Source organism: Genypterus blacodes, unplaced genomic scaffold, assembly GCF_046128005.1.
Source record: "Genypterus blacodes isolate CSIRO-AG114 ecotype Tasmania unplaced genomic scaffold, CSIRO-AGI_Gbla_v1 ptg000027l_1, whole genome shotgun sequence".
Lineage (NCBI taxonomy): Eukaryota > Metazoa > Chordata > Actinopteri > Ophidiiformes > Ophidiidae > Genypterus > Genypterus blacodes.
In genome coordinates this window covers 128,453-403,041 of record NW_027466840.1, presented here as the reverse complement: position 1 = coordinate 403,041, position 274,589 = coordinate 128,453, and the positions used below count along the sequence as shown (strand labels likewise).

At 42.1% G+C, this 274,589-nt stretch overlaps 4 protein-coding genes across 10 annotated transcripts; 2 read left to right on the top strand and 2 right to left on the bottom strand.

The window, feature by feature from the left end:
• The first annotated feature begins 21,637 nt into the window (after positions 1-21,637).
• caap1 (caspase activity and apoptosis inhibitor 1) lies at positions 21,638-23,940 on the top strand. Its single transcript, XM_076143668.1, has 6 exons — positions 21,638-21,858; positions 22,353-22,547; positions 22,685-22,769; positions 22,860-22,917; positions 23,011-23,084; positions 23,199-23,940. The coding sequence occupies exons 1-6, from the start codon at positions 21,754-21,756 to the stop codon at positions 23,750-23,752; spliced, it is 1,071 nt and encodes a 356-aa protein (XP_075999783.1). The 5' UTR covers positions 21,638-21,753; the 3' UTR covers positions 23,753-23,940.
• Positions 23,941-132,004: 108,064 nt separating this feature from the next.
• Positions 132,005-143,215, top strand: elavl2 (ELAV like neuron-specific RNA binding protein 2). 6 transcript variants are annotated; one of them, XM_076143832.1, is made up of 7 exons: positions 132,005-132,076; positions 132,947-133,187; positions 137,046-137,149; positions 139,307-139,460; positions 140,147-140,372; positions 141,021-141,059; positions 142,888-143,215. In XM_076143832.1, exons 1-7 carry the CDS (start codon positions 132,005-132,007, stop codon positions 143,213-143,215), a joined length of 1,164 nt encoding a protein of 387 aa, XP_075999947.1. The 6 variants fall into 6 exon arrangements, with proteins under 6 accessions (XP_075999947.1, XP_075999945.1, XP_075999944.1 ...); XM_076143830.1 differs by having other exon boundaries at positions 142,885-143,215; XM_076143829.1 differs by having other exon boundaries at positions 132,944-133,187.
• A 16,790-nt stretch (positions 143,216-160,005) lies between these two features.
• Positions 160,006-253,883, bottom strand: LOC142993059 (glucosidase 2 subunit beta-like). 2 transcript variants are annotated; one of them, XM_076143666.1, is made up of 16 exons: positions 253,701-253,883; positions 253,282-253,398; positions 250,663-250,758; positions 248,916-248,973; positions 247,805-247,922; positions 244,392-244,506; positions 242,279-242,308; positions 237,363-237,429; positions 232,855-232,930; positions 220,376-220,462; positions 211,119-211,188; positions 188,987-189,050; positions 187,013-187,102; positions 175,673-175,744; positions 162,358-162,457; positions 160,006-160,163 (listed from the first exon to the last, which is right to left on the bottom strand). In XM_076143666.1, the coding sequence occupies exons 1-16, from the start codon at positions 253,867-253,869 to the stop codon at positions 160,026-160,028; spliced, it is 1,467 nt and encodes a 488-aa protein (XP_075999781.1). In that variant the 5' UTR covers positions 253,870-253,883; the 3' UTR covers positions 160,006-160,025. The 2 variants fall into 2 exon arrangements, with proteins under 2 accessions (XP_075999781.1, XP_075999782.1); XM_076143667.1 differs by lacking the exon at positions 242,279-242,308.
• A 340-nt stretch (positions 253,884-254,223) lies between these two features.
• Positions 254,224-256,645, bottom strand: LOC142993190 (doublesex- and mab-3-related transcription factor A1-like). Its single transcript, XM_076143883.1, has 2 exons — positions 256,039-256,645; positions 254,224-255,759 (listed from the first exon to the last, which is right to left on the bottom strand). Exons 1-2 carry the CDS (start codon positions 256,523-256,525, stop codon positions 254,984-254,986), a joined length of 1,263 nt encoding a protein of 420 aa, XP_075999998.1. The 5' UTR covers positions 256,526-256,645; the 3' UTR covers positions 254,224-254,983.
• Between the last annotated feature and the right edge of the window lie 17,944 nt (positions 256,646-274,589).

The following is a 274,589-nucleotide window of genomic DNA, read 5'->3' as shown; positions in this document are numbered from 1 at the left end:
TTCAATTATAACGACAACCCACTACAAGGGAGTTCATTTAGGAGCTGGGAAAATGGCCACAACAAGGAGCAGGTGCTCACAAAACTGCGGCTGAACCTGATGAAATTGTCACATGGACAACAATTGGTGCCTCCTCAGACTTTGTGCCACCGCAAAATTGTCCAAAATGTCTCTCAGCAAACCCGTCAGAAAGGGCGAGCAAGATCAGAGGCTTTTGAGTTCAAGTGTGGCACCGGCAAGGAAAAAACCCATGCGGGCAGTAAATTGCTGGAGAAGTAAAGTTTGAAGAGGTCTGCTCTGTTTTCCAGAATGGAGTAAGACAATTAGAGAAACTGCTCGCAGAGGGACAGTTCCCGGATGATTGAATGCTGCAGGTTGCCAATATTCTCTGGCCAGAGATGAGGCTTTTTCTTCTTTTTTTTTTTTTTTCCTTTGAGCTGATTCTGTGAAAACTGGAGGAAGAGAAAATGGCTTCCTCTATTGCTTTTCTGTATCATTCATTAGCGCACCCGCTGCAGCAAAATGTGACGGTGTAGTGTCAGGCAAAGGGTGATTCATTAATGACGTCAGATGCAGAGGCTGACAACACCTCCAGGTTGGGATATTTGGAGTAAATTATGGTGGGATTCAGTTTAGAGACAAAGCAGGGAGGTGTGGGGGGGAGATTATCTGATTTTAGCTGCCAGTAGGTGGACAGGCACACTTCAGACAAAACAGCTAGACAAAGCGAGTGTCTGCTCATGACTAACATACAAGCAGATTTGGAGTCAATTTACTGATACTGTGTGTTCGGGAATGTATGAGATGTGCCGCAGCAGTGCTCCAATGAAATGATTAGTATGGTTGTTCCTCTAATGGCTGCTGTTATTGATAGCGCTCTCATTTCATATCAGAACTGCTGTCCCTCTAAATGTGTTAGCGTTGCTCTGGTTACAGCGTGTGTAAGGACGTCTGAATGTAGTTACATTAGCAGACACTCAAGCTGCTTAGGCGTCTGAACGTGCACATGCAAGGTCATTCTAATTGTTTATTGGATTTGTTTGAAGAAAATGAATTTGTGGGATTAACAAAGTACGCACTGTTACAATCAAATGAAGTATATTTGTTTTGCTCAAATCCACATACAAATTTCTCCACAAGGCTTTACAGGCTCACAACAGCAGACGGATCCCGACTCAGCCCAGAGAGAGATTCCCTCCTCAAACGACCAGGGGTGCAATAGGAACCGCAGGTGGGGAATACAATAATACAGCGTGGGTTGCAGGTGGCAGGATGGAATCTGGGAGCCCTGCGGGTCGGGCCCACTCAACGACCTGCTGGGGCGGTGATCCTCTACAGCATAACAGCCAGGAGAACTAGGAAACAGCAGAGGGCCCCACAGGCCGGATGGAGGGTAAGTAGGAGCACAAGAGAGGGAATGCCCTCCTAATTATATAAGACAGTGGGACAGTCAAGAAAGATAGGGTGGTAAGAGAAAGAGAGATTCAGCTCCCCTGTCCTGTCTGACTTTATGCACACTCCCACTGACCAACTAAGGGAGTGTGTTCACAGCTTGTTTATCAGCAGTTTAGTCACATTAGAAGTGTAGCAAAAAAAGGTGGGGGTTCTTTTGTCTGAATTTTAAGATGGCAAGAGAATTTTCCTCTTGAACAGGTGCAGGAGGGTCTAATTATAAAATTGATCTGTTACTTTCTATTTGAAAATTGCTCTGAACAGTTTTGCACAAATAATTGTATGTCTGGCGTCAAATCCGTCTTTGTGAAATTAACTTGAATTGATCTGCTCGTTTGCTATTTTTGTCAAGAAAAACAAGACAAAAACAACAGGCTTGTACAAGATTTTGCAAACATGACACTTTATTGCAGTGAAGCCAAGGAGAGTCTCACATTTCCTTCTCTCGTCAAACTCAGCATGTATGAAGCTGAAGTGCATGTACATACTGTGGGACAGATGTACATACAGGGAACACGCAGTTCAATTTGCAGCTCGATGAGATTGTTGCATTTAGTGTTAAATGAATAAGCGTCATTCCATGTCCCCACCTCCTAAGCACTCAAGGAGCTGAGTCATGGCAACTGAGCGAAACTGTGCTTTTAGGTCTGTGCACCAGATGCAACACGCATGTTTGTATTAAAGAAGATTCTGTCAAATCTGCACCCCAAAGCAGCGCCAAAGGCTCAGTACATCTGGCCCGTCTGTGTTTGCTGTCTGGCTGAACAAGTTGAATTCCTCCGGTACGACCCTGTCAACCCGCCGGCGTAAACCATCACTGGAGCTTCCGTTGCCTTATGGAATAACTCTGCTTTTCCTTTGTAAATAATTGCCACGGCTGACATTTTTATCCGCATATCCCCAAGATGAACTCTTGATCTCGTCTCCTCAGTCGGAGTGAGGGGATGAACACAGCACCTCCTCTCCTTTTCTTTTATTTCAGCGCCAGACATGAAACACAGCTTCTAAATCTTCACGTTCCCCCGGCCTCTATTTCGCGACAGCGTTATTGTCACCAATATTTCCAGTTTATGCTTTTCTCCGTCGTGTTGCCGTTCCTCGCCGCCTCAGTTGCTAATTTGTATGCAGCTCTTGTCTTCCACTGTTTCTATTTTGAGTGAGTTCAGAGGTGTGTGTGTATGCTGGCTCCTGTAGTGAGGCTGACCAACCCCTGGGGAGGCTGCTGCTGGTGCTGAGATACCACAGCGTCGTCTGTGACGGCCTCCTTATTCTCAAACGCCAACTGTCATCTTTTATAGCTGGGTTGCGTGCGCACTTTCAGTCCTGGTCTATACAAATTCCATCAGATACTTTTCTATTTCTATTGAAAATATTCACCCACTTCTCTGCGACGTCATGCTGAGGGCTGATGAGGGTTAAAGCTCTCTGTGTGGGCCCCTGGTTCTCCTTTGATTAGCGCCCATTTAAGGTCTCCAGCAGCGCTCAATGCTGCAGGGCTCCTGCTAAGCCAGACAGATGTTTCTTGCTCTGCCTTCCAGCCATTCCTTTCCCGTCCAGCCGCCATCTCCAAAGCACCCGGGCCGCTCGTCTCTGCTGAAGGCTGTGGGTGGGGTTCACCTCCATGACACCGTCAGGCATGAACAGTTTTTTCTTCATTTTTTGAGTTGCCCAGTAGGCTTTCTCAAAGGTAAACACATAAATAGATGGGAAGAATATCATCAAGCAATAAAAATGAATAGGACACAAAGCATATTCATCTGAGTGAGTGTGAAGTTGTGCTACTCTATAACATATACAGATGCAATAGAGTCTTTTGGAGAAGTTTTGAGATGGATTTTCCTTTTTCTAAGTTCTGCTGCTTCTGCTTAATATTTGAGTAGATATTGTCTGGATCAGTATGGTTGGATAGTTCATTCAGCCAGTGAGAGATAGTGGGGGGAGAGGATGATTCCCACTGTATAGTAACACATTTTCTTGCTGCTAGAAAGGCCAGATCAATGTATTTATTTTGGAGTCTATTCCACTCGTCCTCCTTGCCAGAGCCAAAAAGGCAGAAGGGAGGGGGACGGGGAATAGAGATTCTTAAGCAGGATGAAACTGCATCGACAACTAAGTGCCAACATGATGCCAGAGCGTGACATGACCGGAGAAAAGACATCTCACTCTCGCTCTTTCTCACTTTTTCTAGGGTGCAATAAAGTTCATTTATTGTTGTGAATTTGGGAAAGGCAACCAGTCTGCTGGACTTGTCTAAAGCGAAAGGCCTTGTTCTCATTTCCCGATTGCTTTCAGGATTGGACGGCAAAGATTCTGTAAATTGATTGAGATTGATCTGAGAAATTTCATATAACTCACTAACACTCTGACTCTCCACAGCCGTTTCAATAATTGAGTTTTGCTTTTAGTCACCTTTGTAGTCACTGGTAAATTATTTTCCCTCCCAATTCATTACATCATGTCTCCTTTGGACCCGCTCAGCAAATGACAATGTCTTTTTGGAATATTTCTGAAACGGTTATTGTGCTTTTAATGAGAGAGGAGCGGGAGAATCCTATCAGAGTAAATGGTTTTATCTTCCACAGACACTCAGAGGACAAACCTGATCTGCAATCAGAGGGAACCGAGTCAAGGACTTCTCAAGTATAACTTTGCCAAGACAAATTGGAACACATCGGGTGAGTCAAAACAAGTCTGATTCTAGTCAATGTACCAACAACAATACACGCTGGACTCATTTATCCTCTCTTGTGTCTGAGCCAATTAAGATCACAGGAAGGAGCGGTTGAGTGTAAAGCGTCAAACTAGACTCTGGAGTTCAGAGCCCTCCGTTTATTTTGTTACTTCAGGCTGTTGTTTAAGTAGCAGACGTGATTGTAGCGGATGTCAACATCAGTCATCCTCCCGCTGAACTCTGTTTTGAGGGCATTTCTGTCATATTGTAAGGTTAAATAAGGCTTTCAATCCTGGCCAAACAAACTATTTTGAGAGAAGTATGAACACTTCTCATCAATCATACAGACCGTTTCCCTCCAGCCACAACGCTTACATATATTTTACAGACATAAACAGTTCAATCAGCAACCCAGACAGATTGCGTAGTCGTCTCTTTTAGATGCGTGCTGTCTATTAGTGTTACCATGTCTATAATGGATTGCGTTGTTAGAAGGTGGTGTGTTAAGTTGCCTCTATACAGTAACTGGGTGTACTGTGTATGTCAGCGAGGAAAGCCAATGCTCTTGAACCTCATTTTGAGCTTATGAGCCAGTCTCCATGCATGGTGTTCCCAGCAGGGCTGCCGTCTGACAGCCTCCCCTGCCTCGTTTTTTCCTCGCAGAATAGAATCCTTCGTCTTTTTTGTACCACAATGGAGTGGTTTGTTTTTATTGCGTCGCCTTGTCCTTTAAGGGGTCCCTTGAAGACTCAACAGCGGTCGTGACTTTGTATGTAATCTTGTCTTAGAAGGCAAAGGCTCTCGCTTGAAAGGGCACCAGTGATCTCTTTGACAATGGGGGCGAAATAACGAGCACGCTCTCTCACAGCCTCTTCAGAAACTCACTGTCTAATGGCGGAGAGGCACGGATTGTCGACGAGGTTGCGGGAGGGAGGGGAAGGAGTAAGGGGAAGGAGTAACGAGAGAGAAAAGAAAACTGAAGGAGAGTTCAAGGCCCACACACTCTCATGCCTGGCTGTGTCTCGTCTCTCTCTCTCTCTCTCTCTCTCTCCCTCCCTGACGCCTCCCTGTGCTTTCCAATCTGTTTTCTGCGCCTCATGTTTATCTGACATCATGCAGGGGTTTCGACTTCGCCCCAAACCCCCTTTGGAGTGTGCACACACACACACACGAGCCAGCGCACGACAGATGACAAAAAACGCTGCAGAGTCGAAACCGAGCCGGGCTCCCGGCACGCCTCGCCCTCAGCACGTCACCTTACCTGGCCTGGCACAGACTCGGCCTCGGAGAACGCCTCATTATTCACTTTGACGGGGTTTTACGACCCAGTGGCAACGCCCAGACTTCTTGTGGGAGCGGAGCAGATGCTAAAATCTGAACCTATGCCACTGCAACGAACTACTGTAGCATCAGCTTATAAATAAAATGAAAGGAAGGGAAAACAGGCTTTTGTGCTCTGTTATTTCTAATTGAACTCTATGGTGGGGAGGCAGAGGGACTCTATGAGGGGAAACGCAGCTTCACTTTAAAAGATAGTGTGTTGCTTTGCAGTGTTTCTTGTCAGGGTTATGGGTTAAAAAGGTCCAGGACAGAACCCATTAATGCACCGCACACGACTGCCTGCAGGTGCATACTGATCAGCGAAGCTTGAATGTGCACAGGATGATTCACCCCGGCTCTTTCTTTGATAGAGTGATTCAGGGCCACACATGAAGGGCTACCTTGGTGTCTCGTTGGTCACCGGGATTCTTTGTGGAACACGGCGTTAAGAGCCTGTTGCTAAGCCCCCGTGGCAACAAGCATCCTAAACTTTCCACAGCTGGCGGCGGCGGTGGAGCAGGGGTGGGATTTTTCAATATATTTTCTCTCCCCTTTAATCAAACCGTCTTTGACCTTAGTGTCGTCGGAATACAAAGTAGGTGGAGGACTCCTGCTCAAAGCCACCCCTGCTTGGTGCGCCGCTGCTCTGAACACCAACAGTATCAGCGCCCTGCACCGCCGCAGATAAGTGCAGTCGGGTCAAAAGAAAAGAGATATGTATGGCGTGTTTACCATCGCTGCCCCGGGGAAAATGTTGAGGACGCACAAAATGGCTGACCTTCAAAACGCCGCAGTAGCTGGGCCAACAAACTCTGATCCACGCTTCAATGAGACATTTTGTTTGCAAAGACCCTGGAACGTTAATATTCCATTTCAGCTGCAGTGTGTGTGTGTGTGTATGTGTGTGTGTGTGTGTGTGTGTGTGTATGTGTGTGTGTGTGTGTGTGTGTGTGTGTGTATGTGTGTGTGTGTGTGTGTGTGTGTGTGTGTCAGGGGGGGTGCAGCGGAGAGAGATAGCCAAGTGTTTATGTCTGCCTTGTCATTAAGACCTAACGACCATAAATATATGACAAAGAGGCACCTGCACTGAGACAAAGTAGCAATTATGTATTGTATCCGTAGCTTCAAACTGTCTATATTCCTAAGCAATGCAGGTGCCTGTAAAAATAGAAGTGGACTGCTTGTGCCCATGTGCGTTCATCTGTATGTGTTAAGGAGACGGAGCAATATCCCACTGTGTCCGTGTGCGAGTGAAAGGCCGGGCCATCGACCAGCAGGGGCTTAAAAGCTTTAGTCAAAGAGCACGTTTCTACTCGCTGCCGTTGGCTCTGCGGGTTTCCTGCGCAGAATTCAGATGTCCACATGTCCGGACCTGAGGCCGACGGTGACCGAAACGCTCAACATGGTGCGAGATCGAAACCATATCTGGTCGTAGGAAATCTGACCGGCAGGACGAGCGGAGCTTTGACCCTCATCGCTGGTTTTCTTGTGGTACGGAAAGTGATTATCTGTTGTGTTGTGTTTGTGGCACTCGTTCACCAGGGATGGAGAGGGGAGTAATATAATATGGAGCCGGCATTCGATGTTTAATCAAGTGCTTGACTTGTGCAGCTCATTGTTAAATTTTGTAGACCAATACCGGGCGTGCCTGTGTGTTATTAGCAGCCTTTGTTATGTGCAGGGGTACAACAACTTGTTCTAGACCTTGTTCCAGGGGGCGAGGACAAGCCGATCCACTTGATGTCTTTTATCATCGTATCAGCAGAGCAGTGAACTGTGGGAAATCTCGCTCACAGTTTCTGCAGGGTAGCAAAGCAAAGTCCAAACAGAGCCCTAGCCAAATGTTCGCATGAGAGCCCTTGCAGACGAGATGAATTTTGGCTGAAACCTCCCCGAACCTCTCCACAAAGTCCGCAACTCAGCAAGTCTGGGCGAGTGCAGAGTTTGCTCAGCGTGTCGTTTCTCTTTTAGCACCCAGAGCTGATTTTTAAGAATGTGGCGTCTGCGAGGGGGGAACAGGCCTGAGCAGAGAGACTGAAGTGGATGGGATCCTGTGATTTTCAGCTGGGTGCCCCACATGTCTGCAGCACTTGGTTCAGCATTCTTCTCTATGTGCCTCTTGCAGGTAAAATGAGGAGCCGATTTTTTAATTTGTATTCCATCATGAGTCAAATCAGACTTAAATCTGTCGACATCACATTGCGTGGGGATCACAAACAGCCATAATTGACTACTTGCTTCAGCAGTGTCATAATCGGTGAGGTTATTTACAACAAATCTGCTTTTCTCATGTAATTAAGGTGCAGAAGTAACATAAAATGTAATTAGCAACAAATGGCTGGTAATTCTCGTGGGTAAGTGATTGCTTTTCACCGTCAGGTAATCCGTATCAACCCATAGCACATTTTTGGACTCGTTTACGGATTGTTACAGCCTGTGCATGTTCTTATCTTCCCCTTCTTGTTTGGCAGTTAATCAAACCCACTACACTTGTGAAATGAATCACCAACGCTGAGCCGCGAGGGCACTTTGCTTTGAGACAAGATAGCTCGGCAATGCATGTACATGTGCGCGTTTGGATCCCGCCTTCCAGCCGGTTGTTTGTATTGCCAGTGACTTTGATTATCGCACTAGAGCCCGCTTGGCATCCCACATCGGCGGAATATATTGACAGTGGAGAGGAGGAGGCGCTGCTCCTCTGCACGCAGGCGTCTCTGAGGATAGGACCAACTAAAGACAGGAAGGAGAGACTGAGAAAGCTGTTTGTACTAGGGGCCTATAAATAAACATCTCAGTCGTTAAGTGCAACGGGAGGCCCGGCTTCTGCTTGATAATGAAGCGTTTCACCCAATCAATATGCACTGACCCAAAAAACCCAACTGGTTAACCAATGCATCGTCAGAAAAATGTGAAATATTTATTCTAGTTTAAAAGGTCATCGGAATATATTTGTGTGGATTATCAGGAATGAGTCCCACTGTGAGCTCCACCAGCCAGAAAACATGCATCATATGAAAACATGAGGAAGAGGTGCACAAATGTGAGCAGATTTAGACTTTATCTTTAGACTTTATCTTCTCCTGCACAACAGGGAGGATAGAGTTGATAAAATATCAAGCTTTTGAGGCTTTTGATCGAAGAAGGGCAAATACAGGAAGCCGATTCATCAAAGGACAGAGACGTTTGTGATTGAAATGGAATGCAAGGGAGAGAGTTTCAGACACACTGAGATTTTCAATAACTTGATGCTGTGCCGGTAATGCTGAAGACAAAGTCAGAACGGATATGGAGACATATTGCAGAAGTTACTTTTTGACAAATAACTTAAGAACCAGACCTGATAGACTGAGTTTATTTGTTGGTTTGCCAGTAGATGGAGGAGGGGGTGGCTAATAGCGGTGGAACCTGTTTGAATTTCATCATTTAGAGACGGTGTCGTAATTGAAGGACGACTCGGCATTGGCAGAGGTATGCACGAAGTGAAATCCATTAAATCCCACTAAAAGTAAGAAGCGTCATCTGTGTTCTTGGAGAGTTGCATGAACCACGTCTGGGAGAGAAATGATTGTGGTGAAGATGGACCTTATTAATATTTGTGGAGTGAGAGGTTCACCACTAAAGGTCCCGGTCACCCTTAGGTGGCCTCGTGTGGAGAATATTCCATTTGCCCCGTTCATCCTCCCTCGTCCCTTGCCGGATAGAAAGGTGGACATCTGGGATGACATTCTGAAGCAGATGCAAAGAGTCCATTATGGTTGCCCCCCAGCTCCGTCGCCATATTTCCTCTGTCAGCGTAACCACGGCGAAGAGAATCTGAGGGAGGTGACCAAGAGCTTGGCCTCGTCTCCGGCGCAATCTGTTTTCAAGGCGGCAGAGCACTCAGACACACACACACACACACGGACACGGACACGCACACACACAAACACACACACACACACACACACACACACACACACACACAGTGGCATGCCATATGGCTACAGCACCTAATGAGGGTCACCGATGTGTTGGTGAGACGCATGATTGACAGATGGGGGGGCGCACTGAGTGGCAGGTCCATCCACAATCGAGACGACGGAGACGAATGTCATGGCCGCACACACACGGAATCACAGCAGTGCTTCAATCTACTGAGGGCAAAGTGTTTATGTGATGAAGCAGCTGTAATTTATATGTAAAAGTTGAAGAAAATCTATTTGCTGACACCATTTCATCTACATAGGTTAAAATACCGTCATCCTGAATATGTTTACATTAAGAGAGAACTTACAAATATCTAGTAATTTGTGTATTTAAAGTGAGCTAAATAAAGTCTTGCTAAATAGAGATTTCTTTGTTCTGTTGTTTAATCTGAAAGGTTTATGGCCTCGTTCTCGGTCACCTTGGATGCCCTTCTTGCCTTTTTCTCCTCCCACTTCTGACACTGCTAGAACAAGGACAAAAGATCAATAACCACTCACAAGGTGGCTAAAAAATCTGCGTCCTCATATTGGGTGAGAAAGTGGAGAAACCTATTGGACGGTGAGATTTATGAACTGAAGAATTTGCACTGCAGTGATAGAAAATGTAGCGGCGTGACAAACAGAGCATGTGGTTACCGCTTTGATAAATGTGGTACAGGTCGTAGGTTATGTTATGTGATAAGTATCCTCGTGTTTTTATGCAACTTTTGACATTTTTTAAGAGAAATTGCCTCATGGAAATGGCAAGTATTGAATACATTTTTTGGAAAAGCACAAAAACATTTATACGTTCGGTAATTCCAAGCAGAAACCATTTACTTGTCATCTGCACCCTACACTTTGTGTCTTGGTTCTTATAATGACCTCAGTTCCATTTTGAGATATGGTGCTTCAAATTTGTGTCACTCTGGTTAAACCCATATATTTGAAAAATACTATAATAACCCCACAAGAACCAAAAAGCCAGATAGGACCTCATATTGATATCTGCCAGGGCCTCGCAAGCATTTCCTTCACTGACATATGTGTTTTTATATAGCAAAACTTTCCCCTGGTGCCCAATATTGCTTCACAAATTTGCTGTCTAATACCCCGGTGCTCCAATTTGCACTTTCCAGCAAGTAAGCTGTAATAATGGAGAAATACATCGCTTCCGCTGTTTGTTGGCGGTGCAAAGCAACGTGTACGGCAGTCTGAGTGCTCTACCTGAACTTATCAGGTCACATCTGTCATTACAACTGGCACGCTGATGTTTTAAAGTGCTTACAAGGGGAAGATAAAATGATTGAGTTGTAATAAATAATAATACTTTAGGCTATATCTGTCAAACTAATGCATGCATCAGTGATCCAACACAGCCAAATGATATCTATTCTCCTTGTTTATGAGTTTCATCAGCTTTCTCAGAGTATTTCATCAAGGGGGAATGTTTTCAGGATTCCCAGAATGAATAAAGTGGTCAAATAGCAATCTGTTTGGAAAATGAGGCCTAATCAACACGAGTAACTCATGCAATTATGGCAGGTGGGAGTCTTGGATCTCAGCCGTGTTTTAGCTCAGCGGCGCCTTGACTTGACTATGCAAGATAAAATCCTTGTATTTCCAAAATGTGTCAATTTGGCAACGAGTACATATGATTGTGTTAACTGTCACTCATCTTTAGTGCAGTGAAGCAACATATACATCACACCATCAGAGCTGAAAAACTCTGAAAGCTCCTTCACCTTTGTAACATGCCTTATCAACAGTAAGTGTGTGTGTGTTTTTTCACTTGGTATGCACGGCACTGCGATAGTTATCATGGATTTTTGTGTTTTTGCACAGTTATGTGTTGCAAATGTTTCAAAATGGACCACTAAGTGAAAACAAAATCATGAGTACTTTGGATACTGGATACTTTTGACTTTAGATACCCTTAAGTCGTAGCCTGCTTATGGATACAACCCCCACCCGCCCGGGTGCCCTTAGGTGCTGCGGCCGTGGTTGTTCCACCCACGACAGCTGTCTGGTGCTGTCAGGGAGACCTTAACTAGGTCGGCTCTGCCCCGTCCCCTGAACGGAATCTCTGGGTTTCTTCCTGTTTACTGTTTATTGCACTCTGTATGCACTTCATGGGAAGAAGTGACGGACGGGACATTGTTGCCCCGAGGCGCCTGTACTGACATGTCTCCAAACACGATTCCCAATCTTGCAGTGATTGCTGTCATTGCCATTTCTTGCTGTGAAGTAAAAAAAAAAAGAAAAGAAAAAACGCAACCCTGCACTCTTTTTGAAAGGACTTTGCCACCCAGTGACGGCTATAAACTGACATAACCACCGTGACAATTTGTCATTAATGTGATCGAAGCAGGCGGCGTGCTCGGCTCTGGGCTGTGACGAGCTTTGCAGCCAGATAGGTTTCAGCAGAGACAAGTCATTTAGCAGATTAAACAAAGCGTACAACTAAGAGCTCAAGTCAAACTAACGCTCCAATTCTTTTTTTTTTTTCTCTTTTCTCAGACGGCCTATGGGGAAATTAATGGATGAGTTCATGCCGGCAACAGGGTTGCTATAGAAACTTCACATGTAAGAGTTAGGCTGGAGTTTGCTATCAGAGAGGATGCTGCAGAGTAAGAGAGACAAAGAAGACGATGTGTTATGTGTTAACTGCAGATGAATCAGAGATGGCATCCTTTGTTGCGCCACATTAACGTGGCTTTTGAGCTCTTGCCTTTAAAACTGCATCTATGCTGCAGGAAACTCCCACAGATCTGCAAGTCCTCCGAGACCTCTGGTGAGAGTTGATGACGCTTTGCCTCATATACTAAAATAGACGTTCACAATGTGAAATAATCAGCATTGTTGGAGAAGAAATTACATCACTCATCTGTCGGCAACATTCATCTGTTGTCTTGCTGGCACAGCTGTGTTATTTTTTAATGTGTTTTGTTGTGATTTCCAGATTATTACTTTGGAGATTGCGTGTGAAATGTCCAGCCGTATTTATTCTTAAGGTGCATATGCTCCTGCTGCTGCTGCTGCTGCTGCGGTGGTAAAGTGTTGTGCGTGTATTGATCAGATGTTCTGTTACTGGCCCCTAGTGGTTGAGATCAGAAGTGAAATGTGGATCATAGTCACATTATCAGGCACTGAGGGATGAATGGGTGTGGTGGAAAGATGATGCATTATGGTAAAATCCTTGTGACCTCATCTCAAAAAACAAATCCTGTGTATTTAAGTTTTTGTTTACTTATATCTATGTTCCTGTTCAAACATTTACCGCCCACACTGGCAAAACAAATTACTGCTTGTATGAACAGATTGTTTACCCTTCATCAAATCTACCATCTCATCTCTGTGATTGATAACAAATCGCTTGTCACTCTTGTACAACACCCAGTAAATATAGAAAGTAGTTCGAAAATGAGTATTCTTATGCTGCAGCAGATTCTCCCTCCTGTCTGATTTTCAGGTGGAGATCAGTAGAGGAAGGACATACCTGTTAAGACAGAATTTAAACATGATTAAATGGTGAAAGCCATCTCTTTCGGTAGGGCTGTGGCTGTGATTTATGACTGTCAAAGCCCGTCCTAATTTCAGTCTGGCTGACAGAAGAGATGAGCGTCTGTGCTAGTCAAGCTTCAGGCTGTGACGGGAGAGTTGCAGCGTCGGCTCCCCGTTTTTCTTCCATCACTCCGTCCTTGTGACTCTTAAGAGTAGCGGTGTGCTCATTGTCCTGCTGCTGAGCAAGGATTGCACATCTCTATCAAATATCGGTGCCCCCTGGAAATGTGTGGGGGGAGTTGGGGTGGCGTGGAGAACAACACATTTATTCTGCCCATCTCCCTGCGCACACTGCCAGCTAGAACACAGAAACGTGTGGCCCATAGGCTTTCAAACCCAGACACTGCCAACCCTCTTTCTCACTCACTCACACACACGGACACACGCTCGCCTCCTCCTTCTTCACATCGTTAACAAAGCCAACACACCAAACTCTACTTTTTGTAGTCGGCGACGGCTGGCAGACGCCACGCCCGCTCGGATCAAGTTTCCCCCAGAATAACGCAAACCTTGGAGTCGACTGTGGTTGGAGTTGAGAGAGAAAGTTGAGTTGGAATGTCACCTTCTGCTCCTTGGCTTGCCGGCAGCAAAGGGCCACAGAGAGTGCAATGGGGCACAGCGGGAGGGGGCCATCTGAACCTCAGCCTTGGGACAGATGGCGGGTTTGGACCCTTGGACCTGCTAATGAGCGGGTCGTGCCAAACGGTGTAGGACAGAGGGACGTAGGTCGGGTTGCTCCATCAGAGCAATGATCTGCCATGTCAACGGACTGAGGCTACGCCCAGCGGCTGAGCTAAGCAGGCAGCAATGGCGAATGTTGACACGAGTTGCATTTGGTGGAAGAATTGATCAGAATCAGTCTGGAATGCATCTTTATTATAGTCCTGCATTTGAAATTGTGTGTAAACTAGTATTTGATTTAAATATTATACCAGTCCCCATTGTGAAAGAATGGTTCCTTCACATTTTTAGAAATTTGGAGGAAGAATTTCACAAAACAAACAACAAAACACACTTCACATAAAAGTAGGTACAAGGTTGTCTTGCTTTAAGATCAATTCAAAGTGTACTCGCTCTTCTTCACTTTGAGTTAAATCCACTCTCCTCTTCAAGTACCACAACCTCCAAATTGTACCTGCAGCAATCAAATCATCAGTCTAAATGTGTTTTCATTGCAGAACGGCAGTGAACACAATCTTTCACCGCAGTGGCGAGGTGATTTTGCTCAACATCGTTTCATCCACAAGCAGCTTCACAGTCGTATACATTTTCAGAATGGTGTATAAAAATGGGAAATAGTATACATTTGATTAAAGCTGATCAAATAAGTTTGTAAATGCAGGGAAATGGTCAGAAAATATTAAAAAAATTCAGACTGAAGGACGTCTCACTTAATAGGAAAACATCACATTTTTAATTACCCATTATTCTTATCCTTATCCGTCATTAATGGACATTCGTGTTTTCTCTTCTCTTTCTTGCGTGAAAAGAAATTTATACTCTTGTTATTCTGACGGGCAAAGATGGAGCCGCATTGAGCCGTCACAAAAGCAGCTCCAGCCCGATTTTCCCTTTTGTTTGTGTCCAATTTGCGGTCCTCGTCATTTTCACAGCCAAAGTGAAAACATGATCCGCAATTTATATCCACCCCCTACCCATCGATCTGACCGCCGCACTCAGACATCGAGCTGTTTTATGTGGACTTGATGCTTATGTGAGGAATATTGCAAAACCACATGGGTGGATAGACGGGCCGCATCCTCATTTGTAAAGAGTGCAGACATTAGGAGATAGAGAGCAGACAAGTATGAACTTCTGATGGATGATGAGGGTACACAGTGGACCGGTGATGGGGAGGAACATCAATACTTGAAGCATCAATGATCTATTGGATTTTGTAGTTTTGCAGCACACTGTTGAAGTTCAAAGTAGTTTGGGGATTTCAGCAGCCCACCTCCACTACTTTACTTTGTCAAATTTAGGAGGCTTGAAGCTTTTGAAACGTTATTGTCATGCACAATCAGTCATCACCTTTGCTCACTGGAGGGTTTATTGTTCCTCCAGTCAAAGACCTTGAGAACAGTTGACTGACAGTCCATGAATCCCACATCTCCACTATCTGATATCACCCTGTGCCTCATTGCTCTGTGTGTGTGAGAGAGTGTGTGCGTTTGTAACCTTGTTAGGTATTTTGCTCAGCTTCCAACCTCCCTCAGCATCAGTACACATGTCTTAACTTGTCATAACTGTAACAATTTCTTTTTTCCATTCAGGTATCAGTGCCAAGGCTTTGTTGTTGTGAATTCTGGCAACCCCTAATGTTATTAGTTTTCTCTGCACTTCCTTCCTTTTTCCTTCACTGCATTAGGATGAAAGAACCATCCTGGAAGTGAAGATAACCTCCAAATACAGAAAGTTTATACATTATTTAGGGATGAACAACTATACATTTTGGTATCATGTGATAGAGACCGACCAATTCACATCCTTGTTGTCTATCTTGTCCATCTTATCCCATCTACTCCAGTACGGTTGTGTGTCTTGGCCTAAGCTGTCCCGTCTCAACTCATCATGCTCATCCTAACCCACGATTATGTTTCTGACCATCCATATTTGAAATTAGCCCTTCTGGTAATTTCTTCTTCTTACCTAAGTGACTATTATAGTTGGACTAAGTGACTATTTGAGAATCTTAGTTAGAGTTTTCAAGGGCGCCTATTGCAGACAGTGATATATGACATACAAATTTGTGTTTTGCAACTAAATCTCCTAACTGCCATTACCACGGAAATACGCTTGCACAATGTTTTAAATGGAAATCTTCTAATCTAGAGGATAGAGTTCTTTGTGCCATAACTCAGTCCTGCACATTTATCGCCAAGCTCTACGACAAATAGCCAATGCATGGATGTCCAGGCTTTAAATAGACCAGTTACCCTGTGATTACATTTTTATAGCCGTACTATGTCAGCAAAATTAATTCTAATATGATACAGGGAGGTAAAGGAGCTTAAATATGCACCAGAGAATCACAAAATCATTTTTGTCCAGACACTTTAGGGACTTTTTGCATATTCACTCCTCACACAGAGCAGGGTGGGTTGTAATTGAGCTCCCCTCTTCGCCCTGAGAATCCTCGTCATTTACACGACTGTCAAACTGGGGAGCTGCAGTAAGGATTGTTGGTATATTTGCATGGATAAAGCCAATAAATTCGAATTAAGTCTGGACTGAATTGCCTCCGCCGATTTAAATCAACATGTACGTCTTACATCTTTGGGCGGAACTAAACACTGCGAAGGAGTAATTACGCTCCAAAATGCTTTTAATATAAAAACAAAATGTATTGAGGTCTGTCTCAACATCATTGTCCCTGGGCAGCAAAGGCCTCGTCTCCCTCTCTCTCCCTCCCTCTCTCCCTCGTCTGCAATGAAACAGTGCCATCTATGGAAATGTGTCCAATCCAAGTTTAATGAAGAGAAAGCTGTGGTAATTTTACTCGTTACTGAATGGGATTTACGCTCTCGCAATCCAGTGTTTCTATTCATTTATGTGTAAATTCTAATTTGTTTTATTTAACCCGATTCAGATTTACACAGAGAGAGCCTTGAAGAAATGGAGTGATAATACAGAAACGGCTCCAAACCTTGGTCTCAGACTTGGGATTCCTGTGGTCTGTAAATATCTTTGTGGCAGCTCTCACTCATACTTAACAAATCCAACATTCCTACCAGCTTCCTTCGTTACTGAGGTTGCAGGTTCATATCAGGACAGTCTTTGATTTATATAAGTAATGCTGTCGTCCATTATGAAGTTAAATATGTGTGCCATTGATCACTGTTGCACTGAATGTAGCCATATTCTAGAAAAAAAACGTACAAAAACAACAAATCGTGCGATTAATTACTTCCCACATCTTCATACCAATACAGAATGTAATATTCTTTACATATTCAAAACCCAGTTCGAATTAATATGCAAAATGTAACTGGAAACATCTCATAGTCGTGTCTTTTTTCTTCTTTCTCCACAAACAGTTGTAGTCCTGAAAACTTGCTTTGACTTTGGCTGAAGAAGACAGCCTGAACACAAAGTATAGTCTCAGACGATCCCCAAGCACACAGATAACAATGAACTCATCCCTCCCCATTTCTGTTCTCTATTAAATGTGAAATATATGTGGCCAACCTATAGTGACTGTTCTGGCAAACAACCAGCACCAAAGGATTCTGGCAGGTGAGATGTTGGCCCTCTTGGGCGAAGATCCTGTCAGTTTCCGTTCCAGCCTTAGCCCTCAATTACAGAATCAAAAGCGAGCTGAAGACCAAATCCCATCCTGTGCCGGGTCCTCCTCTCATTCTGCTAGAACCCGACAGGCTGTCTCTCTCCACTTTTTCACTCACTCTAACTGGAACGCACACAGAGTGCCGCTCCTGGGAAGCTGGCGGGTGAGCTGCTGGTTGCTCTCCAATGAAGCTTTAAAGTTCATCGCTCTTTCTTGGCAAGAGTAAGTTCCACATATCTCCTTACCTCTTTTTTCCACACACACACCCTCAAACAGTGCTTATTCTGCAGCCTGCTCTCATATGACTGCGTGCAGATGAGACATGTCAGTGTATTTTTCATCCCAGCCCACCATGTTATCTCCCTGCCTGTCCTATGAAGAAATGCACTTTTTTATCTTGTTATTTACGAAACAATTTTGAAGCTTAGCATAAGTAGAGAGAGGCTTATCCTTAAGGAAAACCTTGTGTGGTGACAGCTCGGATTTGACTGTGACTGGCACCACTTGACTAGTTTGTATGAAATTCAGGTTGACTGTTTGTGTGTGTGTGTGTGGGGGGGTTCTTAGGTAGCAGCCGCATAGACTTGAGGTTTATTCTGCACCGGATGAAGGGATAAAGTGTAAATATGTTATAGCTCCTAAGAATAAACTCCATCATAAATGGTCCAAGTAAAACTAATACATTGTGGTGTTTTGCAAGAGAGAAACGACATTAGAGCAGGGTTATAATGTTACCTTATGTGTGCTGTATTGGTTGCTTGTTGTTGGTCTTGTACTTGATAAGCCACTGAGCTAAAATGAGAAGTATTGACATTTAAGTTGACCACACGCTGTATTGTTACTCTGTGCTAAAACGAGATTGATTCGTTCTCTAGAACTGTTGTCGACTGTTTTTTAAAAGACACCAATCGTCGAAATACTACAAGAGGACGACTGGAAATGTAAATGGCAAATTTAAAGAAGCACTTAGTGATTGTTGAAGCCCTCTCGCCTTGTGTTATTGTTTCCATTAAGGTTACAGTCGCAAACGTCTGACAATAGTTACATAAACCACTTCCATTATAAGAATACTAGGGGAGCAGAAAGGGCTGACCTCACTCTTGTTTTTGTCCAGGGTCTTGTGTCTCACACAGCTAGACTCCAAAGGTTGTGTGTGTGTGTGTGTGTGTGTGTGTGTGTGTGTGTGTGTGTGTGTGTGTGTGTGTGTGTGTGTGTGTGTGTGTGTGTGTGTGTGTGTGTGTGTGTGTGTGTGTGTGTGTGTGTGTGTGTGTGTGTGTGTGTGTGTGTCTTACAAATGAGAGGGCCATGGCGCAGTTTCTTTACACTGTGAAGCAATTCAAACTCTAAAGCTATGCAGCAACAACGTGCCACAGAATGGCATTAAGCTGAATAGACACTGAACCAATCTGACATCACCTGTAGTCTAATATACTATATACAATAGGTGTATGTTCATAAGGATTTTAAGGTGCAGCACATGTGTAAGTTTAAGTATTCTTCTCTTGTATGTGAGCAGCTGTCATCCCTTTTGTGCCGCAGTTGTCTACAAGTTTTAACATGAAATTTTCCAGCACAGGCTTGAACTCATTTTAAAGGTCATATCGTGGTTCCGCCTGAAGAAAGGTCATGCACACGCAAAAAGTTCTAGCAAAGAAAGATGGGTCTAATTAAGGATCTCAAGAGTTATATCTCCACTGACTAATGCAGTGCGGTTGAAAAACACACACTCCAAAGAACACTGAAGCAAATCCAATCCACTCAGCTCTCTGTATGCCAGTGCTCCTAGTTCATTATGACCGTGAGGTTTGGGACACTTCAGCGTCCAACATCCGGCATCCAACTTATTCTTTGTCATAACAGACCTTATGTGCACAAAGTGCCTCATGTGCCTCAACTTTCCTACTTTTTAAAATCCTGCAAGTGCCTGGGTGGATGGACAGCAGTGTCATTTCCTCCAGATAATGGTTCTTCATTTGTGGTAGTATGTCTCTTCTAGTGCCACCATCTGATCAACGGTCAAGTCCTTTCCATCTCTCCCTTTTCCATTAATGGAATTTTTCCTTGTTTTTCTGCTTGTAGAGTGTTAACTTGACTGGTGGATATCCGAAACCGAGTTCCATCTTAAGCTCCGTTTACATCTCCAGTAGCAACATTGCACCTATGGTAAATGCCGGCTGAGAGGAAGGAGGATCTGGACGCTGTCGAGTATCAAAGGATCGTGTTCGTCAGCACGGTGGGAGGTGGGTGGCTGTACAGATATAGATAAAAGGCACAGATAAAACGGGAATGTCTGTGGAGGCTCTGTAAAGAGGCGAGACGACAAGAGCTTTCAGGACCTTGGAGGGCGACGCAGCATGCCTGTGTGGAAACGCTCCGTAGGGGAAGATGAGAGGCTTTCATGTGTAGAGGGGAAACTCAAGATAGATGGAAGAAGAGTTGCACTTCTCTCCAAAACTCCCAATCAAAATGTCTGTTAGGAAACTATTAGAGGAGTCGCTTTCTTTGGGGTTTAGGACCTTCTGATTGAACCGGTGAAGACTTTGATTCGATGCGACTAATTTAAAGCAAAACAAGTTATTAGAAACACAGCTGGATACTGCGGAGAGGGATGCCAGCAGTGTGCGGAAGAGTAGCAATTTACTGCCACCAAATGTTTTCGGCTGGTTAGAATTTTATAACCTCTGCACAGTAATCAGCAGCTAGTTTAATTTAATTGGTGACAGCAGAAAACTGTGTTGCGGTTGATAAGGATAATGAAAGCTTGTAAAATAAACTGTGAAATGACAACTGAGAGAACTGAAAGTATTAATTTGGGCTTGCAGCCATTCAACTCGTCTGGTTTAAGAACAATGCCTGTGTCAGTTCCGCATTTTGTTACTTTTCTTGGGGGATCTGCAGTGACCTTCTGCAGATCTATGGTGGTTTTGAATGTCGGGAGGGGGGGTTGTCGTGCGCTGCTGGGTGTCGCCGAGACAACAAACAACAACAGGTGCCAGACAGATGCCCAAGAGAGCTGACACGACAAACCTCTCTGGCACCGACGAGTGTCTGCAGAAGGGACAGAAAGGCGAGGGGGGGAGGATTGCGCAACACCATTAGAGAGATTATCATTCTTTCAATCGCCAACTCCTACGAGATTACAATCGCTGCGTTGGCCAAATCAGACTGATAAGCCAGCTTGTGACCCTCTTCTTGTAATGACTCACTGCTGTTTAAGCACTGAAGGAACAATCTGCTTCACATCGGCTGGGGATGAAGTTGCCTGGTTGTCATTTTCTGCAGCACGTTGCTTTTTTCCCCTGTTAAGTTTCTTGTACTCACCTGTCTTCTTGGTTTGTATTCTTTCTCCCTCTTCTTTCTACGATTCATCACATTACACATAGGCACATCTGGAGTAAATTAGATTATTAGAACACTTTGCTTTACACCTCCTGACAAGCCATCATTTTCTCATTAGACCAAAGAGCTTTAATGTATATTCAACAGAGCGGGAAAATATTGTTTCATTGAGCGTCCTCTTACTCAAGACGGCAATAAAGTCCTATTGTGACCTGAATTGTCTGTCATCACAAACCACACACACACACGTAAACACACACAGTGGCTGTATTTTTCTGATCCTCCCCGTGGCTCTCAAACACAGTGTCCCCTTCAACACAGCCAGCTCTATCATTGCCCTTTTAACGAGGTGATATTCACACACATGGGAGCAGATGTTGCAAAGAAAACACACTGGCGTGATTGTGATCGATGCGCACCATCCCGCCCAATCCACCTGCATAATGTGGTGAATGGCATCAGGATAACAACCTGCATTATGTGGAGGCAGCTGTCGCCATGGTGCCCAGGCAACCATCATATTGGCTCCCTCCCTCATTTCAGGCAGAGGTGGGGGAGCCAATTAGAGTGATTTACAGCTTGCTTGTGTTGTCATCACCTTGAAATCTGTTTCTAGGTCCGGCGAAAGGAGAAATCCAGTGTCGCGGGCTACCTGGGTGGTAATAGGCAGGATATGCCCAGGAGTGCATCAGGGTTTATTGACTATAATTGAATGTACTTCTTGGGGAGGGATCTTTAAAAGTTAATGTGAGCTTATTGTGATGTCATGCTAACAAACTTTGCCCGGCAATTTAGCCATGCACTTTGCTATTCATCACTGAACAGTTTGTGCACATTGGCATTGAGGAGCAGAGGGGCTTGTGATTGGCTGTATGTCATCAGAATGTGACTCATTTGATAACAGGTCAGCATGACTCTTCACTTTAATTTGTACACCCGAATTAAAACAAAAACATTTTAAAGGCACCATCAATCACTAGAGGAAGTCTAAATTTGCGTTTATTTAGTGGTTATCGATGTAGTTTGTTTTTTTAAATGCCGCTTTTTGTGAACGTTTTGTACACATAAAGCTTTGTTTTGAACGGTCGCTTGTTGATGACGCATTTCCACCGACGACGCAGTGAAAGTTAGCTCCTGTGGTGATTTTCGGTAGAAGAACAAGCTTTTTCAACAACAACATGCTCAAGAAGAAATCCAATGGCTCCGAAAAGAAGCGAAAACACTCGCAGTCCGAAGAAAGACGCGAAAACAACAAACGAAGGAGCGCAGAATCCAACCAGGAGGTGAGATATTAGCGCCTCCGCTAGCCGCAAAGCTAACATGATCAGCAATTGCTCCCCATTGTGACTGTTACCTGTTTACTACCATGTAGTTTAGTGCACTATTACTAATGTTAACACTATTTGCGCTGTCATCACTCAAGATTCGCATAGCAATTATTATTATTTTCTTATGTATTTTACATACAGACTAACTCGCGTCCAAGACGAACAGTCTATCAAAGTTGATGCTTTACCAAAACCTGGAAAAACCCATGAATTCTGACATATTTACCTCAAATGGAGTCAGAATTACAACGGATTTAGAGGGGAAAAAGATTTCAGATACTACATGATTACAAATAATGTATTTTATGAAATGTACTTATCCATCCACAGCATTGTATTTGTGTTTGACTTGAACAAATGGGTAAATTTATGATATTTTAAATAATTGGGAGACCAAGAGATGGAAACTTCTTATGTTTGAGTTATTGACGTCTTCCAATCCCCCACAGCGGGAAGCCAAGGATGAGCTTGCTGACGCTGAGCTGGACAGGATCGGCAGCGACATCGAGGAGGGCGGCCTGGACCTCAGCATGCCATTCCAGCCCATCACGGCTTACGTGGGCGACCGGCGGGAGATGCTGGAGCAGTGTTTCCGTGTGCTGGGAGAGAAGAAGCTCCAGAAGATGCTACCGGATGAACTCAAGGTGATTTGTACGCCGCACATCTGTCCGGATTGTGGCCTTTTGTGTTTTCCTGAGTGTCTTTTATAGCTGCTTAGCATCTGAGGGATTCCTTTTCATCATTTCCTTTTAAAAACAAACCAAAACATTCTTCTTCACAGGGTTGTAGTTTCGAAGAAATCAAAACGTTATGTTGGGAGCAACTGGAGCAGGTCTCGCTGAAAAACCTTCTTCAGATCCTGGCAGGTAAGACTTCAGAGCTATTTGCACATTCATTTTCCTTCCAGCACACTCCAGCGTTTCCTTCCAATTAAAGCTGTTGCTGCTTGTATTCAGGGGAAGACTTGACACCCGGAGACCTTGATGAAAACACAGAAGAGACCTCGGAAAGCCAGTGAGTCCACCGCCCACTGAAGCAGCGCCAAGCACAATTTCAGGCCAATTCTCATTCTGATACGTTTGTTGAATTTCTTTTCTTTCAATGAAGGCAAGACAGTAATGTGGACTCCACATCCTGCCTCAAAGAAAGTGCGAAAACTGAAACTGACGACCCAAAGCAAGGTAAGGTCCCACAGCTTCATCCAAACACATTCCAGACAACGACGTCAAAGACGAGAGAAAAACTGATCAAACTCAGTATTCAGCTGAAATGTCAGGGTAACATTTTCTTTTCAGAGGCTGGAGGGTCAGGGGAGGAGAGCGACGTCCTGAGCATAAACGCAGACACTTACGACAGCGACATCGAGGGACCCAAAGAGGAGCAATCTGCTAAAGCGGTGGAGGCGCCACTGAGAGTAGAGGGCAGTAATAGCGAAGGCGCTGAACCAGCTGCAAAGCCCACAGCGGCAAATCCAGAGATTGTGAAGGACTCTAAGCCTGTAGAGGCAAAGAAAGACATCCAAATGGACATAGACCGGAGTGTGAGTGAGATATTGGCCTTCTCCAACACGCTGAATAAAGAAGAAGCTGACAAACAGAGCGCACCAGCGCAGGCTAGTGCTGCTGCTGCTGCTGTTGCTTCTGCTTCTGTTCCTGCTGCTGCTTCTGTTTCTGCTGCTGCTGCTGCTGCTGCTTCTCCTGTTGAAAGTGGCCCCAGCTCGAGTCGTGCGCTCGCACCAGGTCAACCCTCAGTGCAGCAGTTGGAGCTGCTTGAGCTGGAAATGAGGGCGAGGGCCATCAAGGCTCTGATGAAGGCAAGCAACGGCAAAAAAAACCCAGAAGCTAATTAAGTTTAACTTTTTTCTTTTGTCCTGCAGTTGCCTAATCTGTTTAATGTTGCTCTTCACGATGGGGTTCATTTTCATAACCCGGACTAGTTCTTTAAATATATTATTGTCCATATTGGAACTGTACGACAGTCTAGACAAAAGCGAAATGCAAAATTAAACACACTAAAAAAAACAATTGAAAGGAGATTTTTCAATTTTTTGTGAATACGCTGAATATAACACCAACTGCATTTTCACCCCCTGTCACTAGATGGCAGTGTTACTCTGCCGTGCCGCATCCACAGGAACGCGTCTGCTCCGTGCTCAGGAGGACACAGATGATTTATTTGTTGCTCCCTATACAGTTAATTTGGTCAGTGGGAGCATGACAGTCAGGTTTGCTCAGTCAGAGTGTAATTTACCGCTGCAGTCATGGAGGTCAGTCTTTGTTGCTTCTCCTTGAGTCGCTGTTCCACAATAATAGAAAAATATAAACCTTGTAAGCGTGAAGTAGTTTGTATGTAGCAAGTATGTTTCAGGGATTATTTTAAAAGCTTTTAAACTCATAAATAAGGCAAATGTATCACCTGCAGGCCAAGAAAAGATCTGACCTGTTTGTTATCTGCAACATGAGAAGCTTTTAAATTAATTTCCACTTCCGCTCTGTCACTATGCAGTGGTTGGAATTAATGGCATCCTCTCACCTAATGCTTTAGTGTGTTTTTGTTTTGTTTAGGATTGTGATGCTGTGTGCAGTTACATGCAGATACAGTGCAAAGCAGTTCAACCACAAAGGAGACAAAAGGAGTGTATGATAAGAAACCGGTCGCCTCTTAGGGTATTTGCATTTAAAACACACATTTCATGGGAGGAAAGCAGACCGGAGGGCATAAATGCGTCGTACTTGTGCTTTTAATATGCAGGTTTCTTTGTGCTCATTGATGATTTGAAAGGGAAAAATGTCCACTTTAGCAGAAAGGAGACCCGGAGGAACTGAAGGACTCGCAATGTCTGATTGATGAGGAGATGTGTCATTTCTCTGCATTAGGATTCAGAATTTGTGCCAGCGTGGAGATAAACAGTATCGCAATCAGATTGAAAACAGAACGGACGGAAGCCAGAGGTCAGGAGAAAACAGAGTTCTTGAGTAAGAAGCTGTGGATGATGCAGGTTAGAAGATGAAATGATGATTCACCTACTTAGGTAATTGCTCCTGCACACATTAGCCATAACAACTTGATGAAGTGGCTTTCCTGAGTTTTTCTGCCCCCTTGTGGCCTAAAAGCAGACATGACAGTTACTCTGGTGTTTACATGCCTGGAGAAATCGCTTTACAATTGCCTCATCTACATATTTATGCTTTAATTTATCCTGTTTCCATTCCTATTGAGATTGATTTGTAATCGTATAATCTTACATTTTTACATGTAAGAACAAAATGAATTGTGTCTCTGAGATCACAGCTCATGCACGTGTAGCTCTAAATATTGGTTTTGAAACTCCATGTTTCTTGTTTACATAAATGGTTCACTTGCCGTCAGAATTCCCCCGTCTGTGCTTTTCCGCAGCTACAAATTAAATTTAGCTCACAGCACCTGCTGACTGACACTAAATAACTTATCACCTCTACATGACAAAAATTAATTGATTCCCGCAAGCAGTGATTCATCTGGCACATTTCATCTTCATCAAGTTTGAGCCGTCGACTTATCAAAATAGAGGACAAGATGTTCAATCATCTACTCTTTAATTTAACGTTTAAGTCAATGTGCAAGCGCTGCTATTGCGTTTCCCATTCATCCTGATTTCAACTCTCCAGCTCAAAATGAACATAGATGCAGTTTATTCTGATGTTTGAATGTAGAGAACATTCTTTGGAAAAGTTTTGGAATTTTCCATGCCTGGGGAAAGTTTCAGAAAATGCTGAAATATTGCAACGGTCCTAAAAAAAGCCCTGGAAAATGTTTCAATAATGATGGTAAAGGTGCATCAACCGGCCCTGCTAGAGTTTTAGGCCACTGCACTGCAGAGGTATGGTGAGTGTTTATGGAAAAGTTTGTGAATTTAATTGGCAGAAGCCCTCCTTGTAACAGCGTCTATGGGAAAGCTGACTTTCTCCTGCGGATGCTTTCATTCTCTGTCCTCCCATGTTCAAGATTTTCTATTCTAGATGTTGCATATAAATTTTAATGAGGGCTCACTGAGCATATTGGACTTGGGGAGGAAGAAAAGCCGTCTGTTCTCTGTGTGTGTGATTCTGTTCTCTGTTAAATCATTCACCTTTTAAATGGAACAGAATGACAATGTGGTATTTTCATCACTGGGGCAGTATACATCTGTTCACCATCCACTTCATTAAACGCTTTGCTTCTTCCTCAAACGGTTCAAAAAAAGAAAAGCTCCTCAGATGCTGTTTGAAAAGTATGTAGTGGGTCGTTATAAGTTAGGTGCCATTTGAAAGAGAACAGCTTTGTTTTGCTACACTCCAAAAAACCCGAAAACAAGCATTTAACACTCGATATTCCACTCCAGTGTAATATTTGCAATATTCCTCTCCTCCTCCTCCTCCTCTGACATCTGACTTTCAGATTCTGTACATGTTCTCCCCCGCATATGTTTTTCCTCCCCCAAACTCTGGGGGTCTGCATTCAAATGGTGCATTAATGCCATCAAACAGCCATTGACATTCTGGCGAGTAGACCGGCGAGTCAATAAAGTTGAAATGCTTTTTGAAGGATACGGAGAGACATCGGGCGGGATGGGTGACCTCGCACAATCGGATCAACATAATCTAATGAAATATCGCCAAATTACATCAAAGCCAACTCCCTCTGCAACACGATCAACAAGCTCAGCCCTGAGGGAGGCATTCAGCTGCTTGGGGGGGGGGGGAGAAACGCTCTTAAATGATGACGGTGTGTAAACATTTCTATACCTAATGGGTTAAATATGAATTCTCTTCCAAACCTTTTTCCCTTGTTGATTTTTAATCGTGGAACATAAATGATTCCAGCCGAGATGCGTTTAGTTTGCAGATCCCTACATGAATCTGTTGTGTTGCACTTCTATGTTTAAAGGTTTATAATACAATTCAACAATCACCAGACCCAGGTATTGATCCGGAGTAAAATACAGTATGTGCTCGGGGCAGAGGTCAGCATGTAGCACAAATAAGAACAAATAAGGCAGAAAGGACGATGCTGATTCAGCGACTTTAAATGATGACAGTCGTGGGCGTACGTCAGAGTGTGTGAAGCTACACGGGCTTCATTTGTTTGCCAAATCGTGTTAGTCTGATATCAATATGGTGATAGAGAACACTGGGTTTGTACGGCGAAATTTGAGCGTATTGGCTTAGTGCCCTCTAGTGGTCAAACAAGACACGCTAAACTCTACATTCTAAACACACAGCTGTAGTGAAGTGTACATGGATCCTAAGTAAACATGACAAACATTATTTTGAGCTCAAAAGCAGATCTATACCCACTTTCTTTAAACTGTTCAGGCTTTGTGCGAGGCTAAATTTTGAACAGCTGCATGGTTATAGTCCCAGCTGTCCCATGAACAGCAATGGAGCCCCAAAGTGCTCCCCAGGCACCGTATAGATCACCGCACACAGCCTTGGCAACTCACACTTTTACGACGCTAGGTGAGGACTTACAGAATTTGTGCAAGGTTCGGAAGACATTGAACTGTCAACACTGGTGCGGTTGTCACTTATTTATTTTTATTTGGAAGATATATTTCCCACAGAAGCACAAAAGGAAGCGGGGCCAAGTAAATTACTTTTGTCAAAGTTGTGATAAAACTGTCAAATCGCTTCCCACCACCAGCTGGCAAGCAATTGTATTACACAAGTAATTGTCAAAAGGAATGTCAAGAGGAGAGTATATGGCTGGGCGAGTTTGTCTGTTGGGGTTTTAAGTTCCTCGCCTGGGTTTAATGGCCTTGTCGGGCGCTTTAACTACATTGCAGTGTGTTGGTCTCGGGAGTAAAGCCATAGTGTGGATACAAGATTGAAGATTAAGTTGGTTTTTGTTTCCTTTCATTTAATGCCTGACACACACCGGTGGGCTCGGCACACGCGTGTGTGTCTGTGTGTGTGTGTCCCTGTGCGACGGCGCCGCTTTCATTGTTCATTTATAACAAAATGCTCCCAGTATCATTTATCACCGGTGAGTGATTTATGAGCTTCTTGGGTTAATGGAAGACAAGTGAGAGGCATGACGTTGTCTTCTTCTTCACTGAAACTACAAAAGCTTTGAAGCCACACAAAAGCTTTTGCTCCGAACCCAGCATCCATCCTCTCCTCCTCCTCTTCATCATCATCATATGAATGCAGTGCTATTTCAGCTCCACTTCTTGACAGCCAATTAACCCCCCCCCCCCAAACTGATTACTCGTCCCCCCTCTGATTGTGAGGGGTCACACACACACAGACAGCCGGCCATTTCCCTTTTCTATTTTTTTGGTAACTTAAATGACAGTTTGTAATCAGACGAAATGGTTTTCACGGCGAATCGAGCGTTTTCAAGTGTTGCTTTTGATTCAGAACAAGGTATTTAGATTGATTATGTAGATTAACATAAGAGGCACAATTCTTGTTTCGTCCGACTTTGAGTCTTGTCGGCAGGTAGCTGATTCTGCATTCTTTCAGGCTTTGTCTGTTCTGTCAGAACAAGGACAGAAATCAGGTTTGTCCTGATTTATTTACCATTTAACAGCATTTGTCTCCCAGCCGAAAGGTTCAAAGGTCAGCTGTATCTGTATTCCCTGTGTGTAACATGTACGTATGACTTGGGTGGCCCTTGGTTTGCAATTCTAAGTTGTAAATTTGGTATTTTTAACAATTTAGGAGTTTCGTCAAGGTCTTTTTTTTGCAATTAAATCAAGAATTTGAGCCAATAGGAGCAAGAAAAGCTGCTAAGTTGTTGTGAGAGTGTCGTTCATTGAGACGGATGAAGTCACACCTTCTTGTAGCTACTTTGTTCTCTTCATGACCCTTCCAAGTTTTGCCTTTGGAAATAAGGTCATCCCAGCCGTAAAGTTAAAGTGAGCTGAGCTGAGATGTGATTAGTGATTTGGGGACAGATGTTAAAATGTCATTCCTGATGTTAAACCCCCACAGCTGCCCCAGCAGGAACAGGTGTTACTGGGCCTGCTGCTAATGGAGTGACCACGCTGGGAGGAGGAGGAGGAGGAGGAGGAGAGTCGGCTGTTTGTCTGCCTGTCCCAAACCTGTGGACGTGCCTCCTCGTCCCTGGGAGAGCAGACCGAGCGCGGGCGGCAGCATTCTCATTCATTCAGCCGTGCCCTCAGCAAATAATTCAGTGGGAAATGATGTCGGTATGTATGCCTGTGTGTGTGTGTGTGTTCATTACCAACGAGTGCAAAACCATTCCATGCAATCTTAATGAGGAAAAATGGCATTGTCAAATGAGTGTGTGTGCTGTGTGTGTGTGTGATTATGAGCTTAGGAAATGAACTATTTGTTTGTCACAGGCTAAATAGTTCAGCACACTAATAATGATTTTGCTGGAATTAATCAAGGTGAGATTGAAGTGACTCCAACATTAATCAACGTTGCCGCGGCGTTGGGATGAATCCGGTCCCCACCCAAACTAATCACAGGCAGGCGACACATTCCTCCGCCCCTCTCACACTTTGGGATTGAGCTTTTTCCGCTCCTTTCTTCTGCTAAAATGAATTAAATATCCCTCCATCAATTAAAGGTCATACGGAAGTGATGAGTTGCCGTTTCAACAAAAATCAACATTTTCAAACCCAAAGATCCATCATGACTCAGCCGATATATTCACAGCTGTATTGGCAGAGGTCCACCTATTGTGCCGCTCCTCCATATTGATAAGCTCACCTCACTCTTTCCTGATCGTATCCCTCGGTGACTCGTTAGTCACACCTCTAATGATATGTCATAAAAGTGCAATCAGAGTTATGGATGAGAGAGGCGACGACTGCTGCGGCTGAAGCTGTGATGTAGCACGCGTCTGATCCGCCTAAATGAACTGAGACGGGTTTTGTGTTTGTATTTGGGGATCGAAGAAGAAGACCTCCCTCCTCCTCCTCCTCTCCCTCCCCCTCCTCCTCTCCCCCCTGCAGGTAAACAAACCTCCTGCCAACGACAGTCAGGCTCAGCATTTACCAAAGCATATTGACTCATTTCTACATTGCTGAGAAGTCATAATGGCTGTGTTGGATCTTTTATCAGAGCCTTATCATCCTTACGCCAGACTCATTACGCGGCCCAACACCGGTGCAGAGACGGCGTAATAAGACGTGACTTAATCAAAACCAAGCAGGCCCCGAGAAATAATGGCTCCCCACAGCTGAATATGTGAAACAATCGGTCAGGGGCTACTCTTCTACTTAACCTCATCAAGGTCCTCATTTAGGTGATGGAGGACACAGGTGCTGAGGCAAAGGGGCTGCTGAGGGGGCTGTTTGTTATTTTCCATTTTCCCCCCTCGATGAAATGAGTCAGCGGTTTTGATTTGAGACGAGGTAATTACAGGAATGTGTTATTTTGGATTGCAGTTTTTCTTTTTAAGTTTCTGAGTCTCGCTGCGGTGAATTTACTTTTTTTGGGGCCCGGCAGCGTCTTCTTCCTTCATAACGTTCCCTCCTCCCAACTGAATCTGTCACAAAAACATAAAATAAGAAATCGAAAAGCTCTGTGGAAAGTATTAAATGATGTCAAAAGCTCAGGTAATGCAAGTTCCAGGTTTTAAAGTTTTAAGCAAAAGACGATTGCGAGGCCTGGAATCTTCCCTGAAAGCTTTCCGAAGTGATGTGTAAGTGTCTGTTTCTGTAATGGGCTATGCCATGGGAACGTTTCCATGGTAACGTGGCAAAGGCTCCAGTACAGCTCAATGCTGCTCTCTGGGGAGTATCTGGGGAGCTTCTGCTTAGTGGGAAATGATGATAATAGCGCAGAGTGTTGGATAAAACTCAACTGGGGAAGACTAACCCCCTTCATATTGCAGAGAGAGACGACGACGTTCATCTTCCTCTTGCTCAGTCTCTCTCTCTCTCTCTCTCTCTGGTGTTTCTCTCTCGTTCCCCTACCGAGCTCTGTATTGATCGCTTTTCATTTTTAGAATTTCATCTGATGTATTGCACCTCGACAGGCAACATTAACGTCTCGCACGGCGCCGGTTATGAGTGGAATATTTGGGATGATGTGGTTTTTAGTGTCAGGAATGTAATTGGTGCTCTTTTGGAACATGTGGCGCCCTACATACAAGCCTCTGGAGCCTCACCTATTCAAATGGAGAACAGTTTGATGGTGAACACTTACCCAAATTGCATCAGTCAAAGTGTGCCGCCATTGTATTTGCCGCATTTTATAGCTATATTGTTGGAAATCCATGTGGAAACAATGGATTACACGACAACAAATGCATCAGAAATACAGCAGAAGGGTGTTTGATCCGCTCCTGCCTCTGCTCAAATCAAGATACACGCTTATACCCCACTGACACCCTCTGTTACTCTTTCCCCCGGTGTTGATGTGTGTGTGTGTGTGTGTGTGTGTGTGTGTGTGTGCTGTCGGACTCCAGGCAGCTTAGGAGAAAAAAAACCCACAGCTTTGTATTAGATCAGAACTGTGCATAAATAACATCGGCAGTGAGCATTAGGCATGACTGTGAAGACTGAAAGCCTTTGGAGTTGAAAATGTCACATTAATTTCAAACACATGACCCCCTGCCTGAAGACTTAATGAAGAATCCCATTAGAATGTCATACCTGCTTACATGTGAATTTCGCGGAAAGTTTATTTGGTACATCTGAGTCAATTACCCAAAGTCTTTGTGATAAGGAGCTGCTCCTCCGACACGAACCCCCCCGATGCTGAACAGGGAGAAGGGAGAGGCTGTGCTTTGAATAATATCCAGGCAGAAATTCTTCATGGTTAAGGTTTCCCTTCGTTCCCCTCTGCAAGCTTTTTAAGGTTTTGTCCTTGACTCCCCTTTGCTAACTGCCCGACCCGCTACAAATTCAACACTTGTCAGATCTGTTTTAAGAGCACGTTGGGTTTCTTATTCTCCACCCGGGAGACTGACAGAAATCCAGGTCGGAGCAATAATGCAGTAATGAGCAGCGGTCTCATCTTTAGGTTTCAATACCAATGATATTCCGGGATTTTGGTTCGTAGTTGAGAGCAAAACATTGTGTAGTAGGGATTCATTCATTCACTGTCCTGTCTGGCGCTTCGACTATATTGTATGGACACACACCGGTGTAATGGCACACAAACACACACACACACACACACACACACACACACACACACACCTCTGTACAATATTTGACTTGAGTTGTTCCGACAACTGGCCTAGTTGTATGAAAACTCCACCGAAGTCATTTTTGTTTGCCTGCGTTCGTCACCGTGGAGTTTGTCTCTCGGTGGATGTGGAGCGTTTCATGTCGTCCTCAGACACGTTGCTGGCGCACTGGGACAAACACCGGATGAGTCACTAAGAAAACAATTCCCTTGGAAAATGCCTGTTGTATCTCTCTTCCCCTCTGTCTCTGTCTCTCTCTCTCTCTCTCTCTGGCGTTGAATCTCTCTCGCTTCCGCTCAACGTCTTTGTCATGTATAGGTGGGCACGGGCATATGCACACATATTGTAGCTCTGCCACACACACACACACACGCACACACACACACACACACACACAATCTGACAAATCCCCTTCTGCCAAAAAGTCGATAAAAAAAAATGCATTGTCTCTTCACTTTCTGCTGTTGGCATCAGCCTGTCTAAATTGTCTGAGAAAGCAGCCGAGTGTGAAATTGAGTGCAGAACTGTACGCCGTGCGTGGGGGGCACAAGACGAGCGCCTGTTTGCTTATTTATTCATATTGCATCAGAATTCAATGGTGGTTTTGCAAGAAAGGGTCAGTTAAACACGATGAAGTGCTCTTGGCGGAATTCACGAGTGTAAATTCGACACCTTTAAAGGGAAGAAGCTTAGGTTGTGTTGTTCTAGACCTGCGAGGGTAGCAAGAGGCTGTTGGACTAAAGGATGAATAAATCTCTTCAGTGAATTGTCCAGTTTGACTGTGTAGAGTGTATTTGTTATTATTTCAGACGTTAGGTGCTGTGTAGTGTCAATCTTCCGCAGACTGTAACTCCGGGAAAGGAAAACAAGGGGGAGAAACGTGTAAATCCCCCCTCCCCTCTCCTCCCCCGACCGCCAGCTCGCTTTCCTTCTAAGACGGACATTGAGAAGCGTATTTAAACGTACAAACATGGCTGAAGATGAATCGTCTAAAAGGAACACGACAATAAAACCCCCGTAAGCAACACCGCTGCAGTATTGTCACCCCGGCGCTGTGATTCATGACTTCTTTTCGATCACCTATCGATTTGTCCAGATTTGATTCGTGCTGTGCTTTTGTTGGTTGCATACAAAGCAAAAAAGGTAATTTTGACTCGAATCACCACACAGTGTCCCCTCCTGCTTCCTATTTCTGAAAAAGGAGATGAATTCCTTTTCTCACGAAGCCAAAGAGTTCATGTGAGAATAATAGCACCTGCCCATACTAATTTGCCGAGAACAAATGATTTTAGCTTGAGAATGTAACTTTTCTGCTGCTTTTTCCAGATTTAATCAGAGGTAATACACAAATTTTCCGCTCCTCAGCTCTTTTTCCTCGCCATCCGGTGATGAATGTGTTGTTACCGGATGATGTATGTTTATAGATTGCCAGGGATAACGGCTGTTTTGAAGAATTATAACCCCCCTCACATCTCAGAAAAGAGTCTCTCTCTCTCTCTCTACAAAGATCATTCAAGGATTTTAGGTTTGTCTTTCAATACCGCTCAGCACAATGCGTGATAAATGAGGGCTTGTTAAAAACCCCCAGCGTTAAACTTTTGTTTCCCAGACTTTTCCCACAAAGCTTCTTTTTTTTATGAATGTCAGGCTCCAGTATAGATTCTGGCAAGTCTGTAAAAACCATTTCATGTATTACTTTAAGATTAGCTGCAGTGGCTTGAGTGTCCTTCACTGTCGCCTGCGTGGAGGTCAAACGCTTGGACTCTTTTATTTTAGAGTGACAGAAATTGAAATAGCAGCATAAATCCTATCAAAGTCTTTGCATCCTCAGCATTTACCTGTGAGAGCGGCACACGGGTCAGCCCACAGGGGAGGATTCATTTTGGATTGATGGATTTCATTTAGGAATTTCAGGGTGGAAAATGTAAGTTTGGGGAGTCAAACTCTGACTGCTGGTAACACAGAGACAGACCAACAACATAAGCAGTCTTTACCTCATAATAAGACCTTTCTGTTTCCATTTCTGATCACTTTATCACTCAGTGGCCTCTTTATTAGACAGGTGATCTTCACAAAGGTAGTATTTATAGTAAAAGTGTCTAATTAAGTGTAGATTAAGACACATAAGAGTTTAATTTCCCTTTTTCTGGCATGGTAATATGTAAATATATAGATAATCATTCCAGCTTTAGATTCTCTACAGTTATTTGCTGTTGTGTTGTACTTATTGTGTTGAAACAGCACTGAAAGCCTAAAGTGTGTCATGAACCCTGATGGGGAATGTGACCGTGCCTAAGCGGAGAAAGAAATAATCCTATTTAATGCAAATCATGCTACCTTAAGGATATGTTTGTCTGTTATCTACTTTAAAGCATCTGCACTCATTAACTGGGTAAATACACAATCAGAGTCATGCTAATTAACATGTAATTTCCCCCTCCCCGCTTTTGCTTTTCTCCATTTCAGCTCCGTGACGTGAGAGAAAAGCAAACAAAAAAGATTGCACTTTTGCATTTTTTTTTTAGTATATAAGTGCTTTGCCCTCTTCCAAAATGCAGGGGGGGGGAAAAACATTGATGTATAGTAAATGATGTAATTAGTTCTTCCTGGAAAGAAAGAAAAGAAACAAGCCTCTGATGCTGTGTGTGCCTGTTTGATTTCCATAAACTGTCACATTACGTGGAGAATGTATTCATCTTGAGTGGCTCCAGGGTTTCTGTTGAGGCGTGAACTTGTGAAAAGTGCCAAAGCACAATAATGAACACAAACATGAAAAGCTGCAGTGTGTGTGTGTGTGTGTGTGTGTGTGTGTGTGTGTGTGTTTTGCAGATAATGAAAGCTTCTTTAAACATATGGTTGTGTAATATAGCTTGCGCTTCGGTTATTAAAATCTGTTTACCAACCACTTTGTGCCGCTATTAGTTTGCCATCAGCGATAAACGTCTCGCTCTTGAAATAGACCAACAGAAGGGTCGTCAGCGTTTAGAGTTTATTTGTTTTTATTTATTTATTTCGGTGTAAACCTGACTACATATTGTACTTGAGCACCAAAGCCAGTATGTTCCTTTCCCACCACCTCCAGTGTTTCTTCGCACCTAACAGTGACGAACCGGCTAAATTTAGTGTGAAGTATGTTTTCTGTTGTTAGTGTTCATCTCTCTTTTTAAAAAAGAAGCCATCAGCTCCGTAGACGCTACGTCATCGCCAGAAAACTCCCTCCAAATCAATATTTCAGGGGGTGAACGGATGGCAAGTTCTTCCTTAAACAAAAAATAATTTCCCTTGACAAGCTGAACAAGTGTAAAGGCAGTTAGAGGAGGTTTGTCCTCTTCAGTGCCCATTAAAAGGCTTTTAATGATGGGAGAGTGGAGGCAGCAGTGGACCCCCTACTAGCTTTTGATACAATGCACTGTCACCTCATTAATTCCTGATGATGTTCCGTGGTGTTCCAGAGCAGCAGCGAGACCCACGTGGATGCTCAGCTGTTGCGGCGGGCGGGCGAGGGGGAAGGGGGGGGGGGGGGGGGGGTTCTGGGTGGGGAAACACCGCTGGTGGATTGTGGGTACCAGCTGGACTTGGCATCGCAGCTTGGGTCTAGACGGTGATAATGGCTTCGCCGCCTCTGGTTCAGATCACGTGCTTTGTCACTTTGTCTGTAGCAGGCTTTTATAGGACGCCATGAAACTGGGCGGTAAAGAGAAGCGTCAAAGCCACTCAGATCAGATTAGTGAAGCTTAAATCTGCTCTAGCTGTTCATTTGATCCCTGTAAATAAATATGGCACTGCATTCAGATTATTTAGTGAGCGGCTGACTTGAGAAGCAGGTGAAGACTTTCTTTTTCTTTTTCTATGTTGGGCCCTGATTCTCCAAGATCCAGGCTCTTATTTACCTTAACAGCAAATTATCAGAATAGAAAGTTACAGAGATAAACAGAAAACATTCAATAGCCAAAATTAAGGCTTTGGATTCCTTGAGTAGATTCAATATTGGATCCAGATTTGATTAAACGTTATTCAACCTCAACCCTGAAAGTTTGCTGGTTCAATCTTTGTTCTGACAGTGCTTAATGCTGCAATATGAAGATGAACTTGTAACAAATACTGTCACACTTTTCCTGCAGTGTTGTTACTGAAAGTGCTTTCCAAAAACATAATGGAGCTTACAGAGAGAAGTGCAGACACTGATAAAAGTGAAGGGGGGGGAATATATAAATGCCAGTGAGCAAATAAGTGTAAAACTAAGTAAATGGATTAGTGAAATAAGTAATAAGGTTAAAAAGGATTACTGGAAATGAATAATATTTAGTCTTCATAGGCTAAAATGCTTTGAGGTGGTTTGAAAAGACACACGGCCTATTTTAAGAGCGTGCGTTTAAAAACAAGTCGGTCACTTAAGTAATGGAAAATCGATCAATAATGTAACAAAGAGCTTGAGGAAAAAAATGAAACATGTACAAGGAGCAATGAGGCACCGCAACATAAACAACACGCAATCCACAAGCAACCCTCCGAAAGGAATATTCCAGGAAAATAAGCCTCGGTCTGCTTTGTATTTAGATTTGATATGGAACATGTAAAGTGTCCCAGCCCTTCAAATTAAGAGCGTCTCTAAGCACAGCCATTGATGAACACAATCATGAGCAGACCGGGTCACTGCTTTGAGCCTATATTGTTTTTCAATTCAAATTAGCACCTAAATGAAACATTATGATACATGCACACAACCAGCCGCCTTTTACTATCCCAGCCATTTCTGCACTCTGAGCTATTTTAATCACACATCTTTTTTAATGGAAATTAAATAACACAAAGGGGGATTTCAATATTAAAGGCTTTTAGTTTTCATTTCAACATTTTCACATTTCAAAAGGCTTCCCGGCATGATGCTATGAGACATGAATGAAATGTAATCTGTCGTCAGCTGTCACAATGGGGGGGGTTTCAGTACAGGAAGGATAGATCAGCTCTGTTTGTCTCTGTAGTGCTTTTGAGCCTCAGGCAGACTACATAAGACAGTAGGTGGGAAAGAAATTATGGAAACCCTGGAAAATATATATGGATATGATTTACTTTGTAAGGAATCGAGCCAGCGTTTGGCTTCAGAGCAACTTCATTTCTTCCTTGTGATGTTGTACAAGCGGCGATGTGTGTGTGCGGAGTGGGAAGTTGAACCATCCCTCAGGAAATGAAAACCTCCGATTCTTTAAGTGATGAAGGATGAGGAAATCTGCTCTGCACTCCTGAAATTCCCATGAAGGATTATTCTGCTATGATTGGAGCGCTGGCTCATTTCCTGTATTCTCACACTGGTCACACCTGCGGCTTCTCCTTGGCATTTATCAAATTATATTTGTACTTTATGTCCTGGACTCAAACGTGGAAATCAGGAAAATCTAGCTTTATTTTATTTGAATTGCCATCGACAAGACTTGGCTGAGGTCATGGCTAACGTGATGGACAGGGGCCAGGTCCAAATGAAAGCACATTATTGGTTGAATGTGTAATGTAATAGAAAGAGAAAAAATAAGTTTGTTGTTCTATTGAGTATGTGTGTGTGTTCATATGAATGGTGGCTGGAACGTCCTTCAAAATGTTACATTTATGGCCTGATTTAACATTCTGATGCAACTTTGTGAAACTTGCCATGTGATGAACAGTGACAGATTACCTTTAGAAACAGATTTAGAAGTCTCTGTAGGACTGTTTCATGCCATCTGGGATTCACTGGGGTTGGAAGAATTTTTGTAAAGTCATTTTAAAATAGCTTCATATTTAGGCACGTCCATAAACCTGCTTCTTTTTTTTTTCTTAACATCCCTCTTCATCAACTTCCTTTCTGTCTGTGTCTCCCAAGGTGTGATTTCATGTCTGCTGTTCTTCCTGAGACAAATCTGGGCCAGACGGAAAGCATCATGGACCAGCCAGGCGTTAATGGAGAGGTCACAGCTATGAAGCACAGGTCAGTCAAGTTCCTCGACTTCAAATCCAACTTTACTAGTTTGGACCTGCACCCAAAGCCTTGTATAGCTATACAAATGCAACTTTCGGTTCCTTTCTTGTTCGACTGAGCTCATTCTGGCAGTCAGGGTAATCGATTTAGAGGGCAAACACAGGCTGAAAACAAAACTGAAATTTGTGCAATTCCAATCTTAATTTGCGAAGGTTTAGCCTTTTATACTAGCCTCAGAACCTGGAAGTCCACTTTACCAATCAAAAGAAAATAGGGTTTTTATAGAGGGGAAGGCTCAGACCTCGTGAGTCTGACAGCAGCAGCACCTGGTTACAACTAGCCGACATGTTTTCAGCAGGGACTTTGGTCTTTCTCATCCCATGATGTCATTTCACTGGGAGTTTAACATTGCAGCTGAACTTAACGTGTTTGGGTATGTTGTCACCCTCTGCAACACCCTGAGGTAATCGATTAACATGGCAACCGCACCTCCCTTACTGTGGGACATCCAGGATGTTGAGTAAAGATGTTATTCCAGGACTGCAGCTTGTGCTCATGTGCCCATCCAACATGCTGTTAGAGTGTGTGAGGGGTGGATAAAGGCTAAGCAGCTACTGTGAGTCATGTAGTCATGTTCATCAACCACATTTAACGCTGTATAGTCTGTCTGCATTTGTGCATTAGCTCCGTTTCTACTGATTCTATTAGACTATGAATGTCTTGTTAATTGAACCATAAAGTTACTAATTACTTTTGCAAAACATAGTTCAGTCCCAAAATGGTCCCTTGTCACATTTCTCTGTTTACATTTCTAAAAGCTTCTCTGTTTGACAGCACCCATTTGCCACTTTGGCATTTGTTGCCGCAATTACATACGAGTTTCCTTTATTTATATATTTACATTGCTTTTTGGTCATCTGGACGACGACTGAAGGGGACATTTTTCATACTGACACACACACACACACACACACACACACACACACACACACACACACACACACACACACACACACAGACAGACAAGCAGACAAGCAGACAGTGTTTGTAATTAGACTATTATTACTGTCTGCCAAATTACTGGTTGTTTTTCTGTCAAAAGCTCCCAAAATCCGCCCGCATCAGATGTCCATTTTTTGCCAGAGACAAAAGAAACACCCGCTTTGTCCATTCAAGGGAGACATTCATAATGGATATTGTCAATTTAATGTGAAGATTTAACTCGGCTGAAAACCCGTTCCTGGCTGCTGGAGATTTCATAAGCCTCCTGCCCTTTTGTCAAGTTGAACAGACTGTAAAGGCAGAGCGATGCACCCACGGGACCAATGAACAGCTAAACAGATGACACGAATCCGAGCAAGAGTTCCAATGAACTTTCCTTGAACTAGAGGGAACTGGTGATCCACATCCATACCTCTCTCTCCTCTCCCTCCTCTCCTTTTCTCCGTCTTTTCTCCCAGCTCTCCTCCCTCCCAGAAAGAGCCAAATGCAGTCGTAGCTCTTAACGTAAAGTCACTAACAAGCCGCTGTCACACTGCGGTGCCACTTCGTTGCCTCCCCATCATGTGGGATTTTGCCTTGAAAGACAGCAGTTCATTTTCCAAAAGATGTGGGCTTTCATGCTGACCGTCCCATCCTCTCTGTCTCCCACTGCGGCTGACCACCAGCGTTCACGGCCCATTGGTTTGATTTATCCACACTGCTTGTGCAGTAAGAAGCAGCGAATCAGATTAGTCTTTAAAACAGTACTACGTTATCTGAAGCATTTTTTAAATCTCTATCTAATGAGAACGTAGATTAAGTGATTGCTTGATCCCTTTCACTTAATTCAAAGGCTTGAGTAATGCAATAATGAAATATGCAAAGATACACAACGTACACTTTGGCCTGCATATGTGTGTTCTCTACACAGCAGCGCTCCGTCCCTCCATTATCCAGGCGCTCGTCTTATCCTGGTCAAGGTCACCGCGACAATGACACGATTTGTATGAATATTGTTATGGAAAATTACTTCGGTCCTGTATACATTTGGTGGCTTTTAATCCGTCTCTGTGCGAGGCGCTGTGTCACCAACAGGAGGCAGTGTAGGCGTTTGTAAACCTGCTTCCTTTGCATCAGCCCGGCTGCCTTTTGCAGACACACAAAGGAGCTCGGATGCTTCATTAACATAACATAACATTAACGGTGAAGCCTTTAAAATAATGTCTGAGGAATGCATGGATGATTATTTTGCTGTTCCAACATGCTGTGTGCGCGTCGTCATCGTCTCCAAGGCAATAACATCGACTGTACGTGCAAACCATACAAAATCAATTTTACAGTCATTATGGGTTTGTTTGTTTGTAATGTTTGTATTCCGCGCACTGAAACATTGGAGCCTTGTGTGTTACCCTGTTGGATTGAGCTGTGCAGATTACATACATGTGCATGGTTTGGCCTGAGGCGCCTGTGATATTCTGCCAGTAAACCTGTCAGGATCTCACCCATCCATGTTTCATATTTCATGTTTCCATTTCTACTACATCATTCCAAAAGGAGTACATGCGCAATGGCACCACGGTGACACTGTTGCATATGTAGCACTCTGTCTCTTAATGCTGCTGCTGACTGATTATATTTGTTTATTTTTTGAAGACGGAATAATTTGTTTTTCACCTATTGCAGGGGTTTGGTACTAAAACCTGGGCGCACACACAGCATCAGCCACATCACTTTCCCTGACATCTTCTGTTTTGACTTTCACTCGTCTTTGCCTTGGATTTTCACCACCTATCTGAAAGAGTTTCACATTTTTCTTCACCTTGCCCAACTCCTTTTGTTATCTTCCCCCGGAAAATAAACAATTTAAAGATGGCATTAAGTTTTTATGACTTTTATCAGCCTCTATCGGCAAGTCAGGAATTGGCAGTAACATTGACACATCTCTGGCAAAGCTTCAGGTAGGTTTAAGATGGGCAGCAATATAAAAGTGACAGTTTAACAGTAGAAGCTAATAAAGATCCAACAGAAACATCTAGTGACCTTAATAATACTGCTTTGCAATGATTCATCCCACATCGTACAGTGATTGTTGTACTATAGGATATTAGATATTAGAATTACAGCTCCATATACTATATTATAGTTCTCACGCCTCCATGTGTCCATTAGTTAGATAAAGATAAAGTTGAGTTGGCTCAGTTGGCTTTGCTCTCAGCTTTGACTTTCTCTTGATGTCCTTTGGATCTGGGCAAGCAGGTGAAGCGGACATGACTGCGGTGGTCGCCGTGGCTACAGCCCTGCCTCCTGAGTATGTTCCTCCATGATTTGTTGGCACGTGGAAACTGCACCTGTCAGTGCTAATATTTATTGTAAGCACTCCCTCAGGGTGAAAATGTCACATTTGTTTGCAAGTCCCTCAGGGTTTCACAGTTTGCTGATTTCAAGAAGCGTAGACCAAGAGGAACACTGGACCAGTACAATATTTGCTCATAATACAGCCTAACAGGCACAAACAGTGTATTAACTGAGGTGCTATAACTCTTAATGACGAGTAATGAATAGATAATGAAGTATTGTCTTAGTGTCTGGTAACACGTTCAACCTTGCATGCACTGGAATGTTATTGCAATTATTAATCTAACACAAATTGTAATTATGGAGTGAGTATTGAATTGAGTTTTTAAGGCACCATAACAGCCAGATTATCCATTACCTGCCTATTACAGATTTAATTGTTCCTAATTGTTGTCAAAGATCTTTAATTATCCACAAATAAGCCACTCCACAAATTAAACCGCCACCCTAGAGGAGCTCATCTTTAAATTTGGGGATGATATGAGCTGCGTTAGAAATTCCAGAGGTATGTTGAGTAAAAGGACGTGACGTAAATGTATTATCTTTCCTTCTTGAACCGAATGTTTGTACCTGAAAGAAGAGATTGATTTGGGTAAATGAATAGGGGCAATGTGCGATCTTAAGGGTATTATTAGGCTTTAAGACAAACTGAAAATCATTATTAGTCTGTAGTGAAGAGTTAGCGGTTGAAACTGTGATTAAACGGGCAGCGTTCTCCTAGCTCCTTTGTTTACATCCCATTTGTGAGGTCTTTACTGGCAGGGTGCCGTATGAAAAATGAAGCTACACCTCCATGATGTGGAGAGGACGGAAGGTAGAGGAGGACTTCTGACTTCCTTAGGCCGCAGGAAGCTCATTAAGGTGACATTGCTCCTTATCTGTAGTGCAGCCCCCCCCCCCCCCCCCACCACTCCCACTCCCACTCAGCCAGCTGGTACTTAAAGATGAGATCTGGACCTCATTGCATGCTAGAGTTAGATTGGCAGCCTGCGTCTCCCCCGCTCTCTGCTCCATACCTCTTATCCAGCTCCTCCCCATAATAGAATACAAAGTAATGAACTGGCCAGACTGTGGAAAGTGCTGTAAACTCACAATCCCTTTCTTATCACAGCAACACAGCTAAATTCCTTCCTTGAGCACTGACGGGCCCCTCGTTGTGGGAAGAGAAATAGTTGCAGGACTTATGGTGAGTCAGGATTTGCAGTAAACCAAATGAACTTAGAGAGATTTACCTCAGCATTGTTTAAGTGTGGCGGCCATTATTTCTTGCTGTATCAGGATGCATTTGGGGTTCTTTTCATGTAGATTATAAGGCGTCATTAAACAAAATAATTGAAAAGCTCGTTATTCATTTCTTCACGGCCCTGTGTGTTTGCTGGATCATTAAAACGGCATTGTATACAGAGCACAATTAAAGCATTTAATTGATTTTGCAATCCATTAATGCAAATGAATGCGTTATGAAAAACACCCAAAAAAACCAGCAAATATGGGCGTCCTGCTGCTCCCAGCATATGAATAACAGAGGGTGATTATCTTTCATAGAAACAGTGAGCCAACATTATATTTGCTTTATTTTACACTTGTATCGTTGTTGCGGTGTTGCCCGAATTAGACATTTCCGATGCATTTGCCTCGTTAAAGTGAACCATGTTTACGCCGGGCCAACTTTGGCCGGTGTCACTCAGTAATTGGACCGATTGCACTGAGGTTGAAGGACGGTGTGTAACTTTCACACTTCAGCTGCTTTGAATTCCTTTTTTACTCATGAGAGACGTGTACGTTTGTTGGATTCCAAGCAGCGGCCTCTCTTTCCACTCTGATCTGCCGGCTGCTCTTTTTTCAGCTACTTTGGAAACTCTTTTATAACCTATTCTAAACATCGGCTGGCAGGTGTGAATCCTGAACTCCGTGTTTGACCTATATAGCTAACTGCGGCTGTTTAACTATATTTCATAGTGTGGTCAACATTGTAAAATTCAGTCCACTATACACACTCCAGCTTATAACACTCCACTGTTTTGATTGGTGCATAGACGTGACCTCTGCATCACAACCACTGCATTCATCTTCATTCCGGCTATTCACACTTCCTTTCTCTGATTTGTCAAGATTTTTGCCACAATACCGGGAGAATTTCTTTGCACGTACAAAGGAAAGCGAATTCTGTTCCATTCATTTCACACTTTTCACAATTTTTGCTCAGTGCTGCTTTATTGGGATTTACAGCAGGCCATGTTGACCTTGCAAAGTCTGAATGCAGAAGGAAGTGAGAGTTCTTCACTTGGCCATTTACCGAAGTTTGGTGAGTCATGATGTACACAACTGGACTTTAGTATTTAGATGGAATTATATGCGTTTAAGTTCGCATTTGATTTCCCTTCTTTTCCGCATCCCTTCGTCATTAATATCCTTGCATAGAAAGCAAATATGTTTATATTTCTTTTCTTCTGCAGTTGTTTTAAAGTCTTATCCAGTCTATCGTAGGTGTGAAGGGTGAATGACATGCTGTCGAGAGCTCCCAGCGTGAGATATACGGACGATTAACCAACTCTTTGTGCTTTCTGTGTTGGAAGCTGCACAGACAAGTTCATAAATCACTCACTTAGCTAATGCGGAGCTCCTTTTTTGGAGAAAATTACTATGGATTTGGAGGTGATCGTGATTGCCGAATGAAAGTAAGCACATTTGTCATTGTTATCATTCAGGCTGGCATTGGCCACTGAGGATGCTATTCAGGAAATGATGAGAGCACAGGGTGTAAACAGGCTGAGTGAACTCCGAATAAATGAGGAAATGCACAGAGTTTCATCCATTTTCATCTGTTAGCACTTCTTTTCGGACGTTTTCACTGAAGCTGGTTAATCGTCATATAATAGAGAATGTGTATTAAAGGTCAGTGTACATGGATTGGTGCCACAAAGCAAAGTTCTAGATCCAGACCACCATCTCCTGGAATTTCTGATATCAATGAGCAATGTTCCTGAGTAACTGAGACTGTGCGGCCTTCAAATATGGTGTTATTGCTCAGAGGCAGGACAGGAGGACATTGCCTGTTTTTGGAATTGAGGATACCTCTTCCGTCTCTCCAAGCATCTGCATGGGAGTGATGGTAGAATGGAGGTCTCCAGGTTTCTGTGAGGGCCAGAACCTCTGCTGCAGCCCTTGAATAGAGTCAGCTTTATGCTTTATACCACCCAATAAAAACACACCATCCTGAGATTGCACATTTCAAAGAGTTTGCTCCAGTCACACACTTTACTTTACTCACTATGAGTTGTTGACTACATCCAAGAAGCTTTCAAGTTTTCTTACTTGAAAGAGACTGTTTGGAACCAATGCATTTGGCAGTTGCATCATTTGAAAGCTGGAAAGGGTGGGATTCTTAAAACACATCTTCAGTCAGAGCTTTTCAAACATTCTCTTCTACTACCTTTGCCTGGAAATGAAAGTTTACCGAGCACTTTATTTATATTATCAGACGATACGGTCCATTAATGATAAATAAGAGTAAAATAATGTGGGGCGCTTTTCTGCAGTAAAGTCTAATTATTTGCGCTGCATCAGCAACCAGAGACGACACTCATCTTTTTAATCAGTTTTCCATTCACTGTGAATGGAGGAAAACCATGCAGCCATGCTTCATAACCTCTTTGGCTGTGAGAGCGAGCGTTCGCAAAAGTGAATTTTCATTTTCCAAGGAATAATAAAAACAATATGAGATGTTTAATGAAGCAATACTGCGTGACGAAGTGAAACTGTAAATGCCTTATGGAAAAAGTTCAGCCCTGATTTTCTCTTGCTTGGAGAAAAAAATGAAAACGCACACAGCCACAAAACCCTGACTCTTTATTGGAAGAAATTAGATTCATGACAGCAGGTTTAAATGTAAACACATTAGCCGTGTTTCCATTCATTTTAATCAAGTAATTGTCCTCACATTTGTCTCCTTCAGATAGAAATTGCAGAGAGAGAGAACCTTCTTGTTCCTTTAAGTGCACGGTGGAAATATCCGCACATGCCCAGTTTCTTGCATTCCTAGAGCAAACTGCACGCTCATCCTTTACACCATGTTTTTCACTCCGTTCCCATGGGCCACTGGAGGAAGAAAAAAAAGTTTTGACAAAATCAAATTTGATACAAATTGCATTTGCCTCCGAGGAGGAGACATGGAAACCTTTTCGCAAGAATAAGCTGACAGTGATTTCATTTGTCTAAGTAGATAAATCATACATATTGAACTTGTCTCTCACGGCACGTCACTGCTCAGGCCTGATTTAATTTGCCACTTTCTGGTGGAGCAGGAAGCCATGCTTAAACATAGAAACTCTGAAGGTTACACCATCTCAGCATTTTAATTAGCGGCGTAGTTCCCCTCCTTTCCCCACCCTTCATCTGGGTTTTACGAGGGGGGGGGGAAGTTCTGTCTGTATCTGTCTGGAATCTGCAAAGAGTTGTGTTCCTGTCCGGCGTTCACATCTGAGAGTCACAGATCCAAAACTAAGTGACGTCTTCTTGTCACTGAACTTTTTGAGGGTTGTGACATTTGCAGTTAATTTGTGGTAGTCTTTGACTCGACTGAAAGCATACGCAGACAGGGCTGCTGATGTCTAATAAAAGCTGTTGTCTGAAAGAAAATGAGAGAATTCAAATGGCGCCCCAAGGAAATGCTTTGTAAATTGGGTGGGGTTGGAAGGTTCAAGTGCACCTGATGTGAGATCAATTGTATTGGAGTGTGAGAATAACACTTATGATGCACTTTGGAGCGGGGTGGGGGTGGTGGGTGGTGGGTGACACGTCTGACAAGAGGACAGAAGCAGACAGGGAAATAGCCGTGATGAAAGACGAACCATTTGTGCCCACGACTGAATACTGAAAGCTATATTTTACAGCTGCTATTCTACCAAATTGCTTTTGTGCGTCGGGGTGGCTTTTTAAATAATGCAATCTGTTAAAAGCTCTCTGTAAATGCTATGCTTGTATAGCGTGGGAAGCTGGAATGGAATTGAGTGCGTTTTTAGGAAAGAAGGGTTGTAATTTATGCACCACTGAAATATGGCCACTTTGTGTTTTTCTTTGGCACTTTGATTCAACAGGGTTCAGCCTGTACACAGTTTGATTTCAGACACTCTTTGGTCCAGTGTTTTTAATAGGAGACATCCAGAATGGTGTGACTTATTGGGACAGAGGGGATGTCAAGTATTGATGCTTCAATGTTGCATTTTTAAATGAATAACGAATCAATAATTGCACATTATTGGTTTTTCAGGCATTTGTAATTCTGATTCTGCAGGTAAAAATGCATCTCCTTCATTCCTCACCTCCCCCTGTGTTGTAATTAAGAGCTGTAAGTGCCAGTTGTTAACACGGACACGCATTCGCCAGGGAGGCGCAGAGGCTCGCCTGTTGACCTTCCCCACCACCATCACCGATCATTGGCAAAACGCGTCCCTCAGCCTCTGGACACCGGCTGACAAAATGATGGATCAGTTCTTCCATATTGGCTTGTTGATCCATAGTGGCCCCTCCCCATACCCCCACCAGCAGAGTGGATATTGGCATTTGCCACTCAGGCGGCTGCGCCCCAGAGTCCCGTAACTGCTGATTAGTCAAATGGGTCCTGGCCTGTGGAATAATTAATGTTTAACATTGGGGTCTTTACTCTGCGGAGGGACCTGCAGTTTGATCGAAGGGCGCAGAGGTGAGCGCGGCGGCGAGATTGGACAGCAGGGGCCCCGGCACCCTGCGAGGAGCGATGCTGCGGCGTGATCAATGTGAACGTTAGTGTCCTTGTGCCCATGTGTGCACTGAGGAAAAAATGGATGGATGTGGTGACTGACACGGGCCTGACCATTTAATTGTCTTTTAATTCATTTGTTTATTGTTTAATGAATCAAGCGGGACATTTATAGCGGCTGGAAGGGAAAGAGGCCACGCGTAGCCACTCTCAGATGTCATTTAGTGCTTCGTGTGGAGACGGCTTGTGTTCCTGCAGAGCTAATATATTTACTGCTGTAATATTATTTCCCCATATTGGCTTTCCATATCAATCTCAAATATCAATATCGGTATCAGCTTCAAAAAATCCACTATTGACCGGCAATTTATTTAAAAATATCCTGCACACATAAACACATAGCATGGTTGCTTTTAAAAGTTATCAAACATAACCGCACTTGCATTTGTTTAGCGTTGGATCGATAGATAAGTGGATTTGCTTGATGATAATAAAAGATGCATTTGAATTAGAATTATTGAGGGTATTAGTTTACTGGGAAAGGGGAGAAGACAAGATGACAAATGTTCATGTCAGGCAAGACAAATGAGTAAACAAACATTAATAATTGAAATATCGATACCTGTATCAGCCTCAAAAATATATCCAGCCTAATGTGTTTGCGTTGACACCTCTGCTGCATTTATCACCACTAAACATCTATTTGATCACAAAGGGTTTACAGGCAGATGATAATTGTTTCCAACAATCTGTAAACTTTTACAACCGGAACAGATTAAACCTGAGTGTGAATGTGTGTGATATGGCAGCTCTGTTTGAAGATGAGACTATTAGAGATGAGGACAAATAAACAGATGATCCAAATATGATAAGAAAAGAGCAGGAAGTGGACTCTGCTCATATTGTACACACAGCATCTCCCAAATGACCCGCAGGTATGTTTGAATTGGATGTATTATTTTTCATTTTGAAGTAATGAAATATTTAAGAGGCAGATAGAAGTCTCTGCCACATGCTTGACCTTCAAAGCAGAATGATTGCCCTGTTATTTCAGTATTTATATGGCTGTCCCCCACCCGTGCAAGCAGGGATATAAAAATATTTAATTACTCAATTAACTGGGGAAGAATATGACCCTGCAGGAAACAGGTGAGGGGATAGGGCACACGTGACCTGCTTCAGAAATAGGGAAACAATATCATCAAAAAGCTAGAGAGGAACACGGAAGAGGAGGAGGAGGAGGTGGAGGAGGTGGAGGGGTGGAATACAGAATCTATTATTACTCCATATAAAGAAACCAGATGGCGTTTTCTTTCCTGATCAATCCTGAGGAATCGCATGGAAATAAGCTCTCAAAATGACAATAATGGAGGAATAATAATAGTAGTGATGGCAACTTGGATACTTATGGATTTCTGAAGGGTTGAGAGTGCAGTATTGTTTTCAGTCTGTAAAAAGCTCTGTGCAGCGTGAGCCCGTCCTCTCTTTAGCGCCGTCACCGCGTTTCACCCGTGATGTTATGGATTTATGGGAGAAGAGAACATTCATATCCCAGATGGGGCTCTAATGTGTCCAGATTCAGTTCATTATCGATTGTTCCTCTTTTAACCGTACCAAACGCATTCAAAGCAGCGATGAGAAAGGGATTACCGGCAGCAGGATGGAATAAAACTTTCATAGCAGCAGTTTGCTCCTACTTAATGCCCAAAGCTACTTTGAAAGTAAAAATCCAAATTTACATTTCACTTCACTTCACCGTCCAGCCTGAAATTGCCAAGTCAAGTCAGGAGGAGCTGGATTGAGCGCATATAGCCCGGATAATATTATGTCCTAGTACAATCCATGTAATTCATTGGAGAAAACATTTTGACAACATTTTGAGACATGAGCTGAAGCGTTTCATTACTAAGTACAATTCATGTTGGTATCACTCCTAAATGGGAAGCAAGATGCAGAGGGAGGGATTTAATGTGCGTCTTATAAGTGATGATGCTGAATACAAAGACTAAATAAGATTCTTCACGGTTGCGATTCAACAGTGTGACAAAATTTGTGCTTTTTCCCATGGAAAATGAAAGTTTCTCTTCAGCAGACACTGATTAATCATCTCTTGAGGGGCTTGAAGGTCCAGTCATAAAAAAAGCGGCTCCATTCTGCAGACTTTATGGGAGAGATTAATCATGTTTTGATTTGTTAAACGACTGCTGACTCGAAGTTGTCATAGAAACCCATTTCATCCTTTTTTCGGCTTAACGGTTTTCCAATAAGGGCTCCTGTGCTGACAGCCGACGAATTCACCCACAAATTGGTTTCTCGCCTTTTATTTTTACCTAGATTTAAAGACGGGGAATTTCTGTCGGTATCCTTAATACCTAGAACGCAAGTGTTACGAAACAGAGAAAACAATACACCGACAACATCGCCTTGTTACAGCCTTACTGCTAAAAATGGAAACAACGTGTATCCTGAGGCACTGGAGGAAAGGCTATCATCGGATTCATTTAAAAGGTTCATCCTCTTGGGAGCGTGAATATATTCAGGAGAAACAAAAGGCACAAATGACTAAATGACTAAGATTTTGCAAAAGAGGAAAGCTTTTGGAGTCAGTATGGTTCACGGTGTCACAAACACCATTGGGGGATGTGTGTTTTATCAGCAGGAGGACAGACAGGCGTTGTCATAATTAAGCCCAGCTGCTCAGACTTCCAAAGCCACACAGCCGTACAACATGTCAGTATGCAAACAACGCAGGCATGAATTCATAAAGAGCTTCCCGGGGTGTCTTTATGTCGCTGAATGGCTTTTTAACACCCTTTGCATAAGCTGTTGAATTTGCCAGGACACGCTAGACTACAACCGCACCGCATTATCACTTACGGCCAGTGCAGGCACGCCATATTATCTCCTTCATTCCTTTAAATCCTCCTCTGCATCATGTAACCCTGGGCTTTGTATGGAATGCCTGCAATGACATTTCATGTAAATGCATCAAGCCACAAGGCGTGAAATTCCAAGGAGATCCCATGACAGAGGCATGATGGGGAATAGATTAACACTGCCTCCTGCCTCCCATCACACTACAGAACACGTATGACCTAAACTCGTAAAGCCAATACCTTACATATTAATGGACGCCCTGGAGTGTCCATCACCTTCACCTTGACAGTTTGTTGCTTGACATTTTTCTCAACAAAATCTGACCTTCCAGCTTCAAAGACGGCATTAAATTACAGCGTAAAATAACACTTCATAAGCTAGATGCAGAGTATTTGGAGATTTGGTGCACATGCAGCATCCTCGCTGGTAGCTTTGGAGGGCAATCTTACCCTCGCCAATTTGCTTTGGAGGACTGCTGCCAGACAGCTGTGCAATTACACCTCAGTACAAAGCTAAGCCAATCAGCTATAGACAGTAATGGCTTGCATTGATATGCCTGTGTCTGTCTGAACAGCTCCTACACACTGGACTGTCAACATAATGTCACACTCTCATCTCAGGTTGAGCACAGCGGAGCAGTATCGGGTTTTTTTTTTTCCCGGGCGCTTGTTACTTGATAATGAAAGCGAGATGATGGCAGCGAAATGCACCCATATTAATCTCTTAGCATTTTCTACCATGACAGCACAATTTTCAGTCCCTTCTCGGAAGATCGGCTGTCTCGGTGCCGATGTCTCTCAGAACAGATGCGGGCTCCGTTCTCATTTCCTAGATGCAATTTGGAAATAATGTCTCAGGTCTGTCATCGTGACGGCCAAAATCTTGTTGAAACAAAACAAGCTTTTGGAGAGGATTTAGATTTCCGAAATTGGTGACCACTTTGTACGTCTATTATTAATCTGCACTTTCAATTATCTTTCAATAAAACTTTAAATAAAAATCCCCCACATTCCCATGACAGTGATGGATTTCTCTGTAACTGGTAGGCACCGGGCTTTTATTGTGAAAAATACTGCTGCCTGCTTTAGTTTCAACATGTCGCTGCACAACATAGGACAAAAAAAACGAGAACGTGTCCAAAGATCTGATAAAAGCTTCCCATTTCAATAAATAAATTGACTAATCAACAGCGCCCAGATTCCATACCACTGAAATCTACTGTCAGATTAAATCAGCTCTTCGTTTTTGTGTAACCTTGTGCTTTACCACTACCTTACCCAGCTCTTTCAAACCTGAAAACACCTCTCTTATTTTGTCTTATAACAACCTCAATAGGTGTGTGCAGTATGTCGCACATCCGTATATATCTGTGCTGTGTGCCACATAAAAATAGCACCAGGTTTAATATGTTTCCTACGTGTCATATTTGATAGGACACAATGTGCTGTGTATCCATTTATTACAATACAATTTCAAATAGACATACTGGATATGAAATTCTGATATATTACATGTCTTTCTTGTATACATAAGCACATTCACAATATATTGCATTGCATTGCATAAATACAAACAGTATATTAGGTGTCTAGCAGCAAACTGGGTGACATTTAAATTATCTGTTGGTGGAATTGGTTTCTGTATAATAACTTTAATTCTTTAATAAAATCACTGCATCTCTCATTCTGTAGAGATGAAGTTGGTAGAGTTGGGATGACAACCGTGGCTCTTTTGCAATCGACAGCATGCTGCACCTATAAAAATATCTATCAAGTGTTTTTTTTTATTGTCATACAGTGTTGCAGAACTTTAGAGCAACACATAAACATCATTATAGCAGCCAGAGAGTTAAGTGGCTGGCGAGCACACTGGGAAGTTTCATGCCCCGTTCTGAGGTAGCTTGCCATTAGTAGGAATGTTAAGACTTCACGCCTGCTGTGGATTCTGTTCCCCTCCAATATGTTGGCTTTGTGACAAGTGTTGAATGCAGTGAACGCAGATTTTCCCATTGTAAGCAAAGCTAATTATAGTAAGCTCCCTACCTACATAAATTGCTGAATCCACCACACAGAGAGAAATGTGGGACAGCCATGACACCAATTATGTCACAGCACACAAACATATGCACCCAAGTCCCTGCGTGTTCAATTTATGGCTATAAGGTGCACCTGATCATGTTCTGCCTGACTGTGCTGTTTGTCCTAATCGTATAGTTTAGATTATATACAATTAATACACCTCGGTAATAAATGAGTGTGTGGGATTCTTGGGTTTTTTCCCGGTGTGCTCGTTGTTTCTTTCAACCGACGTTGGGTGAGGCCTTGTTGAAAGCTCATCTCTCTCTTCCTCCATGTGTGACATACAAATGAGCAATAGGCTAAAGAGGCACTTAAGAATTTTGTCAGTTCAGACAGTCAGGGATGCCGTAATAGATCGTTGCCGCGTCTCCTTGAAAGACAAGGCGTCAGTCCAAGTTGGAATAATAATGCCTTTCCTCCACTCGGTCTTTTCGCTCACCCGTCCTCCAAGTTTAAAAGGAATCGATACAAATAAGACATCCTGGGCTTACAACGCCGCAAATAATGTTAGATATACACACCCACAGTGGTGACTGTGATTGGCCCTCTGCCTCGCTCACACTGCTCCCAGACTGCAGATACAGGAGGAAGGGGCAGTGGAAACAACAATAATAAAAATCTCCTCTGTGATTTTCTGGCTTTGGGTAAAGACCAGGCTGTGATATTTCCCATAAAGGTTGCCTGCCTTTCTCTCTTATCTCCTCCTTCCCTCACTCAGTCTCTTATTCTCACTTTAGCTTCCTCTCCCCTCTCGCACACCCCGCTTCCCCTGCACCATTTTCTGACAGGAAACATTACCGCCATTACAGATCACTAGGTACTGTTCGCTGGATGTCAAAGGAATCAGATTGATCACATGGTGCGACAGAAGTGTTGCGCTGTGGCAGAGGGGACAGTCAAATGGCAGAAAATAATAGGGTGCTTGCCAGGCCTGACAGATAACTTGGACGAAGCCATACAATAGGCGAACAACATGGCTGAGCTCCACAATGGAACAAGGAGGAAATGGCTTTGCATTTCAGCTGTCCTCTTATTTCGCCTGACATCCCAGATAGCATATGTCACACCGCAGAAGGTATCTATGCAAGGCTACGCTGAATCACTGCTGCAGCCAGCCATCACCTATTATAATACAACACAACCTGCAAAATGGAGGAAGGTACACGGAAACCCTGCGCTCATTTCAGGTTTCTTCCAATTCGGAGGCTTCCTTGATTTATGCACAATTAGCTTTTAATTAGAAATCAATCTAATTTGAATAAAAAAATCAATCCTCAATCAAAATAAGCAATTTATCTGCAATTATAAAACCCATTAAAGTGTAATTAGTTGTTCAACACTAAAAATCACATGGAGATAAAACAGAGAATTTCTCAGGGATTTGTCTTTAACGCGGAGTAGAGGCGGTGAAATGTATTTACTTGTGTATTAATTGCTAGGCGGTTGGAGTACAGGATGATTTACAACGCCTTCATTTGTAATGACAGTATCGCATAAACATTTCAAGCAGAGAAAATAAAGCAAACAAATCAGCGCGGGTACAGCTTTGTGCCAATTGATTTCCACTGAAAGACTGTTGCTGTGTGAAATGAATGGATCGTGAAATAGTTCATCTAGTGAGCAAAGTCAATTCTGGAGCCAGGTGCCAGATTGATCATATTGTACACAATCAGTCTCAACCGCTGCATTCAGGTGTGGAGGACCAAACCCTGCCCATATTGTGGGAATCTGTTCTTCCTTCAATCTGTTTGTGCTGGACGGCGTGTAATCCTAGCAGCAGTGTGTGTGCACGTGTGTGTGTGTGCGTCAGGCTTCTGCTCCCTGTGTGGGCGTCGGCTTTTCCCCCTGTCATAAAGAACACGCTGCTAGTGTCGTTTAACCTTGAGCTGTTGCGACTCGGGCACATATCACCTTTGCAGCCCTCTTGGCTACTGATATCAATCAAGCTGTCGGCTGGCGTTTTAGGATGAATCAGCAGTTTCGTGAGCCTGATTGAATTTTATCTTGATTTCATAAAACATTTAGACAAACCAATTAAAGAGGTGGCTGACTGCAGCCACAAGCACTTAATCCATCATGCTGTCAAGGGGATAAAATCAGATTGACACTAATGCAGTCGATACGTTGGTGTATTTGCGATCTGGTATAATAAAGTGGAAGTTAATTAGAGCGAGACAGAAAAGAAGTCATGGCTGGTATGAAAATATCTCCACGTTTGACAACAAACCTGGTGGAAATGAAATGTTCTCTTTTGCTTTACGGTAAATTTCTAACCATGTTGGCATTTCACGCACCAATTTCCCGTCCCCTTTGACTCCATTCATTTATTCTCTAATATATTCCTCCTCACAATGCAGCAAATCCATTCCGGAGCAGCACTTTCATGCTGCAGTGCAGGCCAAATATGATAATAAGATGGATAGCTACTGCACACTTTCTGCTTTTCTTGGTCTTGTCCAGCAACTGCAGGTGAAATACAGCCTGGCCATTAACATGCAGTGGTTCTCCCCAGAGTTAACGGCACACTCCCACAGAACTCCTTCTCCCTCTGTTTTAAGGCAGCCTTCTTAATTACTAGCTGCCCCATTCAGGTTGTTAATGGACCTTTATTGCCATTCTGTAATCAGAATAAATCCTCCAGCCTATTCACTGGCCTGACGCCCCTCCATTGATTTACAAATGACCCATGTATTATTAATCTGATGTTTCCCCTCTTTTTTGCCTCATTATAAACACTACCCACAAGTGAAGGGCACCTCAGTGTTCCTCAGGAATTCTTTCCGGGTTTGTTTTCCGATATGATGCTGTTTTGTGTTGATAAGAGAGAAAAAGTAGTGCGGCGATATCAACATTTCCCAACTCGCATTTACATCGTTTTTATCTGCACTGTGTCTTTTTGCATTCTCTCTTTTTTCTGTGACCTCTGTCTTTGTTGAAAGGGTGAAAGCGTAGCAGACGCACAAGAGTTGTGTGTGTGTGTGTGTGTGTGTGTATATAAAAAAAAGAAGGTACTTTTAGGCAGGAAATGAAAGTTTATACCGATACGTGTTTGAGTTTTTCAAAGGATGTTTTCTTTCAACAAACAGAGGCGCAAAGAAGCTCCAGCTGCTTTGATCAGGACCTAAAAGCTTGTGACTGATGTAGTAGATTTTGATAATGGATATACTTTGTCTTCATGCCGATTTATACAGTCATCTTTTGTGGTAAAACGCCTTTGGTAATGTAAAGTAAATCAGTTTAGACCTTATTTCTGCAGCTTTTACGCAGTTTTACAATGTTTACTCAGCGACAGAAAGGGAACACAAGTCCCCATGGATTTATACGCAATGAAAATGACACCTAATATACCAAGGACATGGAGAAATATCGTACGACAAAAGACAAAACACAGTGATTCCTCAGGGACTTGTCATTAAAAGTCAAGCAAACATCTCCCTGCAATCCAGCCCCTGCTAGCGGCTATTATCGGCCGTTAAATGAAACGGAGGAGGCTTATCATAGAGATGCATGCGTTTTCAGTTCCTCGAACCACTGAACTGGCCAAGTGCGGGAATTAAATAAGATGTCTTTATTGACCTTTTAGTTTCACATTACAGCCTGAAATGAGATCATAGAAATGAAAGAAGCTCTAATCAATGCCTCAGCGGAGCACTGAAATTAATAAAAGTCATGGGTGTATTGATAATGCCTTTGGCAGATAAAGGCTGAAAATGGAGAAAATTGCAGTAAATATGTTTCACAGAGTCAAGTTTTTTCTTCTTTTCTTTCACAAGTTTCCAGTCCGCCTGTGCAGATGTGTTGTATTTCTTTGCAGAGAGCACAGAGGATGTGTTTTGCATTTGTTCAGCTATTTGACAGGGCAAGAATGTAACAGTGTGAAGGAGTTACAGGGGAATAAAGGAAGTTATTACAGACCCACAATGCCTTTTTCTTGGAAGTCAGGCTTAACCGTGCTCCCACACAGTTTACAAATGATATAGGAGTACTATAAAGGGTTAATCTAAATGTTGACTCTCTTTAAAGAGACCATATTACGTTTTTTTGTATAGTAAAATATGTATTGGACATTTTCAAAGGTGATAATCTAGAATTCTATGCCTGTGTAAGTGCAAACCTGTAGTCCTGTTTGTGTCCAGCAGGTAATGCCCCTGTCCATGATGTGCTGTAAAGTGCTGCGTTTTCACTAAATGTGCACAACGGTGCTGCAACGTAGGCGCTGTGACAAAGGAGCGTAGAAGAAGTGTTTTTGTGACACATTCATTTATTGTAAAGGTTTCAAATTAGACCCATAAATGAAAATAAGAACACAGAAAGCTGGGAAATGTTTCTGCTTAAGTATCAGCGAGGTTAATTAATTTTGAAAACCACCATTAGATATCTTAGCTCATTAGATAACAGCAAGGAGGTGGTGTACAACAGGCTGTAATGACACTGTCAAATTAGACTATTATCTTCACGCCTTTGTACAAAATCAACCACGACAACACACAATGTTACATAGAACCACCCCACAAAAAAAAAGCTCATAAACTGTGTCAAAACTGAACTTTGAGTAGGAAAAACAAGGAGTTTGTGTCACCGTCTTAAACAAAATGGCTGCTGTGCTCGGGTAAGAGATGCACAGACTGAATGTAGTCATCAATTCACATCAACATGCCGCCTCAAGTCCACTGTGCTCGCAGTTTCATCTACTTCAATTACCGCCACAAATTGTCTTTGAACCCTAAGAGTCAACTCAAGCAGTTAATTCTTAATCAGCTTTCTGAAGGTAAGCGCATTATGCATCAGTCTCAGTATCATGATGTTGTATTTGATGGAAGTATTTGTCTGTATTTAATATTACCTACGGCAGAGACAGGTTAGGTCAGGACATCTTAAAGGGAGGAGATGCGTGTCAACATTTCACACCATGTCTTGCTGTTGTTCAAACAATGAATAACAAAGAGGGCTCAAGGACTTTTCCATAAGGAGACCAAAGACACTTTACATATCCACAATCTGTCAGAGAAATAAATAAATTACCCACAGCCTCTACAGAAACAAACAATTGTCAAAAAGTCACTCAGGGGCACCTCACACACCTCTTTCCCCCCCGGAAATCAAAAACCCAGCAAACAGGATTCTTTTAGTATATTGTTCCATTGTTCTGTTCTCTTGCATGTTTCCATCTGAGTACCAAATCAAGCAAATAACATCCTTGGAGAGGTTTCTGTGTTTTAATGCGACATGTGCATTGTTTTACGAAAAGCGCAAGCCTTCCTTCCTTAGCCGTAGGTTGTGCCTGTGATCTCCAATTTGAAAGCAGAGGAGGCTCGAGCAGCATTGGAGACGGCGTTATTATCATGCGGTACATGCAAAAAGCAGACATGAACAGAGAGGGGAGAGCTGTCAAACAAACGCAAATGGGTTCTTCTCTCAGTTGATATGCATCGTCTCCTGCTTCACTTTGTACCACTGCGCTCTGGTGCGTAAAATGCCTGAAACTAAAAACGGGTTCTTACTTGCTTTTGTTGGCTGAGGAGCATTTCTGTTTCAAAGCCAACATGCATGTTAACCCACAGAAGAGCATAATCTGTGAGGACAATGGATCAATCCACTTACCCATGACTTTAATATATATGTATACTGCATTTGAAGATAATTTAATGTCAAAAAACAAGTTGGTGCTGCTTTAAATTTATATTTTCCGCCTGATTCAAATCGTGGATATAAAGTATATAGAGGAGCTGCACTATGGGCACAACTACGACGCCATTTGTGTTTAAATGTCAAGTTAAGTGCGCTTATTTTGACATTTTGAAGTTAGTGACAGGCCTGCAAAGCAATTAAATCCAAGCAAAATGAGTTTAAACTTTGCAATTCAGAGTTTGAACTCTACAGTCCCAAGTTGTCAGCAAGAATTATGTGTGGATTTTTGCTCATCCATCATCGATTGGAGAATGTAACAATACCACAAAGGAGACATGCTGTTTTCACCTGTTCCTTTTGACAAGATTAATGAGCCTTTAAGGTAAATAAAATAACTCGGGCCAATGCTGGAGCGCGGGGTAGAACCTTCGTATTAAACCTGAAATGTTTGCTGCGTGTTCAGAGTTTAAAGGATAAATTGGCACTGAATGTAAGCAGGTGCTTTCCATGCGTCGTCAGAGGCAAAACACCTGTTTTGCCATATGACTGGGGTGTGGTGAGCGGAGCAACATGCTGGAAAGTTTCACCGCCTACTCATCAGCGCAGCAGCAGTTTGCCGTCCGGTGTGATTTAGTGTTGATTCACCCCTGAAAAGCCATTTGCTAGGTGACAAACAGCACACGGAGGTTCTTTCAATGTTTTTAATTCAGATTTTTTAATCACATATTTCAGTGGTACACAAAGAGAATTGGTCATGATTGAATTTTGTCTGCTAGAGGAACTGCAATCATTTCCTCCTGTCAGGTGAATTACTGGATGTCTGTGTTTTGGGATGAAAGATAACTTCAACTTCAGGTGTTTTCATCACCCGATTCCCAGTTTTCATTATTTTGGTTTAAGTATATAAAACGGAAGATGAGATGTTTCAAATTTGATAGATTTTCATTATTTATGCATAAATATGTCCTGCATACATTTGAACTCATCACAGCTTTACACCATTCTTCCCAATCACTGAGAACATTTAGTGATTGTTTCCATTTCTATCATAGATTTTACGTCTTATAGTATTTTTTTTCATTTAATTATGTTGTAGTATGTGATTAATGAGCAATGCAAACAATGAAAGCCTGGCTGTTTGATTGGGTCAGAGGGTTGTTTATCGTAAGGTACCACTTAATGTGATTTCTCTTTAATTAAAAAGGCAGCTATTAAGTGCAGATCATTGAGATTATAGGGTATCGCCTAATGAATACACAAGCTTTCTATGTTAGAGCAAAATAGAGGATTATCAGCTGATAGGGATAGCAATTTCCTTCCCGACTGATTCCCTTAACAATTTAAATATGGGTTCATTTTAAATGTTGTAAAACTCAATTTGCAGTTCAGGCTCATTCCGCAGCAGAGTCAATTTCCAATCATGTTTTGGGATGAATTTAATTTAACTTGTCTGCCATTGTAGCTAATTCCTCAGGGTTAAAGTTGCTTTAGTGGAATTCTTGTCATTATGAAATCCAGGACACGGTACACATTCAATGCCTTTGACTCTCGGAAAGGAAATAAGCTACATGTCCATCCTCACCTTGAGATGCAGCTCTCCATGCAATGCCAGGCAATTCTCAAGTGTCACTCAGTCATGCTGTTTTCCTTTCAGTTTTCGAAAGAAAGCGACTCAAGCAGTGGTGTGTGTGTGTGTGTATGTCGGGGGAGGGGGTGTCTTGAATTATGGATTTTCTCCTTCTATTTTTGCCTATTTCATGAGTTTAGGCACCATAGGGTCATAGTGTTAAATCTAAATGTGCATGATATTTTGAGGAGCTCATGCAGAAGGTGGCAGTGGGGTTGGAGAGGTGCATCGGGGACCACACAGCAGAATAACATGTGATTACCATACTTAAATAAAATCACTCTGCGGTGGCTTTGTGGTTTAAATGCAAATGCTCCTGCATCAGCAATGTTTCTGATTCCATTTTGGCCGAGGGACTTTTGTTGTGTTATTCCAGCTCTGTCCAAAAATTAAATGAAATTAATGGATACAAAAATATAGATATAGGACTCTTATCTTTTCAATCATGCACATTGGTAATTGTAGTTTCTGTGGACAAGCATAGTGACGGAGGTTGTGATTTGAATAACTGTACCCAGCTCCTGCTTTACTTTACTCTGTAATATGTAATCAGTTGGAAATCAAACGGCCATTGTTGGTTTAGATAAAGCTGCTCTATAAACATTACACATACTTCTGTGAGTTTCCATAGCAAATGGATGTGGGCAAAAATGGAATCATCTGTTGTGAAATGGATAGAGAAAGAATAAGTTCTGAGAAAAATTCCAATAAATTGAAAAAAGTTCTAGCACATCTATCGTCTGGGTCGGTTGTCTGAGGTGACGTTTCATTAGTTCACTTCGTCAGCCGAGGCATCGTCTGGATGTGAGTAACAAGGCGAGGACACGGGCGGAAAAAGACGGAAAGCAAAACCGCAAGAAGACGAGAGCCCTTTTCATTAGACCCATGCTGATTTCAGCCACTTGAAATTATAGACACCGAGCCTATGAGTGAGAGGTAAGAAAGAGAGCGCTTCCATCTTCCATTCTGGGTGTGGATTAATCATTCAGCTCTCGCCGTTCAACCCCAGCGATCGTGGCTTCACCCAGCTCACGTGCCTTCCTTGCCTGCTCACGCTCCGAGAAAGTTGTTCCTACTTTTTTCCGCAACGGCCAAGTGGCAGATACATTTGAAGGAAAATCAGCAGTATAACGACTCCTGTCATTTCCCATAACATCCTCATCCATCAATTAAGAGGCTTCCAATAAGTGGGAGATGGATATGGCAGAATAAGGCCAGGCATTTTGATGACTCTAGCACACAGGGAGCCAAAAGCCCCACTTATACCCCTGTGTGGCCGTGTAATCCCTGTAGTGATTGGTGCCAGTTTAGAGTAAATTGTATAGTGCAGATCCCAACACTGACCTCAATGTTTGGATTGATCAGACAAAAGCACTGCTCTGCATTGACATTTAATTATGCTAACATTATTCCGTCTAAAAATGTCAGATTTCGAAAAATTCCCGATCACAATAAGAAGATATAGTCCTGTGAATTCAAGTAAACATTTAGTTTTCCTATATTCTGGATGAAGATAGCATGAATACAGCCAGATATTGTGTTGAATGTTGTGGTGAAGTTCAGAATGATATCAGCTTACATCTTCCACCATGCATATATACAAATAGCAGCGTGTGTCTGACAGATTCCACTTCTGCTTCTTCACAGCCCACTTAGCCTCTATTCCCTCGGCGGGTCGGCACAGCCTTTGCCGTTAGTAGATCAACAGTGATGCACCGGCCTTCCTGTTGACTGCTCCTAAACTGCTCGCGCTCAGAAGTCTGCAATATGCACATCATAGGGCGGCAAAAAAAGGAGAGAGAGTCTTTTCATGTGGAGAGCGGAATGCCTGCAGGCTCTCACCACGAGAGGTGTATCCAGATCAAGACATTCCTCCTCACTTCTCGCCTTTCATGTGGGTCCAAGATGGGTTCTTACGCCCATCGTGCTTTGTGGGCTGTGCATCACACTGGGACATGCGACACAATAGATACCAAAAAGTCAAAATAGAACAAATAGCGGCGTTGAAAAGCCTAATTTTAATGTGTGAATACTTGAGGCTGGAGGACAGGGCTGAGTACAGTCTGTGGATAATTAGACCTTTTGGGGTAAACAAACACAGCACTCTACTGTTTTGGAGCAGCTGCTGTAATTTATGTTACTTGACTATCATTAAAAAATAATTCAGTGTTGGTAATTGGAATGAGTGTCATACCAAGAGAACCCTCAAATCTGAGTATCATACTGCATTATTGAGAGAGAGAGAGAGAAAAGGAGCTGTCATCAACAATGTGTTCAGGAGATAAAACATGACACTGTGGGGAAACAACAAATGACAACAGTAGAGGTTGAATTCCAGGTGACTGTCATTTTCTCCTCATTGTGTTAACGCTGCCGTTTTGTTCGCAAACAAATTAATACAAGGTGCCGATCGTTTTGACAGTTTTAGAGAAAGAGATCAGAAGACAATTCCAGGCAAAATAGCAAATTGCTGTGATGTTGCTGTCGTAACCAATTATTGAATGAGTAACTGGAGCTGAGGTGCTCTTTTCGTTTATCTCCATCAAAGCGGTTATGTGACCATCGTGCAGCACTTTTTTTGCTTATAACTCCTAAACCATGAACAACAGAAGCAAAATTATTATCCATCTAAATGTGCTTTCTCCTATTTTGACACGTTCTTTGTATTTGTATATGCAGTATTACTAAAATGTGCCTTATTGTTGTCGGTATGGCCCATTTGAACTCAAACCTAAAAGGCCATAACTGGTTCTCCATCCTTGCCCGAATCCCTAATATTCCCAAACGGGAGTTTAGGAATCCTCCAGAAATCTTGACAGCCAATACAATAACAACAGGTTGTGGAGCCTTGGCAGCAGCCTGTGCTCTCTGAGTGCTTGTCCTCCGTTTGATAAAAGGTAATATGTTGGAATAGTAATCCCAGGAAAGAAATCTATTTGAGAATCACCTACTAAAACACAAAGTTCACCTCAAAAGCATTTATTCTCTCACATACCGACTGCAGAGGCTTGATGGCTGAGTTATCTCTTGTAATCTCTCTTTAGATGTGGTTTAGAAACCAGAAGAATGGAGCACACAGGGATCTTAACTTGCCAATACGGCATTTTGTGTTAGCGATCTGACCCAGAGAGAATTCCTACTTGAATCTGTGATGAATGTCTTTATCTGTATTTGCTTATTTCAATTTAGTCCTTGTTTATAAAGAACCATAGGAAGCACATTACCAAAGGTTGTGAACTTCTAAATCATTGGTACAGACTATATGTAGCACTGGATGGAACTCTTCATCGCAGTTTATCCAAGCTGCCAGCATGCCACTAATCTATTTTACTGCCCCCGCCACCTTATTCTGATGATTGAGACACACATGTCATGGCCCTTCATGGCAATTCCCATATTCGGGATGATGCATGTATGATTACTCTCAGTCCTGAGTGAATCCATCTCTATCCTAACCTGACATGATATCAATATTGAGTTATCTCTTCAATCCCACGCAGAGATGTTCAAACAAACAGACCTCCTTGTCTCCCGCGTTACTCGGCAACATCTTTGATACAAATATGCAACATGATAAAAGAAGAAGTGTGGAAAATGTTTTCAGAGTGCACATTGTGATAAGCCCCCGTTTAAAGCCTTGTCAATACCTGAAGTGAAATATTGATCTCTTGAGTTTTCTTGAAGGCCCAAAGCTTTACTGCATATTGATAGATTATGTAGATTCCCTATGCAGTGTTTGGGTGGGCTGTCTGAATGATATAAGACCACGCCAACAATTTAATCTATTTATGTGGCTTGAGTTGTTGGTATGCATTTCAAACCGAGCATCTGGCTTAACCGCAGGAATGAATTGTAATTTGGTGGCGACGTCTGTAATAAAAACACATCATATTTGCGTTTTAACTCCAAACACACTGAAGTCGCAAAATTTGTATTTTATAATCCCAAATGCCAAATTTGAATCAAAAAGGTTTTTCAAGATAGCGGTGGATATTTCAGTATTGCAGGTGTTGATGCTTCTCTGTGGGAGGAAAACAGGATTAGGGAGTAAAGTAAATTGCACTGTCACTTTGTGATGGGTTTTGAGGCTGTATTTCCCTGTGACACAAGCGCTGCACAGACTGACTTAAACTCAGATGACAAGGTGTTGCTATGGAGACCTCGGTAAGGAACCTGCAGCAGCCTTATCCGTGGAGAGTTTATGCAAACACAAAGACGGGGAATGTATCCGTAGCACTGTTGTGTGAAAAACATCAAAGCCGTCAGGGCAAACAATGGCTCAGCAAAGCGTGTGAGTTAATTACAACAAAAGGTGCGACATAGCAAAATCTTGATTCTGTTCACCGACTTTACCCGGTAGTTTTCTCAGGGGGAGGATTAGATAACAGAACTTCAGATGAGAAGTAACTTCAGCTCTGGAATTATTGAGTCACAGGTACAAAGATAGATACAAACGTCATTTAGGAGCGATTTAGCAATGTGCGCACAAGCTAATGGCCGCACTTTATGGTTTTCTTACTTTTATAGAGCGATATCTTAGGGACTATGTGAAAAACAAAACTTGACATTCACCCAATAAGACACCCATACAATATGACACCCATAGGTGCTTCGGAATCTGTAATTATAGTTTTATTGTAGTTATTCACCCAGGCGTGCTGAAGCTGGACAATCAGAGCAGACTGGGGTTTGTGTGAGGCCTTGAAGAGATGGTACTCAGTATGGATAGCTTCATATTACATTCAAAGTCGTTTTTTTCTTTCTGGTTATTTGCTTTAAGAATCAAACAGCGGAAAAAATGATTTTCCCTTGAAGTAGCTTCAACGTAGTTAGCTACTTGTAGTGACGTTAATTACTTCCAACAGACTTTAAATCATGAGTAGCTTGTAGCTGCAGTTGTCTTTTGCATATTAAAGCATTGCAAAGGTTTCAATATAAGACATTAAATCATCAAACATGGAAATTTGCCAGTGGCCCATTAAACTGGACAGCACTTATTTTGTTCTGTCCCATATTTTAATCCACAACTCAGAGCAAGGAACCTCTACAGTAGGTCACTAAATCAGAGGAAGGCAGCTTTTGAATGCAGTTAGACCACATGGAGAGCAAATTTGTACAGCGGTGTCTCGGTCTTTGCCCCTTTGAATCTCTTCTACCTGTTGGTGATCCTCCTCTGAGGTGAGCGCTCAGTTCTGGAACGGCAGGCATTGAAGAGAACCCCCGTGACAGCTGTACTAATAAAGGGAATTCTAACGGAAAGATAACATGACATGTTTTTGTCAAGCCTGAAGCCAAAGAGCATCTCACTTTCACCTTCCTCCTGATGACTAATTAAGAAGACTGTGGAGAGTCTGTGGCGGTGTGTGTGCAAAGCAGAGCAGGTCAGTCAGAGAAATACATTTCTAAAACATGTTTGACTTTTAAAGCCGAGTGTTATTCTGTAATTTGAGCTGATTAATGACAGATATGTGTAACCCGGCAAAAGTCAGCCGTTACATACGCGACGCCGAGTCTTCCCCGTGGTTGGTTTGCATTTTAAAGGTCTCGTGGTGTGTTCACTGCTTCAGCTTTACTGCAGCAAGTGCTACTTTGTGACACTCAATCCCGACCCACAAAATAAGAAAGACTTTCCATCTTCCTTTCTTTTTGTTTATGAAATGACCTAAAAATTGAATAATTCTGAGACAAATGCAAATAGGCTCAGCAAATGACCATTATGATTATGCATCATTGAAATTCAGCTGAAAAAGATGAAGTCCCTATTTTGTAACATCTATCAATATGTTAATTTTAACATTTACTCCCCCTGTTCTCCATTTCTTGGTTCTGTACTTTCCTCTCCCTGTTTGACTTAAATGTGCTGCAGCTGCTTGAAAGCGCACAGGCACGAGCCAACAGCCACACACAAACCGCAGCCACAATATAATTATTCTATTTAGATGTTGCCCCTTATTCGGATTTTAACATTCCAAAATATTAATCACCAAATTATCTTCAGCAAGAAGTTTAATTTCATGTGCTCCAGGGTCTCTTGTCTCTAGATGATCTCAGATGCTCAACTAAAGTATGCAAATAGCAGAGTCTTTGCAATGATTAAAAGATGACAAAACAGTAAAAACACGCCGTACCTCTTAACACGTCGCAATCCTTTCTTGTCAACTACAGTCGACTGAGGAGATTTAGTAGCAACACTATCAAAGACAAACAGCTGTTCTGTCACTCTGTGATAAGGAAGAATTTGCTATGGATGAAGCAAATTTAATTTTTTCCCTTATGGATCATTATCGGCTCAAAGATTAATATAAACACAACAAAGTGCTGGATGGGCATGGCAAAAACTTCAACTAACTCTATTCACAATTCCAATTTGTCATTCAGATCCCATCTTCTTGTCTTGCCTGTTTCGTATTTGTGCTTGTCGATTCAATTTCCTTGAAAAAGTGTCCGGTAACAATATGTTCCCTCCGTCTCAAAGCTGGGCCGGCAGCTTCTCCTAACATATCTGATCCCTTCGTCTCTTTGCCGACTGCAAACAATGACTAAATGATTAAGTACTGACTGTATCGTCACGCCTCAAAGAAGAACTTTACCTCTGAAGTAACTCATCAAAATGTCATACGCTGCTGCAAATGTGGTTCATGTCATCGTTCAATGCCAGTTAGCAGCATTGGTGTGGGGTTTGATAATCAGTATGATGTCGCTGACGAAATCAGCGTGAGACAACTAATGGAGGACAAAAAGCAGAGTGTCAAAGATAATAGCCTCAGAAATAAAGCAAACACACACAAACACAACAACGATATTTGAGAAATGCACACATACAGGTACTTCATGCAACCCTGTGTGTGTGTGTGTGTGTGTGTGTGTGTGTGTGTGTGTGTGTGTGTGTGTGTGTGTGTGTGTGTGTGTGTGTGTGTGTGTGTGTGTGTGTGTGTGTGTGTGTGTGTGTGTGTGTGTGTGTGTGGTGTGTGATCCAAGCACTGTTTTAAGGGTGGGTTGTACTGTAGATGCAGTTTGAGTCATAAAGCAAGACGGCGTTTGTACTTCAGGGGATGAAATCTATATTTTCTTGCTGTTCATCAAAGGTGAGGTGCTGCTGGGAAAATTGTTGCGCATCTCTCTCCATCCACAACAAATGGTTGAGTTTCTCCTCGCGCCGCCCGACTAAAAATAAAGCTGAATTGCAGCCAGGGAAGGTCAGTATGGATTATGGAGCGCCGCACTCCCTGTGGGAAAGAACTTGTTTGTTGTCCGTCCCAATGTCAGATGGAGAATGAGGGGGAAAAGTGCCGCTCTCAGCAGGTCCAGACTTCCTGTCAATGATAATCTGATGGAATGGTTGATCTGTGCTGGATGGATCCAGGCCAGCGTTGGAGAGACAAGCGGGAGACGCTATGATAAGGCTTGTGTTGTGCTCGATGCTGTCCAGGCTGATAAAAGGAGCAGAAGGAATTGATTGTTTACATTGGTTTCATGCTGGCTATGGCTGGTTGGGTAGAAAATAACACAGCTAAGCAAATGGACACCTGCTAGACTGGAAGCACATGTAGTGCTTTAATTAGACCCTAAAGCGTTGATCGAAGCGCACGGTCAGTATGAGTTGAGTATGAAAGCCCTCGTGCCTCTTCAGTCAGTTCAGTGGAGCATAATCACAGTCACAGTGTTAATTCTCTAACAGCACTTCTAGGCCTTTCATGTCACAGAGGTAGGACTTGAGAGCTTGTGACTTTCTCAAACTATCAGATAACACCAGTAAGGCTCATTATTTTGACAAGTGGACTCCTTACCCCTGGAAGTAGAAAATCGATACCGTTGCCTGTCGTTTGTTACGGTTATGGCATCCCACAATAACACAAGTAGTCGTCACGATTCTACACAAATCATTTAGCAGTTTGGTGTAAACTCAAACTCTTCCTCTTTATGCAATGAGCACCACTGCGCCAAAGTTTGAATTGAAAATTGATTCATCGCACACATAACACTTCTATCCACCATTAGCTGCACATGCGACAGATTTTCATGCCTCATCCTTTACGCACAATGGCCGCCGTGGCATAAAGTGGGACAATAATGGAACTCTGAAATGTTTCTAATTTTCCTGAATCATTTGACTTGTTGACACGTTACAAGTCGAACCAATAAAGAGAGACATGAACTCATTCGTACCGCAACATTGTTTGCCAGGTGGTAACTAGCCGGCTGTCAATGAGGACAAGTCGGAGAGAAACCGAGCTGATTTCTCTCCTGAAGTTTTTATGTGCACAGCCTTGTACCTTTTTACTTTTTATCACTGAACCTGCTTCTTGTTCGTCAGTGAAGTTGCTCCTTGTTTGTATTAATGATTTAACAATCAAAGTGTTGGAGGAGCTCCAGCGCCCAGTCACCTCATGCTGTCTGTGTAGAAAGTGAGCAGGAGCTTTAGATCCAGTACTTTAGCAGCCCTCACTTGTCCTACTCCGCTATTCTGTTACTATTTGCTCGTCAGCTGGGGAAGAGCCGATCCTTAATCTGATTTTTATGTTCTCGTCTCGCTCGTGTTGGGTTTGCTGGGTTTACAGTTTTGATGTTCGTCTCCGCAACCACGCCTGGCAGTTGTTGCAGCAGCGACTTGTTGTTCATGCAGGAACAGCGGTTTGTATTCACAGGCTTTCTTTGAGTCGCTGTTGTTGTCCACGAAACGAGGCACCGAAAATTCTCTGTATGATTGAGGGGAATGTAGGCTCGTGTAATTGTGCTGAATCTGAAGAGTACAAGTGAGTCATTGAATAAATTATATGCCTAACACCCGTCGCTCAACCAAATAAACACACACACACACATTCAAAAAGGCTCACCTCATTTTCTAAATCACAGCCCTTCTTCATCACAGCAGTTGAATGATTTGACCTCTTAGCGTGACACAACATTAATGTCCAACATCACACACAGTGACGCTTACACTGACGCTCTCCATTTGTGTTCACCTCCGAGCGCATCGTCCACTTAAGCACCTGCAGCCTTTTTTCCCATGTGGGAGGATCACAGGCAGTGTGAGAGGTGTGTTTGACAAATGTTAATGCCTGATTGATTGATGCATTAAATGGAAATCACTAAGTAAATGTTTGAAATGAAACACAGTGATGCAGCCTGTGTTTTGTTTGTTTTTTTGCACCGTAACCCTATAATTTGAAACATTTTTACTTCCTCTTCGTGATGTTTGTGGGCTCAATTTTAAATGAGGTTGATGGAAACCTTTCACATTAACTAACTTACCATGATAATGCCGCTATTGAACAGAATAAAAACACCAGAAACTGTTGATTATTTCATGTGCTAGTGCCAATTTTCCACTCTATGCACTTTATATTTGCTAGATTGCATAAATGTAATTGTGATTCATGCACTGTGTGTGTGTGTGTGTGTGTGTGTGTGTGTGTGTGTGTGTGTGTGTGTGTGTGTGTGTGTGCGTGTTCCAGATATCAAATGAGACATGAGGTCTGTTGGAATTCTTTCATTCTCTCAATCCTCTTAAAATCGTTCATGCTGCGACATCCATTGTCTAAAACTGCATCTTCTACATTAGTTGTGCATCAAATAGTCCCAGTATTAGTCATCACACAGTATTAAAATGTGTAGTAAAATAACAAAATGTAACACATTGCGTAAAGATTTAATTATTCAATTTGTCTGACTCCAATTAAATAAATTGTAAGATTAAAATTGGTATCTTTGCAATTTTTCTAATGCCGATATATAGTTTATGTAAGATATAACTCGTTGATCGCTGATATGAGCCGATAGGATGAATTCATTCAGATAAATGTTAGATTAGTGGAAACTGAGTGTTGTGTTTATAGTAAAGTTGTAGCACGACTGACATTTTCACATTTAGAATAAGGCTAATTAACAGTTTAAAAAAAAGATATGAATAAAGTGATGCATCGTTACTATAATCATCCAACATCCCTGCAAGAAAATCACAAAGCATTATAGTTAAGGAGAAAAAAGAGTGATATCCTGACACTGTGTTGGTTTGTGTTATGACATCCTGTGTTCCCTGATGCTACACACACAGTCACCACTCATTTCTCGGCAAACAAAAGCCTCAGAAATCTTCCAGTAACACAGACGTCACATTGTAATAATTCTCCGAGCCGTGTGGGTTTGGTTGCTTCCAAAGTATTGGCCTGTAATGTCAGTGTAATCCATAATGGCACCAGGACCGACGTTATCGTGACAACCAGCCTAACTCCAAGGGACATTAACCTTCACCTGCGATGAGTAGTGTAATTACACTGACCTACAGTATGATGACTGCTCCCGTTGTAATTGTGTGTTTGCGTTTCCAGAGGTGGCAGCTTTAATTGTAGATGAAGAAAAACCTGCAAAGGGACAAAAGTTAAATCAAATCTGGAAAGCAGGCCATTAATTATGACGTGCGGATCTTTGGGGCAAGCCAATTATCAGATCGAATTGAGAGCTGGCAGTTCCTGGTTCCCCTCTGCGGAGGAAATAACTGACATTACTATCTGCTAGACTGCCACCGCTGCAACTCAAGTCAGATCAGATCAGATCATATTTACCATAAATAGAGCAGGGGTCATGAAGAAACACAGGGTTGGAAATGAACACATGGCATGTCAGAACATTCCTAGAAATGATGTCTGGGCATTATTTAGGTTTATTTATGTAATACTGCTCATTAGATTGTCTTGGGGAGGTATCAAAATACCTTCACACTGAGATTTTACACCAGTTTGTTCTACAGCTGCTCTAAGTGTGTGTGTGACAATGGATAAGTCTATTGTGTATAAGTGCACTTGTCCATTTTTGTTGCACAGAGTTGATTTGTTTGTGGATAAATAAAGGTTGACCGACCATCTATAGAGAACATTTTAGATAAAAGGAGTCGACGCAAAGATCTCGATATATTCCGACAATTTTACATTGGACGCATTGTACAGATTTTCAAGTTGTTGTTTCCCTTTAGGGGTCTATGTTCGTATTGCTTGAATCTGCTAAAGAACCGCCCTGCACCTCCTTTTCTGCAGCACCACCGTATTCCACCTCATGTCGACGATGATGGACACACAATATTGCAAACCCAATTACAGCAGCGATTCCAGTGGTTTCAGCTACTCAACTGAATTTGCAGAGACGGTTGTATAATGTAACAAAGTGCTTTCTAATCCCACTGTGCTATGATTTGTTTGTGAAAATGCAAATAGCTGCGAACACCGAGCTCCCTTTGGATGAATCTCGGTTCATATCAGACCTGCAGACCTTCAGCATAACAGTTTAACTTGCACTCCGCTACACTTCCCAATTACAATTCTTCTGTGTCCCTCATCTGTTTTCATTTAGCTATGCATAAACTGATCACCCCCCTCCCTCCCCCCTCTTCCCCCCCCACCCCCCGTGACCTGACTCGGGGACTCGCTCATGCCGTCCATAATTGGAATCAATTGTCCTTAGTCACTAAACAATTATTGCCACCTATTTAAAAATTCTCCTGTCTTCAAGGGGGAAAAAAGCAGCTGCCTTAGTTGGCTGATTAATTTGCTGTTTGTCTTGGATATCTTATCGATTGAATGGCTTAACTCTGGCCGATCTCACCCGTGCACGATCAAAGGCTGCCACCGGCCCTCCTGTCCTTTACCAATCTTAGCGGACATGCATCAGTGACAGGGTGATGAGAGGGAGGCATGACTGCCCTTTCTTCTACATCTTTGTGACCTTTTGTGAAGTATGAAAATAGTGCTGCAGGGTTTCAGTGACCAAAGATGGCTAACGGTGTTCATGCCATTGTAAGAAAATGTGATGGGGAGGAATTGCTCAGAAAACCATCAGGCTTTTCATTTTAGCCTTTTAACAATGTTGAATGTTTTATATGTAACAATACACACACACCAGCAACACACCAACTAACCTTAATGCCCACGGACATTCATTCACTCCCATTTCAGAGTTGGAAACAATGCTTCCCCTGGTGGCTCACTTAAATACATGTGCCCTTTCAGCCCCACTTACCTAATAGCTGACGGCATATTGATTAAAGCCCATGCTGTCTGTCACCTCCTGTCTGCACACCCTAAGTCCCGATCAGCTCGGACAGACGGGGGCCTCTCGCGTGGCATCGTCACAACACTCCCGGAACCGTGACCTTTACGAGTTTGCGCCACAATATACCGAAGATTATCCGACGCCAACATGTAAATGAAATGGGGAAAGGGCAGCGGAATCAGTTTAACTTAAATTTAGGTATTACTGTATCTTCTGGGAGGAGAAGCAGTGGCACAGAACACAAAACGATTACATAGTTTAAAAGCAAATGAGAAGGTAGGCCAAAATAGAGAGATGTGACCTTTATTGTTGGAAAAATAAGTGCAGGGGTGCTTTAAGTACTGTGAATGATTATTATGCTCAATTGTTCAGAGCATCTGAGCAGGGGAACTTGCACACTGATATTAATGCATTGGAGTAATATATCATTTTAATTGGCAAACCGTCTGGGTTCCCAGGTTGGCTGATACACTCTAGACTGGTGTATGTCCTCCTCCAGCATATGTAACTTTACTGAACTACTCACTGACGTGTAAAACTGCAGAATTGCTGGATTGTTGTTTTGGACGAATCCTTTATGAATAACATTTATAACTGCAGACCCGATGGCTTAATAATGAATGAGAATGTAGCAACCCTTTCATAACCTGGCTCAATTTAATCTTATCAATGGCTTATAACGGACTTTTAGAGGCTTAATAAATGATCAATGATGCCATGAGGTACAGCTTGGAAGCACTTAATAAAATATGGCAAGAAGCGGCACCATGATTATACTGTATTATGTATATATACGGCTTTACTCTGAAATGTTACTTGAATGCAGAACTAGGTAATGGCTGGTATCTGCTGCTCCTTCCTCATAAAGTCCATAATAAAACATGTCACAAAAAGATGTTGACCTTTGCCTCAAGCTGTCCTTTTAAAAGGTGTCATTTACATCCATAATGACAGTGTTCTCCCCTCGTGAGGCCTTGCTCTTTAGTTCAGCGGTCAGGTCTGGTTATGGAGCACTGATACGCTCTCCGCAATGGCACAATACGTTTTAAACCAATTAGGTGGCCCTGCCTCCCAAGACGTTTCCATTGACAGGTAGCCAATGGTGTCTCCATAACGAAAGGATTGGCAAGGCCGTTTCCCACAGCGTTTGCAAATGTGCCGTCAATCATCGACGCTTTGGTTTCGGGAAGTCACATCATCAACAAGCCAAAGACTTAATTTCTCTAAAGATTAGAGCCAACAAGGTTTAGAACTTTAATTACTGGCCCAACAGTAATGGCAACAATACAGCGTAACTCTTGGTTGGCTTGACACACATTAATCTACCAGGGGTGTTTCTCAAGGACGATTACGAGTTTTCCTTCTTCTCCCAGCACCCAAGAACAGTGCGACCCCGTATTATAGCAACGCAGTGAATCAGCTTTATTGGATTACTGCCCTACCTTGACCCCCCCACCCCAGGAGGAGGAGGAGGAGGAGGCTATCTCATTGTGGGAACTCATCTCCCACTAAACTGCTTCATTCCCCAACCCCTCCCTGCTCCAGTAATGTATCAGCTCCTTTAGACTGTCCGAGGGTTGTTTGTGTTAACCTGTGATCCAGTTAAGATGAGATAAGAACGGTGATGGTGGGAAACTAAACTCTGCAGGAATATTATACACCTTCAGCCATATGTTTCAGCAGTATAGAGGATTAACAGGTGATGTGATTCACCACTTCAGGCTGTTTTCACTCCAGTTCTATGGATGTATTGATCTTTGAAGCTTGTCCATATGTTTGTGTACCCTTATGTTTGTTTCTTTTTAATTCGTATGGACAAGATAGTGCACTTTGCAGCTTCAAGGGTTGAAGTTGAAGCTTTAAGTTACTTGTTTAATGTGTAGTATGGATGCTTAGTTAGTGATCTACGTGGGCACAGATGTTGATGTGTGAATGTGTCGTATTTGCTGTATTACTCACAATAAATTGGCCTCCATGCTTTAGCACTTTCCGAGCACAGACATTGAATTTGATTATTGAGATTCAAAGTATTTAATATACATTGTACGGCATATTGATTATAGATAAAGCCAAAGTTGTGGTTTATTCACATTATATTTCTAACAGACAGGCTAGAATAGAGGATGTGGCCCTTAACAGCAAAACTAATGTGTCACTTTCTTTCCCCCACAATACATTTCTGCTTTTGGAAAGAACTGTAAGAGCCTGTGTGTGTGTGTGTGTGTGTGTGTGTGTGTGTGTGTGTGTGTGTGTGTGTGTGTGTGTGTGTGTGTGTGTGTGTGTGTGTGTGTGTGTGTGTGTGTAAACCTCCCATTTTGTCAGGATTCAAACCTGCCTTTGCTCCTCCGTGTCAGCTGCTGCCCTTTAGGAGCTCTGTAGCACTTTGCATTCAGAGACTCGGAAAAAGCACATGAATGGATGTCAAGAGATGTTATCACAAACATTTCAACCTTTTTGATGCATCAAAAGCTTGCCTAAACATGTCTGAACATGTGGCTGAATTACTTAAGCCTGCCAGGACCCTACTCTGATGTCCTTGATGGGATGTGATATCCATGTAATCAGTCCCCAATGGATGCCTCACCCTCTGAACGCTCTTTGCATTATAATTCCTATAGATATATAATCTGAATGACACAGGCAGCAGGACAACAGAGGAGATCTGCAGCATATGGAACTTTAAATGCTTTGACCCTTTTTAAATATGGGCTTTGTGATAAAGCTGTATCTTATCATTGGTAGCTGCTGTGAGGATAAAATGCTGTGATAAATCAGTCTATTAGTTCAACTCTAAAGGGACTTTTAAGGCACAGACCTTTATGTGAGTTTTATCAAAGAGGTATATTACAATATAGAGTTTAAAAAAAATCTGAATACAGAAAAATCAGTATACATAAAGCAAGATAAATATGCCTCCTATTAAAACAAAGAAACCAAACACGCTTCATCTATTGTGACAAAACCATCTGATCACCACTTCCTCCTTTGGAATAACAACTGTAAAGGAGTGTTACCATGATCCTGGTAATGGCGTGTTTATCTGAAACTGACACAAAACTGCAAAACTGAATTGAAAATCATTTCCAAACAGCAGGAGAGTGGTAGAACAGACTTCCAAAGGCAGCAGCTGCTGCGTCTTACAGTGTAAGGCTCTTCAATTCAGGCTCTCTAGTCACGTAAGAGGCGTGGGCGAGTGAAGGCTCTGGTTGCTGTGTCTCTGCCGGCCTGTCGGTTTCATCAGCGGGTGCACCGCTCTGCTACTCGACATCCTCCTCCAGAGGAGACTCCCGCTGTTTTCATCTTGAAATCTCATGTCCATCTGTGATCAATCACTCTCTGTCAAGCAGAAGCAATATTGATCTATTGCTGTGCTGTTTAGCTGTTAAGAAGATGCTGAATGCTTGCAAAGCTACAGTAGTTGTGTTGTTGCGTGTTTGGGTGATGCTTTTATGTCGGGGTTAATGCCAAATTAAGTGAAACATCAAAATAACTGAGCCGTATCAATAGCGCTTCCCCCCGTAAACTGGTGTCGAAGTGGCAGGAAACGATCGGTAATTGGGAGCTGTGGTGGAGCCACAAGAGAAGAAACAAAGTGAGTACGGGTGGCCTGTATAGTGGGTGACGATCCAAGCTAATGGTGCTGTCAGCGGCTAATCACACTGTCAGACGCCATTACTGTTAAGGCGTCCATCTTGTCTCTATATCCTGCTTTAGCCTGAAAGTTGTGGCACTCGATCTTAGACGGAGAAAAGCCCATGAATATTGGAGCATCGGCCTTTAAATAAACCTCAGAAATGAAACAGAGCGCTAGGATGCAACTTTGCCTTTCTTTTTCTCACGTTTCTTTCTAAAGAAAACATCGATCGGCAGTTTTGCAGCACTGTTTGACTCCAAGCATGGAAATCGATACATGATTGATCAATCTAAATGAAATCTTAATGAATAATTATAAGGATGAATTAATACAACTTTTATTTTGAACTTTCCATACCTCCTCATTTCCACAGCATAAGTCCATCAAATATAACTGCGAGTCTATAAGATAACAGCGCTTAAATGCAGCACGGCAGTTTGTCTGACTTCCTCTCTCCCTGTTGAATGCCACAAACATTTTCTCATGGTAATCCCTGACAATGATTGATGCATGGCTGGGAGAAACTATACGGCATCCTCAATTAGATAAATTAGATCAAGCAAACCCATTTGAAGGGGCCTGTGCATCACAATTCCGCCCCCCCCCCCCCCCCCCCCCCCCCCTGCCCCTTCCCATGTGCCACATTAAAGCAACCCGTGAATAGATTCCTCCCCCAAATCCATGCAAATCAAACACGGCGGTTGTTGTTTGTCAGTGCGCAGACCCGTGCATGCTCTTATTAATCTCTGTAATTTCAACCGACATAAGTGGGGATGCTATCGTTTTTGTGTCACCAACTGAGCGCCGGAACATCGGCTTATTGGTTATGGTTGAATTATTCATTTGAACCACAGGATTGCTGCTTGGCGATGTGGTCCATGTCAATGACTGTCTAGGGGTTGACGGGGCCCGAGTGCTGGGAACACTGTGATGATAGGAGAGTGAAAATGATCCATGCTCTTCGCCCGGCTTCTCTTCATCAGCAGAAATGCTACACTCAAGCACAATAGATTTTGGGCCTGATCCAGCGTTTGCTTTCCCCCCCCCTCCCCATCATCAATGACTCGCACATTGCACAAAAAAAGACTTTCCGCCGTGTTCAGAGAGCTGCCGATGGATTGTTCTGATTCGCGGCGCGCGACACAGCAGCATGTCACCATGATACATGTTTTGGAGGAAGCGGTTGTCTCAAACTGCAAAGACCGAAGCAATTTATGCCAAACGCCTGACGCTCCTGTGCATCCAATTGTCTTCTTTTAACGAAAACACATCTCGACAAGGTGAAACCGCGACTGTCTTCAAGATGAAACTTTGATTATCCTTGCTTCATTTCATATGCAAACATTCGCACTGTTGACAACCGGTATGTTAATAAGGCACAAGGCTTTGTTTGAATGTTAACAAAAGGCTTTTAAGCAATGTAATACACCCCCTGGTGCACAAATTGGAGACCATCACCTCCTGGATAAATGCCTTTCAACCGCTCATTATAGCCCTCAATTGTCTCAGCTGCATTCTGTACACATGCTTAATTTCTTTGCTAACTTTGAACCATTTATATATATACTGTATATATTTTTATATATATATGATCAATCTTGATACTACATACACATTTTTCATGTATTCATTTGAATTTAATAAAAAAAAGATAGTAAATCTCCATCACAAAGTCCAAAATGCTGTTTTAAAAGTGCTTACATAGCCTGAGGAGTGGCTAGAACTCAAAGTAGTTCAATTCCAACACCATTGAAAACATGCAGATTGGACCAACTTCATTAAGTTAAAGTATAGGAATATTTTTCAGGTCAGTTTCTTCTTCTAATTTGCATGCAACATCCGTATCTATGCTGAATTAAATGGTTCACACCAAGTTGAGTTTGAACTTTCTGTGTTGACTAAAGAGAAGGATTGCATACGATAATATCAAATAAAATGCTGTAGCCGTAGAGCCCGTGATTCATGTCCTGCTCCCTGAGGCCACATTAAACACCCATTGATCAACCCAACACCCACCGTCACCCTAATGCAAAAAATAAATACCGTGTAAATTCCCCCAGCAGAGATTCCTCAGCTGTCTCTCACAGACTGTGCCGAATGCACGCAATCAATACATGCTTTTGGGTGTAAAATAACCTTTTGATGACCAGGGGGGAAATGCAAGCCATTTAAAGCGTTTCTCACACACCCTTATTGATTTCCCCATCTGTGTGTTTTTCCCCTTCTCCTCGCTCCAGCGTGCCGCCAAGGTCTCCTCCTTTTTCATGACGCTCAGTGGAAATCCTTCTTCTTTATGGTGTATGTACGGAGCTCTGGGTTTGTGTGAGGTTAAGTGCGCATGTTGGCTGTGAGTGCAGGCACGGGAGCGGTCGGACCTGGTCCACCTCCTCTGTTCGCCTCGGTGGCTTTAAAGGTTAGTTTGGCCGCTTCACTTCTCCTCTGCGGTGAGGGAAATCTGGCCCACCGTGCTCACTCGGCTGAGCAACCATCGCTTGAGCCCACTTCGTCATTTCTTTTCTTATCCAAATCGTTTTCTGCAGGCCTCCAGAAGTGTTACCTTGTTGTTGATTCTGAAACGAGGGAAAATAGAGAAAATGTTAGAAAAGTTGGATTGGAGGAAATCATTTTTGTTTTTGTGTTCTTATTTTCCACGACTGAACGCTGAAACTAATGTGACTTGTGTGTGTGTCATTTCCTCTTTATGTAATTCAATTTAGCCTTAAATGCATTCATAGAACAAACTCGCATTAATGGTAATTAGCTTTCTCAAAATGCTCTTAATTCATCATCTATTTCCATTTTGATTAAATTTCCTCTAAAATCTCCTTCACATACCTCCTGCATCCAAAATGTTTGAGCCCATTCTCCCTGGTTGTTCAATATATTTAATGAAATATGTTAATAAATCTCCCTCGTCCAGCAGAGTAAGCAACCCTGCTGCACACTCAGCTTTCTTTGTGGACTTTGGCGCCGGCCAAATAAGATTTGTACCCTACATAGTGGGCATTTACTTTGTCTGACGGCTTATTACCGGGCCGTGTTGCAGCATAATCTACAATGAGATGGGCGGCTAAGACTAATTTGCTTGGTCATTAGGTTAAGGGTAAAGTTATCACAGGGGGCCCAGTCTATTGCAGATAAGCCACTAAAAAGTGCAGATGATGTACAGGGTGAAATAAAGTATAAGGTCTTCCTCTATGAGCAAAGTTCTATATTACCGCATTAAACAATGGCTCAAATGCCAAAGGTTGAAGAGATCATTTTACATTGATCTTAAAATGAACCAAAATCTCATTATTAACTTTTTGTGCTTTATGTACAAATGGAGTCCTCTTGAAATGACCCCAAAGTCCACACATGGGATTAGTTTCTCCCCATGATGGATTATAAATAGATCATATTGCTCTTTTGTTCCATAATTGACAAGAATTCAATTTTTCTGCCTCAGAATTCAAGGAGAAAATGGGAGGAGGGTGATTAATAATTCATAAATGACTTTTGAATGAACTGGCAGGTAAAGAAAAATCAATGGGCTCCGCTCTTGCATTGTGTTGGTGAACACGTGCCCGGGCCCTGTTCGTGTCAGAGTCGATGTCAGACATTGATTGGTACCTTGTACGTACGTGGAGTGCATGAACCTTTGTTTTGAAATCTTTAGTGCTCGATGTTGAAGGGTTTTGGTTAAAGATGGTGTGAGAGGGCGAGCGTGTCCGATCAGTGGCTCATTATTTGATTTTGGATTTTTGTCAAATGTAATTTCCAAACGTGTGCATGCAGGATAATCCCTCTCATGTACCTGAGGGCATGCACATAGATATATTTCTAGAAATCTTTTAGCAAGTAATTTGGCAGAGGGCGTGCTCCCCGTGTCCTGGCTTTGCCGTCCTTGCAGCAGCTGCTCCAAGACATCGTCATCACTCTCCCCATAACGAGCGCAGGGTGAGATGGGAAGGTTGGGCAGTATGGGCGGGCGGTGCCACTCGGCGTTGAGGGAAAAACCCTGCAGTGACACAAGCTGTCTACACGGACATGTGGGAGTGCCAGACATTCGGAGACTCCTCAGGTGAGCTGATGGCGCCTCCTTAGTAATAGACTTTGATACAGTCTGTACTTGGATGGAAGATCCACACATCTATCTGTCTACCCCATATACAAACCTGATATACTGGGTTGATGAGCTTGTTGTCAGTGAGGAAATACAAGTGGAATTAATAAACCTGTCTGACAGTGTGGCGTCAGTATTTCATAATTTCATGCCCTCTCACACTGAATCACTTTATAGCCGGCGACAACACCAAATCATCCACAATTTTTATTAATCAGTGTAAAGATCCTTACAATTGCTTAATCGCAACGAGTGCTGTTTTCCCCTTCTTGTCTTTCTCGGGGCCTAAGAACCTGTGTAGAGAAAAAAGGCAATTAAGCTAATGCAGTATGGGTGTCATAAGGTTGTAGATATTTCAAGAGCAGAGCAATTTACCACTTGGAAAAAGAGGAGAGCGCTTGCATAAAACATTCCCCTCTCTCCCAGATTTATTACGCTTTTAGTTGTGTTATACGTGATACAATTAGCGGTAGGTGCCAATATGGCTCGCAGCTCAAGGACGTGGTCATCGCCTGGCCATCTGTCATTAATTGCATTGTCCTGTTCTGAGGCAGGCAAGTGGACAGGCCCGAGGGGAAGAGTTGAGCCACGTGTCACAGGACACATCTCACCACAGGTGTGGATTGAACACTGATGTGGATGTGAATCTGTGTTTTAGTGTGTAAAAAAAGAACAGGATGGTGTATTTGTTCCAGATATGGTTTAAAGGGGACATATTGTGCTTTTTAATACGTATCCGCAATTTGATAGTGTAATAAAATAGGGACCAATTACGTCAAAGCCATCGACCAAATTTTGAATGCATCTGTAAAATTACATCTGTAAAATCAACATGTAACACGTTTGAATATACCCGCCTACACGCCTGGTGAGACACAAACCGTGACGCACAAGGCAAGTGAGTGAATTTCATCAGCTGGCTGGTGGGATCATTGCAGGTTTTCTGCAGGAGGTCTTTAAGAGAATGTAACTTAAACAGCCTGTTATCACAGCTGTGCAGCAGCCAGGGTGAGTCAACCTGGATTCATGTTTTATTCTCACATGTAGGGACTCCTTACTGAAAATAGGAACATAGACACCTGTATTGTTTGTCCCCAATAAAGGTAAATCAGAGAGATTAATTGCATTGAATGAGAAGATTTGGGTTTAAGAGTGAAGGACTGATGTTAGATTATATTTTAAAGAACAAATAAATAAGTCTTTAATGTCTTCACAAAAAAATTCCCATTCTGGCTCATCACACATTTAATTTCCAAATGTGACATATTCATACAGAGGCCCATTACTGCTTTATCAACTCATTTGGCTGTGTCATCTTCATTAAGGAGCAAATGGGTGTAGAACTGCAGAGGGCAGCAATGATATGTACAAGGAAGACCCCCCTCCCCCCCCCCCCCCCCCCTTCCCCCCCCTTCCCCCTCTCCCCCCCTGAGAGCTGTGTGATCTGTGAAAAGGGAGGAGAGAGCTGGCTGCAAAGTCTCATAGTGCTCACACACACATATTCATATTGCATACTTATTTCTGTGCGGCAGCCAAGTTGGTCGGTTGGTTGGTTGAGTCTGAGCTCTTGAATCGAGCTTTGTTGTTCTGTACATGCTGCATATTATGAACTGTAAACCTATGAAGTGCAATCAGAGCGGTCTCCAAGGTGTGTGTGGTTTCGTTCAGAAAGAAGGTCAGTTTTTGTCGCTTTCATCACGGCTTCCACTCATGATATGGGCTTTAAGTTTATACCGTATGTATGCTGATATGGGAGTGAGATCACAGTGCCCAGGGAACATGAATTGCTCCTGATCCTTTTTTCTTTGCCGTTGCAGGAATGGCCGTGTTTCTTTTTCGCTTCTTGTGAAAGCTCCCGGGCTTCCTTTGCTTTTTAACAGCTTGTTTCTGTGCCCCAGCGGCATAACAGTAGCACCCTTTATCAAGAGATGTTAAGATGCACTGTGAGAATTTTAACAGCAAGTGTCAAAAGCTTTGAACAGGCGATATAAACCCAGTGTGAGGCTGATGCCGTTTACACTCCACAAACCTTAACTTATAAATAAATAGAATGAAGTTCGCAACGACAAAAAAATCAATAAACCCACAGATTCCTTGTTTTCTATGCACTCTATAATTTTTTATACAAAAACATAAACCATACTGATAAATATCCATAATCACAAACTTTCTAATTGAATTCCATGTTGTTTTCTATTCCGCAGTAATACTTTGTAATACTTATGGGGCTGAGCTAAATAAATATCTGAATACCACATTGGATCATAAGTGTAACAGAAATTTTCAGAAAACGATAAAGTAGGTGCACAAGACTGCAGTGCATAAACATCTTGTATTAGACTACAGTCCACACCCTCCAACAGTACATCACTGATGTTTGCAAGCTTAAATGGGATTTCATCTAAATTTAGAGGGATCATGTCGAGCTTGTATTTAAAATTTGGGTTGCAGATACCTGGGCAAATTGCTACTTTGCATCGCTTTCTGACAATATGTCATTACAGGGAATGCTCACCGTGCCTAAGAAGGACACAGGACAGGTCTATTTTAGGGGAGTGGAGAGGAAACAGCGCCAAGTCCCCCCCACACGCACCCCCCACCCCCCTCTCCATCAGCAACAGAGAGTAAAAAGCAAAATGGCACCCCGCGGCGTCACTGATGGACAGGTGGGGAGATGAGTTCCTGACACATTTTGGCATGTGTGTGCAAAATCACTCGTGGTGTCAGGAACTTGACAGTGCTCATTTGTCGGCGAGGGTTTGACTTGACAGGTTGGCGGAGATGCAAATGATCATTTCCTGCTCTGTTTTTTTCTCTCGGCCCCATGAAAGCAAAACGTGAGGCGGAAAGTCTGGCCCAACTTTTGGAGTGGGGGGGAGGGGTTGATGGAATTGTGATTGACAGCTTTTTATGACTGAGTTGGCACAGTACATGCAAACAAATAGTCGAGGGCAAAGTCAACATGTTTAAAATCTTGAGGTCTGGCAGAAATGGCACACTGAGTGTTTTGGTTGTCATGACATCAAGCTGGAAAAGCCAGTGAATATCAAACAGTATTTGCATCACAGATTGCAATTTTAAACATGTATGCATAACAAATGTGGAAAAGGCATCGTTTGCGTTACACTGGATCTGTGTTCTAAAAGAAGATTCACCTCAATCTACTTATTACAAGTTAATTCAATAAATGTGCAAATCTGTCTTGTGAGACATCTTGAGATTTGTAAATATTTTGGAAGTATTTGTTAAAGGGGGTGCAGAAGAATAGGCAGAGAAAGAGCTCACTGATGGGCTGGGGAATAACAGGCTGGGATGCACCATCTGGCCTATTCTGCATATTCCCTCCATTTGCATTGCAGATTGGAGGTAGACGGAAATTTTGGAATCAGAGCGGTGGCAGACTTCACAGCTAACAACCAAGGCAGAAACAACAGTTTGAAGGCGATCATTTTCATGAGCACTAATGACAACAAAGGCTAAATTAAGAATGCATGCTCTTTTGGCGCATTTTCTATCTAATTGTTTTGAGGGAAGTGCAAAAAAAAAAAAAGGTTATTGTTGCAAACCTTATGTAGCAGTTTGAAGCGAGATCACCACCTGGAGCTCTTTAAGAGGACTTATTGCAGAGTTGTCATGTTTTTCTTGTTTAGGGGTCTATTTTGAAACCGTTGCAGTGTGTTACTGTGCAAAAACACATTGGATCCACTTATGGTCTCTCTCTCTTTCTCTGCAGTACCGTGCACACAGAATGAAAACAGGCAATTGTTTAACTTTCTTCTCTTCAAGTACTTCCCCATCTGTTCTGACTGGCCAGCTGAGTCAACCCTTAGCTTGAAACACAACATGGAAACTAATCCAAACAAAGACACAACATGTCCCCTTTAAATCTCATGATTTCATCTCAACTCTTCTGTATCTTCTTTGGTTCTAAACATTATTTCCTCTTGTTGTTTCTGTTAGATGAGAGAAAGTGTTGTTTGGTTTCTCGCCCGGCTCTGTGTCCTATTATGGGTTTATTGGTTGCTTTTGCAGATATATGCAAATTTCCGGCAAAGTCCCCTTTGAAATATGCGCATCCATGTTCAGTGCAAAGTAGAAATAATAATGTGTTTTATAATCTGAAATGTATCAGTGGTGAAACAAGAGGCCTTAATAATGACAAGCCAATGATTTTTGCTTCCTATATCTGAGGAGTGCGTGGGCCAAACACCACCATCTCAATAGAAGCAATTTCAAGGACTTTGTTTTACTTTACACTTTAAAAATGTCTGCCATAATGTGCAACTCTGGTCAATGTTTATGAACAACCATAAAGGCAAACTTAGTGTAGCGTCACATCCAAGCTATTATGCTATAAAAGTTAATGTCCATGAAGAGAGGAGAGGACGACGCAATCATTAAAGAGAAAATTACTGCTGTGCATAATAACAACATGCTAAGTTTCAGTGCAATGGAAAATGCAGCACAATTTGGCAGAAGATGACAAAACTGACCAGAAAAAGAGGGCAACATTGAGACTCCAAACGCAGGCCTAAAGTACACGCTGTGACTTCTCAAAAGTACAACACTTAATAATATCCGATGGCATTAAAAACAGATCTATGGTGTAGTTTTGAGGCAGTGCCAGAATATATGAAACTCTCCAAACTTGGCCACTGAGTCAGAGCAGACATAGGAAAAATCAATAGCAGCAGATGCCCTATTTTCCCTCCGCCTTGAAAACAGATATATATATATATATTTATATATAAAGCCCTATCCTCAAAGGTTAATGCCTGTTCTCTCAGCTCATGTAGGAGCACTAGAGCCTGGGGACACACGGGTCTGATGGAAATGGGAACTGGGATGGAGTGCACATGGTCAGGAACATCTCTGGCATTTCATCCTCCTCTGGAAATGATGCAAGAAGGCCCCGGCATTACTCAACCCGGAGAGGATGAAGCGGGTATGGACACAGACACGGACACCACAATGTAGCAAACTGGACTCTGGGGTCGCACACGTGACTCACTGGTTAATTTCCACCGTCTGGATTGATGACCAGCTGTGCGAGAAGTACTCAAGGCACTCCAAGTGTGACCTAAGAGAAAGTTGCCTAAAGCCCAGGCCAGGGAATAAGGGCAAAAGGATGGACAGATGGAAATAGGGAAACGGAAATACGTAATCAAAGGAGGAATAAGACAGATAAGGAAGGAAGAATAAAATGATAAAATGAGGAAACACAGAAGAGAAAGTATATATGATTAAAAGATGGAATGGAAGGAAAGTAGTCTCCTAAAGTAAAAAAATATATGTACCTGCAGTACCTTAAAACTCTCCTTAGGTACATGTACTTCATTACTTTGCACCCATGTTGACGAATGACGGCAGGCACATAGAAACAGCAGAATGACCAAGAATTTTACAGTTACGTCCAAGGTACACCATAAATTAAACTCCCACGTTCTGATTTACAGTCTTTGTCCAACAGGTTGATTTATACATCATTTATGTCTCCATAACATCAAACAGTACAAGGAGGTAATGGAAGACTCTTAGCGCTGTGTCACAGAATATGAATGTTCTTGCCATTAACCTCAAATCTTATTTTTAGTTACATTTTTGATAGGTTGAAGTAATAGGAGACATTATTTGAATGAACACTATTGAGTTCTCGCTCAAGTGGGTTATTGCCACTTGATGTGGGAGGCTTTTTAAGCAGCTGTACGCGTCAGGTAGCAAAGAAAATCATTTCTTTCTCTCGGTTCAAGGTCCCAGCCACTGTACGCCTTCGTGTTGACAGCAACTTCATCAAAGCAGCTTTGCATAACGTATTTGTTTCTCGATTACATAAAGTATCGCATCCCACGCTTCCCAATAGCAGATTCAGACCACCTACTTGTTATAAAGTGCTTTGGGGAAAATCGTTCTTAAAAGAGCAATTATTAGGTGCCTTCAACGTGTGTGAAATCCTTCACGTGGAGTCTGTTAGATACTCTAGGCCGTCAGCATGTCGCACATCTCTGCCATTGATTCTATGAGTGCCTTGCAACAGAAAATGAGGAGACAAAGCAGAAGAGCAGGCTGACCTCAAAACAAGGACGCTTAGTTCGCTGCCACAGACAGCAGATTACATTTTATCACATTTAAGGGACCGGGACCTTGAAATAATGTACCTTTAATATAATTACCTACCAATAGAGGAGGCAAGTAAAAAAATAAAAAGAACCCAGACATATTTGGAGTGTCACCCTTTTTCTGACTCAAGCCTTCGGTCAGCCACTTAGAATTTCTGCAGGCGTAAAATCTTTTGTCCTCAAACTTGATTTTTGTTTAAATTAGTGGACCTTAGGTGAAGCGAAGACTTTGAATCCAAGATTGAATGGTTTAATTAAGTCTATACCTTATCTGAATTCTGATAAGGCAAGTAAAATTGTCCTAAAAGGTATATTGATCAAGGCGAGAAGGGAGCTTATAATGTGGCATATTTTATAGTTATCAACCTTTCTTGGAAAATGGAACTCATTCAGTAGGTTTGAATAGTTGCGTAAGGCTGCGATCAGCCTCAAAAACAAATTAATCTAGACCAGAAACTCCAAGTGACCCTTTACCTCCAGGCTTAATGGAGTTTTTCAGCTTTTTTAAGTTTGAAGTTTGTCCAGTAAGGTGGTGAGCTAGAACGATTCTTCCCTTTTTGTTGGTGAACAGTTATGTCTGTATGATTGCAAGCAAACAGAAGACACAATAGTAGACATATAGTAAAATACTGACCACCCAAAGCTCAAAGCGGCGGGCAAATGCTTCAAACCCATTGGGATCAATTAGAGAGAAAAAAACGCCCTTCTGTGCTTAAAATTCAGCCTGTGTGATCATGGCCTAATAGCTTTGATTAGGCTAGTGGCTACTAGCAGCTTGTTTTTGTTGGAAGTCAATGCCAGCACTTACTGTTTGATCTGTATAAATAAAGGATGACGTGTAAAACCAAAACCCGCCGTGAAGCCTGTTGATCCGCACGCACAAATCACCCTTGTTTACTCCATACTTTATTATTTAACCTCTCTTTCTGAAATTAACCTGTTTTGGAAGGCACCGGCCAGACAATGTAACTCGATCTTCATACATGTCTGGAGAATTAATTCCTAGTAAAAATAAAAAACACAGACTGTGAAAGGTGAATCCACCAACGGTAATGAAGTCCAGTGAAACATTAGCTCACTGCCCACTAAACCCTGGCCTAAGCTGTTCCTATTCATGTCTGAGTTTGAGTTGGATGAATGTGTACAGTCTTTGCCAGGGCCAGATTATAACTTGATTGGCTCCGTTGGTAATGATCTGCATTAGGTCCATTATTGGAAACTATAAAACTCAGCAGTGAATGGACTCAATCTTGTTAATATTGATTCCCTTAATGTTAAAAGCACTGGGGTAGATATCTAAGGGAAGATATAGCACTGATGTCCTGTTTGGTCTAGCAGGGAGAAAGGGGGGGGTGGGTAGGGGGGAGTGGCAGACAGAGAGAGAGAGAGAGAGAGAGAAAGAAGAGGTGTTCTGATGCACTGCAGCAAAGCGAATGCGTATCTAATCTGACACCTAGCACTCCTGGCTAATGTCTTGATAGGGCGTAAGTGGATCATTTCTGCCCTTAGAAAATTTTCCCTGACGCGGCTTAAAAGAAAGACACTGCAAGATCCCAGTGCCTATTTGCTGAACTGTGCCTCATGTTCTCTCCCTTACTGGTCGTGTAATATTTTCCCTGTCTCCAGCCTTATTGATTTTGGATTACAGTTGCTTTATGTTTCCCCCGCGCCCCGTGCTTTGTTTCAGCCCGGATACCTCCCAACGCTCCAGATCATCGAACCCGATGGCTGTTTATAGTCCTTTGTTGCATTATTCAAATTCCTCAATGCTGCAGTTTTTGCAGTGGAAGTGTATGTAAAGCACGAACGTCTGTGATGCGGGAGGTGGGAGGGGCACGGACATCCATCACATCTTTGCTTTGTCACGGCTGTAGAGAACATTGGGTGGAGCTTTTGGAAGCGTTCGATTTACCCTGACTCCAATTACAATGCAAGTAATCATCCTATCCTTTACAAGAATCCAAGGTTAAAACAAACTTATACCTATAATCTTCTGTGTTTGTTTGTACTTTTCAAAAGTGGACAAATCTCAAAGTCACTGCTGGTGATAGGCTCCAGCCCCCTTAGGACCCTGAACAGGATTCACAGCCCACATTCTTTCCGTGTTGGTGTCCATTTCTCGGTGCTGTCTCTTTAAGAGCTCCTCCTGAAAGCTCCTGCGCTGTGATTGGTTTGTTGTGTCAGGCTTCAGCCAGCAACAACCACAGACTGCGAAACACAGATGAAACCTGTGATGTTTTATAATTAGTGCTGCACTAAATGATATATATCCCAAAAGTTTTCTTACACTGATCTATCTATCTTAACCATTAACACTTATTTGTCTCCATTAACACAGCCTGGTTACAGCTATTATAAAGTACATGTGCCCTCAGAGAAAGTGGTATAGTAGCCGTTGCTGCATTTTAACTCCAGAGTTGTGCTGTGACTAAGATTAAAACTAAAGTGAGTGACTCACCCAGTAACGCCTGCTTTTGTATGTAAATGTTTGACCAATACATCATTGAGGACATAAACATCTCTGCTATTAGTATTCACCAAATTAATCACGCAGGAGGGGAGAACTGGAGCTGCCAATGTGGCGACGGTGCAAGTCAACAATTACCCGACGGATGCTCAAAATGACAGGGTAGACACCAGCCCTTCCCGTGTTCCTACCCGCCACGATTGATGACTTCATTTATTTCTCCCTGGCCTGCCTTCTGCCTTTTCGCCCCTCTGTTGCTATGAAAATGAATAGCCCTGTAAAATGGAGGAATCGTGCCCTGAAAAAAAAAATCTGCCATTACAATACCACTGAGGCATATTTATTTCATCTTAAAGGGGAGGTTTGGGGTCACCCTGCAGTCCTTCCCCAGTGACATTTTCCGACTTGACATTCTGTGACATTTCCAGTTAAATATTGCTGATATTCCTGCAGTGGAATTAAAAGCATGTCTAACAGGGACACCGGCATTAAAGCTCCTCTTCCTCTCGCTCGCTGTCTTTGTCCTTCCATCCAAGTGTCTTTCTTTTCATCCCAGATGCTCCATTCGCCTCCTCTTCACGCAGAAACTGCAGTTTACACGCATTACTATGTGCAACTGACTTGCAGCAGAGTTCTTTTTCTAAGCCCGAAGGATTAGCAAAAATTCAATCATCCAGAATATACAGGAGAGTGTGACTCTGGAGAAGGCTGACAATGTTATTTTGAGCCGAAATTCCAGAAAAAGATGATGAAATTATGATGAAGAAACATTTCAGCTGCCAGTTTAGTTTCCCACTTTTAGATATTTTCCATAACCTCTCTGGTTTCAACATTTCAAAACATTTAACTTTTAATGGGCTTAGTGCTTAGATTTACCAGATAATTAAAACCCTAAAAATTCAATGTTGACAAACACTAGCCATAAATCTTTATTTTCATCATCTCTGCAGCATTCGGTGCATTTACCCATCACTCACAGAGACATAGAACTGTAAGACCTAAGCCCTTAGAGGCAACGTTGCATGCATACAAGGTCCTTTAAGTGTTTGCTATTGATTCATGAGACCTCTGAAACACTAATGGAGCCACAATACACCGCAGAAGGACTAAAAGCTATGACTGACGTCCTACCAACGCACATTAATTAACAAAGCACCTTTTTAGTTTAGTCATCATGATTCACATCATCTCCCGCATCAGCATGACTTGAGCGTGAACTACAGCTTCTATTGTTCAAGAGCGAGCCACGTATGTCATAATACATCAGTACATAATGTGAGGTTAACAAGCACATACGGGAAAATGGTGGAAGGAAAACATTACTCAAGATATTGTATCAGTCAGTGCAGAATTCTTAGACTTGGTTTGGTTGAAATGTAACAAGCCTGTGGTTTGTCATATGCTCTTTTTGTCCTTGGTGGCAGAGGCAGCCTCTGTATCTCGGCCTGATTCATGTGCCATGTCTCCTCTCCCCACACATCATCCACACTCATCACCGAGAATCTCTCTTATATAAATAATAATAATCCATGATAAATATGATACTACACCCACCTATAAATCTTTGTCATTAGAGGCCCCAGGATTTCATTTTCCCATTCCACTGCCAACAAGATAATGATCAGTGCCCGGGGTTTCTGAGGAAAACCATAAATGCTCAGAATTTCAAGGCCCTGAGATAGAAACTTTTGCCACTGGCTTAATTTCACTTTGCAGAAGTACTGTTGAATTCTGCTGTGTTTGCTTGGAACCATTTGGACGGAACCAGAGAATCAGATGTGGGGAGATAGTAATTGATTGTAATCAAAATGTAAAGTAAGCCTGCGCTGTCTCGCTAATGGATTTAATAGTTTATTTGACTGGAGAGGTGAATCAATCTTAAGGTATTGACCACAGGATCCTGAAGGATTAAGGATGGGCCAAAGGGTCGCGGGGCAGACCAGAGTGTTTGCTGTGAGCGGGCCAGTGCTTGAATAAAGTCCTGGGTTCTAAGCGGTTTAGAATATTGAATGGAAATTAACCTTCCTCCGAGGGAGAGCACAAGACAAGCAAATCCTCTCTCATTTGTTAATTCATTCATTACAGTCGAGGGAAGACAGGACTGCTGAAGATGCTGGGATGCTCAGTTAGTAAAACTTTGGCAAAGACAACACTCTTTTAGCAGCATACACAACACTGTTTGCTGCCTTATCCAACCGCTAAGAAGTTATTAATAATAATGGATTTCATTTTAAATGCAAACACCCCCAAAATTAAAGTGATTATCGCACCCCTGTGGATGAGTAAAGGACTTGCCATCATAATTATGCATGCTTTCTCATTGGCCAGGCTCCTCTGTGAATATTTTCATGTGGATAATGCAAGATCAAGTGCTCATGCTATTGACTTTGTAAGCATGGTGGTGACGCAGGCAGCAAGAGGCCCTCGAAGGAGCCGACAACAACTTCTGCAGCAGAACCAATCGATGACACAATAAAAACACAGAGCTCTACCGAATAAAATGTGGATTATGATTGGCTGGAACTTTCAGCTTGCAACCATGGCGACACATTCATGTTGCATGTTTCCTCAGAACACAGCCATGTCTGTTTACACTCTGTGATGGCAGCGTCCAACCTTGCAATCAAGACAGGGCACCTGCTTCAGTTCTTGAAATTAGAAGAGAAATTTTTGATTGTGCCATTAAAGAGGGTCCTTATCATGACTTGGGAAGGACAATTTGCATGCTCTGTTCTGCTGAATGTGAATGAGGTTCCAATCAATTAGACTCATTACCCAGGAAACTGATTGGAATGTTGTCCGGCACACATCCTGCAGAGGTAGGGCCGAGAAAACTGGGCAGGCAAACACACAAAAAAAAAGAGCATAACTTTAAGCGACTGGCCACCGCTGTAAGTGTCTGTGAACACACACGCACATGCATGCACGCACGGAGGATAAACAGGCAATGCATATGCATGACGCTGTTGTTGTGCTAGTCTCCGATTAATAATCAATTAGTTATGGCATGGCTTGGTTGTTTTTCATTTTTTTAACCCCCCAAACTTCATGTGTGTGTCCACGGCATCGATAGATTTTTGGCCACTTGAGGGCTAAAAATCTGCAAAACAAGCAGGCACATACTCAACCTTGACATATCGTTGGCTTAAAAATGAAACAAAGCAAACTATTGTTTATGTATGCATCCACCAGACCCGGAGCAACATTAGCATTCCACTGGAGTTGTGTTCACGTTTAGCTCACCGTTGCAATGGCTGATAGATATTCAGTGGAGAGACTTGACTTTCTTCACCACCTCTTATTTCACTTTGTCTTGCTGTCACTTAATGCTGAACAGGTGACGTACAGACCGTATTTTAAAGTGTAGCATTTAAGCAGAAGCAATGTATGAAACATCAATTCAGTAAAGTGATAACATCTTTTATGCACACCCACCCCCTCAGAGAATTTCACTTTTCACGGTTTGCCATTGGTAAAGTGAATTTACTTAACCTTTGTGAGCGAATCCTTTGATCAGAGCGTTTGTATTGAAACGGCCTATGAATTTGCCACGAAATGTCACAAATATAAAAGCATATGTGATATAGGCCTTGAACCCATCCAAATATAAATGTTGGTGAGATGGTGATGTAAAGTATTGACTTTGTACTTCAACCACCCACACTATCTCAGCAAAGGTACTTTGTAGTTAAAGTTTAACAAAGCATTCGGCCCGAAATGTGCAGTCAGAACAGGGATAACACTGTGATCGTGTTACTCCAAACGGGATACTACATAAGTCAGCATTGTTTTCATGAGTGAGTCTATCAGGGAAATCTCTTAGTAATGATGTATTGTAACTGCTGGCAATCGCTGAGGTCGCTCCCGCCCACACACTGGAGTATAGATGAGAAAAAGCCTCACCCACCACCCGTGTGTAAATATTAATAATCATGCAAGCGACCTGTGTTTGTCTGAGTTTTTGTTGAATCAGAGGAAACCCCCAGGGAGCCTCCCCTAACAGCCAGGAGAAGTGCTTGTGCTCACCAACACTTTGCCAACACGAGGAAAGCTTTGGCAGCGATTAAGAGAATGTGGACGCTGCCTGTTTCCTTTGCCTGGTGGTAGCCACTGGCTCCAGGGCAGCACCAGCTCTCACGACCATCTCCAAGATCGTGCCACAAGGACAGGAGCCAAATGCACAATGGCCCACTACAAATCAGCATTCCCCTCTGGCAAATAGGCTTCTGAAAGTGAGACAATTGCAGAAGGAGGCTGCATTTCAGTGTTTACAGAAAAGTATGTGGGTAATCAATGCTGGATTAACCTTTCTCATCAGAGGGATATTTGCAGCCTCAATTTACACTACCGTCGCTCATGTTTTGTGCATTAAACCACAAATACCATGATTGCTTTAGCTATTTGCGCTTGTCTATAGAGAGTTGTTCTTGTTGACAGAGCCATTAGTCTGAGAGATACCACAGAATTCATCATAGTCACCCTGCGGTTGTTTCACAAATTCATCATTTCATTACTTTTTCTCCGAGGGTGGTGGGGAAGGTTTTTGTTCCTTTTTTGCAATAACATCAGAATCCCTGTAGAAAACAAAACACAGCGGTATGGTTTGTTGTTAGGGTGTGGCGTTGGAATAAAATCACCCGTAGCAGCCAAAACAAACACAGAAATTAACTTGTAAATTCATCGGTGCTTAACAAGATTTTCATTAGATCTTGATCAGAGAGCCATTTATCTCAAAGGCTCTTCAATAAGTCTGGCTCCTAATCTGTCGGACAGATAATTAATATCTGCTTATTGAGTAAATCAAAGTCATTATCTTGATTTCCTTCAGGTAATTTATCTGTCTGTGTCTTGCAGTGAGGACGTTTTATGGTGTGGGCCACTTTACCTCAGCAGGTATTGATTAGATGTGCTTGTAGGGAGTCGTTGGCCATAATCAGCCCTGAGGTCAAGTGGGTCCCTGTCAGTCAAAATATACAAAAACAAGCTAAAATATTTCAAACAACTCTTTACTAATAATGTCTCATCTGTTCGGGTGAACAACCACAACAGAGCAATCAAACGATTCCTTTTTCATTTTGAAACAGCCCATTTTGACAGCCCACTCTCAAATGTAGGCCACAAGTCACAGCATACACTGGGATCAGAAACCATGGCAACATCCACTGATTGCTACATCCAACTATTACCTTTGGGCAGTTAATAAATGGTTTGGTGCATTAACATAGACAGGTGAGCTAAGCTATAATTTGGAAAAAGCACAGAACACTGCAATAATCACTGCAATAATTTCATAATTGCTTATTTTCTATACATTCACCTTTCTGAGCTGTAATCATTTCAATTCATCACTGCGCTTGTAGAATATAAATTCTACAGTACAGTTATGGGCTTTTTGTACTATTTTGATATAACCGGCGACCCTCCGGTTCCCAAGCGGAAGCACTACCCACTGAGCCACTGCCTCCCTTATATATCTCAGCCAACCATTGTGATTAAAGCTGTTATGCATGAGTCTGGTTAACAGAAACTATTGCCTTATGTGGCTTTAAATGTACAATCCTGTCTCTTTAACATACTCACAGATTGGTACTTATTTCCTCTTTCTCCTCTGGGATTTGACCCTCCCATGTGGAGCGGTGGTGACTCCATCCACGTCCCACTGTGAGCCCTCTGGGATGAGTGGAGTCCACGGTGCTTATCTCCCAGGTGGACATCCAACCAGTGAGACTGCATCAGCCGAGCCCCCGCTGGCAAGTCTGTGGCCGGGTGGCGCGGCTCGCCTGCTCCCTGTCGTCTGGCTCGGCGGGTGGGCTGCAGGGTGACGCTCCCTGATGGAGTTGCCTCTTTGCCCGGCGGCAAGAGTGAGGGGAGGGGGAGGGTGGGGGGTAAAAAGAAGCAGTGTAACTTTTCATCTCATGGGCCGAGGCATTATCATGACATCATGCGGATGATGGTGTTGTTTACTTGCGTGCAAAGCCAAGTAAACATACAATTGTTGGCTGGCAGGGTTGCATGGGTCGTTCATACTTTGGGGGTAATTTAGAAACCAGCATATTGCAGTGTGTGCAGTGGGTCCTGCATTTGTCTGGTTTTAGTTTGGTGACATGATCCAGTTTATACTTTATGTTAAGAAAGTGAAAATCCCAAAACACTGCCATATTTCATATAATTACGTGTATATGCTTTGTTGTACTATACATATACTACTATAGTACTATGGCACTAAACATATGTATAATTATTTACTTTTAATGATTTGATAATAGGATTGTGGTTTTATTGCAGTATTTTAGCTTTTGCAACAGTAAATTAGTTGACAGTAAATTACAATGGCTGATTGTTACTGGAGGTTGATGCCATCATACTGTAGTTAAAATGTTCGCAAGGCATGTCCACACATGGTTGTGATTTCAATATTTTGTCAGAAAGTACCACTACAATAATATTAACTCAAATTATTTATGAAGCAAGCAACAAATCTGTAAATAAGATAACATGACTGAGAAATTGAAAAGGAAAAGCTAAATTTGCAGAAGAGCATGTGCTGTCACGTTTCCATCTGTCCTGTCTGCACAAATCAAAACCTTAGTCTCGAAGCACATCCCAATAATTCTGCCTTTAGCAGAGACACAACAGAGAAAGAATTACACCTGTGTTTCTTCAAAATGCAGATGTTTCTTTTATGAAGCTGTATGATATTCAGAAACGGCTCTGTCCAGTTCCAGAGTGGGGAGAGCGTGGGGGGGCAACACTTGCCAGAGACTGACAGGAAGCTTTATCTCCACATCGCCGTCGCTCACCCGCGTGAGACCTTCCCTTTTTCCGTTCGGAGAGCTGTCACGCCACGGTTGGCTGCGCAACTCCTCTGAGCCCCACCACCTCCTTCCCCTTTGTTACGTAAGCTGCCACCCCATCACAAAGCCAACGCTTTCAGTCTGTCTGACGCACACACACACACACATACACACACATGCCAGAGAACCTTTGCTGGAATGAAATTTGACGGTTGTGAATGCACGCAGTGAAGGGCGCTATAGAATATGTGTGCGAATAAGGTCCACTGCTATGATAATACTGATCACACAGTGCTGGACTCCAAAGCAATTTCCTCCTCTCTCATCGGCACCTCCGCCTCTGTATCGGACACACATCCTGAGACGGCGGAGATTGGTGGCCAGGATGCTGAATTTTTCATGAGGCAGGAAAGGTTAGATAAGATCCTCCCATGTACTGGAGATAGCGCTCCTCCTTTGACAGATCTGCCTTTGGAGCCAAATGGTAAAAAATACATTTGAATGCCTCAGAATTCTGAATGTGACCCTATAGGTAAGAGAACATGCAGGGATGAGATGTTCCTGGAGCTGCAAACGCGTGGAAGCAGACAATGACATTGCACATCTGAGACACAATGTTTCCTACCTGCCACAAAGCAGCTTTTATCACTCAGACAGGCTCATGAATCATGAAAATAATGGGCTTATTGAAAATTGACCCATTTATCTTCATTGGATTTAGTGATGTGATGTGCCAATTAATCAGTCCATCACAGTATTTACAAAAGAAGGTATAAACCTCCTTATCATATTTGACACAGTGATTCCAGTCTTCATTTTTTTAATTTTAATTGAGGACTGTGTCCATGCCAACACTGTTGTGATATCTTACTTTCAAATGGTACATCAACATGGCAGCAATATAGTATATTTTGTTCACACATTGTGAAAACAATCCTCCTTTTTTATATCTACCTTGAAGCAGAAATCTGAAGGCCGCCCTCCTCCTCCTCTTTCTCCTTCTCCTCCTCCTCCTCACTACCCGCTGCGCCTCAGTCCTGCTTCAACAGGTCCTCCCACCCGAGTACACGAGACACGATCAACAACTGAGGTAGCGGGTCCCCTTGCAGTGGTATTTTTTTTACCTCAAATCAGAGTCTATCAGCAGGGGGCGCATCTTTCTCAGAACCCTCGATTTATAGATCCCCATCAGAATGTAAGCAGGATATCCACAAATTCCATGAAAAGTTGTTTTTAAGCACAGCGTGTGTGTAGATAGCATACACATCCCATGATGATACTTCTGATTTGTGGTTTTTGTGTGAGGCCGATTACACGGTGAACAACCACAAAGCCGCAGCAGGAGGAATCCGGCGCAGAGGTGGGAGCAGGGTGAAAGGGTTGATGGTAGGACTGGCGGTATATGCTCTCCTGGGCTTCTTCCAGGCAGAGACGCCCACAAATATTTCCATAATCACTACACAGACTGTTGACTTCCGGGGCCAAAGCCCACACGTATAGCAGACAACATGTTCAAGCTCTTAGCAGTAAAGGTCAGACGCTGCTCCTCCACCATGGAGAAAAAGCCACAATGGTGCGAGAAGTGTGTTTCTTTCTTTCCCGGTTAAGACGGAACACCGGCACAAAGCCTTGTTTTCCTCTCCTTCCCAGCATTCTATAGATCTGTTTTCACTCGGCACTAATTTGGTCAAGTGGTTTCGTCTCGAGGCATTAAGCAGTATGTGCTTGCGTGCTTGTATCCGTCATTATTACCTTGTCCATGAATGTCTCTGGCCATATTCAGGCCTCCTGTCCGCCGCGCTGGTGTAGCCCACCTAATCAGCTCATTCTCAGCCCCTCTCCCCGCCTTCCTGCAGGCCCTTCAATTGAGCACATGTTTTGACACGCAGGTCAGCACTAAATTAAGCTCTCATGCCATGAGCAATAATCAAGAAATGGCATTCCATTTGTGTTAAACTCTCCTTGTTGAGCTGACCATTAGCTGAAACCATCGACTATGACTCACCACTTGTTTAGCGGGCTACAGTGACGTGCGCCAACTCTTTTGCAAATGTGATTAAAGGACTTTTATTGGAGCGAGATTTTCATGTTGGAGGATAAAAATGACCTTTGAGTGCTTTTCAGAGTTGAAGAGTTGTCAAAGCACGATGTGGGAGGGTGAGTTGATGGATTAGTAATTATTGGGAAGTTGAGAATTTGTTTGCACATTGGTGCCAGTAGAGACAAAAAAGACTGTTTATTCTAAATTCTCCAAAACTGCTTTTACAAAAACATCTTATTATGAACACTTTGGATTTTAGTGACAAATATGACAGCAGTGATAAACATGTTTTGTTTCACAGACATGATAACTTATAACTTCTATCCTATCTTACCACATCACATCCCAGGGGCCTTAGATAATGGTCGGGATAGTGCCACATGAAAGGCTGGCAAAAATTCCACAAGTGCCGCTATTCACCTCTTCTGACACTCAAGGACATGTGTAGTGTATGCAGGCAGGCGAGGCAAGCTGGCCGAGAGAGTCCACTCGTTTGATGACCCCTACAAACATGCTTTGATAAATATGTATGTATTAGGAATGTTTCCTGCAGCTGGGCAAGGTTACTTACAAAGGTGAGCATTTGTAAATCCAGAGGGGACACAGGTCATGTTGTTGGATGTGGAGATTAGACAGTTTCTTTTTTGTTTTTTTCCACCCACACACACACAAACACACTAAATAAAGTGACCTCTGAGAGGCTGAATTCCTTTGTCGGCAACCAGCAGCCCCTGAGGGTACGGTTGGGCTGTACCTGAATGAGGCGCCATAAATCACACATCAGCGTCCGCATAAGTGACCTGTAACGGCAGCAGTGTGTGCGTTTGTGTCACTTTCAGCAAATCGGATACTGTTGATTTTATTGAACCAATAATTATTATTAACATTGTGTTTTCAGTTTGGATAACCATGAAAGATATTGTATCTATCATGAATGGATCTAAATTTGAGCCCAAATGCAAAAATACTACTTTTTCACATAATTTTTTCTGCAAATTCAACCTGTATCTGTGAAGTTATAGACGTTTCTAGCAGCTGTGCGCCCGTCTACCTCTCCCAGGGCAAAGTTTATATCTGTAGGTGAGCCCGGGGCAATTTTGTGAATAGTCACGATGTGCAACCCGGTGTCACTTTGCAATTGGCTGAGCAGAGATACCTTCTTAGTGCGTGCTTGAATCATGAATATTCATTAACCAGTGACCAGTGACCAGCGATTGGCTGAATGGAGATATTGCATGCTGAAGTGAAAATTAAACATTAAAGTTGTTTTTTTTTTTACTAAACCTGGAAGTTCCCTTTATCATCTGATCTGTATTTGTTTATTTGTTATGTAACAGAACAAAAAAACAAACACTTCTTTTATGCTGTCTTGATTGGCAGTGCCTCACATTTGGCGATTGGCAAAATCACAGAATCACGCGTGGAACAACAAAGATGACAAGTTTGAAATTTGGAAAGAAAGACTCTGCTCTAATGAAAAACCATTTTTGAAGAAACAACGTGCCATCATGTTCCTTTTCATATTGTGGCTTATCTGTGACAGACTCAAAGGCCATATTTGAAAGAGTTGTCACAGAGCAGTCAAAGAATAATCAAAATGTTCACCAAACAAGAGTCGATGTTCAAATCGACTCTGCAACCATAAATTTAACAGATGGCAGCTCTGTTTTCTTGGAGAAAAGCTGTACTGTAAATGACCTTTCAAAGGTTCAGAAGCTGACCTTGTGGCAGCTAAGGCCACTCCATTGCAGTTTGTCTTATGCCATAAGTAGTTTGCATTATTCTTGTGACTCTGCTGTACTTGCTTGTGACATGGCTGACCGGCTCACAGTCCTGGTCATCTGTGTGTGTGTGTGGCCCATCTTTCCTTCTACACTCATTAGAAGTGCAAATGTCATAAATAATTCAGGTTTCCTTCTGGTAGTCCAAACACGACTGCTCAAAATCTGAGTTATTGTAAATTCCAAGCAGTTCATTCAATAATGTGTATTTTGCTTGGAAAGTAATACACGCATATTATTTTGTCTTTGACCAGAACAATCATTCTTTCCATCATTTTTAAGTCCCAAGGGTGTAATCACTACATTTCCCAGTGATGCCTGCTTGGCTAAGCAGTTTTAATACACAAATCAATTTTGCATTACCCCCTTCTGGCTGTGAGTGCTCATAGTGTGAGAGCCATGAAAAATTGATGGCCCTTCGCATGCAGATTGCAACCCCAGTGAATCTTAAATCTGGCCATGGCTTTCTTTTATTTTTTTCCTTAAACAAGACAATGTCAAGGGGTGGGCTGGCTGTTTGTTTTGCTTGTAAAATTGTTCTTCTGCATTTGGTTCTGTGTGTTTTGAAAAGCGAGAGCTGCTCCAGCGGAGAGTCAATGTAAGAGGCACAGCATGAGGAATATATGATGTGTGAGGGAAAACACAGAAAGTAGAAAAAGTATTTGCTTACCCCAAATGACACCTGGTAATATATACACACACACTCACATACACACTTAGATAAGTTAAGCAAGTATTCTCCCAGCTTGTGTGTATTGCAATAGCTCAAACATAATGACCAGTGTCTTAAAGAGCATTTGTTTTCGCCACAGCAATTATATTGTGTCATTTGCAGAACCGCTCTGTATATGAGCAGCTGATGGCTTGACTGCAGAAAGAAATTATTGCACCCATAATTAGCTTTCACTATGAAATGAAGCTATCATGGGAGAGAATGAGGAAATTTCACACTTTGGAAATTAGATTTTGCAAGGTGCTGTGTCGATGTCCTTGAGTATAGGCACATCAAAAGCCTTTTTGTTCCACTCTCACACAGTCTTTTCTTTGACAAATACAGACAAAAATCTGCACCCAGCAGCAAATTTTACTCCGCGGGGCCTTTTTTGAGGTTCTAACTGCCATATCTGTTAATGTAATGGCCCCTTTCAGCCGTGAAAGAGGAGAGATCGCCCCCCATTTGAGTGAAATTTGCAGCACTGGTAATCACAATTAAGCGATTTTGCACACACTGCTTTGAGGCATTGATGAGGTGGAGTTTCACTGTGTTACATCAACTTTAAAATTAGCTCACCGTATTATTGTCGGACACTGTTTGCGTAAAGGTCAAAACCCCACATTAAGGAGGATTTGTATAGAAAAGCTAATGCAGACAACATATCTGCATGATTGCCTTATCAATATGAACCTTTTCAATGTAACCACACCATAAATAATCATATGTTCAACCCTGTCTCACGTTAATCTTTGGCTGTGTCCATTAATCCCAAATCTGCTACACCTGAACCCAAAACCAAGATACTGCATTCTACAGCTCCTCTGCAGAGAAGGGGCTTTGTTGCCATGACAATAGTAATGTCACATCAATGGTGGCGATGTTAAGATGGCAGTTGTGTCGTGTTTCATATGCAGGTGCTATGCACAGAGGAGAGTGATGCAGATAATGGAATCAATTTCCTGTGATTTCTGAAGCAGAGAGCTTGCTGAGAAATAATAACGGAATTAAATGAGCTTGTGCTAAACATCACCCACTGGTCACTAACGGTGATGTGATTTCAGATTGCTACTCCGCTCGTAGGATTGAAAAACCAAGTCTTCTTTCTTTTTCCTGTCATAATTTTGCCATACACTGGCTTTTTACCCCATGATCTGTTTTATTTTGGTCACATTGGAAAGCACTTCAGCGCTGCAGTTTGGCATGGTATTGACTGAAGTCTTACAATGAACCGCCTTAGAACACAGACCCTATATAAAGATCCTGAATTGACTGAACAACAGTGATAATGTTTCCCATTTAACGCATGGTCAGGCTGCACGGCTGCCTTATTACTGCATGTACTGTAGTAAGTAATCTGATCGGTTTCTACCCGGCTGCTGTATTTAGCTATCTGATACTTTGTTGCAAGTCAATGACAACGATTTTTTTTTGTACCATCTGCCTGCTCAATACTAACATGCTTATCTTGTACTTTTGACCTGCCTGGCCTCATGAGCAGCAATGTCCCCAGAAAAACAAGCATCTGTCACAGATTAAATTTTCCCCTGGAAAAAGTAAATTCTCCAATGGCTTGGCCGTGCACACTTACTATTGAATGTACTGCCAGCTCACAGAGGAAGTATGACAAAGAGAAAATGCTAAATGGAATATTTTGCAACTAGATGAAATATATAATTATGAAACGTGTGTATTTGGTCACCAGCTCAAATCCTGGGTGGTTACTGGATTTGACTTTATAAAGTATTTGTGTGTCATTTCATGTTGGCATTCATTTGTGCCACTTTCTATAGAGAAACCTCCTGTGGAATTGCTGGATTGTGTGTGTGTTGTGGTCAACACTCCCATCAAGTGTATATATTACTATGAATTAGTAATATATTTCCCAGGAAATCTGTTTTCTAAACATATAACATATAACTGATGGTCAAAAATAAATACCAAGATAAATACCAAATGACAAAATTGTGAAAATGATCACAGAATAATGAATGTACTTGTGTAGACCTATGTCTTTGTGTGAAAATGAACACTGATCTTGGTTCTTTGCTGTGCTTTCAGGAAAATGGAAAATGCTGATCAGGAAAATCACAAAGTTGAAAATGAAGCCCACAAAGTTACATGGTAACATTAACTTCTGCTGTAGATGTTTAAAACAGTGTGCACCATTGTTTTGAATCCGTCAGCCACTTTTTGTTTGTTTTGCAAAATGAACTCCTCACTGCAAAATGAACTCCTCATACTTAATCACATTAATTTGATTGTGCTTTTCATTCCATTAATTACAGGAGGTTTGCATGTAGCCTGCGTAGGTTTAATCTGCTATTTTATTAATTCATTCCTACACTGAAGTTGCAAGACAGGATTTTCTGTTTGAATTAAATAATTCAGTTGTAGTTTCCTCTTAGTTTTGTTTCGTATGAGTCATATGAGTGAAATGATGTTATCGACGACAAATGATAAATGATCCTCACCAGTTCTTACCAAACCTCCTTACCCAAATGTCAAACAATACAATCACTTTGAGAAATCAAGATGAAAAGCCAACTGAAGGAATTTTTACGCTTTTGAGAGAATGAAAATGAGGACGGTACGGTCGGCATGAGGAAGACGACCTGAATACGCTGAGCCTTTGTTATGTTATAGAGCTTGAGTCAGTTAGAAAATCCAACAAAAAAACGGATCAATCTTCCCCTGCGAGCATTTGTCTTCATTCATCCTGTGGACTCTGCTCATCCATTACTGCCTCGCTCACATAAAGCTTTTACAGCGACAGCACTAACCCAGCATCTGAGCCAAAGCTTCATTTGCACGACACAACGTTACCTTCTCAACTCCTGTAAAGCTCACGCACTTTCTTCATCAGGCCCTCATAGTCCGTACACTCTGCTTCCTCCTCGTCCTCTGAGATTAGAGCCTACAGACTCATTCTGACGCTGCTGTAAATTTGGCTCAGCATTATGAAACACCAACTCAACTGGCTACAAGCTGGTCCAGTCCTCCATCACCAGACAATCACATTGATTGGACAATCAACCGTTGAGAGGGACATTAGTTCCCTCTGCGAGTTGTTAGGAGGAATATTGGAGCTCTACATCAACTCAATGAGAACAGTCCTCAGTCTGAGCATGTACAGTATATCCTAACTTCATATATTCATAGAAATGAGGCTTTTTCGTTATCATCATTTATTGAAGATTGTACATTGTCCCCCGAAAACGTTGGGGGTCGTCCTTTTCCAAGGAGTTTGGTGATTACATATCGGGGGACTCGATCCAAAACCGAGTCAATGACTCGGTTTAATCAATGTCATCAACTTATCAACTTAATCAATGTCTTTGATTGTTGTGCAGCTTTCTACCTTAGTTTGCCTCGTGTTACCATAGCGAAATGGGAAGCGAACCGAGTAACCAACAGACATTACGGCAATTGAGCTAATAATCTAGTGCATGTTGTGTTTCATAAGATTCCAACAAGATTGTGACACTTTCTTGATTTCCTCTTTTTGCACTGCGCCACACATTTAATGTATAGCCTTGCATGTTCCCTTATCAAATCGATTTCTCCATGTAAGCACAGCAGCAGACACCAGCTACAGTGTGCAGCCGTGCGTTTGTATGGCATTAGGCAGTAAACTAGGGATCATCTTCCACATCGGCATATATGAGGCATCACATGATTCGCTTGATCTTTCCATTCGCGACTCACAAACATGGCGATAATTGACTGATCAGAAATGTAAAAAGGAATGTGGTGTAAAAATAAGCCTCTCAGTTAGATGACATTTATTGTCGGTGAAATGATGTACCGTGTCTAATTCCGTTCCCGATCATTCCAGAGACGTTCACCGTGACGCCATCGAGAGGGATAATGCCGCCGCTGTGTGTGTATGTCACCGTACATGTGATGCGTTTCAGTCTGCATGTCTCTCTGTCTGGAAGGGAGGAAGGGGAAAGGGGGGAAAATGGTGAAGGAGAACAGGAGAGATGTGAGTGGCCCGTCTATGAAAGCGCCATTAAATTGTCAGTTATGATGGATGTTCCGCCTTTTCTGCATTAACTGGTACATTAGAAGTCATTAATTCTTCAGGATGTGCACTGGAGATCAGAGCCTCCCAGGGGGTCTCACTGCCATGATAAAGCAGGAGGGGAGAGAGAGAGAGAGGGGATGGAGGGAGAGATAAAGTGCACCAGCAGTAGTTTCTCCCCAAAGAGAGAGATAGAGAGACAGAGAGCGAGAGTGAGAGGGCGAGATCCTTACAGTACGATGACCGTTTTTGATTTTGATGCCTGCTCAGTGATTTCTGTGGCCTTGAGCAAAGCGATTAATGCCAGCACAACTCTTTCGCCTGTAATGGACAGATGAGAAACTAGCCGACCCTTGTGTTCGATCAACAAAAGGCGGAAGAGGCGCTTAATACGATTTACAGCACTTCTCAGATGAGTTACAGTTTGCCTTATGATACGAGTTAACATCACCGTGAATATCCGCTTATTGAGGCCAAGTGTCCTCTTTCTGTCCACTCTGTCTGTATTTGGTGCAACGAGTGGACTGCAAAAAAATATTCATTTAATAAAATAATAAAAACTAAAAAAGAAAGATTAAATATTATTAGGCACTACTGCAATAAATTGATTTTGATAAGGTAGTGAGTCCAATTTTATATATGAGATAAGAAGTTAAATAATGTGGCTTAAACTTAATATAAATTGAACAAACTTCACCATATGCTAACATGCATTGCTGTACTGACAGAAACTTGTGTCCCACAAACACCAAACATCAAAATACGATCTCAGTTACGCATTGATGTAATGGTGATAATCTAGTTGGATAACCACATCACATATTATCTCAACATTATGGAGCAGGAAATCCTCCAATTGGTGAGAGAGAGAAAATAAAGGACTAAAATAGAATAGCGCCCCCTGGATCTGGTGCCAAACAAACCAACACTCAACTGGAAAACACAAAGCAGAAGGCTGAGAATTCCATTTTTACTTTATGTAGACAAAAGAAAAGAATATGAGAACCGTTGTCACTTTGCCACAGCACTCCTGCAGTTTGAAGAAGTATTTTATCAGCTTATTTCACCATGATGAATGCAGTTGAAAATAAGACTCTGCTTCTCTTGAGACAGGAATACGTTGATGAACAATAGATTGGTAAAACCCCACACAAAGTTCATTGCAGTGGCACTGGTTATATAAAAGACTATTACATGTTACTATTTTTAATACAAATTCTCAGATCGGTTGATGTTTTGTTACTGCTCAGTTGTTATGCTTTTGTCAACAAAGCACAAACTAATTTCTCTCGATGACACGATATTTTGTTGTGCATTCTGTAGGGCTTTTTTCTATGATATAGCTTCACAAAGTGTTCACAGATGGTAAACTAGTGCTGTATTGTCTCATTGTCTGGTTGTGAATTACACAAACAAATCCTCCGCTGAATTATTTCTGTTACCGACAAAGGACTTGTCATAGGTAGCAAAGTAGCAATATTAAGTCTCAGAGGTGGAGCGGTTGAACTTGGTTGACTAATTTCCCTCCATATAAAATATTTTCTTGAACTGTGAAACAAGAAAAAACATCAATTAGTGGACATGTTGGACTTTAATGAGTGACTTAAAATTGCTCCCAGCATCTTCTTCATGCAGACGCACGCATTGCTTCGACAGCAATTGAGCAGAACCTTGAAAAGTACAACCACGTCTTTAAACATGAACACAGTGGCGGTAACAAGCAGGCAGGCTAACGTGGATTGTTACTTTCTCCTGAGCGGCGGCCACTTCTGCAGACAAACTGGAAGCAAATGACACCCGCAGGATTTGAAATTGTTCCGTGGCCTCTTGTGACTTTTTTTTTTCCATGACCTGTTTTTATACATGAACAACCTCGCCATCTGTTGTGAATGCAGTAAATATGTTGCATTGAGGGTTATCAAGGACAAACGGGGGGATGTTTTGCTCTTTTTGTCGTGCTGCAATGAAGCTCCCATTGGTGTCCCTCAATTGCCTCATTTTGGCTATGGGTGACCATACCTCTGCCAGGTATTTATCATGGCATGACAGGAGGTCACAGGCAAGTCATACAAGCATTGTTATTGCTCTGTGTGTCTGCTGTCAGAGTTCCTGGGCCGAGGCTGCTGTTACCTCTTCTCTTGTTTAGATGATTAATGTACTATCACCCTGAACACAGAGGTGAATGAAAATAGCTGAATACAGGTACAATCTCCATCCACATTCAAGAGTTGAAGGTTCTAGTGTAAATTATTTTTTTTTTACCACTAGTACCATTGTTGAGCAATCTACCGGTGTGCAGGTCTTTCTGTGGTTATATGTGTGTCATGTGGTGAATGAATTAATAGAGTGGTTTTACAAACTGATTCATCTGTTTTCTATCATCACCAGATGTTTAAAAATTATTCAAAATGTATTCAATACATTTAAAAAAAATTGTAAATTAACTTGCCAGTTAAAATGTATTTAATTTATCCATTTTTATATGTTTTACGTTTTTTATATTTAATGCTTCTATTAATAAGAATGATTTAGATTTTTAGATTTTTTAATACATTCAAGAAATGAACACAAGGAAGAAGAAGGCCACACATTTTAAAGTTTTAAAACAGGACAGAAATGCATGGAAATGGCTTTAAAGGTCACATAATGTGTTTTGGTGGAAAAAAGGTAGATCTCTTTCCATCAGGTCTCTTTATTGTAAGATAATCGTCAAAATGATTTGTTGGATTGCCGATGAGATTCGCTCGAAGTTGTCATTAACGCCATCGTTTCATCCAGCTGCATGCGGTAGCCATCAGTCACTTTTTCCTGGTGGTACCTGATTCACTGAATCGCACTTAAGCTTTTGCAATCATCAGCGAAACAGCCACCTGGTCGACAGCTGAATGTTCCCTGTATCAGAGATATTTCCTCTCTATCACACAGGTAGAATAAAACCTTACCCTCAGAAGTCTATTCAGCCGTGCAATGCATTTGGATCTATTCCCTCATCCCTCTCGGCCATATTGAATCTGTCATTTGTTGGCAGCAGCATCAAGCTGCAAAAGGAAATCCCTCCCAGTGATTGTATGTGTGTGTGTGCGTTTTTTTTTTTGTTCTTTCTAGTTTTTTGTCGGATGATGATCATGGCTGACCCTGGGGGCATTGAGCGTGCTGAACCTTCGCTCTATTACTCCACTTGAATACAGCCCACACATTTCAAGCTCAGAGTTGAATGGAGAGGGGCTGTTTAAGCACTAAACTCTCCACTGAGCCGGCTGACCTGTGGCACATTTCTCTCATCTCTCAAGACCTTCCTGGAATACACACTGTGCCTGACTAATTACTCTTAAAAAACAAGTGGGACGTGGGTGGTTTGTAATTGGCGAGTGTCGGCATCCAGTGAAAGATCACCAGTCTTCGGGGCATGTGCCTGCCATTCATGCCATCTCTCCACAGACCGTTGACGTCTATGTGCTGCTGTACTCGCACTGCTTCTCTGTTCCATTTGGTATGAATCTGCTTGATTCCATGACTAATGAAACAAATCATAATCTATGTATACATTTATTCCCACAGTCTAACTGGATGGATACAAGTCAAGTTCCCTTTGCTATATCGTGGCAGGGTTTTTATATAAACATTACATATGCACACTTTGATTGTAGCATGCAGGAAAAGTCCTCATTAACATGGAGGAGCAATGCGTGGTCAGTTGTTTGAAGTTGCAAACAAAGCAGCCAGCGTGCCAGTGTGGTGTGGAAAACAAGCTCAACATAGCGTTGGTGTGATCTCAAAGTGAGTGTGTGTGTGGGTTGCCATACATTACAAGTGGTATATTCACTGACAGGAGGCAGCATGAACAGAGCCACTCGGTTGCCAATTAGAAGTCAGTAGTAGACACATAGCTTGTAATGGCTTTGCGACATGTTGGAGGGGGGAAAGATCTGGAACTTCTCTCTTTTGCCCAGTCTGAGAGTGGTCGATATGTTATGTCGCCCCAAAGGGACGCTGGATATTTTTGGATGTTCCACCTTCTCTCCCCAATCTTCCTTGCTTTCTCTCGCAGCCCTCCTCAACGCTCGGCCCCCGCTGTCTGCAGAAGCGTAGGTGGAGACAGCCAAGTGCTACTTCCATGAGACATGATGTCACCGCCCGCCTCCCTTCACCTCCTTCCCTGGGAGGGCACAACGCACAGAGGGCACCCACCATTCCCTAGATCCCATTATTTGTCCCCCACCTGCATTTCGACAGGAAGTACGTATTAGTTCTTCTGGAATGCCTGCCTTCTTGACAGAATTATGGCTGAGAGTAAATGAGGTCCCTCTTCTGTGCAGGTGCCCTGACCAGCCAGTAGAAGTCACTGTTGGAGAGGGACTGGACCCCACCCGCAGTAACGCCCACCTGGGTATTCCGGAGGTACTGCTATCTGGGAACCCGGGTCTCTGCAGTGGTGCGGTGAGTGCTTTACCCACCCATGCCACCTAGATGGCACTGTTTCTGATGTTCCGTGTCAGTGGCCCTAATCGCGAACTCCTGCTATGCACATTTATTTCATTCTTCATCCTTAGTGTTTGTGTGAGTCAGCGAGTGGTAAAGTTAAAGCCAAGGATGACTTGCTGACAGTTAGGTGCCTACTCGTGTCATGTTTTGCTACATTGCAGAGGTGTTTTACTCTAAAAGCCCCATTCTATCCTCCACAGAGTTGGTGTCACCGGTGAGCTAGTTAAGCTGGAGTTAAGCTCCCCTAGCCCACTGCTGACAGGGACTATGCACACACATTTGGACTTTTCCAGTCTAAAAATCACTCTGCAGTGTACCAAAACTTGAGAGGATTGTGGCTTCTCTTCCCACGTTTTGCTAAACTGAAGAAGGATTGTACTCTGAAAGGCCAATGCTGCTCTGCGCAGACACAGACAACAGGCCAACTTGACTTTGACTTAACTGAAACCCTTTGTTTAATGGATTTAAACTGTGGTAGTTGCTTAATACAGCAACCAAGGAGGAGAAGTGAAAGTTTGGGCCGCCGCCGCCGCCGCTGCCACTGCCACTGCCGCCTAGCCGGGCCTCACAACAGAAATTTTCTTGACACAAATTTACTGTTGCTGTCACTGCAATGACAGAATGTCAGATACAACGCCATCTAGAGTCCCTTTGGGTCTACATCTAAAGATATTTTAGCTGGTGATGGAATTCCTCACGAACTACTCCGCTCCTCTGGGACCCTCTTTGTTTGCTCTAGGTATGATTTGAAGTTGTTTTATTTGGTATGACAAGGACTCATATCGACATTCTTTGCATCCTGCTTGCAGAGAATCTGGGGCACCACCCGTGGAAAATATGAAATCCATTCCACTCCTGGCAACACAGCAGCCGAGGCCTGATGTTTAAGCCTGTGTTCAGTTCATCGTTCTCGTCAAGTGCATGCGTCCTATGCAGTGGGTGATTATGCAGGGGGCACAAGATAGGCATATAATATAGGATATATCACTTTAGCTTTCACATGTCATCTGGCTGAGTGACAAAAGCAAACACAAACGATGGAGAAATACATTTAAAAAGACGTATAGGAGCCACACAAACTGTGTGAATGACCTTAAACTTTTAAGGGAAAATAGATTGGAAATGGAATTATGAACTGTCACAGACGAGAGTAGCAAGTCATTTCCTTCTCCCCCCCATGGCCATTCATGGCCTTTGCATTGACTCTAATATTAGAAAATATTACTGCAAGAATTATTTTCTGACATTCAAATGTTAGTGCTTTCAACAGGGTGTCTTGTCGCTGCTTTCTTGTTTGTTCAGTTGACAGGTATGACCGTTAAAGACGTTGTCGTTTTAGCCTGTGAGCCCTGTGTCCTGCTGCCCTTACGTCTCTGCCGCCTCTTGGACAGGCCATAAATGTATCAATAATTGAGTGTCTGGCAAAAACGGGCCAGCATTAAAAATTTTATGGTTTGTCATTATGCCCCCCTCCATCACCGTGCCACCTTTAGCTCCCACTTTTATCCTTTTCCCTTGAGCGACGCCTCTCACCCTTTCAGCCAGGAGACGTCTCTCAGGATCGGTTTATTCCCAAAATGCCCATGTTGCCACACCTCAGTGAATTCCCGGTGTTGCATATGAGCTATTAGAGCGCAGCCGGGTTCCAATTTGCATATGACAAGAGTAAAACCCCTGGATGGTGTTTATGGTCTCATGATAAGATGTTTGGGATTGATATTGTTCCGTCGCAGAGTAGTGATTATGCAATAAATGCTGAAAAACATCCCGTAAAGTTAGATTTTATTAATTTGCTATGACTGAGAATGGAGTGGGTCGTAAACTCAACTGCTGTGTGCATTATTAATCCACCAAGGAGGTTGTATATTTGTAATTGTTTTGGGTTTTTTTGGTGGTTTATTTGTCAGATTTAGACGAAGAAGATTTTGGAACAGATTTTCACAAAACTTGGTTGAAAAGTGGAGCATGACCCAGATAAAGGCTCATTAAAGTTTTGGTGCTGATCCAAAAAGCATTTAGATATAGGCCATTTCCCATTATTTGTGCCAGTTTTCTTTAAAAGTAAAAACACCAAACGCTCAATGATATTTTGGCTTGTTCGGCCTTGCAGGAGGTATGGGATCAAATGACCTTATGTTAGTTTTATTTACGCGTGTTATGTCTCAATAATGCTGTGAGCGTTAAGTCAGCAGAAACATTTGAACCAATTATATGTTTATAATATGGTTATGGAACTCTGCATTCAACATGGCTAACCACAACAACATTCATTAATATCAGGGTGAAGTATTTTTCAAGAAATCATTACAAATACCGAAAAATGAGAGCGAATTTAATTATGTAGTTTAATCACAGTGTCTGACCTGATTATGTAAATGCGGGCACGCTAGTCGGTACGTCAACAAGTCGAGCGTGAGTAATACAATGTTGTGTCTAGACACACACACACACAGACAGACAGACATTATTCATTTTTGGGTGGGTTAATCAGATGTTCAATCATTTATAGGCCGTGTTTCCTTCTTTTGTCACGTTGTGAGTGCTGGAAAGCAAATCGGCGTTATCTCCAGGTTTTATTGTGTTACAGAAGTGTGTGAAAACACCTTGCTGCAGTAACACACACAGCCATGACTCACTGCCACGCTCAAAAGAGCATTCCGTTGTCATTTTAAAACTAAATATTCTCTGTCTCTTCTAGATTTCCCCCCCGAGTTGTTTGAGGCGTATGGGAGCGGCTCCTGACCGCCGTCTTTCCTGCTGACCTGTCCTGACAGGAGGCCATTTTGTTTCTGTTGGTATGTGTCAGTTTTTCCCCAAAATGTTTCCTCCACCCCCTCCCCACCCCGCTGACATGGCGGTTCTTGCATGTTCGCCGGAGCGTAAAATCCTGTGGCTCCAGACAGCAGCGCTCTGGTACAGTACCTGGCGTTTGACAGCCTCTCACACCGTCTCTGCATTTGATGACAGTGCTGCCGTGCCATCCGCTGGTTTTTTGGTTATTTCCCCTCGTACACAGATAGTGGTGGCAAGCCTCTCTGCAGAAACCCACAGGAAAAATCGTTAAATGTGGAGTTTGTGAAGGAATCTCGTGAGCTATAAAGTTCAGTGAAGTAGATCAATGCATAGTTTTCAAGTCATATAATTTGTGTTTGTATTCATTCTCTCCACACCCACGGAGGCTTTGTTTTCTAAATGCGGGGGCGGCGCCTTACTGTGAGCTGTGGCACTGTGGTTGCACTATCCCTCAGAAACAGGCCTGCCAGTGAGTCAGTGGGTCAGGTCCCCCCCCCCCACCCCCACCCTGAAGCAGCCTGTCACTTTCCAATTACCTCCCCACCTTTCCCTCGCAAAGCTTTGTTTTACTAGCGCCATTCACCGGAACGTAGCTCAGCCACACTAAACCTGTCAGTGAAGCGGCTTTGAGGGAAACAAACCCACTTTGCTCTTCTTCTTTTTCTCATTTTCTCCCCCTCTGCCTCATTCCCGCCATCCTCCCATCTTGCTGCCTCGGTGTCATCCCTCTGTTCTAATGAGAGGCAGGGATCAGCCAGGCAGAGTTTGACAGAGATACCTGTTGTGCCTCCGCATTTCTTCCTCCCTCTCTCTTCCTCCCTAAACGCCAGAGCTGTCGACTCCTGGCAGTTTGATTCTAAACTGTTCCCCCGTGTTGGGAGAAGCTGCCATGACAGAGAATAAAACGAGTGAAATGTAGAGTTTGTATCGAACAACGCGAGGACGGGCCTCCTCCCCTGCACGGTGCACGGAGGGCCGACGTATTCACTCCTTTTCTGTGAAGTCCTGGAAGGATTCTTTTAGTATTCTGTTGTTGCCTGTTGAATTTATAAGAAGGAGAGCGTTCACAAATGGATTCTGGCTGCATTGTGAACTGAACATACAGAAACAGGAAAAAAAGGAGCACAGAGTCCAGGCTGTAAATAAAACTATGGTGTTATGTAAAAATTGTTTATTGGATCAAGCTCGTGTGAAATTCACAAATGTCACTGCGAGCGAGGAGTCTTAAAGTAGAATGCAAACGCAAACATAGGATAACTCCCACCCCCACTGCCTCGACACTTACAGTATCCACTCACGCAAGAGACGCCGAGACGTTTAGAGCAATCTGCACACAAAAGTCACCCATTTACAGAGCAAGATCTGAACCGCACCAATTCAGCTACTTAAATCCAGATTTGTATATTTTAAGAGCTCATATTGTCTCTTTATGTAGTACCGTCATGCATGTTCAAAGTATAGTACCTACAGCCATCAGAGAAATGAGGAGTTCTAGTATTTCAAAGCTGCAGGAAGTACAGTAATTCAGCACTAATTGGGTACTTTCCACCTGTGTTAGTGTTCCATGTACTGGAGTTCACCTTTAACTCCACTTAGTCGTGTTTGGATGAGATATTGTCTTCGAGAAGTGTATTCTTTCAACTTAATGTTGCTAATTTCATTTGCAAAAGCACAAATTTAAAGCTGGGATATTTAATTAGGCACGGCGAGATTGAATTTAATTCCGAGCTAAATGCCCAGCATGCAGCCATTTGTCCTTCGAGATCATTTTACCTCTTTTCAGTCGATTTGCAGAAAATGGCTTTGCAACAACAAGCAACGGAGAAGCAGAAGTGACAGAGACTCAAACGCACGCACGCACACGTACACACACATACGCACGCACACACACACACACACACACACACACACACACACACAAGCGCACGCTCTCCACCTTCAACTAGGTCAGCGCGACAGGCTCGACTGATTCCTATTCAGTTGTGTCTTTGTTCAGGCGCTCGCTGGTGTCATGGCAGATTCACCTGTTTGATAAAGCTGACACAAAACGCAGAGAGAGCTGCAGAGTTGATGGTGTGTGCGAAGACCCCTGCCGCTTTGTTTGCCTAAACCACCGGCACCCCCCCCCCCACACTAAACCCCCACCCTGGAGTTCCACACCATCCACATCGGAAAAGTTTGGACGCTGATTAACTTTATATCTAAAGTTCATCTAACGCCACGGGACACACGATGGTCTTTATGCTTGGGTGCTTCTCCTTTCTTTTTTAGGTGCAAATGATCTCCACGCTGAACAGCTGAGCTATTTTTATTGAAGCCATCTTTCCTCGTGATTGTGCATTTTGCAAAGCGTGGAGCGTAATGACTTGTACCCTCCACTTCACGGGCCCTCTTCCTGCACACTCGGCTGCTTCAGAAAGACCACATCTGACTCATAATAGACCTCATTAGACTTGTATTGAATAAGCTCAGAGTCGGGGTAACTTAGCCTCACTGCTAGCTGCACTCTGCTTGTGTGTATGTTCCATTAGAGAATTAAAGATTAATTGCCAATTTCCCCCCCTCCCCCTCCCCCCCTCCGGTTCAAAGCATTGATTAATTACAGTGAGATTCACTGGTGAATCCAGAAGATTAATGCTGTGAGATTTGCTCCTTTAGATAGCTATTGATTTTGATTTACTCAAAAAATCCCTGTCTTCTCCTCCCAGGAGGGTGGAGGCTGTGTGAAGCAGCGAGCAATGTACCAGCCAGCTCGGAATTATGTTTTGTGAGGCAAAACTTAAAAATGAGTCTCAAGAACAAAGATTCAGCTAATTAGGCAGCAAGTGGTGGTACCAAAGAGGTTACCAGTGCCACAAAGACGATCAGATGCCTAAATAGCTTTTCAAATCGAGCAGTCCTGGGGCACAATATCATTAAACACAACCTTGCTAGTTACCTTTCTTATGCCAAAGTACAGAAAGTACTTCTTAATTTGTTAATCATGATCTTTCTCAGATCCCAGTCTTTAAAGCCATATTCTATTTGGAGAGAAAGGGCCTCTCCTCTGCTCTATTTGAGGCGCATCATTGCAGCTCTAGCTCACATTGTCTTGCTGTCCACGGATGATACACGTTGTACAGCTGCAGAAGTAAAGCGGGAGACTGTTGTCTGCTTGTGGTTGTCACATTTTAAGCGTTCAGTCTCAGCCGCAGTCACAACAAACAGCAGCGACTGAAGCCTCTCATCTCACGGCGACAGTGTCTTCTTTATTATTTGGGCACCACAGGGATTGATTCTTCCAAACACCGGATTATGCCCACTGTGATCTGCCTAAGCACACCTTATTAGCCATATTCTCATGAAAATACATGAAAGCCACTTTGAAACGTTGGATGCTTCTGATTTCCTCATGTCAGGGGAACAGGCGTCATGCCTGGAGGTGCGTCATCTCCAATTCAATTGCGGTCTCATTTTAAACTAGATATCTTTACGGGCAGAAAAATCCCAGATTGTAGCACTTTGAAATGGAAAGGAAGTAATTCACGAGACCTGTGTGATCTGCAAAAGGGGAAATGTATCAAACGGACTTCCAGTGCACTCTCTGTAAGGTAGTCATCCTCTTTCTTTCAGCAGCGTGTGCAGGTGTATTGAATATTGCACGAGAACAGGGATAGAAAAAGAGCAAACACGGGATGTATCAATGGAAGAAATGTGGGAGATCAGTTCATCTTGGAGTGTAAGAGCACGGGCAAAGCTTGTATTTTGAAGGCATTGGGCTTAACATGACTGATGTTGACTGGGTTGTCAGGATTTTCGCATGTCTTGTTTCTTTAATTCAATCCGTCTCTCTTCCTGCAGACAAATGGAATTCTCCAGCAACTTTCTTCCCATGATTTGACGTACCTACACTTTTCAAGTAGCTATCTGCAAAACCTGCCGTCTCCAAACCTGTTCAACTTCAATCAATGGAGCTAAGATGAACCATTGGTTCCAGGTCACGTAAGCCATGCTGGGGGAATGTTTGTCTCTTTGATTGAACTGTCTCTTGGGTCTGTGTTAACTGAGCTCCCTGTGATCATACGCAGCCCCATGTGATCAGAGTGTGCGGCCCTTGAAAAGGTGCCAGAGATGATCCCCTCCCCCGACTCTTCCATTATGAGTCTGAAATCAAAATACTTCAAAACGTCAACTTTTCAGTGGATATGGGATTCAAGGGATTTGTGTTTTGTGGTTGCTAGTTTGAAGCTGATAATGAGGAAGTGTACGGCTCTTTCGGAAGACTTTGCTAAGTTATAATCCAGTAATTAAATGAAATAACAGATAGAGGCTTTATGTTAAAATGCAGTTGATTCGTCCTTTTACGTTATTTTTGTCTTTATTCTGAAGTGAATGAAGCTGAATTTGGGGAGGATAGGTGAGATAAGATGCTCCTCTGTTTTTATTTTCATTCATTTGAGTTTAAGAGTTGCTGAAATGAGTTGTTAAACTTTCTCCAATTAATGGGTGTAAACACATATGGTATTCTTCACAATGCCTCGGCCATTCCTAAAGAGCGGGCAAGTCCTCTTTGTCCTCTGTGGATATATATTCAATCACATCAGAATAAATCCCTCTGCAATAATGAATGAGGTAAATGCTCCATTCATCTTCCCAGTAAGCGGGGCTGTCTAATTTGTACAAATATTTCTTTGGGTGGAAGCAATTAGCTGTAGTGATGCACTAATATGACACTGCAGAGCTGAATCATACCTCAAATGGTGAACCAAAATAGGATCCAACTTGTTTCTCTGTTGTTAAATTCATTAGAGTGGAGAAGCCATTATCTTAGCAAACTGCTGTGGGTGAATAATTAATCATCCCATCAGTCCTTTGTTTGACCGGAATGTATAACATTTATCCTCTGCGCTTCGTCTCCTAATGAAATCCTTTTTTAATTTGAGAAAAAATGTTGGCTTTCCAAGTTTAGACTGGATCTTGATTTGGTTAATGCATATTCAATTGCAGTTATATGGCACTTTTGAAGGTCAGGGAAACCTTGAGCCTTTTTCACCACAAATGCAACATTCATAAGTGAATTTCAATATGAGAAATAAGAATTATCATCCTGCATATTACCTTAGAGTATTTTAATAAACTCCTTTACACATATTTACCTCTGTGTGCTCAGGTTTTATGTCAGCCGCACATAAATGTCATAAGGGAGCCAAGTGTTGCTGTTGGGGTTAAAATAAGCGCAAGCATAGACAATGACACAAATAGCTGCGAATCTGAGTTCAAACTGCTGCTGATCTTTCTGTGTGATAACGGTAAGCTATTTAAAAAGCTTAACGTTCCAAAAAAAAAGGTCAGAAGGAATGAAGGAAGAAAGAAAATTCACTCTTCTTCCCCTGACTTTTGGATTTAAAAAGGAGCCAAAGATCAAATCACACTTAGGAGGCAAAGTGACGAGCAGTCTAATGACTGCCCTTTGTTTGTTTTCTGGGACATTCACTTTCTAATCTCCTGGCCCCTGTGAAGGCTTGCCAGAGAGTTGCCGCCACATAAAAACCCCTTGATTTCTTATTTTATCTGTGGACAACCAAATCGATCGTTGTCTTCCCCCCTGCACCTGCTCCCCCTCCCCCGAACACTGAAGAGACGGGCCCACAGGCTGTCCATTCCGCTCTCCAATCAGACTACTTAGACCAGGCTATTTCAGGGGGAGAATGAAGAGCCGGATGGTCAAGCGCTCCTCAATGTCTGTAACAGAAAACTGGCTGTAAAAAAAAAGAAGAAAAATTGAAATTTCCCAGGATCTTGACACATCTAATTGAGATTTCATGCCCTATTTTCTCACAGATCCAAACAACTCGCTTCGTTCCACTGCGAGCAGTATTTCCCAGAGGATCCAGATGAAAGAAATTGTTTTCAGGTTTTATTTGGTTTTTGTTGCTTTAAGGGCTTTTTTTTTTTATCACGCTCGAGCAGCTTTTCAATACATGTTCCTTTTTTTGTGTTCGGTAGACAAAGTGACTGCTGTTAATTTGGTTTGTCTGAAAGGTGGAGAAAAATGAATCCCAATAAACTTCTCAGTTTTTTTCGTCAGCAGTATTCATTTGACTGCTTGCATAGATTTGTCAAAAAAAGTTATGTACAACTTCTGTCACCATTTAATTTCTAATCTACTGACCAATGCAGAAAGCTGTCGGCTGTTATCAACTGTCGCTCAACCGGTTTGACAAAGGCGTACAGATCTGTGGATGAACCGTATGGAAATGCGATTCACGTTTCACCTTCAATATTTGTTGGAAGATCAAATTTTTAAATAATATAAAACCTTACTTAGTCTGTTTCTTTTGCCTCCAATGTCAGGGTAGAAAGAAACGTTCTTGTTCTTGAATAGCATATCTGTGAGAATAAATCACAATTTACAAAGCAAAAACCAAAACATACATGCAAAGTCGGCCATCTGTAAACCAATAGAAATTCATTTTTCATAATTCATTTTTTAGAAAGCCCATTTGTCCCATTTCCCAAAACTGTCCCGTATCAAATTGTCTATATGCAGTACAATGTCTGTGTCGATCAGTTTTTATGGTCCCTGTACACTCACAATGACATCACCCAGTCTAGCATTACATAGGCCTAACGGTCACAGTGGGAGCGGCGCCTCCCCAGCAGGACCCATTTTGCATAGTGGACAATTGGTGACATCATGCGCTGCCATCAGCCGCAATTACCAAGGGAAATATAGAAAAAGGGGGATGTGATCTCAAACCCCCCCTTGTTCCTCTGGGCCCTTCTCTGCTTTAAAGCAGGTGGCATGACAGCAAAACGTGAGCTTGAAAGTAGCCAAGACATGAGGTCATCAGGGTTTGAAGTTTGATGTTTATTTCTTTTCTCTATACTCTAACACACATCCTACTGTAACTACTACTACTACTAAGTAATTTATGTGTTGTTCCACAGTTCCTGTTTTAGCCACATTGTAAAATCCCAAACGCAAGGATTAATCATCCATTTTCAGGCTTTTGGGAAAGATGTGTCAGAATCACACTGAGTGACACACTGGGAGTCAGGAATACAGTATATCCAATAGGTGAATTGATTCCCTTTTATCTTCTATATAGACGTATTTCTAAAAGGTTTGTGTCCCCAGAGAACCCTGATAATACGCTACAAAGGCCATTTTATGAAACTATAGAATCTCTACATCTCTCCCCCACCTCACTTACTCACATAGCAACCTTAATAGCTAGCAACCAAACAGACATGTTAAAAGAGATATTTCAAAGCAATTATGCTTATTACCCTCTTTTGCTGCCTGTCAGGAGGAGCATGCTGACATATTTTTGTCCAGTCCCTGCGGGGAGCGTTAGCAATCACCAGTATGCAACACCGGGGCCATTGTCGCAGAAGAGGCACTGATTCGGGGAATGCTAATGTCTCAAAGGAACCGCTATTGACATCTTAGTCCCCTCTGCAAGAATCTATTGGTGAGACAGGGCGGCTGTGTCTGATAAAACGCTAGGGTGTCAGCGTAGCAGGTTGCCAGTAAGTGTGCAGGGGAGGGCACGCGGGTCAAGAGCACTCACCCTTGACATTTAATAGGAGGAGGTGGGACCCGTTGGATCAGCAATAGAGATTTTTCAGTGAACGGGAAGAAGATGAGAGGATCCACATGGTCTCAGGCCTTGGCGCTGCACATTACAGAGATGGATTAGGTTAATGACCCCGGCATTGAGCTGCATTCTCTCCAAGGGGGTGTACATATTACACTTTTGCACATATTTGTAGCCCTGATATATGGATGGTGATCTGATCCCCCGAATCAAGTTTGGATGCTGGCGCTTTCTCTCCATTAGAGTTATATTGCCTTACAGTAAAGAGTCCCCTGATAAATCTACTTTCCACTTTTTAGCAGTAAGTACAGTGTGACATAATCATACTTCCCAAAGGAATATTGGGTTCTTGCATCCAAATTCTTGCAAAAATTGTCCTGTAGCTTGGGCACAATAATGTAGTATTTTCTAAAGTGTTTGTCTCTGTAAGTAATGTTCTAATATGTGGATGTTTGTCTCACCATGAAATACACTGCAGCCAACTGACAAAAGCAACACATTTGGATAGATTGAGCCTTTAAAGGAGGCCACGCCCCCTTCACAAGGCAACATGGGTGTGGTCAGGAAATTGTTTGTCACACCAACATGCTCCATTTTGTGTAGCAGAAGGGGAACCTCAATTTAATGGACAAGGATATTAAACTACTGCTACTGCCCTGTGGTCTGTGGAGGCGATTAATGCTGTTGGTAAGGCAGGGATGGGAAAAGTGTAATCAAATGAGGAAAGCTGGGTGAGTGTTGAATCCAGAAAGGGGGCAGTGTGCTAGATATGCCTGTGCTGCTGAAGGGGAAAAGGATGAAGAAGAAGAAGGCAGTGAAAGTTCCAATACATGTTTGATTTGCTTTTGTTGTTGTGCAGAAGTCCAAATCGGCCATGTCTCCCTGGTCGTACCAAGGTGGTGCAGCTGTGAACATGCTGCGAGGCCCCCGACAGCCCGCCAGACGCCTCTGGACCAAAGCTGCACGACTCTGGTAGACACTTTCTGGTTGTTACCTGCAGAGAAGAGCATTATTCAACCTGCCAGAGCTCGCCGAGTTTCCTAGTTGTCCAATTCTAAGCCAGGATTATTGATTGCTAGGCTGTGACAGTTTATTTGACTTAATGTGGCCAAGTCAGAAGTGGACCAAGCATTACCTGAAGTAAAAGAGTTGATTTCTCGTTTTGTCGAGATTACCAGAAATAATTATCTTAGCAGCCTTTCACTGGCCGTTAATGTGTTTTTCTTGTTCAATTCGAATTGCAATGGAAAGAAGGAAATTGCCTGACAGAAGCACTGTCACACTTAAGGTTCCCTGATTTATCCTGATGTATTGACCCTTCCCTGTGCCTGATTTGTTAAATATAATGCACCTACTGAATAAGTCAGCCTGACATTTTTAAGACAAAGTTTCACAAATCACCATTACAAATTGGGGCAATGGGCTCCATGTCTGTTTCCATTTAAAAAAAGATGTGTATTCAATTTAAATGCTAATGATCTAATTGATATTTGAGAGCATGATTAACTTCCTCAAAGCCAGAAACCAGCTCTGAACCTCGATTTTAAACATGTGCTCTCTCTAAGATGTAAAGCCTCGGCAAACTTTTTGGACAGCGGATGGGAAATCGATTTCGTTAAACTTAAACAATGTTTGAGTTTTGAGATGCAAATCACCTTCAATTTAACTGATTTTCAATGTAGCTGTAACCAAAGCATCACATTCTAATGTTTTGTTTTATTTTGGTAGATAGGAGACAATACATTGATGCATTGTATCATTTTGTACTAACAGGAAATGATGCATGGCATGCACCACTGGACCTCAATCAAGTTGCGACTTCAGCAAGCTAACTCAACTTTTAAACCTGAAAACATCACACATATCGGAGAAATGTATTCGTTTAGGATGTGTTAGTTTAGTTTGTATTTTCTTCTAGCTTTTCCACCCTGTCAGACATCTTTTCACCTCTTTTACCAGCTGAGTTGTTCCCACATTTCCAAAACTTCCTAAACTATTTGTGTGTGCATGTTGCCATTTTAAGTACATTTAATGTTGTCTTTATTTATGTCTAATGGAGTATACAACTGGGCACAACAAAGACAGATTTGTTATATATATTGGTATTCAACTTCATGCTTGACAACCACATCTTCATTTTTCAACATACTGATTATATTCACAGATTCCTGTGGCCCTTAAATTGTCATCAACATCTATTCCAACAAACACATTAGTGTGCATACAAAGTGACATACTTGTGTAGTCTGTCTTCAGGAAAAGAGTTAAAGAGCACTTGGTGGTTTCTACACTGTTTCTTTGCTTTTGTTCTGTTCTTGGACTCAGCTTGACTTGGCTGTGCATAACATGCACACGTTCTGTTTCGGATCTGTGGTTCTCATTTATTCAAATGATTCCTAGGTCAGGGTAACTTCACGGTCTCATCTAAAACATTGCTTATCTGTGCAGAGTAGCGTGTATGTGGAATATAATACAAATCCAGGTTATCCTTACAGTTTATTATTCCACAGGCCAGCTTTTATATCCATGCACTAAACTGTATACTGTGTCTTTGACTATAAAAAAATGTAATGAGAATACGCTGCCAATTGTCCTTTTTGTACAAATATTTACAATGTATGCATGACATTACGCTCTATTTCCAGTACTTTGTGATTTCAAAGGAAAGAAAATGTTTACTATTCTCAGGGCTAATAATTGACATAGATTTACAAGCCCAGAGTCTTTTTTCATTCTGTCAGTTTGGAAATTAACTGAGAAAAGTGTGTATCTTGCTTTGTTGGACAATATAGAGGATGCCAAGACTTTAATGTGGAATTGATGTTGTTATTGGTCTTATAAATGAAACATCCTCTAGCGTTAACCCAGGGGCTTTATAAGCCTACGTGTCTGAAAGCATCGATTTCTACCCAAACCCAACATTCAACTGTTGCTCCAACCCCTGAAATTCGACAGAAGACGTGTATGCGACACATCTTCCACCTTTATACGCCTTTTAACCCTGTGAATCGCGCTCACGCTGATGTAAAGCTTCAATACAACGTATTTGGTAGCGTATTATGGATTAAAATATGACAAGGATGAAAAGGCTCTTTTTGCCGACAGTCTGACGCAGATGATTGTCTCTGTGTGTGCGTGTGTGTGTGTGTGTGTGTGTGTATGTGTGTGTGTGTGTGCGCGCGTGCGAGCCAGACGCCGGGACTGAATCCATGTGGGCTCGTGCGCCGCCGTAGTGGGGTAAACTGCGCTGTCCGTGGTGCTGAAACTGCAGACCTGCGCCTGCTCTCTGTAACGAGACAGACGCAAAATCTGCCAAATCCAGAGTCCGAACGTGTCACACTGTGCGCGTGCGTGTTTTGAAATGGCGGTGATGTAGCGAAAACCGGGTGGTATCGAGCGTGCGAGTCGTAAATGTAGACCGGTCGGAGTTGTTTGCTGTTTTTACCCCCTGCGTATAACTCTTAATAATGTGTACTCCCTACCTCCATGCGTGAACAACACGCTAGGCTAAATTACTAACACGCCCCCGCCCCTCTTTCTTTAACTTTGAAACAAGTGACGGTGTGGTTATTTCACAATGATGTGGCGCAAATATGTCCTGTGAGAAACGCAAACGCTCTTTAAAGCCGCGGTGTCACTCCCGCCTGCTGTATACAAGCGTCTCGACGGAGCGATGTTTGACTTCAAAATGCCATATTTAGCAGACGGAAGAGAGGAGAGAAAAAAAAAAGAAACGCCCTCTGAGTGACTGACTGCGGCGGCGGCGAATGAGACGCGGCGGTGCGGAGGCGCTCGTCGCAGCCAATGGCGTCGCAGTGTGGATAAGCGTGGCAGGAGCTCGCGCGGGTGCGGGTATACTTCCGCGTCCAATGCGTGTTCGTGTGTAGGTTGAATGGATGAAACGGGAGAGCGGAGAGGTATAGGCTCGCTGTGATACGGCCCTATATATTCGCCGGCAGGACTATCTTCCTTTTAAAGACAACCTCCTCGTCGCGTTGGTTTTCACTCAGTGATGTCGCGTATTTGTGTGGCGCACCTGTGAAAGAGCGAGACAGGCAGAAAGCCGGCTTTTTTTTAATGATTTGATTCCTTTTATTTCTTCTGTTTCCTTTTTTCCTTTTGTTTCATGCATTTGCTGAAAGGAAGCCATTTCTGTGTTTTGATTTAATAAATATTTCATTTCCTCATTTTATCTTGTTTGTGTTGGCTTTTATGTTACCAAGTTTGTACTAAGAGAGCGGAATTCATCATTTTACGTGCTATTGGCCAGGTGTTTGATTCAGAGGTTGTTTGCCCTAAGGACGTCCATAACTTTCATTTATAGAAACGGTAAGATATTTTACAAATTTGCTCATTCATCTAAAACATTTTAAATCGACATTTCAGCCATTGTGGATTATTTCAAGACAGTGAGTATAGTGTATGGTGCATTCACTGTCTTCTTTGCCTTTTTATTGCATGTAAACGCGACAGGAGAGTCACCGTGATGCATTTACTGTATATTCATATTTCCACTGTCGATTCAATTGCGATATCATGGCAAATATTAGACTTAGCGGATGAGATGAGTAGATCAGGATCTGCCCACATGTGTGCATCGTCTCAAATGTAAGGTTTCATTCATGAGGGAGCGTAATTATTGCTCTATAGTGTGCAAACATAGAGACGGTGATAGTCTTTAAACGTGGGTTATTATTTTCTTTACATTTGAACTATTTTAAATTTGATGTCAAGACAATTGCTCTGTTTATATAATAATATGAATTCATTCTTTCAGCAGACGGACCTTATTCAAAAATCGATTTTTTTAATCCGAGCTGTTTTTCTTCAATATCAAAACCTGAATTTTATTTAGAATATCTATGAACAAAATAGCCGTCTTGTCTAGCTGCAGGGTAAGAACGTAGTGTAGGGGCAACTTGGATGTTTTGACCAGAAATCCATTCACACATTTGTCTGTGTGAATGCTATGGAGGTTATGCACAGCATGTGTGTTGCGCTACTGGAGTAGCTGGCTGATATTTCTTCCAAGTTCTGCTGTCATAGGCATATTTGTGGGCTGTTTCAAACTTCTCACACAGATGGACGTAGCGTTTTATTGTGTACTTAGCCGAGGTAGATCTGTTTCAAACATTTTTTAATATATTGAAAACAATGAATTCAGCTATACACTGGTCGCCTTTGAGTTTGATTTAGTTTTTCTATCCAACTGCCCATATGTGTCCTGAAGGCATCGGGGTCTGAACAGAAACAACAGTGCTCATAGATTCTTGTGGTTGCACCATATTTAGATGTGGACCCCTTGAATACCTTTAATGGCACCTGGACCAGCCTTTCATCCAACGATCAAGCTTTAGCACTGACATTTTACGCCCTCATGCAAGTACCACGAAAGATAAATACACCTGCAGCAAATAAATGCGTAAATGGAGTATTTCCGGGTTGCCCACCTCGATGTCTTCTGATTGGCTGAGGCTCTGATTAGTTTATTTAGGGTGGGCGCGTTCCCGCCACCGCCCCCTATCCCACTGCGCAAACACTGCGGCCGAGAGTTTGTTTCCTGCAGAGTTTGAAATTATTATAAAACCGCGACGTCCATTCAACATCAAGGTAAGGTTTCACACTCGAATAATGTCTACTATTGACTGCCGACATAACCGGCGTGTCCGAATGGAAACGCACCAATGGCGTTTCACGTGTCCGAGTGTCTGTCCGGTTCAAACTGTTGTGTGCGGCAAGTCACTACTACTTGCTACCTGCAAAACTTTGCTTTAAACACCTATTTTTTGTCCACTTGGTCTTATTTAAATTGTATCTGTGACGAATATGCACTTTTTTGTTTTTGCATTTAAGTTATTTTACACTATCTTAATTGCGTGTTCACGTGAAATGCTAGGCAGATTGTAAAACTAGCTAACCGTAATACGGAAGTCTTGAACGAGTAATACACACGCCGCTGAAACATTTATATATATCTTATTGTTTTAATTTTGCACTTGACTGAACTATTAGCTTTGTGTCGGTTAAACCACTTTGTCACTTCCTTATAAGTTTGATAAAGAGTGCTGTGCTAATGGGGCACGGTTGCATAATGAGGAATGCTTAATGTAATGGCGTCTGGCCATAATACGTTTGATATGCCCTAAGCAATTAAGTGTTGGGGAGACTTAAGTCATTGCATTTGGCCAGATTTCATTTAATCAGTTTGGGGCGCGGTCGCTCTGAACAGGTGTTGCAGATTAACCAAATTTACAAATCGACCCTCTGCACACCTTGAACGCATCACGGCAATCAGCTTTGAGCTACATTCATTGGTTTCATTGACGCCTTAAACTCATTCATACATACATTGCGTTATTAAACAATACGTTTGCAGTGTTCATTTAGCTTTACTATAACATTACTTGCTGTTAATAAGTGATGCCATTCAGAAACTATTCAGAGATAAGCTGTACATTTGTAGAGGGTCAAAAAGCAGTATTCGATTTAATGTGAAAGGAAGGAAACAAGTAGGCAAGTGCTTTGGGAGAATCTTTGATATTGAATATGCTTTAAACGTGGTTTTGTACTAGTTTGCGTTACACGTGTGTGTGTGTGTGTAGTGTCTGGCCTTGAATATTGAGCATATGAATGCATTGAAGCCTCAGGCTTTTGAGTTATGTTGGCAGTCTGCAGTGAGTAATTGTCAGTTGGTAGGTCATGAAAACATTATATATCCTCAAGAGCCTGACCACTGACATTGAAGGGTGCTGACACACAAACCATCTGTGGTCCACAGAAAAACAGACCAGCAGAGGGACATGATGGTGCTCACTGAAGGGTGAACTCTGATGCACTGTTTGCCTTACTATGGAGATCACTGCTCCTTAGTTGCACAGTGCAGTACTTTGGTTTCAATAGGTGATTTAAGTAAAGTTTTCCGAATCATCATCGCAAAGTATTGCCTCGTCAGTAAGAAGAGAACTGCAGAATATTTCAACCTAAAATGGAAAATATTCAGACTGGAATATAACATCTAGGTAAATGTAGTAGTGTAGAGTAGAAACTACCAGTAGTACAAATTCATGTTTTACTAATATCAACATTGTATTTGGCTTTTTGTACTTGAATTTGAAAGAATATTGTAAAAATAGTGATATCAGTCATTTTTGTGGATAGTACTCGTATAATCACATGAGATTGAAATTCCCATTAACTGTTTTTGTTTCTCTTTGCCGAGTTCATCTTGAGGAATGAGGAAATTAAACATGTTTTACTGAATGTCTGTATACACACACACGATATAGTGCCACTTAACATTTCCACCTCTTTTGATGCAAATTATACAACTTTCAGCAGCCAGTGTGTTCTTAGATGGACAAGATATGGGAGTAGTTGTCTCCAAGTATTATCGAACCCCCATGTTTGTTTCTGAATAAAGCCTGCTGACAAAGCAACTAGAAAGCAACAGAATGATAAAACATGCAAAGGCCCAATCGCTGCAAAGTGATGTGTGGCTTTCTGAAAAACATTTTGCCCTCTTCGTCCTCCAAGTGTTAAATTTCTTTCCTTATCATGGCCTCCCCTCCTCTGCAGTTGAGCTCTAGGCTGAGATTTGTGGGTGGCGCACAGGACTGTTTCCTCCCTGTCCTTAATGTCTGTTGGCCACAGGGTGTCCCTCCTTCTGCGTGTGCAAGTCATTGCTGGAGGCCAGTAACGCAGTGTCCTTGAACTTTGTGACTGCATCACGGAGGCTCTTAAAGCTCACACATCTCACGCTATATATACTGTAGGTGTTTAAAAATTAGTCCGTTTGATTTAGTCATTTATTCATCTTGGTTTTATTCCTCTGCGGAATGTCCACCTGTATCAGGATATATAGGCCTGTATGTCGCCTAAATTTACAGGCAGAGATACTTAAAGAGGCCGGTTTTTCTCCACTCGTGTCTTAAACACCAGGTTTAGAACGTTGGGTTATGGTATTAGATGTAATTTTGCGAAAATTGTCATCCCTAAAGCCCAGTACTAAAGGGATAACCACTCCTTTTTGATATCAAGTGGACATGATAAATGGTCACAAGTTGTATGTGTCCCTGCCTGCCCATCAGTGTCTAATGAAGCCTAGTTTCAACATTACAGCATCAGTCTTGAACCATGCACACTCAGTATATCCCGTTATAGCATACAGACAGGTAGAAATAATTAACATGCAATATGAGGTTACTTTCAGATTTGTAATGATTTAGTACTGTTGGATACAGAGTTTCAATGTTAACAATTATTTAGTCCTTTCCCGTTACTGCATAGGATTTGGTTTATATTTATTGTGTTCATTTGTTCAGCAAATGCACAGAGCGAAGGGATTTCTTTTCTTTTTTTTGAATAATCCTACATTAAAGGAACATTTGAGAATTGCCAAATGAGAAGTGTGTACACCTTGATGAACGTTTAACATCATCTGCAGCAATACAAACAAATTCCAAATTATGTCACTCTATTAACATGTATGCACTTTCACTGAGCAATATTGTAGAGCAATTATTCCTGGATTAGATTACCTTTCCAAAAGCGTTGGTGGAGCTAGACTGCCAATTTTAACTCAGATTTGCATCACTGTTGTTCTATCTTGCTCTGGCTGGCATGAGGAAGCTGCTTAACCCAGTCGCATCCCAGCTGCGGCTTGAGCACAAGGGGGAAATGGATCTGAAGTTTTAAAATGCTTGTAGCAAGTACATTTTTGCTCATCTTTAAATGTCTTTATTGTTCACAAAACCGATTTGCTTGGATTGGTAGAGGGCAGCAATGCGCCCAAAAACGGTTCAAAGATCCCGTGCTGGGTGAGCACTCATCAGGATCGCACTGTCAAAACAAAGGGGAGGTGCCAGCACATTTGCAACAGTGTTTGCTTGTTATTTTTAGTTAACATGTTACACAATTAAATTGATCCAGGGCCACTGGAGAATAACAGCAGAAAAAGTTGTAAACAGTGTGACAGAGGAATGATTTTAGTTATGCAAGTTCATATCTGGGTTGAAGCTGATGAACCTGAAACATGAAACTTTATCACTTACTGTGCATTGTACTGGATCAGATTCATTTCAGTTTATTGTTGTGGCCCCGATATGTGCCGGATCCTTTTAGACAATCTTGTTGCATCTTTGATTAAATTATTCACCAGCAGAGACAGATTATATGGTTATTTTACAGTATTGTATGTTTTCGTATTTACCTCCATTTAGTACGAAGTGTGTGGGTGGACAAATCACATTTGTTTTCAGTTTGGATGAATCGTTGCCTTTATTTTTCAAGGACAGACTGTGCATGTTTGTGTGTGTGCACCCTGGAGTTCTTCACTCTGCACATTGCCACACACATTTGGTCAATTTAATCCTCTGAGGAACTAGTAGCATGCAGCCCTCACTTATAAGTGTTCAGTGTCACATAGATAAATGCTGAACTCAATGTTGGATTAGGCAGTGTTTCTTAGAAAATAAAACAAACGGTGTCAAAGGAAGGAAAGACGTGCTAACATTAGCACTGGGTGCTCCCAGTATATTAATTCTCCTCGACATTTTGCATTTTATTTATAACTGATCCAGACCTCCATAACAAACATATATTCTGTACAGTTCAACACCTGCTCACTACATTCCCCCTCCAGGCACTTCTCTGCCATAGCCATTATTCAGACCTGTGGGGAAATGGTGCAGATGTGGGTACTTGCAGTACATGGGCTCTAATTCATCTACCTGCCTTCATAGCTCATCATCCATGACTGTTTTATCAAATAAGTGCTGCAAACACAGCAGTCTTGTGAAAAAGTGCCAGCTGCATCAAATGTAATTGATTTATAGTAAGATTTGGCATGCTTGGTTAAAAGGCTATTTTTTTCATTAATTTCTGTTAACTGCTATATAAGGGAAGCATCACATTGTGATTGATGCTGTTTCTACCCAAGTTAGTTTCAACAACCATGAAATGTTGCCTCCAATAACCCACTTGAAATGTTTCAGTTTAAACATCACAGATCAGATTGAGCTGCAGAATCAACCTCCACAAGTTTCCAAGGTTGAAGGATGACATGGCAAAAAACTTTGATTCTCTCTAGTATGAAATTATAGACCATTTTTATGGAGGAATAAATAAATGCCAGGTTTATAATTCAGCTCTTTGCAGAAGACAGTGTGCCCATTTATCTTTAGACTGTAAAAAGTTATGCATTCATGGTATTTAAACTGTTATGTATGCTTGTGTCTTGCCCAGGCTTTTCTCCGCTTGTGAGATCTAACGGCACCGTTAAATGAGTCCTGAAAGGGAGCCTCCTTAAATTGTTGAGGTGGTTGGGTTTGTTTTAGCAGTGACAAAATAAAAAAAAAGGGTCTGGTTTGTGACGAAATCTGTGTGGCAAGACCTCCAGGGGAACAAGATGCTTCGTATTTAAATGGCTGCACTGTGAGGAGGCTGCTGGTTGGCTGTGCATATTGAATGCCTTGGAATTTTTGGGCAGAGGCATCTTGCCAAGCTTCCTCTTCCAAGTGTTTATCTAATGAAATATTTCTGCCTTGTGGTACCATCTCCAGTGGGACAATAGCCAATGTTTGTGCTTTGTACTTAAAATAAAAGGTGAAACGTACAAAACGGGACTGAAGACATTTTCTTCAATGACAGTATCTTCTGCTCTGGCCTGTTTTGCTTGTGTTCTGCTACTTTTCTCGCTGCACATATTGCAAGTGAACTCTTGACACATGTAATTCTGGAAAAATAAAAAATTTGGTTTAGTATCTTTAGGCATTAGTCTTTGTGTCCCTTTGGCCGTTTTAGCTCAACTGCATATGTCGCCATGCGACGGCAGTTCAGGCAGTCCCTGAGTTATGAAAGCCTGACTTACGAACAACCCATACTTGTGTACCGACCTCTGTAAAGCTTACTGTTGTGAAAAATCAAGTTGCATTCAATGGTCCGTATTAATGAACGTTCAAAACATTGCCCGAGGAAACCGTAACACGTGTGTTATGTTTGACTAATTGATGCTAGATTTGAACCGTACACAAAAACAAGGTCGACTTAAAGACTTAACATGGGGCCTGCTTCTTCTTATTTCTACTGGCTCAAAATACAGATTCAGAAGTTCAGATAAATAACAGATGGAAACAACAGCAGGACAGTTAATCTCAGCTGTGAAGTTCAAATCCTTATCCTAGCGGAATTGTAGTGCATTTTGTGTGGATGTTGACAGCACTTGGCACAATTAGCACAGCTTTAATCTCTTGAAGTTGACTTCAAACAAGAAACCACCAGCAGGGGTTTCAGTTGGGAGACCAACACTTAGTATCAGAATGTACTTTTTCTAGGGAAGTCCTGTGATGGTTATCAAGTCTTTGTCACGTTTTGGAATTCTTGAACTGTCAAAGCAAATTACTAGTTGCCAGAGTGAAAGTAGACCCAACTCTACAACTCTGTGGGATCACAATTCCTACTTGATCCAGAAGAAGCTACAGAGCAGAAACCAGAGATTTATTTTAATTCTCAAATTGCTCACTGTTCCTCTGCTAGTTCATCCCCCTTAGGACACTTTGGATAAAAAGGAAAAGAAGCCAGATATTTGACTGACAGTGTTTTTCCAGTAATGTCAGTGATTTGAGACGTGGGCTGCATTTCCTCATGAGTTGCCGTAAGTTTATATAAGAGCTGTTTTGAGGGAAATTGTGTGTATTAAGGGAATTAAATGTCAAATGTTTATTATTTGGGCCATAAATTTGAAGTCACTGTTAATGTGTTTGTAGTGCATCCAGTAGAGAAATTGCAATTCATTCCCTGTTGGAAACTTGAGGTCTATTTTGAGGTTAAGGGTTTTGAAAAGTTTTGAAAAGTTTTTACCTGCAGTTTGACAAAGCAACTAAAAGTACATCACGTTGAATCTAAATGTTTCATTTTAATAAACAAGTCGGTGAAGCATCTCTTTTATATATGATGCATGACAGTTTATCAAACACCAAAGCTGTTTGATATGGTGGTAATGTGAAATTTGAAAGCCTCCAGTGCTGGCACACATTCAGTAGAGTCAGTAGACGGCAAACATGAAAAGTACCCAAATGTATTTTGTCAGACACTTAGTAATGGTGGTTTTGAAAGGGGATGTAAAGATTGAACTTATTCAGTACAGTTGCCCACAAGTAGTATATTAAAACTACTTGCTTCTAAATAAAAAGTGCAGTACTGTAATGAAATGCCTTTTATTCAGACAGTGGAAGAATATTAATGAAATATTCTAGTCTTGGAAGAGTTCAAAACTTTGCTTTGCCAAACTTTGTCTTGAGCCTTATTAACTCCTGTTTGGGGATGGTTGTGAATATGAACCTAACAAAAAATGAATCTGCTACAAGCTGCAAATTGTTTGATTTAAAAGATTTTTTTTAAAAAAAATTATACATCCATTCATTTGTAATTTATCTATCTTCCCTCACTGTGATGTAATAACTTGCCACTATCAACAAGATGCAGATTCTGCTCCCAGAAATGCTCCAAATCAAAAAAGGCAAAGATGCTGAAATAGTTTGATACAGTAACAATCATATAACATTTAACTAAATTTTATATTTCTGAAAAATTAAATTGGAAATGATCACCATACAATTATTGCCTGTAAGCAGGCCTCCACAGAAGATGTATGCAGATATGCATGCACAGCCCCTCCCCCCATTCATCACTGATCTTTTATTTGATGTTTTACAGGGCAATCACACACACACCTCATTTACACAAATTAGATCTAATTGAATTCCCTGTGAAATTTCACAGGATGTGACCAGTCACCTGTCCTGTGAGTGTTCACCAGAATGGAGAGGTGGAGATGCTGCATGCAGTTGTTTTCACAATTATGTTGACATTAGAGGCATAGGTTTTGAACCACGTACTCATGATTTCACACGTGACGCACGTGTGGGCCCATCCTTAATGCTTAAGCTGCTGGCACAAATATAACTAAAATAATAAATGAACAATGAAAAAGAAATATGCAGTGACAAGGATTTCCATAGTAAAGCCGGAGAAATCTACAATTCTTTTTAAATTTTGAATAAGATTGTGTTCTATTAGAACATGTCAAGAGGTGGGAATCTAGCCTCTAAGAACTATTATTTCTGTGCTGTTAAATATCTTTACACATGTTCAAAACGCGTTGTGCTAAACTGTAACGGCACAGCGTTGTGCTCATGTATTAGCTGTTAAACGGGAACCACAAAGAAGTGTAATCAGTGACAAATAATACAATTTTGCTTCTGCGGCTTTTTGAGTAAAGAATGATAAAGATTTTCCTCATAGGGCTACATGTATATAATCCGTTGTTGAAGGAGCATTTCTCCATTCTCTGCTGTTGTAGAAATATTGTTTTTGTTGCTTCACCGGACAACAAAACAGACATAAGTGATTCATTGCAGTATCCGCCTTGAGGCATACCGTGTCAAGTGTGCAGGTTCTGTCTGTGTGGGTTTCCTATTAATGCTCTGTGTTCATCATTTTAGTAGATTTAATACTCTGACCAATGAGTTGATGGGGTCCAGAGATCAGTGGGCTGGCTGCCTGGTCATTTATATCGAAGGGCAAACTATTTTTATTTTGTTATTCACCTGGTAATGTGACCATTGGTGGGTTATTTGGTTATTTCCTTTACAAGTGTCATTGTCATTAGGTTCATAGGGGCGTGTCTATCTGTGGGATGGTTGTGCAGAATTTGCGTGTTGTGTGTGTGTCTTTAAACTGGTTGAGAAATGCAGAATGTTTTAGCATAACTCTATCACTGCTTGTGATGAAACAGAGCAGAGCCATTGATTTGTTCGTTCAGATTTCAGCTGTTGTCTCTGTGCAGTAGTCCCACCCATTTCTACTAATTGTCATTGCTCATGCTTAATGTCTGTGGCCTCGTTTCTCTACTGACTGAATATTGTATTTCCCTTGCATCTGCTGTTTGCTCCTTACTTGAAGATCAGTTCTGACAAAGTGAAATATTGCCTTTTGCGTCTCCCTGGTTTGAGCCAATCTGCATGGACAGCAAGTTTGAAAAATGAAGCCGCCGTCCTCCTTCCCCGAACAATAACATGTGATCACCTCTGACTATTTCTGTTGATGATGTTCTTCTAACATGAAATGCTTTTTGTTTTCAGACGGCAACTCCAAACTAACATGGCAGTCAGACTGTGCGATGTGGCTTCTCTGCTCAGAAGTGGCTCGTGGGCACCTGAGCCTTGGACTGGGGTCAGTGCCACAGCTTTTTTTGAAATCCTTTGGCCAGAAGGCCTGCTCTTGTCTCAGTGCTCTTGCCATACCAATGACTAGTTTTCACTCCTATACTAGCGTTTGACACCTCACAAAGTCAATCGCATGTTAAATTTGGAATTCTTGGCACCTGTTGTTTTTGTATATGAAAAGCCCCTATGTTTGGTATGGTCTCAAATTGCCTGCTATTGTATTACCTCTTCAAATGTTTTATGGCCTCTGAACAAATGTATGAAAATGTGGACAATGCCCTGATTTCACTAATCTACAATCTGCACATTGCAAAATCTGTTAACAAAGGATGACTCTTCATACTCCAAAAACTGAAATGTCTCCTTGGTACCATTTCTAACCTTGAAATGTATTTTAAGATACACATCAGCTTCAAAATTAGTTTATCCAATGTCGAGTGGACGGATGAATCGTGTCCCTTCGCTTTCTCAGTAGAAAATCTATTTACTTGGAAGCAATAAAAGCAGCAACCACTTCAGTGACTTAGCAAAAATGGATGCCAGTGTGCTGTCTTTTATTGTTTCAACCTGCCACAGTAGTGTACTTCCAACGATTTAGCATTTGGCCAGACACTTGCTAAAATTGCATCACCTTTGCATCATTGATCACAAAATCAGTTTAGGGGTACAGATAGTTGAGTTCTGAACTGAAGGAGTTGAAAAATAAAATGTGTTGTGCTGAGGTTAGATTAATTAAACATCGACAAACACTCACAAAACAATGTTTCAATGTGTGAAGAGTGTCCTTTTTTAACTATTCATCTTTATTTTACTGTAAGTATGGATGTTTAACTGGCCTCTTGTTCTGACTTGAGTTTGTCTCTCGTCTCTTTAGCAGGTAATTGCTGCCATGGAGACACAGCTGTCCAATGGGCCAACTTGCAACAACACAAGCAACGGCCCCTCTACAATCTCAAACAACTGCTCCTCACCTGTAGAATCAGGGAGCATAGAGGACAGTAAAACTAACTTGATAGTCAACTATCTGCCTCAGAACATGACCCAGGAGGAGCTGAAGAGTTTGTTCGGGAGCATCGGAGAAATTGAATCCTGCAAACTAGTGCGAGACAAAATTACAGGTAACATTCACATACAATTTTGTATCTGTGCAGAAACATTCTACATGGTCAAATTGTGTCATTAAATGCCATTCTGACATGTATACGTTTAATATAACCCATGAAGCGGTAAATAAAGACAGATTTTACTGCTTGATGAAATTGCTTTGATTTCTATAATGGTGTTGGTGCGACTTGTTTACTGAGCCACGAGTAGGACAGCATTTACAAGAGATGGCTCTGGGTGGTGTTTCCTTTGGTCATGCTACCGAGCCTGCTAGACTTCAAAGAATGCGAAAGTAGTGTCGGTTGGTTTGTGGGTAGAGGAAAATAATTTATTTTTTTAATGTATGACTGCAGCTTGCGGAGGACAACCTGACATGACATCTGCGGCTGGAGCAGGTAGATAATGGCTGAGGCCCTGTATTTGTACTGCTCTTCTCAATCAAGGTTACCTAGACCTTCTCCGTGTGATTCACAACATGAACACAGTGGTCAGAGACATAGGCTTCTCTAGCTTTTTAAGGATGTATGTGTGTCTGTTTTGAACAATGGCAGAGGCTGGAGAGCAGGAGGTTGATTGAAAGCTATCGAAGTTAGTTCTTATACAAATGATTAAACATTTGCTTTCTATTTTAAGATTTCAAGGCAGCGACCTTGAATAGATGAACGTTAGAAATATACAGCAAAGTACATCTGCTCTTGAAATATTCACATTATTAAATATTTCACAATGCCTATGTGTAACTGTCCAGTATTTATGAGTCTCTCTTTGCGTTGTTGCTTCTGTGCTAATAATGGCTAGTCTAAAAATGTAAGCGCACACTGTTTTTAAATAGAGCAGCACTATGGGTTCGGTCAGAAATACCTTGTGAAATATTATATCATTAACCGTTACCATAGCACCAGTGTGCACCATTATGGATAATGATTTCATACATATCTAAGCCATTGTGCTTTCTTTCTTGGAAGCACAAAACGTTAAACCCACAAACTAAGGGGAGGGGGAGTGGGGCCTCGCATTTTGTATTCAGTGTTGAATTTAAGATTTTGTCATGTAGCAATGATGAAAATCTTCAGGTGTTTTGATATGCATGGAATAAATGCTCTTGCCTATCCATGCAGGCAAGGAGGTTGTTAACGCGTGAAAAAGGTTGACTGAAATGACAAATGATCCGGTTTGAAGTCGGTGTGGAGCGCAGAGTGCTCGCTGGGTCGAACATAAATGTGCCTGATGTGTTGCATATTTAGCAGAGCAGGTGTTAAAGTACCACTGTAAATTATTCAAGCACAAAGAATGAAACAAAACAAGTTGTTTGAAATCAGCTTCAAGTGAAGATGACGTGTGGCTGCACTAGAGGCTGTAAGTGGGGCAGTGAGGATGTACGGGTAGTGGAGGCAAGTAATGGTTTAACGGAACCCTCAAACCATTCAAAGATCATTGGCTACCCTACATGTAACACTAAGTTTGATGATCCTTAGTGGCTGGTAATGTAATTTACATTCACAAGCTAATAGGTTTGTCTGCTGCGATGGTGTTGTTTAGGCACTTAGAGCTGATGTGAGTCGACGTAATCAGACTGTGTCCTTGTCATCTTGCATTAGACTTTGAAGCTGTGTTGAGACTTTTTGGTACTAGTGAGATAAGTGAATCAGAAGTTTTATCTCGTATCATTAACATTTACCATGTTAATGATGTTGCTCAATAGTTAACGTATCGACCCTCTTTCTACAATGTACAGGATTTAGTTTATAACCAACATCTGGCTGCACAGTATGCAACCATGTTGGTGTCTCATGCTGTAGTCACACTACTTTTAAGAGAAGTGCGAAGTGGCAGGTTTTTTATTTAAGTGACGCTCCCCTTTACAATGTTTTAGTACCTAAATGCGTGTCAGTTTTATGCTTTGTAGATGTTGCATTTCAGCGGCTCTGCTATCTTAAAATATTAAATTTGAGCTTTTGAGGTCACTAATAACTACAAGCACTAACTTACTAGCAAGTACCTTCAGACATTTCTAGTACAATACAAGTGTAAAGAGGGGTCGGTTTCAATTCAGTTCAATGCGTTTGATTTTTGATCAGAAATTAAGATTTTTGATTTTGACAGCCAAAAACAAATGGGAAATGTATTAAGAAATGATATAGTTGTAGGCAAGTTTGAATGAAAGGTGTTAACCTCTTGAGTCCGACTCAGTTCTGAATACATATTTAAACTTATTACATTTAAGCAAGTTCAAGCTGGTGTTTCCTCTGAAAGAAAGGGAGTCTGTGGAAACAGTGTTTGCACTTAATCTATTTCTAGGGTTAATCAGTGTTTTTTGGTGATTTTTTGCACCGCAAAATGATGTTGAAAAATCTGATCTTTAATCCTGAGCTGCACTGAAAAATTAGGCAATCAAATGCCATTCAAAAACCTTTCAATAGCTTCAGTGGGATTCTGCTTTAAATTCAGTCTCGGGAATGCACAAAGCCTGTCCCCTCTGGACTGTGGTCCTTTGGTCTCTCCCTTGGCCCTGTGGCTGTGGATTTAAGCCAGTCTACATCTGTGTGGTGGTGTAATCACCAGAGAGCTCCATGCTTGTTTTTGGTGTTAAATCTTAGATGGATAGATTGGTAGATGGCACTATTACTTGCTGGTTGTAGTCCCCTGCTCCAAAGATCTATCCCAGCTCAGAGTTTTACTCCTCGTGCCGGCTGAAACGTGGGATTACTACTTGTAGGAAAATATTAAGTACTCCCAGTTGTAACAATGGTGGAGGGGAATGTTCCAAAGGAAGACGTTGATGTAACACGCAGACACACACACACACGTGCCACACTATGTTTGCCCTCCAGGCTTATAGTAAAACTGTTATTTCACCAGCTCATTTCGAAGACTCAGCATGTTTCTCCTGGCAATCGTACTCCCAGAGATGTAATGTGAAATTAAGCATATGCACTTCTCAGGATCGCAGTTGAACAACCCATGAGAGCAGTTATTCATTTGTGGCAAACCAGATGATGCCAGTAAAGATGAATATAGACTATTCAACTGGAGTGAAACTTCATATCAATGCTGCCTCTCAAAGTTTAAAAATTTGACAACCTAAATGAATTTGCAAAGTCATTGATTAGCTGTGATAATTGATTGGCATGGATGGACCCCTGGGTGTGTTCTCCCCAAAGCAGCGCCACAACTCATTGAGCTGTGCCTCTCTCTCTCTCTCTCTCTCTGAGCCGATGGTAGTGTGCTCTAAATGTGCTTCGGTGGTACATAAAACTATTCACTTCATCTGATCTCGTGCACATTTTCTAATGTGTTTTAAGTTGCTTGCATCCCATATTAATATGCTGAAGTTGCTCGAGCTGGTGAACTTGACCGGCAGTGGAATTGCAGAGAGACCCAGCAGTGTGGGTGGAGGAAATTGAATTGCCTCTGTGCACATAAGAGTGGGTGTCAATCTTTTGTACATTTTAGAGATAAACTGTAGAGGGAGGGGAATGCATTGAGCCTCAGCTGCTGCACTGTGTCAGAGATGAGTTGGTGTGAAAGCAGAGCGATTGCCTGTCATTGGTAATTTCAGATATGTTTGTCAAAGAGTTGGCTTGAGAATTCTCTATAGGCTCAGCCAAAGGCATTTGTCTAGAAGAGTCTTATGACTTTCGGAATTCTTTGTTAGATAAGAAATAAAGGCCGACCTTTCAGATATGTCAGCAAGTGATGAAGCAAATATGTTGTTTTTCTAAGAGAAATTACGATTTGATTCATCCAGCTAGGGGTGGAGAAAGGCAGATGTGCCCCCATAGTGTAATAACACACGTTTGTCTGTACCAAGCACCGAATTCAACAATCGGCAATGTTTGATTAATCGACTGTTTGTGTTTTTGTTAATGCAGGACAGAGCCTCGGTTATGGGTTTGTGAATTACGTGGACCCGAAGGATGCAGAAAAAGCCATTAATACCCTCAATGGCTTGAGACTCCAGACCAAAACCATCAAGGTAACACCTGCATGGAAACTGGCCTTTTGTTCCCTTGATTGCAACATTTCTCACCTAATCGGACTCGAATGTCCAAATCCTATTCAAGGCACTCAGATATGTTACCACTTACCACCAGTTGCAGGAATCCAAGATAGACATCCATCCATGCATTCATCTCTGGTTTGCAATAAAAGCACAATAATGTGGGGCGGAAAGGGAGCCTATTGTTAATCTGGGCACAGGCTCTGCCTGGGCCTCAAGTAGAGCAGAACCGTTTCTATGGTTGCATGTGCTGTACCGCTGCTGTATGCCGTTGCAGGGAGGTGACTGCCATTAGCATTCATCAGGCGGCGTAGCACTCGGTGTGCTGGTGGAAAAACTCATTTGCTTCATATAGTACAGCAGGACTTGTTGATGGGGGAGTCAGATTATTAGATATTTTCCACAATGGAGTTGCAAGCAGGGATAGAGGGTGTATTACAGGAAATGGCCGTGGGCTAATACGTATACTGTGATGATTGTGTCTTTCAATAGCACCATGGTGTGTGCTGCATGCATGAAACTTCTATATTTTGCATTGAATATTTATACGGAGAGCAATCTGCTCCTCAGCTCTGAAAGTAGAACATTGGAGAGAGGAAAAACAAAATTTATCGCACATCCTGAATTCTGTAGCTGCACTGTCAGACGTGCAAGCAAACCCGCAGAGAGGTAGAGGAGTACACTTTGCAAATATTGGCATCAAATGAAGTGTGAAGGTGAAACGGGGAGGGAGGTGGGGATGAGGTGCGGCAAGGTAGCCGCCTGCCTGCGTGCTGGGAGCTCCAGCTTTCACATTCACTTGATCGGCCTTGGTGTGCGTTTGGGGAATGGTGACAAATTAGCGCTTTTATCAATCCATGAGCGCAAAAAGGATCCAATTTGAAAGTTCACATTTTTTTAAAAATACAATCCATCGCATGAGATTGCAGAGATGGGCTTGGTGTAGGACCTATTTAACAGGCCTGACACTAATTAAAAAGGGCTGCAGTGCTGTTCAGGAAATAGACGGGGCCTGTCAGCAGGCATAGGGACGAGCTACATGAGGACGAGCTAAGAAAAGACAAAGGAGACAAACGGTGGCGAGTTAGTCTCCTCTTCATCTTCCATAAAAACCATCCTCAATTCATTCTTGCACACCAGCCCTGAAATGTTGGCTGAATACACGCCTGCGTGAGTGTGTAATTGTCTGCATGACTGAAATGGGATGGTGCACTGAGAAAAGTGAATTTATGACTACTCGGGGGTATAATTGTATATTGATCCATAGAACCTGTTAGATACGTATCTGGTCCTCTTCTGTTTTCTATTACTGGACTGTGTTTATGGACAAATGTTGATTTATGACTACACGGTGTGTTTATTTAGGGCCTCTCCAAATATCCCCTGACTTCACTCAGAGCAGCGGGTGAGACTGAGGAGGCAGGCAGGCTCTGGTTTGTTGTTTGCCCATGTACACAAGAATATTGGACGTGATTGAGAGCTGCCCAGAGAGGGCCAACGCTGCATCCATCAGCTTTACAGGACAGAGAAAATTCTAGTCAGACAAATTTGTCACTGTCCACTCCACCAATTAGTCATTCCTCAGTCTGGAAAACAAGAGTGAAGCAGACTTTGGAGAGGAGACTTTAAAAAGGAAAGGAGAGTCTGGTCTGACCCGGTTCACTGCATTGTCCATCTATTCTGAATAATACAAGTTTGTAGACAATGTTGCATCAGTGTTTTCTTTTTAGAGACCGTTAAACCATTGCATGATTGATGGGACTCAAGTGTTGAGGTGCTCACGTTACAATGCAGACATTGACATTGGCAAATTAAGGGCGACAACAGCGACAAGTGCTCTGTTCTCAAGTCATTAAACTAAGGAAGCATTCCCTCAAAGTAATTTAATCAGTGCATCATACACTCTATACAATCTGTGTAACCTGGGATTATAATGGAAGTAAGTTTTCCAATGTTAAAAAACAGTTAATGTTTGAATTTGTTTAATAGAAGTAGTAAGGAGTACTGACCAGTATATTCTTCTGTCAGTCACTTCATTCTAGCCGTGTGTGAATGTATGACTGGTTGTGGTGCTGAAGCAGATGTGAATGTTCAAGCAGACCACCAATTGATGTAAACTGTCTCCTCCTGCAGGTCTCCTATGCCCGCCCGAGCTCCGCCTCCATCAGAGATGCAAATTTGTACGTCAGTGGCTTGCCAAAAACTATGACTCAGAAAGAACTCGAACAGCTCTTCTCTCAGTATGGACGCATCATTACCTCACGCATTCTGGTGGACCAGGTGACTGGTGAGTAAAACACTGCAGCCATTTTATTCTGCCTTCTTTCTCTCCCTTCCCTGCTTTATGGACTTTATGACGAAATAATCTAAGCAGGTCCAAGAAATGCATCAGAGGTGGTAGAATGCGGCCCACCAAATGCAATTTTCCTCCAGAGGCATTCATAAATATGCATTGATGGATAGAATATAAAATAGATGTAAAGTAGCAGGATTCAATGCTCCATAATTTCTTTTTTGGCCCTGCAATCTCCCTCCTGTACTTACCTACACGTGCTCACTCCCCTCTCTTCCCCTCCCCATGGACTTCCTGTCATGCCTGTTCCGCGGCCAGATATAAAATGCATTTAAAACGGTTACATTCTCGATTTCTCAACTGCCATGTGGCAATGGAATTCTCATAAAATGCCAATAAACTGAATTTTTCACTGAGCTCCTGTCCGTACTGGAATGCACACGGGCCTCTCGCTTTAATGCTAACATACAAAGTCATAATCATTTATCACCTTACAGCAACCGGATTATTTAATTGGCTTGTGGAGTTGTCGCTGTTTAAAAATAGCTTCTTTTTTTTTAAACTTTGATACGGAATGTGCCCATACCACAGAAAAGGGACTTTTCGACATCAACACAGTTAAGCAGCACAGAGACTTTATCTTTAAACGTGTTCATGACGTAATTCTTCCCCCCCCACAGGCGTCTCCAGAGGGGTCGGCTTCATCCGTTTTGACCGGCGAGTTGAGGCCGAGGAGGCCATCAAGGGTCTAAACTGTCAGAAGCCACCTGGTGCCACAGAGCCCATTACGGTCAAGTTTGCCAACAACCCGAGTCAGAAGACCAGCCAGGCTCTGCTGTCCCAGCTCTACCAGTCACCCAATCGAAGGTACCCAGGACCCCTCGCACAGCAGGCACAGCGCTTCAGGTAAAAAGGGCACAACAACAAAAAAAAACAACCCCAAACTGATTTAGAGCCAAGCCTAATTAATACTGCAAGTGATGAATTGAATTGAATCTGTTGACCCTGTGTGGCTATTTGAATTAGCATTTAAATTGTGTCACAGCAGTATTATGAACATATTCTGTGTTAGAGCTCAGCACGACTCAAGACAGAATAATGTGTCTCTGTATTCTCATTTTAAACTTGGCTGTGTTCCTCCTGTTGCAGATGTAGGCTTACTACAGATTTGATTTTGCAACAATTTGAATGAGCATGAAAATGAGAATGAGCACGGCAGATCAATCAGGATGGTTTAGTTGGACAATTTAGTTAAAAAAATTAAACATTATCCTAGGAAAACTGCTAATGCCATGTCACATTTCCACCTTACCACTTGCTTTCTATATTAAATACATAAAATCTGCGGTTGGCTTGGGTTATAAAGGTTGATCAAGTTCAAAGGTCAGCAAATGAATGACGTGATTCTCCAAGTCGACCGTTCAACGTGATAGTCTTGACAGAACTGTTACTCATCTGTCACTGTCAAAGTGTCAAAATGTATTCATCAACCTCACAAAAAGCTTCATGTGTATTGGAAATATAATGCAAATATGTGTTGGTGTTGATTTTTAGGTTGGATAATCTCCTAAACATGGCCTATGGAGTCAAAAGGTAAATTTTACTCTAGATTTCTTTGTCCTGAGTGACATTCAAATTTAATGTGACAGTTGATGGGACATGTTGGCTTCTTCAATGTTGTGTGTCTGCATGGGTCCGAGTCTTCATGTGTAGGAAGCAAATGCTGCATGTTATGTGATCAGATTTGGTATAAAGTAAAACTAAATTAAAAGAGCATGCATTAGCTTTTTGCATGCAGTAGTGCCCTCTAATGATTTAACCAAATAGGCAGTTTTTATTATTGATCGTCAAACTGTCTGAACGATCAATAATCAGTCATCTTAAATGAGCCAAATGCACGTTTTTGCTCAGTTAAAAGCTTCTTTTTAAAGTGTGGAAATAGGGGCCGTTTTCACAGCACAGTCTAAAGCTAAATTAAATTTAAAGACAAATTAAATGTCGGAACTTGTATTTGTAATCAGTACGCATCACTCTGATTTACTCAGTGTTTATATGAAACTGTTAAGGAGCCCACAGAGTACAGTGCAACCTATTTGTACAAGAAATTCAACAATGGTTAAAGCTAAAACGGTCAGACGATGAAAGATGAACTCTGCCTCCTGCATGATGCAGTCGGATGCTACTGCTGTCAGAACTGTGCTGATTGGCTGCAGAAGCAACTACACTCACTTTGACCGGCTCAACTGTTCCACCGTGCCTGTCTGCCTGCTTCACTTCACTTTATTAAGACATCCTACGTTGATGGTCATCATTTATAACTTTAACCTTGAAATCATTGTGGCTTTTATTTAAGCAGTAGTTGTTGCAAGTAACACAACTTTAGCAAACCTATGTTGAAGTGTTGTCATCTTTGAGGGTGGACTTCTCTCACACTGCTTTGCTTCCAACTGTGTGAAAGGTCAAAGGTGCTCAGGTAGTGAGTATAGTGATATAATATTGGCACTTTAAGCTACTTTAGGCTATGTAATGTGTATTTGTCCTGTGTGAGAAGTGTGTGATGATTCTTTCACAGGCCTGTTGTATGAAGTGTTAAGCTTGTCTCACCGCATCATGTCATGGTTAAACCACTACACTGCCCTACATAAAATATTACAGGATTTTACAATTTCTTACTTGATATTGCACAAAATTGCATTCTTGTATTTTGAGCTCCATATTCTGTACCTTGATCTATTATGAACAGCCTTGTCCTTTTTTAAACTTGGTTGCGTCAGATGCCTTTAAGGATTCACCAGGATACCAGTTTGTCTGAGCTCGCTTACAGAGAGCCTTCCAGCGCACGATTGAAGTGCGATCTCCTCAAAGCTCAAAGGCCCATCACTCACAACAATAGGCTTGTGATTTCTTTTCTGTCTTGCTCGTTGGCTGGTGCCTACGTTGCCAATTCCCGCTCTGGGTCCTTGATGCTGGGAGCACACCTGTCATGGTGGATGTTCCCTGTGAGGCCAACTGAAGCAGCTAATCTTCGCTGACACCTGCTCTCATAATTCATGGCCTTCCGTGCACTATGAATTTGGTTTCTTTAAACTGGGAAACCATATTTATCTTTAAAAAAACAAAAATGCACACAAAACCTGGCTTTTGCCTTTGTGTCTCCCAGTCTTGGCACAAACTTGCCCCGTGCCCTTTTTAGAGTTGTGCGTTTAGTGTGTCATTTGCGTAAACCTGCCCTGTGCTCGATAAATGGTTTGATAAAAATTCAGAAAAGATGACTTTTTGGAGGCGAGATGTAGATGGCTGGGAACAAAGCATGCTGCCCTCTGTAGATTGTGTTTGGCTTGTTTGCATGAGCGCTTGTCATGAAAAAGGCCTCCCGTTTGCCCTCAGCCTGAACCAATTTCTGTTTGTATTTTTACAGCAGGTTTTCCCCCATGGCCATTGACGGGGTGACCAGCTTGGCTGGCATCAACATCCCAGGGCACGCTGGCACTGGGTGGTGTATCTTTGTCTACAACCTGGCTCCAGATGCAGATGAAAGCATCTTGTGGCAAATGTTTGGGCCGTTTGGGGCAGTCACAAATGTCAAGGTCATTCGTGACTTCAACACAAACAAGTGCAAAGGATTTGGTTTTGTCACCATGACTAACTACGACGAGGCAGCCGTTGCCATTGCCAGCTTGAATGGATATCGCCTTGGGGACAGAGTGCTGCAAGTCTCGTTCAAAACCAACAAAACACACAAAGCCTAATACCCACTCAGATTGTTTGTAGAAAACTCGGAAGATGGAAACAGAAAAAAGGAAGCGACATGGAAACGTACCGACCGCAAACTTTCTACATTAGTAACAACATGTTTGTAAATCAGTGTTACAAAAACAATACTTGGCGTCCAACAATGTGAGTTTTTTTCTTTCCTTCATTGCTACACTTTGAATCTTCTCGGTATACTTTTATGTTACGACAGGAAAAAATACTGCAGGTTTTCACGCCTGTAATGTTGAATTCTCTTGCTGTCTTTACAGATGGACCTTCTAAAACATTATACTATAGGTTCTTGTCATTTTGTTGCACATCTGCTTTGAAACTGTAAGTCTTGTAAGGCTGTGTGTAGTGATTTCCTTTTGTATTCTGTGTCCTGATTTGCCTTAGGTGCGTTATGCCTTGAGTGGTTAGCAAGTACTTATTTTGAACTATTTGCAGTTTCCGTTGATTATGTAAGTATTCTGTTTGTTGTAATCTGAGTTGGTTATTGGTTGGCTGCATAATGTTGCTTATTGTAAACTTAATAGAGAAAAGACAAAAAAAATTCTTAAAGCAGTACCTTGCCAAAGAGCTAAGAACCTCTTTGATGTGGGTTTAAAAAGCATCTATTTTTATAAAAAGAAAAATTTGGAGAAACTTTTTACTGGACCTGGAACAAAATATTTTGACTTGGATACTTTGAGAAATATCTTCATATGACACCTTGTGAGCTTTTGAACTTTACCAGAAAGTTTGCTGTGGTTGAAATTTCTGGAGAGATTTATGATGTTAAAGATACCTTTTGAGATCTTTGTATTATCTTTAGAATATAGAATCAATGGCAGTGCTGGTTTCATTTGTAAAATCATCTGTGGGTCCTCCCATCGTCCTCGTTGTTACGACTAGCAACTCGCTTTCCGATTTGATTTGGAAACAGATAAAGATACAAAAGGTTTATTCACAAAAGTGCATGCAAAATTAAAAACGTGGAGATATCATCACAAAGGTAAATGGGGGTAAAATCAGTTCTTCCTAAAGGATTCCCTTCAGACAGCTCATGGTGTTTTGTGGTGTACTTAAGATTTATCATTAGACTGATTTTGTCTTAACATCAACCAATAAGGGTTTTTACATACTTTGTATGAAAGATTTGAGGACAAGCCCGTAAAGGCAGCAGCTTAAGAAAACTAGTTTGAAGAATGGAACGGATTACTCTGGAGCTTTGAGCTATGTAAATAAGTCCTTTTTTATGTTCCGTATTTGGCAGATTTATTTTGGTTCTAGTTTGGACTTCATTACAAAGTGCGATATTATATATCTCCTTTTATTTTGCCGGTTTTTCCTTTATGGAGTATGTAAGGTAATTTAAGTTTGGATGTTAATCTTTTATTCCCCTTTCCTTTCCGTTGAAATACTTGAGTTCTTGTCCTATGGACTAGCATTACAGTGCATCAAATATGTTGGTTGTTTGGTCTGTAGATAGTCTTGCTTCGTAAAAAGGTATTAAGAAACTATAGACATTTGTTTTGTTTTTTATATATAAACATTATAGATATATATTTATGTGGTAAAGAATGGATATAAACCACAGTTTTGAACTATTTGATTCCTCTTTTTCTTTTCTTACTCATATATATATGTAATGCATATAACCTGTCTTTAAAATCGTAAAAAGGTGTATATTGCTTTATTCACTTGGGGGGAAGGTCAGTGAAGCAGCTCCATGACAGGCAAGAGGTCAACATCATCACCAAGAAGCAAAGGGAGGCTCAGCCGGGATCCGCTGAGTCCCGCATCTGCATTCTGCTTGGTATTTAAACCAGTTACTCGTCATGCTTCCCCTTAAAATGAGCAGTGTGCTATGCATTATATAATTATTATCCTTGCAGCTGCTTTTTTCTGGTTTAACTATTCCTTTTTGTGTTACTTGTAAAGGTTTAACTTTAAGTCTAGATGAGTTGTGAAACTTGCTGCTGTGGGGTAGAGGCTGCGTTTTTCATGCCCGACCCGTTGTAATCGGAAAAAAAAAAAACTTTTTCTTTTTGTAACTAACAACTTACTAACGATTTGGTCTCTGACAATTTGTGCTGATGGTCCGGCATGAACAAATGTTCCGTCCCGCCCCTCTTATTTCAATTCTTGATGGGAGAATGATGTTTTTATTTGAAGTTGTACAGTCTGACTTGGTTCACAGCATTTTGGAATAGAATATCTTTTGTTCAGTATTTAAAAAAGATGTACATGTTGTTTACTTTGTGTTTGGATACTTTGGAACTTTTTCCATGTTCAGTACATCAATAAATAAGTTGAAGGGCAATGCAACTTTGTCGAATGGATCCCATCATTCCTGCGTTTGAAATCCTAAAGCAGAATCCCAGTTAAATGTGTCAAATACTCCTCATTTTGCTTACAAACAAGGGATTCTTCATAGCATCCTACACTGTGACAAGCCAAAGCTTAAAACCAAAATGTTTCTGGCTTTAATGCTTGAAATCTACTTGTGTGTAAATGCAACTGAAGGCTTCCTGTCCCTGGTTCTATTGACTGTATTGACGTTCCAAGCTTGGATTTGGTAATTACCCTTTTATCCCTCAGTGTTGTGCTCATTATCCCCCCTCCCCCCCAACCCCTGATGGTGCCTCTCTCCCAGCCTACCTGTCACACTGAGTGATGCACATTGTATATGGCTCTGCGTAGTCATGGTGACCGCACATCTTTTCATCACAGCCGATGTCTTTTTTGTTTGCGACAGGCTTGATGTTATAGGACAACACTTCACCGTCTCAGATCAGATACAGCTCCATAACCTGGAAACAAACATGAATCTGTTCTCCAGTCACCCCAGCCATAATCGGGCCAGAGATGAGGCGAAGGCTTGAATCCGCCATCACAAACGACAACACGAGGCTTGAAGGAAGAAGCCTTGTATAGAGTATTGATTTTTTCTCTCTCCCTTCTTCCCTGTATCTCATGCTCCACTTGAGGGAAAGACTCTGCCGATGAAATGGCCTGCTTTGAAGTGCGCTCCCCCACTGTGCAGCCGCCGCACACCTCCACTGTCATTTTAAGGGGCATTGCAAGGACGCAAATGAGCGACTGAAGAAGCCACGCTGGCTTTTTCCCTAAAGGAGCTTCACTGAGACGTGCTCAGAAAAATCCTCGATTTGGAAACCTTGAGTTGTAACAAAACATTCATGGCGCACTCGTCCTTGTTCGCGAGGCGTCCGCTGGCTGCAGACCATAACTCTTTCCCTCTTTCCTGTTTGTACTCTTCCATTAGCCTTCGTGTTAGAAGAGAAATAATCTGTCCTGACAGCCGTTTCTTCGTAATTTCCAGATTACACGGCACTTCTCGGGAGTTTGTTGTGCTTCGCCGGTAACGGATATCGACGTGAGGAGCTTTGGCTGAGTGACGGCGTGTCTTGGTTCTTATCTAGCATGTTTGTTACCGTTCTCCCAGCTTGAGACGGGTCTTATCGTGGCAGACATGTTCCGTGAGTGGGAATCGCCCAGCTATGTGTTCTGATTACATGGTGGGAATAGAAATGGGATGAGGAATGAGGCCTGAGGAGTTTATGGCTGTTTGAAATGAGTTGGTGTAAGCTGCCACATCCTTATCACTTATTTTTGCATAAAGATTTCTCAGTGACAGAACACGGCAGAGCGGCAGAGCAGTCAGGTTTGGATTTTGACCATGACATTGAAAACACACACGTGTATATCGCGCTTATGTGGTCCGAAATAATTGTATTTGTATCTTTCTCACTTGTAGTCGTGTGTAACCAAGGGATTCATTAAATCCAGCCGGTTCAACATAACTTCATCTCCCTCTGGAGTCAGAAATGCATTTACAAATTGAGGCAAACATACATAGAAGTTAACGTTTTGGATATTATGTCAAAAGAGAATTATTGTTTGAGTTGGTTGAAGATGCGGCTTGAATACACAAGGCCGTTATCAAGAGCCAATCACAATGCAGGATGCATCCAGGCGAAGACGCATCGGCTCCCACTATCCAGATAACTTATCTGAATACTGAGGTCGCATTTCAATGTGGGATGTAAAAGGCCTGCAGTGCCTCAGCAGAGAGACAGAATAGGAAATCATCTTGGATGGAAAGTGGCAGATGAAAACTTAAAGCAAAAGGAGCCATTAGCTGGTTAATACTGTCACTTCTGAGCATACGTTGTCTGGAGTTTACAGAATTTTAAACGGCTCTCAGTATAATCCTCAGATGAATAGTATGGGAATGTTTGTCCTTTGCGCCCTTGATGCATTATAATTCCAGCCTACTCTAAAGAGATTTAGCTTTGTCCTGCTGTTCCCACGTGGCCAAACGGGAGATTTGCACTTCAGCAGTGTCCTCTATACACAGAATTCTCTTATTAACCTCTCCTCCACCCCACCAGCCACGCTTTGGTCTCTTTTTAAAGCAAGAAAAGGGTCAGACAGATGTTCTCTCGGTTCTCATCCCACCCATTTGTGACTCTCGCCCTCGCCTCCCCACCCCCTCACACTCATGTAAGCCAAGCGTAGCATGGTATGTAATGGGACAGAAGATAAATAAAACATGCCAGTACATTTTGTTCAGCGCTGCTGATGTCAGCAGGTGCACGTAAACACATTTGCATACGGTCTGTCTGCTGCCGTGATTTATGGCACACCAGATTTTCTATTATGCTCATTTATAGCCTGCACCTTTTCTTTTTTCCTTTTTTCCTGTCAGGAATCTCCAGCATAACTGAGACACAAAGACTCTGTTCATTCATTCTATTATATACGTTGAGAGCTTGCATTCATGCACAGACAAACGGGATAATATGAGCTGGTTAATGATGGGGTGTTTGGACTTCCCGCACAAAAGCAAACACATCTGTGCGAGCTCGGATGCCAGCGTGCCGCAATGTCGACTTGATTCCTTTTCACGCGTTTTTTGGTAGAGATGCTGGAAATAGAGCTCCCGCTGTATAAATGCTCAAACGAAGGTTAATCTGATACCGTGTCGTGTATAAAGCAATCAAAATCGTGTCAGACGGTAGTAAATGTCGAGCGAATGGTATCGATTTAATTGGGAGAGATTGCAGGATGTGAAATGGCTTTGCAGATTAATTGACACCTTTTCTCTTCAGTATTTTCGAAGTTTCTGTCGGGTGGTTTAGTGTTAATCAAGGAAAATGTTGGTCTCAGTTGTCAGGTTGTAGTTGTTGTCGATGGTTAGTTTGAGAGCCTTCTTGCAACAAACAGTCAACCAGAGTTATAGCTGCTGCTGCAATATGTCAACTGAACTTGGCTCTAGACGATGGGTGTTTGTTGTTAGTTCAGGTTTTTGCACTGGGAGTTTGGAAACGTAATTGTCAAATGTGTGTAGAAACTCTCAAGACTGTTACATTCCTTTACTTTCAGAGTTTCCCCCTCATGCTTTCATGTATGTGCAGTGGAGGCTGGAGGTAAATTACAGTTGAAATCAGGAAGCAGGCAACTCCATCGCTTTTTTTCCTTCCCTGCTCTGACTGATTTACGTTTTTGTGCTGGGTTCACAGCTGCAGCACAATGACTCACATTCAGCCACTGAAATGCTGTTGAACGTCTAAAATGAAAAGGGTTTGAAGCTGATTGGTATGGAGTGGCTGAATAGTGGAACTTAATGTGACACGTATGTGATCACTTTGATGCCGCAGTGTCACAGGTGCTTCATAGGTAAATTCACAAGTGCCCCTCTCTCTCTCTCTCTCTCTCTCTCTGTCTCTCTCTCTCTGTCTCTCTCTCTCTTTGCAAGGTTCAAACATCAAGCACCTGCTAAAATGCTCAAAAAGAATATTTTAGCAAAGTGGCTGTAAAGGTTCAGACATTTCACACATTATATTAGTGAAGTGTGTGAGTGGAGAGGGATTGGCGGTGATCAGTGATCCGCCGAAGTTGAGGTATTTGAATGTGGACCAGTGGTAGAAATGCTGTCAACCTTTATTTATACCCGTTTCTATGTGCTTCTCATTTACATTTGTCAAACATCATTAGTGTTCTGCTCATTATAGAACCTGATATATATCTTAATACTGGAGCCCGAGATGTTCCGTGATGAAGATCCAACCCCTCCCCATCTCCTCCAGCCCCCCCGTCAGATCAGCTTTTACCTCCACTGACAAGCCGTCATCCATCTTCCCTAACAAATCCTAACAGGGCGGCGTGTTATTCTCCCCTGCAAGACTATGGCACCTCCTTTCCATAATGAGAAGAAAAGGGGGTGCAGATTGGAATAACAGCCTTAGCTAATCCATAACAGGCTGCTGAGGCACCGTGTTTGGGGAAACCGTGTCATTTCTCATTTGCAGTGCTGCGGCGAAATCTCTCAGCCCCCCACGCGAAATAGAAGCCCCGAGAATAGCGGCTGTGGCACGCTGCCCGTATGAGGACGGCAATCAGCACAACATGGCTTCCTCCCCTATCTCTCTTTGTCACTCTTTTCCGCCTCAGCCGTCGCCAATAGTCTGAGGAAAATCCATGTTACATCCAATCCGAGTTTGAGCAGGGAGGAAACGAATGAATATGAATACTCCCAAACTTGTGAGCGTTATCAGGGATCCTTTGCTTCTTGCCTTTAGCAGCTGAGGCGGCAGAAAAAGGGGATGCAGATTTTGTGCCAGGTGGATCCGCTCGATGTTTTATCGTCTTCTAATGAAAACACACTGAGTCTTTATTTCAACGGCAATCATTGGAAGAAGTCTCTTGTGCTTTTATCCATTAGGATTTGACTCGACCAGTGATGATACACAACTTTTTGCTTATGTGGCAGCGTTTTATGGCAAACCAGTCTGTTCAATGTAATCTGTGGCTGTAGTGTATTGTTTTGAATGGGGCTCAAATACGTTATACTACATATACTATATATTTGTATCGTTCATCCATTTTTTTTTTTGCCACATTAAGTCATATTTCACTCTCAGTTGGTGGATTGTGTGGCTTTGAATGGAGCTGAGCCAGATACTGTATGTGCAGGCCTTGATGAAGGAAGTGTTTATGTTGGCCGTCAGTTTGATGCCCGTGTGTGTGTGTATACGTGTGTACACATCTCTGTGTGAGCTTTGTTTCCATACATACATGTCAGGCTGAAGTAGCTGGCGGTCTGCTCTCCGTCCCCGCTTTCATCTCTAATAAGGGCAGATTTCACAATGACCACAGCAGCAGGAATGGAGCCTCTTCTCTCATTTCCTCTGCAGCCAGCTGAGATGAGATCTCTTCACAATATTTATCCAGGGAGTAATGATGTTTGATTTGACTCTTGAATGGGTGTGTCTCTGCGCCATTTTCACCCACGGACACAGAGAGGAAAGACAGAGGCTGCGTCCACAAACACATCTCAGGTCATTGTTTATGGATGATGCTAGATTGTGTGTGTGTTTCTGTGCTGGGCCTGCAAAGCCAAGAGTAGTGACCTGTAGGTACTATGACTCATACACAAATTTATAGTTTGTTACATTACACTGAGATGCACACGACCGACACAGGCTGCACTCTGTGTGTGTGTGTGTGTGTGTGTTTGTTTGTGTGTGTGTGTGCGCGCTGCGTTTCAGAGACACAACATCTGAAGGAAGTGGTGTTCCTTCAGAGTGCGTTGATTTGACAAAAGATTGAGATGAGACCTTGAGGAGAGTGCTTTAGAGCGGACAAATGAATACACCTTTATTCCCTTGAGGCTTTATAAGGCCAACTTCAATGATCAATGAGGTCATATTTCATTTGAAGGTATCCGTTTTCCCCCAATTTCCCCTACGTAAAATCACATGGTCTTGTTTAGTGACCAATGTAATATTTGATGTAAGAAATCACACGTTTCTGCTACAATACATAGATTTGGGAATTTGTTGCCAACAAGATGCTTTACTGTAATCTCTGATCCAGCCCTCGTCCACCTTTGTCTCCCAACCAAAACTGTTGTCTGCTTCGGAGGACTGAAAAGTAATTTATTGTTAGAAGAAAAAAAACAGAAATCCAAAAACAAACTCAAGACAATTGGCTCCTCTTGCTCACAATCAGAGGTGTGGCAGTGAGAGAGAACCCTAGGAAGATGCAAGCAGCCGGGTCTTCTCACATACTCCTATTTACACAACCCAGCACGAACACTTTCAAATAAATAACTATATATTCCCCTTATAAGTGACACAAAACATAAACAATGATCTGTTCAAATGCTCAAATTCATTTCACAACATCCCAGCTCCAGTACTTCCCTTACACTCTGCACTCTCACTGAGGACCACAATCATTTGCATCACTGATTTACATTGCGGTAAATATTGACAAATATGTGCACCAATTTTAATCATGCCACAGCAAAGGCATACAAGGCATACAAAGTAGTTATTTATGGCTGCGTCACCGCTGCTGAGCAATAGGCACATTCTGTACTGCAGTGCATGCTAGGAATGACTTCACTCTCTTGTCACAGATGTCAGAGGCAGAGGGATAAAAAGTTGTCCCCAATAGCTATTTTGAATGTAACAAAATATGTGTTTATATTTTCCACACAGCGCCACCTAGAGCACGGCCTGGGCCCTCGCTGCACTGACGTACATTTCAAGTAGTTTTTTCCGGATGCTGCCACCTTGGTGCACTCCGGGAGGGAAAGTTGGAGCGGGTCCATTTACCGGCAGCTTGATGAGAGTGCAGTGAGGCAAGTTAATTAATACAACATTCCTGGGCCCACGGGCAAGGCTGCAAACCTAAGCCAGGAGGGAGCGAGGGAGCGCAGAGAGAGACAGGCTGAGAGTGAGAGAGAGGACAAAGAATAGGGAGGAAAGGAGACGGAGACAAACCTATAGAGAGAGTTAGGAAGATAATGATGGCCAAAGTATATTAATTATATAACTTGTAATTTCACTATATAATGATGTCATGCAGTTGAGATGTCCTCATACGGCTGAATTCATTTAAGAGTGCAGGTTGATGGGATGTGGTATCATTGTCATCAGCCACAGATGACACGTCTTTGATGATCTTTGATTGATGTTAGATGGATTTAGTCTTTGGGTGCCTTCAGCTGTTGAAGTGATGTGTTAACAAGTTGATCATTTTTAATTAATGGTACTTTATAAAGGATCCTCACACACTCACTTCAAGATCTGAAGAAGATTGATTTGATTGATTGAGATTTCGTCTATTGCATCATTTTGCACTGCAGGAGTAAAACTCTAACTGCCGGGCGGAGGAGAGTAAAGTCCCAGAGATGGAGAAGTGAAAGATTTCCACATCAAGGCCTAAACGGTTGTAATGTAGTTGAGAGAGATGGACCCAGGGGGCTCCTCGACCTTATAATCAGAGGGGGCAGTGCTGCATCTTTGTCTTCCTTTCCACTGCGGCACATCTGGTGAGATGTTTTCATCCATGCCACTGTAGTTTGGTACTTCCCTTAACTTGGCCTGTGTGAGAAAGCTCTGTTCTGACAAAAGGAAAAGTTGCCTGCAGATAGAAAGGTCCACCGGGACGTCCTTGACTCCCCCCTCTCACTCTCTCTCCCTCTCTGACGTTCCTTCCATATCCATTTGCTGTTGAAAAATAACTTTAGGAACAAGGTTGTCAAACAACTCTTTATTCCCCTGCCAAAGTGCAGTCTATCGGAGAGGAAGAGCAGAAAGCAGACTGCAAACTCAGCTCTCCAAGCTTTATTGTAATACATGACAAAAATGTTGGTACACCACAGAATGAAAATCTGCTGTAAGGCACAATGGCTCACACTGACCCGTCCTCTCCTATATGCTTATATCAACTTTTAACAATAAGCCCTTCCTATTTTGTCGACTGTTTATCATATCTGCACATCAGCCAAACAGCGACAACAAGCTCGTCTAACTATGCAGAGACATAACACCGAGAATAAATCATCCTCGCTGTAACAATGAAGAAACGGGAGAAACACTGGTTGTGTTCACATGAGGGACTGGTGAACTCAAACTCTTTTTAAATGTCTTCACTAGCTTCTTGCTTTTGGTTTGTGTTTAGAAATCACTTGATAATTACCATATTCAAATGCATGTAGGAGTCAGCGGTGGTGGGAAAAGATAAGGCTGCAGAGAGTAAGAGAGAAAAGTCAACCAGAGGCTTATCAGTCACTTCTGAATTGCTTTATAATTTCTAAAAATAATGCCGTTTCCCTCCCTTAGTGTGTGTGTGAGAGAGTGTGTGTGGAGGAGGAGGAGGAGGTGCATTACTTTAACCTTTTCCTGTATTTGTCAGTGTGGTGCCATGTGTAGCCTAGTTTCTGCACAGTGTGAATGTTGCTGCCCCCCCATTTAGGGATTGGAGAGGAATCCAAACTCTGACACATTTGGGTTGTATTCATGAGTATGACATCACACACTGTCTCGCCAAAGTTCTTTTAACTTGGACTTTATTTGCATAGATTTCTCCCAAGATCTAATCTTTTGTGTATGCCAACGGGAATATGTACGCATATATCCAGTATACACATATGTGTGTGTGTGTGCGTGTGTATGAATGATGTCACAGTGGACCTGAATATAACTCTGGTGTCAGTAGGGAAGGTTTATGAATGAGCTCACATTATCACAGCACTTACTTTGCGGAGCACAGAACACTGATTTGTTATTAATGACACTCCATTATCTTCTGGAATGGAGCCAAAGGTAGCATCTCTCATTAGTAACAGGACAAGCCTCCATTTTGTGACAAAAGGTGGCCAAAAAAAAAGAAGACAGCAACTCAAGGCCACACACACACACACACACACACACACACACACACACACACACACACACACACACACACACACAAACACAAGTGGCTCACAATTCTGACAAGGAAGGAGATCACACATCTTGCGGGATGATCCGCCTCCACCCTTCAGGCAGGAGGCGACACTACACCAGGGCAGTGCAGTCACGGGGAAAGGAAAGTATGCAAGGTTGTAGTAGTGGAAAGACCAGCAGGTTCTCCTGTGATGAAATATTGATGGAACTGACTTTGATTCTGCAATAGGCACTTTTGATCCAGATCTGTCACATCAGACCCTCACCCCCCCCCCCCCTACACACACACACACACACACACACACCCTTACCCCCCCAACCCCAAGGGGGCTTTCACTTTAGAAAGATGCAATTCACTCTCCACTACCTTTGATCAAATGTATACAGTCTGAAGAGCGAGGCAGACACTGTGAGTCTATAACTCAATATATTGCAAAGGATGCTGGATAAGCGTACTTTGGACGAGCGCCAATGTCAGGGCTTTGCAGTTAGTCTGCTGTTGACTTTTATTTATCACAATTGCTGTTCCCTAAAGCTGGAAAATAGCTGATGGCTTCCTAACTCTTTCAGTGATGGCTCTCTTTCCCCCCAGCTCTCATGCCCGTCTGCCTCTGTGCCCCTTTAAAAAACCCACCACTTATCTGTATATATACACACTGAAACTTGGCTATTGGTTTTGAAAAAGTAATTGCTGTGATAAATGCAGAGCTTCTGGTTTCCTCTTTTAAGTGTATCGGCTGCTTAGAGAGGCCTAAGCGTTCCCCCGCCCCGATAACTTACATTATGTAACGCAGAACTAATGACCCCCCGGCCACACAACGTATCTGACATGCAAAGCAGCATCGCAAAGACTGAGCTTCGTTAATAATTGCCATAATTGTATAAGTATGTGGAAACTGCTACACAAAATGGAGCAATGACTATTATCAGGCTGATAACCAATAATTACCTACAAACTCTGAGCTCATTAAGCAGCTCCTGTGGAGAAACTGAAACTGAACTGTAGCCCTCCTGACTGCCCTCCCCTCGCCCACTAGGATCCGGCTGCTCTCTCTCTCTCTCTCCCTCTCCTCTCTCTCATCCCTTTCTGCTTTTCATTCCTATCGGTTTGTCCGTGTTGTTCCGTTTCAATCACTTTTCACTTTCCCTCGTCTTTATCTTGATTTCCCTTCCATCTGATCTCTGAAGTCTTTTTCTGCATACATTTTCTGAACCCAAATCCCAAAGATCCTGTTGGTTTATGCACTGGGAAACGCTCGTCTTCACCCCTCCGGTCCTTCTCTCTGAAAGCTGAACCGTCCCCTTCTGCATCTCGTCTCATCTATCATCCTAATGGGCGGGAAACACAACAATTTGCACTTTGGAGAAAAGAGAACAGAAGAGCAATGAGAGCACGTCACTGTCCATCACTGGAGTTATTTGCATTGTGTCAGGGACAAGATGAATGGAAGTTGTCATCTTTACAAACAGCTGGTCAAAATGTACACCCTCATTTGAAAAATCCAGCCATCTGCGTCCTGGATTCTCAAATGAGTGTGTTGTCCATTAGGTGCTGATCTTGTTGTGTGCTACAACTATCTTAGTCTTTGGTGTCAGATGTCTGTTATAAACCCTGGCCCAGTCAGTCTGTCAGTAGCACAGGGTCAATTACTTATAACTGTCTTTCTAGGAGTCCCGGGTCTCTGGATGCTCTCAAACATGCTCATGTAAATGCGATGAGCCAGTTGCTGCAGGAGGCCTCTGCTAAGCACATGGTATCACAGCTCGGCCTCCCAGCCTCCAACAGCGACACGCTTACACTCAACCACTCCACAGGGGAAGTGTTGAGCCTCGCTCACAGACGTGAGAGCGCAAACACAAACATTCGCCCCTCCGTTAGCTAGGCAGTGCCACTTACACGCCCCCTCCCTGTCCTGGTTTCACATCTCTCCCGCTCTCTCTCTCTCTCTCTCTCTCTCGCTGTCTCTCTCTTGCTCTCTTTCTCTTCCTGCTCCACCCACTGTTGATTCCGTGGTTGGTTTCTGTTCCTCCTCCTCTCAGTCAATCTCTCTCATTTCTGTAGTTATTATTGGATTGCAGAAATGCACGTCACCTCGGTTGACCTGACTGAGGTGAGTGAGTCCACCACGTTTAGTTAGTCTAGAGATAAGCCCCGCCCACCCCAATGTGGCAGCCAACTATAAGAAAAACAGTAGAGTATCAAAAAACTGAGATAGACCTTAGTCCAGTCATTCTACACGTTTTTGTCAATAACAATAACAATTTTGTCACAATTTACACCAAATTGTTATAGGAGATACAAAAAAAAAAGGTTTTGGAAAAATTGGTAGTGTGTAAATGGAGTTGTCCTGTTTAAATGGATGCAGATTGTAAGTAACCGAGGAAACATATATTTGAATCGACTCCCACTTAAAACGTTATAGGACACAAATGCCATAATTATGTCCAACCAACCAAAACCAGTGAAGACTCCTGAGAAACGACTGCTATGGTCGCGTCGAGCCGCAAGTTATTTGGAAGACGCATTATAGGAACTGTAAAGTAAATAGTGCACAGACAGGATTTCTCACAAACTAAACGTCTAGAAAATCAGCCACTATTTGCCAATAATCTGTAAGCTTCAGGCCGACTGCACAGCGTCCTATCACTAACATGAATAGTAGCAGGGGAAACGCGAGTTGACTGTCGCACACCAGCCGCCTTCCTTTCAAGCCTGAGGGGAGAGCTGGCCTCCCTTCAAAGGCGGAAGCTTAAAAACAATCCTCATGAAAAAGAGCAGTGTTGGATTGTGGTGGGTGTCAGTCAGTCAGTCTGGCAGGCAGGCAGACGGGCAGGCAAGCAGGCAGGCAGGCGAGGCCCCGCCGTCTCCCACTCCAGAGAACAGGTAGTAGTTTCCACAAAGCTGAGTCGAGGATTTAATGCAATATAAAGCCTTTGGGCCCTTTTAGCAATTTGGAGTCAACACAGAAATACACCTACGCACAACTGTGGAAAGACTTCCCATCCCTGCCCCTTCATGTGCAAATGTGCTGATTTGAGGTGTGTGTGCGTGCGCGCTCTCGCTCGCTCGCTCCCTTTCCCTACTGAATCCTTCCCACTATTTCCTCCCTCCCTTTTTCTGATCTGTAACAACACATCAATGGCCAGTCGATTGAAAAACAGACTACTGAAATCCAAAGTGTTGGCATTTTTTCAGAATCTCCACACTGTAATCTTCCCACACACACACTCACACACACACCGTGCAGCGTGAGGGAGCACGGCGATCCTTCAGCGCAGCGAGCGGTGTGGTTAATTCGTTGCAGCTTGTTGAATCAGTTCCTCTTTAGTTCTCGATCATGTCTAAGCTTTTTGGAAAAGTTATTTTTTTGAGACATCATCAAACGGTCAGCATATGGCAATGATGCAATATAAGTTTTCCCCAGATGCCAATAATGTAACGGCGCCATCTGCAATGTTAGTACTGCTCTTGACACTCCCTGTATGATTGGCAGCCTTTCCAGCTGTTGGTTAAAAGTTGGAGTCAGAGTTAGAAGCTTTACTTTTTTTTTATGCCAATATCAACTATGGCATCTGCTGCACAATTTGGCGTGAGACAGATTCAGAAGGTGCTGCTCTCCGGAGATGTCTATTAGCATTTCTGACCCAGAATTTCTTTGCGTTGTTTTACCGATTACGCTGACTGGTTGAGATGTTTTCATTAACAGATGCAAGCTAAACAAGACGGAGTTACAAGAAGATTATGTTTTACCTTCAAAAGGTATTGGGAAAGGAATGGAAATGTTGTTTCCTTAGCATCTGTTTACTCTAAAAAGGGAAAAAAACAGGCTCATCTATAAATAGACTATCAATGTGTGCTTTTTGGTATTCTCTCTGTCTTCGTCTTATCAGTTGGTTTGTCAGCATGCGTCAGAGTATTGGACACATTTTGATGAACCTTTATAGAAAAGTAGTCAAGGAAGAGCATCTGAACTCCTGGATCCTGGTCTGTCTATATTATATTATTGTATATTATTATTATTTAATCTCAACACCTCTTTGCACCTGATTCCAAAAGCACAGTAGGTCCTTGGATGTATGTGCTCTGATTGTTATGAGCTCCAATTCAAATTCAACACTTAAGTCTAAATGCTGCAAATGAGTTCAGCGTTGGAAGAAATGTGAGACAGCCTTCAAAGAAACCCGACCGTTATTCTATAAAATCAATCGCAACGGCAAATGGTTAGATTGTCCATCAACTGTAGAATGTGGATCAGAGCCGAAGCCAGATAAATAAAAAGCAGTTGTCCCTGGGCTACACGGCCGCAGGCTATTGCATCGCTGGCAGGCAAACAGCCACTCAGCAGGTACAGATGCATCAGCCTGCCTATTGGGTATCTGACAGCTGATTTAGCTCCCTCTTAATGAGCGGAGGGATCTGCTGCACACACACACACACACACACACACACACACACACACATACTGCTGTGTATAATATTTATGATTATAAATATTATACACAGTAAGAATCAGACTGCTGGAGCTGACAGATATTATTCTTATACATCACAAATGTTATACCTGGTATACAATGCCAGTCCTCATTGCAGCTAACAATGGCAGCAGGATACTGGAATAGTAAAACATGACACTGAGAGGTAACGAGAGGGGGCACACACTCCAGCACATACCTCCACCAAGGCTGAACAAGCATATTACTAGATCTCTTGTTCTGGTTGTATGCGCCATCCCCGGTCATTTGTATTTTCATTTGATAAGGAGGAAGGAAAATCGATTTATTGCCTTAATCACAATATAAGTGAAGTTTCAAAGTGCATTTAGAGAGGAGTATGACTATAATAAGAGTGAAGTATAAGAGATGAAACCTTTATAGAATGATACATTTTCAAAGCTATATTCAAAGTCAATTCAGTGCTTTTGAATCAGAGTAGGCGCCTTCTCATTCTCTCTGCTTGGCTCTATCTTTTGCTTTCATTTACCTACTTTAGGCTTTTTTGACCCCAATGGCCAAATAAGAACTGAATTACATGAAGTACTCGGATTTTATTTCATCAGGATCTCCCTGGACCACGACCTCCCACTTTGAACTGTCTTCTGATTACATAAACAAAAGTATACAGACTATAACTTGTTACGGGAGATTGCTGTACTTGAAGCAATAACATCGGCACTAGAAAAACCTTCAGAACCCCATGACACACTTGTGATGTCACCTACCGGTGCTTTGGCTCAGTAGAAAGCTAATTAAATGGGTTGCTGCCTCTCAATGACACTCTAATGTTCCCCAAGCTGTGGGAATCTGCACCAACAAAGACAAAGATCTGGGATAAGCTTGGTGCCAGACCAAAGGAAAGACTCCCAGAGAAGACAACATTTACATTATGTATAAGTAAGACCTAGAAAAAGTTGTGCATGCATTAAAGTTCAGTAGGCTGGACGACTGTAATGGCGTCTTTACAGGCCCGTCTGCAAAAGCAGTCAGGCAGCTTCCAGCAAACTTCCAGAAGATCCCAGGTCTGCTCCAACTGTGAACTCGTTTAAAACCAGCCGACAAAAGTTTCTTTTTAATACTGCTTTTTATTAATTAAACTAAATATCTGCACTATAGGTTATTTAACTTCATTTTACATTATCCAAAAAGACAACAATCTTAAAACCAGAATTAGAACCACTACAATACATTAGAATAAAAAAAAACAACCTTTTTATTACTCTATATTGCATGAGCTACATTATTGCCTCTTCACGTGATTTAATGTCACTAATGGCTTTAATGGAATTGTTAGGCTTTGCATGTGTGATGTATTGCAGTGTTTGGAATACTTACAAAAACTCTTATCTTATATACTAACTGTGAATGCCCTGTGAAGTGTGTTATGGAAGAATAGATACTGACCTTAGCAAGAAATGCCTGGAAGTGTACATGTTCCCTCTGGACCTGTGGGCCAGCTAAGAGGGTCGGGTAGAGGAAAAGTCAATCTAGCCTAGGCCAGACAGGGGTGTGTGTGTGTGAATGTGTGTGTGTGTTTTAGATAGGGGGGGGGGGGGGGGGGGAGTCATAGTTCACTATGTATGCCCTGCTGCTTTGGCATGGGCTGACAGGCCACAGGAGTCTGGAAGTCCATGATGTATTGGCATTTGCTGGGCTCCTTCACCGATTGCAAGGTTGTCTCTGTACCGCATGTCAGCGTGACCTAGAAAAAGCACGAGAGAGGGGAAGGAAGAAAAAAAAGAAGAGAAATTGATGTGGAGTGGGAAGATGAGCCATTGTTAGTCTGAGTCAAGAACCAAGCCAGGAGGAGCGGAGCGTGGACACGGCTCTGCCTCTTGTCTTCTTCATTTCTCCCCTATGTGACCGTTTACTGTCCGCCTCCTTTTTTTTGACATGTATGGGAAATTAAGGGGTGGGGGGGGTTTTACAATGCATGACAAAACTATGGAAAACTACGACCCAGAACAGACTCCCAACATATTCAGGTGTATCCTCGAATGACATCATTGCAATCAGACAGTAGACGAACCCAAGGTGGCTGTGGGACATCACCGCTATCTCAGTGTCATTACCACTGTCATGACTCTAATATCTGACTTTGACACCCTCTGCAAGTGAGCGGAAGGGAGAAATCAACTTATTTTACTTCTAGGGGGTTTCCATAGCAACCCCTCACATCACACTGCACCCTGTACAGACAATCCTTCTGGCGAACAAAGGCACCTGGAGCACGAGGGAAGCAGAGAGGGAGACAGGAACTTGACAAGTTATATTGTGCCGGAGTTTCAGGCGGGTGCAGCTGCTGATTTGGTTTTGTCCTGTGCTTGGATTAAAAATAACATCTTTTGTTGTGTCACTTAGTATCTCTTTACACTGAGATATTAAGTGGGTGTGTGACGCGTGGTGAGACAGCGCGTGTTTTACATGTGGCAGTGCATAGGCGTGATTATCGGTGGGTTTGCCTCCCATTGCTGCAGGTGCCACAGTCTCAAAGTATTGAAATTTACCAGATGTAATTTTTGTGCAGAATGTCCACGTTTGCTCAGTATCCACTAACTATAGAACTATATTAGAATTCTGTCCAGGAGGAAACTTGATTTGGACTACACATACACACACTTCTCTGCACACAGTCGCTTGCTTGTCATGTTGATTACGTTCTGCCAATCTGAAGGATTGAACCCTGAGGGCGGGAAATGTGTAACGATAGGGACAAACTTAGGTGGAATTTGGCTCTGACAAGCCCTGAGAACCATTGGAAGGAATCCTCTTTCCTATGCTTCCCAGAGAGGGAGGGGGAGGACGAAGAAGAAGCAGAAGAAGGTCTTGAGTTCAATTATATTGTAGTGTTATATGCATGACTAGCTAGCCATCACTTTCCTCCTGTCCTGCTGTCAATGCATGAACAACCAGAAACGCACAGAATGTCAGCAGGGGTGTTTGCACTTGATCAGTGTTAGTTGAGCAAGACTTGGAGGAAATGCTCCACAGTTTCAATGGGTGCATGAAGTGTGTTGTGGGAGTGTTAGAAGTTTAAAGTCGGCAACTTTTCCATTGAATGTTCACCATCTTGCTCTTTGAATGGAAACAGCTCCTCTTTCCTGAGAGTCTGAAGATTCGCTACATGCTGCTCGACCGCCAATTGCGTCTGTAACTACCAGTGACCAACGACTGGTCCGCCCTACAAAAGTCTAAAGAGAGTAAAGCGTTTCGCTGTAAAAAGCTCAGGTTCGGGTTTGGGAATATAATGAGCAACGAGACTTCTGACGAGACTTCATTTATGCAGACCGCACGCGGTTAGGGGCTCATATCAAAGGGATTCAATTGAGTCTTTCTAAGGGGGCCCTGGACGGCACTGGGACGCACATTTGCAAGCCTCTTTTATTGGACTCTAAATTGGAGAGGGCTGTTCAAGAAAATGGGATGATTAAATGTGCTACATTTTTAACTAAAAAGAAAAGATCTGATAAATGTGTCTAGAAAAGGAGACTGATAGGGCAGAGGAGTGTGTGCTTTGGGTTTTCAGGCTTTTGCACTTATTTGCCAAGTTCATTCCCAAACCTCTCCATGACTTTCCAGGTTTGTTACTTGAGCATGTCGTGAGTTAAACTTGTCTTAAAGCTACATTTGCCAGGCTTCAGCAAGTAGCTCAAAATACAAGGGTGACACAATGGGCCAATGAGAAGCTGCCTTGGACTCCAACTTAAGTCCAACTGTCCAATCAAACAAAGATCCTTCATTTAGGCAATACACTTCCCTTGATTGTGCCTGTTGGGTCAGATGTAGAGGTTCTGCCAGAAACTCTGCTTGTATTTAATCCTATTTGTTGTGTATATATGTCCCTTTGCTTATTTGACACGTGTAAATGTGTGTGTCCATGTGTGATGTGCACTCACCACTGTGCTGCGTGCGCCTCCTTGCCAACAGGGTTCTCCATTCTCGTACATCATGTGACTGTACTGGCTGTCTGGCTTCCCCGACCACATCCCCCACCTCCTGGAAACCGGAGAGAAACGCCAATCAATAAAAGTGTCTGAGACAAATGAAACACAGAAACCAAATATATATGTTTTTGTCAGTAATCACTAACTGGCGTATTGGAAACCCATTGTTCTAAGCAACAAAAAGCAGCAACATGGCCAGTCTGGCAGTGGCCCACATTGTTTCCTGGCAGTCGCAACCTCACACCCCCTCTCCTCCTGAACGTTGTTGGGGAAATATTAATTAACCATTTTGTCCGAGGTAATTCTGTGTGCAGTAACACACGAGGGACGGAGAGGAGAAAACACAACACCGTCTCAAATGAGCCTGTGCCTGCCCAGTGCGGGCTAATTACATTCTCACCAAACCTTTCAGGGGGACATAGTTAAGAAGAAACCAAACACACGCTGGTGGACGGCGTCCAACACAGCCTGCAGCACCGACAGATGCCATTCGATCACACGTTCCTTGGCTCACTTCGTCCGATCTTAAGCTAAACTTGAAAGCGGCACAAACTTTTCGCCGTCATGAAGTTGGAGAATTGATTTTTGTAAAACAATGTAACTGTCTTATGTTTAGTTTTTTTCTTTCTCTGATGATTGTTGGCAAACACCAGTGGTTATTTATACTAAATGGGAAATGTCTGTACACAATGGCTTATCAATGTTCTGTTAATCATTCTGGGTAAAAAGCCACAAAAGGCAATAAATTCTATTTATTGTTCTAATCTGTGTAAGTGCCTTCCCCCCCGAACACAAGCGCCAGCCCTGTCACAAACACACAGTAGTTGATCAATGTGCCCACTTTGACCTTTGAGGATTAAAGAAGTCTGCTGAATACATTTAATACTGCCCTTTATGGAGACTAATCTATTAGATTTCAAGATTTATTTTCATCTTTATAGGCCCTATTGTCTGACAATGTTTTCAAAAGAATCTGTGCCTCCCTCACATGAAGGAGCACTGATTTGTCATTCATATAGTTAGATATAAATGAAATGTTAACAATATGGCCTCGGCTACTTTCAGCTTCCCTTTATTCTCATTTGACCTTCACAAGGGCAAATGTGGAGCTTCTTCATTTCAAAAAGCACTCTATCTCTGACAATCTTAAGGTTCCTGTATGTGGCTTTGCTGCCATTCGCACTGTGCATGGCTTATTTAAGACCTCTGATAGGTCAGTCAGAGGTGAATTGCTCGCACGAGTGGAAGCCGGAGGGGCCAGAGCGGCTCGCCTTTCTCCTTCCAGCCTGTGTGTGATTGGGTTTTAGCACTCTGTTAGCGCCACCAGGCCCTCAAATGGATTGCTGTCAAGGCCAGCAGACATGGCAAGCAGAGCAAGCGTCAGTGCTCGGGTTCTGGCTGTTAGTTGGCCGGTGATCTCTCGCACGTCATATCCTCGCCTATGCCTCCTCCACCCCAACCACCATCTGCTTACACGCACACATACACACCATCCCTCTCGCCTTGCCTTCATTCAGTACCTTCCTTCATCTCCATTCTCGCTCTGTCAGCCCTCCTGCGCCCCAGGAGGGTCCTGTCAATTGGGCCTGAGTGTTGTGGCCAACACACTCCAGTCATTTGGACTCACAGGAGTAACAAGATGGAGCCTTATTGACAGATCGTTCCCTGTAATAATACCTACTTGCACGCGGTATTGGCAGAACATTTTCAACAGTCATTCTGCGGTGATCAGCAGACTGTGGAGACGCACAGAAGACTTATTCACACCTTTGCCCTCAGTGCTTCATTTCTCTGCGACTTGTGTTGACATTTCAAAAAGGAAAACTTGTCAAAGAACCAGTAGCACCATCAACAGTTTACTATGTTACCACCATCCTGTGATACGCAATACAGCACAACCTGAAGACACACTGCTTAGGAAGTTATTAGACACACAAGAAGCAGTATAATGTTTTATTAAAAAGGGCTCCTCCAAAGTGCAGCGTGCTTAAATTAACGTTTCATCTGTGGCAGCTCAACATCCCATAATAAGTGGATACAAAGGATCAGAGGCTTTCAGTAATATTCAATACCAAGCCAAGGCACAAATCAAGTGCACATGCATTCACATGACAACCATCTTTACTTTCAAACAATATTCATAATCAGCTCAAGTTTAATTTTTTACATCAACTTATTGCAAACTTTTGCTCCACAAGATTCAAGCAAAAAGGTCTATTTGACTTTCCAAAGGTCCTTGGTACAAGAAGACCTCCATTTTCTCATCCAACAGGCTAATGCAATAGGACCACAACAGCAGGGCCGGTCTCCCTAAATAATCAGGATTACTGACCAAGTGAGTTAGACACACATGTCCTCACACACCCAACGATTGCAGCATTTCCTTCACAATAAAACAAAATCACTAATTTTTCTTCATTATTAGTAAGAAAATAGTGAAAATAAACACTGCCTCAGTGCCCTAAATTCACACATTTCTCAAACAGAAATAAACAAATAGAAATAAACAACAGAAGCTAAGTAAGAGATCAACATTACCTTTGGATAGAAAGAGCTGCTTTTGTGGAAATCCACGTCTGACCACATGGAGACAGAGGCTCATAAATGCAGACTTCCTTTTAATGATTGATGACGAAAGACTCAAAACTGGGCTTAAAACGTTTGAAATCTTGTTTATAGACACGCAGGTAATGGTTCAGTCTTTGTCCGTCCTTCTCTAATGCCATAAAGTGCACCTTCCATTGCAGATAAACCTGTAATGGCAGCTCATCCAGCTAGATAAACGTATTATCCATACATTTGCTTTGCATTGTGGGTGAGATAGTGGACCTGGGAGAACTCAGAGTCACAGTCCATCTCCATTCATTTGCTCTCTGAATCACTAATGTGCCATTTCTGTTCAAACACAGAATAACAGATGGATTTATGACTTCATTATTGCCAGCATAGAATCTAAACTACATTGCCGTAAAATGTATAACAAGAAATTCCAAAATTCCCTTATTGACATTAAAGAATTTCCTAAATATTTGTGGCAATATTTGTTTTGTTTTACCGTTTCTTACAATCTAATCCCCATTAGGAATGATTACCATAAAATAGCTGATAAGCTTCCCTTTCTTCTCCCGATAATGGCTTGAGCTGATATAAGCTCCTCTTATTTCTTTAAAGCTACGTGGCCGCCACTGTTTTCTGTTTCAAACTTCGCCGCGGCGCTAATCCGTACGCCTCGAGTGATAAATCCCAAAGATCCGCGGCTAATCTCGCTCAACACTGAGAGCGCTGTTACTCTCTCCGATAGAGCCACAAATCAACCTTTCAAAAGCAATTATCAAAGCAACTTTACTCTGGTGTTTTGACACCCCGCAGATGCAAAAGGGGGGGAGGAGAAATCCGGGCCAAAACTTGTATGTGTGCGCTTCGAGACCCTCGGGTGTCACGAGAGAAACGGTATGAACCAACCCAAAGGAGAGAAGACAGTGGAGGGACAATTTGCTATCTCAGGGAGAACGGAATATAAATGTGCTCATTTTCCTTCAGTGCTTTCTCTGGATGTTTATGAAGTTGACTGAAACAACCCTGATGCTCACATGCAGTATATATGGACAGAATATTTGCAGCCTCCCCAAACATTATGATGCGTCAACTCAGCATCAGATTACTTGTAAATACTCCAAAGAGCCGCGCCTCTTACTGAATGCTAACCTTGTGCATTACTAATGACCTACCTGTGTAAAGACGGTGTAAAGTCTGTGCTTATTATCCTCACTTTCCCACTGATGCCTACCGAGTATCCACTCATTAGTCGCCACTGCAATGAATTACACCTCGCAGCTATACTTTCCGATGCTTTAACAAGGGGTCTGGAGTCGCGAGTGAGTCCCCTCGCTGTGCTGTTAATGCGATAATTATTTGCAGCAGGAGAGACGCGGTGCTGCACGGGTGGGCGAGTGCAATTTGGGAGCCGCCGGGGTAATACGGGCGCGGTGCGGCAACGACCACAAAAAGGCCACACTCGCATAAGCACGCGTCGCCAAGCATCGTCAACCTCTGCCACTCGCGTAAGGTCACCAATTACAGAGCTGTGCTTTGAGTCAAGCCCAGGCACTGTCATTACTGTGCCAGTCACCGATGCTCCTCTCACCCCCTACCACTTATTGTGCCCAGCACCTTAATAAATTATTCATACTCATAGGAACATGTGAAGGGCACACGCTGGGTGCTCAGTCGGGGCTTTGCTTTCACCTCATCTAATTTGAGTGATATACAAAGAGGGCATTTATACTTCATTTCCATTGCCGAGTGAAAAGTTATTTTCAGAGTGGAAGCCGTAATAAAGATAAAAAACCTTCCAGACACAACTTTCTGAATCCGCAAATTATCCACCGCCATCAAATTAGTATAAATAAATATATATTAGGGGAAGGATGTATGTGGGGTAAAGTACCTGCACTTCAAATCTACATAGACTTGTTACTTTCCACAGGAATAGGAATTATTCTTGTGCATATCATTTGCCACACTCTAAACTTTCAAGACATCGTTCAAGGCAACACATTTTATGTAAAAATTCTGACTGACGCACAATCACAAATCAAATCCATTGAACTCGTACATTTTCCACCGCGGCCATTTTCTATGCAAACAAACTCGGGGTGCATATTTCATCAACACCTCCTGACAGATATGTATCAGGGCTGATGTCAAACCCAAATCAGTATTCTGTTAACATCTCACTTGTGCCTCATTAACGACCGGGCTAGATGTTGCCATGGCTACCCAGCAGAAAGGCCATCGGGGGTTCACCATGTCAGAGCACCCCCCACCCTTCCCCCATCCTCCACTCCCTTCCACTTTAACCCCCTCCTCAGACATACGAGAGTCATTACCCCCTCGCCTTGATTGCCAGATAAGGTGTGGGCTGTTAGGTGCAAGGGGGCCAGAGAGAACAAAAACACATTAACACAAAATACTGGCATTAAATGTAATATATTGAAATGGCTGTTATATAAACTAGCTTTTGTGTAACCACCTCTGGATGTGCCTGGTGCAGCCTGCTTCTCCTGAGCATTGAGCATTAAGCTGCTGCTGCTGCTGCCACACTCCCAAGTAAAGAGGGGCCCCACTCTTCACTAATGGCACTCCAGCGAATGACCTTGACAGCTTGAAAACGAGCACATTAAGTAGAACACTTAAATGTATAATTATGCACTTGTTCCAGTGGTACTGTCGCTACACTGTAGGTTAAATCATTACAGCATTTGATAAAAATGAAAAATGAATGGAGAAAAAAAGGGAAAACAATAAAGGAATGGGACCGGTTTGGATGTGAATAGATGAAGGGAAACGTCACTCTGCTCATTAGGCAAACTAATTCAGAAGATAGCAGAAGAGGCAACATTGCTTTTCGGTACGCTTCATGCTTCCTCACTCATCAACGGTTTGAGCAACAGGATCAAAACAGGGCGTTTCCTACACCAGACTAGTTAAGCAATGTGCAACAATGGCCGTAGCTCCAGCCGTAGGTCTAGGAACTAGGTCACTATTTCAGAGCGGAAATACAGAAATTCGGCTGTAGTCAGAGGAGTTGAACATCTCCTTGGAGTGTCTTTGACCACTCTGGCCGCTAATGCATGTTCACTGGTAAATCAAACTGGACAGGGAGAGTTCTCAGGTGTTTGTCTGGCCACAGGAGGATCCAGCTAACCCTCCAGGCAAAGGTCATACATGTTTTGAAGATTAGTGAAAAAATAGAAAAAGATGTCCCTGTTGCTTTTGTGTCTTGCTTTTATGTCCTTTCATTGAGCCATGGAGGGAATACCGGTAGAAAATGAAGAAAAATCCTTTGTTCACATAAAAGATAATGGGTTGTTTGTTGGTGTTATTCTAGTGTAATTTCTGCTGGTTTCTTGTGTTCTTACCAATGGCTTAAAGAAATCATCCTTAACTCTGTAATTAAAAAATCCTACCTACGGCCAACATGTGTAACAATGACTACATTAAGAGTCGGATCATTTGGTCCATATTCATTCCTGTTATCACTATTCATCCACCATTGCTTCATGACAAACTCTTAAATATCAGGGACATCAGTTCCACCCCTGAGTTGTTATATAAGAACAGATGAAGTGTGTTACTCCCAGATTCAGTCTCAGGTTGATGTTGAATTTCTTTGTTCTCATTTGTTAGCGGCATATGTTCAACTAGTTTTGCAGTAATAATCCTACAGCTCCCTTGTGATTGCTGTGCACTAAAATGGCCACCTATTGAGATAATGAGCTACTCTCCTTCTGTTTACACATGCACAGCCACTGCCAAAAGCTGAAATTGAACAGTAATTAATCTTAAAAGAGAGGAATTGTGATATATTTTCCCGTCAGAACTTTGAAAGAAAGCACCGAGGCTTTTCTGCTGCACTCTGGAGTACTATTGAACACGGTTGCACATTACCATGGCCACCACGGTCGAGTTTCTCCTTTCTTGGCCCATAAAATTGCTCAGCTGGATCATTCAAACTCGGGGCCTTTCAAAAGTCTCTGACAGCCTGGAGGCATTCAGATTGCTGCACCTTTGTCTCAGCACATTGGCATTTTATCTGGAGGTAATTCGCCGCTTAGATTCTTTACACGAACAGCACGCTGCACGCAGACAAGGTAGTATTAAAACAGTGGTAAATATTGAAACGCACCTTGGAGAGGGATGATTTGTATACATCCCGCGTGCGTCTAAACGGCTGCAAACTGTGGACCCATTTGTATGTTTCACGGTGGCCAGCACATCCCACTCTCTCTGGGGTTGCTCCGTGCTGTTGTTTCAACTGCCTGGCTCCTTCGCAGTGGGCACACACAGTCAGTCACTGAGGTTTCAATGTTGCTAGGCTACCTTACTTCTTCACTGTTTTCCCTGTTTGAAAATCTACTGTTCAATAAAGCGGTTCAAGGGAGACCTGTGGGTTTGAATACTAAGCAATGCGAACCTCCAGCAGTAACTGACAAAACTAATAGCCTTTTTTTCAGTTTCACTATTTCTCTCTTTCCCTTGCATCTGTCCTGTGCATCCTACGAATCTCCTCACTTACAATATGAACACGTCAAGACATTTATTTAGGGTCTGTTTTCCTGATCTAAAGTGCAAAGTCTGAGTCATAACTAGGCAGGAGAGAATCAACCGCAGTTGAACAACAGGGGTAATTATCTTTCCTGTTTCGTCCGTCTCGTTCTCGGCGTTGGATGTTTGGTATCTAACCACGTTTCCGAGGCTGAAGGTGAACAAACAGCCCCGCGCAATTACAGCTCTGCCTTTTTCTGTCACTTGACGTGCGCTTGATGATGACGAACACGCAGCAGTTTGACCTCGGTATTATGGGAGGCCCGGCTCCTTCAACCTTGCAGGGTGACACGCGCCAACCTTGTGACCTCGTATGCGTAGCTGGCTGATTTCCCTGGAGTCCCAAAACAAAAACTCATTGGCTAACCCCCTTCACTGATCCCCTCCTCCCACACACACACATACACACACACGAGCAACTCAGTCTCGCAAAACAAAAATTTGAGTTTTTACATTTTTCCATGCAGTTTATATCATCTTTCATTTTTACTGACCTTTATGAGGAAATTGAATAAAAAATATGAGAAGTGTTTCCCACAGCTCCGCCCCCCCCTGCTGTTCCAGATTAGGCGGCCCTGGCATTACAGGTTTATCCTGAGACGGGTCTAAAAAGGTGCCACATAAATATTTCACAGGCATTCATAGTGAAAGGTTATCACGACGTGGAAACTTAAAGACTTCTATTGTGGTTCTTAGCAGATAAGAAGAAAATGGCCCAAGTTGAACGTACACTTTACTTTGTTTTGTGTGTTGTCATAGTTTTCCCAGCAGGGCTATCAGTGAGTTCAATTACCCTCCTACGGTTTATCCTAAAGGTTTGATTGTTTCACAGTTATTCCGCACTATTTTTAGCGTTGCTCTTTTTATTTTTATTTGCTCCTTTATATCAAAGCGTCCTGTAGCTCCACCAGGACTTTGACCTCAAATGCCAAACAACCAGTTCAGCCATCAGCCGCCCCATGCCTGCGTCACTGTTAAGATCCTTGTCACGCGTTAACGACAGGAGGTCAGAGTGCACGTCTGAGATTCTTTGATTCATGAAGGTCCATTCGTCCCATCAATCACGCTCTAATCACTCCTCTATCTTCCTAATCACGTCCAAATTAATCCTTGAATTTTGACCTCTTTCTCTTGCTGTACTTGACTAAAGAGGTTGTAAACTACCGCCTGCCTCCTCTGGTACACATGGAGTCCCTGGGCTCTGTTTACGTATCATGTATCCGGCCAGTCTGACTGACGGATCTCAGAGAAGTAATCGCAAGATCACACAGAGTGCCAGATGTAGTAGAGCCTTTGCTTTGGGGCGCAGATATGACACATTCTGCTCTAATAAAAAAAAAAACATGCAAGTTATGTATCAAACAGGCGCAGCAGCCTGGAAGTGCAGTTTGTGTGTCAGCGAGGTGAGCCTGCTTAATTATATTCCGTTGAACATGATTAACAGTCTATTCCATGTGAAATGTGTCTGCCTCCAAAGAGCAGCTGCAAATTAAAGAAAGTATATTAAAGCCGTTGGTATAGAACGGTCCGCATTTTGTCGCTGTCCCTGGTGCTGAATACAGCCATAGCCATAGGGCGTACGAATATATTCATCAATGTCCTCGCAGCCAAATAAGATATTCGATGCACCAAAGGAAAGTTTTGTGACATTTCCCAATGTTATCGGAGGCAGAGATTGTCCCGCTTCCACCAGCAAACAGCATTTATAGAAATCGCAAAAAACATACATATGCCATGAATGTGCAAGCAGACCGTGATGCAATACGCAGAATCGCAAATGTTGTGGCAAAGTGTCCCGGCTCTGTCCATTACAATTTCATCTTAAACGTATGCTTTCTTGCATCTCCTCCGTGGTTCTCCTGCTGACTCCTGCTGCAAGGAGCTGATGAGTCATTTATGAGTCGTTTTCTAGCAGCTGGAGTTGAATTGTGTCACTGTAAAATGTTTTGACTTTTTTTCATTGCTTAGTATTTGGAATGCAACATCACTGAGTTTAGATTTTTGTTGTTTGTGATTTTCCGGGCTTGTTGAGGGCTCCAGATGGACAGATTCCACCGCTCAACTGTGCCTTTTAAACTCTCTCTCGCACGCCAAATGCTCTCAGCAGTTCGGGCACATTCTGGATTGCTTAATTAGTTGCAACCTTAGTAAATTTCACGCTACTTGGGGAACGCACAACCACACTCTCATCCTGCCGTAATATGCGCTGCGTGTTTGATGAGCGTACATCTGGCCGAGAGTATCCTGTTCAGAAACTTGAGAACAAGAGCAACACGCAAGAACATACTGTGACTGGAGTTAGTTACTAAAAGACACACAGAAGAACATCTGCAAATCCAAGTGGGCAAAGCGTTTCCAGGAGGAAAATCAAATCAAATCAAATCACATCAAATCAAATCAAATCAAATCAAATCAAATCAGAAGGAGCATTTATTTGACATTTTTACCTTCTAATTTGAATACCAAAACACTTTCAAATGCTTTCATAAATTATTTTGGATCAAGTTGTTAACCGGCAGTGTCTAGTGTAAAGACAGACACAAATGTGACTCATATAAAGATGAATACCAAAGTGGGTTTTCAAGGTAATGCACAACTTATCCAGGTACACAGAGTGCCGGATAGTTGCCGCCTGAACACTGCCTTTAGTGTGCCATTATGTAATTTACCAGAAAGAAAAGTCTCAAAAGCCAGGATGACACAATCTCATGTCAAACAAGAGGAAAGAGCAACTCTGGGGCAGGAGAGGAGAAAAGAGTGGGATCAAAAATGACCATCCTGTTGAATCAACAACTGTCTCAAAACAAACATCATGGCTTTTACCAAGCTGTTATTTACTTTACTATCCACACACACACAAACACACACACACACCAGATGTAATATTGAGAAACTCATCAATACCACTGTGGCTTGTGACATGTTTGGTGGATCATCTACTTTTGCGTGTAGTCTGTGTTGTTTCTCACTCACACTAACTTAAAGGCCATTCTTACTGTATATCACACATTTACATGTTTATATACTTATTTACTTATATACTTGTGTTATTTTGTCCTTCCAGGTTGACTATATTTTATAATCTATACGTTTACTTTCCTGTCATTCCGCCCCGGCCTGACTGCCTGGAGTCGGGTGGGCGTGTGTGTGAGTGTGTGTGTGTGAGTGTTTGCGTGTAATGTGTGTGTGTGTGGGGGGCATTATGAAGACGGATGACTCTGTCACAGTGAGACGGTGTTTGTCACCCTGCAAGCATTTCCTTCTACTCGATTATCATTATCATAGCTGATGTTATTGTTAAAATAGCCATTTCGGGAGGCAGCGGGGACGGCGTGGACGCAATGGGAATGGAGACACGGAAAATGGAGACATTGGAATTCAAGGGTGAATGTGGGTTGTATAATTTATAGATAATATAGATAATTTGGAGCATACAGAACGACTGCTGTGCCTTATGAAAATCATTATTGCGACGCATGTGGCCGCAGAATGTGAGCCAGCAGCGACAAAGGGAAAACCTTGCAGTCTGATTTATTGTTCCTTAAGAACATTTGTATAGTTAATGGCCTAACAATAACTGTGCTGCCATACCAAGCATGAAGTAAGGTTGGCGCTCGGGGAACGACGCGCGCTGAGCCTTGACGCACTCAGCAAACTGAGCATGAGCTGTAATCAAAATTCAGCGGCACCGCCGTCCATTTAATGCCGCAATCAAAAACGCGGCATGAAAAAGTCCAATACGAGAGACAGTCAAACGGTACAAGCGAGTATTAGCAATTGCAGATACGTCACAGCGGTAGTCACAGTTGTGTGTGACAAGCCACACATGTTAATACTGCTTCTCCCTCTCCCCCCCCCCGCTTCTTCCTCGCCAGTTGTCCTTTAGGATGCTGAAGCAGGTGTGATAAATGCTGCCGTTTAAATCAAAGTGCTCCCCTCTACCCCCCCGAGTTCTCCCTCTGGGGAGAAAGAGGATGCCTCCATGCAGATTGATATCAGGAGGCCCCGGCCATATCCTGCAAGGGCTGACTGATGGTCTGTCTGGATAAAAAATGAACTTTATTCCCTGAGCTCGAGCTATGATTCATGTACCTCTCCTGCCCCCTTCCCTAAAACCATTCCCCACCTATACGCCCTCCCTGGAAACAGTACAGTACATCATATAGCAGCGCTCTGACTGCCCCCGCGCAGAACAACCACAACAAGGTGTTTATATTTGGTTTTACAAATGATATCACACTGCATGTAAAGCAGGAGTAACCCGGCGTTGCTTTCATTTATGTCACACATGTATCATTCATTTAGCGCTGTTTGCGTTTCTAAGATGGGGTGGGAATATTACGAACAAATTACTATTCCCTCGAGTTTTGTGCGCTCATCGATTCCTTTCCAGGTCACATATGTTGGCAACGTGTTTTGACCACCGCTTCTGTTTGGTCCCTCTGCCCTTCCGTACCATGAGTGACAGGCAGGCAGAAGCGGCGGGGTCGTATTACTCACGGTTAGCATTCTGTTCTCCGTCTTCCCTGTGCTAAAAACATGGTGAAGCATTGCACTTTCCACTTTAATGGTGAGTGGGTAGTGTGGGAGGTGGCGGTGCAAAAAAGAACACAGCCTTGCTTTAGATACCAATTAGTTTGCCGTCTGAAAGCAAAACAGCATGTACAAAAAAAAAAAAAGAAAAAGAATAATTGCTAATAAATGATCTCAAATGTGTCTTCAATGTCTCGCTTCAAGTGCCAGAAAAAAGACAAGTCAAGCCTAATGGCATCATATGCTGAAGGAGAGAAAATGTTTTGACACTTTCAGACAAATTCTCTGTGGTCATTTAGGGCCTTTATATCGTCTGCTTGCAAAAGAAGTCGTTACCCTGTGTGCATGTTGCAAGCAAAACAACCCTGCAATTGAGTCGTCCTCTTTACAGGCTTGTTTCAGCAAAATCATAAAAGCTTTTTTTTTTTCCTCCACTGGGTGTCAATGGCGATGGGATACGGTTTCTTCAATTGCACCCTATAAGAATGTCAGATGAATGACGGTGAAGGCTAATGAGAGAGTGGGAAAGGACAGCGTGGCGACATCCGGTAATTATCACCTCAAATTGAAAATTCAGAAGATGGGAAAAGTATAAAACGAGGAAAATAGAAGGAGGCCTGTGATTTTGTACCCCCCCCCCCGTTTTTGTTTGACGGAGGGAGAACCATGATGAGAAGGTAGTGTGACGTGATGACGCAGGCACGTGAGAGACGAATGGCGGGTAAATAATAGCCGTTGGTAGCCATCAGTAGATAGAAGAATGAATAAGATTACATATTCAGCCAGGAAAGTGACACTGTTAAGCTAAACGTAGCACCTATTTCTCTCCCACTGACCCCTTAGAGCAGTTTGGCCGTCGTCTGACACGCTGGCACTGCAGAGGAACAAAAGATGGAGGAAAAAATGGGACATCTGTTTCTGTGGCGACTGAGTGGCATCATTCATCGCAAATCGGCATTCTGATACAGACCAACGTCCGGCGGCCAACACAGCCGGTCCCGAGGGGATGGTAAAAAGGCCATAGTGTAATCCTTTAGATGAAATTGAAACCCTTGGTGGCTGTGGAAATACAACCCAAGCAGTCTATGAGGCTTGCTGCGCCGCATGTCATTGATCAAAAGATATTAAAACTATAATAGAGATCTGTTAGCGATTGATTAAAGGTCATATGAAGCCTAACAGAGATTGAATAACAATAAAAAAAAATAAAAATCAATAGCGCAAATATTGGTCTGAGGGCAACTTCATATGAAGACTGTAACAATGATTAAAGAGCTTTCATGCCAGAGCGACGGTGGGGTTTTCATCAGGAAGCCATTCAGGTTCATTTTGTAAATGAAGAGTGCTGTCATGTGAATTTATCTAATTGGTATAAATGAGGGAACGCCGGTGTTGTTGCCTGATGAAACGCCACAGATTCCTAAGCTGCTAAAACACTAAATTACAAAAAATGTGGTATTAGACATCTATTTTGATTTGAAAATGTTGTATAAATGGTCCGGTATTATTTATTTATTTTTTCATACCAAGGTTAGCTCTATTATTTTCACTGCCCTAGCCAAACACTAGATTCTTGTTGTTTAGGTTTGTGATTAACAGAGACAACAAATGTGATTGAGGCACTTACCCTAATGAAACCTCTGTTCCTGTAGTGCTCTTTTGTGTGACTTCGCTGAAAGGGCACAGAGTGTAAGTGTACCTACACGGGAAAAACAAAACACAACACAAACACATGGAGTAAATGGGTAGATACAGTTGAAACATTGTCTTCTTTCCATTTATAGGATAAAGCCTGTTAATGAAAAACAAAACCTTCATTGCAGCTTGAAAATGTAGGAATCACAAACAGCCATCATTGCTTAAAGCTCCTGCATAGTGAAGAACAGAAACAAGTAAGTGTTTCATCGAGCAGACTTATTGAACGCAGACTCCATGGCGACCTAACGGGACAGGAGATTGACAGGGAGCGACCGGTCTCGCTGCCACCCATGGCTCCTCTACCAAGGTAAAGAGGAGGCCCGAGGAGTTAGCAATTAGCAGACTGTCTCTAATGCACCAGCTGGTGCTAGCGATGGATCGCTCAAACTGATCAAAGACCTGGACAGTAAAGCAGGCAGCAGGACCTTTTTTCCTTGACATTTGAACCACTGCATTGACTGTTATAAAAGAGGAGAGGACGCCCAGACTGCCACGACCAGATAGCAGGGATGGGACGGGTGGACAGGGGGGGAAATGGCTGAGGCATGAGTACATGTGGGCAGGAAAGTGCGGGGGGGGAGGTATGAGAGAAAAGGCAAGATGAAAGAAAAGAAAACGATGAAGATCAGAGAGAGGAGGGAGGAAAGCGATTGGCTGCCAAGTTCTCTGCTCACGGTGTTGTTTGTAGACCGTATTAAATCATCTCTCACACTTTCATTCGGTCGTTTATCCTTTCATGGCTACTGTATGTTCCAATAGGGAGACCCCCCTTCTGACTGCAGCATAACAGTATGACTAAGCCTGTTGGCGATCTCCAATAAATTTGACACAGTGCGGCGAAGTTAGTTATGGGATGTTTCTGTTCTATTTTTTATTTGATAGCCACATTTATACATGAGAGAGATCTTACATCATTTCAAGATCAACATCATAAAGCAGTTTTGTCTCATTGCGTGGAAGCAGTTGGCACGGCGATGCACTGCTGCTGCTGCTGCTGCTACAGACCTGACGCTGTGATATTCAAGACATGTCTAATGCGTGACTGGAAAGCAATGGAGTGCAAATACAAAAAGCTCTCTCGTCGAAACATGAAATGTTGGCTGACATTTGTTTTGGATTTGCAAATACAATGAAGGAGAAGGACTAACACTGGATCGGGATCTGGATCACCAAAATGCTTGGAAGGTTTGGTTTGTTTTTAGATTTGCGGTGCAGAACCAGCGCACTTAATACATGCAGCTCCAGATTTGCCGCGTCTTCAGTCATGTAGCTATTGCGAAAAATAAAAATGATAGGAAGAGCTGTGCTTGTGTAATCCTTTTCTCTTGACATCTCTGTGTGCCCCCCGAACGCAGCCTCACCCAACCAGAACATATTAAAGCCTCCCTTAATAAAACAAGAGTATATAATCAAATAAATAAATCTGATTTCCCTCTTGAGACAGGATTTATTGTTCCTTTATACGAGCCACTGGATTCATTAAGTTTGTAAAGCAGGTGTTGCTGCATCGAAAAACATCCTCGTCTGATCGTAGAAACAGATGGCACCTGATAGACAGAGGTACAGTCGGTGGAGGGGGGTGTGGTGGGGTGGGTGGGGCAGTGAAAAAGCAATCAAATGAGTCTCCTATGGGAGCCCCCCCTCCATGCCTGTGCGTCTCTACCCCTCTCTCTTACCCTGAAGGCAAAGCTATCCATCCCTGCCCACTTTTGCTGACACACCAGCGCAGCAGGAAAGAAAAAAAAACAAGGCTATTTATGTGCAGAGAGGGGGTGGGGCACTGTGGCCTGACCTTGGCCACGCTCGCCTTCACGTGACGGCATCTGAGAAAACAAAGGCAGGAGGCGTCAACGTCACAAAGGTATGTGTGGCCGGAGGAAAAAGCTAACTGTCCCCAACCATCCAGTGCTACAATAAGGAAATTCACAGAGAATAGGGGATCAGATTGTGCTGCTGGTGATGATGTGTGTATGAATCACTGACAGGCCGTGGACATGACAGGGGATGACGTGCAGCATCCTCCAGAAGGCAAAGGAGATATAAGTTGGGCGGAAAGAAAGAGGCGAAAAGGCTAAACTTGGCCGTGGACGCAAACTTTAACGAAACGCAAATTAGAAGGCTGAATGAATAAGCAGCACGGATCAAAAATGACAAGAGTGATCCTTCTATTTGGGTCTTGAACGCCACATTGGGTCTCCTTCTGTCCCCCATGTTCAATCTGTCAGTGTATGACAACGCAGCTCTGACACTTGCCATAATAAGTTGGTACCACTATGTCAATCTCTGGCAGCTGTTCTGGGGTCCCCCGAAGGAGCACAGTTAGAGAATAAATATCTAAGATGCAACCACTTAGCCCCTCAGGCGGTATTCCCTGCTTCACTGGATTGGACTGCAGACTCAATTCACTCAGAAATCCAATGATTCCTGCAGCAAAAGTACAATATTCAAGCATGATCCCGATTTGATGTAGAACAGAAACCCTTCGCTGTAACCGACGCTTTGTGTGCTGATTAACGACGCATTGTTAATTACAGATATCACACAGTATCAAACTAGTCCTCATGAGGGCTGCAGGGGGGGGGGGGGGACGAGGACATTTATTCTTCACTCCGCTGAGATCCATTGAAGAGAGTGAAAAGGAGAAAGCAGCAATTAAGCCTTTCTCCCACTAGACTTCTATGAGACAGCGTGGGTGGAGTTCACCGAGGGTGACACTGCACATTGCCACGACATCAACACCAGCTAATTGGTTTACAGGTAACACTGTGCACACTCGGCGAGCGTACGCCGGGTCAAAGGTCACATGATTAATTGTTTAGCGGTATACTTCAAGGATGACCAGAACTGTTCATCCTGATGGCCTGAGGTGAGACTAGGGGTCCAAGACTGAGCAAACAATTATATCCGCAACAATCTCACTATTAGCAGTGCGAGCTCTGGGTAGCTTTATTTATTCAGCCGTTACTGAGAGTTATTTTGGAGTATTTACATGATTTTTATTTTTATTTTTAGAGAATTAGACCTAATAGTTTAAGTGAGATCAAATATTAATGGTGCTGATGAGGCCGTTTAGCTTTAGGGCATTTGTAATATCGCAACTGAATGGGATTTGTATTATTGGAAGAAAGACTGAAATCTCAAAAATATGAAGCTTCCCATTTAGTTGAGTAACAGTATTCTGAAAGGAAATGATAAGATAGGAAATAATTAAATAAATTATGAAAGTAAATAAAATACTTATTATTTATGTATTTTATAAAAACATTTTTTCTAACAAATTCTGCAGAATTCCTTTTGTTTAGTGTTCAGATAATTAAGACCAGAAAGTCTCAGGGGTCTTTAGCAGAAGAATGTGCATTTTTTGACTTGCACATAATTGAATTTGCACAGGATTTGGCTCATACTGCATTTAGCATGTTTGGATGGAGCAATAGTGAAACTAATATCCTCCTCAGAATTAGACATAATCACACTACTCTAAATGTTTCTCTGTTACCTGGTCATCTCTAATGCACTTTGCAGTCTTACAGGCCCAATTAACGGTTCAACTCCATACTAAGGAAGCAAATATTGGAACAAGCAACTATTCTGGTAAAAACCTGCAGTGCACAGTGTGTACCTTTTTCAGCCTACTGGATAAGAATAAAATGGGCACCTGGAAAAGGGCATTCCCTGGACTAAACTCGGATAACTGCTGAGGAAGTGAGTTTTTCCTCTGTTTGAGTCCAACTTAGAAAAATGCAGAGGTAGTAATGCTACAACATATTTTATTATGCTTGTTTGGGACTGGCTGTTCTTATTCTGCTGCCGTTTCACTAGTTTGATCTTGGAAAACAACGATTTTATTTTATTTTCGAGTGAATCAATAAGAAGTCCAATAATTGAATGTTTTGTGGAAGCGGGGTTTGTTTTCTCTATGTGTGCTTAAAATATAGTATTAAAACCTTTGAGATGCCTTCAATCAAACTTCTGTATGGATCTGCGCCCACACACAAACCTAAAAACATCAGCATTACTCTTTTGAGACAACGCGCTGCTTTGTTCAGATTTATTACAAGACAGGTAGTTGCTTGTATACAGATCAATACGCTTAATAAAGCCAAATTTATTTATGCATTTAACTACACCTGTACATGAGTGGCTGAGATAATGCTGATTATGATTGAAAGTTTGACATAGAATTAAGAGTATAATTTCACTGAGAACTACTTCTCCACTACAGCGCTTGTTATCACTGTGTGGTTATTACAGCAGTTACTCTCATTAGGTACTCAAGGGAAGGTTATCTTTATTTTAAGAAATTGCCTTGTCTTACGACACTGGGAAAAAGTTTCCCCGAGAACTGTGTGGTGTATCTAATAGAGTAGCACCTAGGAGACAAAGGAGGGAACAAGTTACTTTGATTTATGTCTTTGTGGTGTGAAAGTTCTGCAGTGGTTGAGATCTCTGCTTTCACACCGCAGTATAGCAGCTAAAGTGTGTTCTTGTTCTGTAAGAGCGGCCACGCATTAGAGTTTGACTTCAGGTGATAGTAAATTTGAAATAGTCAGCTCATCGGGTATCCTGGATCTAATACTGAGATGCCTATTTGAAATTCCATTTACAGAATTCGGGTCATATCATATACGGCATCATGATTATTGTGATTCCTTTCACTTAGTATCCCAGAGACCTGCTGCCTTGTTTATCCTCAGAGTAAATTTCAAAAGAAGATATACTCACAAAGCAGGCCATTTTCCACATGACAAATCACAAATGCAAGCTGCAGTATAATGTATAAAGAGTTTTCAATATGAGTCTGATTGAAGTTCACTTTCCTGTGAGCTTATCATATTTGGCCTTGAAATTCTTTATGCAGAGCTGGGAGTAAATGCATAAGGTCTATACTATACTGTACATATATATTTCTTATTTCATCATGCCTTCACCTCTCTGAAGCAGCACAGAGGGAGGAGGTAACTGCACAGCCGAGACCTCTTTGCCCCATAAATTACACAGGAAAAAAACAAAATAATAATACAGAGAGAAAGAGCCTCTCTCCTTTGAAAAGATGCCTCCATTTATATGCGAAAAATGGGAAACAAAGCAAGCCAAACTTGAAGCCAATTTAGTTTTTAGAGCCATCACTAAAGGCAATGAGGCAGATCATTTAAAGCTGCATTCTCACCAGCATCTCTTAAACCATTACATTATTATAGCTGCTATTTTCCGCTCAAAACAGGTGAAGGTTAAGGTATGTGGAAGGAATGATGGGCCTGAAGGGACAACAACTGTTATCCATCTAAAAAGTCAGAAAAGGTGTTAAAGTCAAAGTCTATAAAGTATTTACATGCTATGAACACATTATTCCAAACTTACACTTCAGTTTTCTGCAACTAGAACGTTTGACTTGTTTTCCCAAGTTCCTTACTTTAGTGATATTTACACAAGGAGTACAATTCCACTGACTGGAATCTGTGTATTAAAGACAAATACAATTCAAGGTCAACTTAAAGGGAGTCGGCAGTAGAGGAAAAAGCAGGTCCCATATTGTTGTTGTTTTGAAAAAAAAAATGTTTCCATTAAAAAGGTTCCAAGTTCCTAAGAGAACAGCTATGTGACAAGATCAGCTTTTGTAGGCAAATATCATTTTGTGCTACCAGAAATCCATTCAGTGGACGAAACGGCATGAAAAGATAATGAATAACATCTAAGAGAATGTAAATAAACCTACTGTGCGCAGGTGTTTAACTATTTAATCTATTTTTGTATTTAATTATTTAAGCATTCCTTTTTCAACAGAAGGGGAGAAAAAGACTTCTCGGACCTGAAGGTGTTAGCATTTCCACGTCAACACCGGTCCAAGGCATGAGTGGAAGCCAAGTGTGTTTAAGCTATTTATGTAACATCCAAATGTAAATCTAGCCATTTTCTAAAAAGTTAATTTCCAGACATAAGCTAGGTTCTGCTATGTACAATGCTGACTATGCTTTAAACTTTACTCTTACTCTCCTTATTTATCAAGACCATGAATAGGTCCAGAGTTTTTAGTCTAACGATGCTTTGCAACTGTGCCAGAAATAGAAAGATCAGATTTGGTCAATCCATATTTGGCATTATTCCTTCTGACCATGTGATAGAATAACACCCCATTGTTGAGACTATTACATTAACAAATATGACTGAGTTATCCGTCATTTATCTTAATCTCATCATTCGACCTTTGACAGAGAGTAATTTCCAAACATATCATGTCTTCTTTATGGCCAATTATTGTCTTATTTTCTCTGTGTTGAAGATTTGAATAACAAAGTGTACATGGCTGTCTCGGGGTGAAAAGTTAAGACGAGCTTCCCCAGGCTTTCAAATGCCACTCTCAATTAGAGGTGCTTTGGTTTAATAAATTGATGGAAATGAGCGATTTCAATAATTTGTTCCAGTTTTTACCCTACCATTGGCACTCCTCAAAACACATTAACTGGGTCAAACAGACGAAAAAAGTCTCAACCCCATTTTCATGCACAGAGAGCTCAGGGGCACAGGTTAGCAGTTCAGAGCCATCAGCGCTGCAATGATGCTACAGGCTCAATTCTCTTTCTGGGCTTTTTGCAGTCTGGTCTCTACTGCTCCCGCCTGTCTCAGGCTCAGTGTTAATACATTTGTTTTTGCTTTTTTTTGGCATAGTGAAAATTACTCGCCATTTAAAGGTATCAAATCTCAGGGCCACAACACATGGAGACATAGGCTATAATCCAAGCCAACCTCTGCCCACTATTACTCACTCACTCACATCCCTCTGCATTGAGTAACATTTCTAGTAACTACAGTACATCTGTCATTGCATTCTAAATACATAAAGACACACAGCACTGTACATACTGACTGAATAAAGAGTGTAGGTCAGGGTGGGTTCTAAGTCACTTGGTGTACTTCTCTAAAATTCTTACATTTGTTAGTTTAGATTGGCATTGATTACACAAAATAACCCCAGTTTATCTCACTTGGGGAGAAATGTCACAGCGGCTATAAGAGTAATTCTTAACAGGACAAGAACTGGAAAAGTGGACTTGAAAATTGATTCAAATTCAGGGATTAAAATCTTTATACGACTCGGCACCTTGCTGTCTCTCATTGGGGTTTCATTGATTTTTATGTTACAGTGAATTCTCTCCTAGATTTCTCTCCTAAGCAGGATTTCAGTGACTTGTTCAGCAACGAGTTCACACCAATATAGCTGCATTTGGTTTATAATACAATAACATGTTGTTCTGTTCGTTTCCGAAAAATAATTAAAAATCTGTGTAATGTTTACATAATATTACAGCAGATACTTTACATGTATCTGGTAGCATGGAGTGATTTCACAGTAACTTAAAAAAACATGTGTATTAAATCTTATACATGTTCACCTGTTATCCAGTGGGATATTGCACTGATTTCTGGCACCACTGGACTTTTCCCTCATGCTTTTGTGAGTACGGCTAGATTGCAGATCACCTTACAGACACCTGTCCCAGTCTTCTTCAGGCTCAACACGTGTTCAGTCTACATACATGTGAAGCCGATTTTTGAGTCATTCAAAGGTGTTTTTCCTGAGATGGTTTAAATAAAACATAAACTTCCCTCCACTCCACACCCAAAATGGAAAGATATTTTAATGGTTGTCAAGTTCACTAATGCTCATATAGACCTCTCAGCTTGGGACACTGTCATTCACTGCCTTTAAGGTTTTAACGCCTGGTGATGAACTACTGTATATCAGCAATACAGATAACATAGTCAACATTTTCATACTGTTGACCTCACACAAAATGACTGCTTTGAGAACATATTTGATCATGACAAGTTAGCCATTAGCCCTCATAACAATGCAACATTTTCATTAGTGACAACACAGAATGCGAGTCTTACAACTGGTGCTCCTTTTTGTTATTGACAACTGATCAAAGACGACCTTTAGAAATTAATTAATTGCACAAGCAGCTTATTAAGAATAATGCCAAATTGCATGCATTACTTATTAACAACAGGCTCTATGCTGCATCTATCATAATGTGAAAGCGACTGGGCGTGACGATGAGCTAGTATTCTCAGGAATGGAAGCAGCTACTGCCAACACAACCACTAGTTAAACACCACTCAATTATTCTGCCTCCCCTCTAGAAAGTGTGAAAAAGGTGTTTTCATGTTGTGTACATGCATGCATTGTTTGCTTTCATTTATTTTCTGTTCTGGCATCACATCCGTTAATAATAGTAATGGGCCTTCAGACTGAAGTTGGATGAATTGATTTAATTAGATTAACACATCATGTTAATTCATTTCTTTATTTGATTCCTACTCCAATTATCAGCAAGAGGTTAACAGATATATTTTAATTTCCAGCAAATGTCTATCCTGCAGTGCCACGATCCCCAGGCAACAGATAGAAACTAGCTTACTAAAGACCCCAATGGTCTTGTCAAACCCTATTTGCAGCTCCATAGTATTCACGGCACAGCTGTTATGAAATCGACTAAGTATGTGGTTCTGCATTTCTATGATGCTCTCATGCAGTCTGCAGACACATCTAGGACTCCTCACCACGTGCCTTTGCCTTGGTTTGTATCCAATCTGTAACAGCTCCCCCGACGGCTATCCCGGCGGAGTCTCTTTCTTCCCTAGAAGAACCCAATAGACTGTTGAGGCCATGTGATGTACTATAGACAGTTGGAAGTGTCACTTGTGCGGCGTTATCCTTCTCTGTCAAAGCTGAAGCTCAGTGGCGGGCATGACTCACTGAAGTGCTGTACTTTCTAATGACATGAGAGCGGAGGCTGAGTCAATCTGACCTGACAGTCTTGCATAAATCACGGCCTTTCGATTTAAGTTGCTTTGAGGAGTGTCAACAAACCCACAGGAGGAATATTAGACTCTGTTGTAGGTAGGAACTCCACCTCTTGAGAACTCATTATGGGGTGTCTCCCTTCATGCTGAGCCAGGCTATGTTGGCTGAATTGACAAGCACATTACTGATTCAGTGGCAGCAGCCTGTGGTTACAATTCCCAAAGGACCACAAAGAACATTTAAGTGGGAATACATTGATTTTAAATGGGTGAATTTGTGGAGATACGGTTTAATAAGTGAAATATGATGTAAAACGCTACGGTAACACAGGGTTGTCGAAAAGCAGAGCTCAAAATTGTTTGAGATGCAACAAGATTCTCTATATCTCTCAGCATTTACTCTTCTTGTTTGTGGTATTTAGAGAAATTGATGAGAAGGCAATGCGGAGTGCACTACTAGACATCAATGCTGTTAATCATTCCACTTAAATGTGCACAACAACAAAAGGCTGCTTTTCCCCTCTTTGAAACCAAAGTAATTATTTTTCCCCCCCTGGTCAAATAAGGGAAAGCCCCAAGCCCCAAACTACAGAGGTGTGTTTTACCATCATATGGGAAGGTGGACAACAAAGGAAGAATACTGCTCCACAATAGAAAAGAAGACTCAGTCGATGCCCTCACATAGACACATTTTCAACATTAAACAGTCTGGTCCACACTGTATTTGTTAATAGAACATTTGTTCGCCCAACCCAACATTTGTTTGCATCTCCCAAAAGCTAGTCTGCTCCTTCTATTCCTTTGCTCCATACGGGCTATCCATTACACCAGCTTTCTCACGTGTCATTATCACTACATGATTCTTCACCAGTGGCATTTGTAATCTTGCCAGACCCCACACAATCGTTTAAGAATTACAGGCCTATTAGTTATGTAACAGATATGCAGCTAAGCAAACTTTTACGTCTGCAGGCACTCGATATTGCCTTTCAATGCGAGGAGGGGGTTACTTCAATCAGACAGCCAGAGGTTTAAACACTGGGGAGGATGAAGGCAAGACAGGTTCAACTGATGATCAAGAAGCTGGTGAGAGAGGAGTGCGGTTCTGTTACATTATTGGAGAGGAGCCGTGGCTCTGCTAGCTCACGACTCCAGGGCACGGGAGGGAGCGCGATGGAAAGCCGTTGGTTTATCTGTCCGTCAATGTCATGTCTGTTCAGGATCACGGTTCAAGGAGAACAGCGAGAATAAAGGAGGGATGGGGAGGAGGACTGGTACTTTGCCGGGGGGGTGGCTGTTAGGTTAAAGGACCATTGGCAGAAGTGATGCTGGTGGATCTTGTGCTGTTCAGTGATTCGAGTGATAAAAAACAACGTTGTGTATGATGCCAATAAGCCCACGAGACAGAGGTTACAGAATATATGTTTCTGTGCAAAAGGGTGTAAGATTGAGAAAAGTGGCAGTTTCAAATTCTAACTGTTACTCTCAGGCTGCTGTCATTCTCAACCACCTATATTGAGAGCAAAATTACATACCTGTATTCTGTGGTGCTTACGTTAATGTAATGAGTTTTGTCGTGAGGTGTAGATTTAAACAGTTAATAGTCTTCCCTTGTTTAGTTTCTTCAATGATTAGTGCATGTACTCTTTCAGTTTTTGTCCTCCGTAGGTATAAATGATCCATCAAGTAGCGAGCCCTTTGTTGCAATGTGAAAGCATTTTGAAATATGCAATCTTGACATCTAACATTAGCTCTGGCAAAAAGAAAGGAAAAGATGTTTGGCTTGTGCACGGTACAAGAATCGCAATTTTCTTCTCAGACATCTGCTTGTGTCTCTTAAATAGCAAACTAAACAAACAAATCACTTAGGTGTGTAAGGGCATGGGAAAACTACCAATTCCAAGGATTTCTGAAAAATGCATAAGCAGTGTAGATCTCAGCGCAGATCTCAGATCATTTTCTTTCAAAACTGCAACCACCCACAGGCTTGGAAAGCTCCAGCTGGCAAGCAATCCTGAGGACAACAGATTCTGCCCCAGCAGGGGCCATAGGGATGCAGCAAGAGAGAGTAAAAGAAGCTCATTCTGTTGATTAAATTTAGTTGATTTAGCTGCTTGGCGTCTCTGAGGTGACTTGGAGCTCACAAATTATCAGCTTTAAATGGTGGATCAGTGGTGAAATGCTTCAGTTTTGCTGCTGGGATTGACTTTTGAATGGTCGCTCAACATAAAGTGGATACAGCCCCGAGTTAGGATATTGATTTGCTGATGGATCTTGTTTTATCTTTTCTTATCACCTGGATTTCACGGCGAATTTAATGCACAGGTATGTTAAGTAGTACATTGTCAGTTCACCATCCCGTATCTAGCTCAATTCTGTGATTTCCAATGAGCATAAACACATTTCTTACAACCTTCCGCAATTCACGAAAAGCTGACAAGACAAAGAAAAAGTCAGTACTTACTCATAAACCTTCAGCTGGTAACACTGACTGTTTAAAAACAGAAACTCCCGATCTGCCCCATAGTCAGTGGTCAGTTTCCTCTGAAGATCGCTGCAGAAACCAACATAAATCAATTTCCTCAGTCACTGTACATGAACAAGTAAGAAATAATTGCATTAATTGTGATGGACAAGTATATAATGAAGTAACGTTTGGAGAGTCGGTTGAACCTGATGTATTAAACATGACGCAGTGTTGGAAGCCTTTTCTTTTCTTCAAGTTTTGAAATGAGGACATTCTGGATTGTTAAATGGACAATAATGGCGAAAGATTAAAGGTGCTAACCATTAATTTGCGGATTCGCTGAGCCATTTAGTTAGCAGCAATAACATTTTGAAAGAGCAACTAAACTTAAAGAGCAAAGTTTTAGTATTGAAGAAGAGTTCTTGGATGTTGGCCATTTGTTGAAAGTCACTTTCTTCACTTCTGACTGTGCTGACAATGTACCTTCTTTCTTTCCCTTGCTACTTTCAGTGAGTGACTACTTGGATAGTCAGTTGATGAGGTGGCTCTTTAAGGCCCATTGCTATGCAGCGTCTCCAATTATCAGAGCTGGTGAGGGCTGCTTTCCCTCGCTAATCGCATAATAAGGCAACTGAGCCCTATCTCTGACTGCGCACAGGCCCTTATTTCCATATTCATAGCCCAGAATTGCTAATGGGGTTAACAACTGGTTATGGCAGGTGGTTGTTTTGCTTAAGGTTGATAATGTAGGGTGGTGAAGGGGCATAATTCAGGGTCAAAATACTAAAGCGGGTTGAATAAATGTGTGTGTGTGCACGGTGGAAAGGCAAGGGTCATGCAGAGCCTATATTCGCAAACTGGACTGGATTCACGGTATGGCCTTTATGACACGCTTCAGGAATGAAAAGTGCAAATTAAAAAGCAAGACGCTTCAATTTCTTGCTGTTTCTTGTCACACACATAGCCGTGAGTGGTGAGAGGGAACAGATGCGTGCTTATATCTACATGGCACTGATAACGACAGGGCCTGAGAGAGCGCCAAGGAGAAAAACCCATATCTAGTGCTCGAGCCCACATGGATGATAGGTACTAAAACATGAGTAATATGACCAAGAGCAATGGAGGCAAGGTGAATGATGAAGAAATAGAGCAACTGAAATCATGCTAACTCCTTCCCTCTTCTCTCTCTTGCAGGCTAGTTGGGGGGGAGTTGACCTTTTAGAAGCTGCCATCTCTGGAGTTGCTTCTCCTCTCTCTCTATTGTAATGAACAGTTTGCTGGCCTAAGGGCTATGGCAGCTACTTATCAGCTATTGCTGGCTGGCTCAGAGCTCTGTGAAAACATCTGAAAGGGAGCAAAGGCGTAATAGGAATTTGAAATCAAACCTGATCTGGCTTTTTTTTCATCTGAGCGTAGCTTGTGTAAGTATGCTGTGAGTGAAGACTGTAATGTGGCGAAATAACTAAAAAAGAGGAACACTGCTACCTTGCAGAATTATTCAGGGCATGTCCGACTGGCATGAGACCACGGGACAGACCCAGAAAATCCTGGAAGGGTTCTATATCCCCTCTGGCCTTGAGATCTTTGGGACAGCTAAGCTTGTATGTATTGACAATGTCAGTGTCCTTTCATGTAATGAATAGTATTCATTCAGAAAGTCATCATAGGCCTACCCACAAGAGCACAGTAGGCAACCTACTGCATTTGTTTTTCTTCATTAAAATTTGCCTTAGGTGTCACACTGTGCAAATTCATTACTGTGCAGTATTCCCTGCTAGTCTGGCACAGAAGGACTGAGTCTATTTTGAGGCCTGGTTATACACCATGCCACCCTGCTTACAATAGCATGCTCATGAATAATCAGGCAGAGGTGAGAGAAAATGCACAGTGCAGGGGGAGTGTAAAGTGTTGAGATTAGCGCCACATATGGCTGTGAAAACCAAACCTATACTTGTGTTCTTTTTCTCTTACCTTATTTCCATGTTGACTGTGTCATAGGCGTCTTCCAGCTTCTTCATATCGCTAGCCTCCCACTCTGCAGCGAGACAAAACAAAAGGTCAGACAAATTAACCATGTCTGAACAGCTGCATGTTGCCAAACAGTGGGCTATTGATATAGGTGGTTACATTTCGGACCGGGAGAGGAGCAAGGCAGCAGATAAACATAAAACACCAGGTGTGGTAACTGCAGAGGGGCCCATGGGTTTAATTAGTCTCTTTACACTGACAATTGTGTTAACCAAGACGGCGAGAGGGAGAGGGAGTCGGAGATGAGCAGCCGAGGCCACATGAGCAAGTTGCACGGCTGTTCCTCGGGTGACAAGACAACATATTTCGCTGGGAAAGTGATGATATTCAAATAGATATCAAGTGATAGTGACAGTGAGAAGTGTGTAAATGAAGGTCAAAAGCTGTAGAAAGCTGTTGTTTGCATCACCGTTTGTGTTACTCAACCAGTTTCCTTTAATAGGATGCATTTTACACACCAGATGTAAAAGTGAATGAATGTGTCTCATCGAGGTCTGGCAAGTACTGGATCTCAGATTTAATTTATTGGATCATCACTTATAAAAGGGGACAAATCTAGTCCATCATTTTTATCAGCTAATTCAGCACTGTCTTATATGTTAGTGTTAATATGTCACACGTGTGTGTCCATCAGAGTTTCGCAGTCGGTGGAGGACTGCAAGCCTAAGCTCAGGCTACTGGAGAGGAGAATATGGGACTAGGTCTTAAAGAGACAGTACCTAAAATGACGTGTTTTCACTCTTTGTGCACAGTGATGCTGCAGTTTCAACAGGATGGTTTGGTGAAATCTTTCTATCTTTGTCGTAACCCCTATTTTCTGACATTTGTTTATTGATATTTTGATTAACTACTGTTTTCACTCAAGAAGCAGTGTGATACAACACAAAACAGACGGAAAAATAAGAATAATTTCAACAGTGAACCATGTTGGTCATTGTCCTTCACAACAGGATGAAGCATAGATGTTGAGGCTGAACATTCGGCGAGAGGCAGACGGAATAAATAGAAGTGAGGACAGGCAGAGAAGACTGCAATTTAATTGTCTTTTGTTGATGGTCCTGGGGATTTACTGAGGTTTCTGAAAGTGGACAGGTTTGCCTCTGTCATTGGGGAAACTCTCACTGGGGCATGGCGCCGTGGCAACAGAAAGGATCCTGTATGCGGTAAGGACTGTGTGGGAGGCTGTCAGAGCCCTGGCCTGAATACCAATTAGCATGTTCCTTGCATGTGGTCTCAGCTGGTTGCCCATAAAGATACCCCCCACATTAATCCCCCAGCACTCTTCTTTTTTTTTTTGCCGAACCTACTACAGATGTGGCGTGTCCAAGAGAGAAACTGTGATTTTCCATGCAGTGCTGGTTATTTTTATAACACCAAGAAGGGGATAGCTGTCCCTAACCCACCCTCGATTCCCCTCAAACGCCTTCAGAAAAATCACACACACACATTCACACACAAGAATGTTCTCTTCAGCGCTCCTTGCATACTCTTAGATCCTCTCTTGCCCTATTTCTCTCTCACACGTAGACACACACACACCAATCATCAGTCTGAGAAATGACAAAAAGGAGGCATAGAATCCCAAGTGGGTGACATTTGACCCCTTGCCGCAGCCCAGTCATATATGGAGAGAGCATTGATGGTAAGGGGGAGCTGAGGAGGGAGAAGAAAGACTCAGAGAGAGCAGCCGGGCGTACCAAAGTACTCAGAGCAGGGAGCCTAGTACAGGCAAAGACTCTCAAATGATCTCTGAACCAGTTATCTCAGGCCAAAATAACCTTAGGCTGATATACAGCATACTAAAAACACCTCATGGCTTTGGTAATGCTTCGGTGGGTGGTAAAGTAAAGGATTAGCATAACAATCACTGAACTGATAAAGTAAGTGCTTGCAAAAGCTTGTTCAGTGGTTTCTTCGTAGTTATTTATATTCACGAAATGATTCTGTATTGAACTCAAATGTTGGACATTGAATCTCATCAACATGACCAGTGGAGAGAGCCAATCAACAGCAATTGCTCACTTCAACAATGTGATACATACAGTCATTTTGTTTGGGTCAGGCATTGGAAGAAACAGAATGGTTTTGGTATTACTTCTTTCAGTGTTACACAATAAGAATCAATTCCCTCTACGTGTAGGGGATTTATAGGCAAAATATATGTTGAAAGGAGGGAACATTGAAAAGTGAATGACATTTGGTCTGCTGTAACAATACTACACTTTGCTTTTAGCACTAGAGCCTACGAAGAAGGTCATTAAAGCAAAGAGGCTGTGTACAGAAATAGGAGCGCTGTAATGCACTGTATAGTACAGTATGTGCCATTTTCTGTTAAATCCCCTGTGTATATACACTGGGGATGTGCCAAAGACCAAGGATGCTCTGTTTACATGCGAATGGATCAATAAGCAAGGCAATTTCTCTGCAGCTCTAAGAAAAGCATCCTGTGAGCCATCCAATGTGCACCATGGCGATGCTTAAGGAAACAAAGGGAAAGCAGTGAGACCACCCTTGAACCCCATAATCACATAAGCAACACCTTTAGCGAGATTATGTATGTAGGTACATGTAGGAGTTTGTTTTTATTCGGCTAAAGAATACTCAAGCTTCTACATCATAACCTTTTATTCACTTTCATATATCATTCCTTTTCATTTTGACTCAAATGTTTTATTTCAGCACAAGCTCCTCAGATTTCTTCTCCGCGGCCAAAGTGACGGGGGTTGAAATAACAGTCGAGGGTTCCCATAATGAAACGTATGTGGCTTGTCTCAATAACGCAGAAGAATCCTCTCAGTTATTGCAACACAGGCTAGCAATAGTAAGTAATTCTAACAAGCATTAAAAAAACACATTGTCAATGAATGAATGAATCAATCAATGAATGTTATGTAATGTAAAGTAATGATGTCATCATGACAACATGCAAAGGATTGCTCCTTGGATGGCCAAAGTAGATAAGGTTGAGTGTTTGTAGGTAAGGTTTTAATTGAGATATCAGTTTCAGTTTCAGTTTCAAATTAGATATGTCCAACTATTCAGCAAAGTGATGATAATACAGTGTCGTGCCTCCCTGCCCCTGTGTTTCTATCTGCATCTATCCATCTAAATCTCACAAATGATTCTGAAACTGCACCAAAGGCTGCTGGGAATTGAGAGGAGGTCAGTCTCACCCCCTGAATAATCGTTGTGCTGGAGTGTCTGATTGTGTTAGGGTTGACTGAATAACAGTAGCTGGCAGAAATAGCATCATGTTTTGAACTATCAGTGTCGTTCATAGCCCTGTGACTGACTCAGTTTGTATTCAGTATCTCTCTCCCACAACTCTTTTATATTCACCTGGTTGAAGGACAAGCGTACTGCTAACAGTACGTACCCCAAGTAAGAATGGTTTCATCGAGTGCACACAACTGCTGGTATATATGCAAATACTGCAGACGGCAAGCATCAACAGCCACTACTACTAGTGCCAGTTTACATGCATGGTGAAAAACAAAACTGTTAAACTGTAACTTGCATTAATACATATTTTTCCTTTTCCCTTATTGTTAATGAAGGAATTACGAGAAACAGAAAAAAGCTCAAGTTTCCATGTTAACATGAACTGTAGTCAACTGCAAGCTTTGCTGCAATATATCTACTGCTGAGAAATCACTAATAGCTTTTTATTAACCTGTTTATTGTAACTACATCTGACTGGGATACACACAATAACAAATGTGCTGTTCTCTTGTGTTGTGATCTCTTCAATGCTTCAACTAATAGTATTGGGTTGCAGACGATTTAATGCAATATGCCTGCACATGTCATAATGTCCTGAGGTGGACTGAGGTGAACTGTAATGGCGTAGTGTATGGTGCATACACTATTTAACATTTAAATGGGAAAGAAGGCCCAATGAGTAGAATAAACAGTCTGCATGGATTGAGTTCACACAGCAACTACTGGGTACTGTGTATGAATATGTATGATGTAACAAATGCCTAGGAGCTGACCTACTTATGGGTCTCCTCTGCTTATGACTTGGTCCCCTTCCAGGGTAACTGTCATCTTGCAACATACTGTAATAGCAGGAAGCATGCAACCCTCATGAACAAATCAACATGCTTCCTTTTGATGGTTTTACTGTTGAGAAGAAGCACTCAGCTGGTGGTTGCGTAGCAGTAGGAGCAATCACGATGTGATAATGACATTATGTCATTCCTTGTCAACATATTGGTGTGTATTTTGACACCATCAGTTTGTGGTGAAAATCACACCGAGATCAGAATGTATGGTTGACGTGGCATGAATTAAAGGAGGTTCATTTGAAGGAGATAGAAAACGTGTAATGGACTATTACGCACAGACAAAAGAGAGCTCTCGACATAACTAGGGCTACACACTGGAGAGTGCTCGTCTGCACCATCTCATAAAATATCTTTATCTGGGATCATCTTGGTATAGTGCCAAACACAGTTAGCTTCAGGAGCTAGGAAAGAAAGAAAAAAAAAGCCTATTTCAGAGAACATAAGAGAAAGGAAGCTGGCAGCCACTCAATTCAGAGCTCCAACATTTGATATGTGAAAATGGGCTAATTTGGTGTGTCCCTCAAATGGTTGCAATCCAATATATTCCTCCTGTGGCCATCACCACACATGCATGAGGGCGAGCGAGGGTGAGAGTAAACCGCTTCAGCCTCTCAACAGCTTAATGAAAGAAAAGGGAAAATGTACGAGTCACTCATTTTGACAGCATACCAAAAGGAATCTCCAAACCCTTTTTCACCAGGCTCCACTCTTGGCTCTCCACTTGCTGCGTCTGTCCAATGAGCACACTAAGGTGAGCACAATTGTCTCAAGGATGCGCTGCCCTCGACCGCGGTCAGGGGTCGCAACAAGTACCACGTTAATGGCAAACCCATCCTGTTTAACATTTCGCAGCTAATTTGTAAAGTGCTGAACGGCGTCTTTAATTAACATCAGTCGCTGCAGAGGTTTATAACCCGCCGGTGTGCCAATCCCCTTGCTGTCTTGCACACTCGAGCTGCACCGCCTCACCTGCCAATTCATTTGTTGAGTGCCGAGATGCATTGGCGTCCAAAGCTCCCTGGTCACCCCAATGTGAACTGGGGGACATGTGGAAGCATTTGAATGTGTTGGAGAGAGAGGGGTGTGGGGGTGGGATGGGATTGTTGTCTGGAGGTTTCGTGCCAATGTTTCTGAGGGAATCCTAGTCAAACAAGCAAATCATTTAATGTTGTCCTCAGGAAGTTAAAAGAACAGCACAGGTGTTACAGATGGTTATGCGACTTCAAGGTAATTTTCTTTTGGCAAACTTGTGCGAATATAAATTAAATAGAGTGTATAGAATATGTATATCAGGGACTGAGAAAACAATTTGGCAGTGCTCATGTGTAAATGTTATTTATAAAATCCTAATAAGCACATCACAGGTGGACTGCTTAATCATAACTATGCTTTTCTGACCTTTAACCACAATACGATTGATTACTTGTTTGCCTGCGTTTCCTTGCACCTTACATGTTTTCATGAGCCAAATAGATATGTGTGAGCAACACTAATATAATTCCTGCTTCAGTTGATTTCACCTTTCAAGAGAAATAATTAAGGCCTGCGTCTAAATTTAAATGCGTCGCCACAAAGAGTGATGACAAATCTGCTTCCTCGCACTGAACTGTCAGGTTGCGAGCTGAGGCATAAAACAGCTTGTTCGCGAGGAATTCAACAAATGGATGCTGTGTGCCAGTTAGTAGCTTATAATCTCTGACACACATTGGCTCTGCTTGAGCTAAATGGTTGCTGGGCAGCTCAGACTGCATTGTGGCCCCATAAAGCAGCAGCAATCACTCTGCGAGGAACTGATGAGGCGGTGCAACGGACGCTCACACAGACAGCATTAGTTTGCTTCATCTAAATCTAAACCGCCAGTCTCAGTCATCACCGTGGATAGCTCACGCTGGGCAGGCTTCAGGGAAAACAAACTCTGCGTGGAAAGGCTGGAAACTCAGTGGGCTGCAGCTATCCTAACACAATAATGCCAGTGTAGCTAACAGCAAAGAGTTTTCTGTTGTTTTTCTCATCAGTTTCACATTCCACTACATCCGACTGAAGGGACTTACTCTACTGGAGATGCTGCCGCTTGCAGCTGGATTATAGTGGGTAGTTAGTGGAAGTGACACACAACCCCACACAAGGGCTATCTTTTTTTCTTCTGTGAAATATTTTTGGAGACTCCACTGCATTCTAAGCAGTGCTATGCTAATGTCGCTCCAAATGGGGAGGGGGAGGCTTTTTCGGGACATGTCACACAAATTAGAGAACTACAAGGCAGTACAGAGACACACACAGAGACACACACACAAAGACACACACAAACATACACACAGGGGTGCACATACAGACATTTAGACAATGCTCACCACACACACATACAACTGTGGAGTGAGATAATGACAAAGGAAGCGAGTGAAGAAGTGTTACAGAGGTAGGCTGTAGAGAGAGAGAGAGCAAAAGAGGAGGGGGGTGAGGAGGATAGGCGATATGGAGGAGGAGGTGTGTGTGTGTGTGTGTGTGTGTGTGTGTGTGTGTGTGTGTGTGTGTGTGTGTTTGGAGGGAGTATTAGGAAGCCCTGGAGATGTTATTCTGGAAAGTGGCTGGTTTTGAGAGGCAGCAGCTGTTGTTGGACTAAACCAAATGTCAGCAACTAACTAATCCACATCTGAAGCAACTGCTTCAACTGCTACTGCCAGTAATGTGAAGGCGCTGTTGAGCAGGAGCGACCTCGACCAGGAGAGGGTTGTGAAGATGAGGCTGGTGACCTGTGGTCTTCCCGCAGGCAGTAGCAGTTTGTGAATATGGTTGTGTGTGTGTGCGCATGTGCGCATGTGCGCGTGTATGTGTGTGTGTGTGTGTGTGTGTGTGTGTGTGTGTGTGTGTGTGTGTGTGTATACTGTCTGTGCGTGTGTGGTCCTGACATACATCTCCACACTGCATCTGTCTAATCGGGGGGAAAGAGGAGGAGAGGAAAACGTCAAGTGTGACTTAAGTCGTCACGCTATGGCTGGCGATACACTCAAGGATATCTCCCACCAGCCCTGGAGCGTGGCTCTTTATAGCAGCAAGCTTGGTTCTGACACACACACACGACAGAATGATGGTACTGCACCTGCATTCTTAGAGGCAAAGACAATACAGCTGAAACAGAATTAGATCCATGTCGTGATGCACATGCCGCCCTAAAGTGCATTATCTAACAAGTATCTACCTTTTTCCACATCAATGATGTAGAAGTTTGAGCCACGCTTATTGATTTATAGACTTTCCCCTCTGAATCTATGATACAGTATGTTTGTACGCCAACATGGGAAACTGTGCACCATGTAATTATTCATGGTGTTCATGGTGTTTTTCAAACTACACCATTGCTCTAAATTAACTGCTGAATGTTCAGACCTCAAAGGAGTCCCTTTCTTTTACACGCATCTCAACATAGACGCGCATCTGCCTCCTTTGCTTTTACAACAATCCTCAATCCCCACTGGTATTAGCATGTTACCTCCTTCTCTCCTGGCCATGTCGCCATTATAATCAAAAGCCGTGCATGTGCGCGTGTGTAAGTAACGTGTGTGGACTAAAAGAGAGGTGAAGCCAACAACCGATCCCCCTTGCGTCGGTTCATTATTTTCAGCACTCCAGATGCAGTCATTAACTGAATACACATCTTAAGTTTGCACTGAGGGAAACAGCTCTGCGAGGGCGCGCCGGCCCTTTAAATGTAATACTAGATATAAAGGCCGGGTATGGGGACATGGCTTTGGCTACCAACACTGATACAGCATCCGTAGCCTGATGGCAATTATTTAGACGTCCACTTGCTAATTATAATGGAGGATGACAGGTGCCCAAAACAATTTGAACACAAACTGCCTGTGAGCTTGTGCGTGTGTGTGTGTCTGTGCTCATGGTTAGAGATAAAGATAGCCAAGTCAACGTCTCGTCAAACACACAGCTCCTCTATTACTCAGCTGGGCTCCGCTGTACTTGATTCTTTCCAGTTGTTAGCTTCATTGAGATGCTCCATGTTGGCGGTTTCACCAGTTACCTGAAACTAATGGTAAAAGCTGTGTAGGGAAAAAGGATTAGACGGGAAATTCCGGTACTTACCAAAAATGATTTAGCGTAAAAAGGAACTTAAGGAATTTGAAAATTTCTCATGTGCCTGGCCGGAATTTTCACTATTATAATTATTTAGAATATTTAGATCAAAATGTATTACCTACTTATTTTAGAGCATTGGGTGGCTTTTGATGGCTTTTTTATCTAAAGCCCTGATAGAATCAGAGGTGCTCTTTCCTCACATCGGTTTTTTGGCTGCATGGCACCCAGGACCAATTCGTGGGCAGACACTGTCCACTCTGGGAGCTTAAGGGAGACGATGAGCCATCCCCTGGGACTGAGCAAACAGACTGAGGAGCCAGGAGGTGGCAGAGGCTATATCCAATCACTGAAATCAAGGCAGTTGACTGGAGAATAATGAATATAAATTGAATGCTCTTCCCTGGCATCGCCCATGTGTTGCTGCTGAGAGCAGGAGAGTGAGCTCATGCACAGCCGTTGACGTGATGGGGTGATTGTGGGGTGTGTTTATACACACTCAGGAGAGAACTGTATTACTGTCTGTCCGTCATGTTCTCTGCCTCCCCCTTTTATCGCTCTACTGTGTGTGCGTGTGTGCGTGTGCGTGCTTGTGTGTGCGTGCGTGCCTGCTCCTATGTGTCTGTGGATGAGGCCTATTGACATCCTCTTCTCTGACCCTCTGACTCCTGACAACTCCAATCAGTAGGATGAGTGGAAAGCGAAAAGGGAGGGGGCCGAGTCCACAGCTAGCATTTATGATGTGTGTGTCTATTGAGAGGATGTACGTGTGTGAGGGAGCTAGGGACGTGTGCAAAAGAAACAGAGAGACAAGAAAGCGTGCGTTATGAATGTGAGTAATTATATTTAAGGATTATTTTGGAGCAGGTTTTTTATCCAAAATCAAAACCTCTGTTGCAATTCCCCGCTGCCAGACCGTTACTAACAACAGCATAAAGCAAACCAGGTCATCCAGTGGTGACGATGGCTCAGTGTGTTGAAATGAAGTGCAGGAAACTATGAGAGAAAATGCTAATAAGCTGCAAATTATGTATGAATTACATTAAGTTGTTACCACCAACAAATTAATCGTGACACCTCCAGTTTATTGGATCTAAATAAACGTATGGAACAAGTATTGAGTATTTATTTAAAAACAACTGCTGCTGCTGCTATGAATTATATATTAATTCAATTGGCAATAATATTAAAACAAATGAAGGCATTGTGTTTCTACTAAACGGAGACACACAGATGAGAATAAAGCTAAATACTAATTCTAACCTTCTTTGCCTTCACCTGAAACAAAAGCTGTGTTTGCGTGCAAAAGTAGCTATTTGGAAACACAAATGCAGCCTTTCAGTGCAACATCATATGGCACGTCACCTCTTATTAAGGTGGCAATTATCCATTAGCACCATTTTCCTGCAGAGGGCTCGGTGAGAGTCACATGCCAAATAGTGCGATCTGCCATTTTCTATCAACAAGGTCTAGATTTAGATTCCACATTAGCCTCTACATGATGCCAGGCTTCTGTGTGAATGAGAGGGAGAGAGGGAGGAAAACCGTTGCACTTTGCTTCACACAAACACAATCCCAGATGGTTTTCTTCACCGCTCAAGAGGAGAGCGAACCCACCACCATTTGTGCGCACGTATGTGTGATGTTTAACACTACCCCTCTTCGTAAAAAAAACCAAACCAAAAAAAAACTGTACTGACATCCTCCCTCAGCTCGTAAAGCCACTTGCAATTCAGGCTCCCGATCCTGTTCGCCGTGCCAAGACACGTCTTTCTTTGAAACGGTTTGATGTCAAACTGATAATATCTATAAATAACAATCAGAGCCTTAAGTGAATCTAGTGGGTGACACAGTAAGTGGCATTCACACAAGTAGGCATGTTTTCAATTTACACTTTCTTGTGATTTTCATGTCATTTCATGTTCTCAGATTTCTCTCACCGCCTGCTTACCGGGCATAAAGATAAACCAGACGCCCACTTTGAGTGCAAACCAAGAGGGCACATATATGAAGGAGTATGATTTATGCCTAGATTTGGCACCTGGTTTTATAAGGCAATAACTGCACTTTCATTTCAGAGAGTAGTTTGTTACCCACAGAGAGCCCTGTAAAAACCTGCACTACACGGGATGATATAGTAGACATATGTGGTATTCGCTGCACACACTGTCTCCAGGTAGACTGGTGTCACATTGCTATATGGGTGAAATTGAAGTGTGTTCCATTCCAGAGGTCCTTCATGAGGGCCTTTATATATGTTTCAGTCACATGACGTTTCAGCCGGTAATAGGCTTTCTGTTGTTTACAACCATACTGGAATTTTTCCCTCCCCCCCCTCCATCGGCAGCCTCAGCTTTCAGGCACTGTTTCATAGGCACGTAAAAAGCGTCACATTATAAATTCCCTGGTCTATTATTACCTTTGCTGTAATGACACATCCCACATAGCCAAGTGCCAAAGAGCTCAGCTTGGGAACGGGCCCAAGGCACTATGTTACACCTTGCTAACTGCATTGTGGTGATTGAAATCTGAAAACTTACTGCAAGACCTCGTTTCTCTTTGCTCGACTGCACCCTCCACTCCTCTCACTTATTCACTCAACTACCACACTCTCCATATCCTTCTCGTCTATTCTTAAGGGTTCTAAAGCCACTCCAGGGATATCTTTAGATTCAAGGGCCCCATAATGTCCTGAAAAATAAGATGAGTGCATATTGCGCTTATATTACCATACGACGCCACACAAACTATATATGTTTGGGGAAAAGATTACAAGATTGTGAGTGAATTGTCATTTCTCAAATGCTACTACAGCAGTGCTATTTATTTCCCCCTGCCTCTGCTGTTCTATCTTTTGCATTCTGCATTAATTACTCATTCATATGCATGGGATTATGCTTGAAATATAATAATAGTGTGCTACAGTATCCTCATAGCGTTAGTGGAAGCAGCCACTGTACAATGTGAAATAATCAAGTCTCAGTCCTGAGCATGGGAGAATATTTAGCCTCACCATACACACTAGCCTGAAACAATAACATGATTGACTTGCCTAATCCAATTACATTAAGCAACCGTTGTTCATTTTAGATGTACATTAAGCTGCAATTTGAGGAATATTTTTCTGATTAGCACCCAGCAATAAACAGGCTAATTGTTGTGTGTGGAGATTTGTGTTGCATAATATGATTCATGCGCTGTCAATCAAGCCCTCTTCTCCCGGATGAAATTGGAAGGATACATTGTTGCCCTCGATTGCTACAAGCCCAGCCGTGCCAACCGCATGGAGGAACATCTACATATATGGTGTGCATATCAGTACATTAAGCTCACTTGCGTTTGTTTATCCATAGTTGTATTTAACAGCCCTGACATTTACCAAAATTGATTTCCGTCACAGCCTTGCATTTGTTTGAACATACAACGGCGATGACTCTGTAATCCCATTTTAATTAGAAAGATGTAGCGAGCACGCCAAGCTCACGCGCTGTATTCCCTGCAGCGATGCCACACTGGCGAGGAATCAATCACCAAGGCACCGGTTGCCAGGGCAACGAACAGGGGGCTTCTGCACTACTGTCTAAGTGGTAAATGATTGCCGGTGTAACTCATTGGCGGATGTGGGGAGTTTTTATCTATCTCTCTGCCGCTCCACCACTTCCCTCCTCTCGTTGCATATCCAGAGAGTTAATTAAAAGCAGCCAACATGAAATAAATCTAAATCTGAGAATAAATGAAACATACAGGACAAATTGAATTCCCACGTCAAGGGGTTTGAGGTTGGATGGATAGGTAGGGGGAGGCAGGAAGGGAATAGTAGTGAAAAATGAACAGGCGGTGTGTGAGAGGTGTGAAATGAAGAAAAACATACACACGCCTAATGAGGTTGGTGAACGGAGAAAGGGGCGCGTTATGGAGAGGCAGACAGAATTCATAGGAAGGCTCTACTTGAAACTTGGAGCATGATTTCTCAAACTCTTTGGCTGATCCCCACTCATAATCTATAACACTCTCAACAATTTGAGAATAATAGTATTTTTTAACATACTATTGCTAAAGACAAAGAGTTTTATCAGAAAAAAATCTAAATCTATACTGCGAATGAGGGTGGCGTCCAATAGATTTTGCTAATGGGGAACCCTAACATGCCACCCGACTGTTACTCACCAACCAATCAGGTGGCATCATCAATAAGACTAGGGAACAGGTGGATATGTCTTCTTAGATTTAGATTTATTTCATGTTGGCTGCTTTAATTTACACTTGGCACATATTTATGTGTGTAACAGCAAATAGGTAGAGATGGTGGATCAGACCCAGCCAGTTGGTCAGTCTCTGGCGGGCTGGGCTTGTGTGGTAGAACACACACAGGCAAGAGTGAGACGCTGGAATTCTTCCTTGAATACCACCATCCCACTACAGCTCATTATCTTTAATTATCCCCTTTTTAGTCCTTTAGCACCAGCTGTGTCAAACTTGCTGCCGATAAACATTAATGTTTACTGCCGCCAAACTAGAGGCAATAATGTATAATTACTTCAAGTAAAACTTTCTGCACTAGAAGTTTTAGTGCTGAAAGTTTTATTCGGGGTGGTCTGCAAGCCGTCTGGTAACAGTCAGTAACCTGGTTGTCGGTCTACAAAGATCATCACTCAGCCGCAAAACACACACAAAGCCGGCACCAAGTTTCACAAATATGTTCACGCAGAAAGTGACAAATCCTGAGCTCGGAATGGGTCCTTTACTTCCTACAAGCTGCAACAAAGCAACCGCACAAAGTCATAGCTTTGTGCCAAAGACAGTTCGCAAGAAATACCAGGGAGGAAGTTATATTATTCGTTATATTATTCTTTACAACACATAAGAGAAACGGCCCAGACTGCGTCACTGCAGCTATGAGAGCAGCTCAGAGGCTGCCAATGTTTCCTTTTGCAACTGGATGAAAGTCATTGTATGCCACCTTCATACTATGAGTGTGCACAGACGCAATCCTTTTTGTCCTTCACTCCTTCCGCTCACTGGCAGTATTTTATGTACTTTGATACATTGCACATGTTTGACTGACAAACTCTTGGTGCAACTGGTCTGTACACCAACACACTTGTGAATGCGCATCCTATCCAATATGGGATTATGCCACTGCATTTATGCTTAACGAAGAACAACAAGATGAGGGAAGGAATGCATGAGGAAGACAGATGTAATACACTACTGTATGAAGGTACAGATAGTAGGTTTCTTTGTGATATTACTGCTAGGCTCAATCACTTTTCTGGTGTATCAGGGTCATTTTGGCCTTTAGTTAAATGTTATGTCAGCAAATGACACCATCAACTTATGACAATTTAATGTGTACTGTCTTTACATTACATTACATTACGATCATTTGGCAGACGCTTTTATCCAAAGCGACTTACATTACCACCCTTCGCAGAGGGGGGAGCACTTAAGGGTTCGGTGCCTTTCTCAGGGGCACCTCGGCAGGGGGCTCGAACCGGCGACCCTCCGGTTCCCAAGCACTTAGCACTACCCACTGAGCCACTGCCTCCCTTTAGTAAATAAAACACAATGTATAAGAACTTTCATGAACATGGGATAATGATTTTGGAGGGATGGGTTTAAATGCAGATTATAGTTTAAGTCTAAACCCTGAAAAGATAGTCAGTTGCATCTCAACAGTCAATATTGGGGTAGATGAAGTGACATCTCACATGCTGAAATGATTACCCATGATTCTCCAGAAGTAGAAAATGAATGTTATCAATCCATCAAACTCAAAATGAAAGCACTGTCCCGGCCTAATTCCGTTCTCTGAAAATTGCGGCATTCTATAGCACTTGAGATGTCTTGGGCCATACAATGGCTCTCTATCAGCTCTTTGTAAAATAGACTGGCGAAAAGAATGAAATGGTGTGCACTCCAGGTTGTCCATCTGGCAGCAGGCACTGGTGTCTATCCACTGGGATCACTCCTTCCTCCTCTTCTGCCTCCCACTACTATCTCTCCAATTAAAAGTTACACATCAGCCTCAAGTGGGTGCCAGACTTCCAGATGGTTGGAATGATAGAGCAAGCTTTTCTTCAGTTGCATTGTCAGTGGAGAAATCATTTACCTGTGTGTCTATTTTCCAAAAGTGCTGTGCAGTTGGGTGGTTGGCGGGATGCTTCGGGAATTGAGCTGAGTTCTTGTGCTGAGTAAAATCCCAAAACTGCTCTGTACTTGTAGACACAGCAGTCTGAAACTACGGAAGGAACAGCAGATTTTACCCCTTGTTGGGTGAGATGACATTTTGCTACCGAAGCACATCATTTTAAATGTTATTGTACCTCTGTTTGGGCTACCACAAGAGAGAACATGATGTATGTAATCCCCATCACATTCTTATGCAACTTCCTTTGAACCAACACCACAGTGTAAAATAAAACAAATAAAAAAACACAACACATTATATTGGCTTACATATCAAACTGTTATCTGTGAAGAGTTGAAACACAAAACGATTCTGAAGAGACTGCAAAGGCTTTAAAACACAGACGTCCATGCCAGTTTATTTGCTACTTATCTGTGAGGCACTGCCATCCAGAAGCAGTCAGTGACCAAAGATCACAGGAAAGGCGTGTCAGCCTTTATTTTACCATCACAGCATCTAGCGTATGTTATCCCACGTACTTAAGTGCAGTTGACGGGTAAATCCCACAGCTGAGCATCCCGTAGCATTTCTGCTGCTCTTATGCTTCCTTGTGAAAGTCTTTCCATGTATGGACAAGCGTCAAATCTCTTGAGGCCGTAAGACTGCAACTCCTGCAAAGCACCGTTGGAAATCAAATGAAACAACTGCCAAAATAATCCTCACAAACACAGTTTCAGCAAAAGATAGCACAAAACTAAGGGCCTGGTGTGGGCATGGCCAGCATCTTTTCAATGCAATGTCCATAGCCAAGCTTGCAGAAAAGCATTCAAGCAGTTCCAAACCTACCCTGCAATTAACAGCAACCCAATGTGGGAGACAACTTATGTTTCTATGTATCATCATAAGGCTGGCAATCACAAATCTCCATGATGTGTGCTATGCTTGGATGTTTTAATTCTTCAGTCTGCATGAGGTTTTGTTCCAATAAAATCTGACAGGCAGATCTAGTGATGAACGTTTCTGCCAATAGCCCAGTAATTCAATGCAACATGGGACCTAAACTATAAGAATTCCATCCAACTGCTTTTTTGAACTGCCTTTCAATCAGCTGGTGCCAGGATAAATTGTAACACAACTCAAAAGCCTCTGCTAGTCGAGTCGACTATCATTGTTGTCGAGGTACATGAGCCAAAATATGATGCACGTATAGCTTTGAGAATTTGTCAAGCTGAGACTTCAAATGTCAGTTCATGTTCAGTGAGGTCTGAATGTGGAAATTAATGGAAGCCTGCATGTTAATGAATTATGAATTTGTGCATATTCTTATGCAAATGAGGAGCTACATAACTCACTTAGTATACTGTTATGCCAGTGAGCAGAAATAATTATACTAATAACATAAATAATGCCACTTGAGTTATCAATAGTATGTCATAGCTCCTTATATATGCACAGTTCTTTGACAATATGCAATGGTTATGCCGCGTGATCTCCACAAACCAGTGAGAAAACATTAAACAAATGTCTATCAAACCACATGGTCAAATGTTCGAGATCCCAGTGGAACGTAGGGCAACTAGTAATTGAATAATGTCGATGCTTTGACCATAGTTACCATTTACAGACAGGAAAATCAATACAACAGACATACAGGCATTCACCTAGGCCATCTTCAATGATCTCTGGGAGGAAATGTGTCTATTGCTGGCGCCTCCGTCAAGCTCATTACCTGCCAAATGTGGGCTGAGGGTGAACTGTGTGGGTGAGTGCCAAGTGTGAGACCCTAATAAGTGCTAAAGTAGCATGGTGGGTATTGAGGGAGAACGCACGGTGATATCAGAGAGCATAATGGTCACTTAGAGCGTGCACAACCTCCAGGTTAAATATAGCCAGACATCTCCAGTTTGTGATGAGCGGCACATCAGATCAGACGTTGACAACTTACTCCATGCTGGAAATAGGTCAATCCCTATAGTTCCCCTATTTAGTTGATGGTAGAGGTTGGACAAAATGCGTTTGTTTGTTATTCTGGCTCGCTTGCTCCGTCACCTTTTTGTAGCACAAATGTTAACAAATCTCTTCATATGTATAAAGAGGAGCGATGCGCTTTATTCATTACTTGCAACACCCACCACAGTTGACAGACATGAATATATCTTGGAGGAATCTGGATTTTACCATGATTGACATGTAGATTTGACTGCACCGAGGCTTCTGTTATCTTGCCTGTTATGAAGAACAGAAGCCAAAACATTTAATATGTACTGCCTTGGCTCAAAGCAGGCATCAGTGTTTACCAAAGCTTTGGAAATAGCACCAGTGTGATCCTGATTAAATTTAGAGTGTGTCCATCTTAAATGAAAAGGTTAGAGGACTTGCCAATATATTCCGCCTCGTGCAACTACAGAATAAATATTTGAGATTTTTTCACAGTATTGTAAATAACACTGATGTCAATTAAACTTTCCATTAACATTTACACGGTGGCGGGTAACAAAACATGTTTGAATAAGGACTGCATGATCAGTAGACAATCTGACAGCGGGTGTGAGAAAAAAAACATGATGAATACCAATTGATGTTAAATGTCATATAAACCATAGATACAAAGCCCCAGGGTAACTGCCTCAATTGAATAATCAATGCAGCCCATTTATTAATATGTGATGTGTCACATACAGGAGCTCACATCGAGTAGAGCACCAAGCATCGACAATGACTTTATATGTACCCATAGGAAATTCAGTCTAAATTCTAGTTAACACATTGTAACATAAAGACATTATCCTATTTATATTAATGAAATGTACGTAGGATTTAGAAATTTGGAGTATAGCATTGAGCTATGGAGTATAAGTTTGGATGTATATTTTGTCAGGGAATAATTTTTTTTTACAACAAATCCAACTTTAACAGAACAGTAGAATACTGGTTACGGTGAAAAGTGCATTCCAATTACGTTCCAATAGTCAAAACAAACAATCTTCCTGAACAGGACAGAACTGAACAGCCAAAAGATAATGACTGCAATGCTTTAGCTGAGATCTAACCTGCCTGCAAAAAAAAAGCAGAAATTAAAGTGGTTGTTTTGGTCAAATACTATTTTTTCACTCAGTAGAATATAACACGCAGACACTGACTAATTACTGTTACCAAAGCAAAGAATTTCATTGCAAATAACGAACAACCACATTATATTATACACAGCACCTATGTCGGGCTGCTCAAAAAGCATAATGTCTTTGTTGTGCCAGTGAGCAATGGAGGTCAAAGCAAAGTCATTTATCTCTGTTGAGTCGGAAATTAACTTCTGCCTCCAAGCAGTTCGACCTAGTAAGAGCCCTGCTATGCTGCTGACCTCTCAGGCAACATGTGTGTGGCAAAAAATAGCATGGTGGAGGGTGTGTGACCCCGGCAGATTAGCATCACAGTGTGGATATGACACACATTCCCATGAAAAATTACACAATCTTGCAGTCTTGTAAGTACCAAGATGAAGGTAGCGACATTGGCGATGAACTTCAGTTATTTATACTGCAAATGCAAAAGGCTATGATAGATTCTTCTTTTATATAAACTAATTGATAAAAGACAATAAGGCTGCATGTTACAATTTAGCAAAAAGAACTGAATTGCATACTTCAATATGAAAATCAGAGATTTGGAGTCAGATCTAATGTTTTTATAGTCTATTACACTTATTATCATTTTGAGTGAAACGCCTACACTCAAAAGGCTCGGGGGCAAGGTAAACATGATGCTCGTTGCAAAAGCTCAACAGTTTTCACTGAATGAAGGAGTGTGTTTTTAGCAAATGCCAAAAATGAAGAAGAATGAGCTCCCACTCAGACAAACCAGTCGAAAAAAAGAGCTGATCAGACGATAATGTGCTTGCCTACCACTCTGCAACAAAGAAGATTTCTGGGACTACGTGTCAGATCTGCTTAAACGGGGTAGGTTTGTAATTAATGAGAGGGTGTACAGCAGAACAAAGGAGAAATAATGCTGTACACATAAAAGCCCTAGTTTACTTGATTAGATTACTTATTAAGGAGCTATGCCCATAACTTATCACTCAAGCGGTGTGCCAAAGTCTTAATATTTCAACGAGAATAAGCTGGTAAATGCATTGGGTTTGTTTTTTTTTTTTTAAAGGTGCACATTGTACCAATAAAGCTTTACCATGGACCCTCACAAAGCAGCGGGTGCCTTTGTCTGTTATGAGCTTACAGCACTCAGAAGATCGATTTTCTGATCTGTTCTCTTTTTCCTTTGTGTGGCCTTAGAGGAATCTGGTTGAGGGAATAATTGTTGTCTTCTGTACACTTGCATGAGCTGCAGGGACTCACCTGGAAAAGTTTGTGCAACGCAGCGCAGAGACAACAGCACTAATTGGGCTCTCAACGGGGAGCCGAGGAAATGGCTTTTTACAATAAATAGACGATAAAGAGCATAAATTGAATGTGGCGTGCCAGACTGTGCACCTCTTAGATACCACTGAAAATGCGTCTCTACAAATAGAACACATTTAGATTCACGCAATTCTCACCTAAGCTCCAGATCAACTTCATGTGGAGTCAAGTAATGTTCAGAATGTATGCTAAACTGAATGTGATGTATTACATTCTAGTAATGTGGAAAATTAAGGCACTATGAAGAGAATATCACATTTTCACTACGGCAGCATTGTTTGAGTGGAATTCCTTACATGAGTTCCCACTCACTGTGCTAATTTCAGACTGCTGAACGCTGCTTTACGGCAGATTAATATCACTCAAACAATCATTAGATTTCCCTCTGAAGCCCTTAACAGCAAACTCTTATCATCTTACAGCAGCTTGCATTGTTGGCCACCATCCAAGGCGCACTGTGAAAATGATTCCCGAGTTCAGGTCACCTTAATCCCTTACAAGACGGCAACATTGGGGGGAAAAATAATCCCAAGAAACAGAGAGATGAGGATAACTGAGAATACTGAAAAATTGTGAAGTAAAGGCTAACACACTAATGAAGTGGTTAAGAAGGCAGCTATACTCATATTTCTGACACATAGCTTGCTTGGAACTATGGGAGGCATCACCTGTGTTGTGGCTGTGAAGGTGTTTCTTTGGATAATTAGTTCATGAAATGGTAGAATAGTTGGAAAACACTGTAGATGCAGATCATCATAAAGAAGTTTCAGGTGCAGGTATCAGACAACACTGCGTTTTCCAGCAACTTGTAGACTAGAATCATTTTGGCTGGTGAAGCAGAAAGCATCATCTGACTTTTCCCAGTCTAACTTTATAAATATATTCTGCCATTGATTGATCCTCTTTCATTCGGATCATTAGACTCAGCATACAGACTGTGCACTGAAAAGTAGAGCATAGTGATGTTTACATATAGGACATGCTTTTTAACATAACCTACTGATCTTTGAGTCAACAATTCAGCCCTCTACCGCTCTGTCTCACACACACTGAATCAGCAGGTCCCTTCGGTAAACAAAGCAGAGCGACTCTTGGATTTGCATATTCCAGAACAATGGTAGTTCTTCTCCCCTCCTTCCTTGCCTCCACTGTTCTTTCTGCACCATTCACGCATGCTGCTGCCCATTAACCCTGATCATGAGGGACCACAACAAGTGAGAAAACGGCACTCAAAATTCATGTTTTAAGGAGGTAGAGAAACCGCGGCGCTCGTCCCCTATGGGGTCCAGCCTTCAGACTTCGTGGATGCTTAATCAGGCATCCGCCACCGAGGACGAGAATGGCTGCCATGCTCCAGCAGCAGGAGATGGAGGGAGAACGTCTAGGAGGAGAGGAGGTGCAGAACTCTGATAGTAAGAGATGAAGGTGAAGACGAGAGGGGAGCCCACCCAAGCTGAGTAGCTTTTCTAGGAGGGGAGGCAAAAGAAGCGCTATCCACCAAATGAGGTTATTTTGTGCGTCTGAGTGTGGATATGCAGGTGGGTTTCTCAATATGTGTACATGCAATGTGTCGAGGCTGAGGAATGCAGTTTCTTATATGAACACATCTACAGACTGAACCCCCCTTTTAATTACAACCCTGGCAGAGTAACGAGGCAACCTGGAAGAAAGAAAAACGTCTTCATTTGAGCTACATGCAGGCCTGAGCCTTTTCCCACATCAGTTCAGCCGATGAGTGCTTTTTCCCTCCCCCTTTTACTTCCTTAGGAGAATTGGGCATTGGTATTTTGGCAGTGAAAAGGAAACCGGCGGACGGCAGGGGCATGAATATTCCAAATGACTAATGTTGCACATGCTTATTTTTGACATATCTGGCTTCCACAGGGAAATAAAACACTTCTAATGCAGGGGGACCATCTGTTATCTGTTGCTGGTGTTTCAGAGCAGGCGGGCTTGGTGTGCACACACTCGCTCACACAAAGACATACACACATGCAAACACGCAGACACAGGCACGTTCTCACACAGTGGCGTATGTAGACATGCGCACACGTGCACAAACTGCAGAATCCATTGGGGAGCATGCACAACAGACAGGCTCTAAACTCCTATACAAATTGAACAGTCCTTTTTTAATTCAGTGTGTTTGTCAAATGTGCTGTAAATCTGAGCTGTGGGATGAAAGGGATGCACACTTTTATGCTGGCCATAAATACCTGGGCCTGTCTCCTCACAGCAGCTGCGGCTGGATAATATGGCGGTGATGTGTGAGGGGAATGAACTAGGTGGATCACCTTCAAAAAAACAAAACACGAGATATGCACACAGCCTTCCGCATCGGTCACACACCAACAATAAGTGCAGTCTTATTTGAAGTTGTTTGAGGCTATGATCACTGAAAACAAAACTGCCATGCATGGATTATCTGTCTGTTTTGACGATAAAACCACTTGGTATGCCCGGAAACTTTGACAGTCTTGGCTACAGAATATCTAGAATAAATACATAAGCTATAGAGAGCATGTACCAGCTGAAAATATATTTACAATTAAAGGACTCTGAGAGAGAAGACCCCCCCCCCTCCACCACGGTCCCATCATTACCTTGAAATAATTTTCCAGGTGTAGCAATATCACTGCACCATGTCATCATTTCACTAGGGCGCTGTCGCACCACTTCCTTGCATGCACTGGCAGCTCATTCCAAGTGCCGGGAAGATTATGGAAATTAGCACAAGTGATGACTGCACTGGCACAGCTACATCTTTCCACAACACAAACACACAGCAATTCTGGAGGGAACAGACACCCCCCCCCCCCCCCTTACCCTCCTCATTATTGATTTTCTTCCTCTGCCTGTTGTTGTTAGTTATTTGCAGTGTTGGTGAACATACATAACCAGCCCAAAAACGAGCATTCACATAAAGAAATAGAGGTTGTTGACTTGACGTTCCACCCGAAACCACGACAGTACTATTTGATTTTCATGTATTGTAAATTATTTTGTTAATTTAATGTGATTTTGTATGAAGTATGTTATCGTATAGGAGTTTTTGTCAGTGTCAGGTGTATTTTCAATGAGGTAATTTGTCTTAAATGACATTGCACAGCAACCTAAGACTGATCAAAACTGAGCATATACAGTTTCACATCAAGCAGCTACCACGCAGATCAAAGCACAACAAGCTAAGACACGGCTCATATCTCTCCGTTAAATTAGCGATTGATTCATGCCAACACAAAAGCCTGTGGCAGACACACATTCACAATTAACAAGAGCTAACAATATTGGTGGAGTGTGTGTGGGGGGGGGGGGGGGGGGTCACAGGAGCAGTGAGCAACAGAGGACAGTGGTGGTGGTCGGGTTTAATAACTTACCTCTGTCAACTGCCTTTATGTGAGTCTCTTCACCCCCAAGACTGCCTTGTGTACCGTGTGCACCTTTGATCTACAAGCACATAATGGAAGCAGAGAGGGAGAGAAAACAAGGTCAAAGATCTATACACTTATAAGACCTACTACATTAATGTATAAAGTACAATAGCATGCGTGTGTGTGTGCGTGTGTGAGTGCGTGTGTGAGAGAGAAAGAAAGACAGAGAGGAACTGATTTTAAAAGATCATTGCACCACAAGTCCCCGGCTCTAATACAGTGGGTACAGAAAGGATTCAGAGCCCTTCTATTTTTTCACATTTCCAGATAGATGGATAGACTTTTATTGATCCCTTACTGTTGTTCCGGCCTAATGCTGTAATCTTAAACTTGTGTTTTTACACAACAATCTACACCCAATATCCTATGATGACATAGCATTCTTTGAAGAATTAGCTCATTTCTGTCAAATTGATGGACAAAATTAAGCTCTGGTTCGTCCAGAAATGAGGACAACGCAAGAATGCCTTGGGGACAACTTTTTGAATGTCCTTGAATGACCCATTCAAAGTTGAACCCCATCGAACGTCAGTGGAGGGACTAGAAAATAGCTGTCCATCAACAACCCGCATCCAAACTAAAGAGCTTAAGAGAATCTGCAGAGATGAATGACAGAAAATGCCCAAATCCAGGTGTACAAACCTTGTAATATCACAACCAAGGAGATTTGAGGCTGTAATTGCTTCCAAAGGTGCATCAACTAAGTACTAAGTCAAAGGTCTGAATACTTATGTAAATGAGAGATTTGATTTCAGTTTTAGTTTTTTAATACATTTGCAAAAGATTCTAAAAATATATTTTCACTTTGCCATTATGGGTTATTATCAGCTATTTCATCCATGTTATATGAAATCTACAACACAATAAAAATGCAAAAATGGAAGGGGTCTGAATACTTTCCATGCCCACTGTGCAGCAGCTGTTGTTCATGTAAGACAGTGAAAACATTTCTGGAGTGGAGTGTATGATGTTGAGATCCACATATGATAGAGGAATTATGGGACAATTTGATGGCTTGCTGCATACATGCTTGGTTTCCTTCAGTGGAACCCAGATTGTAAACTCAACCAGCAAGTGCCAAACGTTGCCAAATGCAAAGTGACTCACCAATGCTGAAGGTAACAAAAAAGCTACAAAAAATCGCTCTGATGTTCATGGTGTTTGCAGTTGTGAATATATTGATCCGTCACGGTCGCTTACGTCTCCTCATTGACTTTGTATGCATTTGCCAACCCCCGAGGAATATACTTTGGTCTGGACACATCTTGTATAAGCAAACAATTGCCTGATTACGGCATTCAGCAGCCACTGGATATTAGTAACCAACTGCAATGACGTTTCTGTCCACATGATGAATGTAACTCCAATATTCACTTTCCTCTTAACTGTGTTCTAGTCTCTACTAACACCTGAGAAAAGTATCTTGGTCTTTATCTTGCTTGACGCCCAACTTTCTTCATGAACTCCACAGCCTTTCTAATGGAAACCGTTGCCGCCTGCAGCTGGAAATGGAGTCCATGACAGCAGATCTCTACAGACTAAAGTATACTAGTGTGATGTGCAGCTATAAAACCAAACCTATGAAGTAAAAAGCAGCTTGAGTTATTGAGTTGAGAGTTGAATAAATTGTTGAAGTTGAAATTTCCAGCGACTGAATTTAGAGTGCAAGGCTCTCAGCCAATCAGCTTCAACTTACTTCCACGCTAAAAAGATGCAATAAACACACATGGGGAGTGCTGGAAACATGTTAAACTTGTGATAATAACACCAACAATTTGCTGAATATTAAACAAAATAGGTCGATGTTTGAATGGTGTCTGTAGGTTGAAGTATGCGGAAGTAGTTAAAAAAAACATACGGAAGAAAAGAGAAGAACAATACCTGTGATTGCTGGAGGCTGGAAGCTGTGTGGTATTCACAATACCACATATTCACAGCTGTAATTATTCATTCACTTGAATTATTATTCTTAAATGGTTGATTCCCATTGTCTGGTGCAACATTGGTTTAGATCCACTATAAAAAAATGATGCTATCATTGCATAACTGTGGATGTACAAATAACTACCGACCCTCACCACAGCATTCAGCAGTCCCATAGCCACAGTATCCTCAAAAACAAAGGGCTCTGGCACATGCTGTTTCTCTCCAAGAGCCACAAATAATAACGGAAGCATCACTTTAAGCGCAGTCCTCTCAGTGTACCCATCTTTTCATGTCCACATCATTCTCTAGCTCTTGTTTGTGTCTGGGAGGGAGATACCAACACAGCGCAGCCGTCAAGCTGCCAAATACACTGCTGCCTGAAAACAGCCAGCTGGTGAAAACGGAGGTTTGCTCTTGAAAACTGTCTTCCTTTGAAGGGTCTTTATTCTCTGCTCCCCAGCTGCCAGAGATGTGTGTTAGAGCTTAGACATACAATGGGGGCACTGTGGGTATATGTCCGCTGAGAGCAGGGCCCGAAAATGAAAGGAGAGGCGCACACACCCGAGACGACCTTAATTAATTGACAAGCACATATTTCCGAAGTTATAATCATCAAACAGACTTCATTTTGTTCCCCCACCGCCATCCTTGCCAACCCCTTATCCCGGGTGACTTACTTTAGAGACTTACAGTATCTTATAAATACAGCCCTAATCAAAATAAATGACTAAAAGCTCTCAGGGAGTTGAAAGCTGCACATTTACATCAGAGGAACTTATGCAATTTAAATAGCTGCCTGTCTGCGCACCGACTTTAGGCCCAAATCAACAGAGAATCCTAACTTATGTAATACTTTCATACTCTCATTTTTTGGCAGACCTATATTCATGACAGCCAAGTAGGAGAGACAGCCTCCTTCTGTGTGTTATTTTGAATTCCCTCTGCAGTATGCTCAGTTGGTGTTTGTGTAATTTTACTCAATATGACTTTTTAATATTTAATGTATCACATGCTTTTTTTGCATGCAGTTTATGTGGGTGTTCCGTCTGTGGGGTATGGCCGCAACCAGCACTGTCTGAATAAATATACTGTATAATCAGGGTATTTCTTAAATACTTTGTGTACAGTATACTTCTCATTCTTCCCCCTGGCTGTCTTGATTCTGACACAATGGACCTGTGCTTCATTTTAACAGTTAGTGTCCTACAGGTTTTATAAAGCAGATCAGTTGGGTTCATTCACATGCAGATGACACTCTGATCTTTGTCTGTGCAGCCATAACAAATACTCAGTGTAGAGTGTATACAGTGTGGAGTACATTGGCAGAATTAATAGGATTGCAACAATTGCCACATTCATATGATTTGCAGCTTGTCTGCTTTAGGACACAGATGGGTGCCGGTGGATCATTTACACGCTGGAGAATCACACAATACATTTCTCTTACTCGGACTACATCTACGTTGATTTATGGAGACAGTTCACAGTGCTGAATTGTTTTAAATCAGTAGGTAAATACTGAGCGATGTGAAAAAGTAAACTACTGCCACAAAGCACAAAGCAGTAATAGCACAGAATGTCAATCCATAAATCTAAGTGTATGTGTATTGTGTATATATACATTTATCTGTAAAGATATTTACAGATAAAAGAATGTGTTTTGCTTTCTTTAAGCACCTGAGCCAAATACGTTTAGTGCCTTTTCTTTTGAACAATGTCTAGCCCGTTGCGGTTGGCTATATTTAAGTAGCTGATGCTGGCAGCCTTAAAGAGCAAGTCAAGTGTGAGCCTGTGCGACTGTGTGTGTGTGTATGTGTATGAGCTCTCTGAGAGGTAAAATAATGACAGACGAGAACGGCTGACTGGTGACGCGATGATGAGGAAAGCACCACATATCTTAGGCCTCAGGCTGGGCAGTTGTGAGAAACTTCACTTCTCTCATCCCCCCCCCCTTCCTCCCACTCCTCCTTTTCCCGTCTGTGCGGCACTGTTCAAACAGAGGACAAAGACACCGTGAGTGGTTTTCCTTTTCCGATCTAACACATGGCTGCTGGCACTTTCTTCCTCTTGTCTCTCCAGCGAACAGCGAGAAGGAGTGATGGAGTGAGTCATGGTGGTTTTAACGGGTGAATCTTTTGATTAATTTTAATGACACTTTCTGGAAGAAAAAAAAAGCATTCTTCCACAAGGCAAATCATTTCATGTCTATTAATAAAAGTTATGTTAAGTTAAGCATGTTTTATTTTCAAACATGTCTTGTCAAAAAGACTTGATATTGAGATGGCACAATAACAACTTCAGCGGCAGTCTGCAGCTTCTACTGTATGACTCATGTTCTGGATAAACCATGTGTTGACTATAAATGGTATTGATCTTGTCAAGAGGCTGCTTGTGAGGGCTGCTACATTTTTCATTATGTTATTGTGTATGTAAGTGTGTGTGCGTGTGTGTGTGTGTGTGTGTGTGTGTGTGTGTGTGTGTGTGTGTGTGTGTGTGTGTGTGTGTGTGTGTGTGTGTGTGTGTGTAGTTTACAGTGGGATGCAACATGCATGAAAACAGTCACAGGTAGTCACATGAACATATGTTAATGTTTCAAGATATTTAAAGATATTTAAAGAAAATATTTAATGGAAATAAACACACACACACTCAATTACCTTCTTTTACATGTTACTGGCACCCTCAGGTACATACAAGACTTCGAATCATAAGGAGTCCTTTCGGCAAGGCAAGGCAATGCAATTTATATAGCACATTTCAGCAGCAAGGCACTGATCAAATGTGTTTGTATTCACATGCATTGGAGGACTATTATTAAAGAAGAAAGAAAAAGGCAAATCATGTGTCGCCGTCCCACTTTCAGGTCATGCCAGTTGGCTTCTGCAATGAGTGACAGAAATCCAGACAGAGCGGGAACAAGAAAGTAAAAGAGCGGAGAGGGAGAACATGGCAGCCGAGGACTTTCACTTCGACATCAAATGAACGCTGTCAGAACAGAACAGAACCATCCCCGTAACTGCGACATCATTCACCTGCTCGTCGCACTGAGCAATGCAAGGCGGAAAATACCTACTATACAAGCACAGGGATTATTAATTAAGAAACGGGAGCAGCAAAGTGAGTATAGGGTCGCATTGTTGAAGCTTTAAAAGCGGCGTGGAAAGGCAGCAGTTTCTGATACCGCCATGAAATTGAACGGAAATTAAGTGTGCATTCACTGAAGCTCGCACTTGAGAAATTCGATATTGAGAGGTAGGGTCGAGTGTTGAGCAGTGCTGGAAGACAACAAATGCTTAGATAGAGGCATTATTTTACCTTTTAAACAGCATTTTATTTGTAATGTGCGCCAGAGAAAAGGTAGGAAATCATTTCATTCAGTTTCAAAGGAAGACGCAGATTCATTCAATTCAAAAAAACATTCCATATTATGAGAATACTAAAAAGCTAATTATGCTAAGAGAACTGCCACTCTGATTGCAAAGAGAAAGCTTTTAATTTCATAATGTAGTAACCTGGTCATCAGTTACACATTTCAAAGACGGCAAAATGAGGTTTGTTAGGTTTCTGTCTGATCTCAATCCAAGTCATCATTTGGTATCCATATGTTGGCATTCTAACACATTGTATCAATTGATGAATCAGCAAAGGTTCTGTAGTCACACTCTTACTTAAAGCAAAATGATCAGCAGCCAGATCGTACACTGAAAGAAGTTTGCTATGGCGGAAGGGAAACTTTGTCAGGAGGACAGACAGAAAAGAGAGGCTATCTCCTTGCGGACGCTGACGTACGGGCCTGTCAGCTGCCGTCACGTGCCACTCTCCCTGCTCGGCGTGGTGAAACTGAGGCAATGTACCCTATGAAATATTCACCAAAGTTGTCTCAGTCCTAAAACTGTGCCAAAGCAGATGAAGAGTGCCCTACATGCTCTTGATGTCAGATTTGCTTAGAGTTCTTTCTAAGGGGGGGGCGACTGGGAATCTCAGCAGGGGGTCCATTAAATGTTCACACAAATGCACCCTCAACAGCGTGACAGCCTCCGCGGTATAAAGCCGCAATCCCCAAAACACAACGATCTGCTGCTGCTCTTTCTAAACATCCACAGCATGCTTTTGGTTTTGCCAGTCTGGCCAACTGTGTTAGTTCCCTGCATTTCTTTCACAGACAAACATGAGTAGAAATGTCTCTTCTCTGTATTTTCATTCTTAATTGCTTATACTTAATATTTGAATGAGTTTAAATTAATCAGTGAAACAATATGATAAGAATTGAAGCCAGAATAAACTACTTCCACTATCTAAGCCCGTCTTTATTCCGATGAGCATTCATTCATTCACTCCCACATCTACGGATCAAATCACTTTATGAATGAGAGCGAGTGAAGCCTGGAGGACAAGGTGGGGTCAATGCGTCCCCGCTGAGTGCGTTTACATTTAGACCCAGCTACTTCCGTCAGAGATCGGATCAGGACGCGAGCCCGGCTACAAACCTTAGTTCGGAATCCTACTTATATTGTCTATACTTATCTTTTTTCCCTCAATCCCAGTACAGGCAAAGATGTAGCATAATGTGCATGCAAACATAGTTACTGATATTGAGTTCTTTTTTCAGAACGCAACTCGACTGCAACTAAGTAACACTCGTAGAAATGTGGTAACCTTTTGATTAGACGATGCACTGAATATTGAATTCACATACACAACGATTGGATAATTAGCTTCTAATTAGGCTGAACGAGAGATGCAGTGAGTCATTAGCAATGCGTGCTATTGAAATAGAAAGTACTGTCATGGCCATTGTATTTGTGACGGCCCCCGTTGCTGGGATGCACGTTATGTAAGGACACAACACGAAGTGAAGAATGCGGAGTGAAAACACGCCATTATCCACCACGGCTACTGTGCAGCGCTTCAACATAACACAATTAGAACCAGCCCCTTTATCTGTGTGTGAAAAGGTCAAGTCTGTCAACATTCTTACTGTAACGCTCTCAAGACACTCGCTTTCTGATCAGGAGTTTTGATTTTGGCGTTGGTGGAACATAATGCAAAGGATTAACCGAACGCATGGACTGCTTTAGGAGCAGCAAAGTGATGGGAATATAATAGATCTGACAGCAATGTCTGATTAGACAGTGACGAGTGTGAAGCTGAGTGGTATGGAATCGCAAGTGAGTGGCTTTAGTGGCCTCTTGACGATCTGAGTGTCGGACTGATCTTTAAGTGCCATACAGACAAATACCTGGCTCCTACACTTATAACAACAATGCTCAAGCAGGTTTATGGTCCTCATACAACAAAGGAATCAAAGAATCAAATGAGACAAAAGCAATCGGCATAGGAAAACCATAGTACCGATGCTACAAAATTGAGCAAAATCTCCCTGTTTAGCACCTTTCATAGAAGGACTACGGCCATCGGGTATCCTATCCTAAAATGGGCAAAATCGTTTCAATGAACCACCGTCATATATCAAAGAAGAATTTGTATTTGTCCTCAGATAGCCGAGCTTTCAGGAGCCTACTTGTGCTATTCCCATGACTGTTCATAAATACAATAACAACCAGTCTAGGGCTAAAGTTCTACACCTTTGTGTTCATTCAACTGTATCAATCTGTCATCCTGGAACATTGTCGGGTATTGTCTTTATACCCAACGGTCATATTTACAAGAACACCGCTTTGATGTCCTTGGCTGACCATACATATATACACGGCTTGCCGGATGCTTTTTAAAATACAAAAAATATCAAACAACAATAAACAGAATATGTAATTACTACAACAATTTTATGAAAAGGAGCTGAAAGAGCAACAGCACTAAAAAGAGAGGCAAAAAAATAGATTGTTTAAAAAAATGCACGTCTAATATGTGCATTCCTTCTGGTATTTATTAGTTTTTTGGATAATCTGTATGTTTCTCAGACTTTCTTTGGTAGAAAGGAGAAATGCAGTTATCAGGCCTCCCAGTGAAGATAGCGCTGTTTGTGAGAGACAAGGCGAAAAGGTCTGATCAATATTACAACTACTTACAATAACAAGGTCCATGTGTGTTTGGATGTGTATTTTCATGGAAATATGAGGGACAGGAGTTCGCACTATAGTTTAAATTCCATGATGGAGCAACGCCAAGATAAACCAGGCAGGCGGTGAAATCTAATCTGAAGCCCAATGTTTTTGTCTATGGAAATGACTAGCTTCTTATCGGCTGAGTGGGTTATTTGAGCAGATTCTCTCTGTGGCTTAGTGAAGGGACTCAATCACTGCTGCCCAGCGATAGGCCTCACTTTGGTCCTCTCTGCCTCATCTTTTTTTATCAGGAGGAGCGGAAATGAAAGGATGGTATCTCGTTTGCACCGCCGCGTCTTCGACTCGGGAGATGGGGAGGGCTTGGACATTTCTTCTGGGGCCTTGGCAGATGAAAATGTCCGGGTTATCAACTTGTGCTCTGAAAGAAATATGCCCGTTTAGGGACGCTGCGTAAGCTCCAATTTGAGAATGGACGGTGTTACAAACGGTGCCACACTCTGGTGTCAAATCACCATCGGCGACGGTTAAAGTCTCAGACCGATCCATTTTTTGGTAACACTTTGTATTTTCTTTTTACTCCTACAACTGTTCTGCGTTTGATTGTGAATTCACTGCGCACACACCGGGTGTTTTTAAAGTGAGTAATACACTGCTTCGTGCTCTGCTCACTTGCAAGCACAGGAAGAAAATTAAAAACTGACAGAAAATAATACAGTTCATCGTTTCATTTAAATCTTTCAAGCTGTGCAAGTCTGAGGTTGCGTAGACAGCAAAACCACAACCCATCAGCAATGTAACATTTATATAAATTCGAAATTTCCCTTTTTTTAGTACATACTTTCCCCCGTGGTACCTCAGCTCCGTTTCCAAGACAAATCAAACTCAAAAGTCAGCTTGTACTGTAGCTCATTGCACGGTGGACTGATGCTTTCTGTCAGTTATGATTGATTACACCTGGTATAGCTGTTTAATGTTGTACATATTGATATTTTAGATGCTTGATGGTGTAAAGTGAGCATCTTATTTGATATCAGAACAAATTCATGATATAAATAGTCACTGTTAATATAACTTCAGAGCCAGTGGACAGAGAGGTTTGGAAATGAGAGGCGGACAGAAAATGTACAGAAGTAAGGTCGTTTTAAAAAAGGAATATAAGGCCACTGATGAGATAATGATAGATGCAGTTGGTAAGAAGAGCAGGATGGAGAAAATGGGTGGAGGAGAAGGATGAAGGATGATGAAACTCACCTTGAGCCGGTCTCCAGCTCTCAGGCTGTCCCAGAGCGTGAGTTGGAACAGGGCGAGGTTCATCTGATGACGTCCTCCCAGCAAAGCCTGCAGGAAGAGCAGAGGGCGGATACCAATGAGGGAAACTGTCGAATCTGAACTGCACTTATTCAGTGAGCGACATACAAATACTCACATTAGCATTAAAACGTGCATATCACATACAGGTACACGCCATGAACAAAGGAATACATCAAATGCACAATCAGAAAGAGACTTACGCCACATCTCTAGTAACTCAACATTTATAATGTGTTTCCCTTCATAAATCCCCAATATAACATTGCACATGACCTGCAGCACAAGTGTTTACATCCCTCTACAGTGCATGCATTTTGACACAAAACTTTGGATGCACACCACCTCGCAATCTCACATCTATTACACAGTGCCTACTGGCCCCTCAGGTATTAGGCTTATAAAAAGGACATTACATAACTGATAATAAACTGCACATCGTCCATCTTCCATTCAGCTCACCTCCCAATAATCCTCACTGCCATATCTGCTTATCTATTCTAGTCACTCTCATTAAATCAGCTTTACAGCCAAACAGAGAAGTTTACTGCTTATAGAAGTCAAATATGATTAATAACATAGCCGGCTGCATTTATACAGATATAATGTGTGTTTTAATTCACTGCAGGACAAACAGATCAGTCCGACTATCTGACTAAACATAGGCTTCTGAGGGTGGAAAAGGGGTTGGACGGTGACAAGCGAATTAATCCGCTGCCTATTGCTTGGCTGAAATGGAAGTCAGCGAGGCAGCGCGTACCAGCCGACGCCCCATCAGTCACAGCATCTTGTGCAAAGGCCTGGAAAGCTAAAGGTGATGCGGTGGCACACTGGGATGGAAAGGATGGGGCAGAGGGTTGAAGGTGGTGCAGCTTTCAGTGTTTATTCATCTGAAACATTGTCCCCTGGAAATCATTTTGGCAGGGATGTATCACAGCAGGCACTGACCTTTAGATACTATGCACAATTAAGCTAAGCTAATAAACACAACTGTGGATGCGGACATTTGGACTATGCGGCAGCTGCTGTGAATCACCTTGGCTCGTGGAGGGGAAAGTTGTTTTGTGCACAGGTCTTCTTTTCAAAGTAAAATGTAATTGATTAGAATGCATATAATTTGCTGAATATAACTTTTGCTTGAGAATGTCCAGTATTTGATCTATTTGAAGGCCAATGTGCTCTTTGACTCCTTTATAATGACGACATAATGCTGCTTTTACTTTGTCCAAAGTCTCCCTTGCATTAGCCATTATGAGAAGAGTTAAAGCAAACAATTTTTTCTCTCGCTTTCAATTTTACTTACATTTTCCAGCAAAAATATACCAACTGTGCTGGCTGATTACTCTGACGATGCCGCATGCCAAAATACTGCTGATTAGGAAGACAGCAAGCCTACACACATCAACATTTAACTCTCACATTATGTAAACAACTTGAGCTCTATAAAAGCTTCCAGTATGCTGTACATGAGGACAAATGTTTCCCTAAGAGGTAGAATTGCCTTTGGTTTCGATACAAACGATTCCCTCGCCGCACAACTGCCATGTGTATCACTCTTGTCCATATTACTTAGTTAAAATATGAACAGAAAAGCTTAGGGAAATCTGAACGTGGATCAATGTAATGTGGTGTTTGTGTTCTGCTTGAAACATGCAACCAGGTATTGAAGAACAAAAAGTAGGTATCTAATAAAGGAGGATGGTAAGATGCTACAAAGTAAAACATTAGAACTGACAAAACTCCAACAATCTGGGCAAACCCTCACCCCAACCCTACCCTCAACTGATGAAATAAGAACAGTAAAATTGTGCATTATGGATGTTCATCTTAATGTAGGAGTACAGTTAATCTGTAACTTGTATTTGAACTTGTGTTATGTGGCAATTCACCCACTCTACACTTGATTTAGTCATACTATCATGAAGGCTGATAAAAACGCTATGCAAAGATATTGCCTTACAGCCAGAGGAAAGATCAAATAACATAGTTACATACTGTGCTATGTTATTTGATAGATCCAGCTAGCCCCAGAAGCACACATCTACAAATACAGCTCATATCCACCTGGGAAGAGAATATTAGGTTTCTAGTCAGAGTTATGAAATGTTTCATCTTACAAATAGATGTAGAATGTAGAAAGAGCACAAACAAAAAGATGAGACATCTACTGCCACAAACCCACACAAGAGGAGATATTACCCACCACTCCTACAGTGTATTAAAGCGTCATAGGTACAGATGGTCATAAAGTCACATATGTAATAAATATGACAGGAGCTTATGTCAGTTTGGGACTTCCAGAGATGTCTTCGTGTTTCAGGAGAGTATCTACTGCTCGGTCATATTTCCAGTGACAAACGCTGCATCCTGGCCTGTTGTTCAGATCGAGAAACACCAGGAGCGATCCTGTTTCTGCTCCTCCACAGAGAAGGGTGAAAACATTGACCAACATAATGGAACTGATACGTAGATTTCCCAAGGCAGCAGACTGCTCGTGTTAGCTGATACTGAAGGTACATACAATCCCCCGAGTCTGAAGGTCCAATTTGAAGCCCAGATGATTCCAAGCTACACTGTCTCTCACAATTTCAGCTTGTACCATTCTGGAGAGAGACTTCAAGGTTTCCAAAGCTTAATTTTGTGATAATAGATTAGTCAAGGAAACCCTAGAGTGATTGCCTCATAATAGGTGGTGGAATTCTCCAAGATATAGCAAAACTAATTCCAAGTAGGCTGTGGCGTTACTAAGTTACCTTTGGAGTGTAGGTGAATGTGTCGAAAAAACAAACCTGGAAATAAGACAATAAAACACAAACATAAACTGATTGAGGAAGAAACAAGTCACAAGAGCAGACGACTGAAAAGAGACAGCAGGCTGTTGGAGGACAACTTATTGAAATGTAAGCAGTAAGTGAGCGTATTGCAAGCTAAATGCATGTTTACAGTAATTGTGACTTGAGAACTGAAAAATCCCCAAAGCTGATAAGCTACATTATAAGCTTGTAATGAACCAGCCTGATTAGACCACCTGAGGCAAAGTAATTAGGTGAAGTCAAATCAAATGTAATACTGTGAAGCTTTTGGGTAACTCAGCCTACGTAGATCTGCTGAGGCGTCATCTTAATGGGAAACACTGAAAACTGAGTTTTGCAGTCTTCATCATTTCTCTGCTATTTCAGACAGACACGCCATTAAACAACAGTATGCATTATTAGAAGTTAGATTTACTCAGATTTTCTTCTTTTTTTACGTCAGGCAAATTTCAGAGATACAGTATGTTTGTGTCAGTATGACCTGATGTCTGTAGTAATGAGAAAAGTTGAAACAAAGTCATGAATACCTGTGGTCGTTTCCAATAACTTTTATATTAACTTTCATTTAAGGGACAGTAAAGGGACCCCCAGATTCTAAGAACAATTTCTACGGCAAGTGGGTGATAGAAAAGCAGGTTTTAATGAGGGAAATAAGGTAAGAGGTAAACATGTTGTGTTCGCAGCTAATCAACAGTAAGCCTATCCATAAAAAGAGTGACCTTTAAACTTTTAGAGGATGCAAAATTATGTTTTGTGGCAACAACAAATCATTTAAATGCGTTTGCCTGTTCGGGTTGTGGACATTTACTGACAATAACATCAGTCATTATCAGCTTTGACTTGATTAAAATAGACCACCTCCATTCTGTTCCGAATGAGATCAACCCCAGCCTGTAATGATGTAAAAATCAGGAGTTTATGTTAGATTCTTTGCTAATAAACAGTGTCTTTCCTTTAGATAAAAGCGAGAAGACAGGCAGATGGATCGATATGCAGCATTGCCATCAGTCTATATTTTGCTCAGTATCTGGTCTCGGGGAACATTTCATAAAGGCCGTAGGGTAGGCTTATCACGGAGCTAAATGCCAATGTAATTATTAGTGTCTGGAGATAGTGGAAAGGGAAGCGCATCCTGCGGCAGTACACCATATTTAATTAATAAATGTCACTCTGTAGAGGGAGTGAGGGAAGTGTATGAGAAAAAGAAGAAAAGCAGGGAGGGAGGGAAGGGTGGTCAGAGTGACTACATTACTGATCCCGCTTTCAGAACCAAATTCTGGTAAACACAAGCAAGCCCACAAAGGAGAATGAGGTTGCGATGCGGTTAAGATCAGATCCATACCGTAAGGCTCATTAAGAAACACATAATAGCAGGACTAAAGGAAAGAGTAATGGGAATAAAATGGGGTAAAGTAAATTATTCCACCCCACAGCAGTCAACATAGAATATCTATAACACAGTCCCTTAAAAGTTGACTTCAATGCAATTCAATCTGGGCAGAGAACATTCAGTTTTAAAAGTCCTTACACCACAAAAGCCATCCAGGTCAGTTTGCTACTTTTGCTTTATCGGTGACATGGTGCGATCAGGTCACATTTCCTGTCATCTTTAACTGCAGTTAGCAAGATTGCGGTTGGAGGTAGAGGTTCATGCTGAAAAAGTGAAAGGATACAACATCAAGTGATTGATTCGCAATGAAACAGGAGTCACTGTGGTGACGTATAACTTCCATTATCAAACAGCTGACTAAACTTCCAACTTTAGCCCATCTTACAACAACATCAGTTTTGCTGATAATGCTTAAGTACGTCACACCTTGAAAAAGACCAAACAAGTAGGTTCAAAGATATATTTGCATGCAAAACTGCATGCCCACAGCTATTTAGCCTTTCCAGGCAGCAGAAATCTCTGCCGATATCGGAGAACCTGCAGTGGTGTCTTATCGATCAAACCACCTTTGCTGAAATAAATACAGAGACAAAAGGTACTGCACAGTCAAGCCGGTACTAACTTTAGTAGAAGTCTGAGTCCTGTTCAGCTTTGGTGAAGGTCAAAGGGGCTACGTGTCCTGTCTCTTTGCTTCCCTTGCTGTCAGAGGGTAAAGCACACAACAGGGAGCTTGTCACACAGGATGCAAGCTCCTACCATGCCCCCTTGTGCTTTCTCTCGCTCCTTGCCCCCCTCAATCATAACTCCCTATTTTGGAGCGGTACTTGAGTCGTGCCCACACCTGGGACCCTCTTGCCTCCGTGCCATTTCTGTCACTGGATCATCTGCCGACTTTTGTGCATTGCCTTAGTGTTAAATCGGAACTGCCTGGAGAACAAAAAGAGTCAAGGTAGCTTTGAAAAAAATAAGCAGATCAAGGTCCTGGGCTATAAAAAGACGACGTCTCTAAATGTTTTCTTATGCAACAATTTCTATCCCTCTCACACATTTCTTCTGAAGGCGACATTCCTCGGCACACAGAAGTGAGTATTCTTGTTTGGAAACAATAGCAGGCGTGCTTCTGAGGCAACTGTTAAGCTATTGCAAAGCAGATGCTTTTTTCTCTCGCCAATCAAATTAACACCTACACCTCCCCTCTCCTCCTTCATGCTGGCTTTGGCTCATCAGTCTTAAATAGCACGAGGCCTTTTTTGCATTGTTCCTTTGACTTAGTCAGAGGACAAGAAGCTCAAATAAGTCAACACAGAAGTAACAGTCCTATCAAGCATTAATCATCAATATTTTGGGGCCATAGACATTTTTTTTTAAATGTGTATGACTATACAAAAAAAAAAAGAGAAGAAACGGCTATACAATAACAAAAAACACTCTCTGATGTCTCATAAATGGGTCTGCGCAATTATATTTCAGAGGATCTGCAAAAACAGGGTGAAGACTGAGCTATTTTTTCCCCCTTCTGAAGCTTGTGCTAGACCGAATTGCAAGAGAAAAAGCCATCTGTGTCTGACTCTTATCCCTGGTTTCTCTAGAGCCAGGATGAGCCTGAGCCAGCAAATGTCAGTCGGATAAAGACAGCGCCTGACAGACAGACATAGGAGTTTTGTCATTCCGTGTGTCATCCCTGTGCGAGCGAGCCCCATCTCTGCCGGTCTCGAAAAGCCCCGAGATGATGGTGAAAGCAACATTCTGCAGGGTGAACGTCAGGTTGTGTAACTTCTCCACAAGTGCCACATCAGATAAAACATGGAGAAAGCGCGCTATTCTTGTGTCCCTGCGGCCTTTGAGAGCTTTCATTATTGTCTTATGTGCTGTGCAGCGGGGTCACCATGGAAACACAAAACACATCTACCGTTTCTCCACTAAAGGCACAGGGTTGTTCAACAACAAGTTTTTTGACGTGCTGGTCGTGTGTGGAGTCAGACGAAATCTTAAATGATGTGGGTATTTATCTGAACAAATTATGTTTGTGCTTTGTATATGCACAAAAACAACAATTGCCTTTTTTTGTCTCGCTGTAAATGTCACTTGTGTAAAAGGAACTGCAACCAGTGCTGAAACATTAGTGGTCGCATCGCTGATCGATGCGTTCACCTGGGAAACAAGAGTATGGATTGTCCGAGAGGAAAAGCTCGTCTTTGTGGACATTGCTCATTGCAGAGTATGTACGCTGTTCTCGACTGTGGTTACACGGGTGGAGCATCAATAGTATTTGTCAAGCACGCACTGATAAGAATACAAATGACTGCCTTGGGCTTGCTTTAAGGGTGGTTTGTCAGAACAGCTTGTAGTACAGAACTTATGGTAATGTAGTCAAAGTGTTTCACAGTTGTCTGCTTTAACTTTCTTTGTCTGCCACTGTGTTGCATTTTCTGTTTATATAGGACACGCTTGTGTTCCATTGTGCTTACTATTATTCATCCATATTTTGTGTCTCTAAATTTAAACTCTAAGTGAATAAATAAATACTAATAATAACAATAAAGCATTATTAAGTCAATAGATGGACAGATGACATAAAAACACAGCAATTTATTTTGGATCCAGAGGAAACCACCAACAAATGAATGAATGAAACTACTGATCCAATCCTGCTGAGCCTGAACATGCCCAAAACATGCATCTCTTTGTGCATTACACTTTCATGACATGACTCCTTAACCATATACGTGCCTGTAGGATTTGAAAGATGAGAAGCCAGAACACTGATTTTGAGGTGCAAGTGCATACATAAAAGGCTTTGGTGGTTTTCAAAAAGGAACCACTACCATGTTATTCCTTGACCATGAAAATGTACCCAGCGCAACCTGAATGGTCTCTCCATGTTTACTCGTGGGCGTTGTTTATGTTATGTTTATCTGCATCCAAACCAGATGTCACCTTTCCGTGGTCTGTTATTAAGTTGGATGTATTAATTATGAAGAAATACACAAGAATAAAAAAAATGTCTATTTCACAATATTGACAAATCTGAAATGAGCAAATTTGACTAAAAGATCTCTACAATAGATCCTTGGCTCCAGACCCACCTTTCCACAAAACATCCTACAAAAAGATCAATGACTTTTTAGTTATCCTGCAAAAACAGAAACTGCTAAAGCATCCCTTTATGTACCGAGCAGGCAGTGATCCTTGCTTTTTATGCCTAATTGGCTACATGTAATACAAAGGGCATTCAGGAGGTTTTGATTCAAGGTTCAAGAGGTTTCTTTTTTTTCCACAAGAGCATGAGCTTCTGACATGTGCAGGTATCAAATAAAGGCAACCCTTATCCAAGGCCACATTTCTGAGAAGCACACTCTAGTTAAGAATGGTTCTTAGTTGAAATACAGCTGAAGAAAGCACCCCCATCTCCACCTGTCAGGCCATCGTGGATCGGCTCAAACCCATGCGTCCTTCACCTTGCCCCATCCTTTCCTCGCCTGTGACCTCCTGCTGCTTCCATTACCTGCACCGCCCGCGCGACCTCGAGCGCATCCAATCTCGACGGTTACATAACAAAAGGCGAGCATGGAGAAGATTAAAGGAACAGAGGAAGAGGGCGAGCACGGCGGAAGAGATTGAGGAGTGTCAGGTTTGCAGCTTGAAACTAAAACAATTCTGTCATGTTTATGGCATATATCTTTCCCGCACCTCCGTCCCTTACTGCCCTCCCGATCTCAATGTGTACCTTAACTGTACATGACACATCACAGCGTTTTTAGCAGGTCAATTTTCCTCAATCTCACTACAAACCACACATCATTCCACCTCGGGTTTAATTTCACTATATATAAACATGAAACAGCTTCAAATCGGGAGTAAAGAGATGAGGCGTATGATCGGAGATGATGAGTGATACTGAGAGGAAACGCACAATTTACTCAGCGAAACAAACAAAACGCAAGACTATCATCTTGTTGAGATACAGAAATTGACACGCAAAACCCTTATATGGCCCCAGCGTGTACAGCCATGATCCTACTAGCTGGCGTGTGTTACGTATTACTCACATTATCATATCCGCCTCACTAGAACGCTACCATGTTGGAGAATACACGCGAATGTGTTTCATTTCCACTAATATATTATAATACACCATTTACTACAATCCATAAGGAAACAGTGTGGGAAGGCATGTCTGTGCATGCCATGATTACAGCACAGGCACTGTAACATAATATGAAGGTTGAAATCCATGTATCCTCTTAAGTAAGCTCAGAATCTAAACTAGAGCTTAACTGTGCAGATATTAAACTTCTGTTACCCAGAGTGATAACAAGCAAATGCAGAATATTGCTCCAAAAAGGCACTTGAGACAGTCAAAATTGCCTCTTGTACATCCATCTATGTCCAAAAATCCAAAAATCCTATGATTTTGAAGAGCGTCCCTACCAATGCAGAGAAAAGATATTGTTCAAGGCAGATGGTCTTTTTTTAACAGGAGGAATCTCTCTGTTTCAGGGAGTGAGGCAGAAAAGCAGCACCGGAGGCCCAGCCCATGACAAAACAAAGAGATTAAATGACCTGTGAATGTGACTTTCCATTTTTTCCATTAGCCCTCACTCAACTTGGAGACCTGCTGCCCCCTTCTGGAGGATGGTGAGACACCATCTACCCACATACAGTAGGTGCCTTAATGTCTGCCTTTCTATGCTCACGGCTGTGACTTGAGTGATTGTAGTTCAACATAGTTTTACTTTGAAACCTGCAATCATTTTACTCATCTTTACATCCAGGTTAGTGATGTATTAGACATTATAAGCAGCATTGTATTCAAAAAGCTGATGGGAGTTGTCTCAGTTTGTATCAGTAAATCTCCCCTTCTCCAATTACTCATACATTAATCATCTTTATACTTTCCTTGCCGATGGAAATAGCTGAAATCTGCCCTCATGACATACAACAAAAACAGAATGCAAATACGCTGGTCCCCCACTGAAGTGAGAACTCAGTTTTGGCTCGGGCCAAATGTCAACCAGCTCAAACAGATGGTGTGAAGCGCCAGGCCGAGTGGCTGACCTTGGTTGGTAGGGAGTGAGATGGGAGGGCAAGACGAGGCGTGGTGTGTTTGTGTGCTCATAGCGGTGACCGTTCAAAACCTCAAGTGGCAGAACGGAAAGGGGAAGTAACGTCAGGTCAGCTTTGCAGGTGCATTCTGGCAGACAAATGTCAAGACATGAAACAATAGCATAGGACTGAAATATCTGGCGCATCTTTATAAGTATGTTTACATTTATACAATATTTTCTGACACGGCTCAATTATTAAAAAGAGAAATAGACAGGTGATGAAAGAGAAGAGAATGCAATTTCAGGCAATTTGCTTTTTCGTCACATCCTAAAAAGCGGCGTAATTAGTATACCGCCTCTATACCCTTACAGGATTTCTTAATGGTAGTTATGGATGCCAATGCCATTATAATGAGTTCATTATAATGGGATCTTTATGATTCTGTTTTCCCTGTGTCCATGCACCACTAACTCTGAATTGCCTTACATTAACTATGTAACATTCTACCTTGTCAAAGACTAATATCAGCCCTTCTATATAGGATCCCCTGCAGTATACAGTGGCTATTATTTCGAAAGAGTGAAAGAGATTTCCTTGCCCACTAGCAAGCTATTATGGTGAATACCAACCCTTTGCACGCCTACAGCAATGTTTACCATCTACAAAAAGTGAAATTCCACCAACATTGCACTCCACTTTGTGCTGCCAAGATTGCTAGAACAAAATGCGTTGTTTTACCTTTTTAATCAGAGGATTTTAGAGCAAGAAGCAAAAAAAAACAAAAAAACAATTCTATATCCAGCCTATCTCCACTTCAGGTAAAGTACGTAAGGGGAGGTTGGTGAGTAGTAAATGGATAAGTGAAATTCACTTTGGCACCGATGCCTATGGCTGGAGAGAAGGCAATTTCCTCCAGTTCTGTTCACCGCTGCACAGCTACTGCTCAACCTTGGACACACACCAGTGGGTCTGAGATTGTACTGTCCTACTGTTGATGCCATTGAAAGGAAAGTCCTCTACTGCAGCAATTGGTTTATTAATAATATGTTTCTGGGAGCTGAATTGGTGTAGATGGGTTTAATATCGGTTTAAAACCTTTATCTTCGGTGAAATGAGTGGTACTATTTTTAATGACCGTGTCGGAATATTCCTTGTGGATAGCGACGATGACCTCTTAAATATAAGTGAACTTAAATCTAGAGTAATAATGATGTATACAGCAATGGAGAAATATAAAATAATGATAGCGAGCCTCACTTCAGAACATCCTCCCGAGTGGAGTGCCTCCTTTGATCAACAAATTGTTCTCCTGAAAAGCCTCTGTTCTTGAATTATCTGGACCGCTGAAGTGGAAACTGAATTTTCCGTAGACCAAAGCTTCTTAACAGAAACGAAAAAGTATCAGGGGGAAACAATAAAAAGGTGTGAAAATGACACAAATTGAATAAGTGCGCGCGTGTGTGCGAGCGGGGGGGTTGGGGGTGTACGGCCATATCGCTGATGTGACAGAGGAAAAGTAATCAAGGTCTTCCGACATTACAGCCGAGCACTGAAGAGGAAACACTTTCTCCATTCTCTTCCTTTCTCTGCACAGATTATACAATAGAGGAAAGTATGGAGCTGCCCTCTTATTGCTATTTTTGCAACTCTTGTATTTATCTATCCAGCTCAGAGAAATCAACGACATACTATGCATACATCATAGACGTATATAGACATACACTATGCACTCATTGTATAGCAAAGGAATTGCAATGAGAAGCCACCAAGAAAGCCAAAGGGGGGTCGATAACAGCCAAAGAGGAACTAAGTGTTATTACACAGACACAAAAGAGAACCATTTATCAAGTCCACCATAACACAGAAACGCATTCCGGTATGGCGCTGTAGAAGTGTGGCTGCCCTCGGACCGAGCTGCTAAGCCGTTGCCGTTTCTCTGTAAATTGCCTTTTAAACACTGTCAAAGGCAGCCCGTTTAAATTACCCAGCCCGATCAGCGTTTGTCGTGATTGCACATAAGTACGCATTTTTATATTCATGCATATTCATATCGATTTAGCCTCTTCAGATGCATTTGAATTCATTAGGAATGCTCCCCCTTTAGCCAGCAGAGCTAACAAATGAGCGTTGATTTTCCCCATCTGTGACTTTCCATGACTGCTATGTGCCTTGGAGCTCGGGTTGTTGTCTGTAATACGCCAACACCGCGATATCCAAACAAAGCCGTGATTACTCTGGTAAGACATGTTCCCTCAGTAGCAACACACGTACAGCCAAGTCCTTCAATCCCCTTCCCCCCCACACACACACACACACACACACACATACACACAAACGGGAGGGCACTTTATATCAACTGATGAACAGAATTTGTGTAAAATTCATGTATCTCATTCTATTATTCTACTATTCTATTCTATTATTGTACACTTTTCATACCATGCAGTGGTAGAACCCAACAGACCTTTTTTGTGTCCACATGATCATGCATACCAATAACCCTTTAAGTTGACAGTGGGTAGGGGAGTCAAAGTTGGAGACATTTTATTTACGGGCAGAGATCTTGGTATCAGCTGCCTGGTAAGGGGAATATGTTTAAAGTAACACAGACATTACCTTAACGGGACCATTCGCATTGTTCCCAATTTCATGAGTGCAGAAGCAAATCTGTGCAAATATTTTTCACTGACTATTTTTCACTTTAAGATTCAATGACACGCAATTTCACACCAGCAAGCAGCAGCAAACACTCTTTAACAGTGCCGAGCTCGAAAGGCGTGGGGGAACGGAGCAAGTTAGGCCACTTCATAGACTATGTAGCTGGTAAAAAACAATTAAGATTACAATAGAAATGCCCTGTAGTGCAGTCGGTTAAGTTGCCAAAATGTATGGTTCTGAGGTCATGTTGCCACAGCTGACATTTGACTATATTGCTGTTGTTATAATTAAAAATGATGTGATGAAGACACCCAGGTAATGACATTCTGTAGTAGGCCCGTTGATACAGCAATTTACTTTTGTATTTTGATGGTAGAACTCACATACCCACTTCGGTAACATTGGTAGTCCCCAGACTGCACTTCGCCAAATACCAATCAATGTCATAGTTGAGAACATGATGAAATTAAAGTACGAATTTGAAGAAATGATATGAATGATGGATAACTTACCATTGCCTCATCCTGAGAAAGACCCTGCTCCTGATCTTGGATGAACACTTTAGCCTGTATTTCATCCGCTGTTAAGCTGTGAAGTCAAACACAAAACAGACACAGATAACGGTTTTAAATGACTTTGATCATCCCTGAGCCATTAACATTGATGTTGAATTGTTACTGAATTTCATTAAACAAGTTAGGGTTCATACTTATTTCCCACACACTCTTATAACTTTGATGTGCTCCACATATGCAAGTTTAGTGATAAAACTTTTTGAATCCAACTCTGCTGCCAAAAGAGAGAAAATATTGGAGTATGGGGTCCACGGCATAATCATTACACTCCAGACCATATGGATTATGCTTCACAAGTTGTTTTGGAGTCATTTCATGGATATTTTTTGGTCTTTTTTTTAACTTCAAGAAACCAATCAGGAGACAGGAGCAAGTTCTGTGAAGAGTTATTCCTTTAATGTGTGTAAGGGCTTGGTCATCACTATGGAACATATTCTGTGGCCGTCTGACTAGATCAAACAACCCTTAGTGTGTGTGTGTGTGTGTGTGTGTGTGTGTGTGTGTATGTGTGTGTGTGTGTGTGTGTGTGTGTGTGTCTATGTTGATCCTTTTGATCAATATATGTTGCACCGCGCACAAGTAAACTGACGAATCAACAATGTCTGATCACGTATAAAGCCTGCAGACTGATGATCAAAACATAGACGTTGTGTCATAATTTAAGACTCTTTGCTTTCACCTTCTGATCTAGAGTGTGTTCATCTCGTTCTTTCTATAATCCAGTCCACACAAAACAAAATAAAACCATCTGTTGCTGTTCCATCCTGTAATTGGTTAAATAACCAGTTTGTTGAGAATCAACACGTTAATCAGTGTTCCAAGTTTGTGAAACACACTTCTGGTGTCACACTGGGTAGGGGGTATGGGTGTGTTGCTACCCGCTACCCATATTGAATGCAAAAAGCACACAACTATGAAGAATAGGACACATCTAAAAATACAAAAGATTTCATTTATATGGTAGTTTGTTATTTGACCAAAATAGATCAAAATCAGATTCATTATTTGTTTCTTGTTTGATGGTTGTCACTTTAATATTCAACTTCGGTGTTCATTGTTTGATGGTTGTATTTGTATTATTCAACGTCTGTGTTCACGTTTGATGGTTGTCTTCTTCTATTTGACATGTGGTCATTTGTTATTTGATGCACGAGCATTCATTATTTGGAACTGACACAAAATATGTTCCATACATCACAACCACACGACAGATGTTATCAAAGACCACAAAGATCTTTTCATTGGCTATTATTCCTAACAAATAAATTTGCATAACTGAATAATGACTGCATAGCCGAGATCAATCTAGGGAGCCAATCAAAAGAGGAACGCCAGACAATGCAAATGAGATGAGTTCAACTACATAGGATTAGTTTATGGTGCTGGAGTGGAGTGGAATGAAGTGCTATAGCTCTGGCAATGTCGCATCAACAAAGTTGGCAGGGGGCCCAATCACAGAGAGCACTAGACAAGATGTTTAAATAAGTGTGGGGAAAACACACAGTTAAACATTCCTCAAACTGATAAAGGGGGCAGATAGAACACACAGAAAGAGCTCAGAGGTGTGCTGTACGCCCATTAATGCACACAGAGACGATGGCATTAAAAGAAGCAGGTGTTATGCGCTGCACTCCTGAGCTGCTCCGAAACAGAAGTAATAAACATGAAAGAACACACACACATGCGCACAAATCCTGACAGAGAGGAGAGGGATAAAAAGCACAACCTGTTCGTGAGCCTTTGGGAGGCTCCATCACGGTTCATTTCCTGAAGCAGTTGGTAGACTATTTATAGGCCAGCATACTGGTACCAGTTAATCCTGCACTGGGCTGCCAAGTGCCTGCCAGCTGGCACAGTGGGGGCACTTGTGTGTGACGTTCGGAAAGGTTTAAGATGAAATAATGTAGAGGAAGTCCGCAGTGTAAATACACTAATAACAGCAGTGTGTGGGGGGGGCATGTTTTGTTTTTTCCTTGAGACATTGTTGACCCATACGAGGTGACGGAGGCTCATGTATGCTTATTCTATGCAGATGTATATGATAACACGGCCTGAACATACTGAGCCACAAGTCGTAGAGTACATTTGCATAAAAACACAACTTTTGTGTCTTCAAATATGTACTCCAGAGTAGATCCAAAACCTTGTGAGAACCTTATGAGATTACTGATAGTCAAATAGACAAAATTTAGATTAGGTTACAGTTTAAATGAGCAATTTATTATCAGTGAATATGCATTAAAGATAATTAGCAATTCCAATTGAGTGGATTAAGAATGCGGTACTGTTTTGCTAAGTGCCATTAGGGACAAAGCCAAGAGCTTTTTTGTACAAGATAACAAGTCTGCAATGTGCATGCTAATCTGATTCAAAGTCAGCAAAATGGCTGGCAATGTGCAAGCATTGAGCACACCACTGACTTTGGACATTGCGTTTATCATAAAGCTAACTAAATCAAGCTTGACACTGGGGTGTGTGTGCCACAGCGCTTTGCAGGGAAAATGGTGATGTAGCACGCATATACAAGACCTCCGCATCTTGCCTTATTCAAATGGACATCAATACACGTCCTGCTTCCTGATAGCCAGCTCCCCCGAAACCCAATGACTGATTGACTGAAACAATGGCTGCGCAAAAATAAGCGACACTTGCAGAAATTTCAGCTTAGTAATGTGTTTGTTTAAGCGCAGCCAATGAAGAGACAACGCTTGGGATGGAGGGGATAGAGTGGATGGATCGAGGCTGGGGTGGGACGGGATGGGCGGGGGGGGCTGAATAATGGTGCACATCCAGGCTCAGGAATGCATAAGTGGGCACACAGCGCTCCCTGGAAAATCGCTGCACAAGCAGTTCATCCGAGACACAGCCATATGTTTTATAGCGTTTTCAGTTTACTATGCCCAGCCCTGCTTCCTTTCCTGGAGAATATGCTCAGTTAGCTTAAGCAGTATTGATTTTTTTCCTCTCTCTGTCAGGCGTGTTGTGGGAAGGTGTAGAGCGTGCAGAGGGCAGCCATGGAGGTGGAAGGAACGATGACAGTCTATCATATCTTAGGTTCCTGTTTTCTGCAAACTATCAGCAAACTTATGTAGCTTATTGGTAAGCAAAATGGATTTCCGTGGTTAAACACTGCTCACGACAGCAAGTTAGTCAACTTTGATAGCTGGGGGGAAGCAAGAAAACCGTGAGAGGGCTGACAAGAGAGCCCCGTTGGGACTTGGAGATTAAACGATGGAAATAAGGCAATGAATTGCTTTTAGACGTTTGCCGAAGAACAAATAATCCATTCTGCATCAGTCTCAGGGAGTGAAATGGGTATGTCCAACTTAGACTGATGACATTAGAATTTAGGGTGTTTTTCATACTGACTGTACCACCACAGCAAAACAATGTAAGCGTTGGTGTGGGCATGTTGTTTCAGGATAGCGGTGAAGATGAAATATGAGGCAGGAAGTCCAGTTTGAAGGCTTATTAAATGCCAAGACACAGCACAGCATTTTATACTCCTGTGAGGCAGAATTGCACAACTCTGGGAACTTATCAAGGCCACAATAATTTCCTCCTCTGTCTCCTCTGAGGTAAACAGAAAATTAGCACAATGGCACAAAGTATTGTACCCTGAAACTGTGATTTGTAATGGAATGGCCAAAGCAGGCCGTAGTGGGATGATGCTGCATCACACTGTGGCCTTGCTGATGTTACAGGAAGAGCACGGGGATTCAAATGTGTGCCATCATTGTATGTTTTGTTGTTTTACGTAGCTAGAACTCCTCTGTATGGAGACTCTTCTAAAATCCTGATCAACACGGAAGCACAAACATGCTATGTGATACTGATTTCATTTACGCTTGCTCATTTTGTGTAGTAGTGCAGTAGTGATAAAAAGGAAGCTGATGTTGAACTGGAGGGGGAGCTATCTTCAAGGGCACTCGTCCTACAGAGGGTGACTTGGCAGGGAAAGTTGCCACTCGACTCTAAAGGTAGCGTTCCACACATCACTCTTCACAGCCATTGTACTGCATTTCATTCCAAAACTGCACAGTAGGTGGAGAAATCCTCAACTCTGCGAAAAACACGCTTCTTGCAGATTTCCTCAGTATGGGTTTTCATGGTAATCTGAAGACCGTGACAGAAGACTTTTCGCCCTGACAAGAGCAAAATCCTGAGGGAAATCAAGTTTCACTGTAAAAAAAATAAAAGAAACCTGTGCCTCTCAGAAACCCAGTTCAGTAAATCACTGTTATCATTCTTTTTATTAACATCGAGCAGAACACAGGATCTGAAGAGCTGTAATAGAGCCCAAAGTCACTTTATATGGAGATCTATGTCAGTTATTCTGTGTGTTTTCTGTGTTCAGTGAAAAATGTGGAAAAACACCAAAAATGGAGTGCTAAGGTTTTAAATGGGCTTATACTGTATTTACAATAATTAGAGAAAGTATTTACCTGCCATCTTTATTGCTGTCCAGTACTTGGAAAACACTGGATACTGTGTTGTTCTTCTGTGTAATACCTGTACAGAAGAACAGAAAGCAAACCATATCAATTAAGAAGAAACAGCATTGCAATGGTTCAAGCTTGAAGCATCGCGCAGCGTAGAAACGCTTCATGAGACTTGACGATGTCAGGATAGCCGTCACCAGTCTCGGCTATAAACACTGAAGTATTTGAAAGCACACTGTGGCAGCTTTTGATGCCAGGGAAAAAAGTTGGATTATGAATACAGGGGGTGAGGGAGGAGGGGGGTCCTCAAGCAATCAGGCAATGAGTCAATCACGCTGCGCTACAACATTTGGTTTCCCTGTTGGAAAAAAAAAAAGCATGTCAGGGTCCAGAATGCAATCAGGGGGCTTTGTGCTGTAACGGCTGGTATGACAGCGATTTCCCTCTTTTTCCATTCATATTCACGGGCAGATGAAAAGGAGACGCGAAAACTTCCTCAGGCCCCCCCACCCAACCCCAACCCCCCCCCCCCCCCCCCCCCCCCCCCCCCCCATTCTGACAAGCATGTGACCCCAACTGATTCATTTTTTTTGAGTCACATTCAGCGGAGTGGGAGGGAAAGGAAGTTCTCTCTCGAGTTCAATGCCGAGCGTCTGCTACATCATCAGCAGAACGGGGGACGTAAAGGGGCAAACTGATTGGCCCCTAAGACTGGGGGAAAATCATTTTACATAATGCTAATTGCACATCCGCCACAATTAGCTTTCCGTGCTAATTACGAAACGCTTACTGTGAGATTAACATTTTTCTCTCTCAACATACAGTATGAGCCGCAGCGATGTAAAGAGAGCCGGGGGAAAAGGGAGGCATGCAACAAAATCCGATTCAGAAAGCATGTTGGAATTGAATCTAAAATTAAATCCAACGTGCATAAATTCATTCCCATCATCAATACGATAAGGTTCAACAAAGCAGATTCTTCCCTCTGTGTTGACTCGACCATCTGAGGAAACAACAACATTTGCTAATATTCTCCTGCAACACACAGCATCTGTCATGTTCTTGGCCTATTCTTTGTTTGAAGAGAATTTTACTCCCAACCCCATGCTTGATATTCTCAACCCGTCCACGGCTCTGCGTCTCGCAAAATGAGTGCAGAGGGCGGCGAGAGAAATGGTCTCATCCCTCCCCCTGCTGCAGAGCTGTGGCTATGAAAAACAACCGCCAGGAGGATGGATGGCGACGGGGAGAGACGAAGGCAGAGGATGAGGGAGTTGGGGAGAGAAAGAGCTCGGCAGAGGAAGACTGGGGAGAAATAAGTGGGGAGAAGGTAGGAGGGTGGGAAAAAAAACGGATGTGAGGAGGGAGGTCCGAGACTCTTTAGGCCGATGGCACATATATGGGGCTATGTTTACTAATGGACATCATCACTCATCCGCTCATGTTGCCCTGGCGATAGCACAGCACGCTCGTAAAATAAGGGAGGCACAAAGACCAGAGAAAATGGAACATATCAGCGGGAGAGTGTGGATCTACGCCGAGGCTACAGACCATGTTATCCACACAGACATTTCTTTGTTATTGTAGGTTCTGTACTCTGAGGCGGACAAAACACACATTTGTTTTCTTTTATACACTATGAGCAATATCTCCGGGGCAGGAAATTACCTTTCTGTGGCAAAATTGCTTTGAGATGGAAATGGATTGAAAGGCTGCAGGTCTTAAGTGTAGCAAAGAACTTTTACAGAACTGAGAGAATGTGATACCGCAGAAGTAAAACACCTTGGATTGACGGAGTTTGGGTAATTTAACCTAAATAGTGCATCAAATGGCAAGAATTACAGCATCTGAATCATGCCTGTTGTGTGCTATAATCCTAAAACATTGCAATACAGTAAGAGCAGTGCAGTGTACAGTTACTGGCTGAGTAATCTGGCTTAATATATAAATTCGTAGGGTTGCGATTACAGTGATGGAGCCACCTTGCTGCCACTTTACTCTCAGCATCAACCTGTGGCAGACATGACAGACAGGTATCACAACAACAACAATTAATTGATTAATGGGGTGACAGAAACCGCAGATCTCCAAGACTGGAGTCAGCTGTGCAATGGTAACAAACGCACAACGCAAGAAGCTACACAATTTCATATATTCAATCTTCTGAGGCAAAAACTAAAAATCTCTAAAATGTCGCTTTGTGCCGTTTTGAATTAAAGAAAGTGAAAGGCTGCTTGAAACACTCACTCAAAGCTAAAACCATTGAAAAAAACGATTAAAGGTTCAATTTAACAGCATACTGTATAATCATACATATTTTAATATTTAAAATGGGATTTCTACGGTCTCCTTCAATTGCCCTTTGATGCTGCCTGAGCTCGACATGCATAGCTTTTCCATCTCCATTGCTTACATCCACCTTTTGCTCTCCGTGCATTTTTGTATATGTGTGCAGATAAAAAGCTGGCATAAACACTTTCATTTTTAGCAAGCAAAGAGCTTCCAATTTTGTCTAATATAACATATCATCATAGCAATGTGTTCCTCTCCCAGATGCCACACATGCACAGTTGCAATGGTAAAATGTTACTTATACAGGGTGAGGCCCTGCATCCAGTATCTAGTATATAGGATTGTTTAGATACGTATTTCTTTGGCCTTTAGAAACATAAAAAAAATCAACTGTCTAAGGTGTAAATAATACTATACAAATACAGCCTGTAATGAGTATCTCTGTTTATTTTCAAGAGCCCGCTAGAAATGTATTTTTAACATGTTTGGGGACACCAGGTCTATACTCAACAATTAAGCAACATATGGATCCTTTTTTTGCCACGGGTACCTATGTACAAGTACATGTTTGTAGCTGTTTTAAGACCTGCAAGGCTTATAAAAGCAGTACTTTTGTATCTTACGCAGTGGTGACACCGTGAAAAGGTTGATCATGGGATACTTTTAGATAATAGTGCTGCTTAATGTATAGGGTACGAAAAAGGCAGATTACTCCTGTACAAATTTGCCTTTTCTTGCTTAATACTGAATAGATCACTGCCTCTAGGTCTCCTCTGGTAATTAATTAAATTTCTCTATTAAAGGTGGTAAAAACAATAATAATCTCCCTTACACACCGTAATGATCTGCCCTAGGCCAAGGTATGGCAAGGCACCAGAGAGGCCTTTGTTATTCTATGAGGATTAACTGTCACACCTCCTTTACCAAATTAACTCCTATGTGGTTCCCCTTGGAATAAAAGTAAAATTTCAGGCCAGTCTTGTAATGCTGGCTGGCTGGAGCAAGGTGGTATTTATAGTCTCATACTGTGCTTTTTTAAACTGTTAACAACCCATTAATAATTCAAATGAGGTGTTGGACCAAATCAAAATTAGAGCACATAATTCACATTTATGAAATGGGAGTTATTCAAGTGTCTAAGCTCTAAACACCGTGCCACCCTTGCAATGCATGAGTGTGACCCAGTGTCTACCAAGTTGTCAGTAAAGAATATCCCGAATTGCCCCCGGGTAACTCTGTGTGAAGATATTGTTGTATTTGCTCGGCTTAATTTATGCGACAGAGCCTCTGGATGCACTCAGGTACCTTTGGAAAACGGGACTAAGGGAGTCGGTTTGGAAAACAACCCACCATGGAAAATCAACCGCTGGATTACCGGTGAACTTGAAGAAACCCCACAAACTGCAGGTGAACTCCCTAGAAGATGGGGACGGATGTTCCAAATATGTCTCTATATGAGGTGATCACAGCGAGAAAACATCAGAGAAGAGACAGAAACCTCAATGTGAACCCGTAGTTTATCATGTTTGGCGTTCTTCAAAAACAAGCCGGCGTGCTTAGCGTCCTCTATGACTAGCATGGGAGAACGGCAAACGGGGCACCCTTTGTTGGTTTGTGTCGATGAGGATTTAGTCTAAATCTGCCGACATGCTTTGCAGAACACAAAATATGTAAATGCCAAGTCAATCACTTGGCTTAAAGAAAAGGGACAGGATATTGATTCTGTGAAAACGAGGTGCAGCATTTTTGTCTAATCCTGATAACCGGACAATCGCACACTACAAGCATCTGTTCTGCTCCATGTTGGAACGTATGAAAGTAAAACGAGTTAGCGAAAGGCCCAAGATTCCCCAACACTTCATCTGACCAGTTAACACAGGCTGGCAAGAGATGGCACTAATAATCCTGCAAATCCTGTAAACGCAGCCAAAATAAAGCTTTGACAAACTCTTTGAATTCCACTAATTCTCTTGTTTAATCAAAGTGGGAACTCGAATGTGAACCACAACATCCAAAATCCTTCCTCGCCAAAGCCCTGCAATTACAAGGGCAGAGCTCTATGAAAAACTGTAATATTCTTGGAGGGCACCAATAACCTGGGCCTTTAAAATCACCAATAACTCTGTATGAAGCCCTGGGGAGGATGTTGAGCAACAGAAGCAGCAATCAGAAGGAGAAGATGGTTAAATTCTTCTGGCTTTCATTCCTATATTGACAAAGGCTATTGACTGGTAATAAAACTGAAGACAAGCTGCTGGTCATAAGAAAACACTCTTTCTTTGTTTAGATGTTTCTATTTTAAAATGTGACGAGTCAATATCTCTCCTCAAGGGCCTTGGACAGCTCAATGTTCTTTAAAGCCCCAACAAAGAAATAGTTCATGTGTGTGTGTGTGTGTGTGTGTGTGTGTGTGTGTGTGTGTGTGTGTGGAAATTCAAGAGGGGGAACTTAAACTGTTGAATGGTTTCCTTAAAACCAGCTAGCCAAGGGACTAAATATGAAAACTTAGCCTTGTGATCAAATCTGCCGTATTAACATTGATATCAAATGTTCATTAATTTGCCCTGTCCCAATCATCATTCTATGGTTTCATAGGGCATTGACATATAAGTCTTACAGCTACTTACCAGATTTCCACTTTGTCAGAGTTTGAGCATCTATGGATAAAATAAGAGACACTTAGGTTTATAAAAAAAAAAGGGTAAAAGTATGCACACAAAATTGATTATGTCATTAAGGAGTCGTCATTCTAAGCGTAGGCGCGATAGGTAGAGCTCAGTCATCCTTACATGTTTTTGTTACAAACTCCCCCTTGTCTTGTCTATTTTCGAAAGCGCCATATCTTCTTTTTGACAAGCATGCCTACCTCCAACAATGAGTCTGATAACTGCAGCGACCTGCAGCTGAAAGAGGACAGGGACAGGACAGCGATATGTCACTTGCAAGCTGTCGGGCTCTTGTTGACACTGATGACACTGTATTTTGGTCCGGATCTAAACTGAAGTGCACTTATTGAGTGTGTGGGGCCTTGAATATAAACATAAAAAAGTAACAGAGGCAGTTATAATCTAAGTTGTTACAGGTAAGAAAGCACATATTTTAAAGCTGCATCAGTAAGTGACTACAAATTGGAGCCTATCACCAATCTAGGATAGCAGCATAGTCACAACTGCCTGCGTTGCATATCAGAAACCACACTCAGGCACGTTAAAAATGACACCACACTTAACAGTTGAAGACTACAAAATGAGCTTTCACCATCATTATTTCACTTGTTCAATCCCTACTCTACTCTGTGCATTTTGACTTTGAATTAAATCAAAATGCCTTCAGATTGCCCCCCCCCCCGAATAACAACCTTAAGGCTCATCAGGGAGCCATGAGCTGATGCCAAGTTATACTGTTGTCAGATAAACAGTGCTTTATCACTGCAGTACAAGGATCAATCAACATATAGTGCCACAGGAAGCAGAGAAGCTGAAGAAATACATGAGCCTGTAAGTCAAAGGAACTTCTACAAACATGTACAAAATGCAAAAAAGTGTCATTAATGTGCAAAAAAGCCTCGGAGAGCTAACATGGAGCGATGCCAACATTTCCACAGAAATGAAAATTGATGGTTGTTACGCCCTGAAGATGAGCAGTAATGGAACAAAAGGACGAGGCAGGGATCCAGTGACGCCCACGTACGTGTCATTAGCATGTCATTAAAATTGCCTAGCAAAGGTCAGCAAGCACTGTGGGAAGCATGATGGATGCACACTCGGTGGTGACACCAAAGTCAAATGACCTTTATTACAATCAAAACTTTTACTCGGGGGGCCAGTTTGACAAGAGACAGAAAATCAATCAACAACACTTCAGGACATCGCAGGCAAGGAAGGTTGAATCGTGACAGCAAAGTATTAAAAAGTAGACGACTCTGCAACCTCAAGACTTGGAGGGGATGCGATGCGTTTGATCGAGGGAAAACAGGAAGATAAAGAATGTATTCCTGTGACAAAACAAAAAGCTTTGCGAAAATATAAGTTATTTGATTTGTGTCAGTTTGTTAGATATGTGCATAGATTATTGAATATTTTCCTCCCTCCAAAACCCCTTTGGGATTCAATATTTAAAAATAAAAGCCAAAATGAGGGCTGATGCTAATCCAATTTAAAAATCTAAAACTTAATTTAACTCCACCCCCCTATCTGCTGCTCAACAACACACACTTAATATACCTGAATCCTTCGAGACTTCAATGCAAAAATAATTGAACCTATTCCCATCCTTATATTCAGAAAATGCAAGTCTGAACATCACTTAAATGCCAAGCCAGCTTGTGCTTTGAATGATAAGGGAATTTTCCTCAGAGTCACAGGAAACTTGTCACTCAGGGTTTGAGAAATGTAAAAGGAGAGCTGTGGGACTGCAATATGCTGGTGCTCAGCACTCTTCCGCTGCTCCATTTATTACCATGACATAGGCTCCTGTATTTAACCCTTGCGGCTGTTTTTAAACTTCTACCATTTGTCATCATGACCATCGCACCAGAGGTGCTAAGGCCAATTTACTTTAGTCCAATGTGAGGCACTGCTGAAATGAAATGGAAGCTGTTGCATGATCCTACCCTGTGGTGGTTCTAAGAAATGACCTAACTGTTTCTCCAAACTGCTGGGGTCCTGTGGATTGTGCAAATTGCATTTAATAGACACTCTGACCAAATGACAGGGTATTAGAAAGTGGCGTAACACTTACCATTGTCCCCTGCTTGCAGCTCTTTGAGGCGGTCGGCCCCTTGTGTCCTTCGTCTGTGGCCCTCTAATCTGATCTGTAGGTCCTCTGCTACCTGTTGAAGGTCTCTGAGCTGGGCCTGAATAGAGCCAATATAAAAACACATTTCAGTATAAAATACCTAATACACAGCTGTTGTACACTATGTGGGACTTATAGTTGGACTTTATTCATTCATTTTCCCTCAAATGAGGTCCCCAATCCTGACAAATATCAGATTTTTGGAACAAACTCAGTCATAATGTAATTCACATGACATTTACAGCTAACAGGGGTAGATAAAAATAGCCCTGAAATTCGAGATGAATAGTTTCAGTTCAAACCCCCATGTCACTCTGCACACATCCACTGCTTCACAAGAGAGAAAATACAATTAAAATCTCGACTGTCTTTCATCTGTTCACCCTCATTATCAAACGCCATCCACTGCACATGGAAATGACATGATGGCATTAGCCAACGTTTCCACAATTTCATTTGACTTCACGAAAATGATGTGAACATGAATTGACCGTTAAGGACCACAATACTGGATATAGGGCTCTCTTGGTATTCTCCAGTACATTATGTAGACCAATTAGGAGTTTTCATAGATCCAATTTTCAGCATGAACCTTCAATAGCACCTTGTTTATCCATACCACAGCGGATTTTCCCCGTATTGCTTTATACATAACACTGATCACATATTTCCTATTGAAGGAATATTACATCAACAATTGTATTGAACGAGTGTAACTGGCGACACGGGTATACTTAACTGATATACCCAATAACGTTAGAAAAGTGGAATGGGAGCTGCATAAACTGTTTAAGTGTTTTTGACTCCTTCACTTGTTCTTTTTCTATACCTTTCTTTGTAGATCAGTACATCTACCCCCTCACCACAACAAGTCCATGCATTTGCAAAAAACTTGTATGACAGCCATCGGGGACGCCACAATGGACTATTTAAATCACTTGCGTCAGGAGGTGTTGCTGTCGCACCAAAAATGACAACTTTTGACAGCCAAGCACAACCTATCATCACTCTCTGTAATGGACCAATTAATATGAAAGCGCAGCCGGGCTTGTGCGACTGTTTGTGTGTGTGTGTGTGTGTGTGTGTGTGTGTGTGTGTGTGTGTGTGTGTGTGTGTGTGTGTGTGTGTGTGTGTGTGTGTGTGTGTGTGTGTGTGTGAGTGCGAGTGCGAGTGCGAGTGCGTGTGTGTCAATACAGCCTTCCAATCTCAGCTCAGGGACACTCATAATGCAGTGATGGATTCTGCTCGGTTCGGATAGGGATGACTACCTTTCTGGGGCATACCGCTTGCTCAGCCGCATTCAGTTTGCTGCACTGATTTATGGCATCCATTTTGAGCGTACAAGAGCATATTTGCTCGTGAATAACAACAGTGACGTCAAAGGTTCCTCCGACATTTCAGTGATGCGACGCGCCAAATGCTAATGCGGAAAACATTAGAGTTTCTACTCACTAACATACCGTAGATAGAGGCTTTTTGATACGCCCTATGGAAAAGTCAGACTTTTAAAAAGATGAAGTTTTCATCTCATACATCTAAAAAATTAGGAGTTAAGTGCAATCCTCCTCCTTTCTGTGGAACTACTTGGAAAGAAAAAGACCTGGGACTAGAGAAAATAGATGAACTAAACAGATCCATTAGTAATATTGTTTATAAAAATGTGCCCTGAGATTTGGCCAACCCCCAGAGAGCAAATTAGAGACCACTTCATCGAGGTTTTTATTAAACACCACCATATTGTGTCTTTGTGGTCAATTAACAGCAACTATTCTTACCACTACCGGATAGAGCACACATTTTGCATCCATTGTGCAAAGGCCTCTAATTTTATTATTTTCTATCATTCCATTCCTTCAAATCCAGCAGTGGTAACCCTTGAACCATGAGAGGAGTTCATTTTGGTGTCATTGTGTAAGGTATGCTGATATGGGGGCCCCCAAAGTAACCCTGCCATATCAACAGAGACACATTGAGAGAGAGGGAGTGCGGTGTGCAGCAAGGCTTGGTGAGCCGGGTGACACTTCAGCCTCGATCTGCCACTCAGCCGCTACAGAGAAGAACATAGAACTGAAATACTGGACAAAAAAGGAGGTTCATAGCTCACATGCTGAGGACCATCGGCTGGCATTCAGGCATGAGTGAGTGTTTGTATGAGAATGTGAAAAAGAATGTTTTAAAAAATGTGTGGTAGAACAAATGGCCAAGAATAATGTAAGTTATACTAATACATTTACTATTTTACTATTTACCATACATTTGAAACATCTACTTATGTGGCACTTGTGACATGTGTCTGAGTTACGGCTTTCAGTAATATGAATGCTTTAAACCCAAATGAAAAATATTTTTAAAAGAGAGCCTCACCTTTTAAATCTACTGATTTTATTTTGCTACATCTTCGGTTTCAATTTCAATTCAATTTGGACTTGAGCTTGTTGAACTAAATTTGCTAATGGGGAGTAGGAGAAAACCTGCAGAAGTAGTTTATGCTCATCATGACGCGCTGCAAAATGAGCATGTTGATTCAAAACGGGCTTGATGACTTAGACTCTTGTTTATTTGTTCTGCTGCGCCCCCAACCATTTACACTGTGCTGCTTTAGAGTGATTGCAAATGAAACAGAGTCACAGCTGAAATCCTTAGAGATGCTGATATGGAGACTTGATGGCAGGAAGAGAATCTGATTATGTTTATGGGTTACAGATGATAAGTTATTACAAACTACAAACTACAACTAACTACATTTGAGACATGGTACACTGAGATCGGAGTATATCTGCTGGGGCTCTCACATTCTAACACGGCACAAAATTTAGATCAAATAGAGTCATTAAATGCTTTCTTTGAGTTGGAAAGCATCTTGTTTTGACATGCCAAAAACTAAGTGCACAGAGGGGTGAGGCGGAAGTTAGCAACTGCATAGCAGATGCCTGTAGCAGCAGGTTTCCTGTCATCAACATGTATGGTAAAATCATATCATAGGGCACAAGCTGCAAATTCACATCAGGGATTAGGGGAATCTTTTGCCTTAATTTGGTAGCTGATGGGAAATCCGAGAGGAAAGAGAAAGGAGAGAGGGAGACGGGGGGGGGGGGGAGAGAGAGAGAGAGAGAGAGAGAGAGAGAGAGAGAGAGAGAGAGAGAGAGAGAGAGAGAGAGAGAGAGAGAGAGAGAGAGAGAGAGAGAGAGAGAGAGAGAGAGAGAGAGAGAGAGAGAGAGAGAGAGAGAGAGATGTGGCTGATCAATTCACTTAGATTGTTTTCCTCTGGCACAATTTGTCAGAACAATACAATGATGGAGCTTTTTCCTTTTGGGGTGTCATATAGTAATAGCTACTTCAACAGATTGACCATGTACCTGTTTCTCCCTCCAGAGCAGCACCCCCTCCTCAATCAGCTGCTGCTTGAGCCGCAGACCCTCATCCAAGTTCCTCATCTGGCCCTCCACCGCCGCTCTCTCCCGCTGCCCCAGATTCCTGAAGAAGAGGGTGCAAGAGAGAGAGAGAGGATGCACACAACCATCATTACTGAGAAAACATTGCCTACCCCTGCTATGGTCATTGAGATGGCACAATCCAATTTTTAAGGGGCCACAATACTGCAGGAATCCAAATGGGAAAATAGAAGAGTAAATAAGATGTGGGCCGATGCTCTGTGGCTGAACTAAATTGTTTTTGAAGTCTGGCAAACACAATAATAGTGTGGACCTTGTGAGATCATAATGAGATATACTCTGCTTGTATGTGGTTTGAGGCATATGGCGGCGAATGAAATAATAGAGGATTGTCAACAAAGGAAGTGGGTTACTGTAATAGAAGATGCGCTTACACATGGGGCTACATTTCAAAATCATTTTATGGCCGCTATTTGCAATACGGCTTGGAGAAAACGATAAATATGACCTTGGAGCAGACCGAGTTCTTATAAACATTTTTATTTACTGATTTCCACTGAGGCAATATGTAATTTATATTCCACAGAAACTAGATTCTCTTTCCAAGAGGCAGCACAGCATGGGATTTTGGAGAGCAGCGTTTACAGCGATTGAATACAAATTAACAAATAACATGATGGATGGTGAGTCAGTCTGTCTTCATCATACAACTTTTGTAACGCAAACACTTTAAAATAGAACAAGCTTAATGCCAATGAGGAGGCATAGGAGCCTGCATACAGAACTACAGCGAGTTTTAATCAAAGTGACACCATGCCCCCTGGTGGCACAACGAATGAGTCACTGCCACATGCGCCCAGCAGAAGCACAGACCAGAGACTAGAGCACAGCTGCTATTATCAGTAACCTAATGATGGAAGATAATTCAGAAAAAATAAAGCTGCATTTTCTGCTCAAAGTACTTTCAAATATACTTCCCAAATACCATGGAATAACTTTGTATTTACTTCAGATTTCGTGTATTGTGAAATCTCTGATCAAACAGTTGGACTTGGAATGAGAGGAGTGGACTCACCTACAGGAGTTCTGGCAGCGAGTGTGGCTGTTGTATTCATCTGAAGCGTCGCAGCAATCTGATAAGAGGAGCAAAAGAAGCCAATTCATTCATGTCGTGGTCGCGGAATTTAAAACCACATCAACAAGAAGTCCTAGTATTCCCCGGAAATTCAATTGTGACCATCTGGGAAAAGACGATGTGATGACCCAATTACATGCTTTCAATACACAACATTCCCAGGACTCTTAAGTGGAATTGTAATCAAGATTCCACAAATAGGAAGAAGAAGTCATGACTGCAAGGTGCTAAAATAATCTACCAGCCTTCCATTTCTGATAAATGATTTTTTTTATACAGAAACACCAGATGTGTTGATCTAGTGAGTCAATTCTCTGACAGATAAAGGAAAGATTGTGGCGTCTGCATGAGATCTCTCTCTTTCTCTCTGACTCTGAAAAGGCCTCCGGAGATCAGCCACTTATAGGTTCAATTACGTGGTGTTTTGTAAGAGCTCAGATCTGGATTCTCTTCAGATGTTTCACCCACGAGAGTAGTCACACTGTGAAACTCCTCAATTATCCAGAACCCCATTGGTAACCAGTGGAACGAGAGCATTACAGCACCAAAAAGGAAGTCGATGAACATCTCTCAGCAAGCCGTCAAAGGGGAGAAGCGATGAAGTGTTCGCTATTAAGTGGCTGCATTAATGGCAGGGAAGGTATGAGAAGACAAGTGGGAGTGGGTAAAAAAGGAGCGCTGAGCTGAGGAAAGGGAGCAGCAGCCTGTGAGAAATCTCCCCCTACTGCTCTTTCATTCTTCCAGTTTGGTTACCCGCTATGGCTGTATGGCATCAGAAGCTGCTGAAAGAAGAAATGTCGACAACGGAATGTATTGATTTGCGCGGGAAGCACCTGAAGAACAGAAGCAGACAGGGAGGGGGGCTCAAAAACGATCTAATTAGGCATTGAGTGTGGCAGGTTTCAAGAGACAGAATGGAAAAAGGCCTTGAGAAAAAAGAGATGCTTCCGCTGAAGGGATACTGAGTTAGGAGTGTGAATAACTGTGCCTCAGCATGTGTATGTTACAAAGCAGAGGTTTGTTTGTCGGGTTCTTTTCTTTATCTCTGTCAGTTTGTGCAACAAAAAGGGAGTGGCACTGTGCACGGCAAATTCCACCACACCACCCCTCTGACAGTGAGTAAACTATGAATTCCTGTCCATGACCTGGAGAGAGTAAACAGTGTTATCTTCTTCTTAAAAGCTCTGCATGCTTCTTCTTCTTGTTCTGCTCCTATGAAAGGCAGCTTGTTCTTTCTACCCCTATTACACTTAGGACGTTGAGTAATTGAAACCATAAATGAGACCATTTTATTTTACACGACTACACTGACTGGTTTAGTATAATTCACAATTGTACGAACAAACAGACCACAGCTCTGTCAAAATACAATACATCCCTATTCCAATGTTGATCATTCAGCCATAACTAAACAGGATGCTATCATTTAATGTAAAACCTCACACTCAAAACAAACATTGATACGTGCCCCACCTTTTCACCAGCAAGTTGCTACAAATAAGCCAGGCATTCATTTGCAGAAGGAATAACCTGTTCCATCCTTTTCACTCAGCACTGCCCTTTTCTATCTTATTCCATCCTAATGCTGAAGGAGGAAACATTGCTAATCCATTGTCTCACTTTAAAAAAATCTGTCAGGTTTGGCAAGGTTTCCTCACTCTACAGTATACCACATAGAAATGCTTACCACAGATGCCATCGTTGACCCGTGATGACGGTATGTAGCGTGGGCGGAAACCCAGATTGGTGCAGTAGAACCGGCCACCGGGACAGGCGGAGGTGCCTATAAGAGTCCATGAGCAGAGGTTAGTGTTGCATAATACATACATACTATATAATGTGATGCGACTCCACACACAGCAGCTATACATTATCAAGTTACTGGTGGTAGTTGGTGCTTGCTAAGTGTGCTTCACACCCCAGTACAGTAGGTGGCAGACTAAAGCTGGTTGCACCACCCGATGTGACCCCTTGCTGTTCCCTGTCCCAAGAGCAGATGACAAACTACTGCAAAACCTCTCTTGATTAAATGTTGTCCCTGAAAGATTGACAAAAATAAAGAACAATTCCAGAATATGCATTTAATCTTTGTGTTAACGTGTAAACAGACTCACGTAACTGGTTGTAAAAGCTAGAAGACATCTTGCCTCTCATTACCTATCAGTGATTCCCAGGGGTTCCGCGGGGGCCTGTACTACCAAGAATGATTAAGGGGTTAGTCATATAATCCTATTTTGAAGCTCATGTCTGATGATGTCATGAAGCTAATTCACTTCTGAACGCACTGCTGCTATGGTAATTTATGCTCCTCACCAATCCTGGTCCATTTGTTGGAGCTCAAGTCAGGCTGAAACATAACCCCCATTTGTCCAATGACCTTGTTTGGTGAATAGCATCACCGTTCCTGCAGGATCCCCATGACAAATCTTTAGGGGGTGTTGTTTAGATAGTGGCAAAATTCGCTCGAGGATATTCTTTAGCAACGCTACAGATTATTGGTGGAAGGCAGAGAGTTTTTATGTGTGACTCTTACTTGCTTTGCCATGCGTTTCACACTGCTGAGATTGCAACTAAAACAATAACAATGAGAATAATGCTCAGTTTAAAGGCATTGATCAGAGCAACACAACAAGATATAATAATGACACTGAACTTGTATTTTGTGAATGAAGTGAGATGAAATTCATCTTTATTTTAACTGTATTTGAAAGGAATTTAATACAAAATACAAACACACAACTCCCTCTGAAGTGAAATGACATACAGGTGCATCTCAATAAATGTGAATATAGCAGTCTTCACCCATGATTGTGCCTACTGAACCAGACTGAGACAATTTAAAGGCTCAGGAAACCTTTGCAGGTGATTTGAGTTCATTAGTGAGAGTACAATATTGAACTTTTTCACAATATTCAAATTTATGAGATACTGAATTTGGGGTTTTCATAAGCTGTAAAGCATAATCATCATAATCAAAACAAATAAAGGCTTGAAATATATAACTTTGTGTGTAATGAATCTATAATATATTAGTTTCACTTTTTGAATTGAATTACTGAAATAAATTAACTTTTCGACGACATTCTAATTTATTGAGATGCACCTGTATGCCGCACATGACCGTTCCATATTGTTCCTATAGGCAGACACGCTTTTATGGGAGCACACACGTCTCTGCATTAAAAAAGCCAACATTAACAAAGTCTGTTGATTAACAGCGATGTGCTACTGATAAAGCCTGATTGCGGGTTTCAATTTTGTCAAGCCAGCCTAACCAAACAAGGCAGAGGTCTGTTGAGCTTCCTTTCGTAGTCCAGGGCCCAGGTTTCCTGGAAATCTCTGTCAGTCAGAACTGAAGAAGCCCTTCGGATCAGAGGTGAAATGTCTTCAAGCTTATACAACCAAGTCCAGTTGCCTGAGGATGAACCTTCCTTGGATACCATGACCTGGAGGACTGAGAAGGCTCTCAGTCCTCCAGGTCATGTACAGACACTTGTTGCACAACACGCTTCACAGCCCTCACTGCTCACAATACTGTATGTTCTAGAAAAAACAATTGCATTTACTTGGAGAAGACAACAGGACGCAGGTGATGAGCACAACCGATTAAAATTTGGTGCAGGAGCTGCCAACTTCTATCTACACACTTTTGAATGATGCAGGGAAATTGTCAGTTCAAGTCCACTTGGAAATAAAATACCTTGCATCTTACATTAAAGCAATTGATCTAATATAAGGTCTTGTTAAGTATCTCACACAACAAAGAGCGCTGGACAGTTCAAGGCATTTCCCAACCATCTCATTGAGCATTCCAATTAACAAAAGTTATACATTCATCCCTAGTTTGGTGAAACCACATCAGATGGTGAAGTTGATTTATGCACACTCTGGAATGGAATGTGAGTATGGTAGCGTTGGGATATACTTTTAATGAGTAATGAAATTGAATCATGAAGTTGGGCTCCAGACAGGCGGGTAGTTACTCTAGTCCTGCCATTTTGGTGAGAAAACTGATTTATGTTTCATGGCTAGACAGAGACTCACACTACAAAATGCTTAAAAAGAATTAAACAATCCTTAAATAAGAGTGGTAAATGCATATTATTTAAATAGAAATGGTCAAAATACACAATTCTTAATCAAAAACTAATAGAACTAGAAATAGCCGTGAAAGGTAGGGGTAATAGAAAGCAGTAGAGGTTTTTTTATTTTTGCCAAATTGTTTTATTGAAGATAGCAATGAGCATGCAGTTATGATGAGGGAACACGTGATAAGTGTAAGAGAGAGTAAGACCAAGTTCTTTACCAGGTTCATCAGAGCCATCTTCACAGTCGCAGTAATCATCATTCACCTGCTCAAAGGGGATGATTTTTGAACCATCCAAGCACAAATATGACTTCTTCTCCCTGTAGAACCGCTTGTCTGTGGAAAGAAAAGGGGGAAATTGACGCCTGAGGAATGTTTGTGACGTTAAACTGTAGGCAGACATGCAACACAGAGACAGAAACACAAGAGATGTTGTATACAGTATATTTCCACTGTATCATTTACAGTATTCGTGGAAAAAGTGGTTACGAAACTGGAACCTTTGCCTTTCTATTTCACGAAGTACGTTAATATCAAAGGTAAACGTTGAATATTGTCTGTAGGTATCACAATGCTTCTGCAATGAAATATAAACACGTGTTAACATATTGTTAGCGTTGACCTAGCTGCGCACTTACAGGACGAAGATATGCCTCTTATTTTCCGCGAATCTACGGAACCACACCAAAAGATGGCGACGAGGATTGTGTAGAGATGCATGTCAGAGTGAACTGTGCACTGACAACATTCTATTGCGAGAGAAACAGCCTCAAACGTCCTAGTAGAGTCAATGTCGACTTGCAGCATATCAAAATGTCCGGCTCTTCCTGCAACACGGGGTCACGTGGGGATGCCGAAGCTTCCCATTGGCTTTCGCGTGCACCCCGTGATTGCAACGACCAATCAGATGAAGGTTTTTCTGGCCGCATTAATTCAACGCTGCAATACACAATTGATCAACTTCTATGGAGACCGGGAGTACTTTTATTCAGGATAAAACATTTATACATATAAGCAAAACACGACATATAGAGAGACTGAACTTTACAGCACGAGATGCAGTAGGATTCATTTCAACCATATACCAACTGCGAGCTGTCAGGAGATAATAAATTACAACTTATTTGGAATTTAGCAACTAAACAGAAAAGGAAGTGAGTCTAACTAAACTCCTACGTGGTACTCGTGATGATACTTTGCAGAAAAAAAGGTTTTGCATACAGAACTAGAAATAAATTTCTTGAAGAAAATGTGCTGTGCTCAAATATGTTCACAGAAATCACGTACTTTATACAGAATTTGTTTGTAGACTTGCATAGAAAGGTTTGCAGAAAATGTTTCCCTTTTTTGTTAAATGTTTCAAATCAACAGAGGAAGTCAATACAGCATCTTAGAGATAAAATGTAAATTGAAACATGTGCTAGTAAACATCTCTGTAGTAAAATTGCCAACATTGCATCAGCATCAAGGACTGCATCAGCCTGACACAACTGTTGGTTTTAATTGTCTAATAATCATTGTAATCAATAAACGTGTTATTATTATTTTTGGGAAGTGTGATTTGTAAATTTTGTTGATCTCCCATCTACTATTCCGGAGTTTCATTCTAGGAAAGGAAATTTTCTCAGACTGCATATACCTAAGACTTTAAAACAAATTGTACAAATAAGTGTCATCATAATAGATATACACAATGGAAAGACAACGACATCTTTGGATGACTTTATTAATAATCAATTTTTACAAAATGTACCATACACTTTAAAAAGTACGTTGAAATAAGATCAAACAAAAAAACACCGAACTTGAAAGGCATTGTGCAGTGATATCAATCAACAAACAGTTTTAGGCACTTAAATTTAAGCCATTGAATGTGAAGGTAAACCAGAAGCCTCTTCCACAGTTTAGCTGAATGATTGAGTCATTTTTCGTGGTTAATTCGTGAGTAAAGGCCCGTACTGCACAGTGACTCTTTGCTCTGGAGATAAGAAAGGTCTCGGATCATGCCTGGGAAGGAATAGGAGTCCAGGGGTGGACGGAGAGGAAACACTGGCATCATTCCTGATGTCATGTATGGTGATATAAAACTCGCCACAGTGCCGTTTGCAGAATATGCCAGTCGCAGTGGACTGACGCCCAGACGAGGGTTGAGCCCATACAGGCCTTCTACCCCGGTGTGTGTAGATGTGGCATGGAGGGGGGAGAAGGCAGATTTGTTCCCCAGAGCGCTGGGCAAACCCATCGCAGGCCTGAGCGTGTTTGTGTGTGCATGGGACAAACTATCTGAGTCTGTTTTGTTCTCTTTGGAGTGCAACATGAGTTCAATTGATTTCACAATGTCACCTTTGCATGTTCTCACCACCGACTCCAGGGTGTCCCGTTTCTGGTGTGGGAAGATCTTGGCCATGATTTGGGTCGGGTCCCGGTCAAGAGTTGGGTATTCCTTGGGTTTCTCCGATTCAGACCCTGACTCTGGATCTGAGGGGGACAACGATCTCTGCGGGCTCTCGATGTGGTCTGACCGCTGATCAAATGCCGGGGATGGACTTGCGCTGTCCTCATTGAATACAGCACCGGAGGCTTCTTTGCTTGAGGAAAGCTCCTTGTCACTTGGAGAGGCCAGGCGTGTGGTGTGAGGGGCAAAGAGAGGGCGATCTATGAATCCGTTATACAAGTCAAACTTGTTGAATTTATCATCTGAAATATAGACAGAAGAAGAAAAGGTGGTTATGAATGATCGGCCATCCTTTGTTTTCATTATGCACTATGACCGTTGAAATGTAAAGTTACATAGATTTACGTCACCATTTTAGGGGTAAATTAATACAGTAAGTAGTGATTATGAGCTATACAAGAACCATAAATTTAAACAAAAAGTAAGAACAATAAATTACTTTTCCAGCTTGTTTCGAATTACTTGTTAATAGTCCGTTAATGAAAACAAATTAAAACCTTTCCCGTCCGAGCTCAACTCACCTTTTGGCGTCTCTGATCGGAAAACATCGAAATTGGGAGCCGTCTTGGCGCTGCTGCTGCCGGCCGCGGGCGCTCCTGGACCCGTCGGTGACCCCTGGGAGATCCCGGCTTCGGCGCTCGTCGCTGCTCCAGGGTACAAGAAGCGGAGCTCCCGGGCCTCGCTCTCCTCCTGCGCCTGTTGCCTGCGCAGCGCCACCTGCGCCGCCATCACCCGCTGCCTCTCTGCTATCAGCGTACACTTGGCGCACACGCAGTCTCGCCAGCGGCAAAAGCGCTTGTGGCCTTTAAGCGCGGATACCACGCCGTGGTTCCGGCATCTGGCGCACTTAGGTGTGCGGGGGTAGCCTCTCTCCAGCGTCGGGGTGCAAGCCCGGAGGAAGAGAGGCGGAGGGCGCAGGAGAGAAGGAGGCATTTGCAGGCCGCCAACAGACAGTGGATTGCTGCTGTGCCCGGTCAAGCCGAGCGGTCTGATCCTACCGCCGTCCATTGCTATCTGAAGGATGAAGCGCAGTTATTCGAGTGTTGTCATTCAGTTTGCTGTGACCCTTTCTGGAAGCCCGGCGTTCCTGCACTGCTGCCGAGGCTACACGAACCAGCGCTTTAAGTGTCTCCTCCGCAGGTGGTTGGACGTGAAACACAACACCGCGGTCACACCCCTTTCCGCTCAAACCTGTTAAGACCCCATCATGTTTATTTGCATCCGGGATGAACGGCGGCCTAATCTGATGCAACTGAGCCTGCACAGCATGGCGACGTTTTACACCACTTTTTTTAGGTTTTAGGTTTTAGGCCTCAGCACACAATCCATCGTCTCTTCAATAGGAATTTCCTGATAGTAGTGCCCCGTGGGTTACATCCAATAATATTTCAACCCAAGTCTATTGCATATTGACCTGCTATGTTTTGACCTTTAGCCTTCAAAGCAGTGGAATTTGATGGATTAAAACTTTAACAGACTGTATGTCAATATCCAAGAAAAGCAATGTTCCTTCAGGTCAGTTAGATACAATAACCCCCCCTGGATACTACTACTGAGCAATGAATATTCACAGTTAAGATGTTAAGATGTTTACACAACAATGGTTGTCACAAAAGGAACAAGTAAGGAACAGGAGTAAGGAACAGGTAATTATCTACCTGGTTATTCTGTTGAACAAATTACCCGAACAAAAGGTCCCATCTGTCAACAAACACCCCAACAAGATTGGTGGAGAACTAATCACACCTGGTCACATGTTTCATTCATTTCTTCTCGGATCCAGGATCCAGGAACAGGATCCAGTTACACGCAAACAGATTGCTTTACCGTTATTGCATGAACACAACTTGGCATAATGTGACAAACACACCAGCGCTCACCAGGGGAAACGCATACCTAAAACAATGTTGGCCTGCTGCCCACACAAGGATACATTTTCACATATGCAACACACACACACACACACACACACACCCACACACACACACACACACACAGACAAACATTCACACTTTTCGCAGGTAGTAGTATTGCCCACATGCAATCCCACCCAATATCCTTGAAACCCTGTAAATTAATAATGTTTGACTTTGTGTCAAAGTTGAGCAGTATAGATTTAACTATTCCTGTTTTTTTTGTCCACCTCCAATGTGTGGGTACAGTAATTCCATTCCACTCGTGCGATATGCCAGGAGCAAACGAGCATTGAAATGATAAATGAAACGGTAAGAATGACAGCAGTCTTAAGTATTACACATTGCACAATTATCGGCAATTGTAAGGTCTCACTTTAGTTTTGATTCCGCCAAACACCCTCTGAATAATAGATGGGAGATACAAAAAAAAGGCAGTGGATGGAAGCACTCAACCCCCTTGAGGAGTTTTACAAAGATAACGATTCCCTTAAGAGGATCTCTGAGGAGGGACTGCTGCAGTGAAGGCGAGGCAAATTGCTATTGTTATAATATGCAATAATGTGATGCAGATATAGCTTGAAGTAGTCCCTAATATTATCTTACCAGGCTTACCCACTGGTGTGTGTTGGGTCTTGATGATAAAGGAAAACTGCTGAATTTAGAATTAAACTTATGAGTGACTGATTTCTTCACTTTCTCCGTCCTTTTCAGTCTCTTTATTTCCACCACCCCCCTGAGCACTCCAAGTCATGGATCTTATCAGCTGCCTGCATGAGGTATCTAATGTCTTTTTTGGTGCTGCAATATGCACACACAAACACATACAATCACCACATGTGCACATACACAATCTATGCTCTAATGTGTTTAAGCAGCTAGATAATGACTTGTATGGAGAGACCGAGCGAGTGCTGCTATTTGCAGAAAGATGTTCCGGAAGGATTGGGTCTTGATAGGGGCCGGTAAAGACTCTCTCTCTCTCCAGCTGTTGAATACAACCCCCGAACACGACGATAATCTGCGATGCGTCCATCAACACGGATATCAAACATCAGCAAATGAATGCCAGTGATGCAGATGCATGTTTGCTGTGTGGACGCACATGCGGTCGTTTATCATTTCATCTATTGTGAAGTGGAATTTAATGTTTGGATTTGTTGATATCCAGGCACATTAAGCTGCTCTCACCTGTCTGTTGGTTTATATGAAAAAGCAACAACCTTAACATGCACGAAGGGGGTGACTGGTGCGTGTGAAGGTTGTGTCAATCCCCTGTGTGTGTGTGTGTGTGTGTGTGTGTGTGTGTGTGTGTGTGTGTGCTGATCACACAAGGGTTCATTTTCAGCCGTACTCACTAATTACACAGATGCGAAAATTAGGAAAAAATAATGTTTTGAACACTGCTTTATTTATGGATAAAAATGACAGTATTGTACATTCAGCTTATTATTATTTCTGCAGTGGGTTACCAGTCTGTAATAGGATAATAATATACATCTTACTAAATTAATATTTTACACCCAAGTGCACACTAGTCCCTGCATTATAGAACATAGTTGGGAATAAAATGACCCCTGACACTGAGCAAGCTGCAGGGATTATCTGGGATAAGTGCAGTAAGGGTAGATATGACTAGACAGTGTCTTAATTGTGTTCTTAACAGATCTGCCCATGTCAGATATGGTGTTTCATCACAGCATGTGCCTCCCGGGACAGGGCTTTATCGGTCCAAGTTCTTATCTCACGCAAAGGTGGCTGCTAATCTACTCGCAAATCTCACAAAACCTGATTACGTCTCACACTGTCAGAGGGGTGTGGGTAGAGGAGGTAAGAAGGCAGAGCAGAGTGGAAAGGAAACGGATTATTAAAGCGAATATCACGACAAAAACCTTATGTTTGGAGTCCGAATTGCAACTTGTAAATCTATTATGAAAGGCTTGTTGTGATTATTCTGAACTACTCATTTATTTGTGCCATAACTGTGACTTTTCATGCTCAATGGCAGAAAGTCAGATGTTATTGTTACCAACTCTGAATCATAGAAGCTGAAGAAGTCGTCACATGACCCGTCTTTGACATGGCTACATTGCAGCGTCTTAAATTTCAAGACTGCTGCATTGTCTTTTAAATGCAGCACTCAAATTACAACAAATTCCCCTGTCTTTCAGCACGTGAAGGGCATTGGCTTTAGTGTGTTTGCTTTCTCATCAGTCTCTTCGCACTCTTGTCACTCAAGTGCCACACAGTTGCCTCCTCTCCACTGCTGACAGGGTGAAGGGCCACCAGTGAGGGTCATCGGGTTGTTTGGGCTGCTGGTGCGACTACGCATTACAGATTTACTCGTCATTATGTGTCTTAAATCTCAATATGTATTTGCAATTTTTGCGACAGTGCCAGTTTGGTATATTTCAAAGCTCTCTTCCAAGTATATTTGAATGTGTTCCATGTTGCATGTGTGGGCTCAGCGCAGCTCAGCTTGGAACATCGCTTTAGTGCTTTCAACATCATTTCCTCTGTTTTTATTTTGTGCCGAAGGATGTTGACTGTTGCCGTGCGGTTGGACTCGCGTCTCTGTTTACAACGCCTGCAGCACAATTTATAATTCTGCAAGCATCCACACAGAAACACAGAAACTTTCTCCGGAGATGAAAGCAAGTAGTTTTGTTCTGTAAAAATGTTGGCTCAAAATGTAACAATTAGTTTGACACGATCTTTGAAAATAATCACCAACACACAATTTGAGTACGTAATGTTATCTTTGAAATTGCACCTATTGATCGTTGACCACAGTTTCGTCAACACCCGATGAGAACATTTTGAGTAATTCTCCTAAATATGAATCCTATTGGAAGTAATAATGATATTCTCCTCTTTAATTGATCTAAATGCCAAAAATATCTCAGGTAATCACTATTTTTCTGCCTAAAATGCACTCAGTTGGAGTTGTTCAAATATCCTGGAGCTAGAATTTTTATTCTATCTGAACATCTGGTGTATCATTTCACATCCTAAGCAGAGAGCAGTTGAAGCGTCCACATACGTTTATACACACACCTGTGCATTTGAATACATGGGACAATGCATTTTGCTCCCAATGCCCCGGGACTATAATCTGCTATCTCTTGTCATCTTCTTACCCCCTATGCAGTATTCCTCCACTCACTATCTCTAGTCACTGTCCTTTTCTCCTCCCCTCACACCTTTATTGGTGGTCTGAGCCTGGTAGGTATCCATCAGGGCCCCTTACTTAGCCCGGCAATGCCTCAGTGCCAGTGAACAATAGTGGGCCAACAGCAGCTCAGTTTGCTCAAGAGCCCTGACTATATGTGTGTGTATGTGCGTGTGTGGGCATGGTTGTGTGGGTATACACCCGTGTGCACATTTTAATCATGCATATTACATCTGCATCAACACATTGCTTCATTTACATCTGTGAGGAAATGCAGGCTCGCTTCTCAACAGGTAGCCACTAGTTTGGTGTGTGCTCGAGTGCTAATAATGTGCAAAGGTGTGTGTGTGTGTGTGTGTGTGCGTGTGTGTGGTAGGGAACATTAGCACTTGGAAACGTTCTGGTCAGGTGCCAGTGAATGCAACCTGCACTGTCTAAACAGATTAGAGCTAAAATCGATGAGTTCCTCATTGTGCACTCACTCTGGCTACTCTCTCTGTTTGTTTCCTGTCAAACACATCTCTTTGTTTAACGATACACTTACAAGGACAGCCTTCACAATGCATATCTTAGTGGCAGATGAGCAAAACCCTCTGTGATGGATTTGAAGTGTCAGGTTTCTACGTGTGTGTTTTTTTTCCCATAAAAATGTGACACTTGATAGAGCAGTAAAAATGTAATCGAGCAGGAAATGGATGGGCTACTGACAGATGCGAGGATGCCTTTGTCACTTAGCAAACATGAATAAGCACTTAAACCATGAAGAAAATGTATCTGTGATAAAGAAGATGTCTCGCTTTTGTTTAGTTTAGATCTTCTGTTTCTTTTCAGCAAAGCTTGCATTGGAAGACAAGGAGCCATTTGGAGTAAATAGAGCTCTAAAACAATCTGGCCTATGTATATTATCAATATTCCCAACCTTTCTCATATGCAAACATGCAACAATCAGACCTCCAAAGCTTTGTTTACAGGGCCTCGACTGAGAGGCTCTCTCGTCATTCTGTCTGCTACTGAGAAAGTGAGGAAAGCTTGCAGAACACTTTGCAGCAGGGGGACAAAGCAGGGGAATTTTTGGAAGCAGCACATGTTATCTTGTTAAATAAAATGTGCACAAAAAAAGCAGGAAACCTTTGAGAAAAACGGTATGAACACGCAGAGGGGGAGGTGGCGCAAAGAGATGGAGGTAAATGTGCTATCAGATTGGCTCAGAGACATCAGCGCTGTGCATCTCCACAAGAGTGTTATGGGAAAATACTCCCAGCCTACAGTGACAGAAAATTACATCTTAGAAATCATAAAACATTGTTCCTGATAGTAACCAATATCTGTAAACAAATCAGGCAGGAGCTGTGAATCAGATTAGAGGGAACACAAAACCATCAGAAAAGTGGCAGCATTACTGAGTCAGACTGCATGTGTGATGCTTGGGAAGAATGATTGACTCATCTTTGTTCATTTGAATGTATGCATTGAGTGTTATCGCATTGTTTGTCATAAATATCCCTTTAAACAGCATTGAGCTCATTTGGAGGAATACATTTTGTAACTACTGGATGTCCCAAAGTTGTAGCAGGAACAACATTCTGACTTTTGCTCATAGATACACCTACCTAACCAGCTCAACTGTCTTTACACTTTGCCCCTAGCATACCAGCAAACTCACCAACCAAAACATAATGTTTCAACTGTCTATTTCTCACAACCACTGAGTCATGATAAATCTGTTACAGTTGAAGTGAAAGAGCACAATGCTGTCTTTATTTTTTCCACCTTACTTATTTCATTGCATATGCATTACTGAAGTCATACGTAGTCGGATGTAGTCATCAAGTGGATGTGAGCTACTTTCTGTGGATGTGTGCAATCCAGCCACTAAGTAATTGAAGGGATAAAAGTTTACAGTATGGCAAATAAAGCAAATATTAAATTCTGGAGCGGCAGGGCTTTTGTTTTTAAAAATAATATCCACAAGAAGGTTTCTCTTAAATCTAGTCGCACAAATAATAAAGCAGAGTGATAAAAGGGTTAGGGTTAGGTCTTGGGTTCATAACAACTCGCTTTAGAATTTAGACAAGCCACTCAAGCCTGGTACTGAGTTTTTGAAGTACTAGTAGTTGTAGGGGCCATGAACCATGAGGTTTGTTTGGTGTTTGACATTGTCAGTTATATTGGGTGAAATAAAGTTATTAATCATATTTTATATGTCAGCGACCCTTTTTTGGACAAATCCAATTTGGCCTGACCTCAGTCTCTCAGCCACTTCTTGTTTGTTTTCCTGAAGTTGCTACAAGTCTGAAATATGAATGATTGCTGTACACTTATTCAACCCTCCCAGTCGGCATGAACACAGCAGAGGTCAGATAAACATTGCTTGAAGGCTGCTCTACCTGGTTCAAGGCTGCCAGAAATGGATTTACCTTTTTGGTCTCAGTTTTATTTGAATTCTCCTTAAGACGTTCTAGATTTATTACCGCGTGTCTCTTGAGTATTTTCGACTCTAGGCTTAAGCGGATAGAAAACTTAGCCAGTAAAATGTTGAATTATAGAATTTACTTATAGAATTTACCATAGTAGGACATTGGTTAAAGTTGAGTAAGATTTGTTTCCTTCCCTGTAGTGCCGTTGGCACCACACCATAGCAACAAGCATCTACATGGACTGGCACCTGGCCACGGTTCAAAGCCAGTGGCATAGCCAGTGAAGTACAGAGACAGAGGAACAGATAACAATACACACTGCACTCTATTCAGAAGTATGAAGTGCAAAATGCTGGCTGCATGCAGATCTAACACAGATAAAGCAAAAACACAAAATAAAGCCTTGACCACAGGTGTGAACAAAGCACAACTTTTAAAAACATTTACAAATGAGGGAGCACATGAATCCTTGGGGAGGTTTTTGAAGCTCTCACTCCTTCCCGTCTACAAACCTGAAGATAAATGGGATCTTTTATCAGTTTAGATGTTGTATAATTATTCAACTGAAGTCCCAACATCAATGCGGGTATTAGATTTTAAAGAACTGCAACCTTAAGTTCAGACGCTTTGGTGAATTTATCTGATCATGACACCCTGAATCACACACATGACTTATCAGCTCCATCATTTCCAGTTTGGTTAAGCTCCTCTTCTCAAAGCTTTGGAGTGTGAGAAAGTAGCACCACTTTGAAGTTCTAAAACTTTTTACAAACTAGCTTGAATAATTGGCCCTGTTAAGTCTGCTAAGTTAATTATGAACTGAATTTCCCAGTAAGTTGATCTGAAGTAATGCATTATCAATTGTTGTTTTTCCAACATGAAATATGTAAGATTAAACCACAGGGAATTTAAGTAAGCAGTTCGTCATTTCATACTGGTATGCGTGAAGGTTAAGTGTTTCAACATCATAACAGGTTGCATCCTTATTTAACCTGAAGCACCTTCAGTCAGCCTCTTGTTGATTTGAAAGCATAGCATCATTTGAGTGGCTGAAATAGTTGTAGTGACTGTCGAAAGTGTGTGTGTGTGTGGGCCAAGTTTCGAGTGTGAAAATACCGGCTTTAGGATAGCAAAATAGTAGAGTGTCATCTGCAAATACAGCAACATTCACACAACAAACCACTTTGTTTATTAACATGCAGAGATGGAAAATGGCCAAGTACTCTTACTGGAATAAACAGCACCTCAACATTACATTTTGAGCAATTTTATACTTCTGATGGAATTATTGTACATAAAACTCCACTACACAGAGGGATGTAGTTCTGTGTTCTTCCTATTTTTGGATTTGTTCTACATTGGTTTTAGTGGTTATTATGGACTAGAGACGCTTGCTTATGAACTTGCATAGAGTATATCCATAATTCATCTCCTGGGACTATTAGAAAAACCAAAAACATTATACGTTATAGGAAAATATCTTGATATATACAGTATAGACATAATGCTGGCCGTACAATCAATAAATCAATTATTTATCACTCTGAAAATGGTTTAATGTAAAACTTCACACTATTGTTAACACTGCCTCTTTGCTATTACTATCATGTTGATGGAATTATGTGCGTAATGGTGTATTTAAAGGATCTAAGTAATTCTTTCACCACTGTTATTTTGTTATTCTCCCGTAAATTGCTACTTATATTTATTGCCTAATAGGTCGTTTACCAATCCTTACTGACTTCACCGCCACCGCTGTCTTTTCCTTGCCCTGGCCTGGGTCACAGTGCGGTCAGATGGCCTGTTTCAAGGAGCTTCTAATTTTGGGATCAGGGCTTAATGAGAGGACGAGAAAACAACCTGCTGGTGAGAACGAGGGGGGCGAGGACAGGACACAAAGGACAGCAGAGTGCTTCATTGAAACTCAAGTGCCTCCGTTGTGTTTCTTTTGTACGATTCTTGTCAGACCTGCCCCTCTCCTATAATAACGAATCCTTTGACAAGTGATTAACTTCCCCACTTGTTTTAATGGCAGGCCTCAGTATAAATGTTGTGGAATTCAATACCTTTTAAGTAGATTTCTACATGATTTAAGTTAAAAATTCAAGTTAAAATGTACCCATGGATGAATCTGATGGAATTCCTTAAGAATGTACGTGAGTGATTACTTAATTTAAGCATGATGAACATGAGGGAATGCAGAGGTGTCTTACTTTTATTATAAATAATACATCCGATCCTGTCAATGCTTGAGTAAATTGATCATCTACACCAGAGTAGGCCTATGTTGATTTAGGGTGATGTCATCGTAATTATTGTGTTTAAATGACATTGAAAATTGTGTTCATTTGGGTAGAATTGAAGTTTACAGTGAAATAGAATTTAGCAGACAAGCAGAAACCTTTAAATTATCCACTTATCTAATATAATTGGGAAGAATTGATGTAATTCTCTTTTAGCCTATTAGGCTAATGCACATTTCCTCTTTTCTGCCTGAATAGGAGGATTTAGTTTTCATCCTGAAATTTGTCAAATTTGTCTCCCTTTCCCTGAAGACGTGGCTTTGATCCTCTTAGGCCAGCAGGGGGTACGGGATTCCCCAAAGGGAAAACTACCTCCTGAAGGGAGAATTGTTTTTACCCCAGCTGTGTTTTGCCTGTGCTGCAACATCTAATCCCAAATACTATTGCATCAAATCAATGCCTGGACTTTTTTCTTATTAAGGACAACCTGGTTTCCAATAGCAAACAAGGTGCTTCAACCCCCCCAGTGAGGAAGACAAGCTGAGGCTGCCCCTTCCAACAAAACAAAACAACACACCACTCCACAACAGCATGACACTTCCTCAGTCGGTAAATGAGATGAAAGCTTCAACTGTGAACACAGTGGCTCCAAAGCCCTGCTACCCCACTAGTGTGGAATAAAAGCAGCCTGTCCACCTGCAACAAAAGTCAAACACAACAGGGGAAAACATCAAAGTCTCATTTTGTTGGGAGAAACACCTATAGGTTTTTAGGAGCCTACTGAGAAAAGTGCAGGTGAATTTTCAGGTAATCACACACTTACTCAAAGTGCTACATTTTATTTGTGTACCTAAATTTTAGGTCCATACATTGAAACCTTTTATTAGAGAACATTTGAGCAAGCTTTCACCATTTACAGCGTTCTTGCTTCCTGTCACGTCTTTACTTGAGAAAAGCAGGAATACTTAGATTTGAACTCCAAACCAACTGCAACTTCAGCACTGTTTTAATAACCAAAGTTTGACCAAAAACTCAGCAGGTAGTTTGTTAGATGGATTCACATTTTTAGATGTATTAAGATATCTGCACCCTGCAAGGGCATTTCATTCTTAATTTAAATTGCTGCAGAATCACATGATGCATTTCTTTTAATTCAGAGCATAACTATTTTCCAAAAATACAGTTGAGATTATTAGACATGTTTATATATCTTGCGCATAATTATTTGTTATCTATAGCAATTGAAGTAATGTTCAGCTTGCACAGAGAGGTACTGTGTAGCTGAAGAATGAGTTTTTAGTTCTTTATCCTCAAGTGGATTTACCAGAGTCTCTGCAATACGATCGCTCTTTGGCACAAGCAAAACTACAATTAACAAGCTCAAGGTGTGAAAGTCTTTAAACAACGGCCTCTTTTGTACTTAATGTAAACTGTGCTCTGAAAAGACACTGTCTTGGAGTCAAATCAGGACAGTATGGGAAAAAATATATATTTATTACTAAATGTGCTTTGAAAGTAGTAACTGTGGGCTCCATTTATACTATATATCTTCCTTTTCTTTTGCAAATTTATGATAAACAAATGCCAAAAGAAGAGCAGAAGAAGCGTGAGCAAATAGAACTGAACTAGATCACTTTGTGTTAATGAAGGCAATGTACCTGCGTTATGTGCAATCCAATATGCACTCTCAGCAGGGGTAAACATCGGGGACAACTATGGAATTTATCCCTGGCAAAGCTTCCATATTTGCTTTACAAGAGTACTTTCCCAAAACAAATAAACTATAAGGTTGGATATTTAAGTAAGCCATTCCAACATGATCATGATGTCATAGCGAAATTCCATGTGTAAACTGCCCCACATAATCAGATTCTGCTATGCACATTAATGTTTGCTCAATGGGCTGCAGTGGAGTGTGAGAGTCAGAATGCAGCACATTCCCCAAATTTAAGCGGTGTGTAGGGGTGTCGGTAGAGGAATGCCATAACAACAATAAAACAAAGCTAATCTCAATTAGAAATCCACATTTACTTAACATTCCATCATGGTGAGATGCTGAAATATACAGACACATACACATCAGCTCTACGCATCGGTGTTCACAATTATTGCTGCTGAAGTCTGATCAACAATAAATCGCCATCTATCTTAATAAAGGCAATGTCAGGACTTGCCAGCAAGTATACAAATGTGAAATCCATTTGAGTTTGCAGCGCACACATGCTTGAGAGAGCTCAGCCTCATGAATAATTCACAGCTGTGGCAATAATGGCAGCGGAGGATATTTTGTGTGAGTAATTGCATAAGTAGACTCATCAGCAGTAGGTGTCTGGAGTGAGTGGAGTAAATCTCATCATTTCCTGCATCAAAATGTGCTAAAACTAAGCCTCTGCACAACGAGAGTAATAACAGGCGAATCATTCACTACCACTTTGGCTTTTTACCCAAACTACAATTGACTCATGCAAATTTAACTGCTGTTGTTAGCAAAATGGGAAATGTGAGAAATGCCACATTTTTTTATCCATGGCTGAATTTTAATTCACTCTCTCCACACCCAGCATGTGCATATTCCTTCCACCTCACTGTGCTCTTTGGACAGCTCTCTCTTGCCAGTGACCATATATTGGTTTGGGCCCCCCTATTCACAACTCTATTTTCTAGGTGATCGACTCCGAAGAGCCAATGTTGTAATCCCCAAATGTTTCCCCTGTGTTTTAGGAAGCCGTGGCATTGTTGAGACCCAGGGAGTCGTACCAGGCTGTATGTCTCTCATGCTGGGTATTAGGAGCAGTGGGAGGGGCAGAGTTACAACAGGCAGAGGGATGGAGCCCAGGAGCTACATGGACCAGATGTCTGGTCAGCCTGCTGTCATTCTGTCAAGGACACACAGTTCTTCTTCTCCTTCTCATACTTTTATTTAAATTAAACTTCATATGAGGGTAGAGTAGGTGCTTTCTTTCTTTCTTTTTCTTTCTTTCTTTCTTTCTTTCTTTCGTTCTTTCTTTCTTTCTTTCTTTCTTTCTTTCTCTTTCTTTCTTTCTTTCTTTCTTTCTTTCGTTCTTTCTTTCTTTCTTTCTTTCTTTCTTTCTTTCTTTCTTTCTTTCTTCTTTACTTATTTGATGGGGAGGAAGAAAGGAATGTAATTTCAAAAGACCACATTCTATACGCAAATATTTAACTACTGTATATGAAATGAATGAATGAATTTTAGGATAAATTATGAAATCATAGCATCCATAGGCGTTTTAAAACTTAATAATAACTTTGCCATAATGCTGCTAATTATGTAATCATTTCAGGTTGTGTTTACTGTAATTTACACTAAAACATAGAGGGGAAATGCAGCTAATCAGAAATGGTGTAGCTGATAGCTCTTTGCCGGGGGCTGAGCTGCAATAGATCACAAACTAGCTCTCAAAATTTGCACTTGCCACTCAAAAACGGTCATGTGATGCAAAACGTTACAGACCATTACTCAACACTTCTCCTCCTCTGTCAACAAGCCTGCAGTGACAGATGAATGCAACAGTTTTTCCGGCAAGACAAGCCAATCTGTCTCTGTCAATCAGTGTTTCACTTCCTGTGATCTGAGATTGGTCCACTAGTCAACATCAGGCCTGCATGTAATTCTATTATCCTCATATTCTATTGTTTCTTTCTTTTTTTTTGAAGAAAGTGACAATGAATTGATGGATTGTTTTCATTTATCAATCGGGTGTGAAATGTTCTCCTCTTATAAGATCAATCATAGGTAAATACATAAAGAATAGAGACAGTTCTCAAGCCTTTTGTGAACCACGTAGTACCTCAGAATAAACCAAACCTGACAACTTCAATGAAATTCATAGAAAAACCTGAATGAGATATGTGGCAGTCGGTTCATGACAAATTAAACCTATTTGTGAATAATTTCCAACACTATTTGACGTACCACCAGGGGGCGCTCCAAGTACCACAAGTGGAACTCGTAAGACATTTTGAGGACCACAGCATTACAACTTTTGTATTCGTCTTTCGTTAAGTTTAAAGTATTATCACCTATATAAAAATGTAATCATCTTCTTCATCTCCTCTTCCATTTGCCAGAAGTAAGCGATGCTACCACCACTGGCAGTGACTCCGCTGCGCTCAGCTGCGATCGGCTGCAGATAAGGACCACCACCTACATTAGCGTGCAGGTAATTATTTGGATTTCTGCGTGCAGGTGGTGATGGAGGCAGGAGTGTCTGTGATCAGACTCCACAGCATTTTCCAGATAAAGAAAAGGGAGCTGCCAGCCCCTGCAACGCTGACTTGAAATCCCCATATCTCTCCACGATGCCCCCCCAACCCTGCATTCAAAACACACTTTAAGACGTGTGGTAGAAAATATGGGATGTTATACAGGCCAGGGTGTTGGAAATACTGTTTTCTGCTTTGGTTGAAGGTTTGTACCAGCATATAAATGAAGTGGTGTCTGTCATATGGGACCAACTGCATTGTTGGGAGTCGAGGGGAAAGTAAATGTGGTTTATTGGTTTAAAACTAGAGGGATCTGCGATTCATGTTGGAAAACAAATGAATTTATTGTATAACTTGACTATGAATTTAAGTGCATTTGTAGATTAAGTATGCCTATGCGACTGTATGAAAGGATTGCACAAAATGAAAAACCTACAGGGAACTCTATCAACTCTTATTTGTGGTAAAAAGTCGTTTGTAAATTGTGGCTGCTCTGACATGTAGGCAGACAGCGTACATACGTGACAGACCTATCTCCACTGTAATCGTACCATCTTCTCTTCTCTCTCCGTTGCGCTCTTTGTATGGAGGTTTCAAGTCATCACAGATAAGGCACATTTTCACACTGTTAATCAGATCGTCGGGCCGATCTGCTCCCCTGCAACATGCATAGTTGGGCATGGTGTTCTCCTCTGAGACATTCACCTCTGATCTAATCCCCTTAAGCTCGGGCCTGCAGTGGATTGGACCTGGCAGACAGCAGTTGATGAGTTATGATAGGAAGGTTATGCTTAGAGGATTCTATCAAGGACCAGGGGGCACATGGTGGCAAATATCACAAAACTTTACTTGTTGTGCTAAGTCATTTCACACGATTAAATCTATGGACTCTATCTTGTGATTGTCCTTTTCCACTTTCAATTTCCATTTAAAACTTGATTAAACCGGAGAAAGTTTGCTTGTATTTGCTCTTTCTCTGCACTGGCCTGCTCTATATTCATGCATTTAAGGGGAAGCTGGGTGATCAGCACTTTGTTCTAAGATGCAACTCGACTGCAGCGTTGTGACATTACATAAATTTAGCAGGTCTCTGCTGGCAGCATAAGAGTGCCCAAAGTTATGCTATAATAACAACATAACCGTAGATTACTGACAGTAAATTGAAAAGCATAACTAAAATAGGATAATAGTTTTGTCTTTGTGGCAAAAAAGGACACTTCTATTATCCTGGGATGTATGGAAATGGTTCCTTCAGGGCACAGGTCCTCCATCTTGCCTGCAGTCATTAATTAGATCTAATCAACACCGCAGGGAAAAGTTACTGTCAAGACTAATTAGCCAAAATGGAGCTTCTGTAATGGGAAACAAATGAACAACAACAGTTAAGTGTAGCAGCCTGCACCATGCTTTATGACTCATTCAGTCTCAGCGGGAGAGATTTTTGGAGCAGCATTCTTCAGAATTATATTAGCACTTGATTACCGTTTTGAGAGAATGTGTGAACATTAGGTGCACTAATAGGTCTTGAAACTATAATACTGATCATCTGTGAAGTACTTTCAGAAGTTTAGAGGTGTAGCTTTATATTTTATGTTGAATTCTTTCACCGGTAAACTACTTTTGGCAGGCCATGCACATACACACACACACACACACACACACACACACACACACACACACACACAGAAAGAGGCGCATAATTACACACACCTCTGCCAGGTTTCCTATTGTACGCCAGGGCTTCCTTCCAATCCCAGGCCTCAGAGGTCATGAGAAATGTTGACTTAATCCTTTCTTCGTCCCCACAACTACTTCTGAGAGTCAAGGCAGGGAGCAAAAAGGAACCTTTGTTTCTCCCACAGGGCTGTGAACAAAAGGCGTCAGGGATTGCGAAGAGAGTGCGCACACCACCTGCAATTAAGAGCTTAGAGTTCGTCCTCTCAACAACAAAAACCCTCCGCGGCCAAAGAGAGGAAACATCAAGATTAGTTAGGAAGTATTAGAAGAACTTGTGAGAATGAAAACGTCACAGAATATTACTTACAGGATGCTTGAGGACAGTCACCTTATACCCCGTGTACAGCTAATTGTGGTGCATTTGATAACTAGTGGCTATTGATGACAGTGAACAATTAAAGGCCACTTTAAGGCTTCCACCATGGTCACACAATCGTGAACAAGCCTCTGTTTGTTTCCCCATATGTCAGACTGGCTCATTAATCCACAGACATCTGCTGAGGATGAGAAGGTGTTAAGTTGTCAGGAGAAACACAAATGGGAGAAAAAACACACTCACAGCACTTAAAAAAGCATTAGGCTGTACTGAAACATCTACTGATCCGTGAAATACGCACTGAAGTGGCTGATGGGAAAACGCGGGGCCGTGTGCTTTGCAATGTAAACCTGAAAGTTGTTTAAGTCGCCTCTTCTGAAAATGCCAGCTTCATTAAAACAAAATTGGGTCAAATAGGCAGAGTGCAAATTAAAATCAACCAGAAGGAGCCAAGATGATTGTAATTAACATCTCTTCAATCAAGAACGAGTGTGGGAATTACAGAGTTTTTACTTTTACTGCTGAAATCTAAGGACCTTTTCAGAAAGAACATTATGACTCCTGCTAGTTTAAAGTCATCATTCATACAGAGAGAAATCACAGTCATGCTCACTGAGGTGTTTTTTCTGCAAAAAGTTTGGAAAGTTTAGACTTTAGGCCTTGTTAGACTGTGCTTGTCCAGACTCAGTAGAAGAACCTTGCAATAGAAGAACATTGAATTATTGAGTAAAAGTTCATTTCTGACCACAAACTTGTCCTGCTCTATGTCAGGATTCATCCTTTGGAGTTGAATGTGTGGCACGAGTGCTGCTGCCACCTGCAGGGACTGTGAATTTGAGAATATGGAGATTCATTCTTGCATGAAGGAGCAAATAATGGCAGTGTTGTCGCTGTCGTCTCTTTGAATGCATCCATAGATCCATGTTGCCCAGAGGATGAACCCGTTCTAAACACTCACTTTTCCATGCAAGAAAGCTCTTAATGTAGTTCCCAGTTTGCCATGAAATTTGCTCTGCAGGGCTGGAGCTGTTTTAATTGTAATAATCATTGAGTTTCCTATAGCGCCTCCCTCAGGACAAATTGTAAACCTACTACTATTAAGGCTACATTAGCAGCCAAATCAACAACATGCTGGCTCTGTAATTAGGTTTATATGGTCTAGAATAGTCATTATTTTACACACACGATGAAAATGCTGCTGAACAGTGCAAAAGTCACTGTCTTGGTGAATGTAGGTCTGGCGGGGGGGGGGTTGTCTGCTCCAGGGGTGGTACTGCATGGCGCCTGGTCCTGGATCATTTGTAAGCCCACACCCGGGCTATGCTGGTACCCCTGGAGCAGCTGAGGAGCTGCAGTGGGTGGCAGCACCTCGATTGTAGCAGAGTTTGTAGGATGTAGACCAAGCCAGGCGTGTAATCTTTCTTTTGGAGTTAGAACACGCGGTCAGTGCAGGAACATAAATATGGAAGGGTGAACTGCAGAATGGGGGCGATAAGGTAGAAGCTATTACCAAGGAGAGAGCCAACAATTAAGAAAAGGAATTGTTTTTAAGCAGTTTCTCAAACTGACACAGAGGGGACAACTAGTAAGGTTTTTCTAAGTTAGTCTACCAAGTGGCCCTGAATGAATTCCCCTCATTTGACTGTAAAAAGCATTGCACTCGTACAGTTTCGGTGGTGAATTTATGGTAATAACACGACTCGTTTTAAACCTCACACTGGCACTCACAGGTGCTTTAGGTCACTCTTTCTTAATTTGGATCAATTATCCCATTTCCCCTCTCTGAAACAGTGTTTCTCATTCAGCATAATATACCGGCTATTTGTCAACACCCTGTCATGTGGTTACCTCTTCACTATCTGTGTGTACGCTCGTGTCACAGTGACTGAATGCGAGCATTCTGCACTGCATCTGAGGCTCATTTGAAATTCAAATATTGCCTCCTTGCCGAGCCTCAATAATATTGACTTTCACTAACTCTCCAGGGGCATCGGGGATATATTTAGGACAGAATTGTGTTTTCCTGTGTGTGGCTTCAGATGGACTGCATGTAGATCGCGCAATGCTGCGTTTTATCCAGCTGTAACAAAGTGAAACTCAGGCCTGCTGACTATCAGATATGATCGAAATGCAAGAACTTTAACCACATCCTTTCTCTAAAAAACTACCTTTTATATATGCAGACTTTAAATAGTGTCAGCTATTTTGTTGAGCACATTTAAAGAAAGGATTCAGCATCCAACTCCTGACCGATTTAACCCAAATCATGATGTCTCACAGCACCTTATAGCAATTTGAGGTTCAGTTTGCCAACAATGACATAGATGCATGCACAGGTGGCCCACTAGATGGCGCACTCCATCAATAGGCAGAGTTTTCTGTCAACAGCAGCAGACATCCTTAACTACCCTAACTTTGTGATTAATGCCAATAGATTTTCAGAGCACTATGATGACATCAACATGAAAAACAATCTATCACTGTCAGGGACTTACTTGAACCTGCACTCATTTACAAACTTGTATTCAATTGATCACTGCTTTCAGCAAAGCAATTTACTCACATAGGGAGACAGTAATATGGAGAAAATATTCACTTAATTATTTGATGAGTTAAACAGAAATTAAGGGAGTCATAAATTAGTTATAAGTGTAATGAAACTTGCAGAAATCTCTGGTTGAAGGGAGATGAGTTTGCAAAAGATGTTATCATTCTATGTCATTATTCTGAGATTGACCACTTCAGACACGCCCATGTGATACAGTATGTACACACACAGTATCAGAAGGTCCTACCAAATAGAGTCAAAGTACAAACAAACCTTATTGACAGTAGTAAAAGGGATTATGGGAGACTCTTTAATTACATTTAATCTCACTACATCTGTAAATCATTTCATATTATGGCTCTAATGCATTTACAGACTCCTTACCAGATTCTGATAAAGGACTCTGAGCAAAGTAGATGACGTGTCATTAACGTTGAACAACATGTAAGTATTTCAAATATATACAGTGTGATGGCAAAGATCTGTAATGATTCACGGCGTT

What these genes read in the sequence shown, in the direction of transcription:
- caap1 (XM_076143668.1), top strand. Translation starts at nt 21,754, where the DNA reads ATGCTCAAGAAGAAATCCAATGGCTCCGAAAAGAAGCGAAAACACTCG. An exon ending in GAAGAGACCTCGGAAAGCCA is followed by an intron (nt 22,918 to 23,010) that starts GTGAGTCCACCG and finishes CTTTCAATGAAG; the next exon opens with GCAAGACAGTAATGTGGACT. An exon ending in AACTGACGACCCAAAGCAAG is followed by an intron (nt 23,085 to 23,198) that starts GTAAGGTCCCAC and finishes TTTTCTTTTCAG; the next exon opens with AGGCTGGAGGGTCAGGGGAG.
- elavl2 (XM_076143828.1), top strand. Translation starts at nt 132,005, where the DNA reads ATGGCAGTCAGACTGTGCGATGTGGCTTCTCTGCTCAGAAGTGGCTCG. An exon ending in CACCTGAGCCTTGGACTGGG is followed by an intron (nt 132,077 to 132,943) that starts GTCAGTGCCACA and finishes TCGTCTCTTTAG; the next exon opens with CAGGTAATTGCTGCCATGGA. An exon ending in TCCAGACCAAAACCATCAAG is followed by an intron (nt 137,150 to 139,306) that starts GTAACACCTGCA and finishes CTCCTCCTGCAG; the next exon opens with GTCTCCTATGCCCGCCCGAG.
- LOC142993059 (XM_076143666.1), bottom strand. Translation starts at nt 253,869, where the DNA reads ATGCTGCAAGTCGACATTGACTCTACTAGGACGTTTGAGGCTGTTTCT. An exon ending in AGATGGCTCTGATGAACCTG is followed by an intron (nt 250,759 to 253,281) that starts GTAAAGAACTTG and finishes GGACTCTTATAG; the next exon opens with GCACCTCCGCCTGTCCCGGT. An exon ending in GGTCAACGATGGCATCTGTG is followed by an intron (nt 248,974 to 250,662) that starts GTAAGCATTTCT and finishes TCCTCTTATCAG; the next exon opens with ATTGCTGCGACGCTTCAGAT.
- LOC142993190 (XM_076143883.1), bottom strand. Translation starts at nt 256,525, where the DNA reads ATGGACGGCGGTAGGATCAGACCGCTCGGCTTGACCGGGCACAGCAGC. An exon ending in CCGATCAGAGACGCCAAAAG is followed by an intron (nt 255,760 to 256,038) that starts GTGAGTTGAGCT and finishes TCTATATTTCAG; the next exon opens with ATGATAAATTCAACAAGTTT.